We start from the raw sequence: 228,354 nt of genomic DNA on the forward strand, positions 1-228,354 counted from the left end.
AATTTTTTAATAATTATATTATACATTCCCGGCTCTCCACCCACTCTGGTCACAGTCTCAGACCCTGGCCTTCTCCTTGGGCTTGACAAAATTATGCACCAACAGAAATGACCCCACCACAGAAGCCTCATTAGGGCAGAACCAGATGCTTCCTCAATCCTCATCTACACCTGCATTTAGTGCATGGCAGCCACCAAGATATGCACAGTAGCCTTTTCATTTTCAACATGAAACACCTTTCCTTCTAGGATACAAATAGAATCACTTCCCTCAAAGGGGCAGGGGTCGTGGGGCTCACAAAACCACAGCTCAAGGGTAAGCAGTGTGTTCCAAATAAGCAACAGCTGGCTTCAGCTCCCCGGCAGATGACGTGCATGCTGGTGCCCAACGCCCTCCCCACCATTCTATCTCGGCAGGTGTCGTGCTCACAGCCCTCCCAGGGCGCACTGCCTCCCACCCGCCAGCCACACCAGTGGCCATGCCACCTGAAGCGGGGTGTATCCCGCTCTCCCCTGCCTTTCCAAAGTCTGGAAATGGATTCCATCCAAGCTGACAGATTGCCTGTTTGGTACCCACTCTGCCCTTGACTTAGATGCTCTACCTATGAACCGAAAGCCAACTGGCCAAACTGACCTGCCATCCAGGGAAGGAAGGGCTTCACCCCCTGCTGGGGGAATTATTTAGGGAAAGAAAGACTGATTCTTGCCACTCCCCTGCTGAACACCCTGGCTTCCTGTGGCTCTCACAGTAAAAACTCCCAGCTTGCCACTTGTCACTGAACTCTCCCCACCTCACCCAGGGATGCTGGCAGCACCAGGAAGGCTCGAGTTCTTCCCTTTCCCAGGGCTTTGCCAGGCTCTGGCTCTTCACCTGCCAGTTCACTTATCTGGGTCAATTCAAACACAGCTTCCTCTGAGAAGTCTTCCCTACCTCCCATGTAATCCAAATTTACTCTCTCTCTCTTTTTAAGAAGCCATCAGCATAGCAGTTAGCAGGGAATTTGGAGTCAGACTTCCTGATACAAATCCCGGGTCTGTTGGGGTGCCTGGGTGGCTCAGTGGGTTAAGCCGCTGCCTTCGGCTCAGGTCATGATCTCAGGGTCCTGGGTTCGAGTCCCACATCGGGCTCTCTGCTCAGCAGGGAGCCTGCTTCCTCCTCTCTCTCTCTGCCTGCCTCTCTGCCTACTTGTGATCTCTGTCTGTCAAATAAATAAATAAAATCTTAAAAAAAAAAAAAAAACAAATCCCGAGTCTGCCGCTGACGAGCTTGGCGACTGCGACGGAGGTACTTCACCTCTCTGTGCCTCCACTTCCTCATCTGTGAAATGGAGCTCGCTCACAGAATCGTGACGGGAATAAAAGCATGTCACCCACTTAGAGTGTTCTGAAGCACGTGGGGCGCATAGTAAAGGATCTGCTGTCACTGTAATCATCACCATCTTATACCTCCCGTCCCCTTCTGGGCTGTGCCTTCTCAGCGGGTCTCACAGTCGGTCGCCGCATGTCTGCTTGGTGTTATCTGCTGACTGCTTGGAAGTCAGCTCCATGAGTGAGAACAGCCTCGAAGCCTGGCGTGGAGCCTGGCAGACACAGGCACTCAATAATTAACACTTGATTAAAGAATCATCATTGCTGGCTCTTTCTGCCTTTTAGAGAGGAGCGGGCTGTGGAGGAGAGAGGCTGTCAGGATAGACGTGGCGTGACTGGCAGAGGCTCCCACCGGGACCCAGGGGGACAGGGTCAGGAGGTGGGGACCAGGAGACCCACCTGCGGGCAGCTTGGTCACACCCCAGAGCTCAATGTCCAGCCTCCCATGCCCAAGGCCCAGCTCCACTTCTGCCCCCCATGGTGCCCTGGACAGGCTTCTTCACCTATCTCTGTCTGTAAAACTCCCGCAGGAAAGCCACAACGAGTGCAGGGGGGACCCCGAAAAGGAAGAGCCAAGCAAGCCCCAGGTCCCTCTTCCTGCTGGCCGGAGCTGGCCCCTGACTGGACCCAGCATCTACATGACCATCTGTACCGTATGTAAACCCACACAATTAATATTCTCCAGAATCTTACCGCAACCGTTTTTCTTCACGAATGTGTTTGGTTTCAGAGAACGCGGCATGTTCTGGAGGCACATTTACATTTCATTATCTCTAACAGCTTAACTACCGTAACTAATGCTAGATTAATAAGTAGCCCCATCGAACAACTACTTTAAACAACACGGCTCACACAGTTTCACTGGCAGTGGGCAAGGAGGCTTTACAACAGGGGCTATGGTCAGCCGAGTTAAGCAGGTCTAATTTCTGTATCTCCCACGAGAGATTCTACATATCCTTCCACTAGAGCAAGTGACTCTCAGCTGAAGCCGTCCATTTCCTAGGCCCCTGCAAACCCGGGGCCTCCAATGGGACCCAGGGAGGTCTCTGTGGGTCGCCTGGAGGGTTTCCAACCGCCACACCCAGCACAGCCCTGCCTGGGCTCTGAGTAGGATCCCCAACTAGACAGGCCCAGGGAATACCCGTTTGCTGCCAGAAGCCTCATGTATGGCCTTGCAGAAAAAGAAAACAGGCAGCCACGTTTAGAGACATCAATGCCAGACTTCGGCTGGGAGCCCTGGGGCCACCTCCAGAGAGAGAGCGCATGACACATGCTCCTGAGATAGCCACAGGTCCCAGCCTCTCTCTGGGCCCTCACCAGCTCTCAGAGCACCCTGGAGCCATGTGCTCTGCAAATCCCAGCTGTTGCTCTTGCAGGAGGCAGTCATTATTATCATATTCTTCTAATGCAGAGGAGACAGCAGTCTCTCAGTGAACTACTGACACACATTCCAGAAATCACCTCCTCTAAACTTTCATCCCACCTGACTCTTCCTCAGGTGCTCCAGCATTTCAGCTCAGGCAATTGTCTAGGCTTTGGCTACTTGGGTGTGGGGATGTGGAACACCTAGTCTATGTACCACTTCCTCGACACCCCTGCCCTCCCTGCACTGATACTCTGAGCCTGCCCATGGTCTGCAGCACAACACACTCGGGCCCAGCTTTTGAATAGTGGGCAGCCTTCGCTTTAGGACCAGAACCCAGGGAGAAGCCCTGCTCAAGGAAGGCCCTTCCTCTGCCCCCTCTCCAAAAAACAGGGATCCAAGCTCCCAAAGTTCTAACCCTAGTCTGTTGTCCACCTGTGATCAGGGAAATGTCCAGGAGCTAAGTCACCTGCTGTCTACCAGTTCTCCTGTCCAGTAGGGTTCTGGCTCTCCCTGGGCTCTGGGGAATGGCCCTGGGCACAGACACAGGATGGCTCCCTGATCAGTGGCAAATACAGTCTACAAGCTCTGGGGACATTTCCCATCTCCCTGGCAAGTGGGGAAAAGCAAGGCAGACCAGAGCACCTGTGGAATCTTGTCCAAGCTGTGGGGTGGCATCTCTGCCTTTGCATCAGGAATTGTCCTTAGGTATCCCTGGTATATAACTTAGAAGCCAACCTCAAATTCTCTGGGAAGATGACACATGGAATCACTAAGACCCTTCTTCCAGGTGTCCCACCAAAAGCTTCCATTTCCCAGGAAGGGGCTAGGAGTCCCAGCGACAGGGAGAATTCTCCATAGTGCAGGACGATCACTAGCAGAGCCCGAGGCTCAAGGTCACATGGACAGGTGGGGCACAGCCAGAGAAAACAGGAGGTCACATCACTTCCCCCCTCCATGGTGACCCTTGTAGAGCTCCAGAAGGCAAGAGCCACCCCTGCCAGCTAGATTCTCCCTGCAGCTTCTCAGCCAGAAACAGGGAGGTTAATAAAACACAGGACGAGGGTCTCCCGAGGGACAGCTCTTGGCCGCCTCTGAAGTTTACAAAAGCAGTGCTTCTGATGCCTCCCAGGCTGCCTGCCACGGCTCCCTGTGAATTATTACACTGCAGGTTTTTTGGACATTCTGTCTGCAGTGCCTTGGGAATTAGAGTAATTGTATTTTATCTGTTTGCCAAGAGTTTTCAGTAAACTCCTTTAATGTACTTTTAAAACTCACAGCCCCAAATAGCAATGCATGCCTTCTAGCTTATGCACCAGGCACTGAATAAACACGGGGTGATGTATGGGCCTGGAGAGGACACTATTCATATATTTACACCCTTTACCAAAACACACATTCATCTTAATGACATTACTTAACCGCGCAGCCCAACAAAAGGAGCGCTGTGAAGGTCACAGCCACAGGCCTTCCTCCAAGATGGTCCCCTCCACTCACAGAAGGCTCTCAATGTAGTCTTTGTACCCAGTGTTCCCTGACGTCAGCAGTCAGGTCTCCCTGCCCTATTGCTGAGTGGGATACAGCATCAGGTCCCTTCTCCTGTCCCCCCACAACCAGGCCCAGGCAGCTTGAGGCCATCACCTACCACCCCCACACAGACTCCCGCAACAGGCTGCCACCCAAATCCACTTCACCGTGTCCTTTAGCCAGGGCAGAAAGGAGGAGAAAGAGGAGGAAGAGGAAGCAGAGGAGGCTGATAAAGAGGAAGGGGAAGGTGGCTGGGGCTGAGGGGTGTGGGCTGGTGCAGGAAGAACCGGGCGGCCATAGGGCACACGGTACAGCGGCTTTAGCTGGAAGCTGGATGCTGAGAAATGTGAGAACGATCCGGAATTAGAAAAAGATCCGAAAAGGGAGAAGCTACTCCGGGATGGACGTAATAACCACAAGGAAAGATTAATAACCAGATTATGAAGATTAAGACGTTCTGTGAGGAGCACCGGCACCTGGATGAGTAGATCCGCTACTCTGTCTTGGACGGCAGTGGCTACTTCTGCTCAAGAGTCAGAAGAGGTCCACATCTTCCTGAAAAAGGAGACGTGATAACTCGTCCTGCAGGGATTTATCCAGCTTCACGCTGGAGGAGAACCACGTGAAGGCCATGTGGCTGTTTGTGGGAGAAGCGGGTGTAGACAGCATGCAACCGGCCTGCTGATCCTTCGGAGGCTCGGGGGCGGGACGTGGAATTTGGGGCACCATTGCAAATGCCCGGAACACGGTCACCGCAGAGAACCCGTCCCTTCTCCTTGCCCTTATATTAGAGACTTGAGGCTGGGGGTGCTTGCCTTTGCAAGATTATTTGATCAGAGTATGTTTTAATGATAGGAGCTTAATCATCAAAGTGACTTTTACATGGAAGCAACTGGGGGAATGCGGACAAATCACATTCGTTTTACCTAATTCAGCATCAGCCGTCAGCAGCCTAGTATTGGCACATGCGTTTGGCTTTCATCTCCCCAAATGTAAGTGCCAAACAGCTCCGTGCAGATCTGGTTGAGCAGATGTCGGGGGACGCCATGCCTGCCTGTTTAGAAGCGGTCATAGTGGATGACAGGACCAGCCGGAGAGAAGATAGTTTTCTCCCAAAACCAAGCTTTCATACGAGTCGGGGAATACTCTGAGTTGCTCAGGCCTCTTGCTCATTCAAAATAAAGTAGCTGCTTTCATTTTAAAAAATAAATAAATAAAGATGCAGCAGCCTTGAATCTGACCCAGAGTAAAAACATCCTTACAAGGGAACGTGCTGTGGGCCCTGCTTGGCGCTCAGACCTCACCTCCTCCCCCTCTCCTCCGCAATCACCTTCCCACGCAGCAGGTGCAAGTCTGCTGCTGGACTTCCACAAATGCTCTTCCCTCGGCCCGGGAGGCTCTCCCCAGACCTCGGCGGGGTTGCGTCCCTCCCCCGACCCTTCCACCCCATGAGGTTGCCGTGAAAGGCTGGCCAGCGGTCTCTGGAGAAGCAGTTCCTCGCCAGACACAGAAACAGTTAGCATCTTAATCTCGGACTTCCCAGACTCCAGAACCACGAGAAATAAATTTCTGTTGTTTGTAAAGCACCCAGTCTGTGGTATTTTGTTACTGCGGCCCAAACAGACTAAGACAATATTCATCACCACTGATAAATATTTGTTTATGGTCTCTCTCTCTCTTTCTCTGCACCTTCTCCTCAACTAAAGAGTAAAACCCATAAAAGCAGGGGTTTTGTCTTTTTTTTTTTTAACTGTTCTGTTTATTCCCAATCCTAGAGCAGGGCCTCCCATGCAGCCAGAGTTTTGAAGTATTTGTTGGAATGACCTTGCTCCTGGTCTCACAGAGAAACAGTATTATGGCTCCGAGAGAGAAGAGGGGCACAAGGGCCACTCTCTGCTCACAGGTCCTACCCCACCAGTAAGGCTGCCTCTGAACCCTTTCCAGCCTGGGTAGGGAAACACTAGAGCCCCAGCACCTGGCTCCGTGGCCACACCTCCCCTGAGCGTGGACATACGGGGAGAAAACAGCCTGTGCAGAGCACCGGCCCCAACACCAGCACCTTACCTCTGTCCCAGATCCCGTAGGAAATGGCAACTAGGAATGATGGGTTAGCTGCCCCTCCAGATCTGGAGCCTATTCCCGTCCCTCCTGTTGCCCTCCCACATACCCACTGAGAACAGGCCCTAGAGCTACGCTGTCCAACACGGCAACCACTAGCCACCTATTTGGCTATTGAGCACTTCAAACCCATACACGTAGATATAAAGTACATGAGTAGATGGCAGATTTCAGAAGCTTTGTGCAAAAAAAAAAAAAAGAATGCAGGGGCACCTGGGTGGTTCAGTGGGTTAAAGCCTCTGCCTTCCGCTCAGGTCATGATCTCAGGGTCCTGGGATCCAGCCCCACTTTGGGCTTTCTGCTTGGCAGGGAGCCTGCTTCCCCCTCCCCCACCCTACCTCTGCCTGCCTCTCTGCCTACTTGTGACCTCTGTCTGTCAAATAAATAAATAAAATCTTAAAAAAAGAAGAAGAAGAAGAACGCAGGCTATCACATTAGCAGTTTTGTGTATTAGCCACATCTCGAAATGATAGCACTTTGGATAGATGGGGTTAAAGAAAATGTATTATTCAAATTAATGTTACCTGTTCCTTTCTACTTTTTTAAATGTGACTACTAGAAATATTTAGATTATCTGTGAGGCTCACATTAGATCTGTGTAGGACAGTGCTTATCTAGAGGAGACAGTCATCTGAGAAGCAGATCTGACCAGAAGTTGGGAAGCCTTTTCTCTGCAGCTCCAAATTCCTTGCTTTCTCCTGTGCATCACAGCAAGCAAAAGGGCTGGGTCCTCCCCTGGGCCAAGAAAGCCACACTCCCACCCCTGCTCTCTGGGACTGTGTACAGACAGACACTCAGGATGGGGGGCCAGGCCACAGGCAAACTAAACCCCTTCCTGGCCTTTGGAACATTTGTTTGGTCTCTGAGGGCAGGGACTGGGGTTCAAGGGCTGGTGGATTGTTGGGGGCTCACAGCAGAGCAGCCCTGAAGGGGGTCGTGTCACTGAGCCAGTGTGTGCTGATGGAGCTCAGTCCCTTCTGGCCTGGGCCTTGGGCACTGACCACAGGGGTCAGCTATGCCTGCTTCATGGGGGACTCCCTCTGCTGGGTGTGGCCTTCAGGCTCAGAGGGCCCCAAATATCCCCATTCCCTGGAGTGAGCCTCATGTGAAATGCATCCAAGCTGAGAGGACAAGTGGCTAGATAAGAAGACCTGCCTCTTCAGGCACGAACCTTGGTCCCAGTTGGGATAATGAGGACTTGGAACCTCACACGGGCATTCCACGAGGAGGATGTCTAACTGTGTCCCCGGCACTCAACAGACACCAGGGGTATGGCTGTTTGAGGACGTGGCCTGAGGTGTCGGCTGGAGCATCTGGAGATGTAGCACTGGGTTTTTAAAAATAAGAGGAGACCCACATTTCTGGCACTAATGACTCTCAGATCCTATCACCCTTAAAAATATCCCTCAAATGCTGTTGTCGCTGCATTTTTAGCGCATTCTGACTATTTCCAAGATGGCAAGCATTCCAGGCCCTGCTTGGTATAGACTGCGGCTGTGTGCGCCTGTGGAGGGAGCAGCAGCAGCAGAGGTGGGACAGGCCCCTCCCGATGTGGGTAGGCTCTGGGGCTGCATTTGCTGTGGGGGAGGGACGGGTAGCAAGGCAGGGGTGCCCAGCTTAGATTTCTTAGCTGATCTTCTCTGGAGAGCTCAGGGACCAGCCATCAGCCTCATCCAAATCCTCCTCTTCATCCCCACATCCATACAGGGGTTAGGGGTCCCTTAGGGAAACAGTAAGGCAGATACTCAAAACATTTAAGAGTTCCAAATCTCTGGGTGTCACACCCAGGATGAAGAGTTGGATGAGCGGAACCCCAAAAAGCCAAGGTTCACTGTTGATCATGTTTTTATCCTTCAGGAGATCCAGAAATGTTGAAGTCAAACAATGAAGATTTAGAAACCAACACGGACAGCCCAGGATTAGATCACAGGAATCCCATTTCGTTTCTGTACAAGGTTCTAAGCTTTACAGAGTTTTCCCAGTGTTTCAGAGCTGTCACAGACACTGTCTCTCTGAGTGTGAATTATCTGAGATAACATTTACTTTGCCTTCTGGTTTCTGCATCTCTCTAGCCTTGATCAGTGTCCAGAGATTCAGAAAAGGGAAACTTACATGGTATTCATCAGCTATTAAAAAAAAACAATGGCTATCCTGGGTGTATCCCAAAGCCACTCTTTAGTGTTGGGGGTGGCAAGGTCAGTGACGATTCTGGATCATCTGTGGTCAGAGTCCTTGGCTGATGGAAGGACCACGGAAGCCACACACCTCCCCTGCCCTATGGGACTGTGTGTAGGAGGACACTCAGGGGGCCAGACTATAGGCAAACTGAAGCCCCTCCCCATCCTTTGGAATACCTCTTTGGTCTCTGAGGATGGCAGGGACTGGGATTCAAGTGCTGGTGGATTATGGGGGGGACTCGTTCATGTCACTGAGCCAGCCTCCACCTCTGTCCTACAGACCTTTCATTCATTAGGCTATTAACCTTGACAGCTGGATGAAGTTGACAGACATCCTCTTCCCTCTGAATAGGTTTGGCTGGTGAGTAGAAGGGAATCAAAGAATATAAACTCCATAAAGGATCTAAAACTTGGCCTCCCTTCCAACAACGCCCACCCCAATCACAGAATAAAGGACAGTGGTTGCTTAAGAGCACAGACTCTGCAGTCACAGACTTCTGGTACAAATCCTAGCTCTGCTTCATCCCCCCTGAGACCTTGGAACAGGAATAACAACACATCTGGCTTTTAAGGTGGCTGTGAGTCTCCCATGAGATACTGTATGGAAAGCTCTCTACTTTTCCAAAGTACACCATTGGGGACAAACCCAAGGCCAGAACGGGGATGCTGGCCGAGCTTGCTTATGCTGCTTCAGAGGGAGACACCCGTGTCCTGCATCTCCTGGGCTGAAGGCTGCTCCTTTGCCCATATTTTCTGGTTCAACAGGATCCACTCACACAGTGCTTCTTCTAGAACCTGCCCAGAGCTTGGTCCCACCATCAAGGGAACTGGCCAGGTCAGGCTTCTGCAGGGAGCTGGCCAGTCTTCAAAGACTTCAAAGTCTTCAAAGACTTCTGCAAGGGGAACCCACCCTGAGTCCTCGGATCTTAGGGAAAGAGCACAGAGGCACCAACTTGGTGATTTATTTCTGAGCTGCTCACCCTTTCCCTATGTTACCTGGTTTATGGGCTCTTAGGGCCACCTCCTCATGGCCCATGAAGATCAGGATAAATATATTTGGCTAAGTTAGACATATTAGTCCAGAGAATGCCAGGGAAGGACTTGGACCCTGTGGTTTCTATTAATAGAGTATATTTCAGCAAAGACCTCTTAAATTGTGAAGGCTCCAGGTAGAAGCTGTAGGGGTGATGGATGCATTCACTCTAACACCTGGACGGGAGCTGGAAATCAACATGATGGCTGAATGTGCAGTTCTGGGTTCGTAGAAGAGGACCTTTCTGTTCAGGCCCCTGGCACGGGCGGCCAAGAGCAGCTCAGACCATGCCAGCTGATGGTCCTGAAGGGTGGTGAGATGTGGCGTTTTCTCTATTCTGTTGGAGCTCATGGCTTCTCAAAGGCAGGGATGTGAGAGACACCAGATTACAAGACACTCTCTCCAAAGATGGAAATCAGGTGCCTTACCCCAGAGGAGCCCAATTTTCCAGGGAATTAATTCCAAGTCATGACAGGAGAGGAGAGTTCAGAGATTTGGTTCATGGCAGAGTTGAGAACAGAAGACAAAATAAGTAGCTTTCAGGTTCCCCCAGGGCAGAGACAGCAGATCAGACAGAAGTGGACTTATGATGCAAAGATACTAGAAAGAGGAATGCAACCTCTCCCACAGCACTAATTCCACCTCAGCCAAATTACTTCTTTTTTTTTTTTAAGATTTCATGTATTTATTTGATAGAGAGATCACAAGTAGGCAGAGAGGCAGGCAGCAGGGGGTTGGGGGGAAGCAGGCTCCCTGTTGAGCAGAGAACCCGATGCGGGGCTCGATCCCAGGATCCTGAGATCATGACCTGAGCCAAAGGCAGAGGCTCAACCCGCTGAGCCACCCAGGCACCCCAGCCAAATTACTTCTGATGCACAGGGCAAGAGCAGAGACACCTGCTGCTAAGCCTCTGATTATAAGGAAGCAAGGCTTCTCGAAATATCCTCAAACGCCCAAAGCCCTTCCTTTGCACTTCCCTTTCTTTTGCCCCACTTCCTTTCTCCTGCTCTCGTGGGTTTTTGTTATTGGCAATGTCAGAATATTCCATCCCTGTACCAGTTCTGACATGAAATGCAGATGAGCTGACCTCTTTGTAAAAAGAAATCACTTTCGTTGGACTTGGAGGTCTGGAAGGGCAAAACCAGAGATTCAAGGGCATCTCTGTGCCCCACTGCCAATCCTGTGCCCGCACATAAATCCTGCAGGACAAGTCTTGCTTGAGAAAGTTCATGCACAAATTCTAAAACAAAATAAACAGGCAGTTCTACCAAAAGAAATCCTAACAAAACACTTAAAGAACCTTAACCCTAAATAGTAAATGCCAAAATGTTGCCCTGATATGTATTGTCTATGCAAAAAACAAAATTAAAAAAAAAAATAAACAACAGTTAGATTATAACAGATACAGTACATTTGGTAGCAAAGACTATTATGAGATACACAAAGTTACAATTGTATATATTTAATCAATGAATCAATAATAACCACCCAACACAAACACAGGGCCACAGAAAAGATACAAGAAAGATGGATAGAAATGCCCCCTGACTGTACATTCTACTCTCTTGAGTGACAGATCAAGAAGGCTAATGAATCAGAGACCTGAGAAACATGACAAGCGTGATCCAATAACTGATAGGTAGAGGGAACCTGTGTTAGATTCCTAGGACTGCCCTTAACAAAATAACCACAAAGTGAGTGGCTTCCAAAGGAAATTGATTCGCTCACAGTTCTGAAAACCACAAACCTGAAGGCAGGGTGTTGGCATGAACATACTCCCTCTCAGACTCTGGGTGGAACCCATTCTTACCCCTCCCTTGCCTCCAGTGGGGCTGTCAGTCCTGTGTTCCCTGGCTTATAGCTGCAACTCTCCAATCTCTGACCCGGTCATCACAGGGTGCTCCCTCTGCGTGCCTGTGTTCAAATCTCCCCTCTTCTTATAAGGCCATCAGTCATACTGGATTAGCACCACCCTAATGATGTCATCTTCATTTGATTATATGAACAAAGGCCTTATCTCCCAATACAGTCATAATGCCCCTGGCGGGAGGGGATTGGGAATGACAGGGCTTCAACATAATAGTCGGGGAGGGTGGTTAGGGAAGAGGGACACAATTCAAGCCATAACAGAACTCAGTGACAAAAAAGATACATTTTCTTTGCAAGTGTGCTGGTGGCATTAGTGCCCTATCTTGAACTTCTTGTTCATACACAGCCATATCCACCTATTTATTCATATAAATAAAATCGGTATTCTCCCCAAATCTTACAGATTTCTTTCATATCATTTGCTACAGCTCCTGTTTCATTTCTGGCTTTACTTGTTTACATATTTGCTCTTCCTTTCATCAGTTGGACTAAGGGGTTTGTGGATTTTCTCAAAGCCTTAATTACTGGTTCTGTCCATCAATACTCATTTCTTCAGTTTTGTTTAAGCAGGGTTATTATTGCTTGCTTTCCAAATTTTCTTAACCTCTTTCTTACATCTGGAAGATCTGAAATGTGGAGATGCAGTTTGCTCTGTGTGTGCTTTTGTGTTGCTTTTTAATCTTTCCTGGAGACGTAAGGATTTAGAATTAAACAATTTTTCTAAATGTACTGTTTTGGCAACAGCCAAAGTCCACAAAGCATAGGTTTTGACAGCTTGTGCCTTTTTAAAAATATTATTCCAATTTAAAAAAAATTCTAATTTTTGTTCTAGGTTTCCTTGTTCATTCAGGCATCCCTTAAGACAAATTTGCTAGGGGCACCTGGGTGGCTCAGTCCATTAAGCGTCTGCCTTTGGCTCAGGTCATGATCCCACTGTCATGAGATCGAGACCCACACTGGGCTCCCTGCTTAGCGGGGAGCTTGCTTCTCCCTCTCCTGCTCTCCCTGCTTATGTGCTCTCTCTCTCTGTCAAATAAATAAATAAAAACCTTAACAACAAAAAAAAAGACAACTTTTTAAAATGCCATTAGGTTGAACACTTTTGCTTTTTGTGTATTTCTAACCCCCTTGTGTTATGGTTGGGAATATGGTAAATGGAACATCACCCACAATCCAGCATATTCTAGGGGAAATGGCACAGTTCAGGGTGCTCAGGTGTGAGTATTGGCTGAACATGTGTGAGACCATGGATGTGCCCCACCTCTCAGACTGGCCACACTAGTAGGTAAGCTACACAGAGTTGGTCAGTCTCATAAGCCAGCGTGAGTGCAACTTTGCTTTCCAAAAAGTACCAGTCCAAAAATTAAATATAATTGCAAAGCAAGTTAAACCTTTATCTCCAAAGGGAAAATCCTTCATAATGCAAAGCAAAAATTCTTAAAATCTTCTTTTCCCACCTTTTTCTCTATGTAGCCTACCTACCTGCTGCTGTACCCACCCCTAAAAATTCTCCCATCCAGACACCGTTGGTCCCTGACCTCCTCCACCGCTCCTCCTGACACCAGTCTCTCTGCTTTCAACTTGAGCTTCTCTGGCAGGGGAACATTCCCTACTGACTTCACCATACAAATGCTGAGTCCTCTGGCTGGAAGTGGACTGGGAATGAAGTGGGGATGAAGAGAGATTTGGACACTTTCATCCCCATCACATACGCGAAAGGGGTACCTGCTCTCCCTGTCTGAGGCCCGTGGCTCAGTGCAAATCTGTCAGTCAACAACAGGGGTCAGGGAACCTCGCTCTGAGTGCCAGATGAAGATCTGGACTGCTTTGGCTCCCTACCCATTTCCAGTGACTCCCAGAAAGCTGAGTCACTGGCTTCAGAGCACCCCCTCCATCTCCTGAAGTGACATCCCCTACTGTCAGATCCAGGCCTCTCCCTCCTGAACCCTTTCCCACTCTGCCCCAACCAGCTACTGGGGCAGGTCCTACTGCTTAGGACACTCTGCCTTTGGCCATTTCTTACTCACCCTTCAAGACTCAGCTTAATAGGCAGAGATTTGAGCATATACCAAGTGCCAGGCATGATCCTAAATGTTTTATATGTAGTTTTTTATTTAATCATTCCAATAACCAGATGAGATAGACACTATCATCTCCGTTTCACAGATGAGGAGACGGAGGCTCAGAAAGGTTAGTTCACCGGTCCACGGTTCCTCACTTTGAGGAACTGGGACTTAAATACAGAGCTGCCTGATCCCAAGTCCCCCTCTCTCAAACACCCATTCTTTTGGCCTAAACATCGCAGGTTGTGGAGGTTTTCTCTGATCCCTGCTCTCTGCTCCTTCCCCGTCCTATCTGGGTCTGCACCTCCTGCAGCTCCCACAGTCCCCTGACATCCCATATGGTAGTTGCTTGCTTGTCTTTCCGCCTTGGCCACTCAACAAGCTTTTTGAGAGCAAGAAATGGATGTGGGGTGATAGCCGCTCTATTCCCAAACTCATTAAAGGCTTAATAAATATTAGTTGGATTCATGGATGGATGAGTGGATGGGTAGGTGGATGCTAAGTGCTGGGACATGGAAATTGACAAGTGTACCTGCCCTCAGGGAATGCTCAGTATGTAAGAGGAAAAACAAACCAAGAATAAGGACTCCCGGGACTGCCAGTGGGCAGAGCATGTGACATCTGGTAGCCCCAGTTGGCCAGAGGCTAGTTCATGGGGCCCATGCTCAGTGAACCCTCCTCAGGCAAGAGCAGTCATAGGTGGCAACTAAGATCTGTCAAAGGTTATTACACACCAAGCCTGCAATGAACTCCCTTCCTCCACACATATCTTATAGGATTAGGAACAGTCTCCAAGCTGGCAGGCATGGTTACAGCCCACTCTAAACCTAAGAAATAGAAGTAGCTACTCTCACTACTTTCCACCAGGCGCAGACAAGCCAAGGTGAGAGAGGTTAGAGGTCTGCAAGGCTAGTTGGGGTCCTGATGATGATTTCCAGAAAAAGGAATTCACACGCTTTTTTCCCCAGGCAACAGGATGACAGTGATGTCGCTAGCACAAGGCTGGGATGTTTACATCTGTGACTTAGAATGGCCCCTGTGGGGTGTGATGTGCGCAGGGGAGGCCTGAGTGGCATGGGGGAGCCTATGGGGGGGGTGGCCATTTCAAGGGTTCTGGGTGGTCACAAGGAAGCCACTTTTTCCACCTGGAGGTTCAGGTACCCATAGCATGGTAAGTGTTAGGAAATGAATTCCCAGGGAGCTGCTGCTGCTCCAGGACAAGTCTGTAGAAGAAATATCTCAGACATATTTTGGGGAACTAGGCGGGGGGGGGGGGGGGGTGAGGGGTGCGGGTAGGGGCAGACAGTGGAATGGACTGAAAATTACAAGCTGTGAGAGAAGTTTTCTGCCTAGTTACACTTTAGCAATTTGGATCTCCAATGCTAATTTGAATATTAATCATTTTGAAAAACATGCACATGCAAATATTTCTCCTTATAAATACCTGTTGCCAAGATCTTGATAAATGGCTTATTCAGCAGCCCTGCATGCATCCAGAATCTCAGCCCTCCCTGCAGCTTCCTTTGCCCCCTCCCCAAGGGAGGGAGCCCCAGACCTCAACCTCGCCTCAGCCAGCTGCCCTGGTCACCCCAACCCCTGACCTCACTACCCAACCCCCCGACCCAGGCCCGGGGGCCCGCTGTTCCCCACCCTCTTGCTTAAGCTGTGCTCCTGCTGGAAACCACATGTGCAAGGCACCCAAATGACCCAAGCAGGGCTGAGGGACTTTGTCATTGTTTCATCAGGCCTTTGGGGAGCCCCTGTTCTAGCCAGCATCGTGCCACGTGCAAGCAGAAGTGCCACCAGGCCACACCTTCCTCTTTTTTTGGCCCCTAGTGCTTAAGTCACTCCCTCATGGAGCCTGTGGCATCTTACTCTTTTGCCTTCACCAACAGAGAATCTCAGTCAGGTGTTATATCAGAGCCAGCTCTGTCCCCAGAGGCTTTGCCACCTCAGGGGTCTCTGGTCCCACCCAGAGTTGTTCCTGAGAATGGCATCCCGGGGGTGCAAGGCCAGAGGGCAGAGACAGGTGCCGGCCCATGGCCAGTGGTCACTCCATCACCAGGGAACTGGGTAGGTCTCAGATTGCAGAATGTGTGTCAGGGAGAAGCTGGAATGGCCTTTTCCCAAGTCTGCAAGAAGGAGTGCGGAGAAGTCCTTGTCCTGAAGGAGGCAGGCCCAGAGTAGCCCTTACATCCCTGCTGGTCTCTAGTTTGTGGAGTTTCTGCACACCATTCTTTCATTTTCCTCTCTGACAAAAACCCAGTGGGGGGAGGCGTCCTAGAAAGAGCGTGCCCAACTTACAGCTGAAGAAACGAAGGCTCAGAGAAGGGAAGCAAATTCCCAAATACAACACATTTAATAAGGGATGGAACCAGGCCACGCCCCTCATCTGAATACAAAAAAGTCAGGTGAATTTGTCTCTGGGCTCCCTTCCTGAACGATGACGGTGGAGGGATTTGTCTGTCTGACGACTTGCTCCCTCACACATGGAAGACAGACACTGTTGTGCATTTCTGAGCCAGAGAGGCCAGAGCCCCCAAGGCCTGTTAAACAGCCACGCACCTCTCCCACCCGAACAGCGGTGGGGGTGACAGACGGCCATCTGCAAGTGACCCATTCTCACTCAGCATCTTCTCCGTGACAAATTATGATGCCTATTATCCCCTCGGTCCCAAGGCAGACCTGGCCTCTTGAAGCCAAGTTCTAAGTCTTATGCTGGACTGGGCTAGCCCCCTGTTGCACAGCAGAGACGGCCCTCCATGCCCCATGGGAGAGACTAATTTATTCAGATGTGTGACAGCTAACAGGCTTATCTAACTACAGTAAAATAATTTTCTGAATTATTCATGTGATATTTGAAATCATGATTGTAGGAACAAATTAGCTACCCAAAAACTGGAAATGAAGCCTGCCTCATTAATAATGCATCGGGCAGAGCAGGCTGGAGAGCAGGAGCACAGAGGTCTGAGCATACCGATGGTGGAGCCCCATTCCCTCTGGCCCTTCAGGGACAGGCGGCAGCCCAGCAAGCACCGCCAGGGGTCTGCACTAAGACATACCTGTGTTTCCTCTTTGAGGAAGGGTCTAGCTTCAGCCTCCAGGGTCCCTGCTTCCCTTCCGGTGTCCCAGCGTTTTGCTTTTCGCACGGGGCAAGTACCATCCCATCTGCCCCCTGACCCTTCTTCAGTCCTGCCCAGATAATAAATGAGCAGAACCCTGGCTGCTGCTCCTAAGAGCTGGAGCGTGTCTGGTTGGGAGGGTGTCGTACTCACTGCTTGGCAATTTGGTCCTTCTCTTGTCCAGGGAAGTCTGTGTGTAGGCCACAGGGCACGTACAACTTCAAAAATCACTCAGCCGCGGGGCACCTGGGGACTGAGGGGGTGCGGGCGGGGCAAGGGGGAGGCACACGCTGTCGGTTCAGCATCCGACTCTGGGTTTCCACTCAGGTCACGATCTCAGGGTGATGAAACAGAGCATCACGTCGGGCTCTGCCCTCAATGCAAAGTCCACTTGTCCCTCCCCCAACCCTGTCCTGCTCCCCCGACTCTCTCTCTCAAATAAATAAAATCTTTAATAATAATAATCACGCCTCCTCTCAGGTGAGATCTTGAAGTGGTTCTGCTAGAACAGGGCAGCTCCACCTATCTCTCTTCCGCCTCAATGAGGCAGACACAGGGAGGGAAGGGAGAAAGCACCTCCCTGGGGCTGGATCTGGCTTCTCCAGACCAGCGGCCGAGGGGCGGGCAGTGGCCAGTGGGAGGTCAGCACTGCTCTGCCCCCAGCGGACAAGAAAACGTGGGCTTACCCGGCAGCCTCTCTGGTCTGCTTCTCTTGCGCCTAATGGGATGCTAGTCCCTATCTCTCGTAATATCGGATGATACCATAGGATCCTAGTCCATATGGGACCGTTTCAGTAAACAAGAGCCTGAGGAAGGTTTTTGGAAAGTATAAATTTAACGTGGTAAAATCAACGTCATGCACTTCATTTATGTGCCTAATTAGACTCTACTTGTTCCACAAAGGGTAACAGTACTTATCAGTAACCGTCTCTTTAACCACCACTGCTTGAGCCCTTAGACAGCTAGAGACCCCTTCTGGCTCCTAGGTTCTCCAGGGGTCCTACAGGGGCAGAATTTGGGAGGGCTTCCCCTTCCAGCAAGGCTGCCTCCCTAAGGCCAGTTTGGAAGCCTGGGTGTTTCCACAAGCAGGCTGGGGGCCGCCTTGGGAAGGAGAGAGGAGTGGTGGGGCCAGCTGCCGCATGGAGAGGCGGCAGGATGCCTCAGAACGTGCGGCGGTGGGGCCCCTCGCCCGCTAGGGAGCACAGCTGTGGCCGTGGACATGAGGAAGGGCCAGAGGTGTCCACACTGGAGCAGCACCTGACGTCCTCCAGGGTTGAGAGCTGGCCTTGCAGGGGGATACCTGGGTTCTCTGTGTGGTCGTGGACTACTTCACCTTATCACTGTCCTCCATCTATAATGTACAGGACTGCCCCCCAAGATTTGGCCAGAGGCAATACTCTCGAGCCCAGCGACCTGCTCCTGGAGCTGTGTCAGACCAGGCCTGGCCATGGCAAGTACATGGGACGTGGCCTGGACAACAGAGCCGTCTGACTGGACACTGATGTGCAAGAAGTCGAATCCAACAGGAGGCCACAGGCAGAGGGGAGAAATGCAAAGCCTCAGCCCCAACTTCTAAATACACAAAATAGGACGGTACCCCTACTCCTGAAGCCAGCCAGCCTTCTCCTCATGCTGCTCTTGGCAGGAAAGCAAAAGTGTTTTGTTTTGTTTTTTTAATTAATATCAAGAGTACATTTGAATTTCATGTGAGGGGTAGAAATAGATCTGGGCATTTGCCCCCACTTTTGCCAACCTCCACCAGACAAGTGGCCTCACAGAAGAAACGTGAACCTCAAGAACTTGAGGTGACTAAACAAATGACCTCCCCTTCAATTCAACCCAGCAACAGCTTCACACCCTCTGCATGTCCCAGGCTGCTGGAGGTGGGGGCGCTGAAGGAGCAGAGGCAACAGAGAGGACACTGGACCTGGGGCCCTTCCCAGCCCAGGGAGAGCCACTGGCAGGTAGGGTCAGGAGGCCGCAGGGCAGGATTCCCTGGCTGACCACAGCGCATTTTCTGACTCTTCTCCCCACCCCCATCCCCGTTGGCTACTCCTCATCTTGACACTCAGCAACCTCATTGCTTCTTCCAGGAAGTCAGCCGGATTTCAGTGACCAGGCCAAAGCTCCATGCTGTAGTCCCTCCCAGCACCCTACCATGTGCGTGCCTCCATCTCCTGGCCCATACCACTGCCGTGTGCGCACGCCCTACGTCTGCGTCTGTCTGTGCAGGTTGATAAGGACATTTAACACTTGTTGAAGGAATACGTAGAAAGCAAGCAGATGTTTCCATGCGTCCTCGGGCTCTGGACCCAGGGGAGGCTCTGAGGCGGGAGGTCTCAGAGCTCACTGCAGACGCTAGAGCCCCTTCCTGTGGGAACCTCAGCACCAGGCACAGAGAAGGGAGGGGATCAAATGCCTGGGAAGAACTCATTCCTCACTCCGGGGGACCTACACCCTGATGGCAGAGACAGGTAGAAGCCCAAGAATTCTGCTCAGGTGCCCAGAGACCCTGCAGCCTAGAGCCCTTTGCTATGTGGACTCAGAACCAAACACACTGCGGCATTAAACGGAGAAGACCACACTGGCGAGGGGCTTCTGGCTTTAAGGAAAGCAGTTAGCCAGAGCCAAAGGGTTATCGGGAATTTCCAAACAGAACAAGGGCCTAGACGTTGCCCCCATCCATTTGGTGTCGGTCCACGAGGTATAAAATAGGTCACTCCCTCCCTGGTGCAGAGGTGCCGCGTATTTTTGTAACTAGGTTTGAACACCAACAAGTGAGGAGCTTATAACACTGCTGTCCCCTAGGGCATGGCCTCGATTTATGAGCCTTATTTTTAACTGGAGGAGAATGGTGCTGGATCAAATGCCATTAATGTGTTTAGCTTCCCCGGGAGGGTGAGTATACAGGACAGAGTGAGGAGATGAAGGCTCGAGATCCACCACGGAAGGCCAGGCTGGGCCTAATGAATAATGCACATTGGCGGCCCAGGCATTCTTGGGGCCAGGTGTCCACAGCCTTTCTGTTGGGCATGCCCAGCTGTGACCTGCCTTCTTTTCCTCCTCCTGCTGCCTCCTCCCTTCCTCTTTTCTGGAGACCTTTAGTTGTTCCTCTGACAGCTCAGGCAGGCAGGCTGGACTCGATAAGGTATTGGGGCCATGAGGGGTGGAAGCCCTCACCTGGGTCCTGTATATCATTCAGAGCCCAGCCCGACCCCAGCCTTCACCACTCAGGGTCCCTGATCCTGCAGACTGACCAGACAGTCAGCCAGGGGCTCATGCAACGCGAGAGACACCCCAGGACCTGTGCACCCCAGACCGCAGCTATCATCAGAGAACGAGGGCTCAGGGGGATGAAATTCAGTGCTGCAATTAGCGTTACTAAAAGTTGGAGGATCCTCTTTGAGAGAAGAGGGGGAGTTTTGGAGGCTCTGGCTGAGCCAGGGAACCCTGAGCCTCCGTATTCTTCCACTTACAAAGCCCCAGGGACAGAGCACCTGGACTCAGGAGGAAAAGCTGGCAGAGAGGATGGCCACCCAGCCCTCGAGCCCAGCTCTGAGCAGCCCTGCCCGCACAGGGAAGCGTCCTCAGCTCAGGCAGCCTGCTCCTGGCTCCAGGTGGCTCCAAGCCTCCAAGTACAGTCCAGCCGTGTACAGCCAGCCAGGGGGGCCAGAGAGCCTACACTCAGGGTAGGCCAGGGGGACCTAAGGCAAGATGCTATCTTGCCCCTCAGGCTGGAATGGCCAGGAGTACCGCGCTGGCGAGACAGCTGGAAGGCAGCAAGACACGCACACGTGGGGCCCAGAGCACTACCATCTACCCTCAAGGCCACAGCCTCATGTGCCCTTGCAAGCTGGTCATGACCACCAGCAATATGCTGACCAGATGGAGGCCAGGCCAATGCGAGAGGCATGAGGATGTCTTCAGAACGCAGAAGCTCTCTGAAAGGACCACCCTCTCAGGGCCAGCACTGGCTCACTTGGGCTCCAGGATCAAAGCCCAGAACCTTACTGCAGCTTCTCCATCATCCCAGGGCTCTCTCCTTAGGTTTGTAGAGAGGCTGAAGGCCCCTCCCCCCTGCCGAGCGCCCCCTGCCCCCTACACCTTCTGCTCCTCACACTCTCTTCTCCCACCTTAGGCCATTTGGGAAATATTTAATGACGTCCATATTCAAGGACCCAGTAGGTAATTGCCCCCCTTGTCTGCGTGAACCCTGAATCAATTGATGTATGAGATATGAAGAGGAAAACCAAAAGGTCACCTTTATTTCTAGACAGACTGAAGGGAGCCCCATGACGTGTATCTGAAGGCAAGCATCTTCTCCTACTCTGCCTCCAAATGAGGGAGGCTTTCTCAGCACGTCAGGTGGGGACACTGCCACAGCACTGAGAGGAGACAGGAGCACGTGCTGTCTGGGGGCAGCCTAGCTCCCAGGACCAAGAGAATGGATGGTGCAAGTACCCTGGCTTCCTCTCCCAGATCTGACAACCAGGCACAGCAAGGGCTGGGGCAAGGGACCAGAAGCTGCCAGGGGGGAAACCAGAGGTGTGCAGAGGTGGTGTTTGCCCCCAACGGCAGAGAACCTAAACAAGCCAGGGGGGTGATGTGCGGGAGAAGAGTGGTCAGGAGTCCAGGTTTGGGAGTCAGACCTGGCTCTGACTTTTGGTTCCACTACTTACCAGCCATGAGATATTCGGTAAGGTTCTTGGTCTCCCTGAGCCTCAGTGTGCTTCTCCATAAAATGGGAAGAGTCACATCGCTACCTCATGGGGAGAGGGGCAAATCGAAAAGGCCTTACCCACGTCAAGCACTCAGCCCAGTACCCGGCACCTGACACACCTGATGGTGGGGGCCGTCCCAGTACCTGCAAAACCTAACTCCTCCTTTCCCTCAATGCCTCACAGTCCACTAGGCAAGTGGTTACAGACAGAAGAGCAGGCCCCCCCCCGAACAGGGCTGAGCTGCAGGGCCTGCACAGAAGGCTCTGACTGTGGGCACATCCCAGGGAGACAGGGTGCGATGGGCATTTGGGAGGAACTGACATTCCAATTGGGCCTTGAAGGATGTATAGGAGCTGGGGGAGTGGGGTTGGGGCAGTGGTACCAGAGGTGGCAGGGAAAGGGACAAGGGGAAGGAATTCGAGGCACTGGAACAGCAGGTGTGAGGTGAGGGGGGGCAGGGGTGTAAGGGTCCAGGAAGCAGTTGGCAAGTGGCAGGTATGCACTGGGTGGCTTGGAAGAAGCAATGGGGGGGGGGGGAAAGCCCCCAAAAAGCAGCATGGGCCCAGCTTGAGAGGGTCTGGCTAGGGTTCTGAAAACCAGACGTGCGAAGATGGGTTTCAGGCAGCCAGGCCAGGCACTCGCTGACTTTAGCACAGGGACACAGCAAACACACAGAGAAACCCCTGCTTCATGGCACCTACAGTTGAGTGGGATGGATGACAAAAAGCAAGATCTGTTAGTTCTACATAAAAGAAAAGACATAAAGCAGGGAAATGGAACAGGGAGCCTGTGGGAGGGGTGGAATTTAAAATAGGACATGTATGGAAGGGCTCGCTGAAAGGGTGGCATCTGAGCAAGGACACGAGCAAATCTGCATGCTCAACGTGGGGTTTGGGTGGCAAATGGAGACTGGAAGGGAGGGGAGAGAGGGTGGAGGTAGGGGAGAGAGGCTGCAGGCTGGGGTCACAGTCACACCAGCAAGGGGGATCAGTCCTACGCCCTCTCCACTCTTGGTCACCCAGGCTCCCTGAGCTGCTGGGAGGCTTGCTTCCAAGTGGCCTAGAATTGGCCTGGGCTACATTCCTAAAATAAGAAATATACCTACATGGTGCTGACCCCGCCATCAGCACAGAAAACTTGCTGATTAATAGCGTTGCTTTGCAACCACGGGTCAGAGGCATTTCGGGGCGCACTGTATGCACTTGACACCATCATTTATTGATAACACCAAGATTGATGATTTGCACCTGGTCTCAACGAGCCCCCCAAGTTCTCCACCATGAGGCCAGTACCACGGCAGGAAAAATGCCCACGTAAACAGCAGGGGTTAGGAAGCTCTGGCCAAGGCTGCTCTTTGAACATCCCCATTCTGAAGTGCTCTGTGCACACACTGAAGATTCCTGGTCCAAGAGATAAAGCGTGCCCAGAACGAGCGGCCTTTCGCAAAGAGGACGGGAGCTCTTGGAGGCCTGGTCTCTCCAAACAGTGGGGCCCGGCTTTGCAAAGCAGCCTCCAGCTGTGATATGTTTCCTTTGCCTAATGCTATTGCCTCGTACCTGCGCCCTGCAGGGAGCCATAGATTCTTGTGGGGCCTGTGAACCTTTTTTAGCAATGGAACTCTTTCTGACTACTGCATTTCTTGTCCAGCTGGTGCTCCTGCTGTTTCCAGGGGCTGGGCAGGGCTTCTTGGCCATTCTTTTTTTTTTTTTCTTTAAGATTTTATTTATTTACTTGACACAGAAAGAGTGCATAAGCAAAGGGAGGGGCAGAAGGAGAGAGAGCAGCAGACCCTGCTGAACAAGGAGCTGGACGTGGGACTCAATCCCAGGACCCTGGGATCATGACTGGAGCCAAAGGCAGCCACTCAACCAGCTTAGCCACCCAGGTACCTCTTGGCCACTCTAAGTTAAATCTCAGAAACAGGCCACCTCGCCCGCCCCTTGTAAACGTTTCACTCTATACTCCAGAACCAGTCACTGTGGCTGGGATGGGGCTCAAAACCTGGAAATGTCTCCACTTTCTTAAAAGAAAAAGGTTTTCTGAATTAAAACTGTTGGTCTTGGAAACTTAAATTTAAAATCGGATTTTCTAACTGAATTGAAGGCTATGCAATTAAGCAAATGAATGACTAATGAAATGATTATAAAGCACTTTGCAGGAATGTTATGTAGATGCGGGCAGAGAATAACAAAATGTGATGACAGTCACGCCGTTCCTGCTTCTGATTTGGGAGAGCGCAGCTCCGAGTCCTCCTGTAGCACCAAGCACCGTACTCAAAAACACTTCATTGTCTTGACAGCTCTGAAGCCAGGCCCTGGGGGGGAAGTTAGGCAGTATCCTAAGTGCAGAGTTTGATATTTGCCTGTAAGCTTGGGTGCCCACTGCATCCCACTTGGCAGATATGGGGAGGAGGGCGGCGCAGGAGTGCGAGCTGGGAGCCCAACGGTCCTTCGCAGACCCCCTTCCCCAGCAAAGCACCCTGAAGACACACAGATTTATAACTTTATAAGAATATCTGCACATATACCTGAACCAAGGGTGAGCAAGGACTCTGTGGCCCCATGTCCTGCTGGCCCGTACTCATTCAGACACCGCTAAGGCCGCAGAGTCGCAGCATACAGCATTCTGGAAGCGGACCTTTCTGTGAGTAGAACGGGGCAGTTGGCGCCGCTGTTCCGAGGCCCTCCACCCAGACGCGGAGCACCCACAAGGGACTGAGCCAGAACCAGCTGAGCCCCTTGAAGAGCTGCTTCTGGGAAAGATGGGGGAAAGAGCAGAGAGCCTCGTGAGAAAGGTCCATGGCCCTGACCCTCAAGGGCAAGGTTTTCAAGAGTAAGGTCCCACCTTCTTCCTGCAGCTAGGAAGCCTGACATCCCCAACCTCCGAAGTGCCAGGCTAGGACTCCACCGCTACCACAGAGGATGGCCCTCACCCTTCAGCATGCAGAAGCTACGTGGGGTCTCCTCCGCGCGATTTCCTTCCACTCCAGAACTGTTGCTGCTGGCGGGTACAATGGAGCAAGCAGTCGTGTCGGAGACAAACGAGGCCTGGCTAAGCACTGCCGAACTGCTCTTCCACGGTGAAACTTTCTAGACTGTGGCCGCACTTTGTCTACAAATAAAATGTAAATTTTAATTGAGTTTGCTCTCCAAGGGGAGAAAAGCAACCAGCATGCAAATAGCATGGGTGGAACCAAATTCTCCTTCGCAAATCTCTTGGATACTGTGGAGCTGCTTCCTGAGCAAGGGTCCATGCAGTGGGGGGCCTCAGTCTTGCTGTCGGAGCCTTTGTAGACCTGAGCAGCCATGGAAATGGAGACGATCTCTGAGAAAGGGAGGAGAGTTAACAGATGCTGCAGGGGCAATGGTTGGCTGCAGGCTGCAGAAATCTTCATTCCGAGTGGAATAGTAATTGTTTCATTGGGTCATCGCTCTGAAAAATAATGTGGCAGGGGGAGCAAAGGCAGCCTCCGTGAATTCCAAGCAGGAGCACTCAGAAGTGCTTCTCAGAGAGGGGCCTGAGGGCCTTCTAGAGCCAGAGGGACCCGGCCACAGCGGGAACATGTTCCAAGAAGGAGTTTCCACTCCTGATCTGGAATGGGGACACGCCTGGGTGTGACCCTGCAGCTTCTAGCCTGCCAACCTTCCCTCCAGGGAAGGAGGAGAAATCTATCCTGGGTCTCGGAATGATGGACTAAGGCTGGCTGCTGTACTTTGGCTTTGACCCTCAGAGAGGAGCCCAACACTCTTTTCTTAAGGCCTGCGCTCCGCACTCAAGCCCAGACCTGCTTGGTGACCTTCCCTGGAAGCTCCACTTCCCCTGCTTTACTGGAGGTAATCCGGGTCATGCTGACTTGCCCTTGCTGGGGTTCCCAGGTGTGTCTAATTAACGATGTAAAGCACTTAGAGACATAAATGCTCCATGATTGCAGCCCATAAATTACTGGGGATACATCCCTGAGTGTTATGATGCTTCACTTGTGCTTGTTCTCAGTAATAAACAATTATCTTCTCAGACCCACAGCCAAATTCCACATCCAAACATCTTCCCCCACAAACCTAGAGGAGTCATTGACCCTGGCTGTTGGGCTTTTCAAAAGGTCATGGGCAGCAACCCAATTTGAGGCTTGGTCTATCACTGGACACTCATCTGAAGGATGTTTGGGGAAATCTGAATACAGACAGGGTATTAGATCAGGGTACTCTTTGTGAGGCACAGTAATGGCTGTGATGGTTAATTTTTTATGTCAACTTCACTGGGTCACAGGGTGCTCAGACATTTGCTCAAATACTATTCTGAGTGTGTCTGTAGCAGTTTTTTGGATGAGATTAACGCTTGAATAGAGTAAAGCAGATTGTCCAGATTCCCCTCTCCCATTGGGTGGGCCTTGTCCAATCAGTTGAAGAACCGCTACCCTGAAAGGGCTGACTCTCCTGCTAATAAAGGGAATGCTTCCTGCCTGACTGAAACGCTGGACTGAAATGTTGCCTCCTCCTTGGTCTTGAGCCTGCTGGCTCTCAGACTGGAAATATACCGTCAGCTCTCCTGGGTTTGCCAACTGCAAATCTTGGCATTCTCAATCTCCATAACTGCCTCAGCCAATTCCTCACACTCAATCTCTTTCTATGTATCTACATACATCCTGTTGGTTCCGCTTCTCTAGCTGATACAATGGCATTATGATTATGTATGAGTATTACCTTATTTTTTGGAGGTGCATACTGAAATAGTTATGGGTGAAATGTAATGGTGTCTGTAATTTATTTTTAAACACTTCAGAAATAAGAACGAGATGATGCAAATATGTCATAACGTAAACAGTAGTTAAAGATAGGTTGTAGGCATAAGGGTGTCTGTTCTACTGCTCTAATATACACTATACTATAAATGTCCATTGTACTATTCCCTCTACTCTTCTGACTATATATTTTTGTAATATAAAGCTTAAAAATAAATAAGCACACTATGGTGATTTCTGCAACCTGCTCTGGTAAGGGCACTGTTCTCCCTCAGAATCAGAAGGCAGAGGGAGACGAGCAAGTCTCTGAGAAAGCATAGCTTGCCAGGGGCCAGAACCAGATCCACCCAGTGCTAGGTAGAGGGGTGGTCTCTCTGGCCAGATAGTGCTGGGAGTGCTTGAGGGTACTGGGGAGCTAACTGGGCTCTTCACAGTGCTTCTCATTGGTAGTTACATGTTTGTTTGTGTGCTCACTTCTTCAGAATCTATTCCTGCCCAAGGCTATGAGCTCCATGAGAGCAAAGGTCTACCTGTCCTAGGCACCACCGTGTCCCCAGGACTCTGAGAATGCCCTGCCCCATCCCAGGCGCTCAGTGCATGAATGCATGAGTGGATAAATGTAAGACAAGCTGGTGGGACACACCTATCTGCACCATGAGGCTGCCCAAGGGGCAAAGATAGCCCCTAGAGGGTGTCCATTCTGCCTGGAACTAGATTTTATTTCCAGCCTCAATATCCTTTGTTTGCTCATTAATTCAATATTTACTGTGTTCCTCCAAGGGGGCTCAAGAGGCCTGTAAGTTTTCCTTCTCCAGGAAAAGCAAACTCTTATTTGCCTTAAACGACCTATGTACCTCACAGTGGTCCCATCCGGGTGCCCCACATTCCTCCACCTCTAAGATCCCCCCTCCCAGAAGCAGCAGTACCCCTCCAGGCCTCCAGAGAAAATACAGGGACTTCCCTGGCATTGACTGGACCGGCGCAGGGAAGGGGAGCAAGCCTGTCTGGAGCTCCTCCGGGGCCCCTGCTGCTGTGAGGTCTCCTTCAGGAGACATCAGACCCAGCTAGGAGCTGCTCATCTGCTCTGTCATCCCCTAGAAAGCCAATGTTCGAACACTGATATGCTTGGGAGTCATTTTTTTTACTTTAATTAGAAAACACAAATTCAAACAGCATCAAACATTAATGAGACTTGCAGAGGGGCTACTTATAAACCAACTTATTTAATTAAAATGTGGCTGAGCCCTCTCCCCACCGCCTGGCTGTTATCCCCAACCCTTCCAGGCTGGTCAGTGAGGAGAACACCCTGCCATCACGTTCTGCGGGGCCAGCCTCCGGATCAGGCCCGGCCAATGGCTCTGTGCTGGGCCAGAGACCTACAAGCCTCTTTCTACCCTGACAATGGACTTTCTTTGCTGTCCATTTATCCTCGTATTGATTTTGCTATAAACCCACACGGCACTCCCCTCCCAGGCCAGATGGAGAAACCTCCATTGATTATATCGGAAGAAGGTTTGTTGTAAAAAAGCAAAATGTCTAAAACATTGAAATGAAGTAAGCTTTTTGAGGGTCCATAAATCACCCAGGATAATGCCACAAATGAACAAGGCTTCTTAAACACCCAGAAAATACGACCCCATAAAGCAGTTCTGACAAGAAATCACAGCCCCTCTCTCTCTGTAGCTGCCGTTTGAAAAGCACCATCAATAACGGTCACTGCTGTTTGGTAAGCAAGAGAGGGAAGTTGTGTCAGCCTCCCCTAGCAAGTTCCCTCAAAGTCACTTTGTCCCAATGGCAGTGTGGCGTTTTTCATGCAGTAAATACATCCCAATTATGAGCATGTCATGTTAACTTTTACAGTTCACTAATCACAAACTTTTTTGTATGTCATTGCCTACCAACGTCTTCCCCTAATCGGAATTTATGGTTCTCTTTGGCGCTTACTGGAAATCAGGAGGGTCAGAGAAGTGTCACTCTTCCAGGGCTGGAGGGTTAGGCTTGGGTCCAAGGTCGCTTCCCCACTTCCCTCATCTAGTCTGAAGGCCGAGGTTCTGCATGTCCCAGGGATGGCAGGTGTGGGGCTTCTGCAGAAAAAAACTCCTCCAGAGTCCGCTCACGCCCATGGACCAGACCATGAGGCCTCATGTAGGTGCTCTGGCTTGATTCAGCTTTGAAGACCCACCTACTCAAAAGCCCCAAATCATTCAGGAGACAAAAACACTCAGCAAAGCCTGAGGTCACACACAGCTCAACCTGAGATTAGCTTTGGCTCTTGTGAGAGAAACCCTGTGCTCACAGGATCCTGAGTCAGAACAAGTGGGGTCACCAGGGTGCTGGCCACAAGCCAGTTTATGGGCTTGGTGCCACAACCTCCAGCAGACTCCCTCACCAAAGCAGATCAGGTGCTCCAACCCACCGCACTCCGCCATACCAGCTTTCTGTCAGACGCCTTCCACACACCCGCCCCCACCTAGCTTCGCTGTTTGGACCCCAAGCCTGTGCTGTGGGGGCTGCTCCCGACAGCTCCAGACCAGCACACTGTGTCTCCTTAGCTCTGTCCCCCAGGCCCTCTTCCTTCTGTGTTGCCTCTCCAGTTATGTGGCCCCGGGTGCACAGACCAGGGAATGGGGGTTGCTGTCAGCCACCAGGGACCCTTCTGCTCTGTGGAGGGCTGTCGCTCTAGGGTGGCAGCCCCCTGATGGACGCAACCCCTCAGATGCCTGGGCTCAGGGCTCAGAGTGGGTGACCCCTCCACCTGGGGTGGGGGGTTGTGTCAGCCATTTTGCAGACCATGGCAAACACCACAGAGCCACAGTCACCACACCAGGGGCCAGGAACATGGGGGTCAGAATGGGGTCAAGAACTTAGAGGACCCAAGCAGCGATTTCAGATTAAAAACAATACCATACTGGAAGTGTAAGGTGGTCAAACACCATTTTGATTTCCTCCATGTTAACTACCGTGAAGCTTTTTCAAGCAAATTTCTTTCTTGATGCTTCTGTGACCTTCCTTGAGTCTGCCTTCCCAAAGCACCACAAATTGGAGGGTTTAAAACAACCGAAGTTGGTTCTCTCACAGTCCTGGAGTCCAGAAGTCCAAAGTCAAGGTGTTGACAGAGCCATCCTCAGAAGGTTCTAGGAGAGAACTCCTTGTCCCTTCCAGCTCCTGTGTCTTGGAGCTGCAGGCACTAATCTCTGAGCTCCTCTTCACACGGTCTTCTCCTCTGCGTCTGAGCCTTTCTTCTCTCTCATAAGGGTGATTGCCATTGGATTTGGGACCCAGGTTGTACAGATGCTTCTCCTCATAACTTAATTCCTCTGCAAATATCCTGTTTCCCAAATAAGGTCATGTTCATGGGTTCAAGAATATGAATATGGACATACTTCTGGGGGACACTGCTCAGCCTACTGAGTACCTTGGCTTTGTGGGGACCTGAGCCCATTCTTAGCATTCTGGTGGTGATTTGCCACTGCCCAAAGGTCACCTCCATCTGTCACAACCATCATCACCACAGATATCACCTTCAAATAGTGACTATGACATGACAGATCTCTCCGAGAGGCTCATCCTTAAAGAAATAGGTATATTCTCTATGTCCAGCCTGTGAGGAAATCAAAGGGGAAAAAACTAGGACTTCCTGGAAAAACAGCTGATTCTAGTTCTAGAGCAGGGAAAGTACAAAGCGAATCTGGAAGGTCTTGGACCAGAAAACAAGGGACTGATCAAAGATTTAATGGGGTCATGTTTCAAAGATACAAGAACCTATCTACAAAGGATCCAACTGGACAGATTTGGGACAAGTTTAGCATCAAAAAGAATAATGATGGGACACCTGGCTAGCTCAGTTGGTAGAGAATGCAACTCTTGATCTCGGAGTCAGGAGTTTGAGCCCCATGCCGGGCATAGAAATTACTAAAAAAAAAAAAAAAAAAAAAAAAAAAAAAAAAAAAGAAGAAAGAAAGAAAAGAGAGAAAAAGAAGAAGAAAGGAAAAGAAGAATGACAATGGTGGAGATTCTGGCACATTTAACGGGGGGAAAAAACCCATGAGTCCACAGTGATAACTCCCGAAAAGAGGGCCAGGGAGAGAAGGAAGATGAGAAAACAAGAAAAATCTTTCATCAGAGAATGCCAACTAGTAAGTGTAGACGAGACAACAGAACTTGAAATGTGGGTCAGTTAAGAATCAGGAAAAGAAGCTAAAACTAGTGGGAATAAGGCTATGGCGGAGTACCAGGTCATGCAAACTCACCCACACCCTCCAGAGCCCTTCATGGAAGGAGAGAACAGAGTTCACCCTAGCCCGGAAGCTGCACTCCCCGAGCAGTTCGGCGCCTCGCGTGCGCCCCCTGCCTGTCGGTGATGGAAGGTACCTACATGGTTAATGGTACCGAGACGTCCGCTTGAATCTAGCCAGAAGGAAGTGGTCGGACAAATTGAGCCTGTGAGACCCACAGCCTGCAGACCACACCCGTCTAGACTCTGCAGAGAGCCAACTTTCGGAATGCGCTCCATGGAGGAGAGCTACAGAAATCTCGCAGCGTACTTCCAGGAGTCAAGTGTCATGAATGCCCCAGCCCTTTTCTGGACGATTTGGTGAAAGCAAATGATGTATGTTTATAAAAGCAGTGAAATGGGGTGCCTGGGTGGCTCAGCTAGTTACGCAACTGCCTTCAGCTCAGGTCATGATCCCAGAATCCAGGGATCGAGTCCTGCATGGGGCTCCCAGCTCCATGGGGAGTCTGCTTCTCCCTTTGACCTTCTCCCCTCTTTTGCTCTCTCTCAGTCTCTCTCTCAAATAAATAAATAAAATCTTTAAAAAGAAAAAGAAGGGGGGGGAAGCAGTGAAATGGAGTGGGTAAACCAAGCTATTAAAGAAGCACACAGTTCTTCCAGCTTTTCTGTGGGGTTAACACCTTCCCCAAAAAGTGGGGGAAGGGGGAGTTTGAAGAAAAGGAAGCACTAGAGCACCTAGTTCAAACCCTAGATTTGTGATTTATTTGTTGCGTATTTTTGAGCAACTCCTTTTGCATCCCTGAGCCCGTCTTCCCCTCTGTGCGTTGCATATGACATAGTCTCAATCTCCTGAGCTCTTGCAGAAGATGAGAGGCTAAGGCCTGTGAAGAATTCAGCACAGTGGCTGGTGCCTATTAGGTCCTAATTAACAATGGCTCATGCTGTTAATATTAGCAAGACAACCACACAGAACCAGAAAGTCTGGAGGGACCAGCCCTCAGGTTGCCCATGGTGGGACAAGTCCATGAGGGCTGGACTGACTGGAGAAGGCTTTGTGGAGGAAGAGGGGAGCACTGGGGAGCACTGGGGAGAGGGACCCAGGGGAGGGATTTCCAGCAGCTGCTGCCCCTGTCTGATCATCTTGTGAGCTTGGTGTGAGTGCCAGTGGAGATCCATGCGTTCCACCAAGGCCGAAGCTACACTAGGGAAGAATGGAACTGGGGACTCTTTCTGGACCTAGTAACTGGAGCAGGAGTAAGGGACGGGGGGGGGGGGGGGGTCCCTTACTCCTGTCCCTTACTCAGTAAGGGACCTCTGAGGGCTTCATCAAAGGTAGAGTCCAGAAAGGGCTATAATCAGAGCTGGGGTGCATCCTGGGGTCAGGTGGAGGCAGGGGCTGGTCCATAGTTAGAGCTGGGACTCAGATACATTCTGGAGCAGAGACAGAGTCAGGGACCCAAGCAGGGGTATGCCCATAGCCCTCAATTCCCTGCACAGGCCTGGGCCCCAGTGAGTAGACATGACTCAACCGCAACTGGCTGGCTTCTTACAGGACCACAGAACTCCTTCAGGAGTCACGGGTATCCCCTATGAGAGCTACATGCTCAGGCATCTCACTTTGGGGGGCAAGGAGTATTGGTTATCTCTGGTCTCCAAGGCAGAGAAATTGCTCTTTGCAGTATGGTTTTCCTTAAAAGGGCAGAAAGCACAAGTCCTATTCTGGGCCAGAAAAGAAGAGATTGAGGAGCTCAGGGCTGGAGCCCAGGCATCAGCTCCCCCACCACCCACCCTGTCCTTTCCTCCCTGGGGGCCACCTCGCCTCTTCTCCACTTTTCTTCTCCTCTCTCTTCTTGGACACAGGCTCTCCCACACCCGTGTGGAGACAGCCATCTGTCCCTCTTTAGCTTCTGAGAAGCTCAGGTGCGGATGCTGTGGGGTCTGGGCCAGAAGGGACGAGAGGTGTGAGAGTGGGCTGTCCTCAAAGGCTGTTTCCTCGCCCTCTTTTAATATTATCTCTGGGCTGATGACTGGCTCTGCCTCATTCAGCCCGCAGGACATGCAGAGCTCTTACTTTTGGTAATTACGCCGATCTTCCCAGCCTCAGACAAGGGAGACATAGTTATGTGCAGTGAGCTCGGGAGGACGATCATCTGTGACTCGTATTAATATTTACAACAATAACATTTTTTATGAGTAAAGTTTGTGGTTTTTTTCTCATTTCAGGAAATGAAATGCAAATTAACAATTGTGAAGATTGGGGCTCAGAGGGCTAAGCCTCTGCCTTTGGCTCGGGTCATGATCTCAGGGTCCTGGGATCAAGCCCCGCATCAGGCTCTCTGCTCAGCCCTGCTTCCTCCTCTCTCTCTGCCTGCCTCTCTGCCTACTTGTGATCTCTCTCTCTCTGTCAAATAAATAAATAAAATCTTTAAAAAAAAAACAATTGTGAAGATTATAATATAATGAAAAAGGACATAAATGATGAAGAATTAATGAATTAAGTGGCTTTAAAACATGGAAGGGAAATGTCCTTCAAAAGCAAACACATAGGAGCACGTAGGGCATTTAAGCTTCTGCCATCAGCTCAGGTCATAATCACACGATCCTGGGATCGAGCCCCACATTGGGCTTCCTGCTCCTCAGGGAGCCTGCATCTCCCTCTCCCTCTGCCTGCCACACGCCCTGCTTGTGCTCACTGTCTCTCTGTCTCAAATAAATAAGTAAAATCTTTAAAAAAAAAAAAAAAAAAGCAAACATGTAGATAGAGCAAGAGATTACCAATAAGGGAAAGGGGCTACAAGGGCCCAGGCCTGGACTGGGTCCTCTAAGGAGCTAGTCTCTTTCAACCCTTCCTCTGACTCATTGGCTCTCTACTGTCCACCCATGTGCTGCAATCAAAACCCAAAACAACAGGAGTCTTCCTTGACTCCATCTCCCCCACCCCTGTCCTCACCCTTCAAGCCAATACGTGACAATTCTTGAAGATGGCTCTTGAAGCCATCACCCTGCTTCTTCCTGAGTTCAGGAGCTCTGCTGCCCGGGAGCCCCTCCAGTTCATCCCTGCCCCAGCCCCCGGGGTGGAAAATACAGGTAAGGTCCTGTCATCTGCCTGTCTAAGACTAAAGAAATAAACAAATAATCAAAAATAATAAACATTGTAAAATGAAAGAAAAAAACTTGAGTCAATAATAAATGCTATAATAATAAATTTTTTAAATAGTTAAAAAACAAAGCAAATATTAAACCACCAAACAAACAAAAATCCTCTTTAGTGATTCTCCCTGGCTTTCTCCTCTGTCTCCCTTTGCTCAGCCCCCCACACAGGTAACGACTGTAAGATGTCCCTATGGCAATGCCACATAGACCATGTGTTCAGCTTGGGAGAGGAGGAGCCTCAAAGTGGCAGGGGAGGGGCGCCCGGGTGGCTCAGTGGGTTAAAGCCTCTGCCTTCGGCTCAGGCCATGATCCCAGGGTCCTGGGATTGAGCCCCACATCAGGCTTTCTGCTCAGCAGGAAGTCTGCTTCTCCCTCTCTCTCTGTCTGCCTCTCTGCCTACTTGTGATCTCTGTCTGTCATATAAAAAAAATTAAAGTCTTAAAGAAAACAAAAAGTGGCAGGAGAGGCGTGGTTCTTCAGGAGGATGGTATCAGAATAGGGACACACCTCTGCTTTGGCTGGAACTCTCTGGGTTGCAAATGACAGAAAATCTGGTTCATACTGACTTAAGCAAAACTGGGAAACTACAACTCTAGGGTTTTCAGGCATGGCTGGATCCAGGGCAGAAATGATGTCATCAGAGCTGCATCTCCCTGGAAAACCAGGGCTGTGTGACCTGGAACAGAGATACCTCCTCCCTCAGCCAGCCACACCTTCTGGTCATCTTGGACAGCTCAGACGGCTACCCCAGTATACCACAGCCTGGGAAGCTTAAGTAACAGACACCTCTCACTGTTCTGGAGGCTAAAACTCTGAGATGAAGGTGCCAGCATGGTTGGGGTCTGGTGAAGGCTGTCTTCCTGGTTTACCAATGGCCTCCTCATCCCTGTGTCCTCACAGGACGGATAGAGGGAGCTCTGCTGTCTCTTCTCTTCTTATAAGGCCATGAATCTTCTGGTGAGGGCCCCACCCCCATGGCTTCATCTCAACCTAATGACCTCCCAAGGCCCCACTTCCAAATACCATCATACTGCAGGGTAGAGTTTCAATCTATGAGTTTAGGGGAAACACAAACATTCAGCCCATAACACCCACCCTGAAAACACCAAATGGTGGGGAAGGTGCTTTCAAAACTCAAACACTCCAGGCTCACAGGACGGTGAAAGAGATGGGCCCAGTGTTTGCATCTATCAGGCTAAAGTGTGTGCTGGCTCCCACCCAGGCCGTGACTCTCCCTTATGTGCTGTCACCAGCTCATCTCTAATCTTAGCAGCCTGCTAATCATCATTCCACCCCAGGACTCCCCACTGGCCCTTCCCAGCCCCGCAGGCTGGCCCCGCCATCCAGCCAAGCACTCCACAATGCACAATGCCCACAGCCCACGAGGCCGAGGTCTGAACATATGCTTGGAGACAGAGTGACGTTGTTTCCACATTGAAGCAGATGCTCCTGTGGCCCAGGGAGGCCCACTCAGGCCATAAATCCCGGCCGGATGGTGTGCCCCTCTCTCAGAGGCCCAGGAAGCCTTGCATGGGGAGCCACAGAGCTTCGTGGCTGGGTGCTGGGCTAGGCAGACTGCCCCCCAGTGCCTCCTCACCCTACAGCCTGAGCAGCTGAACTTTTACACTCATGGATTCCGTTTTCATACCAATGCCTGTGGTCGTGGCAAATACACAACAGGGAGACTAAAATGTGACATAAAAGCCAAGCCCATTCCTCGGAAGATGCTGCCTGGTGTTCTGGGGGCTCAGAGAGCCGTGTTAGCCACCTGTCAAAAATGGTGTGGAAACCAGATGGAGCTCTTTGGAGAAGCATCAAACAAGTTTGAGATGAGGCTGCATGGAGAGGAGTTCTGCAATCAGGCCCAGGGAGCCACAGGTCGGGGGAGACAGCACGATTCAGGAGAAGCAAGTAATTAACCACCAGACTGCACCACCAGACTCCAAGAAGGCAGCTGCCACCACGGGAGTCAGTTCTTTCCCTCTCCTGCCCACGATCCCAGCTATGCCGGAGGCATCCGCCTTCCTGAGGAGTGGGTCAGCCCTTCCCGAGGGGCTCACTGAAGACAGGAGCCCGGGAGGACTGGCCTGGTCTGGGGCCCTCCTGCCCTTCCCGAGATCCTCTGAAAAGGATGCTTTTTATAAGGAGGAACCTAGAGAATTGACAGTAGGCAAGGTGTCTACTGCAGGATGTGTATTTATTACTAGAAAGGAAAGGAGAGAGGAGGGAGCATGGGAGGCTTCTGTGGCCCCAAATCATAGGGAAACACAGCGTTCAAGGTGAAATGGGCCTCTTAGTGCAGGACTTGTCAGATTCTGATGGATGCATGTAACATATTCCCTTACATCCTCCGTGAGTCAGACCCGAGTCTGCAGATCTACCACGCTTCTGGAGGGCCTAAAGTTCTTTAGAACATGTTCTGCAATATACGAGATGAGCCAGCTGTTTTCTGCTCCAATGTCAAAATTAATAAGTAACGTTTTAACACTCCCCACCGATCCCAGCTACCAGGCACGGATGTGGGAAGGGAGAGCCAGTTTCCTGCCCCAGGCCTGCCCAACCCTGTCATTCCCTCCCATGCAAACCTCCACTTTCCCATCAGTAACAGGGTGATCGTGATGCCCTCTCTCCCCACGCTGTGCCTAGGAAAGTCTCTGAAGAAGTGGAAGGCACTGTAAGTGCACGGTATTGATTATTGTTCTTTTCACTCAAAGACAAGCGTTTGTGCCCTCCCTGGCCCCTTCCACATGGCTGTGAGCTCACAGTTCATTTGTATCTCTGTAAAGCAACAATCTTTTTCTAATGTATGGGTTCAACCCATTCTGTGCCAGGCAAGTTCTAGGCACTGGGGACACAGCCTGGCCTCCTGGAACCTGCGGTTCGGAGTAGCCAGACATCCTAAACAAGTCACGTAAGGAAATGGGGGGTCAGTGCCAATAACATCTGAAAGCTAAATGGGATGAAGGATTTTCAAATGACTGCCAACCACAAAGGAAAGAAGGGGGCAAGATGATAATTTTGCCCTGTGCCACATCAGCCCAATTATTGGGTGGCTTCGGGGAGGGGAAAGTTCTGCCCCCACTTGAACACTCACTCTGGCAGAAACTGGTCTCAGCCCAGGTTTGCTTCCTGGTCAGTACAAATAACCACAGCTTCCCTCCCTCACCAGCAGTTCCCTAGAGGGTGAGAAGAAAGAACGGGAGAATCGGGGAGATTCCCCCGTTCAGCTGTGAGCTGGAGATAACTACTTTTACTTTCTGGCTAAAAGACAAAAAAGGTGCGGGGGCGGGGCTGTGGAGAGTGATACAGAGTCCCTGGCACCGATAAACAGACTTAACATTCTAATCAGAAACTTTTTAAAAAAAAAGATTTATTTGTTTTAGAGAGAGAGAGAGCAGGTGTGAGGATGGAGGGGCAGAAGGAGAGGGAGAGAGAGTCTGAAGCAGACTCTGCCCTTAGGGGGGAGCCTGATGGCAGGGCTCAATCCCACGACCGTAAGATCACAACCCTGAGATCACAACCTGAACCAAAACCAAGAGTCAGACGCTTTAACTGACTGTGCCACCAGGCGCCCCTCTAGCCAGAAACTTTTTAAGGTAATTACAAAAAATGTCTTTATACTCTCAGGTATGGACATACACAATCCTGTCTCAGTACTGATCCCATTACGGTCCCTGGACATCAGATGTGCCCCACAGGCCCAGGTAGGTCGGAAAGTCTGCAGAGACAGGGAGATCCCCAGGAGGGAGCAGTGAGATTGCCAAGAGGGCAAGTTCCAGGGCCATGCTCTAAAAACACTGCCTTCCTCTCTCATGGACACCTTCCCAGCTTCCAGGAATGGGAGTGCCTCAGGGGGGCCAGCACCCCCAACACCCCCTCCGTATCAGCGTCCTAGAGCTGCCAGGACCAATGACCACAAACAAGGTGGCTTAAAACAAGAGGAATCTGTTCTCACTCTTCTGGAGGCTAGATGTCCAAAACTGAGGCATTGGCAGGGCCATGCTCAGTCCAAAGTTCCTAGGAGAGGAGCCTTCAGCGCCTCGCCCTCCCTTCTGGTGCTTGCCGGCAGTCCTCGGTACTCCTTTGTTCAGGGCGACACCACTCCAGTTTCCGTGTCCCTCGTCACGTGGACATCTTCTCTGTGCGTCTTCACGTGGCTGTCTTATGAGGACACCAGTCTTTGGCTTCAGGGCCCACCCAAATCCAGTATTACTTCATCTGAACTAATTCCATCTGCTGATTATTTCCAAACAACAGCACATCTGAAGGACCAGGGGTCAGGATTTGAACATACCCTTTGCGGGGAGCACAATTCAACCCGCAATTCTCTCCTCGCACTCTGCTTTTTCTTCATCAGCGCCTCAGGCTTTGGTGGGAAGAAAACTCTGGAAAGGTGGCCCAGGATCTTTGTAGGATCCTGGGATTTGGGGACAACCCAGGGTGTGTCTCCAGCACTGCCCGCGGTCTAGATCTCTTTCCTCTGAGCAGCTGTGGACAAGGCCGTGGAGGTGGGTGTTGTCGCTTCTGGGACTAGCTCGGACGGGGCCTGGCGGTCGGGAGCGCGGGGGTGACCCCCTCGCCCAGAGGAATTTTCCGGAGGCTCAGAGCCCAACAGTGAGTCACAGCAGGTCCCCCACTGGAAAGCGTGACGTCCCCGCTCCAGTGGCATTTTCAAGTTTCCTTCTCACAGCTTCAGATGTGGTAGGTGGAGGTGGACAGCAGCTTTGAGCTAAGCGAATGCAGAGGAAGTGTCAGGCGCAACAGTCCTGAATCGGGAGCGTTCTGAACACCCACCCGAAAGATGGGGTGTGCCAAACGCAGCAGAGAAAATGAAGCGGGCATGGCCGGATGGGCGCGGGAGCTAGCCTGCTAGGGACCATCTGATCTGCATTCACTCAGAGCCCCTCTCTGCCCTACACTGGTTGGGGGTGGGGGTGTAGGGAATGCTTTGTTTGTCTTGGTTTCAAGTTCCAGCAATGTCATCTACTCACTCTGTGGCCTTCGACAATTAATTGGCCTTTGTGCCTCAGTTTCCTCATCTGTCAACTGGGGGCAAGAGAAGTGTCCACCTTCCAAGGTTGTGGGGGGAGGCTAGGGAATGCTTCCAGAATGACTTTCCGTTCACCTCCCCCACTTCTGCCTCCTGTCCCTTCTCCCTTCAGAGTCCCAGAGTTCTGCCTAGTTTAGGCATAGCTAGCCTCCAGTTTAGTGAACTAAAAGGAGGAGGGGTGAAGTAAGATGGAAAGAGATTAGGAATGCCAGACAGGGGGGATTCCTGCTTACCACACCAGCCCTCATAAAGGGAAACCTTTTGGCTACAACAACAACAACAACAAAAGTTACAGGGAAGGCTTCTGGAAATGGGTATGTGCGTCTGGCTTTAGACCTCTATGTCAGGAGACCTCTCTTTACTCCCAAGCGGGGGTCTTTGCGTGGTGACCCTTGACAAATCCATTGATTAGCAACATACATAAAGATTCATGTGCCAGGATATTTACTGCAGCATTACTAATAATAGCAAAAATACTGGAAACAACCCAAATAACCCAAAATAGGAGAAGTGGTGATGTGATTACAGATCCACAGAGTGGAGTATCGTGCAGCTGTTAAGTCAAAGGAAGCAAGCAAAACTCTCCCCATGGGATCGCCCTGGGAACTGGACATACCCACATCGAAATGCGCAGCAAGTACTGGGAGGAAAGATACCCCAAGGGCAACAGTGCTTTCCTTTGGGTGGTGCAGATCTGGGTGAGCCTGGTTGTCTCTGTGATTTTCCATGTTTTCCAAATTTTCCAAGACAAATGACCTTTTTAAGAAATGAGCATGCCCCTCCCCAAAGTTGATGAAAAACCCAACATCTGTTAGGTTTTAAGAAGGTCTCTTTCTCTTCCTGAGTCATGCCATACTCTTGGGTCCTGTACGGAGCAGAATATTCAGGAAGAGGAGTACCTGGGTGGCTCAGTTGGTTGAGCAACCTACTCTTGGTTTCGGGTCAGGTCATAATCCCAGGGACCTGGGATTGAGTCCTACATTGGGCTCCCTGCTCAATGGGGAGCCTGCCTCTCCCTCTGCCTGCTGCTCCCCACTGCTTGTGCGCTCTCTCTCCCTCTCACTTGCTTTCTCTCTCTCTCTCTCTCTCTCTCTCTCTGACAAATAAATAAAATCTTTAAAAAATATATATATATTCAGGAAGGATCCCAACATCTTTGGTCTTCCCTGATCACTCCAATTTGGCATCAAGGGTGGATCTCTGCCAAATCAATCGGCCATTCTCCCTGGGGTTCTGCCTGTTCTTAGGGAGCACCTAGGCCTGGGGCACTGGTCTCTGCTGTTTGAGAAACCTGCAAGCCATGGCCCCAGCCCCACCCCAGGCTTAGATAAAGTGCCTCAAGTTTTTCAGTGGGAGCAAAATAGATTCATATCCTCAGAAACAACATCATGTGTTTTTAAACACAATTGAGAGAGATACACTGGGGACAATGAGCCAGTGCAGGGATGATGCTTCAGTGGCTGTGGAAGGCAGCAGAGTTGCAGCGTGCATTCCAGGAGGCAGGGGTGAGTCTCTGTATCTGGCAGAGGGCATGAGTGAGCAGGGAGGCCCACGGTGGGGTGTGCGGAGGCTGCCAGGGTGATGGGCACACAGGGAGGATCTGCTGTTCAGAGTCAAGTGTGGAGACAACAATTCTGATCCAAGGGCAGAACCATGGACATGTGGAATGTGTGACTGTGGGGCCACATCTCTCCCTCTGGCCCCTGACCTCCCCAAGGTCATCCTGTGAGCCTGGATCAAGAGTTTCAGGGCAGGAGAAGCAGAGGGGAGCAGACGACACTCTGGGGGCTTCCTGCCTCTCAGGCCTGAGCCAATACCTACCAGGGTCAGCCGCTCTCCTCATGGCTGGGCTCCTAGCCTTAGGACCCCTGATCAAGGATAGCCCAACATACATGCTCTCCATCAGGCCAGAAAAAAGGCGCCATCCTCTACTGGGAATAAGTGTGATGTGGTTTAAACCCAGCATGGGGCAGCCTCAAGAAATACCCACAGGAACATGCCAGCAAGAGGAGAACTTTCATTTGTATCCCTGGATGAATACCCGGGTGACCTCCTAGACCTAGGCAGCCTCCCACAAGCCCCTCCCAGGCTCCCACTGAGCTCCCTGAACACATTGCTGTCTGCTTGGTCTTGACCTGAGTCCCTCGCTGTGCACTCAAGGCAGGAGCTAGAGCTCAGGCCTAATATTACACAAGACAATCACAACCGCCCATGGGAGTTGGGGGGGGTGGTCATCTCATCTTCTTGATATTATAAAGCTTGCCTCCCATAAACCCTGGATGCATCCTCTATTCTCATGTGCAATCTCCATGTGGCTCTGAGTGGTGTGCTGTGTCTTCCTTCCCCAGGCTTTGTGTCTCTGTGCTTGATAGATGGCTGTCCAGGGTCAGGTGTTATGTGTGTGGCCATCATCCTAGGGCAGGAACCTCTCCCTCACCAATAAAGAGAATACGAGGCAATGAAAACATCCTGGATTCTGTCGTGGGGGAGGCTGGTGGTCTGGGTAGAGCTATTCCCAAGGGGGAGACACCAAGCAACTGTATGCAGGGCAGGACTGGGCCTGGGGCTCCTCCAGCTAGGGCCCTGTCCCTGAGAAAGACCCACTCAGCCAGGCTGCCCAAGGCCAGCGGGTTGGTCTGGACCACTTCCACTTTTATAGGCCTTTGGTAAATGAAAGACCAAAGACATGCCAAGACAGAGCCATAAAACCCCTGGCATGTTTTAAATGCTTACATTTAACAAATTACTGCTTTTAACATCAAAACCTCCCTTGGAATAATTCCTCAAGTCTGAATGTGAAGAGGTGATGGTGAATGGGAGGCTCAGGCCAGAGGGCTCCCTGCCCTGGTGCCTGCCTGGGCTCTGCCTCGCCAGGAGTGGCAATGGAGCCACGTGTGCCTGACCGGGGCCTGTCCCAGTGACCATGAAGCCAGCGCACCTCTCCCCGGAGTCCTTCTCCACTGCCAGAGCCCTGTAAGCTGCAGAGACCTCTGGCCCTGGGGGACCCACCATTCCCTGCTGGCTAATGATCTTCCCTGCCCCTGGGACTTGCTGGGTCGTGGCTGTGGCCCAGGTGTGCCAGATTCCCGGCTCTCTAGCAGACAATCTACCGTGTCACCGTGCAGCTGGTGTGGTCAGCAAAGCCTGGCCTCATCAGGAAAGGCTCTGCCTGAGAGAACTGAAGTCCATCTCAGTGTCTCCCCTGTGGCCTCAACTCCACATCTCCTGAAACACCCCAGCGTCACACCTCCCCTCCTGAAACCTAGACAACCTACACCACACGGGTTCCCCTCCCCACTGCTGACACACACACAGCCTGCCTTGTAGGGGCAGGGCCATCTCCCTGGGCCCTCCGGACCACTTGGGTAACAGGCACATGGCATGAACCAACGGGGCGTCCACTGCCCCTCCTGCCACCACACCCCTTTACTGGCCAAGACCCGCCCCCGGCACTCCCTGGTCTGTGTCCTCAGCACTTCAGCACTTGCTGGCCTCAGTGAGCTCCAGCTGGCCCTTCCACTTACTTCCACGGGACTCAGCTGGTGAGGTGGCCAGAAGTCTCCAGGGAGGAGGACAGGGGGCTCAGCCATAGGGGTGCGGATCCTTCCAGTTCTAGAGAAACAAGAGCCTGAGAGATAGTCTATCTTCCATTCACTGCGCACTCCCTGCACACCCACCAAGGGCCGGACCCTATGTGAGGAGCTGGGGGTTCAGGGAGGTCCAAGCCCCACGCTGCCCTGTCTGCACAGAGCTGGCCATCTCGCCCAGGTGGCAAACATTCAAGCCAAGAACACACCGAGAATCTGAGGTACCCAGGAGAAACCTAACACCCCACAAGCAGGCACCAGGGGCCCCGCTGTCAGCCAGAGCAGGGGTACAGCGGGCAGGGAGAGAATTTAGCTTGGGACATGGAGGAGCCAAGGAGAGGAGAGAGCTCTGGGCAGGGAGAGGGGCGTGGTGTGGAGCCTGGGCTTGTTGCTGGTGAGGTCCCCGAAGAAGACAACTGTGGCCACAGTGTGGGAAGCACAGTAGGGAGTGAGGGCTCTGAGAAGAGGCTAGAGCCAGACACAGCCCCCTCCCCCAGACCTGAGATGTGGTCCACCTCCTGGGACTGAACGGCTCGGGTGAATCCTCTGGGCAGGTCCCAGGCCTGGCCCCGCAAGCTGGCTGCTCCCCACATGGCCCCCACTGTGGCCTCTGTGGATTCATGGTCTCTGAGAGGAAGTCAGTCAGGACAAAGAACCCCAAGGTGTCTCTCTGATCAGACGAGGGATGGAGGACGAGGCAGGCCTGCTCCTCATGTCCTCCAAGCCCAGGACTTCAGGCCAGTCCTGGGGGAGATGCTCAGGGTGTAGGGGCAGAAGACCTGAAGGCAAGGCTGACAGGCCACCCTTCAGACCCTCTGCCCCTCCCTGCAGTGCTGGCACCACTAGTCACACCCCAGATGGTACTTACTTACAGCTCTGCCACTGGGTAATTAAGCTCCCAGGGGTGCTATATTTAAGTTTTGTCAACACGGCTATTTATAAAATGCTGCTTCTCAGGCGTGGATGAGAAGCTCGGGGGGAGCCAGGGGGAGGAGGAGAGATGCTCCTCCAGAAGTGTAGAGTCTTTAGAAGCCTGGGCTCAGGGCCACAGAGGCCGGTGGGAACATGGCAGTCACCAAGGGGGACGGGGCCCAAGGACACCGGACCAGCATTTTGACTGCGAGGAAGCAGGTGTACATGCTGAACTGGCCTTCAGTCACACTGCCCTCTGCCTCGAGTCCCCCTCATCCCCACCCATCTCCAAGTGTTCAAATCCCACTACCCTTCCACATTTGGATCGGACGCCCCCTGCTTCTTCCAAGCTTCCCCTTTGTTTCTGCCCCTCCTCCCCTTGATGCTGTTGCAGCTCGGCAGCTGGCTCAGCTCCTGGCTTAAAGAAAGGCCTCTGCTCCATGAGACAAATGGGCAGCCGCTTTATTTTTCATTTTTCTCTCACTCCGGCCTGTACACACACTGTACCGGCTCTCCTTTCCTGTCGCTTAGAGCCCTCTCGGGCAAATCCATAACTTTGGGGGTCACTTCTCACTATGAGGATGATCTCATCTTCGGGGGGTAAAAAGTCCTATCTAGTCCCGTTTTAATCCAAACTTCATACGACCGTGTGAATACACTTGACACACCTGAACTGTACACTTAAAAATGGTCACAACGGTAAATTTTATGTTACATGCATTTTATCACAATTAAAATAATTTTTTTTAATCTTTACTCTCACAACCCAGTGCAGCCTTTTTGTAGCCCCAGGCTCAGGCCTGTGTCCCCTGCTCAGGGACCAGCAGTCAAGGCATGTTATGTCACTACATGAGGAAGAAGTAGTTGTATTAGAATGCTCCAGAGAAACAGAATCAATAGAAGATTTTTACATAGATATATATATATACAGAGAGAGGGAGAGAGAGAGAAAGCGAGAGAGAGGTTTATGATAAGGAATTGGCTTACATGAGGATGGAATCTGGCAAATCCAAAATCCGTAGAGCTGACACTCCACTTTGAAAGTCATTGGGCAGGAGAATTCCCTTACTCAGGGGAAGACCGGGCTTTGTCCCAATCAGGCCTGCGAAGGATGGGACAAGACACATTGACATTAGGGAGGGCTTTCTGCTTGACTCAGGCTACCGATTCAAATGTTCCTCTTTGGGGCGCCTCGGTGGCTCAGTGGGTTAAAGCCTCTGCCTTTGGCTCAGGTCATGATCCCACAGTCCTGGCATCGAGCCCCACATTGGGCTCTCTTGTCAGCAGGGAGCCTGCTTCCTCCTCTCTCTCTGCCTGCCTCTCTGCCTACTTTGTGATTTCTCTCTCTGTCAAATAAATAAAATCTTTAAAAAAAAAAAAAAAAAAAGGTTCCTCTTGCCCGTACCCTCATGGAAACCCAGAATAATGTTTGACCCAAGATCTGGACACCATGGCCCAGTCAAGTGGACACATAAATGTAACCATGCCAGTGTAAAGAACAAAGACCATCGGAGCAAGTCAGGAAGCCCGATTTCCACCTTGCTTCCTGCCTTACTCCTGGCTGACCTCTCCAGACTTCAGCTCCCACATCTCATGGGGTAAGAGGAGGCCTAGAAAGGCCTCCATCAGCTGGAAAGTGCTCTACAGCTGTGGGCGGCCACCACCAGTGGTGATCACTTCAGCTGCTCTTGGTCGATGACCGAAAGGTCGCCATACACAGCCAGAGTGGAGGTGGGGGTGGGGTCATTGCCAGATACCTTCCTGGTCTGTTGGTTTCCAGAAGGGATTTAGGGGCCCTGGTAGTCATTATTTCAGGGTGACTTATCAAAAAAAAAAAAAAAAAAAGTGCCTGAGGCCTCATCATAAGCACTTATTCCACAGGAAAGTTGTTCGCAAAACACAACAGACATCGATAATGATGTTCACAGAGTTGTAAATCTTCTAAGCCTGCCTTCCCTTCCTGGGGACTAACGCACTTGATTTGGTTCTCCAGGAGCTCAGAAGTTTCCAAATAGATAACAGAATCCCAAAGTCCATTAAGCAGGGTAATTTACAACAGTGGCAGGCCAAATTCAGGGAAATACATTAGAGCGTTTTCCCATTTGGCTTGCAGGAAAGATATTATTCTAAGCACACACACAGTGAACGCTGTTAGGTGACAATGAGGACATCGGCGAGCTCCCATAATGAGTTTATTCATCCCCTTAAACACGCAATGCGTTAATTTTGAGGAGAAGTTGTGCCACCAGGTAAGATTCTTAAAGCCCTGACACGGACACGTGGGACGTCATTTCTGGCCCATTGAACAGGCATCGCTGGACACTGGAACAAGGCAAAGAGGGCGAAAATGTCAACTTCCTTTAGAGCCCTGCCTCAGACCTCAAGCTCTTGCTTGTCAAAGGCATGAGGTAAAGAAGCAATTTCAAACTCTGTGCTGCAGAAGCTTACAGACACCTCACAGAGGACTCTGGGAGAGGAAGGAAACATAAGTTGCTGTTTGTTTGAAATTGCTACATTTTTCTCATTTTGCATATTTTAAATGACAACCAAATGTTCAGTTTCCGGGTGCCTGGGTGGCTCAGTTGGTTAAGCCACTGTCTTGGGCCTAGGTCATGATCCCGGAGTCCTTGGATCGAGTCCCAAATCGGGCTCCCAGCTCTGCAGGGAGTCTGCTTCTCTGTCTAACATTCACCCCTCTCATGCTCTCTCTCATTCTCTCTCTCTCTCAAATAAATAAATAAAATCTTAAAAAAAAAAAAAAAAAAAAAAAGTTTGGTTTCCTTCTCTGCTGCTTTGTCCAGCGGGTGGTGTCATCCCAACTGCCTTTCAAGAGAGAAGGCTCCCACAGAGAGAAAAAGAAAGAATTCCAGAAGCTCTCCTGTGGCCCAACTAGGGAGCAACCCAAAGAGAAACTAATTTGTTATTCAGCACTTATTGAGCTCCTAGGGTATGCCTTTGTCGCAAAGGACAAAAAACCAACTTGAACTGACTTAAGGAAAACAATGAATCTGTTGGTAATTGGGATCTGTCCTCCCAACCAGTACAGTAAACTCTGTCTTCGCCTGTTGGCTTGGTGTCATGAGAAGCCCAAAGTGGCCAGCTGGCAGTCCCAGCTTCCAGTTCCACGGTGTCATTGTTTTGTTTCCTGGTGGAAGCATTCTTCTTTCAGAAATCAAGCTGACCCCCAAGTGCAGGACCATGAGGCAAAAATCATTCCAATGGATTACTGGGTAGAGTAGTGAAAGGAGCTGCTCCCACCTTCACCCTCTTAACTACCAGATCTCTGTATTCTGGCACCAGGATCAGTCCTTGATTCAAAGCGTATACTCCATCCAATAAGATCGATCCCCATCCTTTCAGGATGTTGTTTCCCAACTGGCGCCATACATGAATATTCAAAAGGCCATTCCACTGTTATATGGAGTTGAATCGTTAAATGGCCAATTTCATAAGTCAAAAACAATTGAACATTGGCAATTTCACATGGTTCAACCTATTATCAGGTCAGCTATTTCGGGGTAACGGAGCATATGCTAAGACCACGGAATTCCATGGGCATGCACCCCCTGCTGTGCTGCTTCTACAGTGAAATGAGTTCCTTACTGGGAAGCAATGTTGAAGGAGCACCTTCATGGTGCATGAGGAATTCCAGAATCCATGAATGGTGGTGCCGACAGAAGGCAAGGGAGGCAAATCCATATCCAGAATACATGTCCATCCCAGAGAGAACCAATCACTGTCTCCACCATGACGGAAGGAGTCAAATATTCCAAGGAATGATGCTTCAACAGGCCTCAGCCTTGGTCTCTGTTGCCAGCAAGTGAAGCACTTAGCAGCGGGGCTGATAATCAGATCAGCCTCAGAGAAGTCCAGGTTTGGAGTCCATGTGTAATCTCCATTCCTCCTGCCATGGACTCTTTTTTCATGGACCCATTGAGCAAACATTGGGATCACTGGGGAAAGAGGCTGACTATCTCTAGAGAACATGTCATCATGTCCACCTGATTACTGAAAGCCTCCTCACAGTAGATGCACTTTGGTAGGCATTCACATGAGACACAAAAATCTTCATGCTCTGGGCCCTTCCTGAGAGATCTATGCATTTACCTCTTATCTCGGCTGCCACTGAGTTTTGATTCCATTCTTTCCAAGTCCCTGATCATCCAGCCAAACAATTAGCCATTGCCCATGAATTAGAGTAGATCCACACTTCTGGCCACCTGTGAGTTCAGAGAAAGTGGGCAACCACGGGTTGTCCTTAAGTTCTGATCTCTTAGATGATTTCTCTTCACCACTCTCTTTCAGAAATATTCCTTATTACAGTTTCCTCCATAGCAATCCTCTTCCAGAATGCACCAACATAGCCTCCAGAGCCCTCTGTCAACTAAGCCTGATTTTTTTTCCCCCTCCATCGAATATAAGTGGTAAGAAGCTTGCCATTTGGCCACAAGTATGGATCAAGGAAAAAGAGGGAATGCAGTAACATCGGTACTCCCTTACTCAAGCCTTACTTATTCATGCAACTTACTTGTACTCTCTAATTCTTTGGAGGGAGAATCCAGACTTGAGGGATTGCTACTGTACAAGTCCCAGCTGGGGGTGAGGGGGCCAGAGAATACCCAGGACATGCCAGGCAGCTCAGGTTGTTGATTCAGATGGCTGGTCTATCAGGAGTGGCTAGGAACCCAGCAGCAGTTTCTCAAAGGGAGAATAGTTATTTGCATATGAAAGCACAGCTTTGGGGGTACCTGGGTGGCTCAGTCAGTTGAGCATCTGACCCTTGATCTCCTCAGGTTTTGATCTCAGGACCATGAGTTTAAGCCTCACATTGGGTATGGAGTCTACTTAAAAAAAAAGAAAAGAAAAAGAAGCAGCACAGCTTTTCTTCAAAACCCTAAGAGTGTATGCCCTGATTTTCCTACTGGGGCTTAGTAGAGTCTCCATACTGCAGCCTTATTGACCATTGATAACCTCGAGCATCATTTGACCCGCTGAGTCTTAAAGCCCCATGTCAGAGCCTCATGTGCTGCTGCCTGGGCCTCCTGCAGAGTCTTCTCTCACTCTGGGCTCAAGGCAAAACTTTAAACCTTATATATTAATAAATAGGTTAGAACAGCATCCTTAAATGAAGTACAGATTGCTTCCAAAATCCAGAAAGGCCCCAAAGCATTATGACTCTTTAAAGGCAAGGGATGCAAGATGGAGCAACTTTTCTTTCACTCTGGAGGGAATAGCCCCATAGTCTCCAAACCACTAGACTCCAAACACTTCAGAGCATTTTCATGGAGCTAATCTCTCATCCTCTGGCATCTCTTGGAGGGACCCCTTAGCCTTCTAAGGTTCGCCTTTCTGTTCGGGTCCAATCAGCAGGCTCTGATCAGTGCAGTGGGTCTGTGCTACGTTCTGTGGTGCGGGAAGACAATCGAGATGCTCACAGCCTATATTACAGTCTGAGACAACACCATCAAGGTCTCATCGACAGAGTATCTGATGCATAAAAGCAGAAGTAATAGTCAGATTGAAAACCTGCATCTCAGGTGCCAGGAATTTGTTGACTTGTGCTGATAAAGTTACCCCAACTAGAAAAGTGGCCATAATTTGAATCGCCAACTCATTTGGGTTTATGATAATCCAGAGCATGTTTCTAAGACCTACCATCTTTGTGCACAGGCCAAATAGATAAGCTAAGTGGATATGTGATAGAAACCACTACCTCTCCAGTTTTCAAGACCTTTCTAGGCTCATCTCTGACATCCCCCCCCCCCATTCCCTCACCCCTGCCAAGAATGCAGCATTGTTTTTGCTTACTGTCCTTGTAGGAAGGGCGAAGTTCATAATAGTTCTCACTCCACTGGTCAGGGAGCTAATGTGATGATTCTCCCAATTGCACAAGCGTGTCTATGCCCATTATGCATTTAGAAACTAAGGAATAAGAGTAAGGTCATGGACCCAATGTGAAATGAAGTTTGTTCAAAACTCCACTTATCACCTGACTACTATAAACCTCTTCTTTGGTAGACTACAGTTTTATTTGGAGTCCCCGTGAATTAGTAAAAATTAAGATTCAATGCCAAGTAGCCCCAAAAATGATTGTATATTTCCTTCATCTACTTTCATCCTAGTAAATGGCGACGGACCCCACGGGGAGAAGGAGTGTGCTTACAGTATACATTTAAATATGTTGTTGCACTGTTGTAGACTTTTCCTCAATAGGACCAAGAACCCCCTTCGTCCATGTGGTTTCTGGGAATGTGAACTCGCTTAGGCCTGGGAAACTGCATGAGAGACCATGGCTCTCTGTTGTGGGGACAGCAGCTTGGCTTCTGGCCACTGGATCTAGGCCGTACTATAATTACCAAGCCCCATGTGGTTCCACCTCAGGTGGGTGTAAGTGGCTGGGGTGGCGAGAGATCTGAAGTTTGTCTCCTGCTCCTCGGCCAGCCGCCTCTCAGCTTCCTCCCCAGCTCTTGGCTCAGCAACTTTCTCCCTGAAAGACCTCCCAGGAAACTCTCCACATGTCGGGTTCCACCTTATATAATGGAAGCATTATATAGAGTAGATGATATATAGAACATGTGCTATATATTATATGTACATGATACACACACATTACATATATGTAATATTAAATATATTATATTACATATAGCAGGTACATCCTAGGCTTCCTGTGGAAATTAATATGGGTAATCCACGTAATGCAGGTAACTGGGTTAAAGGGCTCAGAACTGCCAGACATCATCATCATCATAATATTACTGTTGTTGTATTTGTTATTATTATTTATTATTATTATTATTTTAAACCAGAGTATACGAGTGGCTCCAACTCATCTACCAGGTCAGGAATCAGAGCATATGTCCTCCTCAGCTGCAACTTGGGCAGTGAATGGCAAATCTCTCAAAATGGACTTGGACTGAGCATGCGCACAGACACGCAGCTTCCTCAAACTTGAGAACTTGGTACGTGGAAGGCCAGTTCAGGGTGAGGCCTGGTGGTGGGGAGAAAAAGATCCAGAATGTGGGCATCGCCTTAGCTGTGCAGACATTTGACAGCTGACACTCTCTCTGACTGCTCTCTTCCTGCTGGCTCCCAGTAGGTGGAGAGCTGGCATGGCAGGGGTGCGTGGGAGTGGAGGGGGCAGTTAGTTGTCTGTGATAGATTAGCATTTTCTTTTCACAGGGACCTAAAGAATGGGGTGGAATTTGGAGAGGATACAAAGATAACTCCGGCCACTTTGAACCTTCGCACCCCAGAGGTGGGAGAGCCTCCTCAATCCATAAGTCCTTCGGAGCTAGAGCCTTAGATGTGGGCTGTGTGGAGGGACCCAGGATCTGAACCCTCACAGAAGTCAAAGAGGGAGATTTCCTAGCCCATCCTTGCTGGGCACAGATACCGAAAATTCCTCCTCAAGTAAAAAGTCAGCCTTCTTGGGCATCTGGGTGGCTCAGTCAGTTAAGCGTCTGCCTTCAGGTCAGACAAGATCCCAGGGTCCTGGGATGGAGCCCCACATCAGGTTCCCTGCTCAGTGGGAAGCCTGCTTCTTCCTCTCCCTCTGCCTGCTGCTCCCCCTGCTTGCGCTCTCGCTGGCAAATGAATAAATAAAATCTTAAAAAAAAAAAAAAAAAGTCCACCTGCAGACTCCTGAGCTTTTGTCAGAAATGTCTGTGGAGTCATTCCTGGGGACTCTTGCCTGTTCCCCAAAGCAAAAGACTGCAGAGAGAGCTGAATCAACAGAAACCACCCAGAGTGAGAGCAGCTCATGTCTCCCCTTCTCACCTTGGCCTTCCACAGACAAGAGATCAGAGCTAATCCAGCCACATCCCACAGCCATCTCACCCCTTCCCGTCTGGGAATGATACCACAGTTACAACTGGCTCCCAGCCTGTGAGGAAGACAGGAGTTTGTCACAGGGCTTCTGCCTGAGAAACTCTAGACAGCCTACAGATTTACCTCCTGAAGCAACTATCCCAAATAGCCCAAATAGCCAACTAACCGTTCAACTGTGGTCCCAGCCACTGAAGCATGTAACACATCTGGCCATCGGTGCACTCCTCAATCTCTAGTTCCTACCAAGTGGCTCTCTGGTCTGGGCATCATCTGTCTCTCTCTAAGGAAGCAAGGGGCCAAGGACCTGCCACGGAATCAACATTGCCCACTGAAGCCAAAGCTGTTTCTCCAAGTTCATATCCTTTGCCCTCCATGGAATCAGAGGAAACTGGGGATTGAACACAGAATATCTTGAGGTTGAGACTGCCGGACCCCAAGTGTCCCAGCCAGGGTGACAGGCAGGAATGATAGCTGTGCATCACTTTGCCCTGTTGTCTGTGGGAGCCGTGGACCCCCTGTCAGAGTCGGAAGCATTCTTCCAGGACCCGCAGAAGCTCTGAAGTTTCACTTTTCCTGAGAACACAGAGGTGGACCCCCTTTATAGTGTGGTCGCACTACCCCCTGCTGGACAGAAGGTAGCATGACAGTGAGTGCCTCTGCCAGCACTTTCCGACATTTGCCTAGAGTCTACTGTGGACAAGACACCAGGTATACAGCAAGCACTCATTAAATGTTGCCGTTATCATCACTGTCCTTTAGCTGCTGTCATTGTTGCACATGTTACCATACAGAGAGCACCAGGAGGTCAGTGTGAGTTGAAAGGGGTCAGGGAAGAAGAGGTCTAACAGACCTCTGGTGAGGGGGACCTAGAGAAGCAGAAAGGGAATGGTGGCCAGAACAGAGCAGGGACGCATTGGGAGAGGCAGGAAGACACCCTCTGCTTCCTGACTCTGCCCCCAGTTGTCTCTTTCTATAGAAAGAATAGCTTCTCAAAGTGTGAGACCTGCACAAAGGGCCCCTCCTCAAAGTTAGGGGGGCAGAAGCCGCCCTCAGCCCCGATCACCTGCAAAGCACCTCCCACTTCCAAAGAAGGCCTGGCCCAGCCATGCAAGAACAAGCACCTACAAGCACTGGGTCCTCTCAGGCCAGGTTCCACTAGCAGACGCAAACGTGCCCTATTCCCGCATGGCAAACATTTGCTGAGCTGACCCAGCTTAATGTAAGCTTGTAGCCGACCAAAACCTCAAGTGAGCTAACATGACCTTGCTGTTTTCATTTTCATCAAGATAAGAAAATGCCAAGATAAGTAATTGTCAGAGTTAATAATTTAACAATGCAATAGACCTTGTAATTAAAAATAAGCTGAAGGAGGCCACAAAGTGATTGTAATAATGTTTCAAGGGCCAATTATACAAAAGCCTCCTCTCACTACGCCAGGAGAGCCAGAGGGGAGGAATGAGACTCATTAGGGCTTAGAGTGGTTTATGCATCATGAAAACCCTTTCCTCAAAGGCTGGCCTATCAGAATGCTTTGGATACACTTGTCCAATACTGACTCACATTTCATATATCTCCTCTATCTCTCTATCTATGGGGCTGGAGATAGAGACACTGTGGGGAGGTTGGTTGTTGTTTTTCACTTGAGTCAGAAGAAATTGCAAATTCTTCTTTCTCCATCTTCCCCTCGCCTCCTGGTGTGTTCCTAGAGAGTTCCAAGTGCCTTTTCTAAGCCTGGGTTCTATTACTTCTGAGTGGACCTTGGTTGGTATCACCAAATAGTTTACCTGTCTTGTACAATGGACAGGTTGATAGAACAGGGCCCCCTTCCTTCACTGGCATTCACACTCACTCTTTTGAGAGGAGGGAAAAAGCAGAGTTGTACCCATCCCCTGGGAATGCCACAGTCAGCAGAATGTCTTGTTTCTGCTGACCTTTAGTGATGGTGTCTCCTCTGCCTCTCCAAGGCAGGCTCCGGCCTCCTGATTCAACAATCCCATTCCAGCCATAAAACAGCATACCGTACGGTCCATATATTTTCCAGATTGAATTGTTTTATTGTATTTTTAAATCAATAAATTGCCATCATAATTAATTCTGACCATCATGTCATAGATATTCTTCAGGCTCCCTAAAACAAACTGTTTCTTTAAAAATCTATGCCTGCCCATGAAAAGGCGCTGTGTAGGAGAACGTCACCATCATGCCAGTGACAATGGAAAAGGATAGAAAGAGCTGTAGAAGATGGGGGAGGGGCAGAGAGAGAGGAGGGGGAGACCAGGACAAGGAATGGTCAAAGGCACTGTGGAAGCACATGATCTGGAACTTCATCCACCAATGTAGCTACAAGAGCCCCAAAATGATGCCCCACAGGCAAGACACCCCTGTCTGCCCTCCCTTATTCTATGATTCCAGGCCCCCAAACCAGAGGGCTCACAAGAACATGACTAAGAAAAAAGCCAGAGATATATGTGCAAACCTATAAATAGGTTTTACTTAATAAAAAGAAAACCCAGAAATCATCTTTGAAACCCCAGGAAGTCTCTGGAGTCTTGGAACATTAGGTCTTACAGAGACCTCCCTTTAACAGAAACTGAATTTTCAGAGAAAACACCAAGACTTTACTGGAGGGTAGTGGGTTCACTTATCCAAAGGACATACAGACCTGCAAATGTTCACCCTGGCCACCTGGCCAGCGGTGTTCCTACTCCAGAGGGAGGTTCATGTAACTAAAATAGAAATTTCCCTTTCCTGTCTACCAGAAACCACCCCCCCCACCCCCGACAAACTGAAGGGGCCAGGAAGGCAATACGAGAGGGCCCTGACACAAGAGTAACCCAAGGAAAGTGTTCAAAGGTCCACACATAATCCTACAATCTGGGGTGAGCCACCTCAAGCTTGGAAACCTACTTCTTGGAAAAAGAAAGAGTCCTCAGTGCTCCAGAAAGGCCACATCCTACTCAAATTTTCAGACTTGGAAACACACCCAGGTATGGGCTCTTGAGAGGGCCCTATTCTAAGAGTACATGTACAGGTTAGATAAGGTCAGAAGCTCCCCTCAAAACAGTGTTTCAGCCTCCAAAATGAAATCTCTTGGTCCCTTTTCAGCAAATAAGTTCAATTTGTCTATTCTTTTTATTCAAATAGAATTCAAATAGAAATATGGAAAAGATGAGCTCAGTGCAATTTTTTCCCTCAGTTTTCCTTGGAACTAAGAGTTGACCCCAGAAGGCAACTCTGGCAACATGTCCTTAAAGAATCTTCCCTCTACCCTGTTCATACAGAACCCAATCCAGGGCCTGGCTTCAAATGGGCCATCACTAAATGTCTCTTCAATGAATGAGTTGCCTGTGGCTCCTGGAGCTGGGTGAGAGGCCAAGCTTCATGTTCCTTTGTAGACGTAGCATGTCTCAGAGTAACTTCTCTGTTTTGGTGTTTGACTTGGCTGTGCCTCCTTTCTAATGGGCTGAAAGACACCCCTTGTGTGTCCTCCTCTGCTGGAATGTGCTTTACAATATTGCTCTCTGCCTGCAGGTCCAAGGCCAGGAGTCTGGTCCATGTGTTAATCACAGCAGCAAAGAAACCAAAGAGACCTTTGAAAGTGTTATGGCCCCATCCACTCTCGACCAAGTAATAGGGCAACCTTAACTTTCTTGCTGCAAAAAAGCAATACAGGCAAAACTGTATTTTTAATAAGAAATGAACTTACTATTCATCAGCAAAAATAAGGGGAATGACTTCCAGGATCCAAGAGTATCTTTCCATTAGCACTCATGTAGGATAAGTCCCTTCATTTGGAGTTTTCTAAGGATATTGGTGGTGTAAGACATCATATCCATGTATTTGCAGAGCCTAACAAGTGATATCCCTATTGTTCATAGAGACCTGACAAAGACAAGGAGTCACAGAAAGTAGCTTTTTCTGCCTGTCATCTATCTCAACATCTTTGACAACACATAATCCACTTCATCAAGAAGAAAAGAGGAAAACTTCTGCCTGTAACTATGATGGAGTAGCTAACAGCACTCTAGCCCTCCCACCATAAACAATGATAGAACTGGAATATATACATGACAATTATTCAAGCAGAGACACCAAGCAATGTGAGACTGATCCCTGAGAGAAGGAAAACTCATAAGGTCCGCTGCACACTCAACCACCCATCTTTCTGATTGAGGACAATTTTCCAGTCATGTTTCGTAGAGCTATAGTCCAAATAGAGCATGGCAGTACCAGTGAGATGAGGAGGCAGGGGTCATAGTTTAGAGCAGCTAATGCAGCTACATTCTGAGAGTTAGGGCTTTGGAGAAGAGAGCTGTGCAGACATGGAGCCCAATAGGTCAATGGAGGGGCTCCTTGTAAATCTATAACCAAAAGCTAGGTTATACATGTATAGCAAGAGACTATCTATGGTTTGCCAGATAATAGCTGCTACTGGACTGAGAGCAAAAGTGGTAAGGGAAATTGGTATTATGGCCCAGCAAAAGTGAAAAAAAAAAATCTCACTAACACACGTTAATATCACATTAATCCTCCTGGCATTTAGCTGAGACATCCAGAAATTTATGAGCTAAAATAAATAAAATTCAATATAAGAGTTCAACAGGCAGAAATAAAGTCAGCAAACTTGAAGATAGGACCACTGATATTATCAAGTCTAAAGAGCAGGGAGAAAAAAAATGAAAAGAAAAGAAACAAACAGCATCTAAGAGACCTGTGAAATACCATCAAGCAGAGCAACATATGCATTGTGGGGATCTCAGAATGAGAAGAGAGAGAGAACAGAGCAGAAAAAATATTTTAAGAAATAATAGCTAAAAACTTCTCCAATCTGATGAAAAACATGAATCTAAAAATCAAAAAATCCACATAGCTCAAAAAAACTTCCAAGTAGGATAAACTCAAAAAGACCCACACTGAGTCACATTAGAATCAAATGAACAAAAAAGACAAAGATAGAATCTTGAAAATAACAAGAGACAAGCAACTTACCACATACAAGAGAGCCTCAATAAGATTAACAGCCAATTTCTCATTAGAGACCAATGAAGCCAGAGACAATGGGATGACATATTTAAACTGATGAAATTTAAAATATTCAGCCAATAATTCTAAATCCAACAAAATTGTCCTACAAAAATAAAGGCAGAACCAAGACATTCCCAGATAAATGAAAGCTGAAAGAGTTCAGTACTGTTAGACATGCTCTAAAAGAATATCAAAAAAAGTCCTTCAGATTAAAATTACAGGACACTAGACAGTAACAAGGAACCATATGAAGAAATAAAAATGACTCACAAGTTAAATACATGGAAAAATATAAAAGCTATTTTTATATTTTTCATTTGTAAGTCACTTGTTATTTCCTACAGGATTTAAAAGACAAATACGTTTAAAAAAATTATAAATTATATTGGGGTGCCTGGGTGGCTCAGTGGGTTAAAGCTTCTGCCTTAAGCTCAGGTCATGATCCCAGGGTCCTGGGATCAAGCCCCACATCAGGCTCTCTGCTCAGCAGGGAGTCTGCTTCCCTTCCTCTCTCTCTCTGCCTGCCTCTCTGCCTACTTGTGATCACTGTCAAATAAATAAATAAAATATTTTTTTAATTATAAATTATAAATCTATGTTATTGGGCACACAATATATAAAGATGATATTTGTGGGGTACCTGAGTGGCTCAGTCAGTTAATCCTTCAGCTCAGGTCATGAACTTAGTGTCCTGGGATTGAGTCCCACATCAGTCTCCCTGCTCAGCGGGGAGTCTGCCCCTCCTCCCACTGGTGCTCACTCTCTCTCTCTTTCTCTCTCTCTGTTCACTCTCCCCTCTCTCTCAATAAATAAAATCTTTAAAAAAAAAATGACTACTTGTGATAACAGCAACATAAAGGAGGGAGGACATAGCTATATAAGAGAAGAGCTTTAAAACAGATTGTTACAAATTTAGGATGTTAAATATAATCCTGATGGTAATCACAAAGAAAATATCTATAGAATATATACAAAAGTAAATGAAAATACAATCAAAGCTGTTCACTACAAAAAAATCAGTTAAACACAAAAGAAGGCAGTAATGGAAGAATGTGGAACATAAACATTATAAGACCTACAGAAAACATAGCAAAATGACAGAAGTCTTTCCTTATCAGCAATTATTTTAAATGTAAATGGATCAAACTTTCCCAGTGAAAAGGCAGAGATTGGTAGAATGGCTTCTTTAAAGTTTTATCCAGATTCATGCAGTACACACAAGAGTTTCACTTTAGATCCAAAGATATAAATACGTTGAAATTGATAAGACAGTAAAGGATATACCTTGCAAATTTTAACCACAAGAGAGCTGGGATGGCTGTAGTGATATCATCCAAAATACTTCAAGTTAAAAATTATTGAAAGAAACTCTTAGTAAAGTTATTATATATTGAGAAAAGGGCCAATTCATCAAGAAAATATAACAGTTATAAACAAATATAAATCAAATAACAGAGCCTCGAAATATATACAGCAAACAACAGAATGGAAAGGAGAACTAGACAGTTCCTCAATAACAGACACTTCAATTCACCACTTTCAGTAATGGATAGAGGGATACCTGGCCAGCTCAGACATAAGAGTGTGTAACCCTTGTTCTTGGGGTCATGAGTTCAAGCCCCCCATTGGGCACAAAGATGTCTTAAAGATACATAGATAGATAGATAGATATACTAAAAATGGATAGACAGCCAGACATAAGACCAATAGGACTTAAACAACATTATAAACCAACCAGGTATAAAAGACATATATAGAATGCTCTATCAAACAGTAGCACACGCATTCTTCTCAAGTCTAAATGGACCATTATCCAAGACAGACCAATATTAGGTCACAAAACAAGACTCAATCAGTTTTTTAAACTGAATTTATAAAATGTATACTTTCCAACAACATGAAATTAAACTAGAAATAAAAATTCAGAAGAGGACAGAAAATTGACCACTTTTGAGAAGGTAGGATGTGAGGAGAAGTGAACCCAAAGCTACAGGAAGATACACTGTGGGGGGAGGGGCCGGGTCCCAGCAAGTGATGGAACAGCAGAGCACAAAATCAGAACTTTAGAAGGCTGCTCCACTGAGGGATGTTGCTCCAGAGGCTAAGCCGAGGTGAAGCCCTCACAGGGACAGTGTGGTCTCAGGACCTGCAGGGTCACAGAAAGACGGGGAGTGTCTGAGTGTGGTAGAGCTGTCAGGTATTGGAGCAGGGAAGCCAGCTACAGAGATGGAGCCGAGGAGGGGCTCTCAGCTCAGGGTTACCTTAAACTGTGATCCAAGGCACATTTGGGCCACACTCTTTAAGCCAGGACCCCACAAATGGCAGATCCAGGGAGATCCCCACTTCCTCCTCTGGGTGGAGCCGTATGGGAGTGTGCTGCAGGAGTCAGTTGGGTTTGGAGACTCCAAACAGGGCCGTGTGCCAGAAATAGAAACACAGTCACAGGCCAGGTGAGCACAGAGTGTGGCCAGAGACCAGGGAGACTGGAGGGATTGACTGCTTTTCTCTGAAGGCTCACTGAGGAGTGGGGCCTGAGCTTTTGACTCTTCCAGGCGGGAGATTGGGAGGCCGCCATTTTCATTCCCATCCTCTAATGCTGTGCAGAAAGCATTCAGGAAACAAAAGCTCCAAGAGCGAACCTGAACAGATTACTTAGCCTGGCCCCTGGCAAGGGCAGTGCAATTCCGCCTTGGGCAAAGACATTTGAGAATCACTACAATAGGCCCCTCCCCCAGAAGACCAGCAAGAACATCCAGCCAAGACCAAGTTCATCGATCAATGAGAACCGTGGAATTCCAGAGCTAGGGGAAAGCAACGCATAGAATTCATGGCTTTTTTCCCATGATCCTTTAGTCTTGCAAAGTTAAATTTTTTTAATTTTATTTTTTTCTTATTCTATTTTTTAACTTTCCTCTTTCCTCTTTTAACATTTTTAACTATTTTATCTTAACAATACCTTTTTGAAAAATCTTTCTAAATTTTCATCGTTGTAGTCCTATTTTATCCCTTCATTGTATTTAACCTTATTTTTTGTATACATATAGGGTTTTTTCTTTAAAATTTTGAGATATAATTTCTTCTAATAGATCAAAATATATCTTAAATCTAGCTCCAGAATGATCAGATTCTCTCTTTTTTCTTTTTTCAACCAACTTATTCTATCAATTCCTTTTCTAGAATCTTTTTAAATTGTCATCGTTACAGTCGTATTCCATCTCTTCATCATGCTTATTTGTGTGTGTGTGTGTGTGTGTGTGTGTGTGTATATATATATGTTTTTCTTCCTTTAAAATTTTGGGAGGTAGTTTCTTCTAAGAGACCAGAATACACCCAAAATCAAGTGGGTGGTTCTGTTTTATTCACCAGATATACATATATATATATATATATATATATATATACACACACACACACACACACACACACATATTTGTTTGTTTTGTTTTGTTTTTACTTTTTTTCCCACCTTTCTTCTTCCCCAGTTTTGGGTCTCTTCTGAATTGGTTAGTGTATATTTTTCTGGCATCATTGCCACCCTTTTAGTATTTTACTATTTCATTCATATATTCTTACCTGGATAAAATGACAATGCAGGAAAAACTCACCACAAAAAAAAAAAAAAAAAGAAGAAGAAGAACAAGAACAAGAGGCAGTACCAACGGCTAAGGACCTAATCAATACGTTGGCAATATGTCAGAACTAGAGTTCAGAATGACAATTATGAAGGTGCTAGCTGGGCTTGAAAAAAGCATGGAAAATATAAGAGAATCCCTTTCTGGAGAAATAAAAGAACTAAAATCTAACCAAGTTGAAATAAAAAAAACTATTGATGATGTGCAATCAAAAATGGAGGCTCCTGCTGCTATGACAAATGAGACAGAAGAGAGAGTTAGTGTATAGAAGACCAAATGATGGAGAATAAAGAAACTGAGCAAAAGAGAGACAAACAACTACTGGACCATGAGGGGAGTATTTGAGAGATAAGTGATACCATAAGACAAAACAATATTAGAATAATTAGGATCCCAGAAGAAGAAGAAAGGGAGAGGGGGGAAGAAGGTATATTACAGCAAATTGTAATACAGAATTTCCCTAATATGGCAAAGGGAACAAGCATCAAAATCCAGGAGGCAGAGAGGAACCCCCTCAAAATCAATAAAAATAGGTCCGCCCCCTATCATCTAATGGTAAAACTTACAAGTCTTAATGACAAAGTAAAAATCCTGAAATCAGCTCAGGACAAGAGGTCTGAAACAAAAAATGGTAGAAATATTAGATTGGTGGCAGACTTATCCACAGAGACCTGGCAGGCCAGAAAAGACTGGCATGATATATTCAGAGCACTAAATGAGAAAAATATGCAGCCAAGAATACTATATCCAGCTATGCTGTCATTGAAAATAGAAAGAGAGATTAAAAAGCTTCCAGAACAATCAAAAATTAAAAGAATTTGCAAACACAAAACCAGCCCTACAGGAAATATTGAAAGGGGTCCTCTAAGCAAAGAAGGAACCTAAAAGTAATAGACCAGGAAGGAAGAAAGACAATATACAGTAACAGTCACCTTACAGGCAATACAATGGCACTAAACTCATATCTTTTAATAGTTACCCTGAATGTAAATGGGCTAAATGCCCCTCAAAAGACACAGGGTTTGGGGGTGCCTGGGTGGCTCAGTGAGTTAAGCCTCTGCCTTCAGCTCAGGTCATGATCCCAGAGTCCTGGCATCAAGCCCTGCATTGGGCTCTCTGATCAACAGGGAGCCTGCTTCCTCCTCTGCCTCTGCCTGCCTCTCTGCCTACTTGTGATCTCTCTGTCTGTCAAATAAATAAATATAATCTTTAAAAAAAAAAAAAAAGACACAGGGTTTCAAAATGGATTTAAAAAAAAAACAAACAAGAACCATTGATATGCTGTCTACAAGAAACTCATTTCAGACCCAAAGAAACCTCCAGATTTAAAGTGAGGGGGTGGAAAACAATTTACCATGCTAATGGACATCAAAGGAAAGCTGGGGTAGCAGCCTTTATATCAGATAAATCAGATTTTAATCCAAAGACTATAATAAGAGATAAGTAAGGACACTATATCATACTTAAAGGGTCTGTCCATCAAGAAGATCTAACAATTTTTTAAAGCTTTTATTTATTTATATACAGAGATCACAAGCAGGCAGAGAAGCAGGCAGAGAGAGAGGAGGAAGTAGGCTCCCCACTGAGCAGAGAGCCAGATGTGGGGCTCAATCCCAGACCCTCAGATGATGACCTGAGCCTAAGGCAGAGGCTTTAACCCACTGAGCCACCCAGGAGCCCCAGATCTAACAATTTTAAATATCTATGTGCCTAGCATGGGAGCAGCCCATTATATAAACAATTAATAACAAAATTTAAAAAACACATGAACAATAACAGTAGGGAACTTTAATACACTCTTCACTGAAATGGATAGATCATCTAAGCAAAAGACTAACAAGGAAATAAAGGCTTTAAATGACACACTGGACCAGATGGACATCATGGATATATTCAGAACATTCCATTCCAAAGCAACAGAATACACATTCTTCTCTAGTGCCAATGGCACATTCTCCAGAATATATAAATCCTGGGTCACAAATCAGGTCTCAACTGGTACCAAAAGATTGGGATCATTCCCTGCATATTTTCAGACCACTATGCTCTGAAGCTAGAACTCAATCACAAGAGGAAAGTTGGAAAGAACTCAAATACATGGAGGCTAAAGAACATTGTACTTAAGAATGAATGGGCCAATGAGGAAATTAAAGAAGGATTGAAAAAATTCATGGAAACAAATGAAAATGAAAACACAACTGTCCAAAATTTGGGGGATGTGGGAAAGGCAGTCCTGAGACGAAAGTATATAGTGATACAAGCCTTTCTCAAGAAACAAGAAGTGTCTCAAATATATAACCTAACCCTACATCTAAAGGAGTTGGAGAAGGAACAGCAAAGAAAGCCTAAACCCTGCAGGAGAAGAGAAATAATAAAGATCAGAGCAGAAATCAATGAAATAGAAACCAAAAGAACAGTAGAACAAATCAACGAAACTAGAAGCTGATTCTTTGAAAGAATTACTAAGATTGATAAACCCCTGCCCAGACTTATCAAAAAGAAAAGAGAAGAGACCCAAATTAATAAAATCATGAATGAAAGAGGAGATATCACAACCAACACCAAAGAAATACAAACAACTATAAGAACATATTATGAGCAAGTATATACCAGCAAATTTGACAATCTGGAAGAAATGGATGCATTCCTAAAGACATATAAACTGCCACAACTGAACCAGAAAGAAATAGAAAACCTGAACAGACCCATAACCAGTAAGGAGATTGAAGCAGTCATCAAAAATCACCCAACAAATAAGAGCCCAGGGCCTGACAGCTTCCCAGGGGTATGCTACCAAACATTTAAAAAAGAATTAATACCTATTCTTCTGAAACTGTTCCAAAAAATAGAAATGGAAGGAAAACTTCCAAACTCATTTTATGAGGCCAGCATTACCTTTATCCCAAAACCAGACAAAGACCCCATCAAAAAGGAGAATTACAGACCAATATCCTTAAAGAACATGGATGCAAAAATTCTCACCAAAATACTATCCAATAGGATCCAACAGTACATTAAAAGGATTATTCACCACAACCAAGTAGGTTTTATTCCTGGGCTGCAAGGTTGGTTCAACATCTGCAAATCAATCAATGTGATACAATACATTAATAAAAGAAAGAAAAAGAACCATATCATAATCTCAATAGATGCTAAAAAAGCATTTGACAAACTACAACATCCTTTCTTTTTTTTTAATTTTTAATTTTTTAAATTTATTTTCAGTGTACCAGAAGTCATTGTTTATGCACCACAACCAGTGCTTCATGCAATACATGCCCTCCATAATACCCACCACCAGGCTCACCCAACTTCCTATCCCCCATACCTTCAAAACCCTCAGGTTGTTTTTCAGACTCCATAGTCTCTCATGGTTCATCTCCCCTTCCAATTTCCCTCAACTCCCTTCTCCTCTCCATCTCCCCATATCCTCCACATTATTTCTTATGCTCCACAAATAAGTGAAACCATATGATAATTGACTCTCTCTGCTTGACTTATTTCACTCAGCATAATCTCTTCCACACCCGTCCATGTTGATACAAAAGTTGGGTATTCATCCTTTCTGATGGAGGCATAATACTCCATAGTGTACATGGGCCACATCTTCCTTATCCATTCGTCCGTTGAAGGGCATCTTGGTTCTTTCCACAGTTTGGCCACTGTGGCCATTGCTGCTATGAACATTGGGGTACAAATGGCCCTTCTTTTCACTACATCTGTATCTTTGGGTAAATACCAAGTAGTGCAATTGCAGGGTCATAGGGAAGCTCTATTTTTAATTTCTTAAGGAATCTCCACACTGTTCTCCAAAATGGCTGCACCAACTTGCATTCCCACCAACAGTGTAAGAGGGTTCCCCTTTCTCTACATCCTCTCCAACACACATTGTTTCTTGTATTGTTAATTTTGGGCATTCTAACTGGGGTAAGATGGTGCCTCAATGTGGTTTTGATTTGAATCTCCCTGATGGCTAGTGATGATGAACATTTATTCATGTGTCTGATAGCCATTTGTATGTCTTCATTGGAGAAGTGTCTGTTCATATCTTCTGCCCATTTTTTGACATGATTATCTGTTTTGTGTGTGTTGAGTTTGAGAAGTTCTTTATAGATCCTGGATATCAGCCTTTTGTCTGTACTGTCACTTGGAAATATCTTCTCCCATTCCATGGGTTGCCTCTTTGTTTTATTGACTATTTTATTCGCTGTGCAGAAGCTTTTGATCTTGATGAACTCCCAAAAATTCATTTTAGCTTTTGTTTCCTTTGCCTTTGGAGACATATCTTAAAAGAAGCTGCTGTGGCTGGTATCAAAGAGGTTACTGCCTATGTTCTCCTCTATGATTCTGATGGATTCCTGTATCACCTTGAGGTCATTTATCCATTTCAACTTTATCTTTGTATATGGTGTAAGAGAATGGTCAAGTTTCATTCTTCTACATATAGCTGTCCAATTTTCCCAGCACCATTTATTGAAGAGACTGTCTTTTTTCCACTGTATATTTTTTTTTCCTGCTTTGTCAAAGATTATTTGGCCATAGAGTTGAGGGTCCATATCTGGGCTCTCTACTCTGTTCCACTGGTTTATATGTCTGTTTTTATGCCAGTACCATACTGTCTTGGTGATCACAGCTTTGTAGTAAAGCTTGAAATCAGGCAACATGATGCCACCAGTTTTTTCTTTTTCAACATTTCCTTAGCAATTCACAGTCTCTTCTTATTCCATACAAATTTTTGGATTGTTTGTTCCAGCTCTTTGAAAAATACTGGTGGAATTTTGATCGGAATGGCATTAAAAGTATAGATTGCTCTAGGCAGTATAGACATTTTAACAATGTTTATTCTTCCGATCCATGAGCATGGAATGGTCTTCCATCTTTTTGTGTCTTCTTCGATTTCTTTCATGAGTGTTCTATAGTTCCTCGAGTACAGATCCTTTACCTCTTTGGTTAGATTTATTCCCAGGTATCTTATGGTTCTTGGTGCTATAGTAAATGGAATAGATTCTCTAATTTCCCTTTCTGTGTTTTCATTGTTAGTGTATAAGAAAGCAACTGATTTCTGTACTTTGACTTTGTATCCTGCCACATTACTGAATTGCTGTATGAGTTTGGGGGTGGAGTCTTTTGGGTTTTCCATATGAAGTATCATGTCATCTGCGAAGAGAGAGAGTTTGACTTCTTCATTGCCAATTTGGATACATTTTATTTCTCTTTGTTGTCTGGTTGCTGTTGCTAGGACTTCTAATACTATGTTGAACAAGAGCGGTGAGAGTGGGCATCCTTGTTGTGTTCCTAATCTCAATGGGAAGGCTGTGAACTTTTTCCCATTGAGGATGATATTTGTTGTGGGTTTTTCATAGATTTTATGAAGTTCAGGAATGTTCCCTCTATGCCTATACTTTGAAGCATTTTAATCAGGAACGGATGCTGTATTTTGTCAAATGCTTTTTCTGCATCAATTGAGAGGACCATGTGGTTCTTCTCTCTTCTCTTATTGATTTGTTCTATCACATTGATTGATTTGCGAATGTTGAACTATCCTTGAAACCCAGGGATGAATCCCTCCTGATCATGGTGGATTATCTTTTTAATGTGCTGTTGGATCCTATTTGCTAGGATCTTGTTGAGAATCTTAGCATCCATATTCATCAGGGATATTCGTCTGAAATTCTCCTTTTTGGTGGGGTCTTTTCCTGGTTTGGGGATCAGAATAATGCTGGCTTCCTAAAAAGAGTCTGAAAGTTTTCCTTCTGCTTCAATTTTTTGAAACAGCTTCAGGAGAATAGGTGTTATTTCTTCTTTGAAAGTTTGGTAGAATTCCCCAGGGAATCTGTCAGGTCCTGGGCTTTTGTTTTGGAGGAGGTTTTTGATCACTGCTTCAATCTTGTTACTAGATATCGGTCTATTCAGGTTGTCAATTTCTTCCTGGTTTAATTGTGGAAGTTTATAGTTTTCCAGGAATGTGTCCATTTCATCTAGGTTGTTTAACTTATTGGCATATAATTGTTGATAATAATTTCTGATGATTATTTCTATTTCCTTGGTGTTAGTTGTGATTTCTCCCTTTTCATTCATAATTTTATTAATTTGGGCCTTCTCTCTTTTCTTTTGGATTAGTTTGGCCAATGGTTTATCAATCTTATTGACTCTTTCAAAAAACCAGCTTCTAGTTTCATTGATGTGTTCTACTACAACATCCTTTCTTGATCAAAACTCTTCAAAGTGTAGGGATAGAGGGTACATACCTCAATATCATCAAACCCATGTATGAAAAACCCATAGCAAATATCATTCTCAATAGGGAAAAACTGAGAGCTTTTCTCCTAAGGCCAGTAACATGGCAGGGATGTCCACTATCACCACTGCTATTCAACATAGTACTAAAAGTCCTAGCTTCAGCAATCAGACAACAAAAAGAAATAAAAGGCATCCAAATCAGCAGAGAAGAAGTCAAACTCTCACTCTTTGCAGATGATATGATACCTTATGTGGAAACCCCAAAAGACTCCACTTCAAAACTGCTAGAACTCATTCAGGAATTCAGTAAAGTATCAGGATATAAAATCAATGCTCGGAAATCAGTTGCATTTCTATACACCAATAGTAAGACACAAGAAAGAGAAATTAAGAAGTCAATCACATTTATAATTGCACCCAAAACCCTAAGATACCTAGGAATAAGCCTAAGTAAAGCAAAGACCCTGTACTCAGAAAACTATAAAGTACTCATGAAAGAAATTGAGGAAGACACAAAGAAATGGAAAAAAGATTCCATGCTCATGGGTTGGAAAAACAAATATTGTGAAAATGTCTATGCTACCTAAAGCAATCTACACATTTAACACAATCCCTATCAAAATACCATCAAGTTTTTTCAAAGAAATGAAACAAATAAAACTAAAATTTATATGGAGCCAGAAAAGACCCCAAGTAGCCAGAAGAAAACCAAAGTTGGTTTCACCACAATTCCAGACATCAAGCTCTATTACAAAGCTGTAATCATCAAGACTGTATGGTACTGGCACAAAAACAGACAAATAGATCAATGGAACAGAGTAGAGAGCCCAAAAATGGGCCCTCAACTCTATGGTCAACTAATTTTCAACAAAGCAGGAAAGAATATCCAATGGAAAAAAGACAGTCTCTTCAACAAATGGTTTGGGAAAATTGGGTAGCCACATGCAGAAGAATGAAACTGGACCATTTCCTTACACCACACATAAAAATAGACTCAAAATGAATGAAAGACCTTGAAGTGAGATAGGAATCCATTAAAATCCTTGAGGAGAACACAAGCAGCAACCTCTTCAATCTCAGCCAGAGCAACTTCTTCCTAAAAACATCGCCAAAGGCAAGGGAAGCAAGGGCAAAAATGAACTACTGGGACTTCATAAACATCCAAAGCTTTCACACAGCAAAGGAAACAGTTAACAAAACCAAAAGACAACTGACAGAATGGGAGAAGATATTTTCAAATGACATATCAAATAAAGGGCTAGTATCCAAAATCTATAAAGAACTTAGCAAACTCAACACCCAAAGAACAAATAATCCAATCAAGAAATGGGCAGAAGACATGAACAGACATTTCTGCAAAGAAGACATCCAGATGGCCAACAGACACATGAAAAGGTGCTCCACATCACTCGGCATCAGGGAAATACAAATCAAAACCACAATGAGATATCACTTCACACCAGTCAGAATGGCTTAAATTAACAAGTCAGGAAATGACAGATGCTGGCGAGGATGCAGAGAAAGGGAAACCCTCCTACACTGTTGGTGGGAATGCAAGCTGGTGTAGCCACTCTGGAAAACAGCATGGAGGTTCCTCAAAAAGTTGAAAATATAACTACCCTATGACCCAGCAATTGCACTACTGGGTATTTACCCTAAAGATACAAACGTAGTGATCCGAAGGGGCACGTGCACCCGAATGTTTAACCTAGATGTCCATCAACAGATGAATGGATAAAGAAGAGGTGGTATATATATATATATATATATATATATATATATATATATATATAATTCAGCCATCAAAATAAATGAAACCTTGCCATTTGTGACGACGTGGATGGAACTAGAGGGTATCATGCTTAGTGAAATAAGTCAATCGGAGAAAGACAACTATCATATGATCTCCCTGATATGAGGAAGTGGAGATGCAACATGGGGGGGCTTGGGGGGTAGGAGGAGAATAAATGAAACAAGATGGGATCGGGAGGGAGACAAACCATAAATGACTCTTAATCTCACAAAACAAACTGAGGGTTGCTGGGGGGAGGGGGATCTGGAGAAGGGGGTGGGGTTATGGACATTGGGGAGGGTATGTGCTATGGTGAATGCTGTGAAGTGTGTAAACCCGGCGAGTCACAGACCTGTACCCCTGGGGATAAAAATACATTATATGTTTATAAAAATAATAATAATAATAAATAAATAAATTTTTTAAAAAAGAAATGGGCAGAGGACATGAATAGACATTTCTGCAAAGAAGACATCCAGATGGCCACCAGATACATGAAAAAGTGCTCCACATCACTCGGCTTCAGGGAAATACAAATCAAAACCACAATGAGATACCACCTCACACCAGTCACAATGGCTAAAATTAATAAGTCAGAGAATGACAGATGCTGGCAAGGATGTGGAGAAAGGGGAACCTTCCTACTATGGAAAGAACCTAGATGTCCATCAACAGATGAATGGATAAAGAAGAGGTGGTATATATATGATGGAATACTATGCAGCCATCAAAAGAAATGAAATCTTGCCATTTGCAATGACGTGGATGGAACTAGAGGGTATTACACTTAGCGAAATAAGTCAATCAGAGAAAGACAACTATCATATGATCTCCCTGATTTGAGGAAGCTGAGAGGCAATGTGGGGGGCTTGGGGGGTAGGAAAGGAATAAATGAAACAAAATGGGATCGGGAGGGAGACAAACAATAAGAGACCCTTACTCTCACAAAACAAACTGGAGGAGGGGGGTAGGGAGAGGGTTGTTGGGTTATGGACATTGGGGAAGGCATGTGCTATGGTGAGTGCTGTGAAGTGTGTAAACTTGGTAATTCATAGACTTGTACCCCTGGGGCTAATAATACATTATGTGTTAACAAAAAATAAAGAATTTTAAAAAAAAAAAAAAGATCAAAAGCTTTTGCCCTGCAAAGGAAACAGTCAACAAAACTGAAAGACACCTGAGAGAATGAGAGAAGATATTTGCAAATGACATATCAGATAAAGGGCTAGTATCCAAAATCTATAAAGAACTTAGCAAACTCAACACCCAAAGAACAAATAATCCAATCAAGAAATGGGCAGAGGACATAAACAGACATTTCTGCAAAGAAGACATCCAGATGGCCAGCAGACACATGAAAAAGTGCTCCATATGACTTGGCATCAGGGAAATACAAATCAAAACCATAATGGGATACCACCTCACACCAGTCACAATGGCTAAATTGAACAAGTCAGGAAACAACAGACAATGGCGAGGATGTGGAGAAGGGGAAACCCTCCTACACTGTTGGTGGGAATGCAAGCTGGTGTAGCCACTCTGGAAAACAGCATGGAGGTTCCTCAAAAAGTTGAAAATAGAGCTACCCTATGACCCAGCCATTGCACTACTGGGTATTTACCCTACAGATACAAACGTAGTGATCCAAAGGGGCATGTGCACCTGAATGTTTATAGCAGCAATGTCCACAACAGCCAAACTATGGAAAGAACCTAGATGTCCATCAACAGATGAATGGATAAAGAAAAGGTGATATATATATATACAATGGAATATTATGCAGCCATCAAAAGAAATGAAACCTTGCCATTTGCAATGATGTGGATGGAACTAGAAGGTATTATGCTGAGTGAAATAAGTCAATCATAGAAAGACAATTATCATATGATCTCTCTGATATGAGGAATTTGAGAGGCAGGGCGGGGGATGAGGGGTAAGGAAGGAAAAAAAATGAAACAAGATGGGATCGGGAGGGAGACAAACTATAAGAGACTCTTATCTCACAAAACAAACTGAGGGTTGCTGGGGGGTGGGGGTGTAGGGATAGGGTAGTTGGGTTATGGACATTGTGGAGGGTACGTGCTATAGTAAGGGCTATGAAATGTGTAAGCCTGGTAATACACAGACCCGTATCTCAGAGCAAATAATACATATATATTAATAAAAATAATTTTTAGAAAAGGTAAAAAGAAAAAAACAAGGAGATTGAATGAGCCTGAGGAGGGACAACAGAGAAATGACAGTTTGCCCAACAAGAAGGAGATCTGTTTATACTAATTTTGGAGCATGCTGGCATACTGCTCTGGGAACAAAGGAACTGGCAGTTACCCTGTTCCTCCCCTACCTTTCAGCGTCAACACAGAGACCTCCTGCAGGTGGCGGCACTGCACAGACTCATGACATCAAACCTGCTAGCACTGGGCCCTGCACATGAATTCTCCTGAGGTTTGTTCTCTCCAAGCCTACTGGCCTCAGCCCTGGACTCTAAGCAGTTTTTGTTATCACTGCTCTACCCAACCTCTGCCTCTGTGTGCTGCACCGCTGCAGCTTTCATCGGTCTCATTAACAACACACAGAGCAAGCAGAGCCCATAATAGGCAGAGTCAGTGCAGACATCCATACTGAAAGAAAAAATGACTCAGACATAATAGCAAGATACAAGCAATGCACATAAAAGACTTCCCTGAAGTGCCAGATTTGGTGAACCAGGGGCACTGCACTGCAGGGCACTACACAACCTCTTCTTCATAAGGCCACTACTTCCAAGAGCAGAAGACCTAGCTGACTTTCCAAACACACAGAGACAGACACAGAGAAGTAGGCAAAATGAAAAGACAGAAAAATATGTCCTAAGTGAAATTAGAGGACAGATTTGTAGCAGGAGACCTAAACAAAAGAGATATAAGTAATATGCCTGATAAAGAATTTAAAATAATGATCATAAAGATACTCACTGGACTTGGGAAAAGAGTGGAAGATAACAGTAAACCCCTTAACAAAGAGATTTTAAAAATTACGTATAAGAGGTGAAGAACTCAATAAATGAAATAAAAAATATAATAGATGGAATAAATAGTAGACTACAGGAAGCTGAGGAATGTATCAGTGATCTGAAGGATAGAGTAATAGAAAGCAATCAAGCTGAACAGGTGAGAGACCAATACTACATTATGAGAATAGACTTAGAGAACTCAGTGACACATCAGGCATAATAACATTTGCATTAAGGGGATCCTAGAAAGAGAAGAAAGAGTAGTGGGGACAGAAAATGTATTTGAAGAAATAATACCTGAAAACTTCCCAAATCTGAGGGAAACAGAGATCCAGATTCAGGAAGCAAAGAGATCCCCTAAGAAATTCAACCTAATGAGGTCCACACCAAGACAGAGTAACTAAAACAGCAAAAAATAGTGAAAAAGAAAAAAATGTTAAAGGTTGCAAAAGAAAAGAAGATAGTTACATACAGGGAAAATCCATAGTACTATCAGCTGATTTTTCAGCAGAAACTTCATAGGCCTGAAGGGAGTGTCATGATATATTCAAAATGCTGAAAGAGGTAACACTGCAGCCAAGAATATTTTACCAAGCAAACCTACCATTCAAAATAGGAGCAGTAGTTTCCCAAACAAAAGTTAAAAGAATTCATGACCACTAAACCAGCCCTACAAGAAGTGGTAAGGGTGACTCTGCAAGTGAAATATAATTTTAAAAATAAAATAAAATAAATAAATAAGTAAGAAAAACAGGAAGCACAAACTAGAAGGATATAAAAAAAGATATCAAATATTTAAAACATGTAGGGGAGAGGAGTAAAGAATGAGTTCAAACCTAAGTAACCATTAGCTTAATATAGACTGTTACATACAGAAGGTGCTATATATAAGCAAAATGGGTAACCACAAATCAAAAAACAGTAACAGATATGCAAAAAATAAAGAGTAAGAAACCCAAGTGTATCACTGAAGAAAACCTTGAAATAATGAAAGAGAGACAAGAAAGGATCAGAGAAAAAGTACAAAACAACAAAACAATTAACAAAATGTCCATAAATACTTTGAATAATTAAATACTATCAATAATTACGAATGTACTAATGCTCCAATCAAAAGACATAGGCTGACAAAGTAGATTAAAAAAAAAAAAACAAGACCCATCTATATGCTGCCTAAAAAGACTCATTTTAGGATGCCTGGTTGGCTCAGTGGGTTAAAGCCTCTACCTTCAGCTCAGGTCATGATCTCAGGGTCCTGGGATTGAGCCCCACATCAGGCTCTCTCCTCAGCAGGGAGCCTGCTTCCCCCTCTATCTCTGCCTGTCTCTCTGCCTACTTGTAATCTCTGTCTGTCAAATAAATAAATAAAATATTTTTTAAAAGACTCATTTTATGAATACTGTTTTTATGAAAATAAATAAATTAATTTATAAAAAATAAAATTAATTTTTTTAAAAGACTCATTTTAGACTTAAAGGCACCTTCAGATCGAAAGTGAGGGGATGGAGAAACATTTACGATGCAAATGGAAGAAGAAAGAGTAGCTATACTTATATCTGAAAAAAGAAACTTTAAAATAAAGTTGGTAAAAAGAGACAAAGGACATTATGTAATAATAAAGAGAAGACTCCAAGGAGAAGATACAATAATTATAAATATATAAGCACCCAACATAGGAGAACACAAATACATAAAAGAGTTAATAACAAACATAAAGGAACTGATCACTAGTAATACAATAATAGCAGAGAACTTTAACACCCCACTAACACTGATGGACAGGTGACCCAAACAGAAAATAAACAAGGAAACAGTGACCTTGAATGACACACTGGACCAGATGGATTTAACAGATACATTCCAGTCTCAAACAGCAGAATGCACATTCTTTTCAAGTGTACATGAAACATTCTCCACATTAGGCCACATATTAGGCGACAAAACAAGTGTCAATAAATTCAAAAAGATTGAAGTCATACCATGCATCTTTCCTGACCACAATGCTGTGAAATTAGAAATCAACCACAAGAAAAAAATATGGAAAGAACACAATGACATGGAGGTTAAGTAATGTGCTACTAAACAATAAATGGGTCAACCAAGAAATCAAAGAAGAAATCAAAAAGTACATGGAAACAAATGGAAATGGAAACACAATGGTCCAAAACCACTGGAATGCAGCAAAAGCTATTCTAAGATGGCAGTTTGGAGCAATACAGGCATACCTCAAGAAGCAAGAAAATTTTCAAATAAACAACCTAACCTTGCACCTAAGAGAGCTAGAAAAAGAACAAACAAAACCCAAAACCAGCAGAAGGAAGGAAATAAAAAAGTTTAGAGCAGAGGGGTACCTGGATGGCTCAGTCAGTTGAGTGTCCAGCTCCGGGTTTCAGCGCAGATTGTGATCTCAAAGTGGTGGAATCCAGCCCTTAGTTGGGCTCTGTGCTCACTATGGAGTCTGCTTGGATCTCGCTTTCCCTTTGCCCCTCCCCCTACTCATGCTCTGTCTAAATAAATAAAAATGAAATCTTAAAAAAAAAAAAAAGAAAGAAAGAAAAGAAACCCCCCAGAAAAGGTAGGTTCTTCAAGGCAAGGTAAAATAAGGTGTGGCCTTCATGGTAAGACCTTCAAGCATGGTATTACTATCCATAAAAGTGGCACCTATTTTGCAATCTGGAATGCATGTGGGGGAAGCAGGGGTTTGCTAGCATCCCTTCTCCAGGGCCTTTAATGACAGGGCGATGATCATAGTGATTTTGTTGGAGGGACAATTTGAGTCACTTTGACATCAGGAACCTCTGATATATCCTCGGACATATCCTGTATGGGACACCATCCAGGAGTCGTGGGGCAGGGGGGTGGCAATGAACCTTCTCTCCAAGGACTCTATTTTGTTTTTATTTTATTATGTTACGTTAGTCACCGTACAGTAATCATTAATTTTTGATGTAGTGTCCATGATTCATTATTTGCATATAACACCCAGTGCTCCATGCAATACCTGCCATCCTTTTTTTTTTTTTTAAGATTTTATTTATGTATTTGATAGAGAGACAGCAAGAGAGGGAACACAAGCAGGGGGAGTGGGAGAGGGAGAAGCACAGAGCCCAATGTGGGACTCAATCCCAGGACTCTGGGATCATGACCTGAACTGAAGGCAGACACTTAACAACTGAGCCACGCAGGCACCCAATACCTGCCCTCCTTAATACCCATCACTGACCTAACCCCAAGGACTCTAAGGACTCTATTTTGGGATGCCTTTTAACCCAGCGGAAACAATTCAGATTGCAAAGTTTTTAAAAGGACTTATCTCCTGTAACATTGCATGGCCTCAGTAGAATCTACCAGTTAGATCTCTTCTGCAGGAAACAGGGCAAATGGATGGAGGTACCTTATGTCCAGGGCTTCCGGAGCTCTAAATCAGGAACTGGATGTGAGGGCCTCTTGTAGAACATGCTTGGTCGGTAACCAGGCCAGTTTACTCCCTCCTGACATACTGGATGAAAATTATCCAAACAGACCTCCTCCCAATAGAACCCAGGTTGCTGGAGAAAACAGCCCATCTCTAATAAAGGAAACACCAACTCTTTCACTGTTCCTCCTCCTAACAGATGTGGGGGCCTCTCCCTCACTTTCTGGGTTGGTGGCTATAATTGGAGCCAACTGTAGCTAGTCTACCTTGAGACAGGGACTTTTTAAGGAATATTCCGAAGCAGTTGCCAAGACTCCCTTTGGTTCAGGAAGTTCCCTGTCTTCTCTAGCCCAACCTGAATGGTGTATTTCCACTTTGGTGAGGAAAACAATAACAACAACAAAACAAACAAACAAACAAAATGGCATCTTCTCATCAGTCTGAGGTGATGAAGTTTAGAACCCAGAATTCTCTTCCTCTGCCTTCTGGTGGCACCTTACTTTTCTGCCTCCCCTTCCCCCTCTTCCTGTTTCTACACCACCTTGGGTGCAGCCTGACAAATGGTTTGTTTTTTGTTTTTGTTTTTTTTTTAGATTTTGTTTATTTATTTATTTATTTGACAGACAGAAATCACAACTTGGCAGAGAGGGTGGGGGGAAGCAGTCTCCCTGCTGAGCAGAGAGCCCGAAGCAGGTCTTGATCCCAGGACCCTGGGATCATGGCAGGGGCTTTAACCGACTAAGCCACCCAGACACCCCTATAACTGGTTTTTAAGCTTTGCTCAATGCCTTTGGCACCACTGGCTCCTCCTCTTCCCCTTGCCATCGAGGAGCGAAGAGCACCCTTTCAGACTTAACACAACCCACTTGACATTTTCCCACCAGTGTCCCAGGTAAAAACTGACAATGAGAAACAAATCACTTTTGAGTTTTTTAGAGTTATAAACATTAAACATGAAACTTTTATTCTACCAAGGTTTAGTGTAGGTCAAATAAGCTCATGTTATCTCTGTTGCAATTTGTCAGCAAAAAGATGATTTAAAATAATGGTTCATTTTGTCTGTCTCAAAGTTCTTAAGGGTAATTGTTAAAATAGCTTTTGAAGTCTTTGGTAACCTGAAACTGTAATGTTTTGTTTGGATGATAAATTGTATTGAATTCATTGGACATCTAGGTCTTTTCCAAACAGGATAAAGTACTAAGGCATTGATTACTAAACATAGGTTAGTGCTTTTGACTTCTTATTGCAAAGAAACTAAGGATATTTGGGTCTGTTGGAAAACATGTTTTGTGCTTAACTGATTCATAAATTTGTCATTAAAGCATTCTGGTGTGGAGACACCTGGGTAGCTCAGTCTATTAAGCATCTGCCTTTGGCTCATGTCATGATCCCAGGATCCTGGGATAGAGTCCCTTATCAGGCTCCTTGCTCATCACTGAGCCTGCTTCTCCCTCTGCCTGCCTCTTCCCCTGCTTATGCTCTCTCTATATATATCAAATAAATAAAATCTTTTTTAAAAAGTAAGTAATCAATTTAAAATTTAAAAAAAATTCTGGTGTGACAGTTCACAATTGGTTACTACTTAGTTTTCACTGGAGACTGGTTTCTGAGAGTTTAAGTTCTGCTAAATATAATTAAGACTGACACTAATAAGGGAAATTTTTGGAAAGCAATTGTATGTGTGGTCAGGATAGACTAAGGTTGAAATGAATGGATTTTTAAAATACACTGGTATTCTGTTTTCTCTCTGTTAAAAAGACAAGTTTTCTTGAATTGTTGGTCTGCTCTTGATAAGAAAATGTAAACAAAGTCGTTTTCTCTTCTCTTTGCCCAGAAAAACCAGTTTATGTGCTTGTCTTTTTCAGGTCTTTGATGACCTTTAATCCTATTTAGGCAAGTGCTTTAAAACTTTCTAAGGTTTTAACAAACATCCCCAAAATTTAAATCATAAACAATGTCTCTCTGACCAATTAGGCTTGTTTATTTGGTATGTTGCATTCTGGTATGAGGTTATCACATGACATTTTATTTATTGAAGTGTTATGTGTCAGAAATAACTGAATTTCCTTGTCAATTGCATCATAATGACCTCTCAGATCACTAACAATGTCCATTTCAGGGTTTTTGTCATTTATAATAATTGTTCTGAGGTCTGACAAGAGCTTCATCTTCAAGGAGATTCATAAAAAGGGCTTTTGACAAATATAGGTATTTGATATCTTTATAATCAAAACTAAAATGGGTAGAATTTCCAGAACTAAAAAGCTGCATTCAAACTGAACAAGAATTAGTAACATGGGACTAAATGTATTTAAAAAGATGGTGATAGTTCTGTGACTCTTGTCTGAAACATTGCTGGCTCCCTAATGTTTTTTTCAGATTAAGGAGACTTTCTCTTAAGATATCTATGACTTATAGAAATGTGATAAAGTATTCATTTGTGACCAAATTAAGCATTTAACTCTTCTAACTTGAACCTTCTGACATTCAAAACATCTCAGTAAGTATCTTTCTTCCATAGCAATCAGTCATTTGCATAAGTTCAATAAACATTTGTTCCCCTTGTAAGAGGACAGCATTGGAAACATGGGTTATTTTACCAAGGCTTTGAATGGAATCCCCTATTTGAGAGAGACATACATAGATTTGGATATTACCAGCTTTAAAGAATTAAGGTTGACTTTATGAAACATGGAGCCTAAAGCCCCTTAAAAATGTTGGCCTGATACCTTGCTTAGAGAGTTCCCAGCAGCCTTACCAGGTGAGTAAAGACTGTCATTTCCTAGCAGGTGTAGGAACCCCAGGATACTTTGGGGACCTCATGAGGAGGAATCCACCCACATCTACAGGCTTTGCAGGCATGTCTGATGGCACATACTTGGCTTGGCTTCTGGCCTTGAGAGGCTACTAAAAGTTCAATCTAGATTCCTTATAAAAGTTCTAGCAAAACAGATTTTAAAAGATCTATATAGTCAATCACTATTCTCGCTGAGTGTATGTAAATAATTAGGCCAAGTTTGTTAAACTTGGACTTGTTTTGCAAATGAATTAGCCATAATCTAGCTAACTTTGGAAATAAGGGTGATTTTAGAGAGAAAAATTACATTGCATTAACACACCTATCCAGATGTTAAATTCTATTCTGATTGTCTTTGAAAGTTGTTTGCCTAAGGGAGACAACATAATGTAGACTTCATAGAAATTGCCACAATCCCTCACAATCTTTGTACTCTATTATTCTGTGGGGATAACAGGGCCCCATGGGAATATGATTATTTGAACAACTGGAAAATACCAGTGATTTCCCAACAATTGTATAGCTCAGCTATCACCTTAACCATTTCTGTCTGGCTAGGATAACAAAATAGCTCTTGAAAACCTAGAGCATACCCCTCTCCATGGGGTAACTAAGGACTTATGGAGATAATGGATGGCCCCATGTTCCCTATGATTGGATTAGATGATGCATTTGGGGATGCCCTTATCTCCTGAGACAAGTTTTCTCCCACTTGCCAGTGATTCTTCATAACAAGGATATTGTTGAGGCTAGACTTCAAACAAGGAGGGCTTCTTGATGGTTTCATTCCTTAATCACATTTATCCTGGGAACTACCTCTATTGGCTCTAGCCAAGCATACAACAGCTCTCTTTAACCCGACCCAAGTCATAGTCACCCACAAATTTGAAAGGTGGCTCTCCAAAACTGAACGGCCCTTGATATCCTGACTGCAGTTCAAGGAGGCTCAAAAGTAGATGACCGACTCCTAATGGGACCAATGGCTATGCAGCTCTAACTTGTAGCCATGGCTTCCCCTAGGCTGGATAGACCACTGTACTCTAGGTTTTGCCTGGATACACAGATGTGTTATTAAAATCATTATAAACCCAGCCAACCTTCCAAATTTAAAACAATGGAGGACATAGTCTGTGTTTCATTGTTATGAACATCTAGCATCCATCTCTGTTCCCTCTTTGGGACTGGAAAATATTGTTTGGCACCTGGAAGCTCTTAATAAGTACAGAGTCAAAGCTCCAAATAACCCTCCAAATAGTGTTTCCCTACTAAACACTGAAGTAACACCAATGCGTAAAGCAGTTTTACAAGATAAAATGTCATTAGATGTTTTAACTTTGCACAAGGTGGAACTTGTGCTGTCATAAAAACAGGATGCTGTATATATGTTCCAGATTACCACAAAAATATTTCTGGGTTTCTAACTGAGATGAATACTCAAATCAGAACTTTAAAAGACCCTTCTCTTTCCTTTAATGATGGACTGGAGGAGGATATTTGTCAACTATCAAAGGACTCTTATTTGGGCTTCTTTTTCTTTGTAATTCTAATCAAGTTTTCCTGTTTTTTCCCATGTATCTCTACCTTGGACCAAAACTCCTTCACAGCCATAACTTTAAGCCAACAGATGATCCTTTCCTCTTGGGAAGATCCATACATGTGGTCTCCCTTGGATTCAACTGCCTCTGCCTTTCATAACTCCTATATAAAAGCTGCCAACTGACCAGTGTTGACTCATTGGTACAGACATCTCTACATCCCTATACAGCAGGAAGAAGTTATGAAAATGAGATCTTCCAGCCTCAGCAAACTTAAAGACTTAAGGGTCAAAACTGTTCAGAGGGGAATTATGCAGGAAACAAAGGCAAAAGAAACAAATTAAATATCCTTAGTGTGTACAGCCTATTGACAAGTCCTTGAAACAGGCAGAATGACATTCCTCTAGGAACTCAGCTACCTCAACGTTGACACTTTGCCAAGGGCAAAAGGCGATCTTAGCTTATCATTATCCTACCCACCCCTAGGACCCTGCAAGTCTTCTTTAACATACAAAAATCACTTTGGAAACTTCCTTTATCTCTTCCCTCCAAGATGTATATTGGCAGTCATCCCCCAAGCGTATGGCCCACTGATATACATCTGAACGGTCTCATCACTAAAGGTTTCAGTAGATAGTAATACATGTCCTTTTCCTAACAATGGCTAGTCCCTCAAGGTCCTGGAAACCTTGCCTCCAAAATTCCTTAGAGACTTAGGCTATCCCTAACGCCCTCCCAGCTAGAAACTGTATCATCAGTTACCCATCACAACCCCTGTGCAGCCCTTTTAGCCCATGTGTTCTATTCCTGTTTTAATAAAACCACATTTTTTGCACCAAGGATATCTCAAGAATTCTTTCTTGGCTATCAGCTCTGAACCCCTGCATTTCCTACACCAAGAGAGTTCAAATAAACAAAATCACCAAAGAAAGAGGAGAATTCAACACCACAGAAATATAAACAATAGTAAGAGAATATTATGAGAAACTAGATTCCAACCAATTAAACAACATAGAAGAAATGGATAAATTCCTAGAAATATATAACCTGCTAAAACTAAAGTATAAAGAAGTAGAAAATTTGAACAGACTGACTACCAGCAAGGAGACTGAATTAATCAAAAAACTCCCAACAAACAAAAGTCCAGAACCAGAGTTCACAGATGAATTCTACCAAACATTTAAAGAAGAGTTAAAACCTAGTCTACTCAAAGTATTCCAAAAAATAGAAGAGGAAAAACTTCCAAACTCATTCTACGAAGTATCACCCTGATACCAAAACCAGTTAAAAGACACCACAAAAAAGAATTACAGGCCAATATCTCTGATTAAATGGATGCAAAAATCCTCAACAAAACACTGGCAAACAGAATCCAACAATACATTAAAAAAATCATTCACCACAATCAAGTGGGATTTATTCCGGGGATGCAAGTGTGGTTCAATATTAGCAAATCAATCAACATGATATGGCACATCAATAAGAGAAAAGATAAAAACCACATGATCATGTCAGTGAATGCAGATAAAGCATTTGACAAAATATGACATCCATTCATGATAAAAGCCCTCAACAATGTAGGTTTAGAGAAAACATACCTCAACATAATAAAGGTCATAGATGAAAACTTCACAGCCATAAAAGTATCCAAATCAGGGCGCCTGGGTGGCTCAGTGGGTTAAGCCTCTGCCTTCAGCTCAGGTCATGGTCTCAGCGTCCTGGGATTAAGGCCCGCATGGGCACTGTACTCTGCAGGGAGCCTGCTTCCTCCCTCTCCATCTGCCTGCCTCTCTCCTACTTGTGATCTCTCTCTCCCTATCAAATAAATAAATAAATAATCTTAAAAAAAAAAAAAAGTATCCAACTCAGTAAGGAAGAAGTAAAACTTTCACTATTTGTAGATGACATGATATTATAAATAGAAAACCTTAAGGATTCCACCAAAAAATTACTAGAACTGAAAAATTAATTCAAGAAGGTCAGAGGATACAAAGTCAATGTGTGGAAATCTATTGTATTTCTATACATTAATAATGAAGCAGCAAAGAGAGAACTTAGGAAAACAATCCCATTTATAACTACCCCAAAATAATAAGATACCTAGGAATAAACCTAACCAAAGAAGTGAAAGACATGAACTCTGAAAATTATAAAACACTAATGAAAAAAAATTGAAGACAACACAAAGAAATGGAAAGAAATTCCATGCTCCTGGATTGGAAAACACATATTGTGAAAATGTTTATACTACCCAAAGCAATCTACTCATTTGATGTAATCCCTATCAAATACCAACAATATCAAATATCAAATCCCTATCAAAATACCAACAGCATTTTCACAGAAATGGAACAAAAATGTATTGAAATTTATATGGAACCACAAAAGACCCTGAATAGCAAAGCAATTTTGAAAAAGAAAAGCAAAGCTGGCAGTATTCCAAGTCCAGACTTCAAGTTATATTACAAAGTGGTAGTGATCAAAACAGTACAGTACTGGCACAAAAGCAGACACATGGATCAATAGAACAGAATAGAAAACCCATATATAAATCACAATTATAGGGTTAGTTAATCTTCTAGAAAGCGGAAAAGAATCTCAAATAGGGAAAAGACTCTGACACAAATGGTGTTGGGAACACTGGACAGCAACATGCAAAAGAATGAAACTGGACCATTTTCTTTTACCCCCCCATAAATAAATTCAAAATGGATTAAAGACCTAAGTGTGAGACCTGAAACCATAAAAATCCTAGAAGAGAGCATAGGCACTAATTTCTCTGACACAAGCTGTAGCAATATTTTTCTAGATATGTCAGTTGAGGCAAGGGAAACGAAAGCAAAAGTAAACTATTGAGATTACATCAAAATAAAAAGCTTCTGCACAGCAAAGAAAAACATCAGTAAAACTAAAAGGCAACCTATGGAATGGGAGAATATATTTGCAAACGATAAATCGATTAAAGGATTAGTGTCTAAATATATAAAGAACTTATAAAATTCAAAACCCAAAGAACAAATAATTCAATTTAAAACTGGGCAGAAGACATTAACAGACATTCTCCAAAGACATCCAGGTGGCCAAGACACTGAAAAGATGCTCAACATCACTCATCATCAGGGAAATGCAAATAAAATCTACAAAAGGGGGCATCTGGCTGGTTCATTTGGCACAGTATGCAACTCTTGATCTGAGTTTGAGCCCCTTTTAAAGTATAGTTTACTTTAAAAGGAAATAAAAAAAAAAAACAAAAGATAACACCAAAAGTTACTATTTAAACAAACAACAAAAAAAAGAGTACACTGAGATATGACCTCACCCCTGTTAGAAAGGCTAAAATCAAAAACACAAAAAATAACAGATGTTGGTGAAGATGTGGAGAAAAAAGAACGCTTTCACACTGTTGGTGGGAATGCAAACTGGTGCAGCCACTCTGGAAAACAGTATGTTTTCCAAAATTTCCTCCAAAAGGTAAAAATAGAACTACAAAAATAGTTAAAAATAGAACTACCAAAAAATAGAACTATCCTATGATCCAGTAATCACACTACTGGGTATATACAAAACACTAATATAAAGGGATACAGGCACCCCAATGTTTATAGCAGCATTATTTGCAACAGCCAAATTATGGTAACAGCCCATGTCCATAAAATGAATTGAAAAAAGTTTTATATATATATATATATATATATATATATATATAATATGTATATACATACATATATATTATCATACATACATATATATCTACATACACACATATATATCACATATTATATATACATATATATTATCATACATACATATATATCTACATAAACACACATATATATCACATATTATATATATGTGTTATATATATAATGGAATATTATTGTCTTTAAAAAGAATAAAATCTTGCCATTTGCTAATTTCTTTGAAATTAATCAAAGAAAGAGAAACACCATATGATTTCAACAAATAAGCAAAGAGGGAAAAGAGAGAGAGAGACAAGACAAGACAAGAAATAGACTCTTAACTATAGAGAACAAACTGATGGTCACCAGAGCAAAAGTAGATGGAGGGGTGGGTGAAATAGGTGATGGGGATTAAGAAGTGTACTTGTCATGATGAGCACAGGGCGATGTATGGAATTGTGGAATCACCATACTGTACAACTGAAACTAATGTAACACTGTATATTAACTATACTGGAATTAAAATAAAATGCAAAAACACCAATTCAAAGGGATATGTGCACCCCAGTGTTCATAGCAGCATTATTGACAACGTCCAAATTTTGGAAGTGCCCAAGTGTCCATTGATAGATGAATAGATAAAGAAGATGTGACATATATATATATATATACAATGAAATATTATGCAGCCATAAAAGAGAATGGAATGGGTAAACTTGGTGATGGGGATTAAAGAGTGTGTTTGTCAAGCACTTGTGAAGTATGAAAGTGATGATTCACTATATTGTACACCTGAAACTAATATAACCCTATATGTTAACTATACTGGAATTTAAAATGTTGCAGGATTTTTTTCTGTCAGTGCCCGTGGTTCCTGGTCACACCACTTCGAAAAATGAGGAGGTAGACCAGACAGTGGTGGGCAGCAAAGAGATAGTACAAAGCTCCCAAGGAGGGAGGGTACCCGAAAGGGTTTCCACCAGAGTTTCTAAGTTTAGGGGTATTTATGGGCTTGTTGGCAGGCTGTCTTAATCTGATTAACCCTCCCAGCGTCTGTCATCCAAGCAGATTTGTTACATATTATATGGGAAAAGGTGGAGGGCTCCTTCCAGAGCAGTGTAAGATCCTTTTAAGGATGGTGTCCTCTTAGGGTTGGTGGAGGGTGGCCTCTTGTCCCTGCCTCCCTGCCTTCCAAGTATCCTTCATCATAAAGTAAATTCTTTAAGGGTTTCCTGGGTGACTCAGTCAGTTAAGCATCTGCCTTCAGCTCAGGTCATGATCTCAGGGTCCTGGGATCGAGCCCCTCATTTGGCTCCTTGCTCAGCAGGGAGCCTACTTCCCACTCTCCCTCTGCCTTTCCCCCTACCACTACCTTGTGCTCTCTCTCTCAAATAAATAAATATTTTTTTTAAAAAAGCAAAAGCAAGAAAAGGAAAAACAGATAACTTGAACCTTATCAAAATTGAAAACCTTTTTGCATCAAGGGACAGATAAAGAAAGTGAAAAAACACTCTACACAACAGGAGAAGATATTTGCAAATCATGTATCTGATAAGGAATCAAGATCTGAAATATATAAAGAATACCTAAAGCTCCAGCAAAAAGACAAAAAACCTTATCAAAAAATGGACAAAGAATTTGAATAGACACTTCTCTGGAAATATACAAACAGCCAATCAGTTCATGAAAAGATATTCAACATTCTTAGTCATGACAGAAATGCAAATGGCAACCACAATAAGATACCACTTCATATCTATTAGGGTATAAACAAATGAATAAGTAAGTGAAAATAATGAGTGTTCACAAAGATGTGGAGTTGGAACCCTCATACACTGGTAATGGAAATGTACAAATGGTAGAGGTGCTGTGGTAGTTTGGCAGTTCCTCAAAAAGCTAAATAGAACATTACCATATGACACAGCAATTTCACTCCTAGGTCTATACCGAAAGAACTGAAAGCAAGGATTTGAATAGATATTTGTATGTCCATATTAATTATAGCAATATCCAAAACAGCTACAAGGTGGAATAAAGCTAAGTGTCCACCACCAAATGAGTAAATTAAATAAATGTGGTATAGACATAAAATGGAATATTACTCATCCATAAAAAGGAATGAAGTTCTGATATGGGCTACAACAGGAATACGTAACGCTAAGTGAAAAAAGTCAGACACAAAAGAACAAAGAGTGCATGATTCCATTTGTGTGAAATATCCAGAATAGGCAAATTCATGGAGGCATTAAGTAGATTAGAGCCTACCAGGGGTGGTGGGGAGAGGTGGGGGATGCACGAGGGCAGTAATTGCTTAATGACCACAGAGTTTCTGTTGGGATGATGAAAAAGTTTTAGAAACAATTAGTGGTGATGGTTGCACAACAGTGTCAATGTAATTAATGCCACTGAATTGTATACTTAAAATGGTTAAAATTATAAATTTTATGTTTTACCATAATAAAATTTTTTTTTAAAAACCAACAGAATAAAAAAACAGCAAAAAGTAAATAATCCACTCACAACATGGGCAAAAGACACTAAGAGACATTTCACCGAAAAGGTACACAAACGACAAGTACATGAAAAGATATTCAACATCATTATCTATTAAGTAAATTCTAATTAAAACCATAATAAGATATGACACCTATGAGAATGGCTAAAGTAAAAAACAGTGACAATACCAAATGTTGGTGAGGATGCAGAGAAACGGGGTCACTCATGTTGCTGGTAAGAATATTAAATAGAGGACAGTCACTCTGGAAAGCCTTTTAGCACTTTAAATACGCAAGTACCATATAATGCAGCAATTGCAGTCCTAGGCATTTATTCCACAGAAATGAAAACCTATATTCATGCAAAAACCTGCTCACAAATGTTTATAGCAGCTTTACTCATAATAGTCAAAAACCGGAAATAACCCAGACATCCTTGAATAGGTGAATTGTTAAAGAGTGTGTGATACATCCATAACATGCAATACAACTCAGCAATAAAAAAACAAAGAACTCTGAATGCTTGAAAGAACCTGGGTGATCAAAACAAAACAGAACAGAACAAAACCCAGTCAAGAAATGAACAGGAAACATGAACTGACATTTGTGCAAAGAAGACCTCCAGATGGCAAACAGACACATGGGGAAAGTGCTCAACATCACTTAGCATCAGGGAAATACAAATCAAAACCACAATGAGATACCACCTCACCATCAGTCAGAATGGCTAAAATTAACAAGTCAGGAAGCGACAGATGTTGGAGAGGATGTGGAGAAAGGGGGACCATCTTACACTGCTGGTAGGAATGCAAACTGGAGCAGCCACTCTGGAAAACTGTATGGAGGTTCCTCGGAAAAATAAAAATAAAACTACCCTATAACCCAACAATTGTACTACTAGGTATCTATCCAAAGGATACAAACATAGTGATCCGAAGGGGCACCTGCAGCCCTATATTTATAGCAGCAATGTCCACAACAGCCAAACTATGGAAAGAGCCCAGATGGCAGATGTCTATCAACAGATGAATGAATAAAGAAGATGTAGGAGATAGATATATATCTAGATATAGATCTAGACAGACAGATAGATAGATAGATAACTTGGCCATCAAAAAGAATGAAATCTTGCCATTTGCAACATGGGTGGAACTAAAGGGTACTATACTAAGCGAAATAAGTCAGTTAGAGAAAGACAAATACCATATGATTTCACTCGTATATGGAATTTAAGAAACAAAACAGATGAACATAGGGAAAGGAAAAGAAAAGTGAAATAAGGTGAAAACAGTGAGGGAGGCAAACCGTAGAGATACTGAACTCTAGGAAACAAAGTCAGAGTGGCTGGAGGGGCGGTGAGTGGGGGATGGGATAATTGGGTGACAGGCATTAATGAGGGCATGGGATGTAATGAGCACTGGCTGTTACATTCAACTGATGAATCACTAAATTCTATGAAAGAAAGAAAGAAAAAGGAAGGAAGGAAGAGGGGAGAGAGGGTGGGAGGGAAGGAAGGAAGGGAAGACCTGAGTAGATCTCCAAAGGATGATACTGAGTGAAGAAAAAAAAAAAAAAAAAAAACCCAAAAGGTTATATACTATGTGATTTCACTTATACAACACTCTTGAAGGATAAAGTAATAAGAAATGGAGAACAGATTAGTGGTTGCCAAGGATTAAGGAGACTTTCAGAGTGCAAGAGAAATGGGCATGCCTACAAAAGGGGAACAAGTAGAGTCCTTGCTCTGTATTTTGACATCATCGAGGTCATATCCTAGTTGTGATATTGTACTACAGCTTTGCAAAATGTCACTGAGGGAAATTAGGTAAAGAATACACGGGATTTCTATATTATTTCTTACAGTTGCATATTAACCTATAATTATCTCAAAATTAGAATTTAACATATACATTCATACTCTATATTTAATATATTATTAAATATCATTAAGTAATTAAAAAGCAACATTAATATATTTAATATTTGTATAATATATATTAAATGCAGAGAGAGATTTATGTGTATATTATCTAGAAACAATACAAATGTCCATTGATAGAATGAATAAACAAATTGGGATCTATTCACTCAATAAATACTACTCAGCAATAAAAAGTAATGAACTGCCTGGGCACCTGGGTGGCTCAGTTGGCTAAGTGTCTGACTCTCAATTTCAGCTCAGGTCATGATCTCAGGGTCATGAGATTGAGCCCCTAGTTGGGCACCACACTGGGCAGAGAGCCTGCTTAAGGTTCTCTCTCTCCCTCTCCTTCTGCTCTTCCCCCTGCTTGTTCTCTCTCTCTCAAAAAAACCAAAAAAAAAAGCAAAAAAAAAAAAAAAAAAAAAACTGCTGATAATGCAATAGCTTTGGTGAATCTAAACACAAACAAACAAAAAAAGCACGATGTTGACCAAAAGAAGTCAGATACAAGAGAATGCACACTTTTCATTCCATCTATAGGAAATTCTAGAACAAGTAGAACTAATCTGTGCTGATAGGAATCAGAAAGTGGTTACCTTTGGAAGATGGGTAAAGAAGAGTCTGGAAAGAGGTACTAGGGAACTCTCTGGGGTGATGGAAATACTGTTTATGATATCTGAGGTGGCAGTCACACATACATATAAAGGTCAAAACTGATTAAACTGAACATTTAAAATCTGTGCATTTATGCATGTAAAGTATACAGATAAAACAGCTCTAATTTCCACAAAAAACTTTGAGAACTTACATTCATCAAGACACCCTCAATAGAGTGCCAAGGCAACCCAGACATAGAGTGAAAAAATGGATTTGAGTAACCAACTAAGGGCTCATATCCAGAATAGAGAATGCTCAAAAAACAGTAAGAAAAAGACTGAGAGGGGCATCTGGGTGGCTCACTCATTAAACATCTGCCTTCAGATCAGGTTATGATCCCAGGGTCCTGGGATCGAGTCCTGCATCGGGCTCTCTGCTCAGCAGGGAACCTGCTTCTCCCTCTCCCACTTCCCCTGCTTGTGCTCCCTCCTTTGCTGTCTCTCTCTGTCATAAATAAATAAAATCTTTTTTTAAAAAAAAAGAAGAAAGAAAAAAAAAACAAGATAATTCGATAGAAAAACAAGCAAGATACTTGAATAAGTCCTTCACAAATAGAACATTCCAATAAAAAATGGAAAAAATGATTAATAAGACTAATTATCAGGGGCACCTAGGTGACTCAGTTGGTGTAAGCATCTGCCTTTGCCTCAGGTCGCAACCTTGGGGTCCTGGGATCGAGCCCCTCATTGAGATTCCTCCTCAGCAGGCGGTTTGCCTCTCCCTCTCCCTCTGCCCCTACATTCCCCTCTCACTTCCTCTCTCTCCTCTCAAATAAATAAATAAAATCTTTTAAAAGAAAAAGGCTAATTATCAGAGAAATGCAGTCAAACTACAATGAGATACCTCTACAGATCCACCAAAATAGTTAAAATTAAGGACACTAACAACGCCAAGGGCTAGCAAGGATGTAGAGCGACAGAAAGTCTCACGCACTGCTAGAAGGAGCATAAATTGGTTCAATCACTTGAGAAAATTGGCATTTGCTATTCAAATTGAACGTGTTCAACGTGCAAGTCAACTCCCAGGTACATACTATCAGAAATGCAAACGTTCTTGCAAGTAACGAAGGACATATCTATGTATAAGAATGTTGCTAACCGGGGCGCCTGGGTGGCTCAGTGGGTTAAGGCGCTGCCTTCGACTCAGGTCATGATCTCAGGGTCCTGGGATCGAGTCCCGCATCGGGCTCTCTGCTCAGCAGGGAGTCTGCTTCCCTCTCTTTCTCTCTGCCTGCCTCTCCATCTACTTGTGATTTCTCTCTGTCAAATAGATAAATAAAATCTTAAAAAAAAATGTTGCTAACCATGTCATCCGTAATAGTCTGCTACTAGAAATATCTCCACTATCCATCGATAGTAAACCAGAAAAATACATAGTATAGTATGAAGACAAGTGCACTAACTTGATGAATCTCACCATCATGATGTAGAAGGAAAGAAATCAATCACAAAAGAATATATACAATGCATACTGTAGGCTTCAATTTATATAAAAGCCCAAAACTGCCCAAATCACAGTGTTCAGACATATGTACTTAGGAGATAAATCTAAAAAGAACAGCAAGGTAGTAATTGCCTGGAAGGTCAAAATAATAGCTCCCTATGGAGACAAGAAGAGGACTGTGATGAGAAGGGGTAGCTTGGGGGCTGGCAAAGTTCTGTGTTTCTGTCTGGGCAATTAGTTACGCAAGCATTTGCTTTGCAATGATTCATTAAGCTGTACATTTGCTTAATGCATTTTCCTATAGCATATTATGTTATATTCATAATAAAAGCACAATTTTTTAAATAGGTTTTTTAAAAGATTTTATTTATTTATTGACAGAGATCAGAAGTAGGCAGAGAGGCAGGCAGAGAGAGAGAGGCAGGCTCCCTGCTGAGCAGAGAGCCCGAGGCTGGGCTCAATCACAAGACCCTGGGATCATGACCTGAACTGAAGCCAGAGGCTTTAACCCACTGAGACACCCAGGCATCCCATAAAAGCAACTTCAAATGAAAAGAGAATATACCTTAACAGTTAGGGCCTAAGGGACCAGAAACTTTGGATACCTTTTCTTCTTTTCTGTAGCTCTTTTTCTCTAACTTAAGCAACTAGAGATGAAGAATGGGGTGTTTGGAGTCAGACCTTACCTGAGCTCAAATCCCAGCTCTCTCTTATCAGCTTTATGACCTCAGGCAGGTCACTTAAGTCTGTAGGCTTCTGTTTCCTAATCTGTGAAATGGGGATAATAATAATGACTATGCTATTGGGCTGGTGCCTGGCTCATCAGAAGCCCTCACGAAGTGTCTGCTGCTATTGTAGTAAGTCTAAATCACCTCTACCATGAAGAAACAAAAGTGAAATCCAGTTTGGGGCATAAAATACTCCACTGGGATTTCTTAATTTGTTTCTTCTCTGCCTGGCAATGGGCGCCACAGAGACCGTGCCTGTCTTGACCTACTGTTATCCCCAGGGGGCGACACAAATCCCAACTGAGAGGAGTCCAGGTGTTTTGCTTTTTTTTTTTTTTTTAATTTCTTCTCAGCGTAACAGAATTCATTTTTTGCAGCACACCCAGTGCTCCATGCAATATGTCCCCTCCATAATGCCCACCACCTGACTCCCCCAACCTCCCAACCCCCGCCCCTTCAAAAACCTGTTTCTTCAGGTTGTTTTTCAGACTCCATAGTCTCTCATGGTTCATCTCCCCTTCCAATTTCCCTCAACTCCCTTCTCCTCTCCATCTCCCCATGTCCTCCATGTTACTTGTTTTGCTCTGTAAATAAGTGAAACCATATGATAATTGACTGTCTCTGCTTCACTCAGCATAATCTCTTCCAGCCCCGTCCATGTTGATACAAAAGTTGGGTATTCGTCCTTTCTGATGGAGGCATAATACTCCATAGCGTATATGGACTTCCTTATCCATTCATCCGTTGAAGGGCATGTTGGTTCTTTCCACAGTTTGGCGACCGTGGCCATTGCTGCTATAAACACTGGGGTACAGATGGCCCTTCTTTTCACTACATCTGTATCTTTGGGGTAAAAACCCAGTAGTGCAATTGCAGGATCATAGGGAAGCTCTATTTTTAATTTCTTAAGGAATCTCCACACTGGGGCGCCTGGGTGGCTCAGTGGGTTAAAGCCTTTCCCTTTTCCTTACCTCCCCCATAGTATATAATTAGCCACCTCTCACAAAGCTGGTGGAGCAGCACTTTCTGCTGATGGGTCCTGTCCCCATGCTTTAATAAAACCACCTTTTTGCACCAAAGACGTCCCATGAATTTTTTTCTAGGTCATCCTTGGCTCTGGACCTCACCCCACTGAACCTCACCTATGTTCCAAAACCACATCACTGGGACTACCTTCCCAGATCCCTTGAGGCATGCAGCTTACCAGCTGGGTTTACCCCCAAATCATCCAGGCATCTGCTAGGTGACATTTGGGGCTTCCTTGGAACCTCCAACCCCATTCCCAGTTCTCTATCCTCATCCTTTCCCTGCAATGAGATCCCTCCCACACTGCCCTGGCTGTTCCCAAGAACTTTTGCCTAGAGGCAGTGGGACCCAGAACCCCAGAGAGCTCAGGGCAATTAGCATGCCTGAGCTAGGACCTAGGCAGGGTTTAGGGGCCAAGTTTCTCTCTCAGGTGTCCTCATTCTGCCTTTACCAGAGCATTGGGTTAAAAGCAAAACACCTGAACAGACACTTTTCCAATGAAGACATACAAATGGCTATCAGACACATGAAAAAAATGTTCATCATCACTAGCCATCAAGGAGATTCAAATTAAAACCACATTGAGATACCACCTTACACCAGTTAGAATGGCCAAAATTAGCAAGACAGGAAACAACATGTGTTGGAGAGGATGTGGAGAAAGGGGAACCCTCTTATACTGTTGGTGGGAATGCAAGTTGGTGCAGCCACTTTGGAGAACAGTGTGGAGATTCCTTTTTTTTTTTTTTTTTTTTTTTAAGATTTTATTTATTTATTTCACAGACAGAGGTCACAAGTAGGCAGAGAGGCAGGCAGAGAGAGAGGAAGGGAAGCAGGCTCCTCCTCGAGCAGAAAGCTCGATCCCAGGACCCTGGGATCATGACCTGAGCTGAAGGCAGAGGCTTTAACCCACTGAGCCACCCAGGCGCCCCACTGTGGAGATTCCTTAAGAATCTTAAGATTTCAAAAAAAAAAAAAAAAAAAAAAGAATCTTAAGATTTCAAAAGAACGTTTTTTGGTGGTTGTTTTTTGTTTTTTTTCTTAAGATTTTTTCTTTTTTTCCTGAGAGACAAAGAGTACATGAGCACAAAGAGTAGCAGAGAGAGAAGTAGCCTCCCCGCTGAGCAAGGAGCTGGATGCTGGACTGGATCCCAGGACCATGCGATCATGACCTGAGCCGAAGGCAAACGCTTAACCGACTGAGCCACCCCAGCACCTCGAAAGAACTTTCATTTATTAAGAACCTTATATGCCAAGCACTATTAGAAACATAATAGGTATTTTTTCCTTCAAGTCATTCCATGTAATGAGAGAAACAAACAGGGAATTAAATATTAAAATATGGTGTGGTGGGACGCCTGGTTGGCTCAGTTGGTTAAGCGGCTGCCTTCGGCTCAGGTCATGATCCCAGAGTCCTGAGACCGAGTCCCACATCGGGCTCCTTGCTCGGCAGGAAGCCTGCTTCTCCCTCTGCCTCTGCCTACCACTCTGTCTGCCTGTGCTCACACACTCTCTAACAAACAAATAAATAAAATGTGGTGTAATTAATCCTATACACAATACTATGAAAATAGCTTGGGACAGAGCAAGGAGGAATGTAGGAATGTAGACTGGAGCGGCTACTGTGGGGAACAGTGTGGAGGCCCCTTAAAAGACTTAAAAGAATAATTACCGGGCACCTGGGTGGCTCAGTAGGTTAGCCTCTGCCTTCAGCTCAGGTCATGATTTCAGGTCCTGGGATCGAGTCCCACATCAGGCTTTCTGCTCAGCAGGGAGCCTGTTCCTCCCCTCTCTCTCTCTGCCTGCCTGCCTACTTGTGATCTCTGTCAAATAAATAAATAAAATCTTTAAAAAAAAAAAAAAAAAAAAAAGAGGGACACCTGTGTGGCTCAGTTGGTTGGACAACTACCTTCGGCTTGGGTCATGATACCGGAGTCCCAGGATCAAGTCCCGCATCGGGCTCCCAGCTCCGTGGGGAGTCTGCTTCTCCCTCTCCCCTTCTCCTCGCTCATGCTCTCTCTCACTGTCTCTCTCTCAAATGGATAAATAAAATCTTTTGAAATATAAATAAATAAATAATAAAAATAAAAATAAAAAAGAACTATCATGCAATCTAGCAGTTCCACTTCAGTTATGTATCTGAAAAAAATGAGATCACCAGCTTGAGGAGATATCTGCACCCTAGATTTGCTGCAGTTTTTCTCATGGTGACCAAGACAAAGAAACAACCTAGATGTCCATCGTTGGGATGGGTGAAGAAAATATGGTACACACACACACACATAAACACACAGTGGAGATATATTTAACCATAAAAGAAGAGAGAGAAAAAGTAAGAGAGAAGGAACCACTGCCTTTTGTGATAACATGGATAGGCCATGGGCTGTTTGGACAAAGCAGACACACCACATCTTGGTTCTCCCCCACTGCGTGCAGTTCTGGGTTCCCAATCTCAGTAGCATTATTAGACCCTATGCCAACGATGTGAGCCGGTGCTGAGTGTCATTTGTCTTGATTTCCTTCTTCCCTAATTTCACAACCACATCAGTGAACAATTTCAAGGGGCCTAGTAGGAGCCAGGTAGGGCTGAATATGGGGCCAGAGATGAGTCAGAGCCAGTCTTCCTTTCTCTAGCTTACATTCTGGGGCAAGCTATAGATGGCCAACCCCTGCACACATTCTAAGGAGGCTGCACTCTCCCTCATGAGATCACATCTAAAATCAAAACTCCAGTCAAGACATTCCTGCCTGCACAAACTCAAAATGTCTGTTTGTGTTTGCCTCACCAGTTTCAAAGCATTCCTTTCAGGTATGGTACAGAAACTGAACCAAAGGGTAATCTCCTATGCCACTAATTTCCATATTTGGTGCAGAGAGCCTCGTCTACCCAGGATGTGACACTGAGAGAAGGGAGCACACAGCACACCTAAGTTGGCGACACTGGTACTGGAAGACTCAAGCGTGGGTGTCATTTGTGCCATCCAGTCCTACGTATGCCTCCTCTGCCTCCTGTAACCCAACAAACTGAACCAAGAATTGGAAACCACCTAAATAATCAATAGGAAAATAGCTAAATAAAGTAGCTATTAAATGTTTTTTAAGGGATATTAATGATATGGAAAATATTTATGATTTGTGAGGTAAAAAGCAAGATACAAAACTCTGAGATCAAATTCACTCAAAAATTATAATCTACACCTGTCTGAATTATATACATATTTATAACCCAGAAGCACAGGTGCCATTGTTAAGACTTGGGCAGCTTTTTTTTTTTTTTTTATGTTTTTTTAGGGGCACCTGGGTGGCTCAGTCAGTTAAGCATCTGCCTTTAGCTCAGGTTATGATGCCAGGATCCAGGAGTTGAGCCCCACATTGGGCTCCCTGCTCAGCAGGGAGTCTGCGGGAGATCCTCTCTCTCCCTCTTCCTCTCTCCCTCCCCCCACTGTGTACGTTCTCTCTCAAATAAATTCTTTTTTAAGATTTTGTTTATTAATTTGAGAGAGAGAGATCACAAGTAGGTGGAAAGGCAGGCAGAGAGAGAGGGGGAAGCAGGCTACCTGATGAACAGAGAGCCTATGGGGCTCGATCCCAGGACCCTGAGATCATGACCTGAGCTGAAGGCAGAGGCTTAACCCACTGATCCACCCAGGCACCCCTAAATAAAATCTTTTTTAAAAATAAGATTTATGGAGCACCTGATTGGTTCAGTGGGCTAGGGCCTCTGCCTTCAGCTCAGGTCATGATCTCAGGTCCTGGGATTGAGTCCCACATCGGACTCTCTGCTCAGCGGGGAACCTGCTTCCTCCTCTCTGCCTGCCTCTCTGCCTGCTTGTGATCTCTCTCACTGTCAAATAAATAAAATCTTTGAAAAAAAAGTAAGATTTATGTTTTTTAAGTAATCTCCACATCCAACACAGGGCTCAAACTCACAACCACAAAATCAAGAGTCAGATGCTCTGCCAAATGAGCCAGTCAGGCATCCCACTGGCAGCATGTCTACTCAGTGTATGATGTGATGCTCCAAAAGTCAAAGACTATTTGCCTGCAGCACTGGGGCATGGAATGCAAAGACTGTGCCATCAGGAAAAGCCCAAGAACCCTAGTCCCACTAAGGGGGTATGAGCTTCCTGACAGGGGAACCTTCAACAGGGAGACAACAAGGAGGCCAGAACTCCAGAAACTATACACTGATTTAGCTGCTTTACTTTTCTTTGCAATCCTACTTTGCCAGTTTTCAATAAACTTCAGTACCTAGCAGAAAACTGGACCTAAACTAGAATTTGAAATCTAAGAGGATTCAAAGAAGCAGAGTACTATCGCTAAAAGGAACAAAAACAAGCTGGTCAGTTTAGCTTCCTCCCAAACAAAGCATGACCCCTGTCACCACTCAAAGGAAGGACTCCATGCCATCATTAAAATGAAACACACTTTTAATATCATAGATTTATATCTTTGCCATTTATTTTTAAAATCTTATTCAAAATATTAAATAATACAATTTCAGATATGAAAAATTACTGCAATAAAACAGTTCAGGTGTATTTCACTGTGCTCCCCTTCCTTATCAGGACAGTAAATTGTCCACCTGAAAGAAATGGTGAACTGCCCTACTTCTTCCATCTTCACACAAAGCACATGCCCACTGGCTCGCCTGGGCTTTCTGAACAAGTGTTCAACATATAGTAAGGGTTATGTTTTCTAAAAAGTTGCAGTGACATTTGTAAGTCAACCATGGTTCAAATCACATATTTACATACTGATCAACTCTTTATTATATAAAGACAGGCTAAAATGAAATACAGTAAATAATTTCCAGATGCTGTGAAAAACAAAACAGAAGAAAATAAAACAAGTACTGGGGAGAAAAAGTCAGTGTACACATATATCCTTTATGTATACAAACAACTTCATTCAGGCATAATTTTAATTTGAAAGGCCTAGACACAATATTATTTAAGTGATAATGGCCCCTAAGATTTATTCAAACTTACTATAAAATAATAAACAAAGTGAACAAATCTGATACAATTTCAAACTCTACTCCTTACTTGAAAGCTTGGAGGAACCCATGCTACAATCAATTGCTAACTAAAAGCAATTGTATGTGTATTTAATATTTTGCCACAATTTCTATCTCTAAATTTAATTCAGTAATTCAAGCCAATATATGGTATCTCTGGAATATTTTATCTATGTCCACTGCAAACCGCAGTCTCTCTATTGCCAGAATTTCTAGAAACATTTATTAATGTGTTGCCTAAAATTGCAGTCGGATTGAGCAATATCATTATCTTAAATTATGTTTAAATTATCCAAAAATATGCAAATCAATTTTCCTGAAAGAAAAAATGATACTTATATGCCAAGCACTATTACACACATCCTTGTAGATTACAGTTTGGGAGCACAAAATATGTGCTAAAAAAATAGTACTTGGATGGCAGAAAGAGAATCTGAGCCAGCAGTTCCAGATAATGTTAGGATTTAGCTGAAGGCTAGGATCTTTTAAAACTAGCATTACCAATACTTCCAGAAGAAGTACAATAAAGAAATCTAAAACAAAACTAACAGAGAACGCTTAGCTCCACATTCTGGACACCTGATTAAATTTACCTCTAAAAATGTAGATAAAAAAATTATATACTCCTTGTTTGTGACATTTCATTTCCAAAGCACCAAGGCAAAATAAAGAGAGACCCCCATCTCTCATTTAAGTACCAACTGCCTATGGCAAAACATCTGCACAATATTATATAAAAAAGTCAAGCAAATAAAATTACATAATAAGCAAACTCAAATCACAGTGCTTTAAAAAATATAATCATTGGTAATCTTCAGAGAAGGCATGGCCTCATTAACATTCTGGTCTAGACGATGATATTCCACTGTTTTGGAACAAAGACCATCACGCCATTTTCTGCTTTGAACCAGAAGGAAAATCTGGAAAATAAAATAAAATAAAATAAATTAGATATGCCAAAAAGAAAATAGAGGATATGCTAAAAGTATAACAAGTATAAAAAGGTTTTATACAAGCCTAGGTTACCAAATTCAAGAAGTAAAAAAACAATAACAAAAGGGCTTTATTTTCCCTCTTGTAAACAAAAACAGAGCTACTCAAATTTTAATGTATAGAGTGCTTGCTGAAAACTGATTCTGGATTCTATCTATAGAAATGAATTAGAAAACCACAGTGGAGCCCAGGAGCCTGCCTATTTAACAAGTCCCTTAGATGTTTAGAACAGATATGGCCCAACATTTCAACACTGGGATAGAGTATCACTGGCACTCAAAATAAATATGTAATGATTTTATAGTCAGGGAAAAAAATCATTAAATACTATTAAGTTCAATGCTTACTTAATTAGAAGTATTAAATTAACAATCTTTCTGGAGCATAGGGGAGCTCAGTCATTAAGCATCTGCCTTCGCCTCAGGTCATGATCCCAGGGTCCTGGGATCAAGCCCCATGTCAGGCTTCCTGTTTGGCAGGAAGCCTGCTTCTCCCTCTTGCACTCGCCTTGCTTGTGTTCCCTCTCTCACTGTGTCTCTGTCAAATAAATAAATAAAATCTTAAAAAAAAAAAAAAACTTTCTCCATAAATATTCCCACTGAAGTAGAAATGGTAACTTAAGATGTAACATCTCTTTTTCAAAAACCACTAGGCTTTGGTTTTGCTCATTAAAAAACAATTCTACTTCTTTTTTTAGAAGCACACAAGGTAAAGCAATCTGTCTGTAATTTGTTAAAACATACCACAAGTTTATAAACTGATCAGACATCTTAAAATTTTACCATCAATTTAAACTTGACTAAAAAAGAAAAAAATTCTGAATTATCAAAACATTAATAAGAAGTAGGACTGAGATAGTTAAGGGCAATTAGAGGGGCTGAAAACCCCAAACATACCTTCCTTTTGTTGTGATATGTAATGTAAACAACAGCAATACAAAAAGCAAAAATAATAAGATGAAAAAAGAAATGGCTATCTTCCTCTTCAATATTTGAGGATGGGGTCTTAAAAGATCTCACTGACTGTTCAATTTCCATGTAGTTCCTGTTTTCTTCCAGAGCCTCACTGGACTCCTCGTCCCTGGGGCTGGTGGTCCAGTCATAGTCTGGTTCTCCATAGTCTCCATTGTCCAGAGTATCTTTGGCAGTGGACGGAGAACTATTGAGTGTGAGAAGATCCTCCTCCTCTATGCTGGGATCTTCATTGTTATCTGTTTCCTCTTGAGACAGAGAAGTAGTAGGTGAGGGATGAGGGGCTACAGATGCCCCTCCACCTTTCTCTGTACTAGTTGTGGGTCGGAGAGTGGTGCTGATTTGGAAGACAGAAAGGTTGGTTTGGTTTTCATGTGTTAAAGCACTCATATTTGGAGCAGAAACATCTTGCTGAGGTACAGCGTGGCCCGGCAAATCAGTTTGTGGTTGAGCTAGAATAAAGAATATTAAACTGAAAGCTCCAACTTCATCTCCACCAGGCTACAAGCATATTTACCTAAATTTTTCACTAAGCATTTCTCTTTGCCAAATTCCTTTCCCTTGAGAATTTATTAATAAGTCTCAATGGCCATCAATCAGTTACATGTCTTCTTAGTCAACTATTCATCAGGTAAATAACTCTTTAGCCAGAAAGTAAGAAGTTTAGCACAATAAGAGACCTACTACATTACACAGCATGTCATCAAAAGATAAAGGAAAGAGCAGATGGGATAACTTTGGGTCACAATGGTAAAATTCATACAAAGCTCTTTCTTATCCATCCCCTCTGTTTTCTTTTCAAAAACGGGCTGGACTTCAAAAACCCTTGTCCAGACTGCACCCCATCTCCAGAACAGAAAGACTGGTGGCCAATCCTGGCTAAAGAAGGTCACAAACTAGATACAGAATGTGAACCTATAGGGTGCCTAGGTGGCTCAATCAGTCAGGCATCTGCCTGTAGGCTGAGGTCATGATCCCAGAGTCTGGGGATAAAGCCCTGAGTCTGGCTCTCTGCTTAGCAGAGAGTCTGCTTTTCCCACTACCTCTGATGCTCGCCCTGCTTGTGCTTTCTTTCTCTCTCTCAAATAAATAAAATCTTTCTAAAAAAATGTGAACCTAAATATTTTCAATACAATACAACAAATTTAAGAAGAGCTATAAGCAAGCTGTAATCAGCATTTCTAAGTGATACTAGAACCTGAAGACCAACTTCCTTTCTTTCTTCTTTCCTTCCTTCCTTTCTTTCTTTTAGGTACTCTTAGGAAGAAGAAAGCAAAAACTCAAGGGGAAGAAAAGGAAATTGGATTAGGAACTTGAAAACTAAGTGTTTAAAAATAAACTATTTTATTTTTAAGATTTTATTTATTTATTTGACAGACGGAGATCACAAGTAGGCAGAGAGAGGAGGAAGCAGGCTCTCTGCTGAGCAGAGAGCCCGATGCAGGGCACCCTGAGATCATGACCTGAGTGGAAAGGCTAAGGCTTTAACCCACTGAGCCACCCTGGTGTCCTGAACTAGACTATTTTAAAGATTGGGTAAGGCAATCCAGAATGGGAATGACACCAAATATGTACAAGCTCTTATTTCCCTATGCTCCCACCCACTCAGTATGGTTTACTAAAGTAGTTAAAATTATTTACAGAAGTAACTCTATACACCAAAAGTTCAGAAGAATCCCTGCTGAAATTTAACAGTGTTTCTAATATACAATCTAATGTAGTATCTGTTGAAAAGCTTCAAGAATACCCATTATACTTGTAAAAATAATGAACTGTCTGGGGCACCTGGATAGTGTAGTGGGTCAAGCGTCTAACTTGATTTTGGCTCAGCATCTCAGCTGAGATTTTGACTCATGATCTCAGCATCATGAGATCAAGCCTGTGTTGGGCTCCACATTTAGCAGAGTCTGCTTAATACTCTCTCTCCTTCTCCTTCTGCCCTCCCCCAATTTGTGCTCTTTCTCTCTCTCTCTCTGAAAGTATATAAATCTTTTTTTTTTTAAAGATGAATTGTCACATGAGATCTAAAAACACAAAGATACTATTTTAAAGCCTATCAAATTAAAGTAAAATACTTTGTAGGGGTAAGATTAAACCAAATCATTCCTGGGCTTTCACAAACATGTGTATGCACATAAATCAACAACCTAACAGACCACTCTTTGTTCAAACATGTAATACTTGAATACATGAATACACTCTGGTTTGTGTATCATAGTTGACAACTCTTTTGTATAGGAAAAATGGCTAGTTTCAATGAGACTGACTGGAATCTCTTAGAAAAAAAAATAGTAAATTGGTTAAAAAAAATTAGTAAATTAGTAAAACTGCCTTAAAGTATTTTCAACAGTTGGCCCCTTGAAACTTTCCATTAAAAGAAAACAAAGAAAGAGGGCCTACAATTGAGTACCGTAGTCAGAAATCAAGAATTTCTTAAGACTTTTTATATTTGCATTTACAAATTACTATTTCTCTGGTATATTTAACTTTCCTGTCGAAGTCAGGGAAAATATGATTTAAAAGCTAATTTTTTTTAAAGATTTTATTTATTTATTTGAGAGACAGAGAGAATGAGAGAAAGAGAGAGCATGAGTGGAGAAAGGTCAGTGGGAAAAGCAGACTCCGGGACTCCATCACGGGACTCCAGTATCATGACCTGAGCCAAAGGCAGTCACTCAACCAACTGAGCCACCCAGGCGCCTCAAAAGCTAATTTTTTTTTTAAAGCTGGGAGCCAACTAACTAACCTTCACTTTTTAAAAAATTGTCTTTCTATATGTGACTTTTAGAATAATCATGTATAGTGCTCACTTCAGCAGCACATATACTAAAATAGAGAACTATCATGTATATTTAAAGGACACAAGCTGATAGGAGTGCAAATGACTGTAATTATCCCCACCTCCCACCCCTTTCCCTGTCCAGAAACCGATCCACTGCGCACTCTGGAATTCAGTGAGATATCAGCAAATCCCTTCTTTTATCTCTTACTTTCTTTTTATAACTGAAAACTGCTCTCCCTTAAAGACATAATTTCCCTGAAGTCCTTTTAATTAACATTTGTTTATTCACCCACATCCTTGCACCACTGGGTTTGGAAGAGGGGAAAGTATTCTGGGGTGGATGGGGGAGGGGTAGGGACAGAAGGGCCCTTCCAAACCATTCTCCCGTTCCCCCCCTTAAATGCACCGGCCTTGATTCTCCCATCATCAGCTATAATCCAATAACCTTTGTCCATCAAAGGTTCCTATTCTCAATGACTTTAGCTCCTGGCTAAAATCAGTTCATTCCACCCAAGTGCTCCTGTCTGGAATCCAAAACCTCGACCTCTCTTCTGATAAGCCAGACCTTCCCCTTACCTTATCAAACTTATCAAACCTTAACTTATCAAACCATGGTCACTATCATCACAACTCTTCCATAATCTCAACTGCAGGCAACCTACTTGCTGATATGACCACCTATCCTAATTCATTCTCTTGGCTTCATAGTCCAAAAGGACCTATGATTCTCTGATCCCACCATCTTTTCAGTCCCCCATGACCACCATCCCACCCTTACCCAATACCCTTGTCCTTTCTCTTTACCAAGATTCAATTTTGTAGTCAGCCATGAACCCTCCCTTATGTATACCACCAATCCCCTTTCCCCTTGCTCACGCTGTCCCATTCACTTGGCAAGGCTACATCCCAAGTTCAATCAAACTCTGTGACTACTCCCCATCCGCACCAAGCAGCTAAACATGGCTGGAAATAAATACACAATCATGTCACCATTTTTATTTCATTTTAAATTCAACGCCAAAGATTCAGATGTACGTGTAATGTTGCTGGCACTTATACTGTATATTTCTAGTTCATTTAGCCTCCCATTCCCTTAGGAGACCACTCCATTCACATGCTCCTCTGTTCTCAAAAACACCTTCTCTGTTGTCCTCATTTTCAACGGATGGCATTACTTCCTAACTGCTCTGAGAAAAAGGGAGCCATGAGAAGAAAATTTACATGAACTACCAGAACTCTAGACTTATAAATCCAACTGCTACTTGACATCTCCTCTTGGATGTCTGACTTTCAAATTAACATATTCAAAATGAATTCTTACTTAGGCTTCCAGAAGAATGGGAATAGACAAACTTTTCCCTATTCCTCCACTGAAAACAACTAACCCTGGATATTATATATAAAATAACATAAGACACTGAAAGGTGGAAAGAATAAGGCAGAGTGGTTACAGAATTCAGGACCTGAGGAACAACCTAGTTGTGACTTCCCTGGATTTTCTTTTTCCCTCACGTATTCTAGACCTGTAGCTGAAGAAACCAACATGGAAACATCAACGAGTATGTACAAAAACATGCCGTCTCCTGTCCCACTACAAAAAAAAAGCCTGTTCTCTCTAATCAAAAAAATTAGGAGAGAGGCAGCCTAGCAAGAAAGAAAACTTTAGAAAATGACTGCTCTACTCCAGGCAAACACTTACACACAGACACACACACACACACATGACAGCTCCGCTGTCATCCACACCAGCAAAGGCCAAGTAGAAAGCCTACTGCAGAAGCCACCTTCTGCAGGCTGTAACAAGGTGCCTCTTCCTCCTCCACAGTGTAATGGTGTCAGAAGAGGCCTAGTATAGAGTCAAGACTTTAATCATCATCCAGTAGTAACAAGGCCACCCCCACCACTGGATAAGGGGAGACAGAACTCCCACCCTAGTCCAGAAGTAACAAGAAGACCTTACCCTTTGGGTGTCAACAGAGATCAAGTGGAGACCCTAGAGTTTTACAGCTATCTGACAGTACTGTGCAGCAACCCCCTCCTCCCCTGCCAGAGCAATGTCATAAAAAGCCAACCAAAAGAGAAAGTTAAGACCCAAGGCTTAAAAACACGAACTCCCACAACTCACCCAGTATGAAATACATCATGTGAATAGCCCTATAACTATTAACACAAATGAATCTTTAATTTTAAAACTCCCAAAGAATTAATCTCCAGTCCCAAATGGTTTTATGGAGAATTAAATGTTTAAAGAACTATCACCAACTCTACAGAATCTCTCCCAGAGAACATGAGGAAACAATGTGCAATTTATTTTATGAAGCCAATATTATTATCTTGATACCAAAACAAAACCACTACATAAAAAGAAAACTACACACTAATATTTTTCATGAACAAAGATGCAAAAATCCTTAACAAAATATTAGCAAATAGAAATCAGTAATATATAAGAAGAATAATATTCCATGAACAAAGGTTATTCCAGGGTGCAAAACTAATTCAGTATTCAAAAATCAATCGATGTAATCTACCATAATAACAAGTTAAATAAACCTTGACCTAAGTCTCACACCTTATACAAAAATGAACTAAAAATGGATCACAGGAGCACCTGGCTGCCTCAGAGGAGCACGTGACTCCTGATCCTTGGGTCATAAGTCCAAGCCCCATACTGGGTATAAAGATTACTTTAAAAAATAACAATAATAAATAAATACAATAAAAATATAAATATAAAAATTTTTTTTAAGATTTTATTTATTCATTTGAAAGAGAGAGAAAGACCACAAGCAGGGGGAGAAAGAGAAGCAGACACCCCCACCCCTGCTCCAATGCAGAACTGGATCCCAGGACCTGGAGATCACAACCTGAGCCGAAGGCAGATGTTCAACCATCTGAGCCACCCAGGCACCCTTGGATCACAAATTTAAATGTAAAATGTAGGGACACCTAGGAACTCAGTCAGTTAAGCATCCAACTCTTGGTTTCAGCTCAGGTCATGAGATCAAGGCCACCTCCGGTTCCACACTCAACACAAATTCTGCTTGGAATTCTCTCCCTCTTTCTTTCCCTTCCCCTGGGCTCCTCCCCTTGCTCTGAAGTGCACACATGTGCTTGCTCGCTCAAATAAATCTTTAAAAAAATAAAAATAAATGTAAAATCATAAAGCTTTTAGAAAAAGACAAAGGGAAAAAAAATCTTTAGAATCTAGAACTAGGCACAAATTTGTAGACCTGACACACAATACATAAAAAGAAAAAAAAAAATCCATAAATTTGATTTATCAAAATGAAAAACTTTTGCTCCATGAAAGACTTTCCTGTGAGGATGAAAAGATAAGCTATACAAAGGAAGAAATATTTGTGAGATCCAATGCAAAAAAGGACTAGTATCCAGAATACATTAAAAAAACCTGAAAACTTGGGGCGCCTGGGTGGCTCAGTGGGTTGGGCCTCTGCCTTAGGTTCAGGTCATGATCTCGGGGTCCGGGATCGAACCCTGTATTGGGCTCTCCGCTCGGCAGGGAGCCTGCTTCCCCCTCTCTCTCTCTGCCTGCTTCTCTGTCTACTTATGATCTCTCTCTCTGTCAAATTAAAGAAAAAAAATCTGAAAACTCAAAAATGAGAAACCTAACCATCCAATTAGAACACAGGCAACAGACACAGAGGCACATTTCACTGACGAGAATATACAGATGGCAAATAAACACAGGAAAAGATATTAGCCACTAGGGAAATGCAAATTAAAACCACAATAAAGCTATTACTGTACACCTATCAGAATGACTAAAATAAAAAGTAATGACAACACCAAATATTGGCAAAGATGCAGAGAAGCTAGATCACTTAAATGCTGCTGGTGGTAACATAAAATAGGACAACTATGACAGAAAACAGTTTGGCAGTTCCTTAAAAAACTAAATACGTAACTACCATATGACCCAGCTACTGCACTCCTGGGCATTTATCCCAAAGAAATGAAAACTTACAATCACACAGAAAATCCACACATGAAAGTTTGTAGCAGCTTTAATCATAAAAGTCAAAAACTGGAAGCAACCCAGATGTCCTTCAAAGGATGAGTGGTTAAACAAGTGCAGTGTGTCTATATAATATCAGAGTATTACTCAGCAATAAAAAAAAACAAACTACTGACACGTGAAACAACTCGATGAATCTACGAAGAATTACACTAGGTAAAAAAATTAAAATTAAAAAAAAGCCAATTCCAAAAAGTTACATACTATATGATTCCATTTATATCACATTCTTCAAATGATAAAATTAAAGAAATAAAGAACAGATTAGTGATTGTCAGGATTTCAAGATGGAGTGGGGATAGGAAGGAAGTAGGAGTAACTATAAAAAAGCAACACAAGAGGTTGGTGAAATGCTCTTTATCTCGACTGTATCCATGTCAATACCGTGGTTGTGACATGGTACTAGAGTTTCTTAAGATGGGGAAATGGGTACAGGGTATATACAGAACCCATATTATTTCTTACAATTGTAAGTGAATCTACAAGTATTTCAAAATAAAAAGTTTAAGGAAACATACTTTTACTTCCCACTCCAAACGAGTAAGGCCTTCTAAACCCTCTGCCTGCTTCTACTTTAACTCCTACTGTCTGCTTTTGACATAGCAGCCAGAGTCTTCCTGTAAAAACTTAAGTTCAATTATGCTTAAAACCCTCTGGGAGCTCTCCATTTCTATCAAATGTAAAACTCTAAGTCTTTATAATAGCCTACAAGATCCTACATGACCTGGCACCCATTACCTCAACCTCATATCTTACTAAACTCCCAAACTACTCTATCCCTGTTGCCTACTTAACGGATATCAATACCTGTTTACTAAACATGCTCTTGCCCCAACTGTCACCACAAACCCTACACTACTTCCCAAGTAGCATCTTTGCACCTATCACACTCTCTGAAAAGCCTTTCCCATAGTTTTCAGCCAGGCAAAACCCACTCATTCTTCTAAGGGTATCTCCAATATCACTGCATTTGTTATTATAACTACAATACCTAGCACCAAGTAGGAGCAAAGTTAATAAGCATTATTCAGGGGTGCCTGGGTGGCTCAGTGGGTTAAGCCTCCCTCGTGCCTTCAGCTTAGGTCATGATCTCAGGGTCTTAGCATCGAGCCCCGCATCGGGAAATCTCTGCTCAGCAGGGAGCCTGCTTCCCCCTCTCTCTCTGCCTGCTTGTGATCTCACTCTCTCTGTCAAATAAATAAATAAAATCTTTAAAAAAATAATAAGTATTGTTCAAGGAGTAAAAACTTGGACCTCCTGGTCCTCCACTCCTTCAAACCAGAGAATACAATCTAGTCAGAAATGAAGGGTATTCAGAACAAAGTGACTCTGACTTTATGGATTTAATTGCTGAGCTTCTACAATCATATGTATTACTTTAGATTTCTAAATGTCCCACTTTTACCCTTTACTATTTGATATTACCACTCTAGTTAAACAACATTTTTTTTTTCTGAAGATTTTATTTATTTATTTGGCAGAGAAAGAGATCACAAGTAGGCAGAGAGACAGGCAGAGGTGGGGGGAAGCAGGTTCCCTGCTGAGCAGAGAGCCCTATACGGGGCTCAATCCCAGGACTCTGAGACCATGACCCAAGCAGAAGGCATAGGCTTAACTCACTGAGCCACCTAGGCGCCCCTAAAACAACATTTTAAAAATGACTTTCTACATTAAATTCTCTCTTTTTTTTTACGGGTCTCTTTAAAAAACTGTCTTAAAATAGATTAAAACAATAACTCTTTTTTTTTTTAAGATTTTATTTATTTGTCAGAGAGAAAACAAGCACAGGCAGACAGAATGGCAGGCAGAGGCAGATGGAGAAACAGGCTCCCCTCCAAGCAAGGAGCCCAATGTGGGACTCGATCCCAGTACGCCGGGATCATGACCTGAGCCGAAGGCAGATGCCCAACCAACTGAGCCACCCACGTGTCCCACAACAATAACTCTTCAACAAGAATGCAGAGTACCCTGCATGAGCACTGAGTACCCAGAATAGGCACTGAGGCAACAGTGTCTCAAAAATTAAACATATTACCAATTAAATTTAGGTGATCATTTGGGAGCAATCCGATGGCAAACACAGAAAGAAGGCACTTTTGAAATGACGTGGTAAGACCTAATCATAAGATGATCATCTAGTGATCCAAAACAATGCTTATATTAATTTTTTTTAGATTTTGTCAAAATAAAAATATAAAACTTTAAAATCCTTACAGATTGCCAAGAATACAACCAAGTACTGCAATTTTAAGAAACCTAATTTGAGAGGCACCTAGGTGGCTCAGTGTGCAGGCAAGAATTCTACCACCGAACACCAATGTCCAGTAGGTGGCTCAGTGGGTTAAAGCCTCTGCCTTCAGCTCAGGTCACGATCCCAGGGTCCTAGGATAGAGCCCAGTATCGGGCTCTCTGCTCAGCAGGGAGCCTGCTTCCCTTCCCCTCTCTCTCTCTCTCTCTGCCTACTTGTGATCTCTGTCAAATAAATAAAATAATAAAATAAAATCTTAAAAAAAAAAAGAAAAGAAACCTAATATAAAACAAGTTTAAATAAATCTAATGCAGTAACTTCCTAACTTTCTATGCTTACTTGAAGTTTGGAACTCAACACATCTTATTTGGCTGTTTTTTTTTTTATTAAAAGAGTAATTACGTTGGGGTGCCTGGGTGGTTCAGTCTGTTAGATGTCTGCCTTTGGCTTGGGTCATGATCCTGGGGTGCTGAAACTGAACCACGAATTGGGCTCCCTGCTCAGCAGGGAGTCTGCTTCTCTCTTTCCCTCTGCTCCTACCCCTGCTTGTGTTCTCTCAAAATAAATTTAAATTTAAAAATCTTTAAAATTAAAAAAAAATCAAACAAAAGAGTAATTATTTGAAATTGCTCTATCATAAGGTAAGCTTACAAAAAACACTTTTCTTACTAAAGTTTTACAAATGGCATGCAGCACTGCAATGTAGCTGCCTCGTTCTTAAGAGCATGTTAGTTTACATTCAAATTATTTTTAGAAGAGAATAAGAATTTTAAATTGACAGAAAGACTTAATAAAAAAAAAAAAAGAAAGATTATCTAACATGTCCCAGTTTAGTTGGAGCAATATTTATGGTGTTCTAATAAATAGAAACAAGAAGACACCTTAATACTCCACATTTCCCCCTTGCTTGACCCTCCCTACAAAATTTTCAACCAGGGGGAAAGCTGTTTATGAACTACAGTTACCAGCTATATATCCCTCAAACTGTATGTCTTAATCATTCCAGTAAGAAATATAAATGTTTAATGTCAGGTTTTGTCTTAAATGATTAAATAACCAAAACAATCATACTACGTAAGTACTTTGGGAAAAGGAATATTTGCATCAACCAAAGAAATCCTCGTTATATTCTACTCTTGATGAAGGGGCCTTGGGAAAATGAATCTCAGTCCTTCCCCACAAACTTAAAATGCTTCTGGGATGGTGGCTGCCCTGCCCTCACTGCTGCTGGGGAAACCTAAGGAAGTAACCACAGCACTGTAGTAGACGAATGTATGGCTAGACAGTCCCTGTTGGCAAATAAGAAAACACTATCCCATTCACACTGTTTTTCATCTGAAAATTCCAAAAAGATTTAAGAAGAAGAGCAGGGCTATGTCTGCCTAAAGAAAAAAGGGAATAGTAAACAAAATACATGCTTAATCAAATTCTTATTAATAGATTTGCCCCCCTAAGTCTCAGGCCCTAAATTACACACTTCTTTATTTCCTGATAAAGCCTTCAATATCTTCATTCACAATGTAGTATTTTTTTTTAACATTTTATTTATTTATTTGATAGACAGAGATCACAAGTAGACAGAGAGGCAGGCAGAGAGAGGGAGGAAGGGAAGCAGAGAGTCCGACATGGGGCTCGATCCCAGGACCCTGAGATCATGACCTGAGTCGAAGGCAGAGGCTTTAACCCACTGAGCCACCCAGGCGCCCCATAATGTAATATTTCTAAGAAAAGAAATACTTAATCATGCAGCATTATTTACAACAGCCAAGACAGAGAAACAACCTAAATGCCTATGGATGGACGAATAGGTAAATATGTGGTATGTATATATAATGGAATAATACTCAGCCACACACTCACAAAAAATGAAATATAGCATTTGTGACAACATGGATGGACCTTGAAGCACTATGCTAATTGAAATAAGTCAGACAGAGAAAGACAAATACTATGATTTCACCTCTATGGCGGGGGGGGGGGGGGGGGGGCGGGAATCAAAACAACAACAAACAAGCAAACAAGCCAAACTCATATAGAAGAGACTGGTGGTTGCCAGAAAAGAGAGAATTGGAGGTTGGTGAAATGGTAGAGGAGCACCAAAAGGAAGAAACTCCCAATTACAAAATAAGTCATGAGGATGTAATAAATAGCATGGTGACTATGGTCAGTAAGAATAATAATGCATATTTGAAAGCTGCAAAGAGAGTAAATCTTAAAAGCTCTTATTACAAGAAAAAAAATTTTGTAACTGTTACAAAATGTGATATGTTGTAACTACATTTATTGAAGTGATCAGTTCCCAGTGTACACGAATACCAAATTTATGTTGTACTCCTGAATCTAGCATGTTATATGCTAATCATACCTAAATAAATAATAAAAAGAATTTTAATAAAAATTTTAAATGAAATAAAATCCTACGACTCTATTTAAAGGAAGCAGTAGTCTTTTCCAGCTAACCCAGGACACAAGGAACCATGTTTACCAAGAATCTCCCTTGTCGCCTTCCTCCTCTCCTCCTCGCAAGCCCCTCAGGAGCCCAGAGCCTCAGTATCCTGGCTCTTTGCCAAGCACCAGAACCTCCCAGATCTCAGAGAAGCACCAGTATCCTAAGACAGCTTTCTCCCCTTCACTTTTGCTCTCCAAAATTATTCCATCAGCTCAGTCTAGTCAGTGCCCCGGCCCACCCTGGTCTTTACCCCTTACCGTTCCGGAAACCGCCCACACTCCCTTGGCCCTGCTACACCCCTGCGTGCCTCCCCCGCCCGACCCCCGCGTTGGGACCCTCTCTAGACACCACACCTCCTAACCGCGGTCATCTCCTCAGCATCTGTCCCCTCTGTCCCCTCACGACTGCGAGCAATTTCGGAGACCCCACCACCGCCATACCCTGTAGCAACCCATTCTTCAACATTCTCTAGACACCACCACCACTCCTCCCTCCACGCCCATCTACATACTCTGCTCCCCGCTCCCTGGATCCCCGCATCTCTCATCCCTATTTCTCGGCTTCTCAGAGACCCCACCTCCTCAGACTCCCTCAGACACCTTACCCTCCATCCTCGCCCCTAGAGACTCTGCCCTGTCTACACAGTGCCATCTGCTCCCGACACTCCGAAGCGTCTTTTCCCCGGCCGGGCCTGTCTCCCCGCCCATGCTGGCCCTCCGCGTCTTCCCGCGCCCGCCCTGCCGCCGCGCCCCCTTTACCACTGGACATGGTGGCGGACGCAAGCAGGAGCGCCGGGACCAGCGGCCACGCCAATACTCCGGGGACCTGAAGGCCGGGCGAAGGCCGCAGTTTCCTTTGCACGGTTCCCCTCATCCTCCTCAAGGTAGCAGCGGCCATAACGGACTCCGCCAGGAGCCTGCGCGGTTGCTAGGCTCTACGTCATGACATCAGACACTGCGTAAGGCACGACGGCCTGAGGCATCTACGTCCCAACGTGATGACGTCGCAGCCCAGCGCGGCACTCAGGAAATCCGCGGAGGAGGAAGGGTACGGAGCTGTTGCAGCTGGTCCGCCCCACCCAAGCCCCTGCGGCCTGAGGCTTTTAAGTGTTAGACGTAGAGAGGGTCAGAGCGCAGCCTTCCCTGCCTGCCATGTGATGGGATACTCTATAGTTCAGGGAAGTATTTTAAAACATTGGGGTTTTTTTGGTTTTTTTAAGACTATTTTTCAGTAATCTCTATACCCAAAGTGGAGCCCGAACTTATAACCCTGAAATCAAGTGTGGACTGAACCAGCCAGGTGCCCCTAAAAACATTGTTAGAAGAAAGGGGCACCTGGGGGGCTCAATGGGTTAAGCAGCCAAATCTTTATTATTATTATTTAAACTCAATTAATTAACATATAGTGTATTATCAGTTTCAGAGGTTCAGTTCAGTGATTCATCAGTGTTATATAACACCCAGTGCTCATTCCATCAGGTGCCATCCTTAATGCTCATCAGCAAGTTATCCATCCCCCCTCCTCCTACGCCCCCCCTTCCCTCCAACATCCCTCAGATTGTTTCCTATGATTAAGAATCTCAGGGTTTGTCTCTCTGATTTCATTTCGTTTTATTTTTCCCTCCCTTCCCCCATACTCCCCTGTTTTGTTTCTTAAATTCCACATAGGAGTGAAATCATAGGATAATTGTCTTTCTCTGACTGACTTAATTTAAGCGGCCAGCTCTTGATTTTGGCTCAGATCACCATCTCAGGGCGGTAAAATCAAGCCCCACCTCCACCTGCATGCTCAGGGGGCACTCTGCTTCGGATTCTCTCTCCCTCTGCCTCTCCTGCTCTCTTTCTCTCAAATAAATTAAAATCTTTTGTAAAAAACGTTGAGGGGCGCCTGGGTGGCTCAGTGGGTTAAGCCGCTGCCTTCGGCTCAGGTCATGATCTCAGAGTCCTGGGATCAAGTCCCGCATCGGGCTCTCTGCTCTGCAGGGAGCCTGCTTCCTCCTCTCTCTCTCTCTGCCTGCCTGTCTGCCTGCTTGTGATCTCTGTCTGTCAAATAAAAATAAAATCTTTAAAAAAAAAAAATTAAAAATTAAAAAAAATAAAAAACGTTGAAAGGGAAGTAGCTGCCCTCCCTCTCCCAAAGGCAAATGAATCCCAACTGTTCACAGCAGCTGTATCTAGGTGGTGGAATTATAGGTAAATGTTTTACTTTTTATCTTTCTCCTAATTATTTATTACTTCAACAGATATTTAGCACCTTCTCATATTTCAGTATACAGCAATTAACAAAACAAACCACATACCCTTTGTACAGTTTGTGAGGAAGACAATAGTGTAAAATACACACTATACAATGGTAAAGGCATAATGGAGCAAAAGCACGAAAAGCAGGCCAGGAAGTAGGGCGCAAACAGCCTCCACATTTCCTACAATAAGCTTCTGTTACTTTTTAAATTTTGTGACTTAAAACCCCCAATATATGAAAATGCAGATTTAGCATTCCCCCACAGCCTTGACACATGCTTTGGCCTGTGTGTTCTGCAATTTTTTTTTCTAAAAATGGATTTTACTAAATGCCATTAGTAATAAAAAGTTGTCATAAACAGAGTGTCTGCAAAAGTTTCTTAAATAAATGTCTGTAGGCTTAAAATCATAGAAGTTCCACTTCATTGATCTGCAGGAAAATCATTGTGGCATGAAGCAAGACATTTGCTGTACCCATAGCTTCACCACTCTGATCTCCATGATTCCCACAGAATCCTCAGAGACACAGCAGAACTGCCCCTCTAAGAAGGGGCTCCTCTTCTCTTGAATCTGGTTTCCCTTAACATTTATCTGGCCCCAGTGACAGCTCAGAAACACACAAACTCTGTGTTGGTAAAAAAACTAAGAGGTCATTCATGTTCGTTTCCCTAAGCCCACCACAAGCCTAGACAGACTGAATGGTGCCCTTATTCCAAACCCTTCACGGTAGCCAGGACACAAAGTCTTCCCAAATTCCCTTAGAGCTCTCCCTTCTCTGAGTACACAAACCACCACTCAGTTTAGCAAATAAGACTCTTGATTCCAGCTTCTGCTTGTTGGGAGCTTTAGACATTAGCCTTTTTCCCTAATAAACTCACCTTCAATCTTCTCTTCTTTGTCCACTTTCTTCCTTTTGTCCCCACACCAGAATGTTTAGGTTCTCTTACTGATGAAATACCATGAACTCGGGGAATTTTGCACAATATTCTGACATACTGCATACAACAGGCAGATATTTATGTAAGTGGGAAGGGAAATATACTCTCAATATTCACAGGGCCCTTTGTACATTTCAAAATACCAGTACCGTAACTGGCATCTGACTGGATGTACCGAACAACCATTTTGTGCCAAAATCTCTGGAGAAATTCACAAGTTCACTTTGAAATAGATACAGAGCCTCATGAACCCGACCAATGAAGACAGTATGACAATACTGAGGCCAACAAGTTTTGGGAGACACGAAATGCTTAAGTAAATCTTGTTTGGCATTGTCACCTCCAAACATCCATTACACATACACACACATGCACACACACACACACACACACATATATATTTGAATAGAAAATAAGTTCACATTTACTGAAGCCAGATAATATATACATAGTTTACTCTTCTGCTTTGTGTTTGAAATTTACACATTGTCATTTTTTAAAATCTAAATTGCAGAATTCTAGGGCGCCTCGGTGGCTCAGACAGTTAAGCATCTGCCTTTGGCTCAGCTCATGACCCCAGGGTCCTGGGATGGAACCCTGAGTTGGGTTCCTTGCCTGGTGGGGAGCCTGCTGCTCCCTCTGCTTGTGCTCTCTCATCTGTCAAATAAATAAAATATTTTAAAAAAATAATACATGGGGCACCTGGGTGGCTCAGTTGGTTAAGTGTCTGGCTTCGGCTCAGGTCATGATCCCAGGGTCCTGGGATCAAGCCCCACATTGTGGTCCCTGCTCACCAAGAACCCTACTTCTCCTTCTCCCACTCCCCCTGCTGTGTTCCCTCTCTCTCTCGGTCTGTTCCTGCCAAATAAATAAATAAAATCTTAAAAAAAAAAAAATAAGATCTTTTTAAAAATAATCTTTTTAAATAAATAAATAAGACATTACAGAATTCTAGAACAAACCCCAGTGATCCATGCCTTTGTATGATCTCCTGCCCTTGAGTGTGGAAGGGACCTGTGAATATGATGGGATATCATTACTGTGATTAGGTTATTAAAGGGCACATGAGATTTTAAGAAGGGCAGATTTTCCTCAGAGGGCCTCATCCTCTGAGGATGACTTTAGAAGGGTTGGGGCAGTTACAAAATGAGTTAAAGGGCGCCTGGGTGGCTCAGTTGGTTAAGCATCTGCCTTCAGCTCAGGTCATGATCTTGGGGTCCTGGGATCAAGTCCCATGTCAGGCTCCCTACTCAGCTGTTTCTCCCTCTGTCTCTCATGAATAAATAAAATCTTTTTAGAAATAATGAGTTTAAGCCCTGGTGAATGCCACATACAGCATGGTGACTATAGTTAGTAATACTAAATTGTATATTTGAGAGTTGCTAAGAGAGTAGATCTTAGAAGCTCTTATCACAAGGGGAAAAAATTATAACTGTGTGGTGACAGATGTAACTAGATGTTGTGATTATTTTGCAATATATACAAATATTGAATCATGCTATACACCTGAAACTAAAGTATTCTGTCAATTTTACCTCAATAAACAAAAAATAGGGGCACCTGGCTGGCTCAGTTGGTCACTCAGTTAAGTGTCCAACTCTTGATTGTGGCTGGGGTCATGATCTCAGGGTCATGCGATCCAGCCCTGTACTGGGCTCCACACTGAGATTCTCCTCCCCCTGCATGTAGGCACGCATGCACTCTCTCTCAAATAAGTAAATCTTTAAAAAAAAAAAAATATATATATATATATATATATATATATATATATATATATATATATATAAAAATATATATATATAAAAATATATTTAAAAAAAAAATATATATATATATATATATTTTTTTTTTTTTTTAAAGGGGTAAGGTATGGCTAGTGCTCCTCCTAGAGATTTCAAGTGTGAGAGGGATTTGACAGTAAGGGAATTCTTCCATTCCAGCTTTGAAGATGGGAGGGGACCATATGGCAAGGAACGCACTGGCCTCTATTTGCTGAGAGAAACCCCCACTTGATGGCCAGCAAGGACATGAGGACCATTATCCTACAACCAAAAGGCGTTGAATTCTCTTACAACCATGTGAGCCTGGAAGAGGACCCCAAGCTCCAGACAAGAACACAGTCTGACAGACATCCTAATTTCCACATCATGAGAATCTTAACAGAGAACCCAGTCACACCATGCTAGACTTCTGAACTACAGGCCTGGGAAATAAATGAGTGTTGTTTTAAGCAACTATTTGGCTAATTTGTTATGCAACAATAGAAAACTAAAAATCTCTCTCTGTCTCTCTCACACACACACACACACAGTACAAACACAAATGCCAAATGCCCTGTTTACTTATACTTTTATTAATAAAGACAACAGAAGAATGAGGTTTCAATATTTTATTCAAGTTTTACTTTAAGTGATGTTAATTACAGCATTTGAAGGGGAGGATCTAATTCCACACAAAATGGAAGACTCTAAAATGTACCCATTAAACGGCTAAAAAATAAACTGAGTGGCGAGAATATAACAAGTCCAATTTCGATTCCGAGTGTTGTCACAATGCGATTACAGTCACAGAGACTCTTCCCAGCTCAGAGCTAAGACTCTTAGAAGCTATTTCATACTCTGGTGCAAGGGCAGAAAACCACAACATGAGAGGGAATTAAGTCCTGAATTATTGGCTTCATCACATCCAACTTTTCCACCCCCAAAATGGCACAAAAGAAACAGCTACCACACCCTGCAGACTACTTTTGGTGTAAAAGAGGTGATGGACTGGAGTGGAAACAGGTCAGGAAAATCTGTCTAAAAAAGTCTCTTTCAGATGAGTGTGTACATTACCACCCATGAGTCTCTCCTTCCTTCAGACAGGAAACCCAGTTCAATTCTCAAGAAGTCATAATTTCATTCATGTACTCAATACCAATGAACAAAGTGCCTACAAATTATCAGCTTCCATTTGCAGCCATTCCTAGATAAAAAAGAAACCTGAACTCTCTAGAGGGGGCCCCAAGCTCCTCCAAGTCTACAGCTCAAAGGACTTTTCTTGGAACTGGGTTTCTTCTGTACCTCTGAAAGGGTAACACCTTAAAGCTGAATCATCTTTAACCTGGAGGTCTAACATGATATTTAGCAATACTTGCATCCCAGACATACAACATTAAAAGGTACACTAAATTCTGAAGGTAGCTATGCTCAAAATAGTTTAAAATTAAACGATTGTACAGTATTCATTTATGCCTGAAATTCCAGTCCTAGACCAAGCTTGTGGCCGCCAGCATTGACATTCTTGCCATCCAGCAGAGCTGATAGCGTCAGTTTGATACCTGCAGGGGAATAGTCCCAGGGAGAGGGAAGAGGGAGGAGAGAACAGATAAGAAAGGTCAACACACAGAAGAAGAATGGTTAACATGCTAGGCATCTCAAAGCACACTGGCAAGACCCCAGTGAATTCAGAACCTGCTTGGACTGTGTGTGATCAGCAAAACAAAACCACGTGACCCATCAATGCCTCTTACTGATCACCACTGGACTAATTAATTGGTAGCCTGGAATGAGCTTATAAAACACTAATTATTATTCCACAGCTTACACAAACGCACTTTACGGAGTCTACTTTTTCCTCTCATCACCCCCTGCTACAATAATCTCTCCACCACTGGCACCAGGCAGCAAACTTCTTCAGCAAAAATGCCTTGGAATGAAACCTAACCATGAATCAGACTCCACCGTCACACACTCAGCCTGCACACAAACACAGACACATGCATACAACTAACTGATATTTTCCCTACAATAGCTTAATTCTGCCATCATGTACTCTTAGATTTCTAGAGCTCAAAGACCCAATTTGGCCAAACTAACCCCAAGATGGTACCATCTCTGTAGCTCTAAGACACCAGGGACTGGTCTAGCCAACTGTGCAGAAGAAACCTGCGTAACAGTTATACAGTGAGGATGATTTAAGGACTCGTTTTAAGAACCTGCTGGAAATAAGTATCAAGCATTATAAACACACTGGAAAAACAGAGGGGAAAAAATAACCAAAAGTGTAATGTATGTTAGCCCTGGCCTTTTTCTCTCCTACTACTACTTCTAGTCTCCAAATGTTTTATAATGACTCTATGTCCTTTTATAAACACTTCATTATAAAACTTTATATATACTCATCTATAATGTATAACACGGGTATTATATGAGTAGTAACATAAAGCAGGAAACCACCACCCCAATTTTTCTTTAAGAACTGATTTCACGAATTTATACAAGCAACACATACATACCTGGCTTTAGGGTCTGAGTGTATCCTAAACCTATCAGGCTGGAGTTGTTCACTTTAGCCTAGTCAAGGAAAAGATAAGACAGTGAAATTCTCAAGTACTTCTTGTTTCCATCTCCAAAATGAGTAAGAGCTCTGTAATCAACCAACCCTGGAATTCAGGATCAAATTCTTTTTCCTGACCACTTCATTTATGGGATTCATTACATTTAACATGAAATATATCAAATCTGAGAGCTAAGTCTCATAAAAGAAACTCAAAGAGTCAACCCAACTGTCAATTAAAAGGAAATTATTATTTAAATTTGATTCCTCAAGGTGTGAATGCCCATATATATGCCCTAAATATAGACCTGTGCAGAGGTCTATGCTTAAGTTATAACAGGTAAAGACTTTCATTTGTGGCCAGAGAAATATAAGCCTTTCTTATATGGAAGACTTTTTCAAAATCTGTTTGTTAGGATAAGGGAAAACAGCAAATGTCAGATGGAGTATTGAGGCTCTTTTTTTTTAAAGGCATAACACTGTTAGAATTTTCCCTTCATGGGGGCACCTAAGTGGCTCAGTTGGTTAAGTGCCTGCCTTCAGCTCAGGTCATGATCCCAGGGTCCTGGGATCCAGCCTGGCATTGGGCTCCCTGCTCAGCTGGGAGCCTGCTTCTCCCTCTACCTCTGCCTCGGCTCATGCACGCTCCTCACTTTCTCTCACTCTCTTTCTCAAATACATAAAATATTAAAAAAAAAAAAAAGTTTTCCCTTCATGAAAAAAGGAAGCAAAAATCATAGTGACATGAAGAAGGTTTGGCAATGCCATGCCTGAATTTAAAATGAACATTAGAGGGGCGCCTGGGTGGCTCAGTGGGTTAAAGCCTCTGCCTTTGGCTCAGGTCATGATCCCAGGGTCCTGGGACTGAGCCCCTCATCGGGCTCTCTGCTCAGCAGGGAGCCTGCTTCCCTTCCTCTCTCTCTCTGCCTCCCTCTCTACCTACTTGTGATCTCTGTCAAATAAATTAATAAAATCTTTAAAAAATAATAAAATAAAATGAACATCAGAGTAAAAGAATGACTTAGCCAGTCACTTAAATTTCAGCACTTAGTAAATGCTGATTAATAATTAAGTTCAGGGGCACCTGGGTGCCTCAGTTAAGGGTCTGCCTTCAGCTCAAGTCATGGTCCAAGGGTCCCAGCACTGAGTTCAGCATCGGGCTCCCTGATCAGTGGGGGTTCTGCTTCTCCTCTCCTATTTGTGCTCACTCTCTCTCAAATAAATAAATAAAATCTTTTAAAAAATAATTAAGTTGAATGAAGCAATTGGGTCAATAATGATTTTGCCCTTGTTCTTCTGCCTGAGTTTTAGGGAAATCTGGGCCTCTCTCTGGCCTCTTTCTTGTGAAATATGAAGAGGTCAGGAGCAGAGTGATCTCAAGCCATGAGGACACCAAGTCCTGGAAAAAGCTGACGGTGCCAGTGTGCATGTTTTCCTGCTTGGCTGTTTTCTGATCTGACAACTCTCATGAGAAAGAACAAAGCAGCGGGAAGGAAGATCTTCCAGCAGACAGTGCCCTATCTGGCTCTTCCTTTTTGCTTATCCCATCTAATTATTAAGGTCCCTTTTCCTTTGTTTCTAAATGCTTGGAAAGGAGCCAGGTTCGTTGCCATTTCAGACTTCAAATGGCCTATTTGTAAATTACATAAAGACCATCCAGCAACACGAGATTTCCTCATTCCACCCCAAAAGAGATGCAGCTAGTAGTGCCCTGTGACAACAGAGATGAGTTCAACAGGATTTAATGCAAAAATCGTGCAACTCAAGGGTCCGTGAGCAAATCCACTGAATCTGCATGATTAGATGTCAACTGCTAAATGCCAGGGCCTGGTTTCTTAATATCCAATACAGAAGTTAATATTCAATACAGGAGGCAAGAGAATGAGAAATGAGAAGGAAAATGAACATTTAAAACCTTCAGATTCATGGGGCGCCTGGGTAGCTCAGCGGGTTAAGCCTCTGCTTTCGGCTCAGGTCATGATCCCAGGGACCTGGGATCAAGCCCCGCATGGGGCGCTCTGCTCAGCAGGGAGTCTCTCTCTTCCCATCTCTCTCTCTGCCTAGCTCTCTGCCTATTTGTGATATCTCCCTCTCTCTCTCTCTCTCTGTCAAATAAATAAATAAATAAATAAATAAAATCTTTTAAAAAAATGAAAGAAAGAAAAGAAAACCTTCAGATTCAAAGTAAACCCCTTTACAGTGTGCAGGAACAAGGGATGATTAGAGGAGGAGGCTCCCCAGCAAACCATCACGTCCAGGCCCCAGCACATACCAAATGTCTGCCCCATTGGCCACTGACCTCTCTGAATTTCTCCGTTTGTGCACAGAGGGTTGGGATGATTATTTTTTTGTAAAGGCCCTTACCTCAAATGGGTTGTGTGAGAATTAAATACAGTAACCCACACATAATGGATCACACACAGTACCTGGCACCCACAGTCAGCACAATTACTGTTAGCACTTTTTTCATTTCAAACTCTCTCCCAGCGAGAAAATCTCCAGCCCAAGAATGCAACCCCAGCAATCCAGAAGGACTCCAACCTCACCATCATGTGGAGCCTGGGCAATGCATGATTCTACAGGTACTCACCGAGAAGCAGGCGTCAGGGTCGATCTGATATTTGGCTGCTATTCCAAAGCGAGTGTTACTATTTCCTGCAGTCCAGGCCAGATTGACAGCAGTCTCTAACTTCTTGTTCACCTTCTGATAAATGGAGCCACCAAACTCTGTCCCATCATTTCTGCAAACAAGCACAGCATAGATGCTAATCCACCCCCAAAGGCAGGCTGCAATTGGGCACAGCTGTCCAAGTCTAACAGAGGACAACAGTGCTGTAAATGAACCAAAGTGATCACAAAACAGGTACCCACCCAATTAGGAAAATGTATGATAGGAATGGAACAGACACTGGAGTTGGGAGGGTTCAGACGAAGGGAAAGGCTATCTGAACCATCACCAGAAACACCCACAGGCAGGAATCTCTGGTTGCATGGAACTTGAAGCTGGCTTCCAAAATATTCTTTAAAGTAAAAGCAGTGGGGCTCTTGGGTGGCTAAGTCGTTGGATATCTGCCTTTGGCTCAGGTCATGATCCCAGCCTCCTGGGATGGAGCCCCACATCAGGCTCCCTGCTCCACAGGAAGCCTGTTTCTCCCTCTCCTGCTTATATTCCCTCTCTCACTGTCTCTCTCTGTCAAATAAATAAATAAAACCTTAAAAAAAATTTTAAATAAAATAAAAGCAGCAACCGGGCACACGAGTGGCTCAGTCGAGCGTCCAACTCTTGATTTCAATTCAGGGCGTGATGTCAGGGTCATGGGATGGAGCCCCGAGTCGGGCTCCCCTACTCAGTAGGGAGTCTGCTCGGGATTCTCTCCCTCTGCCCCTCCCTCTGTGCATACTTTCTATGAATGAATGAATGAATAAATGCAGCAACTAAGACCCTGGGATTCTTGGAAGGGGGGATTGGATTGTTTTTTTGCTGTAGCTACTGCTAATGTTATTACTTTTATATATGTGTCTATCATAACAATAGTAAGGAAAGTGAAGCAATGAGAAGAGAACTCAGTCAGAAATGGTGAGAAAGGCTGGGCCACTCATATCTTTCAGAAGGCAGTTATAGCTCTTAGCACCCCAGCTACAGCCACTGCTTGCTGCAAAGACACAGTCAAAAAGCAACCTGGTCCCTTGGGGGTACAGTGATGATAAAAGAGCTTCACCTGCAATTCAGACTGGTCCACCTGTGCGAAACTCTTGGTCCAAACTACCGGTATTTGCAGTTCTGATGCAATGAAAAGGAGCTACTTGGTGCATTACAAAATGTCTCCTTCAAAAACAGAATGAAACCCAACTGGGACAAACTCCTTCCTCTCTTCCAAACACACCATACTGACTCCAGCTTCTGGAAATATCCCCCTCCACTTCTTCACATTCTTAAAATGAAAAAGTTCCACCTCATCATTTTGGGTGTTTCAAGTGGAAATGTCACCGGAAACTGGTAAGGCACAGCCTATGTGCTGTGGAATTCAGCAAAGACCTTAGAACTCACTAATCCAAGGACAAATTCTTGCTGATTCACTGCTAACTCTGCTCCTCACCGCTACACTCTCCCTGAAGTAGACGCTCATAAATACATTCTAAATGCTAAAGTTTTCCCTGAAATTCAATCATACAGATATTGTGCTTCCAGTAAGTACAGGTTTAGCCCAGGCAACCCAGGATTCCACAGGGAATCCTAAATTCTTCAGAAAATCCGAGGATGTTACAAAATAGCAGCTTGTCCTACATAATAGATTTCTGAGGGATTTTAGTATAACTGAAATTGGAAGTTTTTCTTGGGTTCACATGTTTGTCCAAAAAAACTGTCAGTTTTTAAAAAATATATTCTAAAACCGGCAACACTGCCTTCCTGTACTGAGCTCTCAAAACCATAAACAGAGGGAAGTCATTGTTCAAATTCAACTATATAAAGCACAAAGAATCTCTATTACACATCGGGGCCTCCACACGCACCAGGGCAACCCAGATTAGCTGTGTCAGCTGTTCCCACACCAGCTAAAAATAAATCATGTCCACTTATTTTAAAATCAGGTACATGAGGCTCAGGTATGTGGGGGAAACAGCCAATAGCCATTGTTCTTCCTAGAACTGGTACCAATTTCCAATTCCAAACGAAGAAAGACTTTCCATTTCAGTCAAAACTCCAACTTTAAAAAACCCTTCTATTACTTGCACTGTTTTTCCTGTGACACTTTTGTATGCTACCTTTTTTTGAATTTACATTTTTTTCTTTACTTTTTTTGGTGTACACTTCTATGGATTTTAACACATGTGCAATATTTGTGTGACCACCACTATAATCAGAATACTGAACAATTCCATCACCCCCAAATCTCATTCCACCTCCTTAGTAGTCACACACTCCCACTCCCAGCCAGGAAACCCTGGACTGTCCTTCACTATGGTTTTCTGTGATTTCCTAGTTTTAAAAAATTCAAAAATTATATTAATATCTGTTATATTATATTCTGTTATGTCAATTATATTAATTAAAATAGTGTTCCCTTATCTGCAGGAGGTATGTTCCAAGACCCCCAGGGGATGCCTGAAACCACAGACAGTAGCGAACCCGTGTATATACTATGTTTTCTCCTATACATACATCTCTGAGACAAATTTAAATTTAAAATATAAATTAGACATGGTAAGAAATTAGCAATAACTTCTAATTTATTATTTTAATAAAATACAACTATTCTATCAATATACTGTAACAGAAGTTATATGAATGTGGCCTCTCAAAATATTATATCGTATACACCTTCTTCATACTGTTTTGTTTTTTGGGAGGGGGGAGTGGCAGGAGCAGAGAGAGAGAGAGAATCTTAAGCAGGCTCCACGCCGACATGGGGCTCAATCTCACAACCCTGAGATCATGACCCGAAATCAGAAGTCGGATGCATAACCATTTGAGCCACCCAGGCAGCCCAGTATACAACCTTCTTGGGATGATGTGAAATGACAAATGCCTACATGATGGGATGAAGGTGAGGTGAATGACACAGACATGTGATGCAGCATCAGGCCACTACTGACCTTCTGACAACACATCAGAAGGAGATCATCTACTTCCAGACCGCGGCTGACTGTGGAACTGTCAACTGATATCGTGGAAAGTGAAAGGGCAGAAAAGGGGGAACTACTGCGGAAAAATTCTTCAAAAAAGTTTGTAAATGGAAATGTTATTAGATCTTTAAGAAGTCGCTGCTTTAGTGACCTCTAGTGGGAAGAAAGAAAATTGGTAAAGTTGTCCCCCAGTTGTGCCATAGGTTAGTTTCTCATGCCTAGGGGATTTGGGGCTGAAATGTGCATTTCCATTCACCTAAATCAGCAGCACTCCACTTTAACTCCCAAGGTTGATTACAAGGAGCTCTCTAACCTAATCTGCACTTTTCTCTCCCCTTCATGTACTGTCTGGTAGGCAATAAACTTGTGCATGCTATGCCATGCAGAAAAGACACTATGCAACTGAGATCACCATTCCCTAACCTGTCTCTCAGATCTGCATTTCTTTTTTTTTTTTTTTTTTTTTTTAAAGATTTTATTTATTTATTTGACAGAGAGAAATCACAAGTAGTCGGAGAGGCAGGCAGAGAGAGAGAGAGGGAAGCAGGCTCCCTGCTGAACAGAGAGCCCGATGCGGGACTCGATCCCAGGACCCTGAGATCATGACCTGAGCCAAAGGCAGCGGCTTAACCCACTGAGCCACCCAGGCGCCCTCAGATCTGCATTTCATTTACCACAGCAACCTGACCTCAGGCATCACACAGAGAAAAAGACAGTGGCACCTTTCCCTGCCATTTTGCTACTAAAACTGAAAGGTGCTTAAATGTCCACAAAAGGACACTAGCAGGGAAGGGACTCTCCTCTGGATGGACATCATGCCACTGCTGTAACTGAGCAGTGATTCTGTGTGTACCAGTGACAACAATGACTGTCTCTAGAACACAAAGAACCTAAGCCACTTCAGGAAATGGGCAGGTGGGAAACAGAAAAATATCAGCAGGCCATTTGGCTCATCTGATTTCAACATACTCTCAAGTGATTAAAAATTGAGCTTGAAAAGCAATCTCCCTTCTGCACACACTCACACACCACACTCACATACACTTACACATTAGTGTGGAGCTGGAACTCGTCAGTCTTGTAGCCAACCGCGAAGTTGCTCTGGGTCACTCGAGACTTCGCAGTCTCAAAATTCATCTGGTAGCCAGCCAGCCAGCCTTCATAGCCCAGCACCACGGCACCCCGGACTGAAGGACCGGCAATGTCGAAATCCACATCGCAGCCTAGGTTGATGTGCTCCCGCTTATACCCTGTCTTGATTTTTGCATTTTTTTTCCTGAAAGAAAAGAAATTGTATTAAGATCACAAGCTAACTCGCCTTGCAACAACCATACCAACAAGTACCAAAAAAAGCATTATTTTAAATCCCAGTTTACATACAGGGATAGGAGGCCAAGGGAGGGCCCAGTTCTTCCTTACACAGCCTCTAGGCCACATCGGCAGAATACTAGCTCTCTAACCAGAATCCAGTGTGCAGAAATGCCCCAATAATGAAGTGAGAACAGAGGCTGGAAAAGCTTGGGGGGAAAAGTGCTAAGTAATTTTCTTTTACTAAACTCTCCCTATGCTTAATGTAATGGCCTGCACAGGCATTTATTAGGGAAAATGCCACCATGTAATTATGAAACAGATGTTTCTTTGCTATTCTCTAAGACTATGAAAAAGACATGGTGTATCTGTCATGAAGGCAGCTATCTAAACAGCCCCTTTTAAGGAGATGCTTGCTTTCTAACTTTGTAAGTAAAGAAAGTAACAAATACTAGATAGATCCCTTCTAAGTAAATATAACAGATAGCTTTTAATTCAGTATTCAAGAGATCCTAATGAGTATATTTCAGAGACCTGGATACTGACCTGCAACCTGGGGCCCTGCAGTCATGGGGGCTGGGAAGTCCTGCAAGACAGGACAAGTCTGTGGGTCTTGTCTGCTAATCCCAGATCTGCATGTATGACCAGATTGGTGCCTCCTGTGCCTACTACTCAGGAAAAGTAGGTAGACTCGTGTCACCTGCAAATATATTACCCTGCCTTTACCAAAGGTCAAAATGGGATACAAGACCACACCTATCAAATAAAATTTAGACTATTTTCTGTTATTCAGCTACAAAATGGACATCCTCCCACAGCAAGCTGCATTGTCTGCAGAGATCAGGATCTACACCACAGCCTTGCCCACCCCAATCTCATTCACACTGAGATTAAAACTTCATTCCCAGCACCCAGACTCTGGACTCTAAATACCAGCCTATCCTAAAAGGCACCAGTGTCCCTTGGAGAAACAGCAGACTACAGATCAGGACAGGGTGAACTTGAAATATTTATCAAAGCTACCAAAGACTACTGTGGTTGGCGCACAATGCCTTCAGAGCTAGCCTGAAGAGACTCCTAACGGCTTCAAACATGTAACAATGAGCTCATCTTTAAGAATAACACCAGCAATGGATTGAAACATAACAAGTATGTATAAACCTATGCATTCATTCATAATGACACTTAAAACACACATAGCAGTCATCATCAGAGACTAGAAAACCAAAGTGTAACTTCAAAACAATAAATTAAAAAGGAAGCAAACATTTTCCTACCTTTCCTACCCTAACTCTATCTCAAGATAACCAATAATTTAGGAGAAGTTTCTTTTTATTGAAATATTCTAGCTACCACATGAAGAATGAATGATTAAAGTAGAATTATCACCAATTTGTAACCCCTAATGAATGAATTGTGAATAGCACCAACTTTAACATACAAAGAACAAACTACGCCTTCTATATCCAAGTCATGGAAGCATAGAGTACCACTTGTATTTTACCACCCCCACCAGGAATCTAAATGCAACAATCTAGAATTTAAATCTAGACTTACTGATTCACGGTAAACATGGGGGACAGAGGAACAAGTTAAATGGCACCACAGAGATGCAAACAGCAAAATTTAGTCTATACCTAATCTTACAGGACAAATTATCTAGTTTCAATGAATAAATTGCAGAGGAAGGTGAGGAGAATCTAAAACTTAAAGAGATTTAAGGAGCCACAGGAAGCAATATTTGCAATTTTGCATGGACAATTTTTGAGTCTGTAAAAAAGAAAAATGAAATCATGTAAATCTGATCAGGTTAGAGACTTAAAATTCAAGGAATTATGATTAATTTTTTACAATGCAATCATACTGTAGTTACACTTTTTTTAAAAGATTTTATTTATTTATTTGACAGACAGAGATCACAATTACGCAGAGAGGCAGGCAGGGAGAGAGGAAGAGAAGCAGGCTCTCTGCTGAGCAGAGAGTGTGATGCAGGGCTCGATCCCAGGACCCTGGGATCATGACCTGAGCCAAAGGCAGAGGCTTTAACCCACTGAGCCACCCAGGCGCCCTGTAGTTATACTTTTTTAAAAAAGGAATCATATCGTGCTTGCTTCAACAGCACATATATTAAGATTGAAATGATACAGAGAAGATGAGCATGGGCCCTGCACAAAGATGACATATAAATGCATGAAGCGTTCCATATCTAACTCTAGGGAGCAAACTGATGGTTATCAGAGGGGAAGGGGAAAGGGGATGGGAGGGCACTTGCCGTGATGAGCACCAGGTAATGTATGGAATTCCTGAAACATGATATTGTACACCTGAAACTAATGTAAGACTATATGTTCACTAACTGGAATTAAAAACTTTAAAAAAAGAAATTTATCACTTAAATATACATACTAAAATACTTACAGATGAAATTATGTGATAACTGATTTACTTCAAAAAGTCTGAGGGAGAGATTATGAATGTATAAATAAAACATAATTGGTTTATGGGTTGATAATTATTAAAGCTGGGTGATAGGAACATGATGAGGGCTTAACATACTATTCTGCTTTTTTTTTTCTCTGCTTTTGTATGTTTGAAATTTTCAATATTAAAAAATTTAAGGGGTGCCTGGATGGCTCAGTCGTTAAGCAGATGGCCTTCAGCTCAGGTCATGATCTGAGCCCTACATCAGGGTCCCTGCTCAGTGGGAAGCCTGCTTCTCCCTCTCCCACTCCCCCTGCCTGTGTTCCCTCTCTCACTGTCTCTCTCTCTCTGTCAAATAAATGAATAGTCTTTAAAAAAAATTAAGGTTAAACATTCCAAGTTGCCAATGATAGAATTTCAGACATTGTGGCTGAAAGTAAAGCAAACACCATTCACAAATGACAGTGATGCGTGCAACTTTTGTTCATGTGGCTTTGGTACATTTTCTCGAGCTTTGAAAGAAAGGAATAACAACCAAACAAATTCTCTCTCCACAAGAAAAATTCAAAATAAACCTATTCTGGACTTCCTGCACTTTGGGGAAAGAAGCCTAGGTTTTGGCTTATTGAATTGGCACGGTGCTAGCTGGGTGATTTATGAAAGAAATATGTTCAAAGGCTGACATTTAGAAAGAGAAGGAGACCAAGAACGATAAAAACCAGGCATCGTATAACCACCAGTAAAAAGCTGTGCTGGGCGCATGGGTGGCTGTGGGTTAAAGCTTCTGCCTTCAGCTCAGGTCATGATCCCAGGATCCCGGGATCGAGCCCCACATTGGGCTCTCTGCTCAGCGGGGAGCCTGCTTCTGCCTCTCTGCCTACTTGTGATCTCTACCAAATAAATAAATAAAATCTTTTTTAAAAGGGCGGGGGGGAAGGAGTCAAGATGGCGGAGAAGTAGCAAGCTGAGACTGCTTCAGCTAGCCGGAGATCAGCTAGATAGCTTATCTAAAGATTGCAAACACCTGAAAATCCATCGGCAGTTCGAAGAGAAGAAGAACAGCAATTCTGGAAACAGAAAAACAACCACTTTCTGAAAGGTAGGACCGGCGGAGAAGTGAATCCAAAGCGACGGGAAGATAGACCCCGGGGGGAGGGGCCGGCTCCCGGCAAGCGGCGGAGCAACCGCAACCGCGCACAAAATCAGGACTTTTAAAAGTCTGTTCCGCTGAGGGACATCGCTCCAGAGGCTAAACCGGGGCGAAGCCCACGCGGGGTCAGCGTGGCCTCAGGTCCCGCAGGGTCACAGAAGGATCGGGGGTGTCTGAGTGTCGCAGAGCTTGCGGGTATTGGAACGGGAAAGCCGGCTACAGAGACAGAGCCGACAGTAAGCTCGCAGATCCGTGTTACCTTGAACCGGTCGCAGGCTCGGTGAGCTCGGAGCGCGGCCGGAGGTCAGGCAGACGGGAGTAACTGGGCGCTGTTCTCTGAGGGCGCACTGAGGAGTGGGGCCCTGGGCTCTCGGCTCCTCCGGGCTGGAGACCAGGAGGCCGCCATTTGTATTCCCGAGCTCTGGAACTCTACGGAAAGCTCTCAGGGAACAAAAGCTCCTGAAAGCAAACCCGAGCGGATTACTCACCCCGGCCCCGGGTAAGGGCGGTGTAATTCCGCCTGGGGCAAAGACACTTGAGAATCACTACAACAGGCCCCTCCCCCAGAAGATCAACAAGAAATCCAGCCGAGACCAAGTTCACCTACCAAGGAGTGCGGTTTCAATACCAAGGAGAGCAGCAGAATTCCAGAGGAGGAGAAAGCCAAGCACGGAACTCATGGCTTTTTTCCTGTGATTTTTTTTAGTCTTGCAGTTAATTTAATTTTTTCTTTTTCATTTTTTTTTTTTTCTCGCCTTCGGGTAAAATTTTTTTTTTTAACTGTTACCTTTTTCTTTTTTAACGATTTTTTACTAGTTTATCTAATATATATATATATATTTTTTTACATTTTTCTTAGGTGTTTTCTTTTTTTAAAAAAATTCTTTTCTTTTCTTTTCTTTTCTTTTCTTTTTTTTTTTTTTCTTTTTTCTTTCTTCCTTTTTGAACCTCTTTTTATCCCCTTTCTCCCCACTCACGATTTTGGATCTCTTCTAATTTGGCTAAAGCATATTTTCCTGGGGTTGTTGCCACCCTTTTAGTATTTTACTTGCCCCTTCATTTACTCTTATCTGGACAAAATGACAAGACGTAAAAATTCACCACAAAAAAAAGAACAAGAGGCAGTACCGAAGGCTAGGGACCTAATCAATACAGACATCGGTAATATGTCAGATCTAGAGTTCAGAATGACAATTCTCAAGGTTCTAGCCGGGCTCGAAAAAGGCATGGAAGATATTAGAGAAACCCTCTCGAGAGATATAAAAGCCCTTTCTGGAGAAATAAAAGAACTAAAATCTAACCAAGTTGAAATCAAAAAAGCTATTAATGAGGTGCAATCAAAAATGGAGGCTCTCACTGCTAGGATAAATGAGGCAGAAGAAAGAATTAGTGATATAGAAGACCAAATGACAGAGAATAAAGAAGCTGATCAAAAGAGGGACAAACAGCTACTGGACCACGAGGGGAGAATTCGAGAAATAAGTGACACCATAAGACGAAACAACATTAGAATAATTGGGATTCCAGAAGAAGAAGAAAGTGAGAGGGGAGCAGAAGGTATACTGGAGAGAATTATTGGGGAGAATTTCCCCAATATGGCAAAGGGAACGAGCATCAAAATTCAGGAGGTTCAGAGAATGCCCCTCAAAATCAATAAGAATAGGCCCACACCCCGTCACCTAATAGTAAAATTTACAAGTCTCAATGACAAAGAGAAAATCCTGAAAGCAGCCCGGGAAAAGAAGTCTGTAACATACAATGGTAAAAATATTAGATTGGCAGCTGACTTATCCACAGAGACCTGGCAGGCCAGAAAGAGCTGGCATGATATTTTCAGAGCACTAAACGAGAAAAACATGCAGCCAAGAATACTATATCCAGCTAGGCTATCATTGAAAATAGAAGGAGAGATTAAAAGCTTCCAGGACAAACAACAACTGAAAGAATTTGCAAATACCAAACCAGCTCTACAGGAAATATTGAAAGGGGTCCTCTAAGCAAAGAGAGAGCCTACAAGTGGTAGATCAGAAAGGAACAGAGACCATATACAGTAACAGTCACCTTACAGGCAATACAATGGCACTAAATTCATATCTCTCAATAGTTACCCTGAATGTGAATGGGCTAAATGCCCCTGTCAAAAGACACAGGGTATCAGAATGGATAAAAAAACAAAACCCATCTATATGTTGCCTCCAAGAAACTCATTTTAAGCCCGAAGACACCTCCAGATTTAAAGTGAGGGGGTGGAAAAGAATTTACCATGCTAATGGACATCAGAAGAAAGCAGGAGTGGCAATCCTTATATCAGATCAATTAGATTTTAAGCCAAAGACTATAATAAGAGATGAGGAAGGACACTATATCATACTCAAAGGGTCTGTCCAACAAGAAGATTTAACAATTTTAAATATCTATGCCCCCAATGTGGGAGCAGCCAACTATATAAACCAATTAATAACAAAATCAAAGAAACACATCAACAATAATACAATAATAGTAGGGGACTTTAACACTCCCCTCACTGAAATGGACAGGTCATCCAAGCAAAAGATCAGCAAGGAAATAAAGGCCTTAAATGACACACTGGACCAGATGGACATCACAGATATGTTCAGAATATTTCATCCCAAAGCAACAGAATACACATTCTTCTCTAGTGCACATGGAACATTCTCCAGAATAGATCACATCCTCGGTCCTAAATCAGGACTCAACCGGTATCAAAAGATTGGGATCATTCCCTGCATATTTTCAGACCACAATGCTCTAAAGCTAGAACTCAACCACAAAAGGAAGTTTGGAAAGAACCCAAATACATGGAGACTAAACAGTATCCTTCTAAAGAATGAATGGGTCAACCGGGAAATTAAAGAAGAATTGAAAAAAATCATGGAAACAAATGATAATGAAAATACAACGGTTCAAAATCTGTGGGACACAACAAAGGCAGTCCTGAGAGGAAAATATATAGCGGTACAAGCCTTTCTCAAGAAACAAGAAAGGTCTCAGGTACACAACCTAACCCTACACCTAAAGGAGCTGGAGAAAGAACAAGAAAGAAACCCTAAGCCCAGCAGGAGAAGAGAAATCATAAAAATCAGAGCAGAAATCAATGAAATAGAAACCAAAAAAACAATAGAACAAATCAACGAAACTAGGAGCTGGTTCTTTGAAAGAATTAATAAAATTGATAAACCCCTGGCCCGACTTATCAAAAAGAAAAGAGAAAGGACCCAAATAAATAAAATCATGAATGAAAGAGGAGAGATCACAACTAACACCAAAGAAATACAAACTATTATAAGAACATACTATGAGCAACTCTACGGCAATAAATTTGACAATCTGGAAGAAATGGATGCATTCCTAGAAACATATAAACTACCACAACTGAACCAGGAAGAAATAGAAAGCCTGAACAGACCCATAACCAGTAAGGAGATTGAAACAGTCATTAAAAATCTCCAAACAAACAAAAGCCCAGGGCCAGACGGCTTCCCGGGGGAATTCTACCAAACATTTAAAGAAGAACTAATTCCTATTCTCCTGAAACTGTTCCAAAAAATAGAAATGGAAGGAAAACTTCCAAACTCATTTTATGAGGCCAGCATCACCTTGATCCCAAAACCAGACAAGGATCCCACCAAAAAAGAGAGCTATAGACCGATATCCTTGATGAACACAGATGCGAAAATACTCAACAAAATACTAGCCAATAGGATTCAACAGTACATTAAAAAGATTATTCACCACGACCAAGTGGGATTTATTCCAGGGCTGCAAGGTTGGTTCAACATCCGCAAATCAGTCAATGTGATACAACACATCAATAAAAGAAAGAACAAGAACCATATGATACTCTCAATAGATGCTGAAAAAGCATTTGACAAAGTACAACATCCCTTCCTGATCAAAACTCTTCAAAGTGTAGGGATAGAGGGCACATACCTCAATATCATCAAAGCCATCTATGAAAAACCCACCGCAAATATCATTCTCAATGGAGAAAAACTGAAAGCTTTTCCGCTAAGGTCAGGAACACGGCAGGGATGTCCATTATCACCACTGCTATTCAACATCGTACTAGAGGTCCTAGCCTCAGCAATCAGACAACAAAAGGAAATTAAAGGCATCCAAATCGGCAAAGAAGAAGTCAAATTATCACTCTTCGCAGATGATATGATACTTTATGTGGAAAACCCAAAAGACTCCACTCCAAAACTGCTAGAACTTATACAGGAATTCAGTAAAGTGTCAGGATATAAAATCAATGCACAGAAATCAGTTGCATTTCTCTACACCAACAGCAAGACAGAAGAAAGAGATATTAAGGAGTCAATCCCATTTACAATTGCATCCAAAACCATAAGATACCTAGGAATAAACCTAACCAAAGAGACACAGAATCTATACTCAGAAAACTATAAAGTACTCATGAAAGAAATTGAGGAAGACACAAAGAAATGGAAAAATGTTCCATGCTCCTGGATTGGAAGAATAAATATTGTGAAAATGTCTATGCTACCTAAAGCAATCTACACATTTAATGCAATTCCTATCAAAGTACCATCCATCTTTTTCAAAGAAATGGAACAAATAATTCTAAAATTTATATGGAACCAGAAAAGACCTCGAATAGCCAAAGGGATATTGAAAAAGAAAGCCAACGTTGGTGGCATCACAATTCCGGACTTCAAGCTCTATTACAAAGCTGTCATCATCAAGACAGCATGGTACTGGCACAAAAACAGACACATAGATCAATGGAACAGAATAGAGAGCCCAGAAATAGACCCTCAAATCTATGGTCAACTAATCTTCGACAAAGCAGGAAAGAATGTCCAATGGAAAAAAGACAGCCTTTTCAATAAATGGTGCTGGGAAAATTGGACAGCCACATGCAGAAAAATGAAATTGGACCATTTCCTTACACCACACACAAAAATAGACTCAAAATGGATGAAGGACCTCAATGTACGAAAGGAATCCATCAAAATCCTTGAGGAGAACACGGGCAGCAACCTCTTCGACCTCTGCCGCAGCAACATCTTCCTAGGAACAACGCAAAAGGCAAGGGAAGCAAGGGAAAAAATGAACTACTGGGATTTCATCAAGATCAAAAGCTTTTGCACAGCAAAGGAAACAGTTAACAAAATCAAAAGACAACTGACAGAATGGGAGAAGATATTTGCAAACGACATATCAGATAAAGGACTAGTGTCCAGAATCTATAAAGAACTTAGCAAACTCAACACCCAAAGAACAAATAATCCAATCAAGAAATGGGCAGAAGACATGAACAGACATTTCTGCAAAGAAGACATCCAGATGGCGAACAGACACATGAAAAAGTGCTCCATATCACTCGGCATCAGGGAAATACAAATCAAAACCACAATGAGATATCACCTCACACCAGTCAGAATGGCTAAAATCAACAAGTCAGGAAATGACAGATGCTGGCGAGGATGCGGAGAAAGGGGAACCCTCCTACACTGTTGGTGGGAATGCAAGCTGGTGCAGCCACTCTGGAAAACAGCATGGAGGTTCCTCAAAATGTTGAAAATAGAACTGCCCTATGACCCAGCAATTGCACTATTGGGTATTTACCCTAAAGATACAAATGTAGTGATCCAAAGGGACACATGCACCCGAATGTTTATAGCAGCAATGTCCACAATAGCCAAACTATGGAAAGAACCTAGATGTCCATCAACAGATGAATGGATCAAGAAGATGTGGTATATATACACAATGGAATACTATGCAGCCATCAAAAGAAATGAAATCTTGCCATTTGCAACAACGTGGATGGAACTAGAGCATATCATGCTTAGCGAAATAAGTCAAGCAGAGAAAGACAACTATCATATGATCTCCCTGATATGAGGAAGTGGTGATGCAACATGGAGGCTTAAGTGGGTAGAAGAATAAATGAAACAAGATGGGATTGGGAGGGAGACAAACCATAAGTGACTCTTAATCTCACAAAACAAACTGAGGGTTGCCGGGGGGAGGGGGTTGGGGAGAAGGGGGTGGGATTATGGACATTGGGGAGGGTATGTGATTTGGTGAGTGCTGTGAAGTGTGTAAACCTGGTGATTCACAGACCTGGGGATAAAAATATATGTTTATAAAAAAATATATGTTTATAAAAAATAAAAAATTAAAAAAAAAAAAAAAAAAAAGGGCGGGGTGGGGGGAGCTGCTGCTGACCATAGTGCTCTGCCGGTGGAAACAGCAGTGTTTACCAGCCATGCCAGACCATTCACACAGTGCCTCCCCTACGCTGTCTCAAAGAATTCTGGCCAGGAGCACAAAGTCCCCACAGAATGGGCAGTGCTGGGGCAGTGACTCAGATTCCTCTCCAGGTTCCTGCTCTCATGTAACACTCCACGCCTTTGGAGTTTTCCCTCTTTCAAATATTACTGGGATTTTTCCTTTTAAGCTACTTCCTGGTGCTAAACTGACAACTGCCTGAGTGAGGCATAACTCTGATTTTCGGTTAACAAACTGGCTTTTTTCTGTGGTGGGGTACCCAGCGTGGGTGCTGGTCCATAGATGAATCTGCAGCCTCATCCATAATGTGCTCTATGCTCAGCTCCAGACAGAAGCCAGGATGCTTTCCCAGGCTATCCCCCTTAGTAGCTTTGGAAAGCCAGCTTTCATTTCCAATCTCCATTAGGCCATCAAAAGTTTTCTCAAATACCCAGGAGCAATATGGACACAACCTTGGTTTCTAAATGCCATTCTTCAATAAAATGAACTGAAGTTCCTTGGAAAAATGCCTGATAGCAGGACTAGAGAACAAGCAGAAGATGAGCCTGGTACATCTTCTGAAGTAGAGCTCAAAAGAAATGATAGGGGATAATAAAACACAGGATGTCAACTTGGAAGGAGGCCCAAGAGCCATATCTAAAACAAACGAGTATAAAATATATTATGGTAATGGATTATAACCCACAGAATAAAATAAATGTCGATGGATTCATACTGATATAAATAATTGATTAAATAAATAAATGAAGGAGAAGAGCAAGCTCTCCCTTACAGTAGAATCCCAATTAATAAATGCAGAAGGAATGATGGGAAGAGAAAATCACCATCTGCCAAACATAATTGCTGCAGGCAAGAATCACCAATGGATACTAGGTTTCTTAGTCAAAGAAACAGATTATCTACATAGTCTCAAAGTATCTCCCAAGATATTTATTTACAAAGAGAAAAAGAGCTTCATAGAGAAACCTCACAAACACCACTTTAGTCAAGTGATCAAAGTTAATGTCACTAGTAACAAGCATACTGACATCTATGCCCTGACATCACGCACCAAGAAAGATGCAACACAACATCACTTTTGTGGCTGTGAAAATGGGTAACCTGAGTTTCACCATGAGGAAACATCAGACAAACCTAAATTGAAGGATTCTACAAAATAATTGGGCAATCCTCTTTAACGCTGTCAAGGTCATGAAAAACGAAGAAAGACTATGTCTCAGATTAGAGGAGACAAAGGAGATTTGATGACTAAATGTGATCTAGTACCCTGAACTAGATCATGGACCTGAAATAAGACATCAATAGGACAACAGACTAGTTAACTCTACGAAAACCATATAAATTTCCTGGTTCTGATCATCATATTGTAGTCATGTAAGACGTTAACATTAGGAGAGGCCAGGTCTAGGAAATAAGGGAACTCTACACACTACTTGTGCAACAATTTTGTGTATGTTAAGTACAAAATTACTTCAAAATACAAAGTTACATTTAAAAAAATGTTCCTCTTATGTGTATTACTGCAGGACCTGGAGACTTCTCTGCAAACCTCCCAAATGTAATGGGAGGGAAATCCCTTACAAATTCCTAAGTGTGCCATCTCAGCACAGCAGACAAAGTCCTAGGCAGCAAACTCAAGCATGTGAGCACATTCCCCTGCCTCCCATGATATCAGAGCATCTCTCTGGGTAACCTCTCCTGTCACAGCAGGGTGCCTGGAGGGAAGCAGGCAAGCAAGAAAGCAATGCTCCTGAGGGAGAAACTACAACAGGATGAGAACAAGAACAAATGCAGCTCCTGCCCAATGGTCTTCACGTCATTCAGAACAAAGTTACAATAAGACTCTAACCTCCAGAGACAAAAGCCCTGCCTGCCCAGTCCCTTGCAGTTACCCACATGCAGTACAGGCTCTGAGCTCAGTAGACCCTTCCTCTAAAACACATTCATCAGAAGGGAAGAAAAGAAATAATATGGAACTGCAAAAGATGAAATCCATAATGCCACTATATATATGCTTAAAGATTGCTGAGGTGCTAAATTTTAATGTATATTTTACTACAATTTTTAAAAACTAACAAATGAAATTCAGTATATACTCTTGCACCTGTCAGCAGTATGTAAAACAACCTTCTCCAAGTTTAAGACAACTACTGCTCTGAGTGGTTAAAAATTTTAAAAAAGGGTACCCCGTCTAGCCAAGGACCTGAGGCAACCAACACACCATCTTGCCTCCTAATGAGCCCAATAACTGTCAAGTCTAATTGGATTGAGGCTAGGGAGCATGGGGCACAAAGAGCAGCCTCAGGAGCCTCCCTACAGTTAGAAACCACACTCTCTTGGTGCTGGGGAGAGGACCCTCCCAGCCTACAAATTGGGGTGGCAACCATGATCCCTTAGTCCCTGCTTCCAAACCTCGCCACTGTCCTGAAGCCTTGGCCATTTGTATTAGCAGCAGCCTCACTCACGGGAAAAAGCATTATTGGACCACAAGTCCTACAGCCCGCCACAAATGAAGCCAGGAGAACCACAATGGGCAGCGCAGAATCTTACTGGTACACATGGCTAAATGTCCTTGCTTTTAAAAAAAAAAAAAAAAAAAAAAAAGCCACATGAGATTCTTACCCTGTGTTTGGTGAGAAGGATGAATCAAAGGTCAGCTTCAGTCCACGTGCAAGCTGAACGGAAAAAAATTTACCAGGTTTAGTCAAAAGGCAGGGCAACAGATGTCAATGAATAAAACTATGTCTTTTCCCAGGTGCCCATTACCTGATCTTCCACAGTGATCTCTGTGCCTAGCGTGTTGTCAGTGTTCCATTTCTCTGTAAACGTCAGACCATATTCGGTCCACCTGTACTTGGTTTCCAGACTGCCCGTCACTTTGGTGGTCTCAGTGTTGGCTGAACCTGAGCTTGTAAATTCCTTTAAAGGAGAGAAAGAGTCACAGGCTGTATACCAGCACGATGCCACCATAAACAGAACATACGTCCCCTTATGTAAGGATGTGTGGGGCAGGGGCTAAAGCCTCTCCTATAATTCAATATTTAAATGCAGATGGGGCGAAAGATGTCTGTTGATTAAAGGACTCTTTTTGGGGAATTCTTCACCAGGAGACAACTTCCTTCCTCCCTGGTAATGCTTTAGTCTAGACAGGAAGGCAATCCCCCTTCCATCCTAATAGAAAAAACACTGAGCTAAAGATGACACTGCAGTAGATCAGCCCCAAAACTTCCTCCTTCCAACAACTGCCATAAGCACAGTCTATAAGGGACTGCTAAGGGGCACCTGGGTGGCTCAGTCAGTTAAGCATCCAACACTCTGTTTCAGCTCAGGTCATGATCTCAGGGTTACGAGATCCAGCCCCCACTACTCTGAGCAGGAGTCCATTTGAGATTCTCTGAGATTCTCTTCCTCTCCCTCTACCCTTCCCCAGCTTGTGCATGCACTCTTTCTCTAAAATAAATAAATCTTAAAAAAAAAAAAAAAAAAGGGAGGGGTGCCTGGGTGGCTCAGTGGGTTGGGCCTCTGCCTTCGGCTCAGGTCATCATCTCGGGGTCCTGAAATCGAGTCCACATTGGGCTCTCTGGCTGCCTCTCTGCCTACTTGTGATCTCTCTCTCTCTCTGTATCAAATAAATAAATAAAACCTTTTAAAAAAAAAAAGGAACTTCTAAGTTTTTTTTTAATTAATTATGTGGCATTGAAAACCAGTAAAATTTTTTTATTAAAGATTTTTATTTATTTACTTGAGAAAGAGAGAGAGAGAGCATGCACAGTTGGGGGGAGGGGCAGAGGAAAAAGAAGCAGGTGATGCAGGGCTTGATCCCAGGACCTTGAGACCATGACCTGAGCTGAAATCAGACACTTAACCAACTAAGCCACCAATGCACCCTGAAAACAAGTCAGTTTTAATATAAGAAACAAGGAAAAACAAAACTGAGGCCTGTCAATTAAGTATACAAAGCTGTTAAATTGGGGATCTGTCAGCAGGGTTCCCCTGGATCAACCATCCCATAGAGGCTGCAATGAATGTGACGACCACAACCCACCACAACCAAAAAGGGCCTTTCATTTGGCTCTGCCACCCAGGACATGGCAGTCACTTACTGATCTACAATAAACACCCGTACTCTGTGTTGGTCAGACAACTTACCAGTCCATTCTCAGATTTTGTTTTCAAGTCAAGTTTTATTAAGCCAAATCCTAAAGAAAGGAGATGGTAACTGTTAATAGGTTAAATAACTAACTTGAGAGTAGCATCTCTGCCTCCCTCCTGCTGCTCCAAAATGCCATGAGTGTGTAGGGAGCCTGTCTCCGCTGCTGCCTGCCCACGTGTGGAGCTCAGGAGGTACCAAACAGTGGCAGAAAGAAAAGGCACAGCACCCCCCAGAGCCCGACCTGCACTCCCAGCAGAATGGGAGGAAAAGGTGCATGACAGCATGAGCACATGCCGAAGGACAGGCTACATTCAGAAATCACACTCCACTGCAACGGCATACACAGAGCTGCTCCCACCCATGGGAGAGGAACTCAGAACGTCTGCTTGTCTGTAGTAATTCATGAGCCTACCCCTACCAGCTGCACAAACCAAAACTACTTCACCAGCCATCAAAAGCTTGTCTTATTTTCCCTAACATGAAAGTTGTAAGAGCCAACTGACCCACGTCTCTCAAAATGTGATGGGTGAAATCCCAAACATGCCAATCCAGCCTGTGAATGGAAACACTCACCATAACCCTTGGTGAAGACATCCCTGGCAGATTTGCCAAGATCAGCATACGTGGGAGGCACGGCCATCTTCTGCTACAGTAAAAGAATCACCAGAAGAAATAATTCAGCAATTAGGGAAATTAGTTTTCCATCAATAAAAATTATTAGCTATAATTAACCACCAATAAAAATCATCAGCACAGAGTTCCAGATGTGCACAGAGAAGCCTTATTATCTTGAGCTTCTCCTTGTATCCAGAGGTTGAGATACCTAACAAGTTTTTGTTGATAGCAGATCAGCCTGCCTTTAGATCTCTTCTTGGCATCCCCAGGACTGAGCATAAGCCCAGAGTATAGCAGGAGTCAGTAAATATTTGCTGAATGAATTAATTGTCAACGACACATTCCCATGAGCCAGCTACTTTGGTGAACTGCAGGACTCTTGCCAATAAAATGTATCTTCTTACAAAATGTCGGCTACTATGACATTAAATGCAATGAAGAGAAATCAGAGCTTTTTCAAGCCAGCTTATTTTCCAAATGGTTCTGATTTCATTCATTCAACAAAATACAGAGTACCTACTATGTGCCAAAATGAATGTAACATTTCAAAAAACTGCACTTCAGAGGAACCCATTTTTTGAGTACCATATTCTTCACACAGAATATAGTAAAACCTAACAATTAGGCAACTCTCCGTGTCAAAGGAAACGAAACTACACACAAGCCTGAAAAATAAATGCAAACATTTATTGAGCTGCAGTGGGACTTTATTTTTAAAATCAACTATCAGGGGTGCCTGGGTAGCTCAGAGGGTTAAGCCTCAGGTCATGGTCTCAGGGTCCTGGGATCGAGTCCCACAACAGGCCCCTTTGCTGAGCAGGGAGCCTGCTGCTCCCTCTGCCCCTTCCCCTGCTCATGCTTTCTCTCTCTCTCTCTCTCTAACAAATAAATAAAATATTTAAAAAGAAAGGAGGGAAGAGGAGGAGGAAGGGAGGAAGAAAACCATCGGGGCACCTGGTGGCTCAGTTGAGCACCCAACTCCTGATCTCGGCTCAGGCCATGATCTATGCTCTATGCTCAGCAGGGAGTCTGCTTCTCTTCCTCTTCCTCAGCCCCTCCCCTCTCCCCCACTCTCCTATGCTCTTTCTCTTTATAAAATAAATGAATAAATCTTTAAAACCAACTATCGGGGTACTTGGGTGGCTCAGTCGTTAAGTGTCTGCCTTTGGCTCAGGTCGTGAACCCAGGGTCCTGGGATTGAGCCCCGCAGGCTCAATCGGGGAGTCTGCTTCTCCCACTCCCATTTCTCAGCTTGTGTTCCCTCTCTTGCTGTGTGTGTGTATGTGTGTGTGTGTGTGTGTGTGTGTCTCTATCAAATAAATAAATCAATCTTTAAAAAATAAAATAAAATAAAATCAGCTATCAAAGTACTACTTGAAATTGTTGTATAGCCTAAGTCAGTCAACAAGCATTTATTAAATATCTCAGTGTTCAAGGAAGGTGAGTAGTTCAAATAGTCCTTGCCCTAAAGATCACACTGTGTCCCTGGGAGGCTTTGCTATGACGTAGTACATACACAGCATTAAAATCCTAACACAGGGCAGCACACACAGAGGCAGAGAGAAGCCACGAGACAGCAACCATCACATGCATCTTCTCCATTTCCAGAATCATTAGCCTCAATTAGTGGAAATTCAATAAACCCACAGATGGTTCCATTAATTTTTAAAATACAGTATGCCTAAATTGCCAAACTGAATCTGCATATACCCCACATGAAATCACTTATGTATGTATTCACACAAACAAACACCTTCATGGCATGTTCTCAGTAAGCGGGAGCTGCATTTCCTTAATTTCCAAGACACTGCAAGAAGCAATGAGTGCACTAGAAAATAAACAACTATAAACTACCACAATTATAAAATTGTGGTCCAAGTCCTATTTTATGTTTTTCAGAGGTTTTGCTAATTCTGCTTCACCTCACTTTTGTGTCAGAGCAGAGCGGAGTAGAGCAGCCCAGTGAGCTGTTTACGCTATCCTATTTTTGTTGCTCTTGTTATTTCTTGCACATGATCAAGCTAGAACCATGGATAGCTCAGTCCACATTAGGGTCAGACACAAAAAATATGGGGGAAGATCCATTTTAGGCTGTCCTCATTGGCTGTTGCAAGTCTGGGGACTCCTGTCTCCTGACCTGTTCCCCTTCCCCTCAAAACAAACCTCACAGACACATCCACCCCTGAAACAGAGCAGGAAACCATCCACCAGGTCCTCCAAACAGAATACCGCCAGCATACGCGTATGTTCTGGCCACAGATTGCCCTGGTTTCCTCCAAGGAGAAGGAATGAAACAACCCTGTGTCCAAGGCTGAAGTTATGCAGCCCCAAGGAAATCTGCACAACATCTCAGCTAAGGGCCCAAATGCTAACAGGAATCAGTGGACTAAGCACCCCTCTTCAGAGCTGCCTTTCCCCCACTGGGCCACAAACAGCCCCGGGGGAGGGGAGGAGCAGTACAGTGGCAGTATCTCCAGATGAGCTAAGACCTCCCTGTACCTCAGGCGCCAGGGCCTTCCCAAGTACCCTCTGCTGGCTCTAGGACCCACCTCACCAGACAGGAGCAGCTTTCATATTTGGACTGGTCTGCCCCTCAGGGAAAAGGCAGATCACTCATCATTTAATGCTCCCAAAATACCCTCACTCGTCACTAATTCCCAAAACCGAACAAGTAAAGCCACCTGTCAAAAAAAAAAAAAACCACTCCACTGCCAGCAAATATCACCCTAAAGTACATGGCTGTGGCCATTAAAGAGATTACCCTCTAAGGACAAAGGAGTTGGGGGCACAGAGGGAGTGTGGATCAGGCCAGACTCTCCATGTGGCTCCCACTCAGCCCCTGGCAGGGAAGATGCAGAGCAACCCCCAGTTGAGTGGGAGCCAAACCCACTCCTGGACCTGAGCACACACCCACCAAAAAAGGCAAAAGGATGACTCCCACTTCACTGGAAGCCCCCAAGTGCTGTGGAATGCAGCTTCCCTGTGCTTTTGGTGCTGTCTTCTGCTCTCCCCACCCAGTCTCCTTCTGCATTTATTGGAGGACAGAGGCAAGGGCCAAGATTCCACTTTTTTTACAACTGCCAACAGCCCCCAGGATATGCCCATTTTTACACAGTCCTCAGTACCCACTGCAAAAACAATTGTGGTGTAGAAATTACAATTCCCATTCATGTTTTCTCAGGCCAGGACCAGAGGGAAGAGAGCCTGGCATCCTGCTTTCTCAGTAACCTCCCGCCTGTGCTGACTCTGAAACTGAACCCTGGCCCCAGCCCCTACCTCCACCCAGATCAGCTCCAAATTGCTCACCATCTGTCTCTGCAGCATCCACCCCATGTGCCTTCAGAAGCCCAGCCTCTGGGGACTGAGCATGAAGTGGGGCACTCTGACATAGGAAGGCAGCCAGCCCTGGCCAGATGCCAGAAAGCTGCCTAGGAAAAGCAGGAACCCAGCTGTCTGCCTGGGAGCCTGGGAGCCTGGGAGCCTGGTTTCCGAGGATATGTAAAACACAAGGGATGGACAGGATTGGGCTGAACAGACTCATCCCCAGTCACTGATGACTTTGAGAAAGACTAGTAAATCACAGCAGGAGACAGGAGCCCCTGGTAACCCTCCACTGCCTGCTAGGCTACCTACCCAACCATACCCTGGCTGACCTTGAATGGATTATGTAAGCTCCACTCCAGCTGAGGAATGAAAATCCAGCCCATACTGGAAGCTGGAAGGGTAGAGATAGTGTATCGCCTAGCATGGCCTGCATAACACTTACATAACCTCTGCCTTGGGGGGACATGGCTTCCTTGACTCATCAGTTGCCTGGCAGTGACGCTGCTCTGTTCCTAGCACCCCCAACACTCCCACAGTGCACACCTACCCCCAAATCATACCTTGAACTCAAAGCATCCCAGAGCCTGTCATGCCTAAATTTATCCGAAATATGTAAAAAGTATGTGTCAAAGATGACAAGCCCTGGCACGTAGCAGATATTCAATATAAATGCCTGTTTAATGCGTAAATGTGCAAGGAGCAAGAAAGTATTTTTATAGTAGGAGGAAAAAAAAATAGAAACTTAGTAACCGACAAGAGAGTCTAAGTAAATGACAATGTAGCCAGGCAGCAGGCTCTCCCTCTATAGGGAAGGTGCAAGGCGACCAGGGAGAGGGGGTGGAGAGACCCACATCCACCTTGGTGGAGAGACCCTTCACCCCCACTGTGACCTAAGGGGAGCTCCACTGGGGCTGAAGAGACCCAGTGCCTTCAGAAGGGACCACTGCCACTTCTGACCTCAGAACAAGGTGTGGACTTTATTCTAATGGCCTCAGGGAGCTGCTTCAAAGTGAATGACACATCTGTGTTTGAGAGGCTCACTCAACAAACTGGCAAAAACGTATATGAAAACATCCACTGTTGGTGTGGAAAATGCTGAGTCCTGCTCACGCCAAGTGTTAAGTACTCTGTACAGAACAGTCCCTTTGGAGACAGGGGCTGGCCAGTGCCTAAGTGGGCATACCTTAACCTAGTGGCAATTCAACCGTGAGGAACCCACCCAAGGCACCCAAAGACAAGTGCAAGAGGGTGCTCACGGCAGCATGACTGACAACACACAAGCCAAAAGCAATGTAAATGGTCAACAGGGAAAAGAATGAATAAAATCAGGAGGCTTGCAAACTAAGGAGTATCACGTGGTAATCAAAAAGAATGAGATGGGTTTATGCTTGGTGGCAAAGAAAGCTATGTTTGATATGTAGCTGACCCTTGCACAACATAGATTTGAACAAATCTACTTTTATGTGGATTTTTTTCAACAAATACAGTGTAGTACTGTAAATGTATTTTTTCTTCCTTACAATTTTCTTAATATTTCTTCTCTAGCTTAGTCTACTATAACATAATATATATAACATACAAAATATGTGTTAATTGACTATATATTACCTGTAAGGCTTCTGGTCAACAGCAGGCTATTAGTAGCTAAATCTGGGGGGAGTCAAAAGTCGTACAAGGATTTTCGACTGCATGGGGGGTAAGCACCCCTGACCCCCATGCTGCTCAAGGGCCAGCTGTAGTTAAATGAAAAAAATAAGTCACAGACAATGTGCAATTCCATGTTACTAGAGGAAAACCCTTTTACATACATGTTCATATGTTCACACATTTGCATGTGATGGAAAAGCTGTAGGCCCACCTGTAAGTTGTGGCTGCCTGGGAGCCGCTTGGAAAGGAAAAGGGGCTTAAGGAAGGAGTGGAGTTAAAATAGGATTTTCAATGTTTGTTCCACTTCATTATTTAAGTTGTTGGTATATATTGGTAATTTTTTTAAGAACAGAAAAACTAAAAAATCTAACCAGTGTGTGTGAAATTGAGCTATGTTGCCTTCACGATGCTGCAATAAACCACATTCTAAAAGGCAATTAACTGCAGGGCAGGTGCCAAAAGGAAAAGCCATGTGGAAAGTTATCTATCCCGGTTCCAAGAACAGATTCAAACTACACTGAGATGGCAGGGTTAACAGGCAAGGCCTGTCGGAGGCACATGCTACTCCCAGGTGACCACCTGGGGCTCAGGCCACCCTTATCAGGAGGCAGAAGTAAGACAGAACTCCCTAACTTTAGCATACCTGAGAATGGCCTGAGCTACCTGTTCCAAAGCCTTCTTCCCTCCCTCTCCGCCCTTCCCAGCCTAACAACAGGCAGCACGGCACTTTCGCTGGCAGAGGCAGAAGGATCCAGGTATCCTCAGAGAGGGGATAACTGCTGCAGTGGCTGACACAGGGAACAGGATAGTGTTCAGCTCAGTCAGGAAAGTCTTCCAGGCAAGGTTAGTGTGCTGAGAGACACCATCTTCGAGGGCAAGGGTACAAGAGGGCTAGGACCTAAACAGCAGGAGCCACCCTGCCATGGCATTTCCCAGCCCATCTGGGTGCCCAGGCAGCAAGGTCTAGTGACTTCTAGAAGGAGCTATGAGACTGATGGGGCTTCTACAAGCACCAGCCTCTACCAGCTGTGTAACTTTGGACAAGACTTTGATAAACTTATATTCCCAGGGTCTCACTTTGCTCATCTGTAAATGGGGCTAACAACAATGCCTTTCCACCAGAATTATTGCAAAGATGAAGTAAGGTAGGTAGGCAGGACATGTAGGAATGTCTGGCACACAGTGAGTGCTCCATAAACAGCAGTGCTAATCATAATCCATTATTCTGCATATTCTTTTTTTTTTTATATTTTATTTATTCATTTGTCAGAGAGAGAGCGCACGTGCATAAGCAGGGAGAACAGCAGGCAGAGGGAGACGCAGACCATCCTGAGCAAGAAGCCCGATTCAGGACTCCATCCCAAGACCCCAGGATCATGACCCGAGCTGAAAGCAGATGCACTTAACTGACTGAGCCACCCAGGTGTCCCCATTCTGGATAGTCTTTGTTTGCTCCTCCAGATCCACTTTCCACCTCCATCCTGTTCTATGCCCCAAGAGCTGATCATTATGGACTGCTATCACAGGATGGTTGGCTTTCGCCAAGAGGAGGCACCAGAAGAAGATGGGAGAGTGAGGCTGGGGTATTCATTCCCCAAGCTCCCTCCCTGCTGGCCTCAAGTGGGCTCGGATTACTTTCCCAGGCCACAGCTCCTGCCAAGGGGCCCTGTCCAGGTTCCAAAGGACCCAGAGTAGGGGGTTGGAGGGACACAAATCACTTGTCAGATGCTCCACACCCTCTTCACACCTTTGCAAATGATCTCTTCATTATGCTTTCTTTGATTACCGCACATAAGTTTGCACCTGATCCCTGCAAGGACCCTGACCAACACAGCAATCACCTCCATCACCATCACCATCCTGAATTTCCCTCAGAAAAGGAAAACTGCAGGAAAGCCTTTGGCTCTGCTGTTTCTCTTAACAGCATTAGAGGTGGTTTGTCTGAGCAGAACTGGGCCAGCTTATAGGAGGAGCATCAGACCAGCCAGGGATTCGAATAAAAGCACCTCCCCCTAAGTCTGGGGACCAGGAAAAGCAAGTTCCCCAGTAGAAGGCCAGCTCTGAAAGCCAATATACTGGGCCAACACCATCAGAAGCCTCCCCACCCACCCCCATCTCACACACAATTTCTCACCACAAAGGCAGCCTCTGGTTAGGTCTACAGGGGGCTGGCAAAGCCAACGTCCTGCGCTGGTAGCGCAGGTCCTGGTAGCAAGTCTGTGTTCCCAGTGCAGCTGTCCTTCCCTCCTACTCCACGACAGTCTCACACTGGGCAGCCCAGCTTCCTAGGCAGTTGCTTCTATTTTAAAACACTCTGGGAGGTAGGCCACCCCAGCAAAGCCTTCCATAAGAAGCTTCATGACAATGTAACTGACTTGGGGACACCCTGCTTGCCTCTCCACCCATCAAGGGAAGAAAGGCCTGGGCTGGCAGGCAACATGCCAAGTCTGAGTCCCAGGTGCACCCAGGGCTCCTGCCTGGCCTCAGACTCCTCAAGTTCCCTGGAGCCTTGCTACCTGGCTTGACCTAGCGGGGTTAAAATAGACAGTGCTGGGGCACTTGGGTGGCTCAGTGGGTTAAGCCTCTGCCTTCAGCTCGGGTCATGATCTCAGAGACCTGGGATTGAGCCCCACATCGGGCTCTCTGTTCAGCAGGGAGCCTTTTTCCCCCTCTCTCTCTGCCTGCCTCTCTGCCTACTTGTGATCTCTCTCACTGTCAAATAAATAAATAAAATCTTTAAAAAAAAAAAAAAATAGTGCTTGGGCAGGTAGATTTGGGAGTCAAGCAGCCCTGAGTTCCAATATCACTCCACAACTCTCTAGATATGTAACCTGGGCAAGACAAGTCTCACTTTTCTTCAGCTCTAGTATGGGGAAGGAGGACCTGTCTCAGCATCGCTGTGAGAAATGAATTAGATTATTAACATAAAACACTTACTACAGTAAATGGTACCTGGGAGGTATGCAACAACCACAGATAGTGTTTTGTTAGAGGTTTGCATTTTACAGATTTCCTAGTATAATTACAGGTGCTATGCAAGTTATCAAAAGGTCACCCTCAACCACAGGGTCCAAAGTCCTCCCTGATGACAATGAAGTACTATTTAGCTCAATATTCTCCACGTAGGTCCTAGAATGCCTCCTACCTCATTCCAGGAAAAACTAACCTTTCTCCTAATATGCCCAGGGTCATCGTCTTTATAACAAAGAGGGGGGACTCCACAGACTGCACTCTCCTGACAGCGAGCTAGCCTACACCCAGCCATACACAGGTTCACTCAGATCAGTGTGAAAGAACACTCCCCTGCTGGACAGCAGAGTCTACCTTTCACATCTATTAGCTCATCACAGGGCCCTTTGGTGTGGCAACCTCAGTGTGAATCTGCCAGCCCTGGTCCCAACTCTGTGCTCAAGCCTCCTGACCCACGAAAAGGAAGCAATGGTACCTCTCTCCCAAGGCTTGTAGGATGGTGGATTCAATGTCACAGAACATATGTGAAGTCCCCAGGAGGGCGCTAAGCAGGCTCTCTAGTAAGAACTGTTTTGATGATGATGATCACACACTGGAGAAACTGAGGAATAAGACAGCAACCTGACCTGTACTACTAGATCAAATGGCTCATGTCAGACCCAAGTTGTGAACGCAATCTGCTCTCCACGCCTCTCTCCAGCACAGTTCTGGGTACAGGGCATGGATACCCAATCACCCACACACCCCCCCCCCGAGGGCGAGCAGTCAAAGGAGGAAGGTGCCCAGGCCCAGCGGAGGATCCCACTGGTCACATTTCCTCAGTGGCTACCAGAGGAGTCTGGAGAACTCCAAGGCCACAGACCCTTCTTCTCAGTCACCACCAACAAAGACGTCAGGCCATGAGAAATTCCACCAAGGACAGAGTGAACTGCAGTGTCTTGGGAGCATCTTACTGGTAAACATGGGGGGTCAATGTCCCTCCTTACCACCAGTTTGAAGGGTACTGCCCACATCTGCCGCAGGGTGCCTGGGTGACTCAGTGGGTTAAGCCTCTGCCTTTGGCTCAGGTCATGATCTCAGGGTCCTGGGATGGAGCTCTGTATCAGGCTCACTGCTCAGCAGGGAGCCTGCTTCCCCCCACCCCCTGCCTGCCTCTCTGCCTACTTGTGATCTCTTGCTGTCAAATAAATAAAATCTTTAAAAAAAAAAAAAAATTTTTTTTTTTTTTTTTAAAAGAAAGAAAGAAAGGGAGCAAAGCAAACAGGCCCAAAACCTTAGAAGAATCCCATTCACCTGGGTCACCCTCCCCTGCAGGCCCAGAAACACCAGTTCTACAGGTTTCCCACAGGACATGAAAAGTCACAGAATGAAGGTAACATGTTTAAAAGTTATTTCAAATTAGGAAACAGTTTCACCTCTCAGCACTCTAGAGCTGTACATTCCACTGCAGCTCTTGAAACACGTGTGACCCTGCTAAGCAAGGCTATATTTTAGAAGTGAACGAGATGTGCATGTCCCTTAGAAAGGTTGTCCAAGATCAAGATATTATGGTCGGGGCCTGCAGCCACGACATATGCCCGTTCAATAATTTCAGAAATACTTAATGAGCACCTACTATAAGCCATGTGCTCCAATGCTAAAAACTATCCTCCTATCAGTAAGGGTGAGTTGCCTCTCAAGAGTGCATCTACCTCCATCGACTCTTCTCAAGTCTACTGTGCGCCAAGTGGCACCACCCCAGGCACTGAAAACAAAGCTGCATAGGGCTTAAGCCGAACCCTGTAGAACTCGGTCCAGAGTCGGGGTGGAGAAACAAGGCTAGTCCTGGGCAGTCTGCCCTGGCCTTGCCAACCAAGTATTAAGCAAAGGAGGGGTCCATTCTCTATCTCTCCACAGAAGTGAGGCTGGTCAAGGGCTAGGCTTCCCTCAGATCTGCACCCACATGCAACTTCCTGCTTCCGCCTGACCTTGTCTGTCGATAAACTTACAGGATTTTTCATGAATTATCCTGAAAGTTACTCAATGCCTGGCACATAAATGCTTAGTAATAATGTTTAAAATAACGGGGGCTAGCTATGTTTATTGAACCCTTTCCAGAACACCACGTGGAGTTAAAATGGTTTGCAGAGGATGGGATAAATCCTCCCTAAAAGCCTCAAGGCTGTCAAGGTTTCTATCTAAGGCTCTGCGCTAAGCAACTCATTTCATTCTCCCCAAAAACCCAAAGAAGGAGAGCTATATAATTGCTCCTATGCCACAGATGAGAAAACCCAGGCTTGGTATCCTCTCGGCTGCGTGACCTTGGACCAGTCACTAGGACCGCAGCTCTGAAATCCAAGGGCTGTGAACCAGTTTCGTGAAAGCACAGCCGCACTCGGTGAATGAATGAGCAAACGAACCAGGAATCCCTCCTAAGGCCAAGGAGGCCACATCCGCTCCCCGCGGGGCGTCCTCTCCCGAGGCCTAGCCTACTGCCGAGGCCCCAGCGGCCTAAGTCGACTCTCAGCCTCCGGTTCCGCCCGGTAAGGAGCTGGCACCCGCGGACAAGTGCCGGACGCCAGCTTCTCTGGGCGTGGACCAGACACGCCGGACACGGCCTGTGGGTCTGGGAGCGAAAGGCCACGGTCGTCACAGGAACTGATCCCCGCGGCGACAGCATGGCCCGCACAGGTCCGTGGGCCGAGCCCGGCAAGCGTGGGTGGAAGGCGGTCCCCCTCCCGACCCGCGCTGGCGGGATCCAGGGCCAGAGGGCGCCGCCGGGAAAGGTCACCTAGACCTGGAGCCGGCCTGGCCTCCCCGCGGCGGCCCGTGCCCTTCCGCCCGCAGGTTCCCGCAGGTCCCCGCAGGCTCCAGTCCCAGCCGCAGGCGCCCCCGGACGTCCGGCCTCCCGCTCCCCCACCAGGGCCCATTTGCCTCCGGCCCGCGCGGCCTGCTGTGCCCGCCGCGGACCGGCCAGGCCCGCGCCGGGCGCCCCGGCTCCTTCCCTGGGGCCTGACCCTGGGGCCCTCGCCCACGCCCGCTCCTCCCCCCACCGCCTCCGGGTCAGCTCCCCGGGGCCAGGCCCGCAAACCCGGGCGCCCGCAAAGCGCGGGCCGCTCCCCGAGGCGCCTACCTTAGCGGCGGCGGCGGCGGGCTCAGCGGCTGCTACCGCGGGGGCTGCAGTGAGAAGAACGAAGCGAGCGGGCCGAGGGCGGGACGGCGCGGACAGCGGCGGCGCGGACCCGCCCCGACCCTACGCGCCCCGACCGGCGAGCTCCGCCCCTGAGCCCGCCCCGGACACCGCCCAGGCCTGGGCCCGGGTCCCCAGCCCCTGTGGGCGCGCGCCCTTACCTTCCTGCGCTCTCAGTGCCCGCCACCGGTGCGTGTGCGCATTGGGTATGCGGGCACGCGTGAGAGCTGCGTGTGCTCGGGCACGGGAATGAGGCGGCGTGAGGACTGACGTGCGCAAGATGTGTGCGTGCGCGGGGACACGCGTGCCGGCCGCCCATGCGGGCCGGTCTCGGCTGGAACTCCGCGGGGTTGAAGCCTGCGTGGAGGGAGGAGGGTCTTCCGGTTCGCTAAGCGGTGGCCGGAGGGGGGGACCTGCGCCAAAAGGAGACGCGCGGGATCCTGGGCCCACATCCCGACCTTGGGGCTGGGAGAAAATCGCTCTCCTCCGGGAAATGATGCGGTGATGCTGGACCAGCGTCTAGCCCGGGTGGCCTCCGTGACCCCAGGGACCCCTACCCTGGCAAAAGCCCGCAAGCGGTGTTAAATCGGGCTCCTGGGGAGCAGTTCCAGGCCCGGCTGGGGACCTGGGCACCCGAGGCGGCGGGCTTACGGAGGAGCGGCCACAACTGTCGTTCGGCCGCTCCCAGGTCCCGGCTCGGGAGGATGTTTCCGCGCCTCTGACCCCAGGCTCTCCGAGACCGGCGGCGGCCGAGGGCGACGCGCTGAGCAAACTCCCCTGTGCGCCGAGTTCGCACTCCACATTAGCAGACACTTTTTCCATGGAACGAAACTGCTAGTAGCCATTTCCCGAGCATTTTGAGAAGTGAAAAAAGTAAAAACTGCGTTTCGCCAGAATGTCTCCTGCTGAGTCTCACAGCGCGCAGACGTCATGCAGGTTCTGGCCGGCCGAGGGCCCCTCCGGGGAGGAGATCAGCGTCCAGCAGGGGCCTGCCTCCCGCCGAGCGCGGGTGGAGCGTGGCGGCTCCCTGCTAGGCCTGAGCGGGTGGTCTCCTTCACCAAGAATTACCTCTGAGTGTTCCCAAGAATGAATCCCTTCGTAACTTGATGAAGATTCCGCGCGTCTTTCACCTCAGCCAACAAACGTTCTCCAAGGCTTGAGGCGTCTGGGGGCCGGGTGGAGGAGGCGCCGGCTTATGAAATCAGGACACTCGTTCACAACCAGCTGTGGCACAAATTCAAGGAGAAGGCAAGTGGGGCGTGGGCAGACGCAGTCAGGACAGGCTTCTGGAAAGAGATGGCAGCTTAAATGGGAAAGGGCAACTGGGGTTCCAGTGGGGGTGGGATGTTGAGGAAGAAGGGCACTAGGTTACGGGTGGAGGTGGTGACACGGTGTACTGGGCTCTATAGAGAGCTGAAGTCTGATTGGAATTGTGAGCAAGCACAGTTAAACCTCTTGAGATCCTGGAGCCTGGAGGACAGATGCTCGCACTCTCCCCAGGCCGGTAAGCGCCTCCATGGCTGACTGGGGGACTCAGAGCTTCCTCATCCCCACTTTGCACACAAGGGCCCCGGAACACTCCTGGAGAAAGTGTGGCAAGGAAAGCCACTGGTCACCCATGAGTGTAGTTCAGTGGACTTTGGTCGGACAGGACCTCAGGGAGGCAGGGCGGAACCAGATGGCTCTGGAAACCTCACATTAGTGAGGAGCAGATTCCTCACCCTGTGCCAGTGAAGCGTAGGTGTGATGCTCAGACCAAATGTCCGAGGGGCTCCCTCCTCTGCACCACTCCTTGCCAAACCCTCTTTCAGGACACTGAGCTTGGGAAGAGTTCCCTCTGCCCCACCTGCTCTGAGTTCCTTCTGGGGCTCCCCTAGGTGCTGCTTTCATATTAATAACAGGTGAGTTCCCTTTGACTCACTGGTTGTGTGACCCTGAGCAACAGGGCTCACTGCTCAGCTTCAACTTAAGAGGGCTGTGGCAAGTTTAAAGTGGAAGACAATGCAAGTAAGTGCTCAGAAAACAGTGAAGAACCCTGGTGGGACATAGAATCTTCAGACCTTAGTGTTGACCTATCCCCACCACAGCCCCCAGGGAACAACTGAATAAGGCCTCCTGAGTTGCCAGGCTTAGCACCCCCACCCCCAGCCCCACCTTCACTCTGTCTACCAGGGCCCGTGACTCAAGACCAGCCAATCAGGTCCTCTCTTGTAATTATGAACAAACCCAGATCAGGTTTAACCCCTTTTCTTTGGAGGGAATGACCCTTTTCCCCCTTCTATCAGTCCTCAAGCTTTGCTGGAACTGACTCCATCGGCTACCGGGATGGACCAATGCCCCATCCAGACTCCATCCAGACTTCCAGGGGCTTTTAAAATAAAGATTTGCCTAAGAATGAAGCCAACCAATGAAAGAGAGATGGAGACCAGATCCTGGGAACATCGCAAGATAAACACAATAAAAAATTTTCTCCTGCCTATCCAAAACCATGAGGTTCCTAGGTTTAAAGCAGTTCCAAGAAGTTTCAACATCATATCCATGGTTTTTAAAAAATTATATATACAGACACACAGAGAGAAATACCAGAAGGAAATTTATTCAGTATTAATAATGAAAGTTGTGTTTCAATTTACGTGACTTTGTGATCCTTTTTTTTTTTTTTTTTTTTTTTAATTTATTTGACAGACAGAGATCACAAATAGTTGGAGAGGCAGGGCGGGGGGCCGGGGAGCAGGCTTCCCGCTGAGCAGAAAGCCGGAGCAGGGCTCAATCACAGGACCCTGGGATCACAACCTGAGCCAAAAGCAGAGGCTTTAAACACACTGAGCCACCCAGACGCCCTAAGACTTTGTGATTCTTTTTTTTTTTTTAAATTTTATTTATTTAGGGGCGCCTGGGTGGCTCAGTGGGTTAAGCTGCTGCCTTCGGCTCAGGTCATGATCTCAGGGTCCTGGGATCGAGTCCCGCATCGGGCTCTCTGCTCAGCAGGGAGCCTGCTTCCTCCCCTCTCTCTCTCTCTGCCTGCCTCTCTGCCTACTTGTGATCTCTCTCTGTCAAATAAATAAATAAAATCTTTAAAAAAAAAAAAAAGATTTTATTTATTTATTTGACAGAGATCACAAGTAGGCAGAGAGGCAGGTAGAGAGAGAGAGGGAAGCAGGCTCCCTGCCGAGCAGAGAGCCCGATGTGGGGCTCCAACCCAGGACCCTGGGATCACCACCTGAGCCAAAGGCAGAGGCTTTAACCCACTGAGCCACCCAGGCGCCCTGAGACTTTGTGATTCTTGACTGTGAGTCGTGAATTTGAGTCCCACGTTGCGTAGAGAGATTACTAAAAAAATAAATATATAAATAAACAAACTAACTAAAACAATCAATTTATGGGGGCACCTGGGTGGCATTGAAACTTTCATGCACTGCTCAAAGGTCTGGGACTTAAGGGAGAATTTCCCAATTTCTGCACCATGGCCTCTGCTAACAGGCAAAACATTATTTGAAAGGTATAGGTATATAGCAAGGTCAGATGGAGTTAAAATGGCCTGGTTTCCAGTACCTAGCCGGTAGGGCTGCCCCAAAGGGGCTTGCTTCCAGACACTGTCTGTCCAAGTTTTCCATGTTGGGTCCTGAGGCTTATACACACCACAAGCATGGGGCCAGGGGGATGGGTGGAGCTAAGATCCCGTCCAGATGGGGCTCATGAAACCTTGGGTCCTTACAGGGTTGTGTCAGCCCCAAGGAAGCAATTATGTTTCTGCTTCCGGATGCCTTTTCCCAATCTGTGTGGAGACATCACGTGGCAGCAGGGGCACACGTGCCCTACACCAGGCACGCTCTTCCCTGTCTTTCCCGAACCTGCTTCCTTTCTCATTCTCAGCTAACACAAAACCTCCTCAAAGCTGCCTTCTCCTGCCGTGCAATCTAAAGCAGTTTCTTTTCCCCACTCTGTACTTACTCTGAGATCAACCCTTTTTTTCTTTAATAGCTTGGAACTCACTTTAAAATTCTTTCACAGTCGGTTTGCTCTTGATTCTCCTATCTCCTCAGAATGCTGTTCACATCGCAGGTGTTCGGTAAGACATCTAAATAGTGAGGGGCACACAGCGCCAAGACAGGTGACCCACTCCTCCCTCTGGACAGGTGGCACACTCTGGGGACAGTTCTTCTCAGTCCTCCTGGCCAGACAGCTAGGAATCATGCCCATGGGTTGTCAATCATCTAGGAAGAATGGCCTCGAAGACTTGCTGTGGGCAGAGGGGACTGTTTAATCTCTCTGCATGATAAAGAATGTAACCTCACCTCATTCTAAGAGAGGTCTGGAACTGGCCCTTAGCTTCTGGAATCTGGAACTGGCCCTTAGCTCTGGAAAATAATATCTGAGCCCTTGCAAGATCATGACAGATAGGAGTATCTTCGTTTAGGATGAGGGCTGGCCACACAGGATAAGCTAACAATGTGATTTAGGGTGGGGGCTTTGAGTCACACAGTAGCAGCTGGACCTCCAGAGAGACTGGAAGCTGATGTCAGCTACGTGGAAAATTGACTATGAAGCCCCAGTAAATCTCCGGTCCCCCAGGCTTGAGGGCACTTCCTGAGTTGGCAATATTCCAGAACCATAACCATGAGTATAAAAGCCCTCAGTGAGTTCTGCAAGTCCTTCTAGTACATTATTACATGTAAAGGTGATCTTGGAGACACTGAAACTTGTAATTGGTGTCAGGGGAATGGTTCTGTGGACTGTACTCCCTCTCTCGTAGCCCTTCCCCTAAGCCAACCCCCACCCCCAGTCACAAACACCCAGACACACATAACCTCTGTGGGAAGAGGACTGGCTTCTCCTGATTTCTCCTGGCTGACCAAGGTCTTCTCTCAGACGCAACATCTGCCCTAGCTGAGACCACAGTGCCTGCTGGTTCTTCTTCCCCAAGGCCCTCCAAGGGGCTCCAAGAGAGTATTTGCTTCTTCACTGGCCCCACCAACAGTGACTCCAGCTCTGTCCTGGCTAGTGGGTGGGACCTTCTGGCTGATGGGGGTAGTTGACAGGTAGGCAGGCAACAAATCAGCAGCCAGGTTGGCTACTGAGCCAAAGGGTTCCTGCCAACACCACCACCCCCCAGTCTCTTGTGCCCTGACCACCCCCCCCACATGACCTACTGGAGTCTTTGCTGGAGGAAACATTGTGGGGGTTGGGCTGACCATCAGGGTTTTCTTTGCAAATGCCATAGCTTTCATTTTTAAATTTTTTTGGTAAAGATTTTATTTATTTACCTGACAGAGAGAGAGAGCACAACCAGGAGGAGCAGCAGAGGGAGAGAGGGAGAAGCAGGCTCTCCACCAAGCAGGGAGGCTGACACGGGACTCGACCCCAGGACCCCGTGACCATGACCTAAGCCAAAGTCAGACACTTAACGGACTGAGCCACCCGTGGGCCCCTGCCATAGCTTTCCTAAAACTAGTTAAGTTTCTCCTTCCTCTAATGCCCACCATCTCCCCCAGCTGCCCAGGTGGAGACCACGGAGCCAGAGACATAGACAACCCTTCCTGCCAGCACCAGCACAGGGAGCTGTGAGAGCCTCAGATGCCTCTCGAGGTTCAGAAGTTTCAGGTTCAAATCTAAACTTAGCAGCCCTGCTGCTGTGGCATTACAAAACAAGTTCTTCCATGACTCTTACGTAAGCAGATTAAACCCTTTCACCCTTCCTTTCCCTCCCCAGTTCCTCCTCACCCCTGGGGAAAGACTGGCTTCCCATTAACTAACTGTACCAAGGACCCTGCTCTTCTTTCTCTAAGCTCCAGACACAAACCTCCTAATTCCACCCCTGTAAATCTGCAGAAGGAGAAACCCAGTTTTGCTTCCTTTCTGTCTGCTATGGTTTAAGCATGGTCCTGCCCAACCACAGGGGATTGGACCATATGATCTCTCCATGACCCTGAGCATCAGGTTCCTCAAAAGGGAAGGAAACACGCCTTATTTTCCAGAAATTATCGAATAGATGGCTGGTTTACAAAGCCTTCTGAGAGAAACAAATAAATACACCTACCAAAGACTTAATAGACACAGGTGGTCTACAGGAAAACCTAGCCCCCAGAAACACAAACTTAGAACACAGAAAAGGAAAGCAATGTTTCTGAAACTGTGGTTGACCTGAGAATTACCTGGAGGGAGACTGCTACAGCAGGTGGTGGGGTCTCCCCACTCAAGGTGCTCCATTAATATTTTGGGGGTGGGGCCCCCACCTGCATTTTTCAGAAGTACCCCCGGTGGTCCTCAGAGAAATTCTGTGACCTTACATAGCCTCACAGTGAGAAATTCGGGGTGTGGCTGCTCCAAATGGGGGGTTAGAATGGCAATTCAGAACATTTTTTAAAAATTTTTAAAGATTTATTTATTAACAAGAGAAGGAGAGAGGGGGAAAGAGAGAGAGCAAGAGAGGAGCAGAGGCAGAGGGACAAGCAGATTCCTCACTGAGCACAGAGCTGGACATGGGGCTCTATCCCAGGACTGTGAAAACATGACCAAGCTGAAATCAATAGTCCATTGTTAAACCAAATGAGACCCCTCAGAACATATTTATTTACAGCCCTCTTCTTCAAGATTTGGCATCGGTGTGTTATAAATTGTGATGATTCCCTAGGAAGATGCCTCACTTTTTGCCCTGCAGCCTGTCCCCTCCACTCAGAGTTCATTCATCCAGCCAAAATTCATCATGGGTTCCTATTTTCCAGACACTGCCCTAAGAAGTAGCAATGTAAAATAATGGTGGGCATTTCTTTGTGGAAGAGATAGACTTTGCTCAAATCACCATACAAATCTATGTGTAATGATGAACTTCGGTAAGTGCTATGGAAGAAAATTTCTCTGGAACATTCATTCATTCAACAAATATATACTGAGTTCCTACAATGGGCCAAGTGCACTTAGAGATATTGAGGACTTAACAATGAACTAAACAAACATAGTCCTTCCTCTCTTGCGGTTTACTGTGCAGTGGGCAAGACTAAAAGTTAACCACTAAGTATGAACTATAATGTCAAGTGCTGATAAAGGTCCAGTAGAAAATTAAGGCAGTGTAAGGGTAGCAGCAATGAAGGGAGGGTCTACTCAGGACAGTCAGGGAGAGCCTGACAGGAGGCTTTTTAGCAGAAATGAAGTGAGTAAGTGAATCTTTAATGGAGAATTGTTGTTTGCAAAGATGGCATCCAGTTCTTCCCAACCATCAAGAGTCTCTCACCAAGAGGTGGAGTCTACTTCCCCTCCTATAAAAACTTGGCTGGCCTTGGGTCCTCCTCTATCAACAGAATGTGCTGGAAGGAACAGTCTGCCAGTTCTAAGCCTAGGTTTTAGAGGCCAAGGAACTTCCCTTCTTTGCCTTTTGTATCTCCAGTCCCCCAGACACATTCAACATTCCCTGCAGAAGAGAGACACTGGGCTACATCCCTACCCCTATCCTCAACCCCAGGTAGCAGATATGTGAGTGTCGCCATCTAGAACATTCCTGCCCTGGCCAAGCTTCCAGCTCAGTGCAGCCACAGGTGTCTGACTTCAGGCAACACTGCATGGAATAGAAGAGTCCAACAAAGCCACTGCACTGGCCTAGGCTTGGGATGAGGGAGCCTTAGACAATGGTGAAAACAGCAGTGGAGGTGGGAGGGTAGACGAAGTAGAAGTAGACTCACAGAGGAAGCAAAGCCTGTAGGACTCACTGATGGAGGTGATGTTTCTGGCTGTGTAACTAGGGCTGGTGCTGTCCCTATGGAGCTGGGGGTGCAAAGAAGGGGCAGGTGTACCAGAAGATGGTAAATTTGGGTTTGGCCACTGGAGGTGCCAACCTCCTGCCCTCTCCCCTGTCAGTCCTCACTCCCCCACTCCTCTTTACCTCCACAAGGGTAGCCTGTGAGAGGGGGCTGCCTCTGGGATCACCAGCAGTCTGGCCAAGGGGAATGGCTGAGGAACAAGAAGCTGTGGGCATGACCCCATGTCAAAGGGTCCCTGTCCTGATACAAACCCATGAGGGCCAAGCCCAAATCGGAGGATTTCTAAGGAAGAGGGATCATAGTGTCTGCAGGAAAAGGAAGAGAGAAATAAATACGTTTTTTAACACACACATCATTAAACACTTGACCAAGTTGATAGGAAAATGTCCTGTTCCCCTGGCTCCCCTGGTTGCTGCACACCCTGGCTGGCCTTATTTGGGGTTTTCCTGGCCCCTCAAGGAGAAGCCCTTCATGGCCAGCCGTGCTGCCGGCCCTCCTGCCAGGCAAGTGGCCTCACTGTCCCCACGGTCTGGATTGCCATGGGTGCACTCCTAGCCATCCACCAACAGGTGGCAGCACACACCAAACCTGTCACCCAGCCGTCTGAAGAACGCGTTCTCAAGAGAGCAGTTCCTATGTGAGACAGGCCTCGGTGTCCCTCTTTTACATCCCCAGTTCATATTCATGCAAAGATTTCAGACTCACTAGGGTGCTGGACCGGTTTTCTGACCCAACTCCGTGGGCAGTCCGTGGAGGCATTTGGCAACATCTGCAGATATTTTTAATTGTCACAACAGCGGAGGATGTGGTATTGACCTCCAAGGGACAGGGATGCCGCTAAACATCTTACACAGGACAGCCCCCCCAACAAAGAAGTATCTAACCCAAAACATAAACTATGCCAAGGTTGAGAAACACTGATTTAATCAGATTCTCAAGCATTGGCCCATGCAGTCTTAGACTCTTTTAGACATCTCTAGGACTTTTAAACATCAGGGCCCACTGCTCTAGGCTGATCCAAGCCTCCCCTCCCTCAACCAGCCACGAACTCTCCCTCCTGCACCTGCAACATCTTCCTCCTCCTTCCTTCAGACCTTACCTCATTCATACCTCAACTAAAAATTCCTGGACAACAAGCATGTCCAAGGTACTGTGCTTACAAACAGACCGAGTCCCTTCCTCTCTTAAGGGAGCCCACAGGCTGCAGAGATAGACATTTGCAAATGTGACAAGTGCTATATGGGCACAAACAAGGCACTAAAATACCGAATGATACAGAGAAGACCAGCTTTAACTAAGAAGTCTGAAAGGTCTCTGAAAAGGTGACAGCTGAGCTAAGGTCTGCAGAAGGAATGGCCCTCTTTTATCAAAGAGTCAAGAAAACCAACAGTAACATGCATTTCTTTGAAGTATTCCCAATCCTCTCACCACCCACCTACATAATTGCAACTCTGTTCTTTTTTGTATAACAAATGCATTCCCAGGCCTTTTCCATGTCTTGCTACAGCCTTTCAACCATCCTTCAAGTGTGTGATATACACTTGAGATATATACGTATATTGTATCCTATCTTTCCCTGGTTTTGTTATATGGTTTGGTGATGATCATTTGTAACGGGCTCAATGTTACATGGAGAATTTTCTAAATGGTTCCCCAGTTCATATAAACCACAGTAAGGGATATCCATATAATTGAATAAATCTTCAGGAATCATGCTCAGCTCACCGATTCCATTGGCTTGGAGTCACTCTTCTTTCACTTGCCTCCTGTGTCTACTAAAGTAGGTGAGATGACCACCATCTTGGGGGTAAGGGCCCTTGAGGCCAGGCAAGTCTATGACAGCACATCAGGGTCATCAGGGAATAAACTATGGATTCCTAGGCCCTGCCGATTTATCCCCTCTGGATCCCATAGGCCAGTGTGGAGGATTTATAGGGAGTCCACTAAGCCTTTCCCAATCCTCCCTTCGTAAAGGTGGATCCTAGTTCCCCTCTCCTTGAATGTAGACCAGAGTTTTGGGTGACTTGCCTCTAATGACAAAATGCAGCAGGAGTGATGTCCTGTGACTTCTGAAAAGACACTGGAGCTTCTACCTTGCTCTCTCTGGAGTTATTCTACCTGAGAGAAGCCAACAGCCACGTCATAAGGATGCTACAGCAGCCCTGTGAGAGCCCCACGTTGGGAGCCATGGAGACCTCCCAGCAACTGCTGTCCTTGTGTGTCTAGGATAGTCCTAGGGTGCACACTCAAAGTCCCACAACTCAGGAAACCTCTTCTGCTAGTCCTGTGCAAGTGGAGACAAGTGAACACTCTAACAGTTGGCACGAATTTGCCAGCCTCCTGAGGAAGCCACTGGGACCCGGGTCCACCAGCCCAGCCCAGCCTTCAAATGACCATAGCCATAGTCAACATTTTACAGCTACTTCATGAGAGACTCTGAACCTAACAACACAGCTGAACCACTCCTGAGCCCTGACTTCCTGAAAGTGTACAACATCATAAAAATTGATTGATTTAAGCCACTATATTTGGGGATCATTTATTATACAGTAGTAGTTAAGTAATATACTCAGGAGCCTATCTCGTGGCTTGGTCTATGAATCAGATTTGGTCTATGAATCAGCATTCGTGAACCATGGATCTGGTCTTATTCTATAAAGCAGCACTTTCTTTTTTTTTTTTTTTTTAAGACTTTATTTATTTATTTGACAGACAGAGATCACAAGTAGGCAGAGAGGCAGGCAGAGAGAGAGAGAGGAAGGGAAGCAGGCTCCCTGTTGAGCAGAGAGCTGGATACCGGGCTCATTCCCAGAACCCTGGGATCATGACCCTAGCTAAAGGCAGAGGTTTAACCCACTGAGCCACCCAGGCGCCCCTGAGGAACTGAATTTTAAGTTTGATTTAGTTTTAAGGAATTAAACCTAAAATAGCACATGTGTATGTTTTTGTGAATGTAACATTCTCAAAATGATAACATTATGGAAATGGAGAACAGAAGCAGTTAACAGGGACCAAGCGTGGTGGCAGGGGAGAGTGGTAGGTGACTCCGCAGGGGTGACATGTGGGAGAGCTTTGTGGTGATGAAACGGTTCTGTATCTTGATTATGGTGGTGGTTACACAAATCCACACGTGTGGGAAAATGACAAGACAATACACACATTGAACCAATGTGAATTTCCTCATTTTGATATTGTGTTACAGTCATTTAAAAAAAAGCAACCATTGAGGGAAGCTGGGGCAAGGGTACAGGAGACCTCTCTACTGTTTTTGTAGCTTCCTGTAAATCTATAGTTATTTTAAAATAAAAAGTTTTTTTTTTTAAATTTACATACAAAATAAGCATAAAGCATCAAACAGCACATGTGGCTAATGCCTACCCTGAAGGACAGTGAGGTCCTAAATAATGTCCAGATCCCCCAGCATTTTCTTCTGGTCCTTTAGCATCCATTCAGAACTATTGACAGGAGGGGTAGCTGGGTGGCTCAGTGGGTTAAGCCTCTGCCTTTGGCTCAGGTCATGATCTCAGGGTCCTGGGATTGAGCTCTGCATCAAGCCCTGCATCAGGTTCCCTGCTCCTCGGGCTCCCTGCTCAGTGGGGAGCCTGCTTCCTCCTCTCTCTCTGCCTACTTGTGATCTCTCTTTCCATCAAACAAATAAATAAAATCCTTAGGGGGGAAAAAAAAGAACTATTGACAGGAAATTTACTGCTCCACGAGGTTCTATTCAGCAGCTCTCATCATAAGAAAGCTCAGACCAGGGGCGCCTGGGTGGCTCAGTGGTTTAAGCCTCTGCCTTCGGCTCAGGTCATGATCTCAGGGTCCTGGGACCCAGTCCCACATCATGCTCTCTGCTTGACAGGGAGCCTGCTTCCTCCTCTCTCTCTTTGCCTGCCTCTCTGCCTACTTGTGATCTCTGACTGTCAAGTAAATAAATAAAATATTAAAAAAAAAAAAAAAAAAGAAAAGAAAGAAAAGAAAGCTCAGACCAGAGAGTCTCAGGTTAAAAGAGTTTCCCCCTCCACTTTTCATTTGTGCTGGAATCACGAATGAGTTCCAGATTTGCTGGAACAAGGACTCTTCCCCAGGGAGCCCAAGGGACCCAACAGAAATTGCTGCAGGGTCACCTGGCTGGTTCAGTGGGAGAAACATGAGACTCTTGATCTAAGGGTCCTGAGTTCAAGCCCCATGTTGGGCGTCGAGATTACTTACATACATACATATGTACATACCTACATAAAACTTTCAAAAAAGGAGGAGAAGAAAAAAGGAGGAGCAACTTCTTTCTTTCTTCTTCACTTCTTCTTCTTCACCACTTCCATTATCATCACTTGTCACCCCCGAGACAGACTACAAACACCTCACCCTACAGAGCTACCCTTTGTGTGACAAACTCAGCTTTAGGACCAACTGTTTGCAAGCTGAAAAGAAAGAGAGAGAATTAAAGCCAGACATAGGATTTTCAGCGGTGAGGAACCCGAAAGACATCCAGTTCTTATCCCTGCCTTGTACAGATTTTATAACAAAAATGAAGACTCAAGTAAATCTGTAGGGATTAAAGTCGCTTAGTTCAAAAAAGCCTGCATTACCTGTGGTGAGCTGAAGAGTATCCCCAAAGATATCGAGGTCTCAATCCCTCCACGCCATCTGTGCCTTTTACAGATTCCTTTGATACAGCCACAGGGATTCAATTACGGATCTTGAGATTGATTATCCTGGATTATCCAGATGGATCCTGAACCCCATTGTGGGTGTCCTTATAACAGAGCCAGAGAGGGGTTCTTTATGGAGGAACCACGTGGTTTACAGTTGCCGCTCGGCAGCAGAAATAAAATGCTGCTTTCAGGCTTTGTGGACAGAACACGAGGTCTGAAGCCAAGGAATGCAGCTCCAGACACTGGAAGAGGCAAGGAAACAAGATTCTGTCCTCACGTCTTGGAGGGAGCATCCCACTTCCAGGAATTTACTCTGCAGACACACCTCCAACAGTACAAAATAGGCCTTCACAAGGCGAGTCACCGCAGAATTGTATGTAATTGCATAATCCTGGAAACCACTTAAGTGTTCCTGCACAGGAGAGGGGTTAAATAAAATGAGATATAGGACTACATAATGGAGTGGCTTGCGGCTGGAAAGAAAAATAAGGAGCCCAATACAAATCGATTCCCAAGAGATATTAAGTGAAAGGAAAAATGCAAAAGAGATCTGTGGGGGGCACCTGGGTGACTCAGGCAGTGAGACCTCAGACTCTTGGTTTCAGCTCGGGTCCTTTGATCTCATGAGTCATGAGATGGAGCCCGGGGTCAGGCTCCATGCTCAGCAGGAAGTCTGCTCGTCCCTCTCCCTCTGCTCCTGCTTCCCTCTCTCTGTCTCTCTCTCAAATAAATAAAAAAAATTTTTTTAAAGAATTTTCCCTTCATGAAAAAGGGAAGCAAAACTCATAGTGACATGAAGAAGGTTCAGCAATGCCATGCCTGAATTTAAAATGTGTGTTGGATCAAAAGAATGACCTAGCCAGTCACTTAAATTTCAGCACTTAGTGAATGCTGATAAATAATTAAGTTCAAGGGCACCTGGGTGACTCAGTTCGTTAAGCATCTGCCTCCAGCTCAGGTCATGATCCAAGGGTCCTCAGATGGAGTCCCGCATCAGACTCCCTGCTCAGCAAGGAGTGTGCTTCTCCCTCTCCCTATGCCCCTCCCTACCACTCATGCTATTTCTCTCTCCCTCTCTGTCTCAGATAAATAAATCAAATCTTAAAAGAAGATAAAGAAGGAACAAGCTTGAGATGTGTGTGTACGAGTCTACATGGATGAATATTTCCTAGCTCTGTCCATGGAGAGGACCTAGAAGTAATGATACTCTAGTAACAGTGAGTCCCCAGAGGACCCAGACCTTGGTTTCTACACACTATGCTCCAATAGATCAATCAAGACTCCTTGAAAAAATGGCAGGGCCCAGGGCTGAGGCAGAGAAAGTAGAAGATTTATAGTTCCAGAAACGACAACTTTGCTTTTTTAAAAAAAAAAAAAAAAAAAAAGAGTGAGATAGATGTACTGGAGCCCACCTGAAATAGCTCCCAACTGACAATTTGACCAACAAAATAAATAGCAATATTAATGGATTATAACCACAGAATTTTAAAAAAGCCCATGAATCCATATAGACATAAATGAATGAATGAATTCATAAATTCATAATTCATTCATAATTCATTCATAAGTGAATGAATATGAAATAAATACATAGGCGTGAAGGGACAACTCTTCCTTACATTAGAATCCCCAAAAATAAGTTAATCATGGAAACAAAAAAATCACCACTTGACAAGGACGCCTGGCGGGCCCAATCAGTAGAGCATGGGACTGTGGATCTTGGGGGTCATGAGTTCAAGCCCCATGGTAGGTACAGAGCTTACCTTTAAAAAAAAAAATCACATCTATGTGATTGGGGGTTTTGCCAGTTTGGAGGCATCGTAGGCTAGATATGATCTCTACCCTCAGGAAGTTACAATGCATGGGGTTCAGAACAATAAAAAGGAAACAAACACATAAATGATACACTTCATATAGTGAAGATTACAATGGAGAACACAAAATGGGGAGAATTAGGTGAGGGTCCTCATTGACTTAGAATGGTCAGGAAAGACCAGAGCTGAGGCCTGAAAGAACTCAGAGAGCTCACCATGTAAATATCTGGGATGAGAGTGGTCTGAGCAAAGCAAACAGTAAGTGCAAAAGCCCTGAGGTGGGAACAAGTCTGACATGCTTGAGAAGCAGCAAAAAATTGAGTGTGGGGGCTCCTGGGTGGCTCAGTGGGTTGAGCCTCTACCTTTGGCTCAGGTCATGGTCTCGGGGTCCTGGGATCGAGCCCCGCAATCGAGCCCCGCATCGGGCTCTCTGCTCAGAGGGAAGCCTGCTTCCCCCTCCCCCTCTGCCTGCCTCTCTGCCTACTTGTGATCTCGATCTCTCTCTAATAAATCAATAAAATCTTAAAAAAAAAAAAAAAGTTGAGTGTGGCTAGAATGAAGCCAGTTGAGGGTGGACTAGTAAGGAAGGAGATGGGAAGAAAGGTAGAGGCAGAGTGTACAGGGTTTTGCCTGCCATGGTCAGGAGTAGAGACTTCATTTCTTGTCCAAGTGCTAGTGACTCCTCTCCTCCATCTCAAACACCGCTCACAAAGTGAACATGCATAGGACAACATGGGGCAGATGCTCATGAGTTCAAAATAACTTACAGCATCATTCTGAAAGCATGGAAGGACTTTTGAAAAGATATTTCCATTCTCCCAAGACTTTTCTTGGTTTGCACTACTTTAAAACCTTCATTGGGGGGCGCCTGGGTGGCTCAGTGGGTTAAAGCCTCTGCCTTCAGCTCAGGTCATGATCCCAATGTCCTGGGATTGAGCCCCATATTGGGCTCTCTGCTCAGCAGGGAGCCTGATTCCTCCTCTCTCTCTGCCTGCCTCTCTGCCTACTTGAGATCTCTGTCAAATAAATAAAATCTTAAAAAAAAAAAAAAAACAAAAAACCTTCATTTGTAGAATGTTCTGGAATATTCTCTGAGCTTTCATCTGGTTTAAACAATTCAGCTCCAATTAAGTCCTTTTACCCTTTGCTAATTAGCCCATAACAACTGAACAACGACTAGTAGTACTAGTACTAAAGTAGTTCTGTTTGTTATCTTATTGATAGTAAGTTCCAAATCGACCTTGGATACCAAAACCTGGGGAGACAGAGCCAAGTTAATAGACCTCCAGGTAATGCAAAGTGTGTCTATGCTGATTTTTGAATATTTTCTCTGAGATAAGACACAAAATGAGCAAATGCTCACAGAAAACCTGGGGACCCCAATGAAATGTCCACACACACTAATGTCAAGGCCAGATCCCAGACCCTGTTCTTTACTCACAACATTCTCCATTGTGGTGATCATAACTCACTCCTCTGCATGCCTCTGAATTTTCAGAGAACTGAAGCCAGCCCACATGAAGGAGTGAAGCACGCTCTTCAGAAAACCTCTGGAATTTTCCCCTACCCCACCCACCTTTGCTGGGATTCCTAACCATGGCTTGACTTTGGTATCATCTGAAGAGCTCTGAAAAACATGGATGCCGGCCCCGCCCTGAGAGATGACAATTTATTTGGTCTGGGGTGCCTCTTGTGTGCAAACCTCCTTCTGGTGATTTCCCCCTGCAGCCTTCAGGGGCTGGAACGCTCTGTGGCCAGCTGGAGACCCGGTTGCTATGAGAGAATAAGCCACGAGGTGGCGCTAGAAGAAGGCCAAAGAAGTGTGCGGGGCTAGAGACCCATTCCCAAAACCTGAAGCCTTGGAGGAGGCTGAGACCTCAGAACTAGAGGTATCCACGCTATCCTCTGGCCACTTGAGGTCTTATTCACCTTAAGAGTGTGGGATGTCGACCCAGAAGTGTTTCTGCTGGCCACTTGAGGTCTTATTCACCTTAAGAGTGTGGGATGTCGACCCAGAAGTGTTTCTGCTAGACTTCTAAGCTGTTGCTGGTGGAGCTTTGGTGGGGCTGCAGGGGGTTCCAAATACGGTACCCCAACATATACAGAACAAATTCCCACACAACTGTGATCGGGTGGACTAAGAAAACCAGAGGGTGGGGTGCCTGGCTGGTTTAGGTGGTAGAGCACCCAACTCTTGATCTCGGAGTTGTGAACTTGAATACCACATTGGCTGTAGGAATTACTAGGAAAAAAAAAAGTGGGAGGGTGTCAGTACCTCCCTTTTAGGTAAAAGAGCTCCAGGAACACCAAAATAAACCCCTCTCAGGGCCCAGGAGTCCAGGGCCTCCTTCCTCTGGGTCCACAAGAAAGTTACCTCCCCTTTTGACCAACAGAGACTTCCAAACAGCACCGCATCTCTCCAAAATGCCCTTTGAAGAAAAATCCAATTAGCCCTTGGGGCGCTTGGGTGGCACAGTTGGTTGAACATCTGACTCTTGGTTTTTTGCTCAAGTCGTCATCTCAGAGTCATGGGATCAAGCCCCACATCCGGCTCCTCACTCATGGGGTAGTCTGCTTGGGATTCTCTCCCTCTCCCTCTGCCCCTCCTGCTTATGCGCGCTCTCTCTCTCTCTCAGATAAATAAATAAATAAATTTCTTTTAAAAACCAAGTTACCTCAAATGAGAAATGGGGCACCTGAGCAAGTCATTTCTCCCTGAATTACCTCAACTTCCTAAAAGCTCAGCATGGAAGAGTATGAACCCCTTTAGATCTGATGTAGAATTCTTTGTACATGTTTTTTTCCCCAAAAAGCCCATCTGTAGCTTTCCCTAGAAAGATTAAAAACACCAAATATTAAGAACAGTCCAAATAGATAGATTTTAATAAAGAAACCTAAAACATTTAGGATCTAGTTAGCTTATTCTGGAACAAATGTGCTCAATTTTCAACTCACTGTCACAGGCCCCACTGAAGGGAAAATACTGCCAACATCTTTCTTTGGTGGTTTGTGGACTTGACCAGCCCAGGATCTCCTTCTGAACATCGCTGGCCACCCACAGGCTCCAGGCAGGATGGAGCTCATCTTGCTCAGGTGACTTCTTTCCTTGGGGGGTATCAGAAAAGAGACCTCTCTGTCTGGGGGTTGAAAATCCCTTAGACTAATCTTTTCCATTTCAGGAAACTGCAAACCTTACTGGAGGGGTCACAGACCCAGTGGAGGGCACATCTATGGATCATAGACCTCGGAGAGGACCAGGGCCTCTATCAGACTAGAGGGAAGATGGAGGAGGGGAGCTTGGGCTGGGGGAGACCAGCTCTAATGGCTGAAGTCACAGCAGATGTCAAGTGCTTTCCAATGGATCTCGGATTAGCTACTCAGGGGGGACCCTGGAAGTCAAGGTCATGAGTGTCTCCCAATCAATGGTGCCTCCCCTGCTCCCCACCAGCTAAAGTGACAGACACAGGGTGGAACACTGTGGGATAGAGCCCGATGCCTTGATTTACCAGGGAAGAAGCTGAAGTTCAGAAAGGGGCAAGCCTTGCTCACTGCCACACAGTGAGGGATCTCAGAGCTGTGACTCTGACCCAGGCCCCCTCCCTTCAATGTGGGGTTCTTCTCCTGGCCCCCTGAAAAGTCCCCAGCTCCCAGCATTCCTGGTGATAGGGGAAATCCATGGGAGCAGAGCCCACCCAGGGGTGCTATCCAGCCTGCCCTTCGAGTGAGTAAGACATCACCCCCGCCACTGGCCAACCCTCCCCAGTCACCCTCACATTCCCTGACCAACCTGGCCACCCTCGGAGCTCCTGATGTGACCCATTTCCCTCACTTTCCTCTCGGCTTCAAAACAAACCAAAATGAGACCAACATCCTTTGTTTGTTTTGGGGGATCAGAGAAAGGGGAAAGCAGCTTTGTGGGTTTGTACTTAAAAACAAAACTGCTCTGAGCGGCCCGAGAAGAAACCAAACCAAAGGTGAATTCAGAGGCCAGAAACCCTCATGGCAATGCTGTCTCAGAATGAGTCAAAGAGGGTGTGGCGGGCTCGGAAAAAAGGCCGCCCAATGACCCAGTGCTCATGACCTGGGCTCAGATAGCCACCCAAGTGGGCTGAAGGCCACAGCCACCCATACCCAGCCTGTGTGGGGTGGACTTGGCCAGGGACCAGCCTTGTTAGTACAGAGAGAGGTGAGGAGATGGTACATGGCAATGAAAACCAAGCCCAGGGACTCTGGACCTCACAGCCCCCGCCTACCCCCACCCTAGCTTTCCTTCAGCCCACAAGTCCGTGCTGAGTGCTCAGGACCAGTTAGTGTATAGCGCGCCCTGCCCCGTAGGAATTCCTGGCCAGCAGGTGAAACAGTGGGGGCCCACTCAGCACTCGGGGCTACAAGGTGGGAATGGCCAGACTCTGCCTCATCGCCTTGGACTTGTGCTTTCTGATGAAGTTGGCCTCCCTCAGGCCTCCATTTCCAGCAGAGAGCACACCGTAAGGCAGACACCAGAATGCTCCAGGCATCTGGGGCTCCCCCACTCTCGGCACCCGGGGTGTATAGGCCCTAAGAGACATGCTTGGGGAGAGACTCTGCTGGGGCCATTTTCTAATTTCAGATGAGGGAACAGGGGCACCAGAAGGCAGACCCACAGAGGCCCAGCTGGTGTGGCCAGATCCAGTCAGAGCCTTGGTACATCTCTGAGCCTGCGTGAGGTGGCTAGGGCACAGCGGTCAGAGACTCAGGGGTGGACGGTGAACCAGTTGACCTGGCAGAGCGGTATCATCATTTTCTCATGTCCCAGATGACCAGAGATGCTCCCCGTGGAGGAAGGATTCCTCACTTCTCCTGAGAGTTTCAGATGCACAGTCTCATTTGAGCTTCACAATTCTCCAGGCAGCTGGGGTTCAGAGAGGCAAAGCTATTTACTCCAGGTCACACAGCAAGCCTCTCCAAGTTAGCATGGGCCATACGTCTCCCAGAGCCAGCCCTCTCAGAGCAGGATTCCAGACCGTGGGACTGACTCACCTCCTCCCTAGTTATGCCGATCTAGGAGGGGTTGAGTGCCTCTGTTTTCTTGGACTACCATTTTTTTTACTTCCTTGGCAATGAGCTGAGCACCTGACTCTCATTCCCTCACCTGACCTAGAAAGGTCAGGTGCTAGAAAGCCCTGACATTAGTCCACTTCAGAGATGATGAGGCTAACACCAACCACCAGCCCAAGGTCACCCAGCTGGTAAGCAACAGACTGAGACTCAGACCAAGCCATTCCACCCCAGACCAGGGATCTTTGCTGCTCACTACCTGCCTCCTTCCCCCATCTCTTTATCAATGGGACTTTTAGCTTGCATTTCCTCTAGTCTATGATAACTGCCCCCAAGTTGGGCTCCCTCCAGGATCCGGGTGGGTTGTGATTCAAGACCTAAACTTCAGGGGTTCATCTCCCCATGCAGGGAGGCAAACTCAGACATCTGTGCAGGGCCCCCCATCCCCTCTTCGTCCCTAGCTCCCACTGTATGCAGGTGTGTGTACCCACCAACGGCAGCCAACATCTGGCTACCCACCTTCTTCTGCCCCATCCTTCCTGTCTGGGTCCTCCTGAGCTCTGAGCCCCAGAGGAAAGCCTCCAGTGACCGTGGATTGATTAAAACTTCCAAGGACCTGCTAATCAAGGGGCATTTTAGCTCCCTCCAGGGGACAGTGTCCTGCTGGAGTAGGGCTCAGCACCACGTGTGTGCACATCTCTGTACATCTGTGTGTGCATTCCTGAGTGTGTGTTTGTGTGAGCACTTGTAACAAGCGGCACGTCTAGCTATGCGTGTAGGTAGAGAAATGACTGGGCGATGCACAGATCTGTGTGTGTCGCTGAATCATTCATTCATTCAACACACATTTCTCGAGCACCTGCTCTGTGTGAGTCGCTGTGCTGGTGCTGGGAACACAGAAGAGAATGGGACCCCATGGAACTCAGAGCTCTCATAGAGGCACCCTCAACCCCAGCCATTCGGGGGAAGGGAGGCTCAAATTCTGCAGAGGAGCTAGAGGGCAGTTTTGGCCTTTTGGGGGCTCGTCTCAAGATAAGGCCCAGTGCAAGGATCCAGCAACCCCCAACAAGACCTGCTCTGCAGAGCTGTACTAGGGCCTCCCAGTTACAGGCTAACTTCCAACCACCCCCCCACACACTGCCCCACACGGGGTCCCAAGATACAAAGCAACAGCTCCTTCCACCGAGAATAAAGAACAGCTACGATCAAGACTCCCAAAGTCCACAAAAATCAGTCAAAACAACCCCAGGCCCTCGGCAGGGACTTGCACTGCCGATGGAAAAAGGAGAGTGTGCATGGCGCATCTGACCAGTCACCCCACTTGTTTACGGAGGGGACAGCCAAAGCCCAGTCTATTCATTTCCTGTGGCTGCTGCAACTAATTACCACAAACGTAATGATTCAAAACAACACAAATTTATCATCTTACAGATCTGAAGGTCTGAAGTCCTAAAATCCAGGTGTCAGTGGGGCTGCATTTCTTCCGGGGGCTCTAAGAGAGAATAATTTCCTCACCTTTTCCAGCTTCTAGAAGCTGCCGGCAGTCCTTGACTGGTGACCTCACCCACCATCTCTAATGCCGGCAGCAGCACGGAAGCATCGCTGAATCTCTCTCTTTTCTTGTCCTCACTCTTCTCGTCCTATCTCTTGGGCTCTCCTGCCTCCCCTTCGAAGGAGCCTTGTGCTTACCTCGGCCTCACCTAGATCATCCAAGGGGAACTCCCATCTGCGCATCCTTAACCCATCACACCTGTGGATCTCTTTTCCCTGGAAGGGAGCATATTCACAGATTCTAGGGATTAGATTCGGATGTTTTAGGATGGTGGGGAACATTACTCTGCCTTCCACAGCCTTCGAAGGACCTACTCGAGGGTAGTTTCTTTTGCTGCTCAAAAGAACACAGAACTGAGGGGCCTGTAGCCTGAGTTCTGGTCCGAAGAGGTTGAGTAAAGGCCAGAACTCAGGCTTCAGGCCCCCCAGTTCTGTGTCCTTTTGAGCAGCACCTCGAAATAGAGGAAAGGAGGCTTCCCCCACAAATGCAAACTGGTCTTGAACACACTCTGCAGACTGGTCAGAAGCACTTGTTCTGCTTTTCATCCCAACTCCACCGCCTGCCTATTGGGTGACCTCGGGCATGCAGTGTAATGTTTCAGACCTCAGTTTTCTGATCTGCGAAATGGGGGTGATGATAAGCAGCAACATAGCCTGATTTGAGGGTGCCCCGGGCTGTGTCAGTGATCTTAGCCACCTCCCCCCGCTCCCCCACAAAAACACAACGCCCGTGGAAATGGGGGAAGTAAGTGCCCTGAGAAGGAAGGGACACATGCTTGTACCCAGCAGGGCTGGGAACCAAGATAGTGCCCTTGACCCTTAGAGTCCTTCTCCTGCCCCTCCCCAGAGCACTAGGGCAGCTGCTTTCCTGGAAATTCCCCAGGGAATGAAGCTTTTGATACCTAAGTAGGTCATAGAAAGGGAACAAAGGGATGCTTTTTTGCCTGCAAAGCCACCCGCTGGGGCAGGGTAGAGGCCTGGTTAGTAAGGAGCTGAGTGACTGCAGACACACAGGAGGGAGGTCCCTGCGGTGCCCCAGGAATGAGAAACCACTGAGAGGCAACAGAGATTTGTAAGTGCTTCCCCAGCTTGCAAGGAGGGGCAACCCCAGAGGTGCTGCCAAGGTCTCTCCAAACAGGAGGTCGAGATGGAGTGAGGAGCAGCTCCCTGGGCACAAGGAAGGCTTCCAGGGCTGGGGCAGGAGCCTGCCTCCGAGGACCGTTCCCACAGGAGAGAGAAAAGATGCCCTCCTGTCTGTTCCCACAGAGTCACCAGGTAGCCCCCACGGGAGGAAACTCACAGCCTGCGGGGGGCTGCAGGGCCTCTGGATTGCCCCTGGGTGCTGCCTCCTTGCTGTCCTGTGGCCAAGAAGTACTATATCATCTCATGGTACTGCCGACCCTGCCATCAGCTGCAATCCTCTGGGCTGTTGGCTTTTTGCCTTGCTGTTCTCTGTTTTTGATTTTGCACACTTTTTGTGCAATGTGGATATATACAAAGCAAATCGGCACAAGCAAGGGTTGTTCCCACATGGGATGGTAGGGCTGGCTTGACAGTGCCGGAGGACATGGTGGGGGGGGGTTCTCAGAGGTACATTTCACCACAGTGCTCTGCTTTTCACAATATCCACATCACAGCATGATACCGGGTCATAAAAGGCTAATCAACACGCACCAGCATTTTTCTCTGACTTTTTCAATACGTAGAAACTTCATGACTACTCATAAAAGACATTCATACTCATTAAAGAAAATTGGCTAGTAAGGACCAATCACCCAATGGCCTCACTATCCAAAGTCAATTACAGCTAATATCTTGGTCTATTTCCTTCTAGTCTTTTTTTTCCCCAGGCATGTTTTTATTTTTTATTTATTTTTTTTTTTAAAGATTTTATTTATTTATTTGACAGAGAGAGATCACAAGCAGGCAGAGAGGCAGGCAGAGAGAGAGGAGGAAGCAGGCTCCCCGCTGAGCAGAGAGCCCGATGCGGGGCTCGATCCCAGGACCCCGGGATCACGACCTGAGCCGAAGGCAGCGGCTTAACCCACTGAGCCACCCAGGCGCCCCGCATGTTTTTATTTTTAATACATCTGTGCTCTAGCTGCCTGCATACCTTCATTTCTTTAATTTAAGCATTAATGTATTTATTGTTGTAGCTTCAGGATTTAGAGCAGTACTTAGCCCCTTACGACCTCAATAAATACATGCTAAATGAATGAATGAACATGGATAATTGTCTAAGTTCTGCAAAAAGAATAATCATCACGTGACCATCGAGAGCTCCTTTGTGCTGCATACATACATATCTCATGTCATACAATAACTCTATGAAGTAGGTACTCCTGATGTCCCCATTTCTACAGAGTCTTAGAGAGACATCAAGTTCCAAGTTTATACAGGTGGCACTGATTTCTAACCAAGGTCTGGCTGATTCCAAACCTATATTGCTAAGGCTGTGTATCACTGCCTCTCGGTGAACATTTTTATGTATTTATTTATCTTTAAGTTGATTTATTTTTTATAATCTCTACACCCAAAGTTCAGCTCAAACCCACGACGCCAAGATCAAGCACACTCCACCGACTGAGCCAGCGAGGCGTCCCTGAAATCATTTTAAATGCTATTTCTAAGAATGTTCAGGGCTCGTGAATGGCTCAGTCAGAAGAGTGTGGGACACTTGATCTTAGTGTTGTGAGTTTGAGCCCCACATTGGGTGTAGAGATTCCCTAAAAATAAAATGTTTAAAAAATAAAACGACTTCCTAATATTCTCTTAAGTGGAATTAGCTGTTCCTCAATCACTGCCTATGTAGGTCATTTTCTGTTTTTCTCCCCCCGCCCCCCGCCCGCCAACCCCGCTGTCATAAATAATTCTACAATTAGCAATTCTCTGTATAACCGAACTCCATACTTAAGGGTTATTCATTACGAGAGACTCAGCATAAGTTGAATTACTGGTTCAAATGGTACATGAATTTTTAAAGCTTTTGAGGCATGTTTCTGAGTCGATTAGGTTTCCTTCTGTTTTGTTTTGTCTTCCATGTGGAAATTTAAATGAATTAAATCTGGCACTTTCTCTTTTACAATGCCATCCACTGTTTCTGCCTTTGATACACCTTCCCTTTCCAGACAGGTTAATAAATCTATTTTTCTAGTGATCATACAGTTTGCTTTTAAATTATTCAACCCTTCAGTTCTTCAGGGCCTCCTTTGGGGGCTGCACTGAGGAGAAACACCCATTTACACTTCCAAGCCTCCCCTCCCCCATCCCCTGGGCAGGGTCAGAGATAAAAGAGAATGTGCAATAAGGAGAGTGTGAAATACAGAAGCGGCTGTTTTCCCAATTGCCAGGAATGATTGCCCCTTCTTCTACACATGAATGACTTTCTCTCGAGGTCTTCCATTTCTTAGAAAGTTCTAAAGCGCTTTGGCTGACCTGGAGTTAAGGCAGAACTGTCCTAATGTGAACTAGCTTAAGAATCCTTTTGAAGAACTCAAGGGATGCAAACATTCTTTCGATAGAGTATTAGAAGTAAGTCAGATTGGGGATGGGGATGTTGCTGGGTGCATCGGTTTTGAGGAACTGGCTCTGGGCAAGTGTGTGGTAGAGTCAGGGTGGGGAAGGAGGTTGTGTCCCAGATGGATAAAGACCTCCTCCCACCCATGGGAGCATCTGGAAGATCAGGGAAGCAAATTCACACACACACACACACACACACACACACGCACGCATGCACACACACACACACCGCACCCCCATTCGTGGAAGAGGCCTGTAAAGGTGTGTCTAATCCTGGCTGCTGGGAGAGTGATCAGCAGATCATACCACATATGGTCCCGGGGTTGTGCCCTGCACAAGGGCATGTGGTCGAGGGAGTCTGTGAGGCTAAAATGCAGCCAGGACCCTCCAGTTAGGAGGATGGAGCACCTTCTTGCGATTTTCTCAAAGGTGCCAAAGGGGGCCAGTGGCTGTCTGGACTATAGCACTGAACTGTCGAAGGAGCACTGAACCAGGAGCCAGGAGGCTGGGCACTCAGTCCTCCAGATAGAAACCCAAATCACCCACTCTGTGCCTCAGTTTCCACCAGTCCTGATACTAAGAGACTATGAACAGCTCTTGTGTGTGTTCAGCTGCGGCGAGAAAGACAGCCCGGCAGGCTAGCACAGGTTAGGGAGGCCAGGACGACACCACTTTCCACGAGAGACTGTTGCAAAGTAACTTGTATTTTGGTTTGGGGTCCGAGCTCCTCACACTGACTTTCCCATTCAGCTCCTCTTCGTGGCTTGATTATCTGTAAGAACTTGATACAGTCAGCATGTCCCCTTTGCTTACCATATGGACGTGGTACCATCTGTTCCACCTCTATTTCCCCTTCCTCTGGACCCAGACCAAATAGTATGAACAATTACTACCAGTCACCTTACTGAGCACCGCCCATGTGCCAGGCACTGTGCTCGCTGCTGTAGGAGCTGGCTCACTGAAGCCCTGCTCTCCGTGCCCTGAGGACATTTTGCAAGGTTAAGGGACAGAGGCCCCAAATCCCACAACACATAACCAAGCAGGATTCAAACTCAATCTGCCTGACTCGGAGCACTGGGCCCTCATAACACTGCCACCTCTTTCATAGGAAAGGAAACCGAAGCAAGGAGTGGCCGTGCCTCTGGGCCAGTCACCCAGCAAGCCAGTAAAAACATCTCCTTTCCACTCTATTCATAAGCCCCTTCAATGCCCCCTCCGGAGGTCGGGAGGGTCCACATTTTGTCAGTTTCCTCTGGATCAATGGACCCACTGGCCGCCTTCCACCACTCTCTAGACTCCTCCTATCAGCTATTTCAGGGCCAAGTACTCAGGGGAGAGGGGCTGGCACCCATCCTGCACAAAGATGTGCCTGAGGAACCCTGCATGGAGTCAGTCCCCAGGAGCTGGGTGGGGAGGAAGCCCAGGATGGGGGGAAAGTGGGGGACAGATCAGGTTATGCACACTTTATCCTGCCTGCCTCAGGGCACATTCTCAGAGAGCCGCAACCAGGCCACGGGACACTGCACAGGGGAGCGTTCTCCAAACTCTACTTTGCTGGGCAACCTGGGGGAGTCACTCAGCATCTCTGTGCTACCCCGAGGCCACAGCCCACCCACAGTGACAGTCAACCAATGTCTGTCACGACCACACCTGGGGAAGAAGCATTTTTTCCTAGACCCCAAGTCAGCCAGTCAGAAACAGGGCTTCTTCCCATTCTTAATCTTTATGGTAGATTCCTCCCAGAGCTGGCCTGTGCTCATACGCATTAACAATGCAGAGAAAGCAGTACAACAGAGAAGTTATGACTTCCTGTGGGCTGCCCAGCCAAGAGGAGGGAATAATTAGCTCCTTTGTTGCAAGGGTTGCTGTTTGTCACTAACAATGGCATTCTTAAGGAATTATGATATTAAAGATTTAATAACCATTTGATATAGACAGTAAAACACTTCAATTACGGCGTTTCTAGAAAGTGCTGTCTTCATCTGTTACAGGAATTTACCAAGTTTCTTTTAATTAAGTCGGTTATAAATGAGACACGTCCTCAGTGAGGTAATTTTGTGAATGAAGCTACCCCGAAGTACTAATTAGCTTGTTTTTAATGCTTCATTTGCCTTGTGAACGTGCGAACGTGGTGGTTAGGGTGAGGCCAAGCTGCCGGGCCCAGGTCCTGAAGGCAACCGGTCAGGGCTCTCGGGGCTGGAGGAAGGGAGCCATTGCATTTCGAGCTGTGAGGCTTTCCCAGTGGCAGGCTGAACTGATGACAGACTTTAAATTTACCTGGGAAATATCATAGCCACCGGCCCTCTCCCCGGGGAGCATAGGGAGTCAGGAACTCTGCACAGGAAAAGCAAGCGCGCTGCCTTGGATGGGAGCGGCTGCCCCAGCCCTAGAGATACTTGGCATCGTTGTGTAAGATTTTCTATAGGAAATGTTCTCCTAAGTTTACGGCAGGGTCCAGAGTTTATGTGTCTTGGGGTGCCGGGGTGGCTCAGTCAGTTGAGTACTGTGCTCTTGATTCTGGCTCAGGTCAGAGTCTCAGTCTTGGGATCAAGCCCCCCCACCCCCTTTCTGGCTCCGTGATCGGAGGGCAATCTATTTCTCTTCTCCCTCTGCCCCTCCACCCGCTCAGGCGTGCTCTCTCGCTCTCTCTCAAGTAAAATAAATCTTAAAAGAAAAAAAGTATATCTACTCCTGAAACAAATACTATATTATGTGTTAACTAATTTGAATCTAAATAAAATAATTAATAAATGTATGTAGGTATGTATGTATGTTAGCAGGTACTGCCAAGTGGCCCTTCCAAAATCTGGCTGGGCCTCCTTGATCTCAGCCACCATCACACAACAGCACCTGTCTCCCTACATTCTCTTCAACACGGGGCATTATTAGTCCTTTTAAATGTTCTGCCAATCCGATGAGCAGAAAATGTAAAAGGGTGCTCCTGACTGTTTTCACTTCTGTCCTTTTCTAAGTGAAAAACAGACGAAGGTCAAGTGAGTGGCTGGAGGACCCAGGTCAGCAGACTCGTTGTCCCTGGCTCACCCAGGACCCAGAATCTTTTTCTTTTTTTTTTTTTAACATTTATTTATTTTTTTTGTTAAAGATTATTTATTTGAGAGAGAGAGAGAGAGTATGAGTTGGGGAAGGAGCAGTGGAAGAGAAAGAAGCAGGTTCCTCACTGAGCAAGGGAGCCTGATGCAGGGAGCCTCTTGACCCTGCAATCTTTTTCTTTTTTTTTTTTTTTAAGATTTTATTTATTTCTTTGGCAGCGACAGATCACAAGTAGGCAGAGAGACAGGCAGTGAAAGAGGGGGAAGCAGGCTCCCTGCTGAGCAGAGAGTCCGATGTGGGGCTTGATCCCAGGACCCTGAGATCATGACCTGAGCAGAAGGCAGAAGCTTTAACCCACTGAGCCACCCAGGTGCCCCACTGACCCTGCAGTCTTGACCTGAGCCAAAGGCAGACACTTAATGAACTGAGCCACCCATGTGCCCCCAGGAGCCAGAATCTTCAGACCTCCAGAGAGACTGTGGACAGACCACCCCCTGCAACAGCTAGATTATGCAAGGTATGTTCCCGGTCAAGTCTGACTGGGAGCAAAGTCCCAGGGGCTGGGGAGACCCAAGCAGGGAGGACTTGCTGAGGCGGACGCCCCTGACACAGAGGCCCTGACCTGACTCCACAGGCCTCTTCCAGGGACTGTGACCCCAGCAAACAGACTCTGCCCCATGAGCTGAGGCCGGCTCCCCCCAGCCGTTAAGAGTGGGCTTCCTCTCCACCCCTGCCAGCGCCTTCTCAGGGCTGCCCCACCCCTGGCACTTCTGGGCAGAACAGGCAAGCCCAGTGACTCAGCACGGCCCATGGTCAGAGACAGGCCATGAGTCACAGATTACCAGCCTTCTGTCCGAGCAGGCTTTGCCAGCCAGTGAGGCAGTGATGCTGGCAGGGAGCTACAGAGCTCTAGACTTGGGGCAACGGGGAAAGAGAGGTCCTAAAGAGAAAAGAAAAGAAGGGGAAAAAAGAGAGAGAGAGAAGGGAGGGGAAGGGAAGGAGAAAGGGAAGAGAAGAGGAGAGGAGAGGAGGGGAGGGGAGGGGAGGGGAGGGGAGGGGAATGGAGGGGAAAGGGGGGGAGGGGAGAGAAAAGAAAAGAAAGGCCCTGGCAGGACCAGCAGACTGGATACTCCTACCCCCTCCATCCCTGCCAGCCAGAGTGAGGATGTTGGTCTCCCGGGCCACAGAACCAGGGCCTAGCTTGCGGGGTGCAAGGCCAGGTGGAAGGCTTGGGCATGCTTGGACCCAGGTCTTCCTCGGCTCCAGCCCAGGAGGAAACTGGCTGGCATCGGAGCCTAGTGGAGTTTCAAAGGCGGCATCTTCCAACCGAAACTCCGGGAAAGCGGAGTGCCAGACCGCCTGCCTGATCCTGCGGGCCTTGAGAGGCACTCCCCTGCCCTCCAAGACATGCCCCACACCCAGGGCCTCAAGCAGCTTTGCTCACGGTGCCAGGAGGCCTGTTTCAAAAGCTCCCCACCAACGGGAGCTGCCACTTCAGGCCTCCTGAGCCTTGGCACATCCTTGAGCCTTTTTAACGTGGAAAGTCTTCCAGAATTTTCAAAGAACAGGGCTGTTCTTTTGTGCTAGAACAATGAAGTCAGACACACCCAGCACCCCCCACCCTATCCGGCCCCCTACAAAATTCCTTTCGTTCAAAAACAGATTTCTCAGCAACAGCAAACCTAAATGCCACCCAAGTGTGATGTCTTGCTTCTTTTCTTTGGTTATAGTTGTTTGATTATGTAGCTGAAGGTGATATAGAGAGGCACAAGCAGCCAGAACTGAGGGCCACAGCCAGGCCTGGGCAGAGGCCCAGGAGACTCTGTGTCTACTTGAGGATCAATCACAGCCCTGCTGGGGCTCCCCCCTTCCTCTCTGGATCCCAGAAATCTACAGGCCTCCCCGACCCAACTCTCGCCCTGGTGCTGACTTGTTTACCCACTGGGCTGTGTGGAACAGGCTCGGAACAGGCTGAATAAAAACTTCATTTTTTTTTTAATTTTTAAAAAAGATTTTATTTAGGGGTGCCTGGGTGGCTCAGTAATTGGGCGTCTGCCTTCGGCTCAGGTCATGATCCCGAGGTTCTGGGATTGAACCTCGCATCGGGCTTCCTGCTCACCCAGAAGCCTGCTTCTCCCTCTCCCACTGCCCCTGCTTGTGTTCCCTCTCTTGCGGTGTCTCTCCCTGTTAAATAAATGAATAAAATCTTTATAATAAAATCTTCATTTATATATAAATATATAAAGGTGTATATTTATATATAAGTATATATAAATATATGTGTATATATACATAAATATATAAATATATATATAAAGATTTTATTTATTTGGGACGAGAGAGGGAGAGGGAGAAGCAGGCTCTCCACCCATCAGGGAAACCGACATGGGGCTCCATCCTGGGAGACCCGAGCCGAAGCCAGATGCCCCATCAACTAAGCCACCCAGGCACCCCCGAATACAGACTTTGATGAACACATGTTGGGTACAAGAAAAGCCAAGAGTAGGACTAATGAGAGCCTGACTCTTTATCTTGGCAGCTGGAAGCTTTGTGCCATTGTGTAGGAGCCCGTAATCATCATGGTCCCCGTATACTGAGCATAGCCATGCTTCAGCCACCATGTGGACACACTACACACACATTATCCCAGCCCATGCTCCACGACTCACCCCACACTAGCAGTCAGATCACCAAGGACAGGCACCAGGGAGGTGCTCACTTAGGAAGTACTGTTCAGTGACTACTGAGGTAGTACGGATAAGGAAATGAAAGCTCTTCCCAGTACCCCTTCCGAAGAACCTATTTTTTTTTTTAAGTGAGTTTGTTTGTTTGTTTGTTTATAATCTCTACACCCAACATGGGGTTTGAACTCACAACCCCTAGATCAAGAGTCACATGCTATTGCGACTAAGCCAGCCAGGTGCCCCTCCAAAGAATCATTTTTGAAAATTACTTTTTTGGGGTGTCTGGGTGGCTCAGTGGGTTTAGCCTCTGCCTTTGGCTCAGGTTATGATCTCAGGGTCCTGGGATTTAGCCCCGCATCAGGTTCTCTGCTCAGCGGGCAGCCTGCTTCCCCCTCTTTCTCTGTCTGCCTCTCTGCTACTTGTGACCTTTTTCTCTCTGTCAAATAAATAAATAGAATCTTTTAAAAAAAAGAAAATTACTTTTTTTTAAATATTTAATTTATTTCTTTGAGAGAGAGAGAGAGAGAGAGACAGCAGGGGAGGGCCAGGGAGGACTCTCTCTCAGGAGAGAGAATCTCAAGTAGACTCCCCACCAAGCTCTAAACCCATCTCAGGACTCAATCTCACAACCCTGAGACCACGGCCTGAGCTGAAGAAAGAAGCTTAACAGACTGAGCCATCCGAGTGTCCCTGCATAGAAACATTTTAAAAAAGAAAGCAGCATAACATACTTGTACTTGTCATCCAGATTTGACAAATGAGACTTTGTATCAGCTCTCCTTCTTCTTCTTTTTTTTTTTTTTAAGATTTTATCTATCTATTTGAACGAGAGAGAAAGCAAAGCAAGGCGAGCAGCAGGCAGAGGGAGAGGGAGAAGAAAGCTCCCCATTGGGCAGGGAACCTGACGTGAGCCTCGAACCCAGAGATCATGACCTGAGCCGAAGGCAGACACTTAATAGACTGAGCCACCCAGGAGACCCTCCATCTCTTTTCTTTTCTTCTCTTTTCTTTCTTCTTCCCTTCCTTCCTTCCTTTCTTTAGTATTTATTCATTTGAGAGAGAGAAAATGTGCATGATCATGGGGAGTGGCAGAGGGAGAGGGACAAGCAGATTTCCTACTGAGCACAGAGCCCAACACAGAACTCCATCTCAGGACTCTGAGATCACAACCTGAGTCGAAATCAAGAGTAGGGCACTTAACCAACTGAGCCACCCAGACACCACATCTTTCCTTCTTTCTTTCTTTTTTCCTTTTTAAGATTTTATTTATTTATTGGACAGACAGAGTTCACAAGTAGGCAGAGAGGCAGGCAGAGAGAGAGGAGGAAGCAGGCTCCCTGCTGAGCAGAAAGCCCAATGTGGGGCTTGATCCCAGGACTCTGGGATCATGACCTGATCCCAAGGCAGAGGCTTTAACCCACTGAGCCACCCAGGCATCCCCACATCTTTCTTTTAAGAAACAAACTTTATACATCTGGCTAAAGACCATCCTTCACCCTGTTTCATGTTTCCTCTAGGAAACAAGTCAATTTTTTAATGTCACATTTTTTATATCTAGCCATCTTAACTGGACACTTCTTTTTTTTTAAGATTTTATTTTTAGGGGCGCCTGGGTGGCTCAGTGGGTTAAGCCGCTTCCTTCAGCTCAGGTCATGATCCCAGGGTCCTGGGATTGAGCCCCGCATCGGGCTCTCTGCTCAGCAGGGAGCCTGCTTCCTCCTCTCTCTCTGCCTGCCTCTCTGCCTGCTTGTGATCTCTCTCTGTCAAATAAATAAATAAATAAATAAAATCTTAAAAAAAAAAAAAAAGATTTTATTTTTATTTATTTGACAGACAGAGATGACAAGTAGGCAGAGAGGCAGGCAGAGAAAGGAGGAAGCAGGCTCCCCGATGAGCTGAGAGCCCGACGCAGGGCTCGATCTCAGGACCATGGGATCATGACTCAAGCCGAAGGCAGAGGCCTCAACTCACTGAGCCACCCAGGCACCCCTTAACTGAACACATAGTTCAGTTTACCTGTAGATCTCCATGAATATTTTAGGAAGACAATCTGCACATAAAATTGCAGTTTTTCCTTCCGCTGCAATTTTTATTCTTTCCACTTCTTGTTTTACTATGCTAGCTAAAACATCTAGTAAGACATTGAATGCTGGGGCGCCTGGGTGGCTCAGTGGATTAAGCCGCTGCCTTCGGCTCAGGTCATGATCTCAGTGTCCTGGGATCGAGCCCCGCATCGGGCTCTTTGCTCAGCGGGAGCCTGCTTCCTCCTCTCTCTCTGCCTGACTCTCCACCTACTTGTGATCTTTCTCTCTGTCAAATAAATTAATAAAATCTTTAAAAAAAAAAAAAAAGACATTGAATGCTAATAGCACTAGAGTGTAGATTTCTTTCGTATCTGATTTCAAAGGAAATACCTCTAAAATTTCACCATTTAGAACATATTTTGCTGCAGATATTTGACAGATATCTTGTCTGAGGTCCAGGAAGTTTCCTTCAACTCTGAAATAGTCAAGAGTTTTTACAATGAGTGATGTTAAATTTTATCAAATCCTATTTTTTTTGTGGGGCAAAAAAATAGTTGATTTAGTTGATTAAGCGTCTCACTCTTGATTTTGGTTCAGGTCATGATCTCAGGGTTGTGAGAGCCTGGAGTCAGGCTCCATGCTCAGTAGGGGGTCTGCTTCAGAATCTCTCTCTTTCCCTCTTCTTCTGCCCACCCCCCCAACTTGTGTGCATGCATACACACTCCCTCCCTCTCTCTCGAAAATAAATAAATCTCCCTCTTTTTTTAAGATTTTTATTTATATATTTGACAGAGACGGAGCACAATCAGGAGGAGGGGCAGAGAGAGAAGCAGACTCCCCACTGAGCAGGGAGCCCAATGCAGGGCTCTCCCAGGACCCTGGGATCATGACCCAAAAAGAGGGCAGATGCCCAACTGACTGAGCCACACCGGTGCCCCTAAAATAAATAAATCTTTAAAAAAAATATATGTATCGGGGTACCTGGGTGGCTCAGTGGCTTAAGCCTTTGCCGTCAGCCCAGGTCATGATCCCAGGGTCCTGGGATCAAGCCCTGCATCAGGCTCTCTGCTTGGCGGGTAGCCTGCTTCTCTCTCTCTCTGTTTGCCTCTCTGCCTACTTGTGCTCTCTCTCTCTGTCAAATAAATAAATAAAATCTTTTTAAAAAATATGTGGGTTTTTTATATGGGTTTTCTTCTTTGCTATGTTAATTTGGTAAGTTACTTGGGGTTTTCTAATTTTATTTTTATTTTTAAAGATTTTAAAATTTATTTTAGAGAGAGAGGGAGAAAGCACGGGGGGGCATAGGGAGAAGGAAAGAGAAACTAGCAGACTCCATGCTAAGCATAGAGGTTGACACGACAAAATAAGAAACTAACATTGGTACATTACCATCAACTAAACTCCAGACTTTATTTGGATTTCACCAATTTTTCCACCAACATCTCTTTTTTCTATTCCAGTATCCAGTGTGAAATACCACATTATAGAGAGGGCTGATTTTTATGTTGACTTGGTTTTGGCTGATGGTAATAATAAAGACCATGCCACAATGATTCAGTGACTTGCTTTGGCCAAGATGTGATACTATTTGGCCGGTGAAATGTTAGCCAATGTGACACAAGCAGGGCTGGAGAGCTCTTGTGCACTGGGGCTCACTCTGTTCTGCACTTACTGGGAATCCTGCTAGCATGGGAAACCTGGAATCACCTGATGGAGAAACATGACTCAGCTGACAGCAGCATCAACTGCAGGGCAGGAGAGGGAGGTCAGCCTGGACCGTCCAGACCCAGGGCACTTGCTGGGTGCTGCCACCGCCTGAGATGCTCCAGGAGAGACCAGCAGAAGGCCTGTTCTTCGGCTCATGCCTGGTTTACATGCTGACCCACGGAATCACGAGCAAAGGAAATGGTTGTTTTGAGACATTCTGTTTCAGGGAGCTCTGTTACTTGGCCATAAACACAGGATACTTCCATTTTTCTATAATTCGTTGAATCCATTTGGGATGTTTACAAGTTCCTAGAAAATTATCCCTATCTTTTGAAATTTCCAGTTCATCAGCATAAAGCTGCTTGTGGTATTCTCTCATAACTAAAAAAAAAAAAAGTCTACAGGATCTTTTATTATATCACGTTTTAATTATTTTAAATTAATTCAATTAGTAAATTAATTAGTGTAGTATTACCTGTTCCTTTACTCTTTTTTTTGGTTGGTCCATCTTGTTGGAGGTTTGTTCTGGTCTTTTCTTTGCTTTTGTTTATCTCTCTATTGCTCCTTTGTCTTTATTTTGTTTCAATTCTTACTTCCTTTTCATTACTTTCTTCAGATTATTCTGTTACTCTAATTCTTGTGCTGAGTACTGAGTTTATTAATTTTTTGTCTTTTTTTGAATATATATATATATATATATAAACACATATAGTTTGTTTTGTTTTAGATAGAGAGGGAAAGACTATTCGCAGGGTTGGATAGGGGTGGGTCAGAGAGGGAGCCAGAATCTCAAGCAGGCTCCGCACCCAGGGTACAGCCTGAGGCAAGCCTCAATCTCATGACCCTGAGACCATGACCCGAGCCAAAATCAAGAGTCAGAGGCTTAACTGACTGAGCCACCCAGGCACTCCTGGAATATATTTTTAAAGGATACAAATTTCTTTCTAATCATTATATTAACCGATGCTCACAAGTTTTCTTATGTGATGTTTCCATGTCCTCCACTTCCAAATATTTTGTAATTTATGATTATTTTTCCCCCATGTGAATCCTTCAGACTCACTTCCAAGTGTAATGTGGTTATTTGGGTTATCTCTTTGATTTTAACTTCTACTCTTATCTCATTAAGATCAGAGAATATGGGGCACCTGGGTGGCTCAGCTTGTTGGGCATCTGACCCTTGGTTTCAGCTCAGGTCATGATCACAGGGGCGTAGGATCGAGCCCCATGTGGGGCCCCATGCTCAGCATGGAGTCTGCTTGAGATTCTCTCTCTCTTCCTCAGTCCCTCTCCCTGTTCTGGCTTTGCCTCTCTCTTTCCAAAATAAAATAGATCAATAAAAATCTTTTAAAAAAAAAGTTCAGAGAATATAGTCAGTATAATAATTATTTGTTGCTAGGTGTTAAAATTAGCATTATGACCTGTGGGGGCTCATCTGGGATGGGAGGCCACCAAACGTAGGGTGCTTGATCAGGTGGAGACCAGTGGTGCAGGTAGTGAAAGAATTCATCAAATGCAGAATAAAAGAGACAGAAGTTTATTAAATACACAGCAAGGGGGTGGCACGCAGAACGCAAAGGAGAAACTATCCATGAGGAGGCAGTGGGGAGGAGCTACAGTTAGAGGGCAGAGTGAGCAGGTACGGGAACACAGGGAATTTCCCCCCTTTTTTTTGGTAGCTCTGCTTGGTTGTAAGGATCCCATTGGTTAGTTAAGACCTACGGTCACAGATCCTGAGCCTTTCTGCCTTCAGCGCTGTGGCTGCCGTGGGCCCTTTGGCTTCCGACAGGTTTCCAATGCTCGAGCCTGTTGCCTAAAAAGGCAGCCTCCGCGTCACCTAGCTCAGGGGTCATCAGACTTTTTCTGTAAAGAGCCACATAGTGACTACATTTTAATCTGCAGGCCAGTACCGTCTCTATAACAATTCCCCATCCCTGGCAATAAGGTGTGAATCCACTGCAGCAGGAGACAGAACCAGTCCATAACGAACAAACACAGCAGTGTTTATCTGTTTCGTTTTATTCTGACCTGAACATCATTGTCCTTTAGCTGGTGAGTCTAATCCATTCAGTGCACTGGACTCGCTAACATATCTATACTTATACCTAGTCAATTAGGATATAGGTTCGGCTGCTTTTGCCAAGATATCACATTTAAAATGGCTTAAACCAGGGGCGCCTGGGTGGCTCAGTGGGTTAAAGCCTCTGCCTTCCCCGCGCAGGTCATCATCCCAGGGTTCTGGGATCGAGCCCCGCATCGAGCCCCGCATCGAGCCCCGCATCGAGCCCCGCATCGAGCCCCGCATCGAGCCCCGCATCGCATCGGGCTCTCTGCTCAGCGGGGAGCCTGCTTCCTCCTCTCTCTCTGCCTGCCTCTCAACCTACTTGTAATCTCTGCCTGTCAAATAAATAAATAAAATCTTTTAAAAATAAATTAATTAATTAAATGGCTTAAACCAGATGGGAAATTTTTATCTCTCACGGAGAAGTCCTAGCTGGTATGATAACTCCCCACAAAGTTATCAGAGGCCGGTCTCCTTCTTTATTGCTCTATCATCCTCAGTACACATCGTATTCTCTTTTAGAGACAGATGATCTAGCTCCTGCTGAGACATCTAAACTGCAGCCGACTATGGCGTGCCTGGGGGGCTCAGCCGGTTGGGCATTGCACTCTTGATTCCCGCTCAGGTCATGATCTCAGGGTCTTGTCCGGCTCTGTGCTGAGTGGGGAGCCTGCTTAAGATTCTGTCTCTCTCTGCCCCTCCCATTCTCTCTTATATTCTCTTAAAAAGAAAAAAGAAAAAAAAAAGTTCCAGCCAACCAGAAGAGAAAAAGAAGGTAATTTCCTTTCCTTTCCTATGGCAACCTAGAAGTTGCCACATCTCTTCTGGTCACTTATCATGGGCCGCGTCCCTAAGTAAAGCACAATGAAAGATGTAGATTTTAAATTGGCATGCTTACAAATTTTATTACCAAAAAAATTTCTTTTAGCCTATATGTGGTAATGCATGTAATGAATGTTAACTAGACTAGTTATGATAATCATTTTGCAAAATACACACATATTTAATCATTATGTTGTACACCTGAAACTAATATACCAAGTATATTTCAGTAAAAACTTTTATTACCATGTGACAGATGCAGAACAGGTATCAAGGGTCAAGTAAGCATTTTGGCCACATTTGCCACTCTAATTTGTGTTTTCTTTGCTTTCTTCCCCCTGTTTCCCTTTTTACTTATTTTTATTTTATTTTTGAAGATTTTATTTATTTATCTGATGGGGGGGAGAGAACAAGCAGGGGGAGCAGCAGAAAGAAGGAAAGGGAGCAGCAGGCTCCCCACTGAGCAGGGAGCTTAAATGTGGGGTTCAATCTCAGGACCCTGGGATCATGACCTAAGCCAAAGGCAGCCATCCAACCAACTGAACCACCCAGGTGCCCAGGATCCAATTTTCTTATCTTTATTTTTCTTACCAGTTTAGAACTTTCATATTTCCATTTTTTAAAAAAACATACACAACTATTCTAATAAAATCTGAATATAAAACATTGACCCTACCCCAGAGGCAGATCCAGGTTTTATGGGACCTGAAGATTTTTTCAGCTTGGGACTCTTCTTTAAGAAAAAAGGGTAGAGGGTGCCTGGGTGGCTCAAGTCAGGTTAGTGTCTACCTTCAGCTCAGGTCATGATTCTGGGGTCCTGGGATCAAGACCCACATTGGGCTCCAGACCCACATTTGGCTCCCTGCTCAATGGGGAACCTGTTTCTCTATCTCCCCTTGCTCCTTTCCTCTGTTTGTGCTCTCTCTCCTGTCAAATAAATGAATAAAATCTTAACCCCCCCAGAAAAAGTGTAGAAAGAACCGTCCTGCAGCTTACACTTTCTTTCTTAGCATCCTGAGAAATTCACTTTCCACTCTACCTTCTCCCAAAACAAAAGAATCTAAGAATGCTTTATACCAATGACCCTGTTCCATCTTTCCTTGTTGCTTTTTAATTTTTTTTAATTTTTATTTTTTAAGATTTTTTAAATTTATTTGACAGAGAAAGAGCTACAGCAAGAGAAGGAATTACAAGCAGGGGGAGTGGGAGAGGGAGAAAGCAGGCCTTCCCACTGAGCAGGGAGACTAATGCGGGCTTGATCCCAGGACCCTGGGCTCCTCATTGGAGCCAAAGGCAGATGCTCAACAACTGAGCCACCCAGGCACCCATACTTGTTGCTTTTTAAAATTTCTTTCTTTTCTTCTTTTTTTTTTTTTTTAAAGATTTTGTATTTATTTATTTGACACAGAGAGAGAGAGATCACAAGTAGGGGGAGCAACAGGCAGAAGGCAAAGGAGAAGCAGGCTCACCAAGCAGGGCGCAGGGAGCCCCATGTGGGGCTCAATCCCAGGACCTCAGAATAATGACCTGAGCCCAAGGCAGATGCTTAATGACTGAGTCACACAGGTGCCCCTAAATATTTTATGTTATTTTATTTTAAGATTATTTATTTATTTGACAGAGAGAGAGAGATCACAAGTAGGCAGAGAAGCAGAGAGGAGGGGGAAGCAGACACCTCGCTGAGAAGGGAGCCTCGATCTCAGGACCCTGGGATCATGACCTGAGCTTTTTTTTTTTTTTTTAATTTTATTTATTTATTTGACAGAGAGACATCACAAGTAGACAGAGAGGCAGGCAGAGAGAGAGGGAAGCAGGCTCCCTGCTGAGCAGAGAGCCTGATGCGGGACTCGATCCCAGGACCCTGAGATCATGACCTGAGCCAAAGGCAGTGGCTTAACCCACTGAGCCACCCAGGCGCCATATATATATATATATATATATATATATATATATATATATATATATATATTTTTTTTAAGAGAATTTTTTTTTTAATTTATTTATCAGAGAGAGAGAGAGGGAGAGAGAGCGAGCACAGGCAGGCAGAATGGCAGGCAGAGGCAGAGGAAGAAGCAGGCTCCCTGCCGAGCAAGGAGCCCGATGTGGGACTCGATCCCAGGACGCTGGGATCATGACCTGAGCCGAAGGCAGCTGCCTAACCAACTGAGCCACCCAGGCGTCCCTATTTATTTATTTTTTAAAGCCTACTACTCAAAGTGTCATCCATTTAAAAAAAATTTTTTTTTCTGGACAGAGAGAGAGATCACAAGTAGGCAGAGAAGCAAGAAGAGAGAAGGAAAAGCAGACTCCCTGCGGATCAAAGAGCCTGATGTGGGGCTCCATCCCAGGACCCTAAAATCATGACCTGAGACGAAGGCAGAGGTTAACCCACTGAGCCACCCAGACACCCCTACATATTTTATTTTTAAGTAATCTCTACACCCAACGTGGGGCTCAATGTCACAAACAAGAGTGTCAAGCTCCACAAACAAGCCAGCCAGACGCCTACCCTGCTTCATCTTAAACATTATCATTGCCTAGTACTTTACCCTTTCTTGTTTTTAAACCCTTCAAAATTAGTTGCCAATATAATTATTGTCACTTTTTAGATACACTTTTTTATCTTTTATTTTTATTGTCACTTTTTAGCTTCTCAGGGCTGCTTCTTTCCTTCAATTGCTTCCTTCGGGATTAATTTTTTTCTTTCTGAGGAACATCCGTTAGCAGTTCTTGCCACGCGGGCATGGAAGAGAGCATCTTTTTCTTTTTTCTTGTTTTGTCTGAAAAGTCTTTATTGGGCCTTTATTCTTGAATAACATGTAGTCTGGCATAAAATTTTAGGGACAATGATTTCCCTCAGCACTTTGAAGATAGCATCCTTGCCTCTCATTGCTGATGAGAAGGCTGTCTAAAGATCATTTCTTTGTAGGGAAAATTTCTTTTTTCTGTGGTTTTCTGTAAGGATTTTCTCATTGTCTTCTGGTGTCGTGAAGTTTCACTACAATGTGGCTAACTATAGAGTGATTCTATTTTCTCTGCTCAGAAATCACTGTGCCTCTTTCATCTAAAAATTCAGGTATCCATCTGCTCTGGAAAATTCATGGCTAAGTTTGAGCTGCTACTTCTATCTCAGTTGTCTTGGTTTCTGTTCTTCATTATTTCTAATCTTTTGGAAATCTCTACATTGAATTGGTACATTCATCTAAAGTGAATTTAGAACAGAAAGAAGTTCTCTGAGAGGTGATTTTTGTGTATTTTAGTAAAAGCAAATTTTACTTAGTAGCAGTACCCTCTGGGAGCCCCAGAAAAACTCCCGCCCACACAGAACCCCCCCCCCACCAGGTTTTACTGTGCTTTCAGAAAAACACAAAGATGAATGTTAAAGAACGCAGAAGCATAAAATGACTTATAAACTGCCAAGAACATCAAAAGATCACCAAAGCTAACTAGAGAAAAGGGAAATTTTTTTAGTGTTCTCTAAACCTTATGATGAACACTGAGGGGCCCATTTCCATGCCTGTAGCCATTTCAGTTGGGCTCAAACCCTGTGAATACACCCTGAGATAAGAGGTTTCTCCTCTATCTTTCTGTCTTACCAGCCATCCCTTACTAATTCAGTACTGTTCTTAACGTGGATGAGCGAGAACAGCCGTAATGCATGGGGGGGGTAGGGATAGGGGAGATAGCTTCACAGAAGTGAAGGGACTCTCCCACATCTAGCTAATTTTTTCTTTCAGCTGTTGTTTTTTTTTTTTAAGGTTTTATTTATTTATTTAATTGACACAGAGAGAGAGAGAGAGAGTATGAGAGAGGACACAAACCGGGGGAGTGGGAGAGGGAGAAGCAGGCTTCCCCACAACCAGGAGCCCAATGCGGGGCTCGATCTCAGGACCCCAGGATCATGACCCAAGCTGAAGGCAGACACTTAACAACTGAGCCCCCAGGTGTCCCTGTTTTGTTTGGTTTGGTTTTTTAAGATTTTATTTATTTACTTGAGAGAGAGAGAGCGCGTGCCTGCATGAGAGGGCAGAGGGTCAGAGAGAGAAGCAGACTCCCCGATGAGCAGGGAGCCCAATGTAGGACTTGATTCCAGGACTCCAGAATCATGACCCAAGCTGAAGGCAGTGGCTTAACCAACTGAGCCACCCAGGCGTCCTGTTCTTTTGTTGTTTTTTTTTAAGGAGGCTCCTTTAAAAAGAAAAAAAAAAAAAAAAAAGCAAGCTTTTTTTAAAAGCTTGAACTTAAAACCCAGAGATCAAGAATCATATGCTCTACTAACTGAGCCAGCCAGCACCCCAATAGCTAGCTGATTTTTTAGGAAGAAAGCTGAACTTTGACAAGCCCCAGTCTGGTAGAAGTTCCCTCCACCACCCCAGGTTCCCTGAGTAACATCAGGTGAGACTCAGGACACCTGACAGCCTGGACTGTGGTCTGGGCCCCTGTTCCTGTGCTCCGACACTCTCTGAGACATCTCCTTTCGCTATTGTTGCAGATTTGGGCTGCAGTGGGGTGGTCTGCATGCAGAATGTGGCAGGGAAGCCAAGAAGGCCCGGGTTCTGGCCACACGCTGAAGGGGACATCTGGCCTGCGCCTCTTCCCACTCTGCCACCTGCAAAGCCCTTTGTGCTGTGGAAGAGCATGATATCTGCCCTGCACTGCCTCACCCCACTGAGCCACCCGCCACCTCCCAAGGCCTCCGCCTTCCCTTCTTTGAAACACGGATGACAGTAGTTTTGCCTACCCGACCCACAGGCTAAAGGCCCGTTTTTGAAAAGAGAAAAATGTGTTTAAAATGTTGTAAGTCCGTGGCACCTGGGTGGCTCAGTGGGTTAAAGCCTCTGCCTTCCACTCAGGTCTTGATCCCAGGGTCCTGGGATCCTGGGATCAAGCCCTGCATCCGCTCTCTGCTCAGCAGGGAGCCTGCCTCCCTTCTCTCTCTGCCTGCCTCTCTGCCTACTTGTGATCTCTGTCTGTCAAATAAATAAATAAAATCTTAAAAAAAATTTTTTTTTCTTAAATGTTGTGAGTCCTGCAGGGTGCTACTCAAATGAGAAATTACTGAGAAACCTGGTACAATTCTGTTTTATAATCATATAACTGAAGTTTTATTTTAAAAATAAAGGGGCACCTGGGTGACTCAGTGGATTGGAGCCTCTGCCTTCTGCTAGGGTCATGATCCCGGGGTCCTGGGATCGAGCCCCACATGGGGACCTCTGCTCAGCAGGGAACCTGCTTCCCCCACTCTCTCTGCCTGACTCTCAGCCTACTTCTCAGCCTACTTGTGATCTCTCTCTCTGTCAAATAAATAAATAAATAAATTTTTTTAAAAAAAAATTAAAAATACTAATATATGATTATGGTATAAAGTACAAAGAATTTCAGAAAATCCTACAAAAACAGTAGGCATCCTTCATCTCAGCAATGTGGTCTCCTATATTCTCCAGTCTTTTTTCCATATTAGTATATATAATTTTTTTTTTTTAAGATTTTATTCATTTGACAGACAGAGATCACAAGTAGGCAGAGAGGCAGGCAGAGAGAGAGGAGGAAGCAGGCTCCCCACCAAGCAAAGAGCCGATGCAGGGCTCGATTCCAGGACCCTGGGATGATGACCTGCGCGGGGAAGGCAGAGGCTTTAACCCACTGAGCCACCCTGGCGCCCCCATACTGGTATATATAATTTTTGCTTTCATTTAATATCAAGAGCATTAGGGGGATAGTAAATATACTACATCATCATTGCGAATGATTTGAAGTTATGGGTTTTTCCAACGGTATGTGATCTGTGGTAAACGAATTAATTAGAGAATATAACCAATCCCTACTGCTAGGTATTTCCACGGTTTCCCAGGTCTAAACAAAGCTCCAGTGTCTTGAAATGTACAACATCTTTGCACCCATCTATGGTTATTTTCATAGCAATGGACTTGCTAGATCAAAGGTCTGCGTGAGGGTTGTTTTTGTTTTCTTTTGTTTTTTATTTCTGCACAGTTTTTAAGTATTGTTACAAATATGTTGCCAAAAGGACCTGTTGGATTTTCTGCTGAAAACTAGTTCCCGCATCCCCCGCAGCCCGCCCTATTTCCTCCAGAGGAACCGGTGGGAGGGCTCCGACAGTCCCGCCCTAAGGCCCTAAGGGAGGAGGTATTCAACCACGAAAAAGGCTTGAGGGGCTAACCCTAAGTACCTCGGCTCTTGGACCCGTCAGGCGGATCCCCCTGGAGCGGCCCCACGACTGGGCCTCCCCGGGATGAATTTACAAAGAGTGCCCAGCGGGTGCCAGGGGCCCATTTCCATGCAAAGCGCTCGGCCACTGCCAAGGTGCTGGCGCAGCGGGGGCGGCGCCGCGCTGGGGAGGGGGCCTGCGAGTGCGGCCACTTCAAAGCACTCGGTTTGGGGCGGGCAGAGGAAGGGGCCGGGCTTGGAGGCCCACAAAGGGAAGCCTCCTAAGGCTGCCCCTTCCCCACCGAGCAGGCCAGGGGCACACAAGGCCAACAGTGCAGAGGCTGTGCAGGTGGGGACCTCCTCCTCACCCAGCTTCGGGGGGGCACCCTCCGAGGCCGCGACTCAGCCCCACTTAGGAACCTGACCTGCAGACTCTAGGCGCCCTCGGTCGGAGGCACCACGGATCTAAGACGAGAGAGCTGCAAAAGACCAGCCAGAGCCAGAACAAAAGTAACACCCTGAGCTTTTCCACCGTGCAGAATTCCCCCAACCTCGGCTTTCGCTTTTTGGGTTAGGAGTGGGTATCATGAAAGAAACGAGAAGTTAAGATTTGAGTCTGAAAGGATTACAATTCTCTCCCTCCCTACCCCCCAGTTCCAGTATTACTGCAGAGTTAGCAAGCTAAGGCCCGTGGGTAATGGGATACTGGACAGAGCATAGCCTAGCCTGGAGTTCCATCTGGGCTCCCTCTCCAGATCCACTCCCCGCCCCTCACCCTACCCTACCCCACCCCACCCCGCCCCCCACCTTGAGAGGAGAGAAACCAGTGCCCCCTCTCCACACTCCCCGAGGTAAGGGGTGTACCAGGGAACCCCCCCCCCCATAAGCAGCAGAGCCTTGGGGAGGGCTGCTTGCACATCTGAGATTGTATGAAGTTTGGGGGGAAGGGGGGATCGGTGACCCCCATAAGCTGCAGCGTGCAGAAAAGAGCATCTCCAATAGCTAAAGAGCTGGCCCTGGGGTCTAGCCCTCATCTGCAGGGAGTGAGCAGCCTGAGTCCATCTTGCAGACACCTTCTAAGTATTTAAGTTCATTATTCACGTATTCAACCATCTGTTGGGCACTTAGTCTGTGCTCAGCACTGGGATGGCAACTATGAACAACTCAAAGAAGACATTCAAAATTTACATATAACCCAAGAGAGAGAGGCACACAGGTACGAAGCCTACCTCAGACATTTCTGCCCTGGATGAGAATTGGATCCAAACTTTGCCTCCACCACAGAGGGGCCTGGAGCAGCTCTCCTGAGCTCCCAAGGAGCTTCCCTTGGCTCCCACCAGATTTGTGGCATGGTCGTTGAGACTTCTTACATCCTGCCTTCTGGTAACTGTAACAAAGAAGCCAACAGTCCAGAGGAAGCTTCTTTCTGATGATCAAGGTTGCAGGGGTCAAACAACACCCCAGAGGTCAAAAGACAAGGAGCCTGGTGAGTGGCAGGGTGTCCAACTCAGCTCTGGGCAGAGGCACTGGCTAAATGGAGTCTGTATTCTGACCCTCAGCCTGCAAACTGACCATCCTCCGGGACAGAAGTGTCCCTCTCAAAGCCACCAGGAAAGAGGGATGTTGTTACTTCCAAGGGTCCAGACTCCAGGTTCCTCCAACAGCTGCCCCCCCACCCTGCCCCACCAGTGATGTTCCTCCCCACCTCCCAACCCCAGCATGAACTCCTGTAATGCAATAGGAAACTAAGAGCGCCTTAGGGTCCTAAAACCTCAAGACCTTTAGAAGACCCTCTCTGGAGATGTAGTGTCCTGTCCTTTCTGTTATAAAAACCCCAGAGCCCTTCCCTACCAGCCTCAGCCTTTCATTAGGGTCCAGAGGGAAGAATGGGGTGAGCTAGAGGTGGGTTCAGAAAGGCTTGGTGCCCAGAAAGGGCTGGTCTGCTGGGTCTAGGGATAAGAGGCTCTGGGCTTCCAGACCCAGCCAGAACACCTTCAGGGACAGCCTTGCTTGCTAGCCAGACCTCTGGACCCACTACCAGTACCCTGAAGAGCCCTGCCTCCCACAGGGATGCCAATTAGAACATTCACTCCTCAGTAGAGTGAGAAGCCTGGGTGCATTCTCCTTGAACATTTTCTCCCAAGGGTGATATGACTCTAAGCAAGTGAAAGCAGAGTAGCCAACCCCCTGAACGTGGTAATTCTCAAAATAAGTTCCCTGACCCAGCAGTCTCACCTGGAAACCAGTTAGAAATGTATGTTCTCAAGCCTAGCCCAGAGCTCCTAAACCATAAATACCAGGGGTCTGGACCAGCAAGTGGAATCTTTTAAAGCCTGCTTCTCCCTCTCCCACTCCTGCTTGAGTTCCCTCTCTTGCTGTCTCTTTCACTCTCTGTCAAATAAATAAAATCTTTGGGGGAAAAAAAAAAGCTTTCCAGGTGATTCTCATGTATAAGAAATTATAAGCATCACTGTTCTGAGAAGAAGAGGGCATATTATTTCACCTTTTACTTGAATGCCTCCTCTGACAGACATCTCATTACCAAACAAGCCAGCTCTCCTTAAGCAGAGCTAGGCTTAGAGGCACATACAAGGATGTTTGCTACAGTACTGCTTGTGATGGTAATAATCTGGAAACAGTGTGAAGGAATATTCATCAGTCACAAAATAGTCAAGTAACCTATGGGAATACACACTTGGGAATACTAAGCTGTGGTTATAAAAGAATAGGGCCGGTTTACATACATTGATGTGCAATGATACAGATCTTCAAGATGTACTGTTAAGTGATAAAGGAATAAAGGAAGTTGCTAAATAATACACATAACTCAGATTTATGTGTTTTTTTTTCTAAAGTTCACAGAACAATCTATTCTTTTATCTGTACACATATAAATGAAATGAAAATGTATTGAACAGACTGGAAGAAGACCCACCCAGAAGAAAACCCCCAGGTAGGGTCCTGGGATGGGAGAGATTTAGCTTTAACCATGTTTTTCCCCCATTGTCTGCATGATTTACATCATCAGAAGTCAATTTTAAAGAATGAATAAAAACTTTGAGGGGCAGCTGGTTGGCTCAGCTGGCAAAGCATGTGACTCTTGATCTCAGGGTCCTGAGTTCAAGCCCCAGGATGAGCAGAGAGCTAACTTTAAGAAAAAAAAATTTTTTTTAACTTGAAATTAAATCTACTTAGAAAAAGGAAGTCAAGCCAAGCAGCAAGCATTCCAGTGGGGGATGGGGGGGGGCTCACAACCTGGTATCGAGCACAGAGCCAGGGTGGGAGTCAGGTGCCATGTTCTGGCCCCAGCTCATGAATGCCAGGTCATCCCAAGAAGAGAGAAGGGCTGAGTAGTCAGAGTGGAACACAGGAGCTTTTGTTGCCTGAGGGGCTGCTGGTCAGGCCAAGTCAATCTCACCTCTAAGGTGTTTGTAGCAGCCTTAAGCCTTCCTCTCTTGGTTCTCTCAAACCCATCCCGATCACTCAGCAGTGGGAGGACATTTGGTTCCCCTTTCTGAAGAGCACTTGGAGTCTAAAAAGAAACTAGGGAAGAAGGACGCTTACCCCATCCTGCAAGGAATCATGTGCTGTTAGAGGGAGCTCCAGGCAGGTAAGCAGAGATCTGGTATTTGGTAATCCTCACATAAGCTGTGAAAACATCCACCAGGAAGGCTTGTTTTCCATGCAGACCTAGACAGAGCAAACAGAACAGTCATGGGTGTCATGGTGACTGTCCCCAGAGCCTGGACCCAGGTCCTTGCCCCCCAGCCCATCTGTAAACCTGCTCAGTGCTGCAAGTCCTCCAGCCTTCTGTCCTTTCAATAGACCTCAGGACCTTTCCCACACTGTGCCCTTGGCCTGCAGTGCTCTCTCCCCAAGCGCCCATTTACCAAGATAACTGCAATGCTGGCTTCAGATCTCTGTTGAACTGTCACTTCTTGGGAAGTCCTTCCTGAGTGCCCCAGACCAGGTCATTTCCTGCTGAGGTCAGCCCTCATTTTAGTCTTTTTGTGTGTGTGTGTGTGTGTGTGTGTGAGCTCTCTGCCCATTATGGGGCTTGATCTGACCCTGAGCTCAAGAGTCACATGCTCTACTGACTGAGCCAGCCAGGTGCCCCAGCTCTCATTCTAGCCTTGGATATCTCCTTCATATGTTGCACATGTTCAAATGATATGTTTATGTGTGTCTAATATTTGTGTTTTGTCCCTCTCCCCATCTTGCCTACTGGACCCTGAGCCCTGGGCCCCTAGGGGTGTCATCTCATCCAAGGACACAAGGCCATTAGGTACAAGAGGCTGAAGAAGTGAGAGGCAGGAAAGACAATAAGAGAATCAGGTTGTCTTAAAGAAATGTCAGTTTCCTCACTCAGCACAATTGGGGATTATATGGGTACCTAACAATTCTGGGGGAAGGTCTGACTTAATGGCCAAATAATAATTACTACTAATTAGCACTACCCTTGTAAGAAAGCACTTAAAGTGTTTCTTCTTCTTCTTTTTTTTTTAATTAAGATTTACTTATTATTTGAGAGAAAAAGAGAGAGCAAATCCACATGTAAGCATGAGCAGGGGGAGGGGCAGAGGGAAAGAAAGAGAGAGAGAGAGAATCTCCAGCAGACTCCCTGCTGAGAGAGCCCAGAGCCCAGCACAGAGCTCGAGCCCACGACCCTGAGAGCATAACCTGAGCAAAAATCAAGACTTGGATGCTTAACCAACTGAGCCACACAGGTGTACTGAAGTGTTTCTTCTTTTAAGAGATCAAACATTCACCCTTAAACCTCCTTACTCTCCCACTGGCCTAGCAAAGCTTTCTTTCCCTGGGATAGGAGGAAAACCTCAGCCTGGTCCAAAATATCAAAAACTCTAAATCCTTTCAATAAACCCTTCCTGAGCATCTATTGTGTGCCAGATGTAACCTCGGCACTCACAGGGCTTATTCCTCACAAGAGAGAGATCTATGCCACAGCCCCCTGCCCTGTCTCCCCACACTGTGACATATATTCCCATCACGCTGGAGCACCCATGGACCTTCTTCATCATCAGCAGCATCATCACCATTATCATCAAGACTAACATATAGCATAACAAATAGCACTTACTAACACTAACAAGCACTAACAAACACCCTTACTGTGTGTGCATCCAAGTCTGGTTAAGAGCTTTACACATAGTCACACATTTAATGCACACAAAACCCTAAGAAGCAAGTACTCCTCCATTCTACAGAGGAGAAAACTGAGGCACAGAGAAGAGTAAGGCCTTCCTTTTGCCTTCCCAGCACCTATCCAACCGGGGTGGTGGGGTGGGCTGTTTCTCCAGGCTGCTCCAGAATTTATTTATTTATGTATTTATTCATTTATTTTTAAGATTTTATTTATTTATTTGACACAGAGAGAAAGAGAGAGAGATAGCAGAGCAGGCAGGCAGAGGTGGGGGGAAGCAGGCCTCCCGCCGAATGGAGAGCCTGATGCGGGGCTTTATCCCAGGACCCTGAGATCATGACCTGAGCTGAAGGTAGAGGCTTAACCTCTGAGCCACCCAGGTGCCCCTTCAGAAATACTTTCTTCAGAGTTTGGGAAAAATGGAATATGCGTTATCTGAGTGTTCCAGCCTTGGCCACATGTTAGATGTCCAGCTAAAGCTGGAGAAGGACATAAAAGACATTCAGTATCTACAGGAACACCCCTGGAAAGAGACCCTTCTCCTTTGGCTTTTTCCCCTAATTATCAGTGCCACAGGTCGTGTTCCTTATGAAGCAAGCTGCATCAGGGAACCTGGGGAGTAGGCAGAGGTGGGGAGTTGCTGTCTCATGCCAGCTGTTTCCAGACCTTCGATTCCCTGAGGATGTGAAGGGCACAGAGAAGGCTGTCCGACACACAGCTGCCAAGCCCCTGGTCTGTGCTCCACCCTCCTTGACGAGACAGGTCTGGGCTGGCCTGCAGACACAGAACTCAAACGGAGCCCTGGCCTCAGAGGCTAGAGATCTACATGGGTGGTTCATGCAGAACCAACCTGTACACACATGCATAAAAGGGAAATCAACTGGCTCTCCTTCAGGAAAGGCGACACGGAATAGGAAAATGAAGGAGGGCATTTGGCTGAGGGCTAAGAGCTTTTGCGGTGGAATGTCCAGGGCAGGCAGGGGTCTATTCAGAGCATCATGCAAAGCCCAGGGGGCCAGGTAGCTTAGGGCTTGCTTAGGGATCCCCATTTGAAATGGCAGCATGTCCTCAACACAGAGAGATCACTCAGGGAGCAGAGATGAGCTGGGAGAGATGGGAGGCCCCCCCAGGCCCTACAGGCCACAGTGAGGACTTTAGATTTACCACACAGTGCATGCAAGGTTATGATAGTCAGCAAAGAAAGTCCATCTGTGATGTGGTCCTTCAAGCATCTAGGAAGGACGGCTCTGGCTGCTGTGTGGTCTGTGGCTGGAATGGGGCCAGGTAAGACAGAGAAGAGAGTGACAACATCCGGTGAAGGGGGCCAGGGGTCTGCATTCCAACTGTCACAAAGAAGGTGAAGAGGAGGAGACAGACTTTGGACACACCAAGGAAGAAGGACAGGTGGACTTGGGGTCCACCCAGGGTGGGAAATGAGGGAGTAGGAAGCCAGAAAAAATGCCTCGAATGTGTCTGGCCCAGATGAGCAGGTGGAGGTCGTATTTGCTGAGCCAAGAACCTAGGAGGAGCTGCACTGGCTTGGGAACCTCTTCCATCTCGATCTAGATCTGCTGAACAAACATATACGGAAGGCCCACTGTGTGCCTGGCTAGATGTTCCCTTTGTTGACAAAGCCATAGATGACAAAGATTGAAAAAGATTGACAAAGATTGACATAGATTGACAAAGACTGACAAAGATTGACATAGATTGACAAAGCCATACATCGTTTTTATCCCAGGCTTTCCCAGGTGAGGAGGCGCTGGCCAAGGCATCCGCTGCTGGGCCTCCCAGACCACTGACACCCCAGACTTTCACCCCAAGAAACCCACTCCACAAGAGAGCCCAGAGGCCAGACAGAAAGAGAGAAATAAAGGCTGTTGTTGACACGAGAGGAAAAACCAGGCTTCCTGTTTGAACTCGGGTAGGTACTGGAAGTTGTGAGTAATGTCGAATCTTGGCCGGCTCCGAAGGCGGTCTGCGGTGGGGGCTTCTCACACTCGCTGTGAAGAGCAGCTTTGAATCACCCACTTGCAGGAGACCTGGGGCCCGTGGCAGGCCTGTGGAAGGAGTGCTGCATCCACACGGGCAGGCCACAAGGGAGGCAATCAGCGTGCACTGCCGGCTGCAATCGCGTGTCCTCCGCAAGGACCCAGTGTCAAATGCTAAGAGCTTCTCACATCTGGGTCCCCAGTGCCCTTGGCTCCTGCAGCCAGACAATTCCCAGGCCCCTGGAGGCTGGAATCGTCACCTTTTACCCCACTTGAGGTTGGACCTTTGCAAGAGGCCACAGGGGGCTCAGGATCTACTCTGGACCAGGAATGCTGGCCCTGTGGGATCTGGGGAAGGGTCCTTGGCCTCTCCCATCCCCAGGCGTCTGTCTGGAAAGGGAACCCATATGGGAATAAAAACCTCAAGCCAGCTACAGAGGTAAAGTCCCAGACACTGGGTGAGTGCCTTATCACGTTCGAGCCTCACAACGTTCCTGCGTCACAGACAAGGAAAATCTTTTTGTTCTAAAACGTACATTTTTTTTAATGTTACTGAGGTATAACTGAAGTATACTAAGCTATACATAATTAAAGTATATAATTAAATTCTGACATGATTACACTCATGCAGTCATTACCACAAGCAACGTAACAAACGTTCCCATCTTGCTCAAGTTTCCTGCACCTTTTTGTAATCCACTCCTTCCTCCTTCCACCTCCAGCTCTGGCCACCTCACCTGCTTGCTGACAATAGAGACTCCTTTATATTTCCCACAGGTTTGTTTTTTTTTTTTTAATTTTTAGAGATTTTATTTGCTTATTTGGGAGAGTGAGAGAGCACAAGCGGGAGCAGGGGAGGGTAGAACAGAGGGAGAGAGAGAAGCAGGCTCCCTTCTAAGAGGCTTCTGACGTGGAGCTCGATCCCAGGACCCTGAGATCATGACCTGAGCCAAAGTCAGATGCTTAACTGACTGAGCCACCCAGGCACCACTTCTACAGTTTTATATAAATCTAGTCATACGATATATGCACCCTCTTTTGTCTGGGTTTTCTCATTCAACAGAATTGTTGTGAAATCTACCCATGTTGTTGCCTGTGTTGCCTGTATCAACAGTTCACTCCTCTTCATATTGCTGAGTAGGAGTCCATGATACGGATATACCACAATTTACCCCGTTACTTACTGGTAGACATTTGGGTTGTTTCCAGTTTCTAGCTATTATAAAATAAATTGTTCTAAGCATTTGAGAATGTTATTCTGTGCATATGTTTTCATTTCTCTTTCATTTCTCTTCTAAAAGTGGTTTTACAGTCCCATTAACAGTACAATAGATTCACATCCTCACCAATACCCAGTATGGTCAGTTTTGGGGGTGTGTGTGTGTTTTTCAGTTCTGTTGGATATGGTAGTGGTATCTCACTGTGGTTATAGATTTGCATTTCCCTGGTGACTAATGATGCTGAGCATATTTTCATGTGCTTATCAGCCATTTGTATATTTTCTTTTTTTTAAGATTTTATTTATTTGAGAGAGAGAGAGAGGGATCTCAAGTAGGCAGAGCAGCAGGCAGAGAGAGGAAGAGTAACAGGCTCCCCGCTGAGCAGAGAGCCCGATGCAGGGTTCGACCCCAGGACCCTGAGACTATGACCTGAGCTGAAGGCAGAGGTTTAATCCCCTGAGCCACCCAGGTGCCCCATTTGTATATTTTCTTTTGTGAAGTGCCTTTACAAATCTTAACATCTCAGAAACGGAGACACATCTTACAATTGATGGCTTACTATATAGTTTAACTGGCAGAGAGCAATTTTTCTTCCTTGGCGGGACATAAAATATGGTACACCTAATGATAGATGGAGTCCAAGATTTATGAAATACATGAAGTCACTTGTCCTGGGAGACACAGTGGATGGGGGACAGAGTGTCTAACCCTAACCCCGGGCTTTTAAACAATACATTATTCTTCCCAGTTAGGAGAGTCCAGACCAAATGTATGGTCAGTGTGAGAAAAACGAAACGGGTCATCCAATACACTACTATGCTCTAAGTATTGGACCGCCCCAGAGCCCTGGAACATTCAGTGGTCTGGCTCTGTGGGACCCACTGGAAGGAGAAGCAGCGCCCACGAGTGTAGGCCCCAGCTGGTCTTGGAATCTCGCTGCACAGCAGTTCTCCACTACCTGAGCCTTCAGCGGGCAAGGGGTTGCCAAGAGCAACCACCTGCCACAGAGGTGTGTAGAGTGGAAGGTGCTGAACAGGATGCAGCCTGTGACCTGTGGGACTCTGGGCCCAGAGAGGCAGTCAAGAGAGACCCATGGAATCCACACTCTGCAGAGGCCGGAAGCGCTCAGAAGGAGCAGCAGTGGTTCCCAAGTGGTTTGTGAATAGGGTAAAATCATTGCTGTATGGTGCCTAAGGGTCCTGGCAGGGGGTTTTAGGTCGTAAAGTTCAATTCTTGCTTCCAGCCCTTACCAGCTCTCTGACCTCAGGCATACATGTGGCTTAACCTTCTGAATCTCGGTACCCGCTCCCCACCCCACGAAATGAGGGATTAATGATATGATGGTGAATATTTTTATTCCTTTTACAAATCAATAAACAAGATTAAATAAGAAATGGAGGTAGAGTGCTTGGCTCAAAAGAGGGCTCTTTGGGGCACCTGGGTGGCCCAGTGGGTTAAAGTCTCTGCCTTCAGCTCGGGTCATGATCTCAGGGTCCTGTGATAGAGCCCCGAATCGGGCTCTCTGCTCAGTGGGGAGCCTGCTACCCCCCCACCCCCTGCCTGCCTCCCTGCCCACTGTGATCTCTGTCTGTCAAATAAATAAATAAAATATTAAGAAAAAAAAAATAAAAAGAGGGCTCTTTGGTGTGGGCTTTAAGGATAGCTAGAAATGGGGCACCTGAATGGCTCAGTGGTTAAGCATCTGCCTTCAGTTCAGGTCATGATCCCAGGGTCCTGGGATTGAACCCTTCATCAGGCCCCTTGCTCAGCAGGAAGCCTGCTTCTCTCTCTCCCACTGTCCCTGCTTGTGTTCCCTCTCTTGCTGTCTCTTTCTCTGTCTAATAAATTAAAAAAGAAGAAGAAGAAGATGGCTAGGAATTCAACTGGATAGAGGAATAGGGAAATCCCCAGAGGTGAAACCTGTGTGCTCCAAGGCAGTGCGTGTGGACCCACTGGAAAGGGACTGAGGTGGGAAGAGTCAGCAGGAGCCATGATTCCTCTGCCTCCACCTTGGAAAGACCTTTACAGCTGCCTCAGAGAGCATCTCCTGAAATGCAGCCAGGTGTTGTGTGTGTGGCTGAGGGCCCGGCAAGGAGGCTCAGGGGGCCAGACACTCTAACCCGGATCCAGAAGCCCTAGCCAGGATCTCAGTACCTCTAGGGATCCCTTCCCGAAGCGCTGCCTGCGAGACAGTCCAGAAATGCCCACACGTCCACTCAGGTCCTGGCCAGCCACCAGCTTGCCAGACTACCCATGGCTAGCTGCTTAATCTTTCTGCACCTCAACTTCCCCATCTCTCAAATGGTGACATGAAAATACGGCATGCCCTCCTGCCCACCACACAGAGCTGTGGCTGAGATCAAATGAGATGCTGAAAGTATACGAAAGTGCCTTGAGGCCGATAAGATGTTCTGCTTATGCAAATCCAGGGCAGCTCGCAGAATCACATCAACTGCCATGCCAGGCAAGGACACTGGACAGTTCTTCCTGGGACACCTGTGCTTTCCCGACCAAGAAAGTGAGGCCCAGAGAGGGAAAGTAACTCACCTAAAGTCACACAGCTGGTAAGCCAGATTCAAGCCTCAGTTTGAGTCAAGCCAGGTTGAATCTCTCTGTCTCACAGGCCAGGGGGTCTCTGTGGTTTCTGGGGGTCCCTAGGCACAAGGTAAGCCTAAAAATGAAGTTGGAAGCCAAGACGGTCCCTCCTAACAGACTTGAGGAGGCACCAAATCCATGCAAAGTTTAGAGGTCTTTGAAAATGCCTGGTCTCTGCAGACACAATTATGGGACCTCCGCTGGAAATCCCTTCCCTTGGCCTTGGGGTATTTTCTGCAGTCATTGTCCTCATTACACTTACTTCCTCTGTAAAATGGGCATAGTGCTACACTTACAGGGGCTTGCCTTGTCCCTCATACTGATATCAACCATCTCCGTGGGATGGGAGAGGAGATAAGGGACATGAAATTGCTTTGAAAAACCAACCAACGCTGACACAACCCAAGGGTCTGTTTCTATTGTGCTGTAATGACTCCCGGTGTTGGCAGCCCTTGGTAGATTCCCAGTATTGATGAACTATCAGAAGAGGTCAAATCAACTGGCAGGAGATGCCATGGCTGATGAACCCGGTCCCCAGGACCTCCCCAGGAGAGCGCAGATGTTCCCCAAATCCCTGAGCCACTCAACAGCAGCCTCACGGAATCTTTGCTACTTAAAAAAATTGATGGGCATGAATGCACAGATTCTTGGCAACTTTTGTGGAGAGGATACAACTCTTTCTAGGACTTGCCCCCATCTCTCCTCTCATAAAATCCCCTTCTGATCAGGGTCTGATTCTTTTCTTCTCTTCCTTTCCTTTCCTTCTTTCTTCCTTTCTGCATCATCTCCAGTACAGGCAGCATAGAGGAGAAGTCATAGACTCAGCACCTTCATATCCCACTTCTCATAAGTTCAGGCCCCTGATTTTCCCTTGTGACGCGCGTCCTAATGGTGAGCATGAGGTACAGTGAGCGGTTTTGAAGGCAGCTCCTTATCATGGAGCGTTATCTGAGCCATCAAAGAACATTTGAGGAAGAAAAAAAAGCAGTTTCACCATCAAACTTGAAGGTTTGACTGTTAAAAGGAAGAGCCGGGACAAAGCGACCACAGCTTTTATCGCACATTCATGAGGGCGGTGTGCGGTGGGAATACTATATATTTTGGGCCTGCTGCTGAGAATACCTCCCTGGCCTTTGAACAAAACACAAACCATGCTATGGAAATTGCCGGTAATTGTCTTTACCTCCAGTTTCAGAGGGCGCACACCCGGCCTTGTGGTTGTGGGCGCCGTTTCATGCTGGGGTTCGCGTCCCCGACTCTGCTTGGCACAGAGAGAGTGGAACAGATCAGGGCCTCAGATCTGCGCACACCTGTGGTCGCTGCAAGGAGGCGAGGCAGACTGCCACAAGATAAGGCAACAATGGAAAGTTTCTCACCTGAAAGGTCCGGGGACCAGCGGGGAGGCCTGGGCACCTGGGGGAGAGTTATCTGCCCCCAGAAACAAGGAACGAGGTGCAGAACTGGCCCCCAGAGCCCAGACCCCTCCCTCCTAGGAACCACCCTCCACAGCACCCCCTCAATACACACTATTCATTTTCTTGCATGGTTTCTTAAACATCAACACTGAGGGATTCCTTTTACCTTTGAAAGGCAATACCTGCCTTCATCTATCAATAGTGCTCCTTGAAGAAAATCAACAGAGCGAACAGAACTTTGAAGATCAGAGATTTGTTTTGCAACAGCATGCGCGCTCTATAGTTAGGTCCCTCATTCACAGCAGAGGTACTCCAGGGCCTCCCCAGAGCACGGGTACCAGCAGGATAGGCCTGCTGCCAGAGGCTACTCCAGGGCCATCCACAGAGGTCCTCTGGCCCATCTCCTCAGCCCACAGGCAGTTCCAGAATGGGGCAGGGACCACACAGAAAGGGGCCCCACAACTCCTGAGCCTCCAGGCTCTCTGGGGGTTAGGGAGGCCCCTGTGGCCTGTGACCCTATTGGCACCAAAGAAAGCTTGGGCTTGAGCCAGTCTGGGTGGGACACCTGGGCGGGGACTGACCACGAGCATGGGGGCCTTTGAAGGAAAGTGCATTGGAGAGAAGTGGTAATCAGTCTGACTCGGTCATTTCATTTGCTCCTGCTTTTGCTTTTTTACCCTTTTGTATTATAAGAAATAGCCTAAGTCATCAGAAAAAGACATAAAGCATAAATGTATAGCATGAGGAATTGGAGTGAGCACTGCCAGAGCACGTCTAGGACCAAGAAGTAGAAGGTGGTCTGCATGTCTCTTGCCCCCTCCCTGTCTCACCGCTCCCCCTCTCTCCTCACCACAGGTCACCACTCTATCCCAGCTTTGAGGGCAATCCCTTCCAGCTCGAGTTTTGCCTCCTGAGCTTACCTCCTCTAACACCGTAGAGGAGTATCGCCTGGTTTGGAACTTGATGTGAAGGGAATCGATCATACCTATTCTTTCAGCTTCTTTCGATCAACACCACGTGTTTCAGATCCATCCGTGTGGTTGTGTGTCTCTTTGGTTCGTGCATCGTCACGGCAGCCTACCTCCTGGCCTGCTTGGCTGCACTGCCTCTCGATTTGCAACAAGCAATGCCTGGGGGAGCCCAGAGTCCTCACTCCCTTGAGCTAGGCTGTGGCGCCAGCCTCCCGCAGGCTGTGGGGGTTTGCCCAGACTCCGTTGTCTCCAGCTGGCCTCGCTCTGTGGGGGGAGGCCAGGACCAAGAGCAGTGGGCTCCCAGCTTCCTCCGCAGAGCTTCCCTCAGGGGTACCCTGGAGGCTGCAGGGACTCACAACGAAGGTTTGCCCAAACCTCGGCCCAGGCGCCTGGCAAGGGCAGTGATCCATGGCTGCCCTGCCACCTCTGAAAGCCAGCTGGGCACTGGAAACAAACAATAAACCCGAGCACGTCCCAAATGAGAAGCAGGTGTCTTCCTGGGACCAGATTTCTTAACATTCCATCCTCTTGGTTTACCCCTTCTCCAATGTGGTTCCCATTTGAAGGAGTCTGAGCCTTTGGAGCCCAGAACCCATATGAAAAATGATATAAATTATAGCTCACCATCCCAGCATGGCTGTTTGGGAGTTTGGCATAAACATTAAGGAAGGGCCACCCTGATTATAAGGTAGAGACTCTGGGGAGGGCAGGGAGAGCCGGGCAGCCCCCCAACATGCATTTCTCTGTTCTCCTCTTGGTGCGGGGTTTAGCCAGTGCCCAGGGTTCTTTGAAAATGAGGCTCTGTAGGAGTTAGCAAGGAAGGCTCCAAGGTGCTGGGAGCAGGGACAGGTCACCTCCTGTCTTCTGCCCTGCCATGCCTCCCCTCATACTCTGATTCAGGCCCAGAATCCTACCTCCCCACCTTCACCCACACAGTCCTCCCACCTACCCAACTGTACCCCTTCCCATGCCCCAGAGCTGTTCTAATTCTCCGCAGACCATTCCTGGACATTTGGTTCAGAGATCCAGTGATGTCCTGCTCCCAAACGCCGGGCATCCCTCCTCCTCCTCCTTCTCCTCCTCCTCTGAACCACACCAATTAGCCCTGATTGCAGAATACATGTATTGTTCTCTAACGGTTTCATGTGTGCAGATCTCAAATCCCCAGATGGGAGTGGGGGCAGGGGCGGACACTGGCCAAGCCTCTGCTCTGCTCTGCTCTGCCCCCCGGTGTTCCCATCTCTGAAGGAAGGAGCCCCCCCACCCAATGTACAGTCTTGGGGCCCTGGTCTTCAGGGAAGCTATGTGATTGATGATGGACTCCCCTCCCACTCTCGGCCTCTACCCCCAGGCCCTCTGCCAGGAAACCCACTCCCACTAAGCCTCAGCACAAGGTGGGAGCCCTGGGCCTCCACCCCCAGCCCCAACACTGGGGCAAACATCCTAAACCACCGAGTACTTCTAAAAATATGGTGTTTTTGTCAGAGAGCAACCTTCCACTTCCTTCAGACTTTGATCCCCATGCAACCCACAGAGGAGAAGACATACTTACAATAACAGTTTACAGCTTTCATCTCCCTTTGGGGGCTACCTCTCAATGGCTTTGAACCCCCAGCTGGATGGTGGTACCCCGCAGTCCTTCTGAGCATGCTCAGATCCATCTGCCCTTGGTGTGGGGATGGGAGACAAACACATCTGTCCCCAGGGTGGGTCTGTTCTCAGGGACAAAAGTCCAGGACACAGAGCTGCCGGGACACAAACTAGCCATGGAAACTTATGCAAGTTTATAAGGCCCTTTACTGTCTAAAATCTAGAGAGCAGGTTCATGCTAGAATAGGGTGGAATAAATAAAGGTTCAAGTATAGAATGGGCTGGAAAACAAAGGACGGAGAGGCCGATGCTCGGACAGAGGAAGACGCTCCATAAGTAATTGTCAAGCTTTTAGGGAATGTTTCTGGCTGGAGAGATCAGGAATGTTCTACCCACAGTCTTGTAGGCAGGGGTTCAGAAGGAGGCTGAAAGGTGGGGATGGGGAAGTAAGGATTTCCTGGTAATGGGAACAGCATGGGCAAAGGCTCAGCCACACATGGAACAGGCAAAGTGAAAATTCACACCATATTTGGCTGAAAGGGAGCTGTGAATATTCTTCCGCGGACTCTACAGATACACCAGCCGTTGCTGTTCTGAAGAAAGCACAGGCACAGGCGAGCGCACAGGATGAAATGAAAACCGTGATAAAAACAATCATCGATGAGCACCAACTGTATGCCAGACCCCATTTTGAGCCCTGAACACAGAGGTCTTTGCAAGAGACCTCAACTGCCGTTAATCACGTTTATCTTTCCTGGAGGCCGACAGCCTCAGAGAGGAAATGTCCTTGGGCTCCAGGTCCGTGACAGAGCTGGGTTTGAAGCCAGGTAGCCCAGCTCCCGGTTGATAAGACCCAGCAGACTCTGCCTGAGGCCTCGGTGATTCTGGCTGATTCTGTGCTTGCTGACCAAGACCCTGGCCTTTCTGCTCACTGGGGTGGCCAGAGAATGATCCCAGTGCCCATGTACTCACGCCTCCTAGAGGTCAAGCACTCTCTGCTTGTAACTTCACTTAGTCCCCCACCAGCCTTTGCAGTATTTAGATACAAAACCCTGCAAGGAAGCCGAGGTGCAGAGAGGCTAACTGACATAGCAAGTAACAGAACGGGGATTTGAACACAGATCCGTCTGACCCCAAATTCCGAGCCCCTAACTTCTCTGCAGCCTCTCTGGGTTTCACCCCCTGCCCGGGAATTCCAGACTGTGAGTAATTTCAACATGTCTGAAGAAGTTAAAATCACTATAATTTCCTAAAGACTTTAAATGGAGGCAGAACATCTCTCTTCAAAACAAAGAATTTATCAGCAAAACTGCCAAGGGGAGCCTCTGAGTCACCGTCTTGGGCTGCTCTTTGTTTTGGAGAGGGAGTTGTGTGTAGAAGTCCCCAGCACAGGGGCCAGGCTTAGAAAAAACCAAGGTTGGGGTCCTAGCTTTGCCTCTCACATGCTGTTCAAACCTGGGGTCATACCTTGACCTTTCTGGATCCAGATCCCCATCTAGAAGATGTGCAGATCTTTCCGGGTGATCTCCAACATTGACTAGAGATCTCACCACGTGGGTCTGTTCACCTCACCGATCCCCAGCCATACACCGCTACCGCACCACCACCACCCACCCCCCCCGCCATGGAAGAAACAAAGGTACTGTCCCAATAGTGTAGATCTACAGCTCAGTAAATTCACTCTAGGCCTCAGGTTATCAGAGATGTCCATGTGAATGTTCTTTTCTGGTTGCAGCCCCTGTCTATTCTCAAGGCGAAGCAGAACCAAAGGAATTTCCCTGTCGGCTGGTTCACAGATTTGACCCAGGCTTGCCAAAGCCACCTGCAGCCAAGGCCTCTTTCAAGCCCACGTGCAATCCTTCCAGGGAATAAAGGTGATTTGTGGATTCCTGACCCTGAGTCATAAATCTTCCAGCAATCGGCTGTGTTTGGGAATGGCAGCCGCCCCAGCCCCCCTGATAGTGGGCATGAGTCATCGGAGCACAGGTGCACCTCGCTGGATAGAGCTGGAGACGGTCCTGCAAAGTTAAACGTGAATGCAACCACTTCCAATGCCCTAGGAAAAGCCATTCCCTTCTGGGGTGGGTAAGACCACTGCCTCTTCTTCTTCTTTTTTTTTTTTTTTTAAAGATTTTATTTATTTGACAGAGAGTGATCACAGGTAGGCAGAGAGGCAAGCAGAGAGAGAGAGAGAGAGAGAGAGGAGGAAGCAGTCTCCCTGCCGAGCAGAGAGCCCGATGCGGGACTCGATCCCAGGACCCTGAGATCATGACCTGAGCTGAAGGCAGAGGCTCAACCCCTGTGCCACCCAGGTGTCCCCACTGCCTCTTCTTAATAAGGCGGGGCTTCCACGTATTGGGAGCACTGAGGAAGGTGAGGAAGTTGTAAGTAAGCCGGGACAAGACTGACCCATATGCATGTACGTCTGTCCCCAGCACGGCCGTGCAGGTCCCTTGTGAGCAGTGCCCATGGAACTCTACTGTGGAAGCTGCTTGTGTCCCCAGTGTGTCTGCGGGGAGACGGACCAGGCCAAGGGACTCCGGGCTGGGCTGGGCTGGCTTTACACAAGGCAGAGCTGGGAATCCCACCGAGGCCCAAGCCGTACAGACCTGTGGTTGCCCAGAGGGCCTGACCAGGTCTTCCGGATGTGACTTCCTTCTAGAATTCCCATCAGTGCCCCTTGTGCCAGGCTCAGAAGTCAGGAGTGGGCGGGGAGCATAGGCCTCTGTGCAGAGCAGAGACCAGTACCCACAGTTCTAGGTGTAGTAGGGGTAAGGGCACTCTTCCTTCTGCCCCACCTTCCCTTGAGGGAGAAACGGCTGCCAGGCCCCAACCCTCCAGAGATGGATAGAAAGTGGCCACAGCAGCCCCTCTCCTGCTGGCCATTCCCTCTTCTGGGAAACCTTTCAACATTCCCCAAGCTGGAATTTCTTGCCTCATCTGAAAGTAACTGTTACTTTCCTGTAAACCACAGTTCCAAGACCACTGAGGTGCCCCATGGACCTGGGCTGTGTGATCCCAGACCACTGGGGCCAGCCAGGCCACGGAGTGGGACACTGTAGCTGTCCTGCTGCTTGGCTTAAAACCAAGTCCCCAGGGCTGGCCACCACCTCCTCCTGGCAAGCACGAAGCATTTCCAGTAGGAGCTTTTGGAGTCTCCAGAGGGATGCAAGGGCCCAAGTCCCAGCCTACTCTGGGCCTCGACCTCCAAAATGCCTATGTGGGCAAAGGGAGGGAGCACTAACATATACCTAGCCCGCCTCTCCTCTTTTCTCAACAGGGCCCCACAGGTCAGATCCTGGAAGAGCAATAGAGCTTCTACTAGTCCAATCGCCACTGTCAAAGCAGTAGGACTGAGAAAACATGAAATAGGGCAGCTGCCTCTGCACTCCCCACAGAGCGGCCTCTGTCCCCACACCCTAAGGCCGGTGGACAGAGTGGGAGGGAACCGCTCTAGACCCCACCGCTGCCTTGCCCAGGATGAGTACATAGTGATAGGGCCTCCCAAGGCCACTGCTGAGTTCCTTCCCCGGGCAGGGAAGGGCTGTGACAACCCAAGACAATGTCTTCCATTTTAACCAAGAGCTCTGGCTTTCCTTTACACAGGCTGGAGCAACCAGGAGTGATCCCATTTGGAAGCATCAGTTCTTTAAAGAATTTTCCCCTCTTCTCCAACATCTCAAAGGTGTTCACAGAACACTGATAGCTGTGCCATGAAAAAAAATGTACTGTAGTCAAAAAAAAAAAAAAAAAAACCTGTACTGTAGTCAAATACAATTGGAAAATTTGAGTTTAAGTTAAACCAAATGGGTTTCTTCTGAGAAGAACCTCTCACAGCGTTTATTTCATGTGCTAATATGCATCTCAAAAATCTAAAGACAGGGTAAGCTGTTTCCCTGGATTGCTTCTGATCTTTTTTTTTGATGGACTTTATCACAGGACTGGGGTTTACTGAAATCCCTGGGGGGACGTGCGTCTATACCTGGGGTTGCCATCCCCTTCTCACTCTCCAAGGGCCCCAGCATGCTGGGGGAGGCTGGGGAGGCACAGAGACCAGGCTGCGCTGTTGGGAACAGTAGCCACTCGCCGCACGCAGCTGTTTACACTGAAGTTGATTAAAATTAATCATAATTAAAAATACACCTTCTCGGGGCGCCTGGGTGGCTCAGTGGGTTAAAGCCTCTGCCTTCGGCTCAGGTCATGATCCCAGGGTCCTGGGATGGAGCCCCGCATAGGGATCCGTGCTCAACGGGAGCCTGCTTCTCCCTCTCCCTCTGCCCTCCCCCCGCCTCTCCCCCCATTTATCCTCTCTCTTCCTCTCTTTCTCTCAAATATATAAAATCTGCAAACAAACAAACAAAAAACAACTAAGTGAGTGAGGCAGCGGTAAACCAGGCATCTTCCTAAGAGAGAACCGCCCCTGTGGAGGACAACTTGACCATTGCCATCACAGCTAGAAGCACAAAGTTTCTGTGACCCAGTACTTCCACAGCATGGAATTAGCCTATAGATGTACTTGCACATGTGTGCAATGCTGAATGGGTACGACCATCCCCGTCAACATTGCTTATCACCACACCTATCAAAAACAACCTAGATGATGACCCAAAGAGGCCTGATTCATCAACAGAAGGTTTATGGACACAGTGGATGCTCTCTCACTTCTAAAGCAGATGGACAGGCGTCTCTGTATACCAATAGGACGTCATCTCCGAGATGTACTGTTAAGCGAAAAAAAAAAAAAAAACTAAGCACAGGACAGTGGGCTTAATATGCTATTTGTGGCAGGAAAAAATGCACACAATGCAAGCATATATGGTTGCAGATGCATGAACTCCCTCCAAAAAGATACACAGGAAAGTAGTAAGAGCAGCTGCCTCAGGAAAGGGGTGGGGTAGGGGAGAGGGGTAGAAAGGAAACAATTTTCACTGCATAATTGTTTGTACCTTTTTTCCTGTACCCTTTGAAATTTGTCCCACTACCTATGTAGTCTTTTCAAAAGAGAAATGAAGTAAAGTATAAGAAAACCTCCCTGAGCCACCCATTTCCCGTTTTCTTGCCCCCAGGATAACTTTATCTCTGGCTCCTGAAGACCCTCGCTGGTGACTTGGAGACAGCCCAGGGAGCTCAGCATCTCCCCGCAGTACCTGAACACACCCCAGGGCGCCGGCTGGAGAGGGCAGGGGGCGGTGGAGGGGCGAGCAGGGTGTTGCCCACCTTCTGGAAAAAGAGGCCAGGCCAGAAGCCAGAAGCATTCAGAGTTCCACAAGCAAAGTTTTTTTTCCATATTTTTTTTCTTGTGGTACAAAAAACACCTAGCATAAAATTGAGCATATTAAGCATTTTAAGTGTGCAGGTCAGTAGTGTTCCTATACTCATATTATTGTTGCATGACAGATCTCTAGTACTTTTTCATCTTGCAACATTGAAACTCAATGTTGCAAATGACTTTCCTCCGCATCCCTCCAGCCTTTGGCAGCCAGCTTCCTCCATTCAGCTTCTATGTCAGAAGCATTCTTGCTACTGGCCTGGGAAGATAGGCCTGGGGTTCGAAGTCCCAGGATGTCCTGGCAGAGTGTGCACCTGTGCTTCCCAGCCCAGGCAACTCCATCCTGCTCTCCTTAGAGACAGTATAGCTTCAGGGTTGGGAGCGTAGACATTCCATCTTCCCATTCACCAAGCTGTATGTTCTTGGCAAGTCTCAGCCTGTTTCCAGTTCAGTAAAGTGGCAACTCACTCAGATAATACTTTTCTCTCCATCAGGTGGAGTCATGTAGAGAGCACATTCGGTGAGTTGTCCAGCCCCTAGTACAGGCTCAGCCAATGCTGGCTTTGGTTATGATGCCTGTGCTGGGAGGGAGGCCCTGCCCTATGAGAGGTCAGAGCCTTCCCAGGGCCTTGACAAGTATTCCTGGAACAGAGAGGTTAAAGATTCTAGGTCACCGCAAGTCCCCAGGAAAATCCCTGCCCTCAGAAGTTCCTAACTTGGGGTCTATGGAATTGAATGCAGAACTAGGCAATGGTGGGTGTTTCCCCCGAGGAACTTTCCTGCTTCTGTTAGACCCTCAGAGGGGCCACAGTCTGTCACCTGGGCAGAACCCTCCTTCCTCTGCTGTCTGGCACCCGAGAGCTCCCGATTGCCTTGGCTCCTACACCCCCCTCCTTGCGAGGCGGGCTCTCTGCCAGGCCTGACCACTAAAACACTAGGCCACGTGGAGCACAGCCCGGGCTCTGGGCCAGGCGGGAACAGGGCTGGGGTGAGTTGATCGTAAGCGGCGTGCTAGCATGAGTGTGGGTCCGTCCCCTCAGATCAGCCCCAGGCGGTCCCAGACCCTTAGGGCTGCTGATGAGATCCTGCTGAGCGTCATACCACCCTTCCAGGCCCTCCAGCCTGCCATGACTGAAGAAGGGTGCTTCCCACAGAGCTTGAGAAGAAGGCACTGCAAGGTAGATATGACGACAAGGGGAACAAGCCACGGGACAGCCCCGTGCCCTGGCAATGGCCTCAGTTTCATGAAAAATCAGAAACCCACACACGCCTGCAAGAGAAGGTCTGGAAGGGAGTCCACCAAGAAGCTTTAACAGGGGTTCACTCTGGATCCTGGAATGCCACATTATTTCCTACAATAAATATGTATTTTTTTTTTAAACTCGGTGGCTTCTAGCGGGGGGTAGATCTGTCCCAAGAGGGACCTCTCACAACACACGAAGTACCTTTGGTGTCCTTTGTGTGTCACAGCCGTGAGGGAGGGGTGCACGTCTGCTCCCGGCATCTGCTGAGGAGGGGTCAGGAGTGGTGCTGACCAACCTACAACGCACAAGACAGTCCCCGCGACAAAGAATTATCCGGCCAAAACATGTCAGCGGTAGTGATAAGGGAAAAACTGTACTCTAAGATGGCCAACCAAAGCAGCAAGGAATTCCGGTCCCTGTCTCAAAGCCCTTCCGGGTTCTTTTCTATCCCTTGACCACACATGCGCCTAAAGTACCAAATATGCGGAAGTAAAAGGGTATAAATTACCCTTCCTGCATGTGCTCAGGCTCAGACCTTTGGAGCCTCTTCTGAGGAGACCTTCAGCCTCTTCTGAGCCCATTGTGTTAAATAAAACTCTGATCCTCCAAGATCTCCGTGAGCCGCTTGGCTCTTCTGCCAGGATCCAGTCTAAGTCCTGTAATTGTAGCAAGATTGAAAAACCCTGAGAAAAACAGTGGAACTTACTCTGCCAGGGAAACAGGGATGGAGAGGCATGAGGCCCTCAAGCTGCTTTAGCCTGTCCCACAGCCTTCCTGAGGCAAGCCCTTCACCACCTACCACACTGGGTTAGAGCCTTGTGGGCTCTCCAGCAGGCACCCGGAGGTCTGGCCAAGGTGCCAGCAGGCCCTCTCTGGAAGCCGTGAATCTCCTGGGGTCCCACCCATCGCCAGAGGGTCCCGGGACCCCCAGGACCCTTTCTCCAAAAGCATCCCCAGTTTCACCTCTTCCCAGAACACATCCCTATCTAATAAAAAGATGTCCTGCATATTAGGACCAACTGCCAGGAGCCTTAACATAACTGTGATCAGCGAAACCCCCAAATTCTCTTAACATCCTGTTCCCAAATCTGACAATGGCATCCTGTTTTCTTTGGGAAGGAAATCCAGGTTGGATTGATTAACAAATACAGTCATTATTTAACCACAGAACTTGGTTTTGAAATTAATTTACAATAAAAGAAAACGTCCGTGCTAAATAATCTCTCTAATTACACGTTAAGGGCTCAGAAATGGAAAACATTCAGGAGCACAAAAGGCCCCACTGAGCTCATTTAGTCTGCTTTGCCTCTCCTGTAGCTCTATGGTAACTCACAGAGGGTGGGGGAAGGCTTTTAAAATCAGATCCCCAAGACTTCATCCGGAACAGCCGCAACACAAAACTCTCTTTTAACAAAATCTTCGGATGATGAAATGGTAAGGGTGTGTTCCCAGTTGTGGCTGGGCACAGGCATAGAGAAGCCACCTCTTCCTAGAAGCCTGCATCCCCTTGTGTTCACCCTGGAGAGGCCAGTCCAGGGTTTGCAGGGTTGGGGGGTTGGGGGGGTTGGGGGGGTTGGGGGAGGGGGCTTGGTCACTGCAGCTCTCTACTCGCCCATCTTTAGTGGAGGGGCTGCTGGTGATTGGGCCTGGAGGGGCTCCTCTAGGCTTGGGGCGAGGGAAGGACAGAAGCAGGAGTGTGTGTTTGTCCAGAATGAGCCCAACAGCCATAGTCCCACATGACCCACAGTCATTTTCCCTGCAGCTGTGCTCCAGGTTCCTGGGAGCTTTCTTTTCTTTCTTTCTTTCTTTTTTTTTTTTTTTTTTGAAGATTTTATTTATTTATTTGAGAAAGAGACAGTGAGAGAGAGCATGAGAGGCAAAAAGGTCAGAGGGAGAAGCAGACTCCCCATGGAGCTGGGAGCCTGATGCGGGACTCGATCCCAGGACTCCAGGACCGTGACCCAAGCCGAAGGCAGCTGCCCAACTAACTAAGCCACCCAGGCACCTTTCCTAGGAGCTTTCACATGGGGACCCAAACCGGCCAACACCAGGGATTCCTTTCTCTGCAACCAATCCTATGCCAGCCTCTGCCAGCACTTCCCTCTCACGCTGCAGCCCTCTGCCTCTGGACAGATGGTGAGACCCTGCATGGTCCTGACCACCAGCCCCATCTTCATCATAGGACGATCCTTGCCTCCAGGCTCCTGAAGCTTGCTTGCATGAGCATGGCCTGAGAGTGTCATGGGTGTGGTCTGCAACCTGCCCAAGGAGCGGTTTAAGGTCAGGGTAACCAGGACTAGCTGGGGGCCTACCCTCACCCCTGAAGGCTCAGAGACACTGAGGCACCGGGGAGGGGGCCAAGTCCAAAGGCGCCAAGTTTTAGTCTATAATAACCCAGCCAGGCTGTCCTGGACTTAAAGTTGTGTTTTAGGGCCTGAGATGGAGCAGCAAGCAAGCAGGCTGTACTCTGGGCTCGGGTCCTGCAGCGTGATGGACAAGGAGGTCCAGCACTGCTGGGGCTGCCCAAGGTTGGGGTGGAGAGGGAGACACGGAGACAGAGGAGAAACAGCCTCATGAAGAGAAGATGGGGGGGGGAAGGGAGAGGAGGAAGAGGAGGAGGAGGAGACTAGAGAGACAGGCAGGAGAAAGACAGAACTCACTGAATCTCACCAGCTCGGAGCCTGGTGTGCTTCTCCCCCTGAAACCAGAATCTGAGAAGGAGGGCTTTGGGGAGGACTATAATTTGGGCAACTGGAAAAAGCCATCTGGCTGGGCCTGGCTTGGGGGATGGATTCTTCTGCCCTGCCCTCTGGTTGCCACAGAACTAACCTTCGAGGGGACCTGCCCTTTTGATGAAGTCCCAGAACCTAAGTCAGGTTCGGTGGGGTGAGGAGGTTCGGAGCCGACGACTAAAGAAAGAATTCTTAAGACGTCGTTGGTGCAAAATGGTGGTTTATTAAAGCACGGGGACAGGACCCGTGGGCAGGAAGAGCTGCTGCCCCGGGTTGTGAGGGTGGGCATGTTATATACCCCACGGTTGGGGGAGGTGGTGAAGGGATGGGAGGTTTCAACAGAGTTCTCACATGTTAGGGAGGGCCTACAAGGTGCCGGGGGGAAGTCTTTGCCCTTATGGCTTGATCAATGTCGTCTTTAGGTCAGGCATTAACATCAAGATAATTGGGAGATTCTTGGTGGGGCATTATGATCCGGCTATCATTTACATTCCCTTCTACCCCAGTCTCCTCCAGTTTATGGTGGGAGGGGGACATTAGGGCTTCAGGAACCAAGAGTTATTTGCCTCTGGAAATTTGTGCTATTGATAAGGTAACCTCCCTGTTTAGGTCTCTAGGACATCTTGTAGAGCAAGGGAGATTCCTGTTCTGCAGGATTGCGATCCCTGCAAGTTAACTATTTATCGTTTTATGACGATCAGGGGTGCCTGAGGAATGCTACACATATGGAGGGGAGCGGGTGAAGAGGGGGTACAAGGCGCCAGCTTTTGCTGTGTCCTCAGCCAGCCTCCTGCTCCCTCATCACTTTGACTTCCCAGAGGTTCAAACTTTCCCGATTCGCAGGATCCTGAAGGCTCCCTTCAGATATATGGTGAAGAGTCTGGGGCTCTTGGGGTCCCTCTCACCGCCTGCCTCTCTACTTCTCCTGTTGGCTCACCTTCCCATCTGAATAGCCTGGCACAGCCTTGGTGAAGCAGAACATGGGGGCCAGGGAGTCTGCTGGGTCTCCAACGGCGGCTACGCAGCCCCCACACCCTCTCCCTGGAGTCAGCCTTTCCAGCCACCTTCCTTGTCCCACCAGAAGCTTGTGGGCCAGACCCAGGGAGTGAGGCTCAGTGGGAAGAGGGCCATCCCTCATCTCCCAGGCCTTGCTGGTATAGTCTGGCCTCTTGGCTGGCCCTGGGTCAATGTGGGAGGCCCTGAGTGCCCAGGCCTGTGCATGGGCCACAGATGGAGAAAACAGAAGGAGCAGGACTCTTTCTGTTCATTTAGACTATATGTACCACCTGCTTCTCTGAAGGGTTTGAGATCCCTGGCGAGTACTACAAGGCCAGGGGTACAGAGCCTGGGAATAGATAGGCAGGGTTCCTGCAGCACGAGGAGTAGGTAGCAGTGGATATGCCAGAGGCTGTGGCTCTCCCTGGGGGGGAAGGGATTGAGCATTTTCTGGAAGGTAGAGGCCAGCCTGAGCTGCAGCCCCTTCACGTCTTACCCAGCAGAAGAGCTTCTAGGGCACCGGCTCATTTACGTATCATTTGCATTCTATTTTCACCTAATGCATAGGATGGAAAATCCCCCTCGGCATTAGGCCCAAAAGTTACAGTCCCTAATGCTTTGCTCCCATCGCTGCAGTCGCTGCAGTCGCCTGTGGCAGACACGGGAGTCCTGCCCATCACCTGGGCCTCCTGCCTTGAGGGGGCAGCTGCCAAAAGGTGGTGGCAGCAGCAGACACAGGCCTCACAAAACAAGAGACTTTCACATGTGACTCACACTCCCAGGATCAGAAACAAAATTAGTGTGAAAACCAGAGCCCAGCTTCGTCTTCTCTGGGGAATCCCCTCAAGCTCCCTCCCCATTTCACTCCTTTAAAAAACCCTGGCATGGCCCAGCATTCAAACCTTCCAGAGAAGTGCCACACTCTCTCAGCCACAGTGGGAAGGGGCCATGCCACCCATGCTGGGTGCCTTGAAGTCTGTCCCAGGGTTCTAGGTCTGGGAAAGCATGTCAAAGCAGAGAAATAGTCAGAAGGGGAGTCCTCCCAGTGGGGAGCCCAGATGGACCTTCTGTGTCCTCCAAGCCCCAGGGCTGCTCCAGGCTCATCTTTTGCCAGCCTGGCTTCCTCCTTATAATCCATTCTGTGAGCCGTCCCAGATCCTTGCAGTAGATTGCCGTTCTGCCTAAGACCACCAAAGGGGATTTGTGTTGCTTGCGAGCAGTCACGTCAACTGGCACAGTCCCCACGAAGGCAGGATGCTCCAAAGCCTTCAGCTTCTGGCAGAACTCAGGCTTTTCTGCCTCCCCAACAGACCAGCCTGGCCACCACCAGTGGCCTGATTTGGGGGCAGTGCTTCCTCCCTCTGAATCCCTGGGTCTCTCACCTGTAGAGGGAAGCTGGTAATTAAGAAACAGGATTGGGGTAAGGATTCAATGAGATGAGGGAGAGCTGACAGAGGAGTGGGGACTCAGCAAAACTCAATCTCCTTTGATGGTCGTATTCCTTTATAATTATGCCAACATTTAAATGATTCTTCTGATTGCTTTCTTTCATGATTATTTTCATTGTTATTGCTAGAAGCAAGAGCAGCATGGTCTACTCATGCGTTATCCCATGAAGTAGCAAAGCAGTCCTCATTATCCCTGATTTTACAGAGAGGGAAACTAAGACCCAGAGAGTAATTGAGAGGTGGGATCCCAAGTCAGACTCCCCGGGTCCAAATCCAATCCCCAACACAATAGCTGTGTGACCTTGGACCAAGTCACTTGTGCCTCAGAGTCTCTGTCCTCCTCTGTCAAATGGGGGCAATAAGAATATTCAAGCCACGGGTCAAGTATTAGATGACACCAAGGAATTATCATTCGTTTTTTGGGGGGGAGGAGATGTGATAATGGCTTTGTGGTTACATAAGAAAGTATCTCTGGACGCCTGGGTGGCTCAGTGGGTTAAAGCCTCTGCCTTCAGCTCAGGTCATGATCCCAGGGTCCTGGGATTGAGCCCCGCCTGGGATCCTGGGATTGAGCCCCGCCTGGGATCCTGGGATTGAGCCCCGCCTGGGATCCAGCCCCGCCTGGGATCCAGCCGGGATGGAGCCAGGATCGAGCCGGGATTGAGCCGGGATCGAGCCCCGCACCAGGCTCTCTACCTGCCTCTCTGCCTACTTGTAATCTCTGTCAAATGCATAAATAAAATCTTAAAAAAAAAAAGTATCTCTATTTTTAGAAATATATGCTAACGCACACAAGGGTGAAATGACATGATATCTGGGATTTGCTTTAATAATGTAATTTAAAAGAAACAGACTAAAAGAGAAAGAAAGCCAAAGAAAGAATATGAGCAAAAACAAGCGTAACAACATCTTGATAATGGCGCAGCTGGGATGAGGGGACACATGTGGGTGTATCCTCTATACCTTTGAGATTTTTCTGTTAACAACACACCAGAAAAAGACCACCGGCTCACAGAGCCTTTGTGAATCCTCTCCCTGGTGCTGGCCACAGGGAGCACTTAGTAAATGTCACCTAAGGCTGTCACTGCCATTATCCTTGTCACCATGCTGCCTGCCTGAGCCGGCCCTCCCAACCAGTCCTCCCCCCTATACCCTGCCACTCCCAGTGACACTTGGCTCTACGCCCTCACTGCGGGGCCTCACCAGCTGTGTGACACGGTTCTGTCACCAACACTGAAGGCAGGATGCAGTTATGAAGTGTCCCCCCCCACCTTATGCCCCGTGCGAGCGACTCTGTTCTAAAACACCCGCTTTCTGGGGCTCAGTGAACCAGAATATCAGGCCACTAGGCCTACTCCACAGCCCAGGAGAGAACCTGTCACAGCTCCTTCAGGAGGGATATGAATTCTGCCAGTGACTCCAGTGCCATCCTCTGGTATGCAGTGGTAGCAGCTGTGGGGGGAGGCAGGGGTCCAAGGGTTACTGTCCTACACGGTCCTATCTTGCCATCCCAGCAGTTCAGACATAGCCTCTTCCAGACCCTGCCACCAGGGGGTGCTCTCCAGCAGAATCACAGCCTCCCCGGGATCCAGGGCACAAGAGGCTGAGGAAGGAGCCAGCTGGTCACCCTGAACTAGTGAACTGCGGGCCAGGAGCAACTCCCAACCCCCACCTGCCATTTTTATTTCCACCAGCATTTTAAAATAACATGAGATGGTTTATTTTTTTAATTACAAAAGCAACTCATGCTCAACGCACACACTGGCTTCTTTAGATTTTTGTTTTGTTTTGCTGCATATTTCAAGATTTTCTGTGCTTAGGGCAAATGGTTCCTAAATTTTGGGGGCTATGAAGTAGAGGAAGGGGGAGTTCCAGGGGCCTGTGAGACTAAGGCAGGTCCCTGCCCCTCTGGGCCTCGATTTCCCCTGTGTGCATGTTTGGGGGTACTGGCCATCTCCTACATCTCTTTGAGCTCTAGCAGACTGGTTTTCTTCTCGGGAAGGTAGGACAGGAGAGGTTCACCCCCCCCCCCCCCGCAACCTTTCTCCACAAGGCCCCCACCTCACTGGCTCTTCACCTTGTAGCTCTGGTCCCTTCTCAGGGGACCCTCCTGACCACTGTGGTCTGCACTGCTCTCCTGTCCCCCAAGGGTCTGCATAACCTCGTCTCTGCCATCTGGGGTGCTTCATTACACCAGACCCTTCTCCATACAGGGTGGTCTAGAACTCCTCCCTGACACTTGCACTTTCTCTAGGAGCTCTGGCACCAGCAGTGAACAAAGCAGGCCTAGCCTCGCCCGCGCTGGCATCCGAGAACAGCTCCCTAACTCTAGCACCATGATCTGGTGCCCAGTGCACCTTCGGGACTTTCTGTGGGTGCAAAGGAAAGGCCAAGACACCATTTTCCATGCTGGGGTGCAGGCGTGCTATGAGTTAGTCTCCTGTACAAGTCCCAGCAACCAAAGGGAATTTAAGTGCTTTCTCCCTGCGGACCTGAATCTTATCTTTGAGATGTTCAAGTTCAGCCACACAAGCCGGAGAAGTTCAGGGACAAGCCATGTCCCACCCTGAGTATTACGTAGGAGCTGGAACAAAAATTCTGTTCCTCCCCAATTTGAGGTCCTGGGGACAGGGCTTAGCAGGAAACAAGGAGCATTTCTCTGGCTCCAAGTCAGCAATAGACTGGTGGTCCTCAGGTCTGCAGCCCTGGGCTCCCAGAAACCAACTGGCAAGCACTGGCCCCCCCCAGTCAGGATAGAAAGTCTGTCCCAGCCCCTGGACTATGGCTGGAAATCCACTGCCTCAGGCCCAGCGTGCTGCTACTAAAGAAACCCCCACCCAAGGGCACCTGGGTGGCTCAGTGGGTTAAGCCTCTGCCTTCGGCTCAGGTCATGATCTCAGGGTCCTGGGATGGAGCCCTGCATCAGGCTCTCTGCTCAGCGGGGAGCCTGCTTCCCTCTCTCTCTCTCTCTGCCTGCCTCTCTGCCTACTTGTGATCTCTGTCTGTCAAATAAATAAATAAAATCTTAAAAAAAAAAAAAAAAAAAGCTTAAATAAAAAAAAAAAAAAGAAAGAAAGAAACCCCCACCCAAAACAGAGGGGCTGTGAATGCCAGAAGAGGAGTTTTTGTTCACAGGTCTAGTCCCATTCTGGACCAGGATGAGAAGGGCCCCATGAAAGTCTTTTCCTATCCCTCATTCTGTCAGGTTCTGCCACATGCCCACTTTCTCAGGGCACTATACACCCCAAGAAGTGCTTATGGTCAATGGGCTCAGCTGTGCCAGAAACTTCCCCCAGCAGGGAGGACAGCCCTGAGAGGAAAGAATATTGAAGAAAAAGAGAATGCATGGGTCAGGGCACAAAGGGGGCTAGTGGCACCAAAACTCCCACTCAGAAAAGGAAAAAGAATTCCCAGCTCCAAGAGCAAGGTCTACCAGAGTGTGTGTGTGGTGTGGGGTTGGGGGGCAGGGGTTTGCCTTTAGACTTGCTGTGATCAGGGGCAGGGAGATGCAGGATGGAGGGAGAAGTTGCTTTTAAACCAACCCTCCACCTACTTTCTGCTTCAGCACCTTCCAAAATCATGGGTTGAGAAGAGAAAGAAAAGAGGGAGAAGAAAGAAGTTTTCAAATTATAAAAACAAAGACCAAGCTTGACCAGAGGGGAAACCCTTTAAGATGTCAGTACTAATAGAGCATTGAACAAAAAGTAAAAACAGCAAAACTGACAAGGAAAACCACAGCAGTCAGCAGAGGCCCACCAGTGACCCAAAGCTAAAGAGATGCACTTTCACCTTTGCAGAAAGGAGGGGGGCTCCGCAGAGCTGACTTTGCACCCCCAGGTCCTAGAGCAGCCCCAAGAGGAATCCCAAAAGGTTTCCGGGGGGCTCTGTCTCCAAGAAACAGAGCACTGTTCCCCCTTAATGAGACAAAGCTCTGATGCCACACTTTGGGACAGTGACTTTGACCCATCTCCTGGACAGAAAGCCTGAGGCCATGGACCCCCACCCCCCGCCCTGCCACCTCCGTCTTGGGACCCAGGAGAGGCAGAGGAAAACTTGGTACATGAATCAAGGACCCTTAGCTTCCTGAGCACCCCCTCCCCACATACTGGGAGCCAGAAACCCAGTCTCTCATTTCTGAGGAGCCTCTGAAGAAGCCAACACCAACTAGGGGTCCCATCTGTCCCTCACAGTCCTCACACAAGGAAGGGGGGGACATCTCCACAGGCTGCAGAGCTAGAGTGGATTTCAAGCTCTGAGACCAAGACCGGGGTTTGAGTTCTGTGACCTTGGGCGAGTCATTTCCTCTCTGGGAGCCACAGTTTCCTCATCCGTAAAATGGGGTTAAGAGACCAACCTCTCAGGGCTGTTATGAGGATCAGATGAGATACTAGATAGGATAGGCTTTTGTAAATAGTAAAGGGCAGTGCAAGTATCTGGAGACATTCTTGGGTCGAACACATATTTATTGCACATTTGCTCTCTGCCAGGCCCTGGCTCAGCCCAGGGGACAGGGTCCTGAGTAAGGGGTCCTGCTGAGACAGCAGAGAGAATGGAAGTGAGCAGGATACCGCAGGACCGCAGCCTCACCCACACCCAGAGAGACTGTATAGGGAACCCAGGTCTCTGGGCTCTTGTCCCTGTTCCTAGAGGCTGCGTCAAGCGGCCTACCTCCCTCAGCAGTGTCACTGCCAAAGCCCACACCACCAGCTCAGAGCTCCAGCTGCTTCCTGAACCCCACAACAGAGATTACTCAGATGGAGGAAGCAGGGCTGCAATTTGTAATCCGAGTCACCTAGCGATGTTACCACCAATTAGTCCTAAAAATCTCCCCTGGGGCAGCAGCAAGGAGAGGGAACTTCCGGCCTGAGAAGGAGTAGGGAGGGCCCTTCTCTGACCCCCTCCTGCTGGCTGATCTGCCGTCCTGCTCCTGTGGGCATTTTACACCCCTTATTAGAGTGGCTGCGAACTGCTGGTGCAACATGGCTAAGTGGTTGAGAGCCCAGGTCCGAGAGACAGAACATCCTGACTTTAAATCTTAGCTCTGCCTCTCACTAGCTGTGTGACCTTGGGCAAGGAACTTGACCTTCTCGGATTTATTTTCCCTAATAGGATTTTCAACTTCATTAGGGTTTTGTAAAGACCAAACAAGATGATTATTGTAAAACCCCTTGCATGTTTACTAGGCTAGGCTTCTATGAGCTGCTCAATTAATTTTTACCTATTTAACAAATGGCACTTAGTAGGGACCACAAACCATTTCAAGGACTCTACCAACAATAACTCTTTTAATTCTTCCAAGAACCTAGAGAGATAGGTATTATTATTATTTCATCTCACAGATTAGAAGACTGAAGAAAAGCAAGGTTAAGTGGCTTGCCAGAGTCAGAGTTAGCTAGTGGAGAGCCCAAATCGAAACCCAGTTTCTCTCCTCTCCTGCTTCTTCCCAGCTTTCTCCTTTCAGCCTGCACTTTGAGAAGTTGAAACAAGTAAGGGGAAGCTGATTTAAAAACAAGCCGTCTTCCATCGCCTAGCCCTGTCGTCCCCAGTCCCAGCAGGCCTGGGCTAGGGAGTGCCTGGGCACAGACTGGGCTCAGGTTCCATGCTGCCGGCCACCCCATTAAGTTGCCTCCCCAAAAAGGTAACATGGTCATTAATCTCCCTGGAAAGCAGCCTCTTAAAACAGCACTCCCCTCCAGCCTCCAGGCCCTGGTTGGAGCAGGAGATGTCCAAGCCTGACTCTCCCACTCACCTCAGAGGCTGCTAGAGCTCACATGCCTGCAGGGAACTCCACCAAGCCAAGTGAGGAACAGAGCTGAATGGAAGTATCAGGGACTGCCCACAGCCTCAGAAGGGCCTCAAGGGTGGAAACCTTCCTCAGCATCTTCCCTCCCTTGGGAACTCCCAGCCTCTGCTCGCACATCTCTGGTGATGGGGAGCTCACTGCCTCTGGTGGCTGCCTGGGCAGGCCATGGTTGGCCAGCTCTGACTGGTAGACGTGTTTCCTCAAGCTGCGATGAAATCTCTCCATGTAATTTCCTCCCATTAGTCCTGTCTCTGCCCTCAGGCCGCACAGGCCAGGCGGCTCCCTCCAGCCTGTAGACATCTGGAGATGACCATCTTTTGGCAAGAGGAGACTCCTCCACTCAGGCTGAATGCTTGGCAGCCTCGGGCTGGTCTCAGAAGGCAGGGCTCCTACTGCCTTCCTTACCTGGGTTCCACGTTCCACCCATGATTAGCAGGACTGTAGGGTCTCAGGGACAGGCTCTTCTCGGGGCCTGGTCGCAAGCCCAGCGTGGCTGGCTGGGAGCAGTAATGGTGAGCGACACTGGACACCATCAGCAAACACGTACTCTTCACTGGACTACACTGTGTTAAATACTTCACAAACAAGAATGCATCCCTTCTTCCTGCCTGTTTGAGACAAGAGTTATTACTACCCCCACTGGACAGGTGATCAAACGAGGGCTCTAAGAGGGAGGTGACTGGCTCCACTTCCCACCCACCACGAGTAGGTGGAGAAGCCCCACTTTCCACGCAGGCTATGAGCCTCAAGCCCACCCTGGTGACAAAGCGGATAGCAGCAGAGAAACAGGAGACTGGCTCACAGGAAACAGAGAAGCCCAGGAGAAGATGAATGACTCCAATTCTAAAGGCCATGGGAAGGGAGAGAAGTCCTCGTAGACAGGAGCAGGTGCAAAAGTGTCCCATATGAGGGAGAGACCAGAAATGAGCCCTGAAAAACAAAGCATTCCAGGTCCCGTAAGAATTCCCAACTTACAAACCCCCCATCCCCCCACCCCCCAGAGACTGAGGAACCAAAGTTGGGTTGGACCTATACACAACAGCTCCACCTCATGGGCAGCAGACATTTATTAAGCACCACAGTATGCTTGGTCCATGTTAGCATTCAGCAAGGGCACAGATGAAGGGTCCATGATACCAAGATGACAACCCAGTAGGACAGGAGTGAAGCCTGGTTAGAACTTTGATGACCAATTTGGGGTTCAACGATTGCTAATTTCCTCCCTATCAGGGACACAAACTGGAGTAGGTTTTGGATAAGGATGCCCCTCCCTGACTTCTGAAAGCGGGAATACCAGCATTCCCCAAAAGACTTTCCAGAAGAATTCTGTTCTTTGGAAAATCATACATGGAAAAAGAGTTTTATTGTCCTATAAGTTTGGGAGACACTTGGCTGAAGAAGGCTAGACAGGACACCTCTGGTGCAGAGCTTCTCAGAGTTTTTACCGGCTGTGCACATGGAGACCAGCCATGACTATAGAGTCTGGTACAGATTCTCCTCAAGAGCTCCATGCCCACCATGTCTCACTGGTCCTTCTTGCAACATGCTACCTGCTAGGAATAAAAGAGAACACTTCCTGAGTGGCAGATGGTAGATTATGCACCCAGGAGTCAGCTAGGAGAGGGGACAACAGGAATAGCCAGTGTGTAGGGAGGAGAGGAATTGTCCCAGGTGGTGGGGGTAGGGATACTCGTGGATCTGAGATAGGAAGGTGTACCATTCTGTGCAACGCTCAATATAGATGGCCAAACTCTCCCCCAGGATTTGGCTCACCTAAGCCCCAGAGACCCTATGGGGTCAAAGCCCACCATAACCCAGAGTACGGCTACTGCTCCACATGATCAAAGCTCTTTTTTTTTCTTTTCTTTCTTTCTTTCTTTTCTTTTCTTTTCTTTTTTTTTTTAAAGTAGGCTCTACACCCAGCATGAGGCTTGAATTCACAATCCTCAGATCAAGAGTCACACTCTCCACCAACTGAGCCAGGTAGGCATCCCAGCCGTGTTCTCTTGAATCCAGCGTGCCTCCTAGGCTGACATCTTTCCTCCAAGAAGCCCTCCTTGACTGCTGGGTTGTGTGCCATGCATATACACAACAGCCATGTTGCTGAACTCCTGGCTCCTGGAAAGTCCTGATGTGTCCCATGAGAGTTCCTTGAAAGCAGGTATTAGGCCAAGTACTTCCTCCCCAGTTTTTAAGTGATCACTGCTGTGAATGATTCATCCATCTATCCATTCAGTCTAAAAACTTCTGAGCAAGGGGCGCTTGGGTGGCTCAGTCTGTTAAGCCTCTGCCTTCAGCTCAGGTCATGATCCCAGGTTCCTACAATTGAGTCCTGTGTCCAGCTCCTTGCTCAGCGAGGAGCCTGCTTCTCCCTCTCCCCTTCCCCCTGCTTGTACTCTCCCTCTCTCTCTCTCTGACAAATAAATAAATAATTTTTTTAAATTTCTCATCACTGCACATAGCCGACTCTATTACAGGCCCTCGTAATAAGGAGCAAAGCCCTTTCAACCCTGTGTCAAAATTAGATATCTAGCAGTATCTTCCTGGGAAGATATTCCTCTATCAACGTGTCTGGGGCTGCTCCCACAAACCAAACACAGGCACATTCCTCTGTGAAGCAGCAGGCAACTCCCACATGGACCCTGGGTCTGTGTCCCTCACTTACTGTTGCAGTTGTGATTGCTTCTTGTCTCCCCTCTAGTCTCATTGTTGTGGGCTCCTCACTATATCCTGGGACTAGGTAAGGAGCCCTGAGCCCGAGGAGGCAGAGGACTTACCTGAGCTCACATAGCGGGGTCAAGGGCTAGTGCAGGGACCAGGAAACAGGCCTCCCACTCCCAAGCTCTTTGGAACCCAACGCACTCTGATGGCACGGTGCATGGCACACGATGGCCACTCACACCCTGCCTATGCTGCTGACACGTCGGTCTCTGAGTCCAGACCCCTTCCTGTGGAAACCCTGGGTGACTTCTGGTGAGCAAATCCCAGCCCCATTCACCGGACACTGTGGTGAGCACGATGTGGGGAAATCAGTCCATGGGAAACTGTCCTAACAAGCCCTCTGAAGCTGAGGAGCAGTTCTTTGCAGCCTCCCCCACCACTGTCATGCAAGCCAACCTTGGGCTTTCATCAGGAATAACTAACATCTAGGGGTACCTGGGTGGCTCAATGGGTTAAGCTTCTGCCTTCAGTTCAGGTCATTCATTATCTCAGTGTCCTGGGATCAAGCCCTGCATTGGGCTCTCTGCTCAGCGGGGAGCCTGCTTCCCCCTCTCCCTGCCTCTCTGCCTACTTGTGATCTCTCTCTGTCAAATACACAAATAAAATCTTAAAAGAAATAGCTAACATCTAGCTTTATCATTAAATTTTTATTTATATTTTTAAAAAGATTTTATTTATTTATTCATGAGAAACGGAAGGAGAGAGAGGCAGAAGCAGAGGGGGAAGTAGGCTCTCCTCAGAGCAGAGAGCTCAATGTGGGACTCGATCCCTGGACCCTGGGATCACCACCTGAGCCGAAGCCTGGCGTCATCATTGAATTTTTATTTTAAGAGCAATTCTTGGTTATCGCATAAAGTTTGGGGTATAGGGTGAAGGGAGAACCCGCAGAAGATTATAAAGAAAGAAGAAATGAACCCAAACCCTTTTTGCTTCATTTTATTTTATTTTTTAAAAATACCTGTTTATCTAAGTAATCTCTATATCCAATATGGGGCTTGAACTCAAGATCCCAAGATCAAAAGTTGCACACTCCACCAACTGAGCCAGCAAGGCCCGCCCTCTCCTTTGCCTCATTTTGAAGGCAGCTACCTGGTACCCAGCCTAGAGCAGTCACATCACAAGGATTGTGTGTCTGCCATTCTGTAGGCCACAGCCACCTACAAGCAAACACACACACACAAACACACGCGCGCGCGCACACACACACACACACACACACACACGAGCATACAGTGAAACGACACAGTTTCCAGTGTGTTTCTAGTAACAAACCACAGTCTGCCTCTAGGATGTGTGACCAGGCTCTGCCCTGAGAGAGAAGGCTCGCACGGGAAGTGTTCCTGCCCAGAGCAGGCAGCCAGGCCTCCAGGCTGTGCTCGGCGTGTCCCGACAGGATGCCAGGTAGGCTGGCGGGCAGGAAGAGATGCCGCCGCTCCCTACCTCTCCCCGTTGTAAT

The 228,354-nt window shown here is 46.1% G+C and overlaps 2 protein-coding genes, 1 long non-coding RNA gene and 1 other non-coding gene across 6 annotated transcripts; 1 reads left to right on the forward strand and 3 right to left on the reverse strand.

Moving 5' to 3' along the window:
• Nucleotides 1–94,654: 94,654 nt before the first annotated feature.
• C5H5orf15 (chromosome 5 C5orf15 homolog) lies at nt 94,655–109,689 on the reverse strand. The gene is made up of 3 exons (XM_059174573.1): nt 109,503–109,689; nt 97,152–97,678; nt 94,655–96,182 (listed from the first exon to the last, which is right to left on the reverse strand). Exons 1-3 carry the CDS (start codon nt 109,639–109,641, stop codon nt 96,051–96,053), a joined length of 798 nt encoding a protein of 265 aa, XP_059030556.1. The 5' UTR covers nt 109,642–109,689; the 3' UTR covers nt 94,655–96,050.
• A 4,607-nt stretch (nt 109,690–114,296) lies between these two features.
• On the reverse strand, nt 114,297–150,092 carry VDAC1 (voltage dependent anion channel 1). 3 transcript variants are annotated; one of them, XM_059174576.1, is made up of 9 exons: nt 149,972–150,092; nt 137,752–137,824; nt 137,175–137,224; nt 135,792–135,944; nt 135,648–135,700; nt 122,913–123,140; nt 118,830–118,980; nt 116,199–116,256; nt 114,297–115,241 (listed from the first exon to the last, which is right to left on the reverse strand). In XM_059174576.1, the coding sequence occupies exons 2-9, from the start codon at nt 137,816–137,818 to the stop codon at nt 115,150–115,152; spliced, it is 852 nt and encodes a 283-aa protein (XP_059030559.1). In that variant the 5' UTR covers nt 137,819–137,824; nt 149,972–150,092; the 3' UTR covers nt 114,297–115,149. The 3 variants fall into 3 exon arrangements, with proteins under 3 accessions (XP_059030559.1, XP_059030558.1, XP_059030557.1); XM_059174575.1 differs by lacking the exon at nt 149,972–150,092 and adding an exon at nt 149,065–149,523; XM_059174574.1 differs by lacking the exon at nt 149,972–150,092 and adding an exon at nt 148,847–148,995.
• Nucleotides 125,276–125,382, forward strand: LOC131832814 (U6 spliceosomal RNA). The gene has a single exon (XR_009354177.1). It is a non-coding gene; the product is annotated as a U6 spliceosomal RNA (small nuclear RNA).
• Nucleotides 150,093–192,977: 42,885 nt separating the features above from the next.
• LOC131831371 (uncharacterized) lies at nt 192,978–205,228 on the reverse strand. Its single transcript, XR_009353623.1, has 3 exons — nt 205,110–205,228; nt 195,307–195,432; nt 192,978–193,129 (listed from the first exon to the last, which is right to left on the reverse strand). It is a non-coding gene; the product is annotated as an uncharacterized LOC131831371 (long non-coding RNA).
• Nucleotides 205,229–228,354: the final 23,126 nt, after the last annotated feature.

This window comes from Mustela lutreola, chromosome 5 (assembly GCF_030435805.1).
Source record: "Mustela lutreola isolate mMusLut2 chromosome 5, mMusLut2.pri, whole genome shotgun sequence".
Taxonomy (NCBI): Eukaryota; Metazoa; Chordata; class Mammalia; order Carnivora; family Mustelidae; genus Mustela; species Mustela lutreola.

Coding starts and splice junctions, on each gene's coding strand:
- C5H5orf15 (XM_059174573.1), bottom strand. CDS start 109,641: ATGGCCGCTGCTACCTTGAGGAGGATGAGGGGAACCGTGCAAAGGAAA. Junction 97,679..109,502: donor GTCCGCCACCATGTCCAGTG/GTAAAGGGGGCG, acceptor TCTTTATTCTAG/CTCAACCACAAACTGATTTG. Junction 96,183..97,151: donor CATATCACAACAAAAGGAAG/GTATGTTTGGGG, acceptor TTTATTTTCCAG/ATTTTCCTTCTGGTTCAAAG.
- VDAC1 (XM_059174576.1), bottom strand. CDS start 137,818: ATGGCCGTGCCTCCCACGTATGCTGATCTTGGCAAATCTGCCAGGGAT. Junction 135,945..137,174: donor CAAAATCTGAGAATGGACTG/GTAAGTTGTCTG, acceptor TCTCCTTTAAAG/GAATTTACAAGCTCAGGTTC. Junction 123,141..135,647: donor TCCTTCTCACCAAACACAGG/GTAAGAATCTCA, acceptor CTTTTCTTTCAG/GAAAAAAAATGCAAAAATCA.